The sequence below is a fragment of the Hydra vulgaris genome, chromosome 01 (genome assembly GCF_038396675.1).
Source record: "Hydra vulgaris chromosome 01, alternate assembly HydraT2T_AEP".
Taxonomy (NCBI): domain Eukaryota; kingdom Metazoa; phylum Cnidaria; class Hydrozoa; order Anthoathecata; family Hydridae; genus Hydra; species Hydra vulgaris.
The window spans coordinates 64,102,501-64,345,000 of record NC_088920.1 but is presented as its reverse complement, the minus strand read 5'-3'; the positions used below and the strand labels follow the sequence as shown (position 1 = coordinate 64,345,000).

At 27.9% G+C, this 242,500-nt stretch overlaps 7 protein-coding genes across 12 annotated transcripts; 3 read left to right on the top strand and 4 right to left on the bottom strand.

The window, feature by feature from the left end:
* The first annotated feature begins 1,359 nt into the window (after window positions 1–1,359).
* On the top strand, window positions 1,360–13,301 carry LOC100198420 (uncharacterized). Its single transcript, XM_065788934.1, has 19 exons — window positions 1,360–1,550; window positions 5,765–5,895; window positions 5,997–6,065; window positions 6,156–6,243; window positions 6,324–6,406; window positions 6,956–7,050; window positions 7,347–7,662; window positions 7,758–7,854; window positions 7,963–8,018; window positions 8,105–8,368; window positions 8,782–9,006; window positions 9,137–9,307; window positions 9,546–9,617; window positions 9,736–9,787; window positions 9,892–9,929; window positions 10,012–10,130; window positions 10,562–10,632; window positions 12,275–12,357; window positions 12,496–13,301. Exons 1-19 carry the CDS (start codon window positions 1,436–1,438, stop codon window positions 12,580–12,582), a joined length of 2,232 nt encoding a protein of 743 aa, XP_065645006.1. The 5' UTR covers window positions 1,360–1,435; the 3' UTR covers window positions 12,583–13,301.
* A 14,725-nt stretch (window positions 13,302–28,026) lies between these two features.
* Window positions 28,027–96,872, bottom strand: LOC100201974 (BRCA2-interacting transcriptional repressor EMSY). 4 transcript variants are annotated; one of them, XM_065788932.1, is made up of 14 exons: window positions 96,669–96,853; window positions 95,589–95,680; window positions 83,814–83,877; window positions 74,406–74,463; window positions 70,540–70,581; window positions 70,378–70,452; window positions 69,481–69,638; window positions 59,161–59,235; window positions 47,041–49,438; window positions 46,882–46,964; window positions 42,414–42,493; window positions 28,495–28,593; window positions 28,308–28,373; window positions 28,027–28,221 (listed from the first exon to the last, which is right to left on the bottom strand). In XM_065788932.1, exons 2-14 carry the CDS (start codon window positions 95,595–95,597, stop codon window positions 28,162–28,164), a joined length of 3,267 nt encoding a protein of 1,088 aa, XP_065645004.1. In that variant the 5' UTR covers window positions 95,598–95,680; window positions 96,669–96,853; the 3' UTR covers window positions 28,027–28,161. The 4 variants fall into 4 exon arrangements, with proteins under 4 accessions (XP_065645004.1, XP_065645002.1, XP_065645005.1 ...); XM_065788930.1 differs by having other exon boundaries at window positions 46,882–46,979; window positions 96,669–96,832; XM_065788933.1 differs by lacking the exon at window positions 95,589–95,680 and having other exon boundaries at window positions 96,669–96,872.
* Window positions 96,873–112,765: 15,893 nt separating this feature from the next.
* LOC136074630 (uncharacterized) lies at window positions 112,766–113,203 on the bottom strand. The gene has a single exon (XM_065786967.1). It carries the CDS (start codon window positions 113,201–113,203, stop codon window positions 112,766–112,768), a length of 438 nt encoding a protein of 145 aa, XP_065643039.1.
* A 6,692-nt stretch (window positions 113,204–119,895) lies between these two features.
* LOC100205628 (uncharacterized) lies at window positions 119,896–121,145 on the bottom strand. The gene is made up of 2 exons (XM_065788929.1): window positions 120,404–121,145; window positions 119,896–120,324 (listed from the first exon to the last, which is right to left on the bottom strand). Exons 1-2 carry the CDS (start codon window positions 121,067–121,069, stop codon window positions 120,046–120,048), a joined length of 945 nt encoding a protein of 314 aa, XP_065645001.1. The 5' UTR covers window positions 121,070–121,145; the 3' UTR covers window positions 119,896–120,045.
* An 8,372-nt stretch (window positions 121,146–129,517) lies between these two features.
* Window positions 129,518–166,673, bottom strand: LOC101234344 (circumsporozoite protein). 3 transcript variants are annotated; one of them, XM_065788926.1, is made up of 10 exons: window positions 166,561–166,591; window positions 156,572–156,695; window positions 155,228–155,349; window positions 140,660–140,761; window positions 139,703–139,762; window positions 139,555–139,623; window positions 137,588–137,753; window positions 132,778–132,906; window positions 130,865–131,002; window positions 129,518–130,684 (listed from the first exon to the last, which is right to left on the bottom strand). In XM_065788926.1, the coding sequence occupies exons 2-10, from the start codon at window positions 156,678–156,680 to the stop codon at window positions 130,206–130,208; spliced, it is 1,374 nt and encodes a 457-aa protein (XP_065644998.1). In that variant the 5' UTR covers window positions 156,681–156,695; window positions 166,561–166,591; the 3' UTR covers window positions 129,518–130,205. The 3 variants fall into 3 exon arrangements, with proteins under 3 accessions (XP_065644998.1, XP_065645000.1, XP_065644999.1); XM_065788927.1 differs by lacking the exon at window positions 132,778–132,906 and having other exon boundaries at window positions 130,066–130,684; window positions 166,561–166,673; XM_065788928.1 differs by lacking the exons at window positions 132,778–132,906; window positions 166,561–166,591.
* An 18,133-nt stretch (window positions 166,674–184,806) lies between these two features.
* LOC136074629 (uncharacterized) lies at window positions 184,807–185,628 on the top strand. Its single transcript, XM_065786966.1, has 2 exons — window positions 184,807–185,118; window positions 185,209–185,628. The coding sequence occupies exons 1-2, from the start codon at window positions 184,807–184,809 to the stop codon at window positions 185,626–185,628; spliced, it is 732 nt and encodes a 243-aa protein (XP_065643038.1).
* Window positions 185,629–236,497: 50,869 nt separating this feature from the next.
* Window positions 236,498–237,148, top strand: LOC136074628 (uncharacterized). Its single transcript, XM_065786965.1, has one exon. The coding sequence runs from the start codon at window positions 236,498–236,500 to the stop codon at window positions 237,146–237,148; it is 651 nt and encodes a 216-aa protein (XP_065643037.1).
* The last annotated feature ends 5,352 nt before the right edge of the window (window positions 237,149–242,500 follow it).

The following is a 242,500-nucleotide window of genomic DNA, read 5'->3' as shown; positions in this document are numbered from 1 at the left end:
ATATATATATATATATATATATATATATATATATTTCTTTTAGAGAGAGAGAGATCAAATACATTAAAATTTCATGTCTATTATAATTAGATCAATGTAGAAATAATTATAATGAAAAACAATTTATATATATGTATATATATATATATATATATATATATATATATATATATATATATATATATATATATATATATACTTATATTTTTTATTTGCCTATACTTTTTGTTTAATTTTTTTTTTTTTTGCTTTGATACTTAAACAATAATAATAAGTTTTATTTATTATCCTTTCCATTACCACATGACAAAAGGTATTAAGTAAACTGAAAGTCTTAACAAATGATATATTTGATGTCATTTGATGACATCAAACTGATATTGTTGTGTCTGTGTATTTAATATCGTAAGTCTTTTTTTTTTTTTTTTTTTTTACAAAATCTATGATTGCTGGAGATTAACTATATCATGTGTAGATGAGAATAATTTTTGGAGATTTAAAAACACTCATTAACTATATTGTGCTTTTATTATATAATAACTGAACATGATTGGTGATGTTTTTGCCAAATTTGCCAAGTGATTTTTTTTGTTTACTTTTAATTGAATATTTTTAGTAAATCAACTGTTTTTGTCATGCTGCCATAATCAAGGATCATCATTTTAATGACTTCCTTTTTTAATTATTTAGAACAGAAATTCATATTAGTAAAGGCACCATAAACATACACTTATTTATTTATTGTTTATTTAATATATTGTTGCATAAATTTTTATATAATTTTTTCATAATTTTAATAATTTAAACTAAAATTTAAAAGTTTCTATTATATATTAAGAATATGTATTGTAATTTTACAAACTTGTTTGTGTTTACTTTGAAGTAAGCGACATTGCGTTTTTTGTTTAAACAAATTGTAGGTGATATTGTCAACAAATTTTATAAAATGGATTTGTGTTGTGATTTGTAAACAATAGAAATCCATTAAAAGAACCTGTTGTTGTAGGTGTATTTGGATATTGTTATTACAAAATGATAACATTTGCTTGTGTACCAAGTTTTAAAAGTTTATTTGGAAATCAAATATTGCAATAAATTTGTTTCCATTGTTAGTGTAGTAGTCATGCAAGCAATTGTAAAAATGTGTTAAAGGTTGTTAATAAATAATTAATTTAATTAAATAATTAGTATATAAAAAAAAATTAATATATTTATCTCTAAATTGAAAGTAACAGAAATTCAATTGCATGTGTTTATTAGAATTTTCTATGCATTGAAGTAATCTTTTATTTTACTTATAAAGTAATGATACTTGTTGAAAATATTTCTAGTTAAAAGTTCTTGTATTTATATAGCACTTGATTTTTTTCTTCAGAAGTAAAAATAATACAGTATAAAAAAACATTATTATTCAAGAGAGAAATTGATATTATTGATGCCTGCATTAATAGCTGATCTGAATATGGAATGTTTGTCAGCACAACATCTGCTTAGCCTGCCAAACGAAAAAAAGAAACAACACAAAAACACTATACAGTTGTTTGAAAATAGTAAGTTATTTAATTGAAATTCGTATGTTTTATTCAATTATGAATTTAAGTTTTAAATTTATTTAAAATAGAATTTTTAGTCATTGTCTTTTTGACTTGTTTCTTTAGTAAACTTTTTTGATAAATTTATTATTTCTTTTATTATTTATTTACTTTACTTTTTGTATAATTAATATTTATTTACTGTTACTTTATTAATTGTTATGTGTAATAAAAATTTAAATTAATATGCAGAAATAAGTATATATAGATATTTTTTCTTGTGGTTTAAGGTTGGCACAGTACTAATATATTTTGCTTATTTTTATTAAATGTTGACATAAATCTAATCAGTTTTTTTAAAAAAAAAAAAGACAAAGAACAGGAATAAACTGCATATTATTTTCTTTTTGCAACCAGGAAGAAAATACAAATGAACAAGTTTTTCATATATGTTTATGCTTGGTATAAAACTATTTTAAAACAGAAAATTTTTACAGAAAGCGTAGCAGGTGATTGCCAAAAAAACTCATTCTTTTAAACTTGTTTGCCGCTTAATAGTTTTACTATCACTAATATCATTGCAAATAATATTGTCAATTGTTGATATTAACAAATTGGATGGTTTATCATTCTCAATTATGAATATTATACTAAAATTCTTGTTTCTTATTATTATTAAATTGTGCTTGGATCAGTGTTTACATTCTGTTCAGTTACAATCTACGAAGTTTATTTGGTTATACTTTGTTTCGGAATTAATTTTATTGCAGTTCTGTTTTAATAACTTAACTTTTCCTGGCTTAATTAAAATCTAAAAAAATAATATTAAACATGTGTTTTAGGAATTAAGTAATTTATTGTATTAAGGATTGAAAATGTGTTGATATATTTTATAAGTAACTTTATTTATATTTTATAGACTTTAGAGTGAAAGAGCCATTTGATTATAAACATTTAATTAATACTTGGTACGGCTAAACAGTTGTAATACTGCCAAGGTTTTTGTACTTGTTTTTACTGCTTTATGTGCTTTTTGTTCTTGTTTTGTTAACGCACCACTTCTTTTTTATACTCTGTTCCTATTTTAAAAAGTCAGCTTTAGGTTATTCAACTTAAAAAAAACCTGTAACGGTTAAAAGTGCGTTTTAGATTCGCCCCTAGCTATTAATTATAAAAGTCTGTAATGTGGAGTTTACTGTTTACTGTAAGTTGCACAGCATTTCTAGGACTATAATAGATACTTAGAAAGTTATGTTAGATGAATCAAAACTAATAATTCCTTGTCATTCAATATAGTAAATTAATCAATGATAATATTTCAAATAATATTAAAAGAGTTGTTTTGTTACTCTGATAAAAGCTTCCATAGTTATATAATGTCCCTTTCCTTGATTTAGTCAGGTTATAAAAGAGTAAACCATCCAGTTGGTATTATATTACTTAATGAACTCAATGTGTGATGTTATTTGACAAATATGTTGTTGTAACAGTTACCATAATTAAATTTAAAATTTGTAGATTCCTACAAATTTTAATTTTAATTAGAGAACCGTAAATTTTCAGTTCATGGCTTCAAGAATAAGTAATGTTTTCTAAATGTTTGTCAAATATGGAGTCCCAAAAAGACTCCAGCTTTAAATCTATATTTTTTCTTGGTCTCCGGTGTCAAGGAGCTCTAAAAGTGTCAAGTGACTTATGATCTGCAATAAAAAAACTCATGAGATTGACGTAATTAAGAACTTATTGTTTTTAATATGGAGTCTTGAAGTCAAGGACTCAACTTGCCATCAAGGACTGCAGATTCTAATTAGATTATTCCTCTAACCTAAAAATCCTAATTTTTTCCTCAAAAGTGGACCATTATCTATGTTTGTATTACTGACCGATAGAACAAAAAATATGAATTCACGATTATAAATTTGGTCTATATAGAAATTTAACATACTATAAAATATGAAAAATAACATGCCATTAAATATGATATCAAATATATTAGTTTTCAAGCAAGTTTTTATCTCCTTGCTGGGGTGGTAATGTATCAAAAAAGCAGATAACTATCAAGTCGAACTTTTAACAATTTTATCAGAAATAATTTTTATCAGACCATGATATGATCATGGCATCATTTACGTTCTTGTTTATCACACTATGAGTGCAGTGTTGCTCAATATCAATGGCTACAGCTTGATCTACCATTTCTTTTGTAAAGAACTACTTTTGTAACTGGAATTTTAAAAAATATATTCATTTGAAACATCAAAAACAAAAGTTGTTGACTGTAAAATTAACTTTAAATTAAATGAAAAGCTTTACATTGTTTTTTTTCTTGAATTTGGAAAATGTACGTGAAAAAAGTAATTTAAAAATTAATAAATAAAAGATTTAGTAACACCTTAATCTCATTTTTTACAAAAGGCAGAGAACAATTATCCAGAAGGGTAGTGGATACATTTAGACATCTAATTTATCAAATATATTTGAAAAGGATATTTAGATGGATAAAAATGTTTGCATTTTTTTATATAAATGTGCAAATAACTCAACTAGATTTATTTATTAGATAAGATCATGGCTATTATTTGCAGTTTTGTTAAACATACCATAAGTGCAGTGTTGCACTCATAGTGTGAATATATATATATATATATATATATATATATATATATATATATATATATATATATATATATATATATATATATATATATCAATCCTCAAAATTAGTGTCAGCATCAAGTATATGGCCTATATAATGTAGGATGTGTACCTATATTGTGCAGGATGTAACTCCTGTTATATAAGCAAAACATTTCGTCATCTCAAGACCTGGATACCTGAACATTACAAGAGGGATAAAAAGCCTCATATCTATAAACATCTCCATGCTAATGAAAACTGTTTCATGCAAATAAATGATAAGTATTTTTCTGTGTTAGACTCGGCATCTAACAAATTTGAGCTAAAACTTAAAAAAAGTATGCTTATAGAATGGTTAAAACCTGGTATGAATAAACAGGTTAACCATGTTACATGGTACATTTGTACATTGTACAAATGACACTTTCTGTTTAGCTGCTACAAATTTTTTTTTTTTTGTATATACATATTGCGTATTTCTTTAACCTATTCTTTTGTTATTTCCTATTTCTTGTGTATGACATGATAAACTTTTTAACTGATTTTATTGTATTTTTGTAAATATATTATTATTAGTTTGTACATTAATAATTATATTTTGTATTGTTTTTTTTTTACAACTTGATAGTTATTTGATAGTTATTTTAACAATTTTTAAATATATAAGTTTAACTGAAGGTGACTAGTGTTAGTCAAAACATGTATTGTTTTTTATTAAAAATATGGTTTTAAAAATTAAAAAATTTTTCTTGTTTATGATATATATATATATATATATATATATATATATATATAATATATATATATATATATATATATATATATATATATATATATATATATATATACATATATATATATATACATATATATATATATACATATATATATATATACATATATATATATATATATATATATATATATATATATATGTATATATATATATATATATATATATATATATTATATATATATATATATATATATATATATATATATATATATATATATATATAGTCAAATGTGGATTTATCTGTGTATAAAATATCACTTATGATGTCATACTATAAAAGTCATTTGCACAGGACTTCAGTATATACATCAACTGAAGGGCACAATCTGTGTATGATGGACATTTATTTCAGCAAACTTGCTTGTTTTTTTTTTTTTTTTTTTTTTCATATTACTTTTTTTTTTCTTTGTCTGAAAAACAGTTTGGATTAAATATGGCATTTAAAATATCAAAGCTATATTGAAATACTAAAACTATTACAGTACCAACCTACATCTAAAACTATAACAGTACCAACCAACTTCCGAAAGAATAGCAATAAATGTTTTTTGGTATTCTTGAATTATTTTTGTCGAAATAAAAATATACTGTTGTTATACTGATAAGTATGTAAACTGATGCAATATTGTTTGCGGGCAGAATCTTAGCAATATGTGTGGGTTGGTAAATGTAACTAAAATTTCTGGTACAATTATTAAAAAAAAGATTTAAAAAAAAACTCATTTAAATGTTTTTTAAAATGATTGCTCAAAATAAAAGATTTTAATTTAAAAAAAGGTTTGTTTTTAAATTTTTTTAGTGCAACAACAACTCCAAATTTTAAAGGTTGATATTTGCAAACAATGCAAAAAAAATTTTGAACTTGAAAAAGAAGTTCGCTATTTCGACCAAAAGATTGCCCTTCTTATTAATCATAAAATTACAGTTGATGTAAGTGATTTTTAAAATAAAAGTTAATGTAAGTGTTTTTGAAATATTTTTTTAATTTTGAATTTTTCTCAAATAATAAAAAAAATTTATTATTTGAAAAGGAATTTCCTGATAACATATCATATGGAGAACATAGATTAGGAGCGCTGAAAGATGACTTGAAAAATAGGGTATTTGATTATTTTTTTCTTGTTTATTTTTTTAAAAAAAAATTTGTTGTGTATTTTGTGTTGTTTTATTTTCAATTTTATTTTTTTTAGATTTTTGGCAATTTATTTTTTTTGTTACAAACTGATCCAAGATATCTTGCCAAACTAACACGATCTGTTGCTCCTACAGAAATAGATGGTAAGTTGTATTGATGGTATGTTATTGTTTTTTTTACTATAGATGGGTTTTATTCTGTAAGTGTTTAACATTTTTTTTAGAATTGCTTCAGATTGTTTTGTTTAGTTTATATGGAAACCAATATGAAGCTCGAGAAGAGCATCTTTTGCTGAAAATGTTTGAGGTTTAACTTTTTTCAATTTTTTATTTTGTTTTTAATTTTTTATTAAAGTTTTAAATTATAGTGAATTTTTTGGAATTGTTGAAATAATTAATCGTTTAAATAATATTTTATGTAGTTGATGCTGTTTAATATTTTATGATTACAATTTTATACTGTGTTCAAAATAAAACGTGTTTTATTTCCAGTGTGTGCATGGTATTAGATATTAATTAAATTAATCTTTTTTTGACAGTTACTTTACTAACATCATTTGTGAGTTATCTCATAAATGTTTTTTTTTTAATTTTTTAATTTTTATTTCTTGAACATAATAAATTTTATTTTAAAAAACCTTTAATCTAATCTTTTATTTAATTTGAAGATAATGTTGTTGTTTTTTACCTTATTAAAGAAATTTCCGATCCAAACTTTAAAAAATATTTTTTATTGATTTTGAGGGTTTTTTTAACCATGTTTAAAATAAATACTTAAAACAAATCTTAATTTTTTTTTAAAGATTTTACATGTAGTATTATATCTTATTTAACATTTTCAATATCCCAACTTCAGTTAGCCATTAAAATGGAGTTTGATGAAACAGATGAATTCGGAAGTTTAATGCGTGCAAATACAGCAATTTCTCGTATGATGACAACATACACAAGGTGTTAAAAATATATTAATTGCTTTTTTATAACCTTTTTTTTATATGTTGATTTTTGTTGATTGTTCTAACTATTAGTTATAATGGTGTTGTGTCAACACTGTTATGTTGTTAATGGTGTTGTGTCAACTTTGTTATGGTGTTTTATGATGTTGTGTCAACACTGTTATGTTGTTAATGGTGTTGTGTCAACACTGTTATGTTGTTAATGGTGTTGTGTCAACACTGTTTTGGTGTTAAAATGTTTATGTAAACTTTTGGTATATTTTATGTTTTTATAACTTTTTTTTATTTTAGACGTGGACCTGGTCAAGAATATCTTAAAGAGACTTTACAAGATATTGTTGTTGATGTCAACTCAAACATTGATTTGAATCTAGAAGTCAATCCTGTTAAAGTATATACTGCTATTTACCAGATCATTGATAATGAACAAAATAACATCACAATGGAAAGAGCTTTACGAGATCCAAAAGTTGCCAAAGTTATTAAGTACCGCTTAAAAGGTTTAGAAGATATCACAGAACAATTTTTTGAAGCAATTGTGGCATCATTAGATTATGTACCTTATGGTATACGTTGGTTATGCAAAGCTATTTATCAACTCTGCAGAGTAATGTCTTTTTTTTTTTTGTTTTATCTTATATTGCAATAGCAATGCAAAAAGTTTCGAGTTTAAAATTTTTTATATACTAATATTCTTTAAAGGAGCGTTTTCCTCACATACCGATTGAACAGATTGCTGGTCTGATTGGCGGGTTTTTTTTATTACGATTCATAAATCCAGCTATAGTATCACCGCATAGTAAGCTATTTTATAATTATATCAGGATATTGTTGTTATAAAAAAAATATGTAACTTAAATCTTTTTTTAATCTATTGTTTGTACTATATGCTATTGTTATTATTTAGACTATATGTTATTAAATTCTCAACCTCGACCTGCTATGAGACGCAATTTTATTCTGGTATTAAATTTTAAAGTTACTTATAAAGTTTACAATTGAAATTTTAACTAGTTGATAGATAATACATAAAATAATTTATTTTTTAGATTGCAAAACTTTTGCAGGCCATCAGCAATAAAGGAGCTTCACAGGTGTTAAAAGAAGTTTACATGAAACCACTCCAGTATTTTGTAACCTCTCGTCAAGAAAAACTGCAGAAGTTTTTACATAATTTGTGTGATGTTGATGATTTTCATTCTTATCTTGAAATAGAACAATATTTATCATTACCTAAAGATATGTCAATTAGTATTACACTTAAAGAAATGCATAGATTACATGAACTGCTGTGCAAGTACCAAGATTTTCTGGTATGTATGAATGGATTGTTTTTTGTCTCTGTCGCAGTTTGGTAAAAAGATGTATTTGTTTCATTTCTAAATCGCTTTTTTTCATATGTCATAATACTTTAACATGTTTATTATATCATTATTTTTTTGTATATATGTATAGTTCGTTTTTTGTACATTTTTATCAAGAACTTTAGCCATTATAATTTCAAATTATATATAATAGCAAAAATATTTAGAGTGAACTTAAACATTGGATAAGTATATCTCATACATAAACATTTGATAAGTATATCTCATACATAAACATTTGATAAGTCTCATACATAACAAACAGTCAATTTAAACAAATAAGTTACACTATAGGAGAGTAGTTTTTATATTTCTGTAATTTAACAATTGTTAATGGTAAATTGTTTTAATGTTATTTGTAGATCAATGACGATAATGACAATCTCACAGTGCTTTTACATGAGCTTGGTGAACCCATGTCATCAGAATGTCTTGAGGATGTTACTGTCGATGTAGCACTTTTGAGTAGATGGGATGTTTCATTAAGTTTTAGAGATGAAATGACTGATCCTGATGGAGCTATTGATAATGGAATTAAAAATCTTCGCAAACAGTGTCGTACTTTGCTCATAAAGTTGCTTACTAAGGTATTCTTATATAAATTTATTGTAATTAAATTTACCTTCCCAAAAAACATATATGCATACATACATATATACATACATTCATACATGGATAGGTACATACATTAATGTATTTATATATTGTTGAGTTTAGGCTCCATATCTTATGAAAGAACTTAATATGCGTGATGTAATTTCTCGTGGATTAGCAACCGATAATGAAGAAGTAATAAGGCTCGCAAGCTTTGCCATGACATGTTTGAGTGAACTTCAAGACAATGACAAATTGTATTGCGAAGAAGATTTTTTAAGAAGTGTAAAAGAAGTAAATTTTTAGTTGTGATTAAGATGAAAATTAAATGAAACAAAATAAATAATAAATAAAAAAGTTAAATGTTAAATTTGATTTTTTGTAATTACAATTTCATTTGAATAAAAGAATAAATAATAATCATAAAAAATGATTAAAATGTAAAAGTAATTAAAGACAATTATTAATTAAATTAAAACAAAACAATAAAATTTTATATGCTATACTTATTTAAAACTATTTTTAACTACAGTTTGTTTTAAAGCAAGAGCATCATTCAGATCGCATGTTGAGAGAACTGAAGGGGCTTAAAAATGTTAAAGAAGTATGATAATTCACATTTATATAGATGTTTTTTTTGTTGTTGTTGTTGCTGTTGTTATGCATTATATTAAAATAATTTTTTAAATTGAGCTTAACTTTTTAAGTTTTTTTTTTTTTAGTCATTAGAATGGCATGGGGAATTTCTAACCCAACAGTTGGATGCATATAAAGGTAAATTACAATTAAGTTAAATTGCATAAATTAAAGTTAAGTTGATAAATGAATTTAAGTAATTTATGTGGATTTAATTTGGATTTGTTAACAAAATTATTTAGAATACCTGAGTGCTGTAAGAAACAAAGCTGCTCATAGGGTGAGAATAAATTTTGAGGTTTTTTTGGATGCTTTTATAAATTATAATTATGTTTATAAATTATGTTTTGAATTGTTTATAGGATGGAGAAATAACTAATGGAAATAAAGGCAAGTTAAATTTAGGTCCATTAGAGTTTTCTTTTACTCAACTTGAAAAAGAAGGGGTTATCCTGGAAAGTCGATCTATCTCTGCCAAAAGGTAATTTGCGTCATATTTAATAAAATATATTTATATAAATTATATATGTGCATGTTTATGTGTGTGCGTGCGTGTATATATGCATATATATATATATATATATAAATATATATAATATATATATATATATATATATATATATATATATATATATATATATATATATATATATATATATATATATATATATATATATATATATATATATATATATATATATAATATATATATATATATATATGGAATCAAATCAGCATTTTAAAACATATAGTGTGATTATAAAAAACATATATTAGAATAATGCTGACTTAAATTCGCTAAAGTGCGTGTGTGTGCTTGTGCATATATATATAAGAGGATTTTGTTTTTTATTTTAAAGTTTTTATTTCACTAAAAATTTAACGCTAGCTTTTTATACTTTGTTATGATAGAAAGCAAAATATTAACTTCATTGTTCTTTGCACGGAGCCTGGAATTTATAGAATTACATTGAGATATAAAAGTAAGAATTATTTTTAACATATTTTTACCAACTTGTATGAGGATAAACTTTTTTTTTACCAGCTTGTATGAGAATAAACTTCTTTACCAACTATTTTGCTCACTTTGATTCTTCCATGGCTCAGCAAGTTACAACATTCGTTTTTTTTTTTGTTTTTAAACTAATTGTGCCCTTCTCTTAACCTAATATTCTCAATCATGAACTTTAGCAAACAAGACCACTTTGTTGAGAAGACAAGTTGAGTGAACTTTATACTTATCGCTTACAAACCAAACATTAAACCACTACTACAGTAACACTATACCATTACTATGAAAGCAAACACTATACCATTACTACGAAAGCAAACACTATACCACTACTATAAAAACAAACATTATACTACTACCACAGAATGCTATCACTATACCACTATCATTGAAAAGTATTAAGCACTGGCATTATCACATTGGCAGTTTTCAGAAAAGCGATTTTTTTCGATTATGGGGGTAAAAAGGGATAAAAAATTGCATCAAATTGCTAATAATTTTTTGATAAAAATTAACATTCAGTAAATCCCCCAGCAATTCTCTTTATAAAAATGATAGCATAGTGGTTACCTAACTAAATACTGCATTCTTAACTAAGTGTTCCTAATTTCTTATCTAAACATCAAAATTTACTGTGTTACCAAAATTAACAGAATTGCGATAATGCCAGTATTTAAAAAGTATAAGAAAAAATATCAATAAATGGGCAGTCTATAAAAGTCTATCTAGTTTTTATTTTATTTTGAAAAACATTGAAGCTACAAACAAATTTAAAATAAACTTTAGCACCTTGTTGATTTTTATTATAAATTTTGTTATATATTATTTTTATTTTGATAGTATTCAAATTAAAGCAGACAGTTTTAAAGTATGCATTTAATTTCTGTATTTTTATTCTATAAAGTACAAATATACTGTATTTATACTGTGTTTATACTCTATAGCGTGCAAAATTCACAAATTATTTATGGAATTAAAAGAAAATCGAAATTAATCGAAAAACTCAACAACAAATTAAAAAAGAAATTTTTTTTTAAATAAGATGCCAAAAAGCATTTTTTCAGGAATTGCAACATCTTCTTTTCGTGTTTGGTCTAAATAAAAACTGTTTAAACATTTTTAAATTTATTGAATAAAAAATGTTTTTCCTTATTTGAAATTAGTTTTTTTTTTTCTGACAGTAACGATATCAGAAAAACTACATTAGTATTTGACAAAGTTGAGAAAATCATTTTATAAAAAAAAATATTAGGATAATCAAAATTAGTTTTTAAGTGTTGCTTCTGAAAATATTTTATATAAATATATTTAATAAAATATCTCCAAAAAGATTTTTTATTTTTTTACTAAAATTAATACAAACTGAACCAAATCAATAAAAAAAAAGTCTAAATCAAACCGATGATTACACATTTTTATATCAAATCGAAAAAAAAAACATAACAAAACCCCTGCTGCTTTGACTTAATACAAAGCACTCGTGCACCTAAAGCATACCCATGCACTTATGCACCCAAAACGTAGTATGACATGCAGATTGTTGATTACTAATGTTAATTTATTAAAAGTAATTGTTAGAAATCATTGATGAATATTAAGTTTTTTTTTTAAAGCGCCTATTGCTGGTCAACCAGCCGTGATGGATATGGATCTACATCTAGAGGAATTACTTGAATACCAACATTTTAGAGATCCGGTAACTTTATCAACTTTTTTTTAACATAAATCTCAATTTAGTAATTTAATGATAATAATACAATGATTATCGTATTGTTATGATATATTATAATGTTGTATGATGGGTAATGATATTTTTTCAATCTATTTTTTACAGGTTTTAAATTTGAATGAGTTTGTTGTTCTTGATGTGCGACATACTCTCTCTTTCCTCCATAAACATTTTCGGCCTAAAAAATTATGACTAACCGCCGGAACATTGAACACTCAATTTAAATCACTGCGTCGTTCTTTCAGAAGGTAGTTGTAAATGCTATGTTTGGGTGGAAGGCGTCAAAAATCAGCAGATGATGTTTGTTCTTTGATTAAAGTAATTATCACGTTTGCTTAAAATATAAGCAGTTTGACATCCAGCTGTCGTTTACCCTAAAAACATAATGAATTATGTACTAAACGACTTTTAATTTTATCTTCTGGAATGATAAATCGAAATTGGTCTAACAAAATGACAAACGCAAAATCGAGTTCTTAGAGAACCCAAAACACTTTTTTTTTTTTTCAAATAAAAAACACATTGTAAATAATTCCTAATTATTTGTTATTTCCTGTATTTTATTAAAAAAAAGTATTTATTTTATTTTCTGTAAATAAGGTTTATTTTTGTTCATCGATATTTTGTATATCTAATTCTAGAATAATTTTTACTTAATTCTAGAAATTATGTTAAATATCAGTGTTTTAATGCAATAAGTTACAATTTGTAAATATTTTGTTTATATTTTTTCATATTTTGTTGTTGTTTTAATTAGAGTTGTTTTGTTCCAATACCTTGTATATTTTTTAAGAATAATTTTAAAATCTTTTGAATTATATAAAAATCTTTGGAAATATATTATTAAAAACTTTGGAAATATAATATAAAGTTCTTGGTGCAGATTAAAATTAAATTATTAATTGACTTAATGTGAAATGCTTTTTTTTTTCCGAGATTTTTTTGTTGAATAACTTTTGAATTCCTGGGACTCCGCTTTTTTTTTTTCTTTTTTTTTTTTTGCTTCGACAACAAAAAAAAAATATGTGGTTGGGAGGTATTCACGTAAAAGATGAAAGCAAAGTCTCCACTTTTATTAAACTACAAAATTAAATATGAGTTTATCTAATATTTAGCAAGTTTGATTTATTGATTTTTTCAATTGATTGATTTTTTTCAAAACACATTGATTTTTTCAAAACACAGTTTCCCCTCTATCCAATGGAGTATTAAAATATTTTTGACAGGGAATAGTAGTGGTAATCAAGGACCATTTTAATGGGTAAATAGGCCACCTAAGAAGCTATTTAAGTTCCAAGAGAATAATGTATTTACTAGTTTTGGATTGTTATTTTTTTAGAGCCTGCGTAAAAACCATTGCACAATATGTTAAGCCAGACGTGCTTTTATGTTCTTGTTTAGCAACTGTCTGCTCATTATGTAATATTTAAACATGATTAAAACAATTTTTCTTTTTATTATATCTGGATGGGTTTATTTGTCTAGCGTGTTGCCTCGTTGTTGGTGGCTCGGTTCCTCGCAGTAACTGTTTTATTTTTAATTATGTTTGACTGTTTTTTATTTCTTTAATTGCAAAATAAAGGTGCACATATTAAGGAATCATTACGGTTGGGCGAAATGAAAAACTAAAAAAAAAACCCCCAAAAAACTATTAAACGTAATTCCGCCATTAATTGACAGATGATTTATTATTATTATTATTATTTTTTTCTTAGTAATTTGTTAATTTTTGCAATACAACTTTAATAATTTTTATTTCACTCAAGCTATAAAGAATTTAGCTTAAGTGTCGCAATAAATTTTTTTCTCGCGTGCTACTTTAATTTTTCTGCAAATTTTATTGTTTTAAATTCGCTACAAAGAATAAAAGTGTAGATTTTTCAATATGACTAATTTACAGGGGTTTAGATTTTGACATTAAAAATTTCAAAATAATTTTTTGGACCGCTGTCAGAATGATTTCAAAGCAATTTTTACGTTTAAAATTTGTTACCTATTCATAACAAAATAGGATACAATAACGCCGTATTAGCTTTAATAATTGAGTATTATTTAATTAGAGCCTTAAAGAATAAAAATCAATATCTCATTAAAATGCAATTTATCTTACAAAAAAAATGTTACGCTTTGACGCCGATTATATAAGATCCGACAAATACAAAAACACTTCGGCGCCCCAAAAATAAATTGTCTATTAAATATTTATGGTAATTAATAGGTTTCACTTATTAAATAAATCAATACCATTTAAGTTATTTTTTAACGTTTTTGTTTATATCTTTAAGTAAAATTATATGTAAAGCAAATTAAATCAGTTCAGAAGCGTCTCTAATGTTTTGTTTGTTTTAAAAATTGTGTGTATCGCAGAGTGCGATACTCACAAAATATTCCGGTAAGTAAAATATTACAACGTACAATATCTTACTTCCAACTACAAAGATAAAATTTAGTTTAACAAATTTCGTAAAGTTTTTAACTATCAATAAAATTTGAATTTAAAAACAGAATATTTAAAATGAAAGTATTATAAATGCATACATTTTACAACGTAATTTAAAACTCATTATGAAGCAAATTTGAATTTTTTAAACACAATTTATTTAAAATAAAATGCTATAGTTATTCAATACTAACAAAATATTGTTCGCGTAGTCGAAGGTTTTAACAAGGTCATTCTCAAAAAGTATTGATTTTAAGATAATTAACTGCTACATTACTAAGCTGTTAATTTCCTGAACAATTGCCAACTATGTGTTCATCAAAAAAAAGTCATCAATGTAATTTTACTTTATTTTTAAATTTTAAGATAAAAAAAGATTCTTTATTGAAGAATTTTTTAAAAATCCGGAAAAAATAATTTAATAGTTGTTGCTGTTTTTGATCAAAAATGTTTTTTCATTCACATTTTACAATCTATAAATCAGGGCCTTCGAGAAGGAAGGGACAAACGGGGCAAATTGACCCGGGTGTCAAGATTAAAGGGCGCCTAGCAATCCATTGTTTTTATTACTATTATTTTTTTTTAGTGACGGTGAGTGAAATCTGCGAAGAGTTGCGATGTGAAATCTGTTTAGTGTTTATATTTAAGGTTGAAACTTTAGTATTCGAAATAAAAGTGCACATGAAAAAAAATTTAAATCTTAAATTGTTTTGTTATAATTAATTATAAACTATTTTTACAAAAAAATAGGATTTCGTCGCAATTGCAAAAAAAAAAGTTCCGTCTTTTATAATTTTTTGGTAGGGGGGAGGGAGGTTGAAGGAATGTTGAACTATTTTTTATTTTGTACCGCATTTGCGTATTTCAATTCGTATTGCAATTTCCTTAAAAAAAAGTCCTTAATTTCTAAGATAATTTAGGACTTTCAGATTCTGGTGGAGGGGGGGGAGGTGCATTCCCCACCCCCAGGATTTGTCACTGACCTTGTCTCTACCAGGACCAGGCCATTTATAAAGTGCTTGAATTTTTGCATTGGGTTTAAAGTAGACGAAATGTTGGCTTTAAAGCCAAATGGAAAAGCTTTATCTGGACCGCTAGTATTCAAAACTGAACTCACTACTAAAAAAAAAAGCTCTTTCACGTTGAGAGATCAAACATAGTCCATTTTCACGACAGCCAAACAAAAGAATTCGAAGTGAAAATTGCAGCTACTCAATTAAATCTTTGAGAAGAAACGTCTTTACCGTATACTTGCATCATGCTCCGAATTTTCAACAATATTCTTGTGTCAGTTGCTGAGGGTAAATGATCGTTTAGTAAATTTAAAATCATAAATTTCCTTTGATCATGACCCAGGATCACGTTACTGATCTTTTGATTATTTCGATTAGAGAAGATTTGCTTCAATAGATGAGCTATCAAAATTTCGAAAAAAGCTCGAAAAGTTCATTTTTAAACGCCTTATTTATCTTTTTCAAAGATTTTGTTTATTGACTTTTCGTTTATTGGTTTTTAAACTAATAATCTGAATATGTCAGTGTTGATTAATGAACAGATTCTCAATCCAGAGAATTAAACGTAACGCAGAAATACAATGTGTTAAATCAGAAATAAATATTTACTGCGTACAACTTTAGGTTTTGTAATTTCTTGGTTTAAAATATGGGCGTCGTTCTTGATTTTTGACCCAGGCGCTATTGACGCTCTTGAATCCTTTGCTATATATATATATATATATATATATATATATATATATATATATATATATATATATATATATATATATATATATATATATATATATACATACAATATATATATATATACAAGACATATATATATATATATATATATATATATATATATATATATATATATATATATATATATATATATATATATATATATATATATATATATATATATATAGCAAAGGATTCAAGAGCGTCAATAGCGCTCTTGATATATATATATATATATATATATATATGCTTGTATATATATATGTATATGCTTGTATATATATATATATATATATATATATATATATATATATATATATATATATATATATATATATATATATATATATATATATACAATATATATATATATATACAATATATATATATATATATATATATATATATATATATATATATATATATATATATATATATATATATATATATATATATATACAATATATATATATATATATATATATATATATATATATTATATATATATACAAGACATATATATATATACAAGACATATATATATATATATATATATATATATATATATATATATATATATATATATATATATATATAATATATATATATATATATAATATGTATATATTATATATAATATGTATATATTATATATATTATATATATATTATATATATATATATATATATATATATATATATATATATATATATATATATATATATATATATATATATATATATATATACAAGACAAAACATCTTTTAAATAATTTATGTTTAAAAAATTTATACTTTTCATTTATACATAGTCATATTAACTATTGTAATATTGCCTGGGCAAACAATCATTTATCTTTCCTAAAAATTATTTATACAAAACAAAAGCAAGCAAGTAGATTAGTTTTGGGCGCAAGTAGATACGAAAGTGCCGAGCCGTTACTCAAGGAAATAAATGCTCTAAATGTATACAAACTAAATATATACCATAACTTGTTATTTATGTTTAAACTTCAAAATGAAATGATTCCAAAATATTTTTTTAACACTCGAATTAATCATAAATATGAAACAAGACATTCAATGAGTAATTACTACATCGCACTAACATCACTCAAAAAATCTGACTTCTCGACTATATGCCGGGGACCACGCTTGTGGAATTCGGTTCTTGACGAAAATATGAAAAAAATAAAATTTATTGCTACATTTAAAAGAACTATAAAAAAACACTTACTAAATTTAAACATTACGTACATTCTCTCATTTTTTTTAAAAAAAATTTAAATAATTTTGTATTTTTAATTTTTTATGTACTTTATTTAATTTTAATATTGTATTGAATATGTATATGCATATGAAGCGGATTAAATTTTTTTTTTTTTTTGTTTATTGTCTTTAATATGTATACGAATATGTTCAGATTTGTAATTTTTTATTTGTTATTTTATATTTTAACTTTATCTTAAATTTCTTCTTTTTTTAACTTTAAGTTCTTTTTTTAACTTTAAGTTCTTTTTTTAACTTTAAGTTATATTTTGATGCATAGTATAAGCTTAATGTACATGTTGTTAATAGTTAGGTAATTTTTGCCGCTTTTAACTTAAACAGGGTCACTGTGCGACATCCGTAAAACGTATTACGGACGTTCTATGCTCGCTGGGAAACATAGGCTTAATCTTTCTAATCCTTCACTTTATGTAAAAAGCTCTTTATTTTATGACGCATAAAGTCTTGTTGATAAAGGAAATGAGGTGATGCATATTGTTCCTTAAAGTTATTATTATTATTGGCTGAGTTTAAGATGCGGTTGGGTAATAGAAACACATGCACCTGTTTCTGTTGATTGAGGTGGGGGAGGGAACAGACAGCTCACTGTTATGTAAAAATGTAAAAACTACGAGGGTAGGATGATAGGATACAATATATTTAACCAAATTTGTGTAGATTTTTTTATAACTTAAAGTATCTATTATCTAAAAGTAACATATATCGTGATATTTAGTCGGCTCTTCATATTCTTGGGGTGGCAAAGGCCATTGAATTTCGAGTTCCACGCTTTCAGAAGTAGTAGTAGTAGTAGTAGTAGTAGCTATAAATTTGGCTCAACGTAGTAGCTATAAATGCCAGTGAAAACTTTTGAAGCCAGTGAAAACTTTTGAAGGATCTAGTTGATATTTATTATGAAATAATCTAAAAATATAAAACAGGTTTATACTTAAAATTAGCAAGTAATATTTTATTATTATATACCAATTTTTTTTTTTAACTATTAAAAAAAATATTTTTACTTTAAAAGCAATGTCTCCACTGAATTCAGACTTCTTGAAATAAATAAGGAACAGAATAACATAAACAAAAATATTGTGTTATTGGTGAGTAATTACAAAACTATTTTTAAAAAGTTTTGATATTTTACTAAATCTTTTGAAGTAATGGAAATGGTTGATAAGAAAAGTTCTAAACTAATGTCTTTCGGTTAACGTATGAAAAGCAGTGCAAAAGCAAAATTAAAGTTTTTATGTTGCTATACAACATTAAAAAGAAGTTAACAACCTAGTTGGTTTTATAAGAGAAGTTTATATACCTAGGGTCTCCTTGTACCTATGGCCACTCTTCATTATATGAAAACTATAAAGTTCTAAGTATTGTTTTCAGTTAGGTGATTACTTAACACAATTTTTATTTTTTGATTCTATTTTGATTTTAATGAGCGTTATCATGTTAAGTTATAATGGGAAAACGCTTTTTGATTGTCTTTTTTGATTTGTCTATTTTTTGATTGTTTACATGTCTTAAAAACGAAACGAACTATACTATCACAGCAAACAGTTCAGGAGTCCGGAGTCATAGCATGCCATGACATGAGAAATCAGCTGACAGGTGAAAGCACACAGACAGAATTTCGTTGACAAGTGTCATTTTGCAGCGGACAAAACAAGCGCAACTTTTTTGGTTTGTTTCATTTTCTTAAGTCTGGTTCGTGTCAACGTCACGGAAGTTTTTTAATCATTAAAGGAAGTATCCAGAAGTTTCCAATAGCATGCAGAAGCTTCCAGAAGTTTCCAGAAGAAGCATCTGGAAGCATCCAGTAGCATCCAGAAATATCCAGATACATTCAGAAGCATCCAGACGCATCCAGAAGCTTCCAGAAGCATCGAAAAGAAGCATCTAGAATCTTCCAGAACAGGTTCACACAGGTTCATTTTACTACATTAGAGACATGTAAATTGACATGTAATTCAATCAGTATATGGAAGTCAATCAGTCAGTATTATCAAGACATTTTATCGAAGCGAGTTTTATCAAAGTGTTTTATCGAAGAACATCAATACAAGAAGTGAAATACAACAAGTGTTTCATTACATCAATACAGTCCACATCCAACCAAGACGTTGAGTTCCACAGAGCATTATTGTATCATCACAAGGTAAATGTAACACGGTAAGCCTTGAGAAGCGTGATTATTTATTTTTATTATTTATATGACTTCGAGTGCAAAAATGGTTCTCGACAGTCTTGGATTGGAACTAAGAAAGAAAACTATTGGCGATTACGTAAGTGGAATGTCACAAAAAAGTATTTGTGACAAATATCGCGTGAAAAAATGGACCGTATCAAGACTATGTTCCAAATATCGTTCTACGGGGAAGTTGGCAGCAGATAACAAAGGTGGAAGACCGCGTTCCACCACTTTTAGAGAGGACTCTATGATCGTCAGATCCGTCAAGAAGGATCCCTGGATATCATCAGTCGAGATACAAAAGCAATTAGAGCTGCCTGTATCGGACCGAACAATCAGACGACGTGCTGTTGAAGCCGGATTGTTTTCTCAACGCCCTGCAAAGAAACCGCTGATTTCACTAAAAAACCAGAAGAAAAGACTCCTGTTTGCTACATCTCATATTGACTGGAATGTGCAGAAATGGCGAACTGTCCTGTTCAGTGATGAATCGAAGTTCAACATCATTGGGAGCGATGGCAGTTGCTGTGTACATCGACCGGAAAACGCCTCGATTTACGTTACTGCCATAAGACCGTGAAGCATGGTGGAGGCAATGTAATGGTCTGGGGTTGTTTTTCTGCTAACGATCTAGGACCAATACATCGAAACGATGGAATAATGGACCGTTTCATGTATAAAAATATCCTGAAAAATGTTATGTTACTTCATCCTGAATGGAATATGCCAATAAAATGGGTTTTTCAGCAAGACAACGATCCGAAACACATTGCAAAAGTAGTCAAGCAGTGGTTTCAAGTCATTTACCTATCGGAGATGGATTGGCCGCCTCAATCTCCGGATCTCAACCATATCGAGAACCTGTGGGAGATCGTCAACCGCAGAATTAATTGTGAAGGTGTTCGTAATAAGGATCAACTGTTTAAATAAATCCAAAAGGCCTGGGCAGCGATTCCACAAAGTTTCATTGATCACCTGATCGAATCTATGCCTCGAAAATGCAAGGCTGTGATCGACAACAAAGGATTCGCCACGAAATATTGATAGCGAAATACAGCTTGGTCAACATTTTGTCGAATTGCACTTGTTTTGTCTAGAAGGAAGTCAACTTTTTTTAATACTTTTGATTAATTTATTAATTTTCGTGTACAAATAATGAACTTTGTGATAAATAAAACTTGAAGAACTTTGTCTCTAAACAGTTACATAGTTATTTCTCTAAATTGAAAAAATGCAGCACTTTTATATAAAGAAACTAAATTAGCATTATTTGGTTGCACTCGTTTTGTCCGATACTGTATATATATATATATATATATATATATATATATATATATATATATATATATATATATATATATATATATATATATATATATATATATATATATATATATATATATATATATAGGCAAGACTACCATAGTTGGTAGTCTTGCCAAGTCGTAGTTGGTATTATTATAAATTTAAACTTATTTTTTCACAACCCTGGTTAGAATGCTGACTATAAATATATATATATTTATAAATATATATATATTTAATTATAAAAATCTTTTCTCTATTTTTGAGCAGATTTTGATTAAAAGTGCTTTTAACTCTTGTATTTTTTTTTCATTTTCACCACAAATTTACAAGAATCTTAAATTAATTCAAATTTTGGCAATTTTAACAATTAAAAATATTCAATACGGTTATCTCAATCATGTAAGATGCGCTGTAATGACCATTGAAAGAAAAAAAGAAAAAAAATCAACAAATAATTTAATTTGTGAAACCCCATGACGTCGCGGTGTTAAAAAAAGTTTTAGATAAATGTGTTTAAATTTAAAACAGTTTTAAAAGAATAATATTCCTTCAAGTATCCGAATATATTATTACAAATTGACTGAAAAAGCAGACGCATTTTATCAGTATTAGATTTATGGATATTTTATCATGCTGCGGCGCAACCTTTCTGAGCCCATAGCCTAAAATTAATAAAGCTATTAGGTTTTTTTTAACGTTTTATTATTTCTACGAGATTTCTGATAATAAGAGATATCTAATTAAAAACATTTTATATTACCTAATGGTGTTATAAGTTTTTTTTAAGAAATAAATAAACTTTTTTTTTTAAGATTTAAATCAGTTTCAAGAGAAACGACGCAAGTCCGATTTTTTTTGTTTAGAGAGGATAAATTTTCATCAAGCCAAAATGTCATCATGTTATCGATATAAAACTAAACTATAATAACTGAAATAAATAACAAATAAAGAAAAAATTATTTTTTGTTTTTGATTTGACTTTAGTTAGTGCGCATTGTGGAATGAAATTTATTTATGATAAAATTATTTTCTCATTAAAAAAAAAGGACTGTTTCTCTAATTATTGATTTATAGAATTATATAGATAATTAAATCTAAAGTATATATCAATATATTATGAAATTAATAAAATAAATAGGTCAAATAAACTCATGTAACGATGGTATCAATATATTTTCAAATTAATTATGTAAATAGGTCAAATAAACTTGTATAACGAGGTTATAAATATATTTTCAAATTAATTATGTAAATAGGTCAAATAAACTTGTATAACGAGGTTATAAATATATTTTCAAATTAATTATGTAAATAGGTCAAATAAACTTGTATAACGAGGTTATAAATATATTTTCAAATTAATCATGTAAATAGGTCAAATAAACTTGTACAACGAGGTTATAAATATATTTTCAAATTAATTATGTAAATAGGTCAAATAAACTTGTATAACGAGGTTATAAATATATTTTCAAATTAATCATGTAAATAGGTCAAATAAACTTGTACAACGAGGTTATAAATATATTTTCAAATTAGTTAAATAAAACTCAAATAAAAATAATCAAATAAACACAATAAAAATAACTCAAGTAAACTCATATAAAAAAGCATCCATTGCAAAGCTTTGCAATGGATGCTTTTAAAGGAGGAAAAATATTTTTAAAAATATTAAATTTCTATGATGATCTTTTTAATTGAATGTCTTCGACTCTTCATCTAAAAATAACAGGTTTGTGTTGCATGAAGATAAGGGGTCGTCAATAAAGTAGGTACGCTTTTTTTTTGACCCCCCCCTTTCCACATTTTGCCATACGCTTTTTTGAATACCCTCTACCTCCCTAAAAGTACCTACGCTTTTAACCTACCAACCCAACATTTTATGATATTTTTTTAATTTAGAGTCTCCATACTTCTATAATTGACCTCCTGCTCCCCAATCTTACATACGCCATTTGCAGACCCCCTCTTCCTATCCGAGTGTACGTACTTTACGGACGATCCCTAAGTAGATTTATTCTGTTTATCGCCATTTTAGAATAATTACTGTCCTTTGTTTCTTTTTCTTTGTCTTTCGATCTTTTTTTACAGGTAATATAGCAACATTTGGTGTAATTTAAGTTAATAGATAATAAAAAATTATTAAAGAAGATTAATAAAAAAGTAAAACCACCATTGATTGCCTTACAAAAGATAATACGTCAAACATCAAAGCACAAGACAGCAATAAACTTATAAAAATAAACAACATTAAGAGATCGAAAATGAATCAAGACAATATAACTTAAGAACAGATGGTGTTCTTTAGTTCTTAGGATTAAAAATGTGAAAACTGAAAAATAGGACAGGCAAAGTAGAATACAAAAAACATATAAAAACAGTGCTAAAACTTCTGGATTTCAAAAATAAGATTGTAACTCTCAAGAACTCCTTCAAGTTAAATAGTAAAAACAAGTTCATATAAGAAGACTATTATATGGAAACGAAGTTAATACGAAAAGCATACATAAACAAATGAAAATCGAAAAGTAAGATATTGTTTTCTTAAAGCCGTTTGATTAATTTTAGGACAATTTCAAATTTCAAGTAACTTATCATGGCTTTAATAAGCCATAATGAGATGATGGGTGGAAGTCAAGAGGTTGATGAGTTTATATGCCGTGGTGCAGTGGTTAGAGCGTTTGCTTTATAAGCAAGAGATCCAAGGTTCAAAACCGTTTGGTCTTCTTGGGGTACCGACAAACAAAACAAAACAAAACAAAAAAAAAAACAAAAAAAAACAAAACAAAACAAAAAAAAAAAATTGAAAAAAAAATTGAAAAAAAAAAGATTTTGAAACTCTTTATTTTTTGATGAAAAACTAAGACATTAGTTATTTTTACAATATTAACAAAAAATGATTTTATTTTATATTTATTTATAATGCCCAGGTAAATTAGAATGGCTTTTATAAACAATGTTTGTAGTAAGATTTGGTCACAATAACATTTTTTACGTTAGTATTAGAAACATAATTTGCAATTATGAAAAACTTTAAAATTTAGTTGGAGCATCAAAAAGCACGATGCTCCGAGTAAATTTTTCGGCCATATTCAAAATCGAGCCACAAAATACAGCTCTACCATAAATCGTCTGCTCTACACTCAGCGACTATCAAGACTAAACCTATATAACGCTAACCAAACGACTAGCATGAGAAGATCTTTTGGGCAATACAAAATTAACAACAAAATTGAGATAGTTGACTTTCGCGGTCACTAACTCATTGTCTTTAAAGTACAGTTTTCAAGTTTGCAGACGCACTTAACAACTCAAAGCACAACTTGCCTAAAACGAAATATCTTCAAAGACGAAGTATTACAACACCTTAACAATAATTTAAAAGCTAAAGACTGCAATTTCATCACAGAGAGGCTCGGCGTGCCGCTCTTTATCATCATTTGAAGTTTTGCGTTTTCGAATGGCTGATGATCAAAAAAATTAAGATAGTGTGAGCTACCATCTATTGTAACCGTTATAACAACCAATGCCGAACAACTCGTTGTAAATATGTGAAATATCTGAGTTAGTGTTACTTGAGTTCCGTGGTTCAAACCCCACCTCTGGGCAAAGAATGAGTAAGTAATTCAACTGAAATTGTTGAACTACTTACACATACCAGCAAATGGTATCAACCTTGTCCAGCTCTACTTAAACCATTCAAAGTTTTTTACAAAAAGCAGCCAAGGGTATGATTTTTAATAATCTAGGAGTTTTAAAAAATAAGGCCAACTTTACAGGGCTTTTAAACAAGGTTTAAGCAAGGTTTAAACAAGGTTTAAACCACGTTTCAGAAACCTTAAAAAAGTATGATAAGATTCAATCTGGTTTTTAATCATGTGGAATCTTTCCGTATTCTTCAGTTAATTCGTCTGAAACTTACTTGCCAAATTATGTGTGTTCTGCAGACAAGTTAGTGACCAGACCTCTTTGATCAAATAAAAGCAAATGATACATATTATTTTTATTGCTTTATATTATTTTGATGCTTACGGTTTTATCACAAAGCACCGCGGTATTAAACCAAGAACTTTGCAACTCTTTTCTTACTTATGATGCATATATAGCCAGAGCCGGCATCGAACCACGGGCATCAAGTTCTTTTTTTACATTATGTACAAGTCGTGATTTACATGTAATATAAACATATAAACTTGGAATCTGGAAGAAGATCATATCGATCTTGTCGGCAGAACCATAAAAAAATTTCAATATAAATTAATACAGTTTAATAATAATCCAAAACATTTCAAAATACAAAATAATAATCCAAAACATTTCAAATAATAAATGGTTAAAATAATATCTCAAAAATATTTAAACATATTATCCTTTGAAAAAATAATATTCTTTAACTTGCTTTTAAAAACAGAAAAAGAGATAGATGAATCTAAATTAGGCTGGATAGTTTTATTCCAGAGATAAGGTGCTTGATAATCTATACAAAATTGATTAAACTTTGTTTGACAAAAGGGTTCCTTTAAATAGTTATTTAATTCGCAAACTATATTTATTCTTTACATTAAAGGTAAATAGATCTTTAAAAACATGTAATAAAGAGTTGTTCATACAAGAAAACGTAAAACATAAAGTATTATACAAGTTAAGTTCATAAGTTCTGGTTTCAGAACTCTGACCACTACACTACGGCTGTTACATAAGTAATCATAAATATATAGGTAACACGATGAAAAAAAGTTTTTCATGATTTTAAATATTTCTTCTTTCTCGTGGGTTGTTATTTAAGATGAATGTATTATTCTTCCTTCTCAAAAGTTGTTACTTAAGATGAACAAAGTTTTTATTTATCAATATCCATTTTTTTGGCTGTTTCTCTTTATTGGTTTAGGGATTAGCATTGGGGAAGCTTTCTGAGAACACTTTAGAGAAATATCTGGCGGGAGCTTTGGCGGAAGTTTCGGTGAACGTTTTGGCGAAAGACTCGGTGTGCGGTTTAGCTAAAGTTTTAAACTTTCAATACGTAAGCTAGCTTTTTTTGTTGCCACTAGGCATTTTTTTATAAAAACACTCTGTATTTTTTCTTTTTATTGTCACTTTGTATTTTTATTATCGTTTTGTACCTTTTTTTTTTAAATATCATTTTGTATTTTTTTTGTAATTTTTATTACTAACGTAATAGGTTATGATAGCATTACTAAGTACGTTTTGCGACACCATAAAAGTTACTTTAGACTCTGCAGATTGATAACTGATTGATCATCGTACAACTTGTTTTGCAGTTTCAACACCGACAGATTCAGTTTTTGTAAATCTTTTGTCTTAAATTAAGAATTCGTTTTACCCATGATATAGAAAATGCGATATTTTGTTGTATGGAAATAAAATTTTGGAAAAGCAAAAAGAGTAAAATAGGAAGATACATGAGGCTCAATTCAAAAAAAGCAACAAAAAAAGCTTAAAATGAAATGGAAAAAGAAGTGCCTGAATTGAATAAAAAAAAAATTAAACAAAAATAATAGCATAAAATATTTTGGTGTAAAAATGTTAAAAAACAATGTGTAACTTGATTATATTGTTATGAATAGTTTTTATTTACTTTATATAATTGTTAAAATTTTAGATTTTACTCCACTATTTTATTAATGTGAACATTTTATGTAAACCTTTGAAGACGGCATGATTGATTATTATATTGGCATTAGTTATCAATATTGAAACATAATTTATGTTAAAATTTTTTTTATTATTAAAAATGTACCAACATGTATACAGTTTTTGATCTCGCCTATAGCCAATGCGGTGCCTGACATATCCTGAAAACATTTTTTACAAGTTTAGGAATCCAGTGCATGCAAGTTTTTTTTGATGAATGTTTTGTATTAGTAAAATCGTTTGCCTGAGATATTTAAAACTTGTTATAAAACGTTAAAAAAAAAAAAATCTATTTCTGTAAAACAGAAATAAATGTTGGTTGACAATTAAACGATAAGTAAAATACTTTTTGTTTCATCGTTAACCAACTAATTTGTACAGTTAAAAAAAAAAAATTACTTAATTCTTAGTTATTCGCCTAATATTTAAATATTTTAAAATGCTAACTCAAAATTATTGGTTTGTTTTTTATATTGGCTGGAATTAAGTTCATTTTACACACGCCTGGCTGAAATTTGGTCATTGTGGCTATAATACTTTTTATCTTTATTTGCCCAATTTTTATTCATAAAAAATTACCTTAGTCCTCAATGCTGAAAGCTTTATCTTTTTAGCAGTGTATGATTTTCATATAGGATAATTTGTTAACATGCTTTAAGCAACAAAATTGTAAAAATGCGTTAATACATCGACTGAATATTATGCAGAACATAATTTTAACGTCAAAGTTTTACTAAAAACTTATTTTAATAGACAACGCACAAAGAACATAAAATTTTAAAACGCATTAGATATTTTAAAATCAACTAAAATTTTTTATCGCATTTAAAAGTTTGTAAAAAAAAAAACTTTTTTTATTTATTTAGAAAATTAGACTGATTTTAAATCTAATTTTTATTAGATTTTTATTCAATGACTTAAATACTTTATAGGTTAAAATCATAGTCATTCGTGTGTTTTCCGTGGTCACTCAAATATCTTGACACAAAAAAAGTCGTGTTGGGCATTAAGTGTAAAACAAGACTTACAATATATAAATACTTCGTTTCTTTTGTAATTTACACATAGCACATATGTACAAATCTTATTTATTCATACTGAAACTTATTAAACACAGGGAAAAGTTGATCACCATCGAATAAGAAGAAATATTTACAAACTAATAGGTCATCCATTATCACCAACTTCTGTTGAAATTTTCATTTTCTTATAAGGTGAAACGTGATACTGCAAAACAACAATTAAATATATTAAACAATTTAACCCACTTTTATTTGCAACAAATAAATAAATATACATATATTTGAAGATACCTTTTCCCAACGCTCAAGTAATTTTTTAAACTCAGCTTCAAAGAAAAAGAATACGTCATCGCAATCCTAAATTGAATATCAGTTTTCGATTTGTTATAAGAGTAAAAATCACTGCAGCATATGAAAATTAGTATTTATTATAATAAATTAAATTAATATTAATTAGTATAATATTTTAAAAACTCACTTTTCTTGCGGCATGATCAGCAGGATTGTACGCGTAACAGTTTGATTTAATTAACATCATGTCCTCATAAAACATTGTGTAGTTTGAATATTCTCCATCCTTAATTATAAACAACTTTTCATATATCTAATGTACTTATTATAAAAAAAAAAACTCTAACCTAACCAAAAACAATTTTCACTTAAAATGAAAAGCTACTTGCAATCATACAAAAAATATGTAAAATATATACAAATATTTTGTTATGTAAAATTTATCAAGTAGATTTTATATAAGAAATATGCAAAATTTAATAGAAAGTAGTATTTGATATAAAATAAGATGATTTTATATCAAATCTTTTGAAATCTATGATTTCTCTTTGTATTATCTATATATTTCATATAGAAAATACGAAGGGAATTTTGTTGTTGTTATCTGTTAAAGAAAAAACTTTCGTTTATTTTATTATTCATTTTTACTTGAATTTATACTGAAGTTACAAGCATAAAGACAATTTTTGCTAAAAATTTAAAAATAAATATCTTATCGAGAGAAAATATATATAAACCTCAAAGTCCATAATTCCATAAATAAACAGCTTTCCTGTTCGTTTCAAACCATAGATCCCAACATCATAACATTACCGCCACCTAATTTTTCTGCTCCTTAAATGCAATTTCTGTTCCTTGAATATAAATACTTTACTTTTCTTTTTCCATCCTTCTTGAGCTCCATTCGACTTCACAAGATTATATTCTGACATGTCAGTCCGCAAAACCTTTCAGAATAAGAAAGATATATTTACATATTTCTTAGCAAATGCAAATTTTCAGTCACGTTGGGTTTTTGAAAAGAACAGTTTCTTTAATGGGAATCTTGCTTTAAATCCACTTACTATCATTTTCAAATCGTAAACGAGCTCGCTTAAAATCCAAATCCTTTTTCAAGAAGATCGGACGCTTTTAGTGCTATTTTTTTGCACCACCTTGATAAATAGTCGATGAATTCTACAACTTTTCAAGATTGAGAACATGAAAGTTGTAATTAAGAAATCGCAATATGTAACATTGAGAAACACAACATGCAATTTAGATATCATAATATGTAATTAAGAAACACGACATGTGATTAAGAAATCGTAAAATAAAATTTAGAAACAATACAGGTACATAAGAAATCATAATATGTAATTAAGGATACATAAATTGTAGTTAAGAAATCGCATTATGTAAACGAGAATACAAAATTTGTAATTGCGAATTCACAATGTGAGCAACCATAACACCAATAAACTTAACAAGATCATATTTATTAATTGAGGTCCAAGAAGAAAATATAGATGAACTTAAACACAGACTATTTATCGCATTTTATAAGAGGCAAAAGAATTAATAAATCCAACTAATTCATCTTGAATTTTATCACTAAAAAGTTCTTTAAAACAGTCTAAAATAGTTGAGTTTTCATCGAGTATTGCATTGACTCCAGGTTTATTATTAGGGCAAAATCTAAACGAATGTGTTGGACTATCGTTGTAATCTTCTCCAAGAAGTACCCATAAATTAATATTTTCACAATAGCAGATATACCACCAGCTTTAAACTTTCTATTTTTTTATAGGAGCAGCTTCTGTGGAAGAAGTCTCGCCTTTGATAATCAAAGGGGACGAGACAGTTTCTTCCATAATTGAATATTCTAAATCTTCTGAGCTAGAACTACTTTAGACTCACTTTCTGATTCACTATGATCTTCATTTAACCATTCAAGCATTATTTTAGAAGCTTTGTGGGCAATCTTACTTTCGACGACTTCATTTTGATAGCGGTTTAAAAAACCACAAACTTTGTAATATATTATCCTGCTATAATTTATACAATATGGCTGTTACTTTTTATTAATAATGCAGAGAATTAAATACATTTTTTGAATAATTAGTCAAATGAGTCATAAATTAGTACTTATGTTCAAAACATGATAAATAATGAGGCACATCAGAAAGCCGCTACCAGCAGCTTGTGGTCAAAATAATTAAAAACAAAAGCTGTAAGCGGCTTGTGGTAGGGAAAGAGTTAAATCAAACTTTATAAATCAACATTTTTTCACATAATTACTATTAATTACTATTATTTCAACAGAGTTAAAATCGTGATTAAACTTGCTTTCAGAAAAATCATGAAGACATAAAACACAATTTTATGTTATAACCAGACGAAGTTTATTGATATTGTATTATTTAGGCTGCGATTGTATTTTTTTGGCTTCACTAGGTTCACAAGCAGTTAGTTAATCTAATCTTATAAATAATCACAATTGCAAGAAATTACAATACATGAAGGTAAGTCCCTGATATGCTAAATAAAAAATAATCACAGACAAGTTACTTGTACGTGCAAAAAAAGTAATAAGTTACACATAAAAGTTATTAGTTATATTAAGAAGCTAGTTAGTATGTAAAAAGTGAAATAAGTGAAAAACCAAGTGAAGTTTAAAATATATGTTTAGTAATTACAACTAATTTAAAATAATTTATGTAAATCTACTATTAGCACACTATTTCGGGATTTAATTGTAGGTAATATTGTTTTATATTTACATTTTAGTATATTTTAATCTATTTAATTAAAAGGATAAATACACCGCATCATGTCAAGTGGATCTAAGGCATGGCAAAATTTTACAAAAGAAAAAAACACAGAATCTGCTACTTGTAATATATGTAAAACAACAATGTGTAAAGGATTTTCAACAAGTGGTCTTCTTCGTCATTTAAAAAATCTTCACAAGGAAGTTGAAACTGAAGTAACGAAAAAAAAAGGCCAAATGAAGACACAAATTTTAAAGTTAGAAATGCTCAACCTAAAATTTAGTCATTTATAAAAAAGAAATCTATAGAAAAAATTGTTTCAAAATTGGCGGCTGTAGATGGCTTTTCTATTAATGCTATTGCAAAATTTGAATTTATAAGAAAATCTTTGATAAAGGAATGATATTGCCAAAAAACCCTTCACATGTAATGAATTTGGTAAAAAGTCAACACCATCTAGCAATACAAGAAATGGTTAAGGAAATGACTACGCAAATTCAAGGTGGCTCAAGATTCTCTATTTCGATGGACAAATACACATCTTTAAAAAATCGTCGCTATTTGAATTTAAAATTTAAATGTGCATTCATTAACTAGGCTTTGGAACTTAAGCATGATTCAAATAGTTGAGTCACTTCCAGCTGAAAAAATTATTAATATGGTTGAAAATAAATTATACAAATTTAATTTATCTACAAAGAAGCATATAATTTCTAGTGTAACTGATGGTGCATCAGTTATGAAAAAATATGTAAGATTAAGTGGGATGGAACATCAACTTTGTTATGCACACGTGCTATATTTACCAGTTTGTGATTTCAATTCATCGGGCAGTGAGTGTAATGCATCAAACAGTCAGAATTCTGATGAAAATAATAGTGAAGATGACGAGTCTAAAGAAATTGATTTTACAACTTCAGTGGATTTACAGTCCAGCCGAAACAACGATTTATTAAATTTACGAAACGTTGAGATTACTGACGACTTATAAGGCCACATAATTATTGCACAACCAATTCAATAGGTCCGCAGAATTGTAGGAATGTTTTGTAATTCACTACTCAAAAATAAAATTTTACAAAAATACAAAAAAATTACATACAATAAAGAACTCAAGTTAATACTGGATGAAAAGACAAGGTGGAATAGTCTTCTTGCAATGTTGGAGCTATTTATTGCATTAAAAACATGTATATTAAAAGCATTGATATACTTTAAACTCAACAATATTAACAATATTTCAGAGGATGAATATTTACTGATGCAGACTGTAGTAACGGCATTACAACCAATTAAATTGGGAATTGAAAGACTTGGTCAAGGCAACGCATCCCTCCTTGATGCAGAGGGTGTATTAGTGTTTATATTGGATGTTTTACGCAAAAAAAAAAAAAGTTGTTTCTCAGTTAAAATGCTGCAGTGTGTGCAACAGAGAATTGTTGAATAACGGAATAAAAATTTAGTTGGCCTGCTAAAATATTTAAATAACCCATCAAATTATAAACAAGAATCGGACATTTGGAAGGCAATAATAATACAGATTCTGTATTATTATTGCCTTCCAAATCAGTCCTTCAAGCTACAGCTTAAAAAATATTTTTAAAGCTATTTGTTGAGGATATTGATGGTGGTGGAAATTCCGCTGAAGTTGAAGAACTAGAACGCAATAATGATGGGACTGAAACGTCGTTTATGGCCGAATCAAATTTGAAGACAACATCTGAATTAACACTTCATCAAAAATTGTATGCTGCCATTACCAACGTCAGTCGAACTGAGAGTCCAGAAGATGTATTATATGACATAAATAAAAATATTACAAAAGAAATGGATATTTTTGATAAAAACGAAAAAGCGTACAAGTAATTTAGAAAAATTATATAATGCTCTATTAACTATCCCATCGAAATCAATCAATTCTAAAAGAGCTTTTACGGCAGCAGGTCTTTTTCTTATGAAAATTCAGTCATTGCTAAGTGCTGGTGCTATTGACAATTTTATTCGTTTTATACTTAAAAATTAAAGAAAAAAGTATAGTAAATCATAATTCAGTACTTTCTGGTAAAACCAATCATTCATATATTTACTTGAAATTCCTTTATTAAGTACCTATGTGAATTAAATGATTGGATTTTCTCAAGTTAAATCTTCTATAGGTTTCTTCCTATATAAAGTTATTGAACAAAAATAAATAATAAAATAAATAATTAATAGATAATATTATTTACTTTCAAGATGTCAACAAGTAAAAAGTCCTACAATGAACAAGACATAGAAGCTGCGTTAGATGATATAAAAGAAAAAAATACTTCAATCAGAGAAGTTGCATTCAAATATGGCATTCCATACCTAACTCTAATAGGTTGCAAGAACAACAACAATGCAAGCTTGATGGGATCAGGATCAATAACTGTACTCGCTGCAAACAAAGTCAATGGTGGTGCATCTGCTTAAGGTCCTTTGTAAATGGGATTATGGTTTAAAAGGAAATAATGTCATGACTTCCTATGCGGCTACCTTCTTTGTACAAATCAATCAAATCTATTTAAAAATGGAAGACGAGGCAAAGACTGATTTTATGCATTTATGAACTAATGGTTTAAAATAGTTTCACAAGAAAAAACTCACAATTTAGCATCTGTTAGAGCTGCTTCTTGTACACAAGAAATAATGGATAATTATTTTGAAGTTGTCACTAAACAACATACAGTACTGTGCAAAAGAAAGTAGCACTAAGAAAATTTTTAAAAAATGTACATTTAAATAAATATAAGTAATAATATCGAGTTTTCATAAAATTAAACTAAGATATTGTTTTAAATAAAGCTATATTTATTTAATTTAGTTAATGATTTCGTTAATAATATAATTTCAAAGATATCAATAAATGACAGAAATCGCATCATTGTTTTACATGAAGAGGGCTATAGTCAAGTTAAAATAGCCAAACATGTGAATTGCTTGCAAGCCTCAGTTCAAAAAATAGTTTAAAAATATAATGAAACTGGTGATTTAGTGGATAAAAAGAAGTCTGGTCGCCCTAAGAAGTTGAGCCTACATGATGAACAGTTTTTAAAAATAATAACGCTACAAAATCGCAAGAAAGTAAGCGCAGAACTCATTCAAGATCTTAAAAGAGCTAGTGGAACTTTAGTACATGCATTTACTGTGCGACGATCATTAATAAAATCTGGATTAAAAGGCTGTGTAGCTATTAAAAAACCTTTACTACGCAAAGGTAGTAAAGAAAAAAGATTAAAGTTTGCCAGAGACCACAAAGAATGGCAGAAAAATCAATAGGACAAGGTATTGTTTACAGACGAATCTAAATTTCAAATATTTGGGACGAATAGACATCAGAATGTTAGGCAAAGAAAGGGAGAGGCATTAAAGGAGCCATGTCTAGAATCAACTATCAAACATGGTGGGGGGAATATTCAAGTTTGGGGGTGTATCTCAATAAAAGGGGTAGGGCATATCATTAGAATAACAGATAAGTTTACAGGTTAAAAATAAAATTTTTTTTAAAATAATCATACTGTGCCTTCTGGACAACAACTGATCTGGGATTATTTTATCTTACAACAGGATAACCATCCCAAACATACTGCAAACTAGTTAAAAAATATTTGTCAAACCTGGAAGAGAAGGGAGTGCTTCAAACCATGTCTTGGCCTCCTCAGAGCCCTGATTTGAATATAATCGAACATGTTTGGGACTACTTAGACAGAAAGAAAATGGAAAGGTTGCCAAAGAATGTAAATGAGCTTTGGAATGTTCTAAAAGAAGAATGGTATAATATCCCCATCACATTTATTGAAAATCGGTATAAAAGTATAAATAAAAGACTCCAAGATGTTACTGTAAATAAAGATGGTCACACTAAATATTAAGTCTCTATGTATAGTTATAAATTTATATGTTTTTATTAAAACTTGTATTATTATTTCATATTGTATTTTAATTTCATTTTGTTCGACATTTTATCTTGAATATATTAAAATTCTTCAAGATGCTACTTTCTTTTGCACAGAACTTGTCATGCATAACTTCTGTTTGTCAAATAGGAATTGTGATGAAATGGGTTGTACACAGTGGGACCAAAAGGCTAAATTTTGGAAATAGGATTATAACTAATAATTAAGAAGTTCTAGAAAACTCATTGAGGTCTTTTTGGAAAGATATTCTTTTGCTTGTTATAGGAAAATTTAAATTTTTAATATTAAACCAAATTTGTGGACCGGGTTCAAATTACCATATTTAGGCATTTTTGATAAATTAGTATTTTTTAATAAATACTCAAAGTTAATTTCTTTTTTAGATGACAATTAAAAGGGTAATTTTTTAGATATATTTAAAGAAAAAAATTTAATTAATATGGGGGTCTGGTTTCTACTATTTATTGATAAGAAGTTTAGTACTTTAAAACAAGTATTCTGTCAAAGTTGGATTCAAAAAAATGTTGTATAATAAAACTATAAGGAAAGAGTATAACAAAATTATAAGGAAAGAGTTCTTTGATTTCATTCTTGCAAAATATATTTGAAGATAAAAAGTAAAAACAGTAAAAGATGTTGATAACTTCATAAAAAATGTTAATAACTTCATAATCTTAAATATCGTTTCATCAAAATATCTCTTTGGTTTTGAAAACATACGCTCTTGAGATCTGCTTGTATGTTCATTCAAACCACAATCCTAGCATAACTTTGGAGGATGCAAATAGATAATTTGGTTTAAAACACCAGGGTTCAATCTCTCTAAATGACTACTCATCGCATCTGAAAGTTGTTCTAGATGTGTTGTCTTACGAGAGAGAACTTTTAAATAGTTTCTTTCATACTTGTTTTTTGCTTCCAGACCTTTCTCCGAGAATTTGCCAAGGCCATAACCATCATTAAGATTTATTAACTCAGCTGAGTGATGAAGCACTCTGATGAAGAGTGTGGTTAATTTGTGCCAATGGCATATTTGTAATAATGTTAAGGGTAGCATTATTGACTACAATTATAACTCCTAAAAATGTCCATTTTAATTTTACTTTGACAAAAAACTGTAAAAAAAAGAATGTAATAGTAACATGCTGTCTTTGTACATAAGAGTGGATAGATCTATGGTAGATATTAATTCTTAAGAAAAAAATTTATGACCTTGTGACCCTGTTGTAGATGTATATCTAATCGCAGTCCAGTGTTTTCTTTTATTTTAGTAATAAACTTGTCTTTTGCATTACGTATTGGTTTATCAAGTGGTCTTTTTTTTCCTAACCCAAAGTCTATAATCTATATCATACCGATACAGTAGTTAGAAAAACCAGGTAGTGCTATTTATGTATGAATGTGTAATACATATGCCTTTTTGATCAGATTTGGTCTGTAGTTTTTTAGTCAGTCTTTTTCATGCAACAAATCTTCATTTTAAGTAGAAATAATATCATTCTTTTTATACAGCATCCAAGTTTCTTCTGATGATTAATCAATCGGAAATCCTTCACTAACTCTCCTAACATCTATCCATTCAGTATTTTTTGTTATGTTATATTTTGTTATAAAGTATATAATATGCACCTCCTAGTCCAATGATAAATTGTTTAAACTTTAAATTCTTCATTGCGTCTTGAATATAAATTTTGACATTAATATAATTTTTGCCAAACAGACAACACATTCCTTCAGAATTAACTTCTTCTTGTGTGATATCAGTATTTTGGACAATAAAGTCTAGCAAATCTTGATTAGTTTCTGTTCCTTTTATCAAAAAACCAGGACGTAATGATTTTGATGCATTTGGTGAATAATTTTGCCACAGGGTCATATTTTTATTATCTTGATATCTCTCTCTCTCTCTAGATTTCTAGATAGCCACCCACCTAGATTTTTCTAGAAACTTAAATAATATTATGATATTTACAGAATTTTTATTTTGTTCCTTTTTTATTCAGGAAATGTATTTGTTTTTTTAGCGATTAAAAAACAGATATTTAAAAAAATATTTCTATTTTATTGTAACTTTTTTTTTTTTTAAATAATTTTTATATTTATTTAATAATTTAGCTATTTAAACAAACACGTGAAAATATTAAAATACTATAATCAACATTTTTATAAAACAACAATATAAAAATACAGTTCATTCATTTTTCTTCTTCTCTGTGAATAAAAATCTCATCAAATGTAAAAACTTTGACAAGCACTATAATAACAAGAGGGAGAACAACAAATTTAAAAAAAAAACTTATTTAATTTAACTTTTACTAAACGAGTTGAAAATTAAAGATTTTACTTTTTTACTTTTTGTTTTCGCTTAGAGCGAAAATTTGTATTTTTTTTTTAATGATTTGTTTCTTTACTCTCAATTAAAATTTGTTAAACTTAAACATGTTAATTTTTTTTCCAAAGCATTCTTATATTTCGTCTGCATTTCAACATACTAATTATTTAACTTAATACAGATGAGTTATACGAAATAGTTATCGCTGTTTGAAAAAAACAGTTTGATTTTTTAAATTACTTTTTTTAATTTTTTCAAACATAGTATTACATTTGTGAAAATTTTTTTTAGCACAAACTATATTTTTTGATCTAAAAAAGAAACAGTTATAAACTTGAAGTTTTTTTCATCCATGTTGAAATTACATTATGTGAGGAGTTTTAAAATAATAACTAGATGAACATATTTAACATTTTTTCAACTACAAAGTTTATATTATGCGCAGACTTTATTTTGCCCATGTAAACTGACTTACACAGGTGTGGAGAAAAGCACAGGCTATAAGCCACCATTTTTGTGGAAACCTGTATATATATGCATATATATGTATACACACATACATACATATACAGTACTGTGAATAAGTTTTAGACCACTTGTATACTTAAACGTATTTACAATTTTTTTCCTATGTAATTTTTTTAAAGCATACTTAAGTTTAATAATATATAAGAAAAGTTGAAAAAATATATTCTTTTGAATAAATAAACATAATTGACGAGGAAACATGAGGGATTTGCTGGTTTATTTATTAAAACAATGTGTCATAATAACTACAATCAAAACAGAATATTCAAAGAATGCTGTTACAGAAATCAGAGAAACTGGCTCCTTTGAAGATAGAAAGAAAACATGTAGACCTCCTAAGCTAACAAAAGATGACAAATATTTAAAAACCCTATCTTTAAGAAATGCAAAAAAAGCATCAATCGAGCTGGCAAAAGACATCAACACAGCAACTGGGAAAAAAATGGGTGTGTTGCAATTCGAAAACCATTATTACGGTGTGGCAATAAAGAAAAACAACTTAAATATGCAAAACAACACAAAGATTGGGCCCAGGAAATGTTTAATTGGGTTCTGTACACCAATGAGTCTAAATTCAAAAGTTTTATAACAAAAGGACGCCAATATGTTTGAAGAAGAATTAAAGAAGCCTATCAGCCAGAGTGTTTAAACCCTACTATTAAACACAGAGGAGGCTCTTTACAAGTTTGGGGCTGTTTATCTTCATCTGGAGTAGGTGATTTGATCAAAATAGGGGGGCAACTCACCGGGGAACGTTATGTGGATATCCTTAGGCACCATGCTGTGTCATCCGGAATGAGACTAATAGGTCATAATTTTATTCTACAGCAGGATGACCAAAAACATTGTTCCCGAGTGGCAAAAAATTATTTAAATAAAATGGCAGAGGAAGGAGTACTGGAATTGATGACCTGGCCTCCCCAGAGTCCAGTTTTGAATATAATTGAGCATATTAGGGATTACCTCGACAGAAAGAAAATCGAATATGCTTTCTGCTTTTGAGATGTTTAAAGGTTAGCATTTTAGTAGATTAAAAAATATGCATAAATTGTACTAAGTTTGTCAATGTCTCTACAAATTTAGAAATGTGTAATTTGATTACATAAATGACTTGCATGTGAATTTAGCTAAAATAACTAATAATAAATAAATAATAATCTTTCAGGGTCGTAAATAGACTTGTAACACTTTTGTAATTATTGAATTGTAAAAATAAATAAATTTCAATAATCAAAAATGAATTTCCACTTGAAATAAATTGTTTTGTTCTGATTTTCTTTATAAAAAGAATAATAACAAGAAATAAAATAGTGTCTTTTTAGTTCTCAACGTTAAACGAGCTTAACATTAGTTACTGGTTTTTATGTAGGCTCATTATGTGGAAGTGTTTTGAAATATTTATGATGCACAGGAGGTATATAAGGCAATAACTGCATCATATCCTTATATTTGTGCGTAATGGGTCTGGCATTTATATACAAGGACTTTAGTGCAATTCTTTCAAATTTTAGTGGCCTCCCTCGAACGGTTGGTGATAAGTCTTAAGTCTTAAATTCCATATCCTCCTTCGATGTTTTATATGAAATAGTATATGGTGCACTTTTACAAAACCTCAGCCAACATATTTTCAGCCAGTTTACCTTTTCTCCTTCAGTATTTTTTTTGAATTGCATTTTCTAGATACTTTGTTGAAATAAAATTCTCACGCTTCATTTTGTACAAATTAAACTTATTATTTCGTCAACATTGTTTTATAATCTCATAATAATCCTCAGGAGTGTACAAGAAATTCTTTTTCGTAATGCCATTTCTATAACACCAAAACCTGCATCGTTTGGTAAATACGAATGCCCAGAAAGCCATAATTAATGATTGATGATTTTAATGTTATTTTTCGAGAACTGGACAACTCTTAACCACATTAATGATTTAATGTGGTTAAGAGTTGTCCATTAAACATTTGAATATTTCGATTTTGCCCAGTGCACATATCACTGTAAGCTAAAACATGATTTTGAGTTGTTACATTTTGTAAATGTCTCAGGCAACAAGATGCAATTTCCTGGGTTCTTATAGAAGCAGTAATTTTGTCGCACACATACATAAAAACTTTACTGCCATGAAAATTATGGAATCCCTCGTTTAAAAAATACATATTCTGCTTATAATATGCGATCAAAACGGATAATTTTGGATGTGGTAACGCTTTTTGTAAATCGAAAGAAAAGGCAAAATACCTTTCTGGATTTTCTGTTGCTAGAATTTTATCTTCTTGTAAAGCTTTTTTTGCTAATTCGGCATTTTTCAAGTGAACATCATGACTTTGTACAAGAGTCGCATTTCCTTCGTCACTGTTTGTTGTCTGAATTTTCATGTTAGAGAAATCACATCTTTCACACGTGCCTTTGGGTAGTTGATGGAAATATAACTTAAAATCTTTTTTAAAGATTTTCCTGTATGTCTATTCATTAACTGCAATTTAATTAATTTCCGCACATTTTTCTAAGTATAAATTAAACATTTTGTTTATGTTCAATTCAGGGTTCAAATACTTTCGTTCTGGATTTTGGGATCAAGTGTAATGACTCTCAAAAGCCGGAAAACTTTTTATGTGTTCTTTAACAAATTTTATTGCGAGTTCACTAATTCTCCTGCAAGAACCATCTTTTCTCCCACGCATGTCTTTTGGAATATCTTTTGCTTTTAAGATGCGATCAATCCGTCTCGTAGATATATTTATGAGGAGTGCTCAAGTGAAATTTATACACATTAGTCCTCAAAGTTCCCGCATAATTTCTTGGCCTTCTTCTTTTTACAAGATAACTATGAACACTTTCATAGAGAAATAAGTTTTGTTTATCAAAGTCGCTCATATTCCAAAATTGTTGAAAAATTATTTTAGGTTCTGCTTCATTAATACGTTCTACACATTTTTTTGAACAGTTACAATTTTTATTTTCAAATTTTTTTCTGGAATAATTTTACCGTTTTTTGTACAATATTCTTGTCCGGAATTTTGCTTAATTTTACTTTAATTTTTCTTTGGACATATTGTCCTTTATTTTCTTTTGCAGAATCGAAGTTTTGGCTATATGAAACATCATCCTCATCTGATGTACATTCCAGCTATATAATTCTTCTTCTTTTTGTAATTTTCTTATATGTGTTCTTATTAGTGGAATTATCCTCATCCTCCGATTGTAAGACTCTTCTTTTGTTTATATTCATGGGCTTTATTTCTGTGTGATTTTATATTTAAAATAGAATAAAATAAATATCTTAAACTATAGTAAAATACTGATTTATTATTACTTCCTACCTGTATCACTATCTGATGTTAATATGAAATTATCCATTTTTTATAGAATAAAAGTAAATAATTGTAAAAAATATATTAAATTTAAATATCGGGACTTCATTTCGATACTGTCAAAATAATACTGATAACAATGCATTTTAGACAAATATTTTGTTGATTTGCAATCACACAAATTCTCGGGACATGTTAAAACATGCAATATTAAGCACTTCTGTAGCTAATGGTTTTTAAACCGTTAGCCACAGAAGATAAACTTTTTATAAGTGCTTTATGAGTAACTCTTAAAAAAATGGACTTATGGACACCATTTTTATAATCAATTGTTATGCAATCTCATTTATTAACAAATTTTAAATTAATCAAAGTATATGGATATGTTTAAATACTAACTGTAAATTGTTTATAAATAAAAAGTGCCCACTAAGTTAAATGTAAGCTATGTGATGTCTAACTTTTTTTGAAAAATGAACTTAAACCACTTTCAAAATAAACAGTCCATATTTTGTTAACATAAAAAAATATTAAAACAAGATAAGAAATGTTTTTAAAAAAAAATTAAAATAATTGCCTGCCCTAGTCAAAACCCTGAGTCGATTAGCAAAACTCCTTGCATGTTCTACCTATTTTAGTCAATTTATACGCACTCCATAGTCAATAAAACAAAAATATAAAAAAAACAAAAAAAAAACAAACAAATAAAACAAGTAAATTAAAAAACGAAAACAGTATCAAATATTAGAAAAATAAAAACAAACACAGCCTGCTTCAAGATAAGTCAATTAAGTTTTCATTTTTGTGGTAATTTAAAAAATGTTTTATTTGCAATTAATTTAACGGTTTTTGCTTTTAGACAACACAATAGTGTTGGACAAAAGTTGAAGTAATTAAAAGTGACACAACTGCATAACTTAAATCTGACATACTGTGATACACAACCGCATACAATCACACACACACAACTGCATACTCAAATTTGTATGAAATGTCACTGTTGACGTTATGCTCATATAATGATACACTAATGATAGGATAATAATTTCAAAAAATTTATGATAAATGATACACTAATGATAGGATTTTCAAAAAATTTATACTTTCTTTTACAAACTTTTACACTTTTTCTTTCAACACTTAAAACTAATAATAAACTTAATAATAATAATAAACTGTGACTTAATAGTTAAACTTAAAACTTTAAAAAATATATATTTCTAAATTAAGAAAAAAATGTATTACTTCTAACTTGCGTTTTATTTTTCCAAAGTCCATTGGTGTCTTAATTACACGATAATATCCAGGTGCTTCATTTGGATCAACTAAATACATAAATTATCATTTTCATAATCTACATATAAATATATAGGCGAAATTATGTAAATATTATTTAGTATGACATAACCCACTATTACTGATGCACAAATTTAAAAGCACTGAAGTGCTTCTTCATAAAAAAATGTTGTTATTGTTATATTACATTTATCTGCGTCTGCGGTTCAAGTAAATGGCAGGTACTAACCACAGTCTCAACTAAATGATTCCTTGATTAAATGAAATCTTTTGATTAAAAATTGTTGCAAATATAATTTACAAATCAAAAAAAGGAACTTTATAATATATCTTTATAATATACACTACCAACAAAAGGTTTGAGTCAGGCTGGGAAATTTTAGAAATAAGTAAATAAACAAACTTTTTGAAGTCTAATTTATAATTTAATAAATATGTTTACAAAAACTAAATATTACTATACATTTTTGATCAATAATTTCTAATTTTAACTAGCATTTTAATTAAATTTTTGATTCGTCAAAATAACCACCTTTATTCTGTATTACAGCTGTACAGATCCTCCGTATACGATCAATCAATTTAGACAGTCTTCAAAGTTGTATTGCGTTCCATTTAACTTGCAATATTTGCAATAATTGTGCTAAAGGTCTTTCAGTGAAGATGGCTGTTCTTCTTGCACATTCCTACCAAGTTCTTCCCACAACAACTCAATCGGATTAAGATCTGGTGATTGTGGTGGCCATTCCATTATTTTTTATTTCATGGCTTTGAAGATCTGTTTTGCAGATTTTGCTGGTATGTTTCGGGTCATTATCGTGCATAAAAACATACTGATCGGAAAATAACTTCTCACCAGAAGGCAGCATTTGATGTTCTAAAATGTCTTTGTACACCTCTTGTCATAATTTCTTTAGTTTTGTGTAGGTTTCCAATATTACCCCAACCAAAACATCCCCAAACCACCACAGATCCACCCCCATGTTTCACAGTGGGTATTAAACATTCTTCCGAATACCTTTCCCCTGGAAATCTTCACACGAAAACATGACCTTTTGAACCAAAAACTTCAAACTTGGATTCATCTGTCCAAAGGACATTTTTCCATTCTTCAATTGACCTATGTTGATGATTTTTAGCCCAATTTAGCCTTTTTTCTTATTAATTGGTTTTAATAATGGTTTACGAGCAGCTACATACCCATGCAAGCCAAATTTCTTCAATCGATTCTTCACATTGGAAGTGCTAATTTCAAGATCATTAAATTGATTGTACACAGACCTTATTTTTTCGGCAGTGTACCTTCTATTTGATAAACAAATCTTTTTTATTTCTCTATCTTGTAATTTATTAGTTTTTTTAGGCCTTCCAGTACATTTTCAAGTTGCATTCTTACCAGTTTCTTTGTGTCGTTGTAATGTTCTTTGGACACAACATCTTGAAATTTTAATTTTTTTTGAAATTTTGACTTGTGAATAACCTTTTTCATGATAAACTTGAATTCTTTCTCTTTCAGCAATGTTTAATTCCTTTCGTTTACAAATTTTTAGACAACTTTTGCCAAATTATAAATATCAAAATTCTGTGCTCGTTATTTTTCTTTTTACTACAAAAAAGTATACCACACACAAAGGTATTAATAACTTCTTAACAGTGGGTTATATACTGAATAACTGATTATTTTGACAATTCAAAACTGGTACGAGTACAACTAGAAAACGCAAGTTAAAATTGGAAATTATTGATCAAAAATGTATAATAATATTTAGTTTTTGTAAACATATTAAATAAAGTATAAATTAGACTTGAAAATGTTTGTTTATTTGCTTATTTCTAAAAATTCCTAGCCTGCCTAAAACTTTTTGTCGGTTATGTAAATTTAAATATGAATGATGAATGCAGATAAAACATTAAAAAAAAAAACTTTATTATATAAATTGAAATTGAAAGCAAAACTTGAAAAAACTTTAAATATTTTTAGTAGTTTTTTGTATTGAACAAAATAAAAAGCAATTCAATTTAAAACGGTTATTGTTAATTCAGTGTAGCAATTTTAGCTGCCATAATTTTAAAAATCAGCACACAAAGAGGATAAAACTATTTTTAAGAATGGCTATATATATTTTTTTTTCAAATTCAGTTCATAAAACATAAAAGCTCAATATATTACAAAGTAATTACACATGGAAATTACCCTAGTAGTTGTTAATAAAGATTAACTTAATGTTCTTGATTTCAATACTTTATTTAGCATAATTTGTTCTGTTTGCAGATTGAAATATTCTATAGGATACTTTGCTTTGCTAACAGATAAAATTCTGGTTGAATTGTAATGAATGGATTGATGTAAATGAAATGAAATAAGGAATGAAAGTAAAATGAAGCAATAAATCTTGATTCTTTTCACTGCATATGCTGATGAGCTAAATGCATGCAGTGCATAGCACTTTAATGCATCTGGCAAAACTAATTTCTTTCTATTTGAAATGGATCAGTTTGCAAAACCAGCAATGTCATTTTCTGCTCTATATTTTTTAAAAACCTATCATCAAATGTTATTTTCGGCATTTTAAACATTTTGGATTTTTCTCTGATTGACAAGCCAGAGAATAGCGTGTAAAATTCTTTAAAAATTTTTGCTTCTACAGTTCTTTCAAAGCTTGGTTGAATTATGTTTAACCAAAGTAAAACAAAAGAAATATAAGATTTAAAATAAATTTAACAATAAATAATAAATTTACAAAATGATTAAATAAACTTTTTTTTTCCTGCGGATTTAGGTTGGTAAGTAAAAACATACTTGACTGACTTAAATTTTTAAAATGATAACCCAATTCAAATCATAAATAAATGGCAAAGTTAAAAAAAAGGAGGTTTTTTCATTATAAATGTAATACATTCTTATAAAGTGCCTTCTCAAATCCACATTATTGTCTTGTTATTTATAAACTGTCCAGTACAATCTAGTTATGCCTTGCTTTTCAAGACAAAGACTAGGAGAAGTTAACTCTTAGTCAGACTATTTAATTAAATTTAGCTCTTTTATCTTTTGAATTATAAAACTCCAACAGTCACATGCTTAACTTCGGCATACAGTTTTGTTTCAACTCACCTATTTGTTGTGAAATCAGATTGGAATCCTATGAATATTTTAATGTGCTTTTGCTTAGTGCCTCTTCACTCAATCACATTTTACTTTTTTTTAAATAGTTCTTCTTCTCAAGATTGTAATCTATTCGATATTTAACTATGAATGCGTGTTTAGATAACATCTCTGACATTGCACTGAAATAGCCTGCAGCCAGGGACTTTAGTAAATATATTGACTATCTTATAAACCTTAAAGTGTTTGAAGTCAACAAAAAATTGCCTACTTTGTTTATATGTTTTATGGTAACCCCTTTGTGTCAAATTATTTTTGCTGACCTGATGCTAACCTCTAACAATTTGAAGTCGGCAATTTATTACTGATATTATTTTTCCTGATTCTGAGGGTTGTTGATGAAAACATATAACCATGTACACAAATATACATACAATTTTATTCCTTGTCAGTTTCAAGTCTATGGTAATCACCTTTTTGAACAGCTGTTAATCTTTTTTTTTTTGTGGCACCAATTTTTAAAAACTCTAAAGAACGCTCTGATCCCTCCAACTATTACCCAATCAATCTTCTATTATTAGTGAGGCCTTTGATTTTTTAATTAACAAATGACCATATTACTATCACATTATTATAAAGGATCAACTATATGATTGAAATTATCATGTAAAATTTCAGTTTTCAATTTTTAATTTTGAAGAAAATCATGACTGGGCATAAAATATTTAACAAATATTTCTTCTATTGCTTGCAAATATTCATAACTTTAGTTAAATTATTATTATAAATAAATTTTTATTTAAATTGAAAATGAAAAAGTTGAAATCGAAAATTGAAATAGATTAAAAAAAAAAATTGAAATTTTATTTAAATTAAAAAGTGATACAGCGATTGGCTGAACCAGATGATAGATATAAAACCATATTATGATAATTATAAACCATACTATAGATGATAGATATAAAACAATGTTATATACTAATATTTTATTAATGCAGATACTAAAAACTTAATACAAAATATTTGTGAGAATTGAAAAATTAGGAATAATTACCCATATTATAATTTAATTTTTGTGTATAATAAAAAACATGAATTTAAATTTTTATATTTTAAAAAACTGCACAAAAAAATTGTGAATTTAGAAAATGTTATTGATGATGCTTGTGGACATGTTAGAAGTAATGTTAATAGAACATAGAAGACTTTTTAATAGAAGTAAAAAAAAAACAGAAAAATACATTTAACTATAAACATGTAAACAAACAAATATTTATATGCATTAAAAATGAGTTTTTATGTAAAAAATCAAACCTGGTTTTGTAAACCATGATGCTGCATTCATCTCGCCTTTCTGTTTTGCAGGTCCACGAAACCTACTAACACGCTGTAGCAAACTAATAATAAAAATACTGTTGATTATAATTATTTAAAATTTAAAAAAATGAATTAAAAATTATTAAAACTCCTTACTTTGCGGCACCTCTTATCCAGCTGGCTTGTGTTCGTGCTGGAACAAGAGAGGAAAGATCTGATGATTCTTGAGAAGGCATTTTCCTTTTTTTTATTTCAGGTTCTTTATTATTATATGATAAAACTTTAGAAGTAGCCATTATAGGCAAATTTGGCAGTAGTTGTGATAAATGAGGCAAAACTATAGAATCTTTTTCACTGCAAGCGAGCTTTTTAAATGTTGATCCAATATCAAAGCTATTGCTTAGAGGAACTGTTTGTGTTGAATGAATTTCTTTTGAAGAAGTTTTTGGAAAATTTAAACTATTTATTGATATTAAATTGTTATGCAAACTGTTTGTAAATACTGTTGATTGTTTAATTGGTGATTCAAGCACTGACATATGCAATGAACTATTTGCTCTTTGATTAAAGTCTGTTACTGAAATACCATTACTGTAGGAGTTGTGAAAGTCTATTTTGTCTAAACATGTTACAGGAACTTCTGAAATACATAAATCCATAGATTTATTGATATGAGATTTAAAACCTACAGAGCTCTCAGCATTAATTGCTTTTTGGGAATTAACAGAATCACAATAGGAACCTGAAAACATATTACTAAACTGTGATGTATTATTTACAAGTGTATTAGAAATAGAAGTCATACTGTTTTCAATTATATTAGTAATTTTAGAAATAACAACAGAAACATTTTTATTTTCATTGGTTAAACCATCTTTTGAATTAGAATCAAATTGATCATTCGAACTAGTAAATAAAAACCCATTTTTAGATATACCTGGTGAGGTATTAGTCATTTTCGCAGACAACTGTTCTAAAAACTTTTCGCCAGCATTTAAAAAAGCCATATCGTCTGTATCTGCTGATGCAGAAGCAGTTATTTGTTCTGTTTCTATATCTGGTGAGCATAACTTATTAACACTATTATCAGAAGAGTATAATTTATGGAGAACTTTCATGGAATCGATTGTGGCAATATCAAGGTGATTTGTGGGTGAGAGAAATTTTTTTACTTCAGGGGATTTTAACTGAATATTTCTCAGTTGATTATGTTGCAATGAAACTGAACTCACTAAGTTGTTTCCTAAATTAGTTCCTGGTAACAAAGTAGTGCTCTTAGTCAAATTTACATTTGAAAACTGTGCTCTATTACTTTTTGAAACAGCTGTAAATAATTTCAAACTTTGTGCATGCCCAACTAAGGTAGTTTTTAAACTTCCCAATCCCTTGGGAGAGACTTGAAGTGTTTTTCCGAGAAAAGAAGTAGGTGATGTAATATTATTTGGAGTTATGGAAGATATTTGAGTAGACTTACCATGATAAGTTATTGTAGAAGGATTTGTAGAACAAGCAACAACTGACTGTATGTTAGATGCAGCAGAACTAGGTATTCGCTTTAAACATTGTGTAGATATGTTAGTTGTTATAGAAGCAGCAGTTGTTGGGGTAAGTGATTTTGAAAGTGACATTATTGGAGTCGCTATATAAACAGTTTTTACCTGAGTTGTACCTTGAACAACAGTAGTTACAGCAATCATTTTAAACCCTGTAGTGAGAGGCATAGATTTTGATGGCAATGCACCTTTTGGCAATGCAGACATTACAGATGATGGTAACTGTGAGGCAGACACAGCTTTCATTTGCTGAGATAAACTTGTGGCAATACTATTAAATGTAACAGCGCTTTGTATTGGATTTTTATTTTCAGACATCGCAGATCTATTAACACTTGATAAAATAGGACTGCTGTTTGTTTTAGCAAGTTGAACAACTTTGACAGACATACTTGGACTAAGAGAGGTCGAAAGTTGAGATAAACTTCCTAAGGCATTAGTTTCGTTTAGTTGGCTAATGGAAGGAGCAACTCGTTGCATCGTTGTCATAGGCTTATACTTTGCAGGCTTTAATTTAAATTTAGATAACGGTGTTTTAAATTTTATCTTTTGAGGGAAACAGTTTGTGAGATAACTTGAAGAAGAAAGAGAAGTAATATGATTATTATTGATTGTCTCAGTGGTAGTAACCATTTTTACTGATGTTAAGTTACATGGCTGCAAATTTATTGATGTTTCTAAATTAGTACTAGTACTAAAGGAAACTACAGTCGAAACAGGTGATAAAGTAGCACTTGTTTGAATTTTTATTGGGCTTTCCTTGTGCTGTGTGGGGGATTGTTTTACAGGTGAAATAGAAGTACTTGTAATTGTATTTGATAATATAAAGGGCGACGGCATAACTGATTTATTTTTTATAATAGATTTCATCGATACAGATGTACTTTGATTCGAAGGTTTCAGAGAACTTGTAATTGATTTGTTGAGCATTAAAGGAGGAGTTTTTACATTCAGCAAATTTTTTCTTTTTTTTTCTAAATCATCAGCAGTTGCAGGAGAAACTGTAATTACATATACATATATAATATATATATATATATACATATATATAAAATAAAGTATTATATATATATATATATATATATATATATATATATATATATATATATATATATATATATATTATAGTATTTTTTATATATATATATATATATGTATATATTAAAGTATTATATATATATATATATATATATATATATATATATATATATATATATATATATATATATATATATATTAAAGTATTATATATATATATATATTAAAGTATTTTATATATATATATATATATATACATATATTAAAGTATTTTATATATATATATAAAATATATATAATATATATATATATACATATATTAAAGTATTTTATATATATATATAAAGTATTTTATATATATATATATATATATATATATATATAAAAGTATTTTAGATATATATATGTATATATATATATACATATATATATATATATATATAATATATATATATAATATATATATATATATAATATATATATATATATATATATATATATATATATATATATATATATATATATATATATATATATATATATTAAAGTATTTTAGATATATATATATGTATATATATACATATTTATATTAAAGTAATTTTATATATATAAATATATACATATATATAAATATATACATATATATAAATATATACATATATATAAATATATACATATATATAAATATATACATATATATAAATATATATATATATATATATATATATATATATATATATATATATAAATATATATATTTGGAGCTGCTCCCGGATCTATCTGGTAGTGATTTCACCGGTTAACCAGATAGTCGGATATCTGGATTTCCTTTCGAATACCAAATATTCGAATAATAAAAACCAGCTTTTAAATTTTTTTGAATTTGTTTTAATATTTACAAAACTATATTAAAATACGAAAGATGATTCAAAAAAGGAACAAATTTAAAAATGAAAAAATAAATACTTAAATTTAGACTCTGACACAACTGCAAGCAAGTTGATGCTAAAAGCGGCTTTTGATTTTTGTTAAATCTTTACCGCAAGCTGCGGTAAAAATTTAACCAAAAATTAAAATTCTAGACACATAATTTTTTTTGTTCTTAAAGTTTAATTAATTCTCTACAAAAGTAATAACAAATAAGAGCCATATTGTGTAGTTATAAAAAATCACTTTACAAAGTTAAGAAATACATGAGAGAAAAAAACTTTAAAAAAACTAATAATTTTATTATTATTATTTAATAATATAAAATATTATTAAATAATAATAATAAAATTATTATTAAATATAAGAAATAATAATATTATATATAATCGATTATTACGTCCTTGAGTGGCTTTAGTATTTCAACTGTAAACTTAACTTGTAGAAGCGTATAAGAATTTAGGTAAGTAAGAAGTTTAAAAAAAAAATTATTATATTTGTAACGAATTTGGATTTATTATTTATAAAAACAATTGTCTTCAACACTTTGCTTTCTTGTTGTTGTTTATTGATTATAGTGGCTGGTAGCAAAAGAGTTTAATAATAAATTTTCACAATTATAAATATTTCTAATTTTTGCAATTAATGATGATTTTATAAATATTTTATAATAATGTCTAATAATATTTTATTAAATTATATTAAGTTTTTTTAATGATAAACTCAACATGCTAAAACTTTTTTAAAAACTTCTTTTTCAAAACGTAAAAAGATTTTACAAATTTTTTTAACCAATATAATTTCTTTGCTTGTAGATTTGGCGGTTTTTAGTATTTGCGAATATTCTTTCTGCAATAAGATGTTTTGAGAACATTCTTGTTTAAGTATGTTTCCATGTTTTTCTGCATAACAATTAGTTTTTAAAATACATGCTAAAAATTAACTTCATAACTTTAATCTTTAACTAATCAAGTGTTTTTTCAAATAACCAAATAGTAGCGAATGCTTTTAAAACATTTGCTAATATAGAACCACTTTTATATAAAAAAATTATAAATGTAAATTATAAAAATCAATACAAAAACATTTGAATAGTAAAGATTAAAGTTGTGAAGTTAATTTTTTAGCGTATATTTTAAAAATTAACTGTTATGCGTACATGGAAACATACTTAAACTTGAATGTTCTCAAAACATCAATATCACAACTAAATATTGTATGCGTAGTCAAGATTAGAGTGCAATTGCAATTCTTTTCCCGACCAAGCCTAGTGTAATATATTATTTTCAGTAAATTTAAGAAAAACAATTTATTTGTTATGCATTATGATTAACAACAAAATATATAATAAAATAATTACATTATAATAATACATGTATGCACTATTACCAAAAAATAAGGACTTCATTCAAAAACGAATAGTTGGTTAAGTGATGGTTAATGGGGACGGTTAACCATTGTTCCAAACGAATAACCGGTGAAATCACTACTATCTGGAGCTAGTATTTTTACAATGAGCTGACCGGAGCTGAAATATTTCCAGGTGGAGCTGGCTCCGGGACTGGCTCCAAGCTAGTTCCTCACTTTGATAATTTGGAAGATTAAAGTATGAGTATATTTTGTTAAGGGATTCCTAAGTACTATGAAGTACTTTTTTATATAAAAATTTTTTTAATTAAACTGTAGTTAATAATAATTTAAAGTTTTATGATTTCTAAATATAACATTTTATATTTTGAGATTAATATTATATGTACAGATTGACTGTTAAATATTTGATGCTCACCTTGAAGCACTAAGAAACTTCATATTTTAAAAATTATACTTGAGTTGATGTATACAAAGTTGTTTTTGTATACACTCTTTTGTATACATACACTTTTATATACAAAAAACACTAGTGTTTTTTTAGAAACTAATTTTGATCCAATTGTTTTTTGTAATATGTTATGTGGTTCATGTTGCTGCATATATGTTACATGGTTTATATTGCTAGATATAATATGTTATGTAGTGTATGTTGTTGCATATAAAATGTTATGTGGTTTATGTTGCTGTATATAATATGTTATGTGGTTTACATTGCTGTTACTTTAAAAAAATTAGGGATTATTACACTTTTAAATAAAAATTTAGGTGATGAAAATTTTCTTTCTTGTTGTTGTACTGCTGCTGCATTTTCTTTCTTGTTGTTGTACTCCTCATGTTCTTCATCCGTATAGATGTATCTATACGGATGAAGAACATGAGGAGTACAACAACAAGAAAGAAAATGCAGCAGCTTAACTGACTCACAAAAACTACAAATATAAATAAATGTAATAGTCATCTGGACGGAAATATGGCTTAAGAAACTTAATGTTAATTAAGTTATCAGGCTTGGTCGGGAAGCAGATGCAATTAAACTCAACTCCTGACCAAGCATATAATATTTATTTTTGCAACAAAAAATTAAGTTTTAACACGTCTAAAAAATTAACTTCATAACCATGTTCGGAACATTAATCTTTTGTAATTAAATGTTTTTACATTAGCAAAGCACATATAAATAAATCGATGATTTACTTGCACTGATTGTTTATAAAAATAAAATTAAAATAAAATTTTCTTAATTATAAAGTTGAGTAAGTTTTATTAAAAATTATATTATAATATTATTTAGTAAATTATATAAATATGGATTAATTTTTTATTATTTATATGTAAATCTTTTAAAACTTTTAAAACTTTTTATGATTGATTTTACAAGACAACAACTATGTTTTTAATGAAATTAAAAAAATAGCTATGATTAAAGTTAATAATACTGATAATCAAATAAACATACAGATGACCGAGCACAAACAAATTATACTGATAATCAAATAAACATACAGGCGACCAAGCACAAACATAAATAAATAGATAGTGAATTACGTTTGGATGAACATTGAGCCATTACAGGTGAACCAGCACCAAAGGTCCATACAGAACACATACATACAAATATATTAAAAAACCCCCTTACTAAACATCATCAGCGGTATTGTGAAGCAGTATCGCTTTCTCCTCATAAATTATTTCTACCTTTTCAGTTAACCATAAAAGTTTGCTTTAAAATAATTTAATGCAATAAAAACTTTTAGTTTGCAAAATACAAAATAAATTTATAATTCACTTAAAACATAATAAGTCCTTTATATATTAATTTCAAATATATATTATAGTATAATAAACTGATGGACTTAGGTAAAACATAAAATTATTAAATACATATTTATCCTGCAGTTAGGATACTAATCATTACAGACCGCTATTTAGGGGTCTGGTACATTGCAGAAGTTTTCAAAACATTTCATAGACACTGCTAAAAAGAGATTTATATATTTCTATAGTAACACAATGATTTAATTACTTTTTTGTTTACCTTACTTGAGAAGAATTGTTTCAAATATTGTAAACTTTGCAAACTATGCAAAGCATGAAATGGTTATAAAAAAATATTTACTTTTTTATTTATTATATAATTCAACTAGCATTAATTTTATTAGAATCTTGTTGAAATAAACCATAAATACACATATAAAGAATTATACTCTTTGATAAATTGAAGAACTATTGTTTCCTTATTAAACAATCATTAATAGTAAGTTGCTACTTATAACAAGAGTGTCGCTTACCTTTATAAAAAAATTTAAAAGAAGAAAAGTTTAGAATTATTAATTCTGAGCGCCATTTATATTTTTTAAATAAGTTTTTTTTCGTTAAGAATTCATTTCTTTTTTTTTAGCAGTTTGAGGTCGGCAATTTATTGCCAACCTCATTTTTTCTAATTCCAAGGGTTGAATATATCATACGGAACAAATGGGAGTATTTATGCCTTAGAATCAACAGACTCTATCAAAAAGACGTTTGTGTAACAATTACTTCCTATCTCAAGTGGTACACACATAAAATAAAATGTGCATATAAATCTAAAAGTATCTTCATATGGATAAAAAGTGCTTTTATGAGTAGAGTATAATTCTGTGTAAAAATTTATACACAACATTTGACTACATTATTGTTCTGCCTTATGTTTTACTCTTTTGGAGTTTATTAAATTTACCAAAAAAAACTATTTATTGAGATATTAATAAAAAACATTTGTTGTTTCGCCATTATACTTCCAGTTGAGAGATTAATTTCATAGATCTACATAGTTTTTTCTCTTATAAAAATATCTGGTTTGAATAATAAATGTATAGAGTTAAATAATAATCAATAGAGTTCTTTTAAACAACTTCGTTTACACAAACAGGTTTTATATATATATATATATAAACATTAGGGCTACATTAAACAGTCCAACTGTAGATTTTTGAAAAATAAAATTTGTAATTAAATAAATAATATTGCTTTTCTACTGGTTTAATTTCAAGTACATTAACAGTGTTTCACAGGAAGACGTGCAATTGCATGCAATTATATGACCAAGCAAAAAATACTTTGTTTAGACAATTTGACCATGGCTTTTAACATGTTTTCAAAATTTAAAATACGCTAAAAAACTTACTTAAACTTATCTAAAAAAACTTTTCTTTAAAAAAGAAAAAAAATCTTAACGAAAGAGAAAATTAAAAAAAAACTTAACTAAAGCTAAAACACAATATATATATATATATATATATATATATATATATATATATATATACAGAGCTTGTGATGAAGCGAGCGCAATCGCGCTCCGCTCGTAAAATGCGCCCGTAAACGTAATTTTCAAACGTTCTAGGCGCAATAAACAACGCGCGTTCAGCTTATAACGATCGTATAAAATAACGCTCATCCAATAGTTCGGGATTATTTTTTTATTTTCATAAAATATTTAAAAAAGATTTTTTATTAAAAATATTCTGTTATCAAAGCACTGATATAAAATATATAAAGCACAACAACGTTCTCTTTTGCACTAACGTAATGAATGAGCAGTTTAAAGTCGTTATAATCGCTAATTTCAATAATGGAATGTGCACGTGGAAACACAATGTGAATACAAAAATGCGCGAATAAAATAAGAATAGAAAATTAGAAAACCATTATAAGAAAATTGAAACTGCAGAGTATTTTTAATCTTGTGAAAATATCAAGTAAGATTTATTTGATTTATTGTTTGTAATATTCCACACATCGTTTATAATAAAAATAAATATTAATAATAGAGTAATTTTTAAAATTAGTTTTTGTTCATAGTATAGGTTTTTTATTAGCTATTATTTATTGCAACTCAAATTTAAAACAATTCTGTTGTTTAGAATGTTTGCAATCAAGGACATTCGAAAAGGAAACAAAGTAATGACGTCAATATTTAATAAATGGAAAGTTATTATTCTTATTTATTATTATTTCAAATTATTCTTGTGTTATTTTTTTAAGATAAAAAATGTAATTTAAAAAGAAATTTTAGAAAAAAATTAAATAATTAATTTGAATAAAAAATATCAAGAAATATAAAAACCATTAACCGTTAATTAAGTTTACTGCGTAACATTTTAAAATACATATATCAAAACAACGAAGCAAAACTAAGTCACTAAATTATACTTCAATACTTAAATCAATAAGAAGTTGCATTTTTGTTTGATATAATTTTTTTATAACATAAATAGTTAAAAATAAAATCGCGATCTGACAATATACAAGAAGTTTGAAAGTATAAAAATCTACTTCGTTGAAGTAGTTTCATGAGTGTGATACTAATTCAAACATTTTTTGACGAAAGAATTATGTAACAAATAAAAAAAGAAATAAAAAATAAAAAGCTTTTTATGAGCTTTTTATGAATTTTTTTGAACTTTATTTGGGCTACCCTTTGATTTAATGTGGTTTGTGGTCCGGAAAATTAGTTCAAAATTGCAAACTTATGAACACAAAAACTATGGTTTTTTAACTAGAAATAAAAAAAGTACATTTTTACAAGTTTTTAATAAAAATAAATTTTTTTTAATTTATTTTTTATAAAACAATTATTATTTTTGAAATTTATATATTATTTTGCTTCTTTTGAGTACTAGGTTGACCTACTTTTAAGGAACTTTTTTTTTTAATTTTAGGGCCCCATTGAAAAGAAAACTTAATTGAGATGTTACTAAATATTGGAATAATGCTTTGAAACTTTAATGATTTACTTCATCAATTAACAACATTTAAACATCTAGCCACTTAATTATTAAAAAATATTTTTTTTGAACTGGTCTAATATATATATATATATAAATATATATATATATATATATATATATATATATATATATATTTTTTTTTTTTTTTTTTTTAAACATCTCTTACCAAAATGTGTGTGTGTTTGTGTGTGTGTGTGTGTGTGTGTGTGTGTGTGTGTGTGTGTGTGTGTGTGTGTGTGTGTGTGTGTGTGTAACCAAACTTAAATAAAACACAACAAACTAAAATACTTAGTTTATTTAAATGTTTTTAAAAACGTTCAGAATAATTTTTTTATTTTAAATAATGTTAATAGAATATCAGAAACCCTTAATATAAAAAGAGCAATTTACTTTTAATGATTGTTTAAAAAACAACCACACTTAATCTAAATTACAATGTGTTTTTTTTTAGTAATTTGAAAATATCAGTTTCCATGTAAATGTAAATTAGTAAATAATTACACATTAAAAAACCATTTCATTCTTTTTTTTAATATTTGTACTTTTTTTTTTTAAAATTTGTTACAAAAGATTAACATTTATCATAAAAAATAGTTTTTTAAATAAAAAAAGAACAACAGTTTATTAATACTTAATATAAAAATTCATTAGAAGTGTTTGTTACTTTATTAAAAAGTGTTTTAATAATATAATAGCATTAAAGATCAAACTTATTTAATTATAACGGCTTTCAAAAAAATGACTTTTTTTTTTTACCTTCTTAAATGTAAAATTAACTTTAATAATTCTTATATTGAAATTCGTTAAAGACTTTTTTTTTAACATAAAATTTATTATAAAAAATGCATACTTAAATAATTTATATAATATAAATTAAAAAATTACATAAGAAACTGTCAATGATACTTTAAAAAAAAAATCGTTATCAATAAAATGTTACTTTATTTAAAGGCATTTCGCTAACATAAAAATGTTTGCTAAAAAAGGTTTCAATGTAATTTATTTCACCTAAGATATAATTCATGATATTTTTCATTCAGCGCATTTTTGAAATAGCTGCGGTGAAGTCGTCAAAGCAAAATGTGATTTGCCTGGTAATATAATGATGTGCAATCACACATCTTCCTGTGAAACACTGATTAAAGTATTTTGTTTTCATTCACTATGTAACAAAACTTACTTGCATTATTTTAAAATAAAACTGAAAAAAAAAAGTATTTTTGGCTTTATGATTTTATTAGCCGAACCTGATTTTAACAAATCGTTGCATTGGTTTGACAAGGTTCTAACTGATTTTTCCTATATTAGGAGAGTTGCAAGTAAATCTTTTTTTCTTATTTTTTTTCTAAATTCTCTTATAAAAAAAATCAGAACTTTGTCAAACTAATGCAACAAAATGTCAGATAATATTTAAATTTGCATATCTAATATTTGATTTGTATAGCACTTATATTAGTTTTGTTTATATAATAATACAAATAAAAGTGAGACTTTTACATTATTGTTATTTGAATTTGGTTACTATGCATTCTATAGAGGATTATATATTAAAACATTCTTCTACATAAAAATTAACTGCAAAAGAGAAAACCCAATTATAACATAACAACTTTAACTTATTTAAAAGAAATTTATTGTATTGATCTCAATTATTAACTACAAAAGCATATTAATCAGACCAGTATTTAAAAAAAAAAATTAAAGAGCTGGAATTTACCTTTGAGAGAAAAAAAAACAAGTTTAAAAATTACGAATTTTTTTTGTTAATATCTTGGTAAATAATTTGTTTTGGAAAGTTAAATTAACTAGAAACTTATTCTTTAAGGATTACTTAAGACATAAAAACAACTTGTCTTGGCACTTGAGAATCCCTTTAAAAATAATTGGGATAATAAATAATTATTTCATTTGGGTTTTATGATGAAATTTTATACTATAATATCAAGATAAATATATATAAATATTTTTTTTATTGAATAACAATTATCGAATTTGATAAAAACTTAGAATGTATGCATGCATGCATGTATATATGTATGCAACCCTCAGAATTAGAAAAATTAGGTCAGCAATAATTTGCATACCTCAATCTTTTTGAGGTCAGCATCAGGTCGGCAAAAACTATTTGATACAAAGGTCTAAACATAAAACATAGAATTGAATAATTTTTGCCGACCTGAAAGTGTTAGAGGTCTGCAAAAAATTGCCAACCTCAAACACTTTCAAGTCGGCAGTTAGGTTGGCATTGCCGAATGCTGACCCAAATTCCGAGGGTTGATGTATGTATGTATGTATGTATGCAAGCATGTAAATATTTAAAAAAAAAATTAAAAAAATTCATTAAAGCAGTCAAAAACATTTTGAATTTCTATTCCATTTTTTTTCTTAACTTTTAATAATATTAACTCATTAAAAAAAACAAAAACATGCACTTAAAAGTGATGATACATCATAATTTACAATTTTTATTCTATTATCAATATTTTATAATATCAAAATTATATATCAAAATTTATATATCAAAATTTATATATCAAAATTTATATATAAAATTATATATCAAAATTATATATCAAAATTTTATTCTATTGTCAATAAATTTTTTAAATTTATTAAATTACCTTTTTGATCCGTAGCTTGAGTACCCTTTGGTGTTAGCCCTTTAGGTTTAGAAACTAAAGGATGTAATTCAATTTCTAGAAAATAAATATATGATTATTTTGGATGCGTGAATAAGCCCATATATAAATATACATACGTGTGTGTGTATATATATATATATATATATATATAAATATAAATATATATATATATATATATATATATATATATATATATTGTTACGAGATTTCGCTGCGTAGCGAAAACGCGTAACACATTTCTAAGTAACTCAACTTAGCAAATATATTTTGCATCGTTAGAAGTTATATTGCATCACTAGCGTCTTTTCAAGTACGCATTGTAATTAAAGTTATTTTATTAACGCTTTTAAAATCATACAGTTTGTTTTTTTCTCACTATAACAAAAGTAAAATAAAACCTAAGTTCTTATTTAAAAAATCATTCTTATTATTTCAAATATGAATTAAATTTTATTTTGAAAAAAAAATATTTTTTTCATGAAACGTAAAATAATGTTTGTTTATTTTCTTATGATTTTACAGTTAATTTTTGGTTGTTTTAATAACTGTTAATAAACTTTTTCTTATTTAATTTGTGAACTCTTTTTAATAATGTTTTTAAACAATAAAGAGTTTTTTTTAATTATTTATCAGTTACAGATAACATATTCGTGATCATAATTTATTTTCATAAATTAAACGAACGTCATTAAAACTCTACGTTATTGAATTAACAATAAACAAAATATCTTATTAATAGAATATTTACATCAAAATAAATCGTGCATTTTTTAAACTATTATGACTGAAAATAATTTTTGAATTTAAAAGGAATTTATATATTTAATTCCTTAAAATAAAACTTTATTTTTTTTTAACTAATTTTTAACAACAAAAAAAATTATGAAACAAACTGTTTCTTAAACAAAAAATCTATAAGTTTACAATTGCGGTTAAATGCTTTTACTTACGACTTTATTTCTTCTGAATAAACGTCGCGTTAACGACAATCAAAAGATAATTTAAATATTCTAAAAGATATAAGTTTTTGCGTAGCGCAAAACTGCTGAACGCGTAGGCAAATCGCCTTTTCGCAAGCGAGCTGCGTAACGCTTCTTAACAAGGCCTGATATATATATCTATATATATATATATATATATATATATATATATATATATATAGGTTTTAGAAAATCATGATTCAGTTATTCTCATGATTAACACATGGCAGTGGAATTCAAAAGTAATTAAAAAAATTTTTTTTTTCAGTGACGTGAATTATCAAATAGAAGGCGCAAAGTTACCGTCTAACTGTCAAGTTCTTGCAGTAATTTTTTTATCATTTACGAAGTTAAATTGACTGTTAGTGAAAGCGCAAATCTCATCATTTAAAAAAACTTGTAAATCTTCAACATGTTTGGTAGGAGTTGCAAAAAAATTTCAAAAAAAAAAAAAAAGATGCTTACAAGCACTGCGAGGAGGACTTTTATTACAATTTATTTGATATAGAACATGCTAATACTTTGGAACGGATAAAAGGAGAACCAGGGCGTCAAAGATGTTTAGCTTCATTTTCAGCTAATTTTTTGCAGATGAAAAATAGCCGAAAATAAAGAAATAGCAAGACAGAGGATATTAAAAGAAGAAAAAAAAGACATAAGCAAATGTGTTTTGGGAGTTTATAGTCATCTCTTACTACAAAAGATTTTATACAAATGCAAGAACATCACGATCAACACACCAGCACCAATAAAAGCTTTGAGGAACCCTTACCCCAACCTTTCAAATGGTAAGTTCTAAAACTACAACAAAAAGGAAGAAGGCAAAAACTTTTTATCACATTTTAAGCAAAAGGGATTATGTCTATATACTTCAGGCTGTAGTAGAAGCACTATATCTAAGCTGTGTTGATTTCTTGAGCTTGTGTGCTTTTGGAACAAAAACTAGACAGGGAATTACTACTTTTTGATTGCGACCATCAAGTTTACGAACTGGTTTTAAAATTTGTGTTTGATACAAAAAACCACCAAATCACAAGTAGCCCTGATATCCCAATGTTTAAAAAGTTTAGAGATAAGTTGAAAATTATTAATATGGCTGATATTGAAACATACACTGATATCATCAAACAACATTTTATCTATACAACATTTGAAGAATTGTTCTTCATGTACAATAGTTTTTTGAAAAAAACAATTGTACAACGATTATCGGGAACTGATTGAACTATCTGTTATTTTCTTAAGAGTTAATAATGAGAAAAAATCAAAACCAGACCTCTTGCAGCAATGCATCAAGCGAAGTGGATGGCTAGAGCTATTCACTTTTTAAAGATACGTTTGTTGCAATCCCAGATTAAAATTAGCGCCAAGGATATGAGCACTTTGACTTTGTGTCTGTCAAGAGCACAAATTTGTTTTCTTGATTTAAAATTAACGAGAATTTCCTCCAGAGGCCCATTTCAATGTGGAATGAAGATGCTATTTATATAGAGACAAAAAGAAAAATTCTTTTCTTAAGTGCAGTTAATGATGCAGCTAAAAGAACAATTTTCATAACCTTCAGATTTCTGTTGGCATGCGTTAATGTTGTCATATGAAGATAAAATTTTGTATTTTAGTAATTCTAGATAGTTTAAAAAGAAATAGGAGGTATGCATTTCAAAATCCAAAAAAAACAAACTTTAACTCAAATAAGGGACACCCTTATAATATATAATGATATGTATATATATATATATATATATATATATATATATATATATATATATATATATATATATATATATGTATATATATATATATGTATATATATATATATATATATATATATATATATATATATATGTATGTATATATATATATATATATGTATATATATATATATATATATATATATGTATATATATATATATATATGTATATATATATATATATATATATATATATATATATATATATATATATGTATATATATATATATATATATATATATATATATATATATATATATATATATATATATATATATATGTATATGTATATGTATATATATATATATATATATATATATATATATATATATATATATATATATATATATATATAACCATATATATATTAATATATACATTAGGGGTATAATATTTTTACAAACTTAATGAGCATGTCATATTCTGATGAGCTTTTGTAAATATTAGGAGAATTTAGTTTCATTATAATGCTTCTAGAAAAAAACTCACGCAATGACCCACTAGAAAGCCAAACTAAAAGCTTTTAATCACATAACAAATGTCATGTGATTAAATGCCTCAAAAATTCTTTTCTGGCTATTTGAAGTAAAATGTTTTCTGCTTTGTTTCAAAATAATAAATTATGTTCAAATAAGTAATAAAGATAAATATTACGTAAATAAAGCTATATTGATAAAATTAACAAAACATCAAAATGTTTAAAAACTATATTGATAAAATTAACTAAAAAGGTTTGCATTTGCTTTGGATATTTTCTAAAACTTTTACTGCTCGTTTGGCACAAATGTTGGATCTTTGTGTATTTATAGGTGAAGGAATATCACACCAAAACTTCGTGAATGTATTGATAGCATTTGGATGATCTTTAATGGCTTCCTCCAATTCTTTACCATTTTCAGGGTTTAACATTCGACTTGAAAACCAGATACCTGCTGATTTTTTAGCAACAAGTTTATTTGCCATCTCAAGTTTTTGTCTGTCTGAAGGAACTATTATGTAAGCAAGTAGTAAATAAATTGCTCGGGAGTTCCATCTAGATTGATTAATATTTGGTAAACTTTTAAAATTAACCTTAAGAAACTTTTTTTCATTCCAAAAGCATTGCAAATCATCTCTCTATTTCAGTTCATTCTATTTCAATTGTATACCACTATTGTCAAAGTTTAATGTTAAATAGTTATATTTACTATGCATTGCTTTAACAAAATAATATGAAAGTTCAGGTGAATTGGTATTACCTCCAAAAAGTCATCCAGACACAACTTTAATAATTGATCTAATATATGGTGTTGACAACCAACATAGAGAGGTTTATGAAAGCCAACACTTTCAAAATTTGTCATTAATCTCTTTATCACGCCACTTGTTTTCCCAGTGTTAACATTTGCAGTGTCTGTCATGATCATTTTTATAGATCCCCATAAATCATATTCATTCAAAAGTTCTCAAAGTTCTTCCTTTCATTGTCTCTGACTTTCCATTCTTCAATACCATTGGCTTTAGTCTAACCCCTTTTTTGTTGTTCTTTATTACGACTACTTGATGTTCCACCCCAGCCATCTTGTTTTAATCAAAATGCAAAACCAAACCTCGACTTTTAATTCTTTTCTCAATTTAATTTGTAACTTTTTACCTTCTCTGATGACTGCCATATAGATTGCTGGTTGAGTTGGTGCAGGATGATCGACACAAGCCATCTGAAGTTGTTGAAACACTGTGACAGCATTTTGTGTACTTTATTGTTTGCTTGACAAACCAATTTAACAGCCTCAACTATCCTCTGTTTAATTTTTTGTTTAATAATATTTATTGAGGGTTCATATACACCCCCACAGTCACTTACTGTCTCATTACTACTTTCGTGTTCCTCTCTGTATAAATTCAGAATTGAAGTTGATGGCATTGATGGAATGTTTTTAATTTTAATTTTCTTTGAAGGATGCATTTTTTAGGATCATCAGGCTTCATAGTAAAATATCTCACTCTACCAGATGGCTCTAATTGCTTTAAATAAAGATTTTTATCTTCAGAATGCAACTAAACTGCTTAGGACGATGACTCTATTCATAGATTTTTAGTAATAGATGCCCCCTTAATAGTAGCTATGCAACGCTTTATGTTATCTCCTAATGAGGGTAAAGCTCTAAAACTCTGTTTTATGGTTCTAAGGCTGGCTAGTAGTCAGGTTTCCCAAACTCTGTGGTAGCTGATTCCATCAATAGCTGAAAAATATCAGAATATTACCAGTTATCATGTTTTGCAGGGATGGTGTCCCTGTTGATGCTTTTGGTGTGTATTGCCAAAGCCACATAAGGTGCCCAACATTACAACTTTGGGTTAATCAATAGGACTGAGACAACTGCATTGCTTGGAATGCTTAGGAGGCTGTGCTCTATCTAGGAATGAGTCAAGTTCTCTTTGAACTTAAATCATGTCCAAAGTAAACCAAAATATTAAACATAAAAAAATCCCCACTACCAAACTGTTTCAACATCTTTCAGAAAGATTCATGATCTGCAAAGTAACCTTCCATCAGTTAAATTATACCTTTTGCAAAATTTATCAGAATTGCATGCTTTTTGTGTGACTAATTTGCATTCAGCTGTTCCCTCTTTGGATCTCAGTATTGATGGGTACTCTCCTTTAATTTGCAAAGACTTTAACTGTCACACGCTTGCCTTGGGTGTGTACTTACGCATTAATTCCCCTATTTGTCAAGAAATTAGGTTTGCATCCATTGAGCATTTTTTATGTACTTCAGCTTAGCATCTCTTCACTATATCACTTTTCTTTTTGTTCTTTATCATTCTCCTTCTCCGAAGACTGCACTCTTTTAGTAATTGTAATTTCTGATAAAATTGACCATGAACTTTTTCTTTACCCCTCTGCCAATAATGTTGTTATTGGTGACTTTAATGCCAATCACACTGAATGGCTTGGCTCTAACACCACTGACCCTGCTAGCACTAAAGCCTATAACTTCTGCATTTCTCAATCTATTACTCAGATAGTTAACTTTGTGACTCATTTTTCTAACAACCCTAATCATTAATCTTCACTCCTTGATTTGTGTATTGTTTCTGACCCTGGTTTGTGTTCAGTTTCTCCTTTTTCTTTTTCTTTAGGTGGACTCTGATCTCTATAAATCTTTTATTTCATACTTTTTATTCAGACTAACGCTATCATTGCACAACTTATTACAACCGTAAAGATGACTGGGATTCTTTTGATGTTTTTGTTCATGGCAGTCCTTTGGCTGATATCTTTTCTCTTTCCTATGTAACCTCCAGGATCCAGGCAGAAATGAAAGCTTTTATTCCTTCTTGTTGGTTTTAAGTAAAACCTCATTCTACCCCACGGTTTTCACCTTCTTGTGCAATCTTAATCATTTTTGTCATCTTTTTCAAAAGACTCTCTTGTAAAGCTCTATTATTCTCAGGTCACTAAATCTTGTATCTTATCTCAGAAGTTAGACTCTTTTAAAAAATCTTCAACAGCGTAATTAAAAAAATAAAGATCTAACATTCCGTTTCTCATTCATGGAACTGATCTTATTACCTCTCCCAAGGATATCTTTTATTTAAATTGTAAACAAAACAATTAAAATAAAAATGAAAGAAAGAACCTTTTTTAAAAAATTTCTAACATAACTAAATAAAATAAATAAAACAAACTTTTTATTTAACTTCTAAATAAAATAATTACAACACAAAAGGCAAAAACACACTTTTTAGAAAAAAAGTATATACATATATAAATGCAGCATTAGACATAAGCGGATGACATCATAAAAAAACAGGAAGTTGTGGGGGCTTCAGTACATACATTGACTATCAAACAGCCTAACCTGCAACAGAGTGCTGCTACATTGACTGAGGGTTTGGCACAAGGCAGCAATTTTTTCTTCCATTATTCTTCATTTTTTCTTCTTTTTCAGAAAAACTAAAGCACACTTTTTTACCTTAAGAGCGCAAAAATGATATTAGAAAATTGTGGCCTTACATATAGATTGAGTAAGCTAACATGGGGTTACTTTGAAATGCGGGTAACATTGGTATGTATTAGATTAAATGTTTTTACCAGTCACCTGTTGATTATTGTTTAAAATATTTTAACAGATGTTGTAGCCAGATGTTAAATGAACAAATATAACTATTTTTATCCACATAATAGTAAGTGTAAATAACAACACAATACGGAGGGCATAAATTAAACAAATTTCTAGTTTTTTTGTTGCTGAAAAACTTTAGCCCAAAAAAAAGTAAAGCCATACTATAAAATCATATCAAATGTGTTTTTATGCTGTTGTTTCTCAATACTAAGCATTTGAGATTTTTTTGTAGCATTTTTTTTTAAACACATATTTCAGTTTTGGGATAACATTGACAGGAATGCTTAAGTCACCACATGAGCCAAGAATCAAGCAAAAGTTGGTGGAATGTCTTACACCCAATAAATCTTTCACAATTACATGAAATGGAATCAAAAAAACAAACCTTAATTAGAGAGTAATTCTTAAAAAAAAAAAAAAGTGTAATTAATACATCAAAATCATTTAAAAACTTTTAATCATAAAACAATATACTTTTTTAAATTTTGCATTTTCAGAACTGGAGCTAATTGATATTTTTCAAAAAAAAAAAAAAAAACATTTTCATTGCAATTTTATAACTTTTTAATGCTGCTTATTTTTCACATAAAAAATGTTTCCTCTATATTGTTTGTCAAAATTCCAATGATGTTACCCCTCAGGATGTAACTTAAACATTTACAGAATAAAACATATTACTGTCAATTTTACCCCATATAGGGGTAACATTGACAGTTGAACCCCAAAAACAAAATTAATTATCTATCAACAATATTAGATAACTAATTAAATGCTTTATCAGTTAATGGCAGCAATACCATTGGTAAACACATAGAAATATTGCATACTAAATTGTCATATAAATTTATTTTGTCATTTATATATATATATATATATATATATATATATATATATATATATATATATATATATATATATATATATATATATATATATATATATATATGCTTACTTAAGTAGTATAAGATCAAAAATATCTTAACATGTTTATATATATATAAACTTGTTAAGATATTTTTGACTTTATACTGCTTAAGTAAGCATATATATATATATAAATATATATATATATATATATATATATATATATATATATATATATATATATATATATATATATATATATATTAGAGTGTCCCAAAAAACAACATTTTTGAAAAATATATGCAGAGACGCCCTTATTGTGTTCTATCTAATACAAAAACACTAGATTTAAAATTTTTTTGAATAAAAAATATTTTAAGGGGTCTCTCAAGACCCTCGAGTATTTAAAGAGTCCCTAATATTTTCAAAAAAAAAGTTTTTTAAAAGTATGTCAACCTGGTACTCAAATGAAGCAAAATTATATAAAAATTTCAAAAATAATATAGATTTCAAATATAAAAATGTTTTTTGAAAATATTAGGGACCCATTAAATATTCGAGGGTCTTGAGGGACCCCTTAAAATATTTTTTATTCAAAAAATTTATAAATCTAGTGTTTTTGTATTAGATAAAACACATTAAGGGGGTCTCTGCATATATTTTTCAAAAATGTTGTTTTTTGGGACACCCTAATATATATATATATATATATATATATATATATATGCAACAGTATTTTTTTCAAATTATTCTTTGCTTTTTTTTTTTCGCTCTTTTTTTGATAAAACTGTATGGAAAAAAACAAGCAAAAAAAGTCAGCAAACATATACCTAAATAAAGGGTGCATGCTCGAATTCTGGACTTTTTTGACACAAAATAAAAATTACAATAAAAGTATTAGTTTCAAAGCTATATTTCTGAAATTTTAAACAGTAATGTACACATATAAGAGCTTTCATTTCACTCAATCCAGCTGCCTTTAGTTTCAATGACTTGCTCGATGCGCTTCCTGAACCTGGAGCAGGCGTGCTCCACCTCATCGGCAAACATGTTGGCAGCTGTAGTAGTAATTGCTCGCTTTAGAGATTCAACAGTGTTGTGACTTGATTTATTGGTCTCACATTTTAAAGTACCCCAGACATAATAGTCCAATGGATTGAGATCTGGTGAGTTTGGAGACCAAAAGTGCTTCGACTAGAACATAGGGAGATTCTCTTCAAGCCAACCCTGTACCAAATTGGAGGTATGAGCAGGAGCTGAGTCTTGCTGAAACACATATGGCCTACCATTGGAACACTTGTCCATCCCAGGTTTCACCAGTGATTGGTCAGAAATTTTGTCTGACCAATCACTGGGACATCTTCTGGGTCTTGAGCCAACCATCTGTCATTTCTTCTGTTCACTTTGGCATCCACAGTAAAAATTTTCTCATCGCTGAAAAAACGAAGTTTACCGGCAGCTTCATGTTTTATTGATGCTAAAAGAACGGAACACTTAGCCACTTTCTTCTCCTTCGTTGAAGCAGACAGCATCTGCCTGACTTTCAGGACATAGGACTTGTACCTAAGGTCATCACAGATCACTCTTCTCATGGTGTAATGAGACACATTCATATCTTTGCTCAGTTTCCTGATGGAGGTGCTGGGGTTTTTGTTAATCAACTTCTGTACTCTGCTGATGAAGGCCTTATTCCTGATTGGTTTGTGAGCAGTCTTTTCTTTTCGTTCTACAGACTCTGCACCATCATTAAACCTCTTTGCAATATCATAAACTTTGCTTTTTGGGAAGCCAAACCATTTTATAATCTCTAGGACAGAGTGCCCGACGCAGAGGGACTCAATTTGCAATTTTTATTTTTTTCCCCAAGAGTACAATGTTTGTTTTGATTAATGTTTGAGTTTTGCAACATAGAATTTAAAAAGAAAAAAATGCAGGTAAATTTAAAATTGTCTGGATTTCGAGCATCCACCCTGTATGTTATACTGCAGTGGTAAGATAGAATATAGTATCTGCAAAATATTTATTTCGTGCCATTTATAATGTAGCAAACATTCTTATAAACATTTCTGCAGATACTGTGAAATTAAAACATCTAATACAGATACTTATAGATCACATACAGTGTTACCTAAACACCAGGTCGAGAAAATAGTAATGAATAGTATTACCCCCAAAAAAAAACTCTTGAAAATTGAGTTACTGTGTTTATCTTATCAGGCCAGTATAGTAGATAATCATCAGCATATGTTGAGAACAAAGATAGTATATGAAGTTTAACTTCTTTTTAAACTCAATTTTAATTTAGGAATATTTCATAAATAATCAAAACAATTTGTAATAGTTAAAAAACAGAAAAATACAAACGAAAAGATTTTTTTTTAATTTAAAATTTTTTAAAAGTTACTATTATTTCTTATCAAAAAAGCTGAAGAAAGCCTTATTTTTTTAAAATTAGTTTCTATTTCTTTCTTTTACTGATTTAGCTATTAATTTCAGCATATTATTTATTAATCTGTAAAAATTTTTCAATTAATCTGTAAAACAAACTTAAAAAAAAAATCTTGTTTTTGTTTTTAAAAAATCTTTAAAAAACCTGTTTTTAAAGGAAGTTTCAGGTTTTCTTCTGTCGCTTGATTTGCTGCAACTGTAGCTTTTGCTGTAAATATTGTTTGAGGAACAAGTCGAGGCATAAGTGAAATCAATCGACGTCCTTCATACATCCACTCAGTAGAAGTACCACTACCTTGCATACTATGAAAGATCAAAGGATATAAAATTTTAAAATAAAATTAATACAAATCAAGTCATTAACATATTTTTTTATACATACAAAATTATTACATATATGCTAAAAAAAAGGGGGGGGGGGTACAGTTTTATTTAGTGCATGAGATAACTTTCCGACCGAAATTAAAACTTGAGAACATAAATACCCAAAACGTTTTGCCCAACTTTAGACCCCAAGTCTAGTGGGTGTCTGATAAAAAAATTTTTTGTGTATTCCTAAATTAAATAAAAATTTATTAATAGAACTCAAATTTTATTAAATAATCTTTTGGCAATTTGTTGAATGGCAACCCTCTCAATTGGGAGGAGGAAGAGGAACAAACCTCGGTGTTTGTTTGAAATACAAAAGTTTAGTTTAGACAAAATTTTTAAAACACTTTTAAATATACTCATAAACATTATACAATGCTTTAATAGAAGGATTTTTTGTGTGTTTTTTTCAGAAAAGGTTGACTACCTAGTAAATAAGTATAGATATTATAAAATAAAAATTTATATGTACTTAACTAGTATTTAGTTTAGATGATTATTTTAATTTAAAAACTTTTAAATTGTTATTTAACTGTTATTTATAATTGTTTTTAATTGTTTTAACAAGCATTTGTTAGGAAATTTTTAAAAATTTCCTAACAAATGCTTCTGCATAACTTATTGCCTTAGAGACAAAAAATAAAAATTTAGTAAAAAAGTAAAAATATAATACCACTCCGCAACAGCATTTAGTCGTTCATCATTAACCACACGACGAACTTCAGCTCTGTGTCGCTCAGTGGAAATACTAAAAAAAAGATAATAATGGTTTTTTGAAAAAAATTATTAAATTTTTAAGCAATATTTAAAGAAACCACAATATACAATAACCAACCTTAAATGATTTGCTAAGTCTGTTAAAACACATTTTTTTGATCTAAAGAATTGAAAATAAAATAATTTTAAATCTCAGTGTCATTGAAATCTTTTAATATACTCATTATATTGCTAAAAAATGGAACAATGGTTTTTATAATTGAAAGGAAAAATGAAGTTTTTTTAATCATGAATAACCTTAATGCTTTATGTATGACTATAGCTTTATTTCATGTCCATGAGTAACTATTTTTTTTAAATCATAACTAACTTTAATGCTTTACAAATGACTATGGCGTTAGTCCTGGTGATAAAAAAGATAACTTAAGACATTCCATGAGTAACTATTTATTCCGTAAGTACAGTTGTTTACGCAAAACAGTTACTTTGTTTAATACCTATTTCATTATCTTACAATTAATGAGATGCAGGAGTATATCTAGAGATGTAACGCGTTTTTTTGGTTTTTGTTTTTTTGGTCTTTTTTTGAAAAAAAAAACGCAGGGTTCCATTTTTTTGGTTTTTTTGGGAAATATTTATAAACTCATCATTTAAGCTACTAAATTTAACTTTAATGGCAATATTATTAAACATATTTTAATTTCAGATTTATATAGGAAAACTAAGGCTGAATTTGACTAAAATTCTTTTTCTTTTGGTATGTTTAAAGGTATTTGTTTTATTATTAATGTTTAGGTTTACATGGTTATAGCAGTCCTGTATATAAAATTATTAGTTAATTTTATCTTCCTCTATTTAATTTTTATTGACTTTATTGTTATATATTGACACAAAAAACACTTCTTATTTAAGTTTATTATACTTAACTACATTTACTTAATTTTATTTACTATTTGATATATATATATATATGTATATATATATATATATATATATATATATATATATATATATATATATATATATATATATATATATATTTATGTATATTATATATATATATATATATATATATATATATATATATATATATATATATATATATATATATATATTATTATTACTATTATTTCATTTATTTACTGTACTTTTAAAGTTTTGAGTTGCAAATAAAAAGTTATAAGGAGTTTTAAAAGCTCTTTTTAATAATCAATTATGTTCTCTATTTAATTATATCTAAATTTTAGATATTTTGCTTAACATAGTAAATTTTAATTATAAAAATGAGTAAAACAGGCCATACAGGGGGGAGAAATAAAACCGTAGTTTCCAATTTATTTATACCTATGAAACAAATTAGAAAAATGGAAAGAGTTAAATGTTTTTTTTGCTTTGACATTATCTCTAAAAACTGAACTCGAATAACTAAGCATATTGAAAAATGTCGAAAATGTCCTGAAGAAGTAAAAAGCCTATATGCAAATAAATCAGGTCATAGTCAAAAACAGCAAGACTCTTCTGGAGATGCTGAACCAAACACAAAAAATCCACAATCTGATTCCTTCGGAACATCCTCTTCTGAATCAATTCGTAGAAGTAAAACACCATGTTCCGTGTTTGACAGCATGACAAAAACTGAAAAGGTGTGTATTGTATTTTGAAATTTTAAGATTTATTTGAAAAATTAACTAATATGGCAACTAGCTTATTAAAAGTTCATAATTTTTAAATTTAAGATTTCTTTCATGATTCACTGATGTACCAGTATGACATTATCTTTTGCAGGAATTGATTGATACACACCTAGTTAGAGCAATATATGCTAGTGGATCACCACTCCATATAGTAGAAAATAACTATTGGAAAATCTTTTTGAACAAGTTACATCCTGCTTATAAGCTTTCGTCAAGACATGAAGTGTCAAATGTGTTATTAGATAATGAATTTTGAAGGATTTCAGCAAATGTTAAAGAAATGGTAGCAACTGCAGATTATCTTGGATTTATGTGTGATAGATGGAGCAATTTAAGGTACAGTAACAATTTATTATAATATTAGTTGATGCAATTTAACCTATATTATTTAGTTAATAAACAGATCCTATTTGTTTATATGCTGTTTCTTCTTTACAGAAATGAAGCTATCATAAACTTTGTAATGACATTACCTTCTTCATCACCCATTTTGTGAAAGACATTGCCTACAGGTAAAACCATAATTCTAGTACTGTATACAATGGATTTACTTAACAGACTGGTAGACTTTTAAAATATGCATACTATTTTATAATTAACTTTGATATTAAATTTATAACAAATAACACTGAAAACCATTTCAGTAAGCAGAAATAATATATCAGTAAATAGATTTATAATATTTATATAGTACAGTATATATAATATATACTAAACTGTTTTGTAGGAACATTAAGCCATTCTGGTGAATATATGGAAAATGAAATAAAGTTTTAGAAGAAATAAATCCTAACAAAGTTTTGGGCATTGTGACTGACAATGCTGCAAATATGAAAAATGCGTGGACTCGTCTAAAAGATTGTTATCCCCATCTTCATTGTTATGGATGCATTTCACATGGTTTAAATTTACTGTTCACAGATTTTCTAAAATTGACAACTTTAAGTGTTTTTGTCACAAATAACTGATATTGTTAAAGAAATAAAAAATTCTCATTTATCTGTTGCAGCATTTAGAGATATACAAAAAAAATCAGCTGATGTAGTAACATGCATTTTCTTGAAACTACCTGTACGAACTAGGTAATACAACTAAAAATATAAATATACTGTACATTACCAAAAAAATTGAACCATGTAACTAATTTTATTATACATTCATAAAAATAGATTTCATTTAGTAAATTACTTTACTCTAAATTTATTAAATTATCATAATTTCTTTGTATTTTATTTAAAGGTGGGGATCAACTGTAGCATGCTTAGATAGCATACAGAAAAATGAGCAACCATTAAAAACATTGGCTATTTCTGAAAACAGTGGACTTAATTCAGTAACAAAAAATATTCTTTTATCAAATGTTTTTTGGGATAGGATTGAAGGTTTTTTCAAATTGCTGTCACCAATAGCTGATGCAATAAAGAAAATTGAATCAAATACTCCCATGTTATCTACTGTTGTGGAAATTTTTCACTTCTTGGAGGACCACATTTTTAAAAACTTAACAGTTAGCCCATTCTCAAAGAAGGAAGAAGAAGAAGCCAAAAAAATCTTTAAGAAAAGAAAAGATTTTTGTTTAACAGAAATTCACTTGGCTGCCAATATACTAGATTCCAAATTTCAAGGCAGAGTCTTTACTGGAGAACAAAAGGTATTTACTACACATAATTCATATATGATTCTTAAAACCAAATACATTTTAGCCTTGGGCATTAAAAGTAAAATTTTTTAAAAATTTTGATTTATATTATTACTATTTTCAAATTTGAAAATACTATTTAAATTAATAAAGTAATTTTAAAATTATTGAAAGAAAAATCTTTTTATAGATTGATGCATGTGAGGCGATACACAACATTGTTGCAAGTATGCCTGAGGTAAATAAAGAAATTATGTTTGACTTGGCTAATTACCAATCAAAGGGTGGTATATTTTCAAAACCTTCTATTTGGACTGCATTTGGAATAACTCAACCCATAAATTGGTGGAAAGGATTGTGTTCCTTTACTGAACTATCAAAAGTTGCGTCTAGAACTCTTCAGCTACCAGCTTCAAGTGCAGCATGTGAGAGAAGTTTTTTTGGGTCAAAAAACACACTTTTTTGACCCAAAAAAACGCAAGAGGAAAAAAACGCGTTTTTTTGCAACTCTAAGTATATCCACAGCAATTAATTGTGTTCTTGCTTACATTTAAATAAAAAAATTGCTTTCTTTTTAAATAGTTTTGTGTTGGGTTGTATGAAAAAGTTGTTAGATAGTTGTTACTTAGCAACATTAATTATAAAATATACCTATTGACATCTCCTTGTGCTCTAAAAGCTGTTACTACAGCTGAATAAGCATCCAATTCTAAAATTTGAATAAAATTAAAAAACTTTGAAATTCATTGTAAGAAAAATTATAATAACTTTCATACAATAAAATCAATTTAAAATACAATTAAAATCTTTAACTTGGTAAATTTTTTTTAATGCGATATAATAAATTCAAAATTTTAAAAAACATTTTTTTATCCAATGCAAAAACAAAAAAAAACAATATCTCTAAACTGTGCAGCACCTCCATAACCAACACATAAATTTACAATATTTCAATATCAATATATTGTGTAGTAAGAAATATTTCTCGTTAATGTAAAGTAGTTGATCTTAAACTCACACATTAAAGGATTTTTCTTGCTCACTTCATTTTATAGATTATTTAACTGCTTTATTGCACAAAAGACCATAAGGATAGATTTAGAAACAACCCAGCCATTTAAATAACCCTGCAAAGAACAAGATTGGCAGAATTAGTAAATACATCATATCCAACATAAACTCTATATTAAGAAATGGACTTAATCAAGGAAAAAACATTTAGAGCGTTTTTTAATTGGTTAGCTATTATAAACACCTCTATGAATTTCTCATACTTGATAATTACTTTTCAATCAATCAAAAATATCTAAAAATATCTGCCACTTTCATAAAGCAACATGTGAACATTATTACAGACTACAGTTATGTTTCATTGTATTTGATTAATCAGGACAGCAAATCTTCTTTGTTAAAATGGCCATTATGGGAAAAAAAAAATCAGATGGATTTATTGATGTACCTATGTGAGCTTATAACGGAAATAAATTAATATCTCACAGCATCACAATATACATAAAATCTTTAAAAAGATACAATGAAAGACAGTTCTAGGAGTATGTAGAACATGAAACCTATTATTCACATAACTAATAGGTTTGGCTTAATGTTAATACCTAAAACAACAAAGAAAACTGCAACTGCTTTATTCAATAATACTAAACGATATTAATTAAAAAGACACTGTTTTGAAGTTTTTTAATGCTCCAGTGTTAACTATAACATTTGACTGTTTTTATTTAAATTTGTGAATTTAAATGATCTGTTATAAATAGTTTTGTAATAAAATATAGAGCAAACACTCATTAGAAAAGTAATTGAAAAATTACAATTATATTTGTTTGAAACAACTCTGAACTTTATGCTTTTAGATTATCAGATGCTACTTAACAACTATAGTAACAAAAAATGTTACTTTAGTTACTATAGTTACAAAAACGGTAATAAGTTACATTAAAGAATACATTAAGTTATTGCATTACATATTTTATAAAACATATTGCCAAGTTTGTGTATGAAATAGAGAAAATATTTTCAAAGATTGTAAAGAGGTAATAAAACTAGCTGAATTGCATTTTATAGATTGGACAAACTTAATAACAAACTGTATAATTCAAAGGTATTAAGAGAATGCATCTAATCTTACTGCAAAATAAAATAAGTTAAAATAAAAAAACAAAGAAACCTTAAAATGACAGACATTAAACCTCAATTGATATAAATAAATATGAAATATTAAAAAGTAGTAACAATACTTAAGGAACAGCACAAATTCAAAGGAACAGCACAAATTAAAGTGTCATTTATTGGTAGTTGATTTAAAAAATTAAAATCAAAGTTTAAAGCTTAATTTAAAAAAATAACGTCTAAATTAAAAAAATAACATATCTAAATTTCTCAGGGCTCGAATTAAATTGTAGAATGTTTTTGTCTAAAGTTTTTATTCGGGGTCATCCAAAAAATAAGTCACGCTAAAAACTTGTAAATAGTATTTGTAAAAAAGAAAAAGAAATGCAAATTTACGACAGACTCAGAATGTGATTAATGGGAGAGAAGCTAAGCTTGGCAGAGCCAAAAGAACATGTCTAACTGCAGTTACAATGCAAATTGTAATTTGCACATTGTCTAAAGGAGAAAGAGCATCATTAGAATAAGCAAAATATGACAATAATATTCCACACAGGGGCAAATGAGAGAATTGTAGAGGTAGAGAATGGAATCAGGAATATATTAATGGCAAGCATGATAAAGAGAAGCAACATTAGCAGATGCTAATTTAGCTATCAATAGAATATATACTTCACTCTATCGCCTTTCTCTCTGTTCTATATTGCTCTCCTTCATCTCAAGACTGATGTTATTTCTGATGAAATTGACCAAGCTCTTTCTCTTTATCCTTCAGTCAATATTGTTGTTGCTGGTGACTTGCTTATCACACTGAGTGGCTTGGCATTAGTGTTAGTTATTCTGTAGGCTTTAAAGCTAACAACTTTTGCCTTTCTCAATCTCTAACACAAATAGTCAATTTTCCTACTCGCTTTCCAGACAATCCGAATCTTTTACCTTCTTCGCTTGACTTGTGTATATACACAAATAGTCAACTTTCTAACTCGCTTTCCAGACAATCCGAATCATTTACCTTCCTTACTCGATTTATGTCTTGATTCTGATCCTAGTCAGTGCTCAGCTTCTCCATATTCACCCTTAGGTACTTCTGATCACGGTTTGATCACTCAAAAACTATTATCTCATTCTTCTTCTTCATCATTCCCTTATCATTGTACCTCTTATAACTATCTTCAAGCTGACTGGGACTCTTTTCATAATTTTCTTCGTGATGCCCTTGGCTAGAAATCTTTCATCTTACTGCTGACAAATGTGCTTTTTACATTACTTCTTGGGTTTAGGCTGGCATAGAATCTTTTATTTCCTCTTGACAATTTCAAATGAAGCTTCACTCTTCTCCAAGGTTTTCCTCTCATTGTGCTGCTGTAATTTCCAATCGTAACCATTACTTTTATATCAGCAAATCAATTCTCCAGAAAATAGATGTCTGTTTACTAATGCTAGAAACCATTGTAAAAATGTTTTGTCTAACGCCAAAGCCCGCTACTCTCAGGTTTCAAAATCTCGTATTTCATCTCAAAATTAGGCTCTCATGACTTCTGGAGAATCTTTAACAGTGTCTATAATATAAACAAATCTGTTATTCCACCTCTCTTGTATGGTTCATATTTTGTCACCTCACTAAAGACAAAGCTGAATTGTTTGCTAAGAACTTCTCATCAATATCCTTGCTTGATTCTACTAGTTGTGTTCTATCTGATATAGCCAACGAACAGGTTAATTCATTGCCTGACCTTGGTATCACTCCAGCTTCTAAAGTGATTTCCTGCTTAGACTCTTCTATAACTTGTGGTCTGGACAACATACCTGTTATAGTCTTGCAGAAGTGTTCTCTGGAGCTGTCGTCTATACTTTCAAAACTATTTAACAAGTGTTTGTCAGTCTTTTTTTCTAGCCTGCTGGAAAGCGGCATCTGTTATCCCTATTTTTAAAAATTCTGGAGAGGAATTTGACTCGTCTAACATTCATCCTATTAGTCTTCTTACTACCATAAGTAAGGTTTTTGAGTCTTTAACTAACCAACACTTTATTTCTCATCTTGAGTCTAATAACTTACTTTTTGATCATCAATATGGATTTCGATCTTCTTGTTCTACTGCTGATTTGTTAATGGTAATAAATGATAGGCTTTATTGTGCATTAGATAGATGTGGAGAGATTTCTAAAGCCTTTAGAATGCTGGTTTTCTCCATAAGCTCTCCTCTTACAGTGCATCAGGTAACATCTTTAAGATTATTTAATCCTCCCTTACCCATTGTACCATAAAAGTTGTCCTTGTGGACAGTACTCTTCATCATATCCTGTAACTTCAGGGGTTCTATAAGGTTCTATCCTTGTCCCTATACTTTGAGGATATTTGAGCTTGAAAAGGATTTCACTTCTGCTACAGCACAAGGCTCTCAGTGGCTGGTGAACTTTAACTCAATAAAACTCATTTTTTTCAGCTTATCATTATCACAACCAGGGATGCGGAGTCCTAAAAAGGACTCCTGATTTGAAAGTCACAAAAAGAATACTTTAACCTAGTTTTTGTTATCCAGGAGCTCTAAAAATATAAATAAGTTTATGAACTACTAATAGTAAAAAATTTAAGACTTTTAGGTTAGAAGAACAATCGTTTTTTAAGCCCGGAGTCTTAAGGTATAATGGCGGCAAGGACTCCGGGACTCCAGGACTCCGGGCTTAAAAACAATAAGTTTCAAGTTATTAAATCTCATTAATTTTTTTATTATAGTAGATAATAAGTCAACAAACATGTTTAGAGCTTCTGGACACTACAGACTTGGAAAAAGTAGAGATATAAAGCCGGAGTCCTTTTGGGACTCCGCATCCCTGATCACAACAGTCTAGATCTTCCTATATTTATGAATGGTAATATACTTGATGAGTCATCTACTCTTCATCTTTTAGGATTAACTAATACTTTCTATCTTTCTTGAAAACTATATATCAAATCCATTGCAAAATTAGCACCTGCTATGGTTGCATTTCTTTATTGTGGTCACCCCATTCTTACTCAAGATTCTATTCTTTATCTCTATAAATCTTAAATCTGTCCTTGTATGGAATACTGTTGCCATATCTGGGGCGGATCTTTTAATGATGTCCTTTCTCTTTTAGACAAGGTGCACAAATGTTCTTGCTCTTGCAACCATCCTGCAACCATTATCACAACTTTGCAATGTTGCTTCTTCTAAAAATTCTTAATCGTCTAGTTTTTTCCTTGAACATCAGTTCTTTGGAACTTGCTCCTTTCATCTTGTTTTCCTGATTCATATAATATAAATTTGTAATCTTTCAAGTCAAGCCTTCACAGAAAACGCGTGCGGTTTTTTGTCTTGTATGACCACATGCAAGTATTTTATTTTAGACAACTTGGTCATGGCCACTTGCAAGTTTTATAATAATAATTGCAGAAAAAGTTTCAAAAACAAAAACTAACAAAATAGGAAATAGGAAGAAATTTAAATAGAAAGAAACTTAAATAGAAAAAAATAAAAAGAAGTTAATTTAAATAATTTGTGTACTGTTTTTATTTTTGTTTCTTTAGAGTGGTTGTTACATTTTACAACAAAATTAGATAAGGCGAAGCAATAATAATAAAAAAAAAAAGACTTAAGTCTACAATAAAAAAAATAATTTTCCAAAAAAGTTGTAAAAAATAAAACAATCTACTTACAACTACAAAAGTAATAACACCCTAGTAACTAACTGCATTATAAAAGTAATAACACAGTGTTATTACTTTTATAACACACTTATAACTTTTATAATTCATTTTTTGTTCCAACAACATAAGTAATCCCAAATTTCAATTGAAGTAGAAAAGCATCCAGAAAAATAGAATGGATATTCAAATAATATTTAAAACTTAAGGAACTTAAACAACTTTATAAAATTGTACTGTATAAAAAGTTTTGCATTATAAAAAATGTTACTAATGGTCCGTTTTTAAGATCAACCAATAAAAATTTGTTATTGGTTGATTTTAAAATTTATGCGCCTTTTTACGGACTATTACTTATGCTTTTCATATTGCTAAACATTTTATAAAGTACGTTTTTATAAAGTTGTTTAAGTGATTTGTAAATGTTTCTGAAGTTTTTAATATTATTTGAAAATCGGTTTTATTTTTCTAGATGCTTTTCTACTTTAATGTTTGGAATTACTAATGTTGTTTGAACAAAGAATGAACTTTAAAAGTAATAAGTGCTTTATAAAAGTAATAACACTATTAACAGTTTTATTACTTTTATAATGCAGTTAGTGACTAAAGTGTTATTACTTTTGTAGTCGTAAGTTTATTTTTTTTTTAAATAACTTTCTTGCTAACAAACTTATAATAATTTGCTTCTAAAAAACAAAGTAAAATGGCTATGCATAAACTAAAAATTTAAAGACCAGATATTTTCCAGAGTTTGCAAATTGCAATCGCTTAATTTAACCCTTAATATATACTTGTTATATTAAAATTATACAAATATATTTTACAAACAGATGACAATTTATATTTTCGGTTTCCTCTTTAAAAAAACAAACAAATAAAATATAGAAAAATCATTCTTTTTAATGTTTAAAATTGCTTTTTTTTTTTTTTTTTTTTTAGTTTTGACTGATTGAATTTGGTAGTCAAAAATAACAACAACTATGAAGAAACAAAAATAAAAATAGTACACAAATTATTTAAATTATTGGTATTATTAATTTCTATTTAAGTTTATTTTAATTTCCTATTTTGTTTTCTTTGTTTTTGAAACTTTTTTCAGCAACACATAATAAAACTTGCAAACAGTCGCGACCAAGTTGTCTAAAATAAAATACTCATGCATGGACATACAAGACGAAAAACCCCACACATTTCTTGGGAAGGCTTGCAAATCGCCTTTTAATCGCTTTTTGCTCTATAAACTTTATCTTTTTTTCCTCCAGTTACTTCCAACTCTAATAGTGGTTGCTTGCAGTGTTGTTGGAAGTGAAGATGTTTAAAAAAAAGTTTTCATGAGATGTCAGTAGAAAGCGATAAAATAATAAGCGAAAATACCTGCCTGGGTACCAGTAAAACAAATAGGCAGGTACCCATTAAAAACATATTTTTTGAAAAATTTGTTCTTATAAACTGTCAATAAAATATTTAATTTAATGATGTTGTTTATGATGTCCAGGTTACACAAGTTCCAATTACAGTTTAGAAATTCTTGTGTGTCCACTGCTTAGGGTGATAAAGATGTACAACGTTGATTGACCACATGCCAAGCAGTCGAGGAAGCATATTTTAATACCACTGAAGTTGCAGGTATGCACTTGTTTATGCATGCTAAAACAGCATAATTATATCTTCAACCTTCTGAAAGATTTTTGTCTGAGAGACAAAATAATAAACAAGTTGGATAAGTTCTGTTTTATGTAAAGGAAAACATTGTACACAGGAGCAATAATACAAATCATTGAGGAATAATAATTTGATGCCTGAATCAGACACTCAGGAAGGAAATATTATTATAATAATTATTATAATTATATATAAATATAATTATAAATAAATATAAAGGTCTTAAGGAAATTTAATTCAACTTATTAAACCAAATTTTTTCTCTCACTTTATTTTATTGGAAAACAATTTGAATGAAAAAATTAAATAAAGACATCAATTTAAAAACCCTTTGAATAAAAAAATTAATTATTCTAAAATTTTTAATAGTACGCCAAAACAGGGGCGCGGTAGCTCTAAAAAGCCCATGCAGAATTTTTATTAAAAGGCCAATATATGCGGAATTTTACCATATATGCTATATGTAAAGGCCCATATGAAAAACAAATTTTTTTCTTTTCTTTTTCGTAACTGACCTTATTCTAATAAATCATTAATACAAACCAACAAGTTGAGATAATACTATTTGTAATTAATAATATTGTTTGTAATACTTCAAAATAAAAAATGGTAAAAACACAATGCAGCGATTACGTTTTTGTTTTGATTTTCTCAAAACACAACTTTACCGCAAGCAAATACGATTAGTATTTTATTGTTTGAAGAACATAGCCTAACGCAAAATTAAAAATCAAAGATTTTAATTTTTTTATTACTATATAATAATGTATATTTTATTGTACAACAATATAAATTTTTTTAAATTATATATAATTATTTTTCTAAAATAAATATTGAAAATCTTGAAAATTAGGAAATTCTTTTTATTTTATGAGAAAATTCTTTTTAGTTTATGCTTTTGTTTCATTCGGTGTTTTAACTTTTATTAACATTTTAGGATAAACTCGCAATAGCTAAAATGCCGCTCTAAAAATGGTGCCGTTATTGACATAATTTAAACATAAAAGTTTTTATAATGTAGTTTCATTTAGCAGTTCATCATCCTTTTTTAAATCTGTCTGAGGACAGGATATTACGGAGTGATTTCTTTATTTACATACAATAATATAAACTGTATAAAATTAAAAAATCCCGATTAGCCTCTGGGGCCACCACGCCTCTGCACCAAAAAAGAAGCAATAGATTAGAAAGAACATGGTATTTGAATTAGTTTTGTATTTTTTTAAGTTAGCTTATTTGTTTTTTTGATCTTACTCTTTCATCTATAGAGAGTATGTTTTTACAAAAGTATTAGGTTTAAAGTTTAATGATGATAATGTTTACATCAATTCTAATTTTAAGAATTAGAATAATTTTATTTACTTTGTTTTATTTTAAACGCGTTTTATGTTTTGAATGTTATCAACTCTATGAAACAGCAATAAAACAGCATAGGGAAGTTATTTTATATTAACACAAACATCTTAATTGACAAAATAACTTTGCATTATTGTTTTTTTTTCTATAGCCTTTTATAATAAAAATTTAATAGGCCTTAAAAATAAAATGTGTTTTACCATCAGTACAAATGGTATAAAATGAATGAATAAGGCATTTAATTGTTATAACTGATTAAAGTGGTTTAAATATTGTAACATTTGCGCATTTACTTTAACTTTTTTAAGTATCATATCATTATGTAAAAACAATTACTAAAAGTAATATCATAATAGTCATATATCATATATCATAATAGTACTAAATATATCATAATAGTACTAAAAGTAATATCATAATAGTCAGGGCTCAAATTAAGTGATAGCAAATTGTGATTTATCTGGAAAAGTTTCCAGTCTTTAAATTTTTACCTTATTAAAAACCGTAAACTCAATACCTGTTATTCAATAAAAAATATTTATATTGATCTTTATTTATAAATTCATAAATCAAATTCAATAATAATACTTGATCTATCTAGGACACAAACCAAAACTGTAAAAATATTGGTGATTTAAATGCCATCTATGCTCTATTTTTCTATTTTTACCAAACTTGTTTCAAGAGGAAAAAGGGAGTAAATAATACTCAAATTTTAAGTGATAATATTTTTAACATCTTTAAAAATAGTAAAAATGTTTAAAAAAATTACCAGGAATCCCAGGAAATTTCATTAAAATCCAAAGATAACAGGATGATTTTCCACCACCGGGATCCTGTTTGAGAAGCCCTAGCTAAAATTTCTTAATTTGTTGAAAGTCATTTTAAGTATCATGACTATTCACAGATCAAACTTAGGTAGAGAAAGAGTTTTTCGCACAGTAACTAAAATATTATCTGACCAACAGATAGTTGATAGATCAGTGATAGGATTATGGTATTGGAAAAAATTATTATTTTCTAAGAAACAATTGAAGAATTTCTGACATAATATAATAATCTAATAGTTCTAGTAAGTTTGATGACATAAATTCATTTTTGTCTAACAGAGAATGTTGTTAACAGGGACTGTGTCTAGCGCTTTCATATACTACTTCATAAAATTTATCAACAAAAGAGTACTATATATTTATATAAAAACTATTTATAAGTGTTATCACTATTTTGTTTTGATATGAAATAAATTATACCTAAGCGTCTTAAGATTCTTTTAGCTTCTTCTCGTGTCAGCTCTTCTTGAAGTTCGGTGGACATCTTGAAAAAAGAAAATTATATAACCTAATGGTGTATATATTAGCATGTGCTTTATAATTATTAAATCACATGCTAATATATACACCATTAGGTTTTTTACTTAAACTAGCCGCTTATTTTATTAAAAAAATATGCTTTTTTACAACAACAAAGTATTGACAAATATAAAAAACAATTAAAAATACTTTAAAACCCTTTATTATTAATGTGTTGAAATTAAGATCGTGTTACAGAAGCTTAAAAACTATTGGTATTTTGAAAGAATTTTAAAATACCACATAGTTAAATTCAATTTTAAACCGCGCTAAAAATTATTTAAGCTAAATTAACAAAAATTATTAATTGAATCTAAATTTGGTATTTGAAACAGATTATATTTCCTTATAACTTATTTCTTATAACAATCTTATACTTAACATAATCTTTTGTTTGTTTATTACAATTTATTTATTTTAATTTTTATGTATTTAATGTAGTATTTTTAAAAAAGATTATAAACAATTTATAGATAGATTTTATCTGTTACTAATAAGATATTTGTAAATGTATGTTTTGTTCTTAAACATATTACATCAAAAGAACTTTACATGATATTAAATAAGAAACAAAAAATACATTTGTGAAAATCAACCACAATCACAATCAACCACAAGTGTCAGTATATCAGCATAAAATCAGGTAATCTTTTTAGACTAATTGTAATTGATGTGATACAGTGTTTCATTTGTTATTCTCCAAAGTAATATCTATATAAATTAATTTTCATGTAACAATTTGAATTAATATTTGCTGATGATGACTTATTAAACACGCTTTAGTTTATTTTTTAGGTGCAGAAAGTCATACTGACAGATATTGCCATTGAAAAAATAATACAAAGTACAAACAGTCAAAATAAAAAGCATCTAATAATTCATGGTTTTCCACCCTTACAGATGTCTGGCCCATAAGCTAAACTTGATTTTCACTGATGCAAGTAACCTCATATTAATAGCAGCTTCCTATCAAGATTTAACAATAGTCTTAAAAGCAATAAAAAAAAACTCAAAAATATTATAGCTTTGTCAAAACAACATCAGCAGAAATCAAGACAAGCCATTCAACAATTACTATCACTACTAATTAACTTCCAGTTAAAACTTTGTTTAAATTTTGCATATATCTATTTGCTATTTTATTATTTATCAAACTGAATCATCATACTCGTTATGTAAAAAACCTTAAAATTAGACTGGGTTTATTAAGTTAATAAAACTATTAAGTCATAGCAATTGAAGAAGTTGAAGGAGATAAAACAAGTCTCTCTATTGTGACCAAACCTTTTTTGGATTTTTAAAATTCTTTCAGACTGTTTTAGATCGATTTCACCACCAAGTGAAGCAGTTTAAAAATAATTTAGAAGACTGTTTAGGATCAAAGACTAAATAGATTAACAAATGACCAAGCTTACAGTAACTTATAAAAACAACATGTCAAGTGACTCTGGAAAATTTGGATTTGACTGCTTAATAGAAGACATTTTTAACAGGAAATTCAGGATATATAACATGGTCTCCAAAACTACCTACTTTTTTTTTTTTTTTTTTTTTTTAGATTATTAACCTTCCCAAGGCCCGAGGGGGGCCACTACAGTCGAGGAGGCTACTCATTTTTTTTTTGTGTTTTTTATTTTTTATTTTTTTATTATACTTAAAATTCTGTATATAAACTTTTAACTTTGTGATAAATTATATATAAAATAATAAAATTTTTCATTCAAAAAAAGAAAAAACAAACAATACAAAAGTTGCTATTATGAAAAATTTTAAATATTAAATAACAGTTTCTGAAAATGAAAAATATATATATTATCATCTACAAAACGAATTTTTAGCTTTCATTTAAGAGCAATTCCATGTGAAAACATCCAATTTTTTTTTGAAAATGCAACCCTAAGTCTCAGATTTTGCTGATTTTTAAACCACTTAAAGATTTTAGTAAACCATGAACATCCTGAAAATTTTACTGTCTAATTTCAATCGGATCCTAAGACATAGCTATTTTAGGTTTGCCTCTATCCAACAAAAAATTTTAAAAATAGTTTTGGTCCTAGTTTCTATTAGATGTGTGTTGGAATAGCGAAAAATTTGTACCATCATATATTTTGGGCCAACGAATCCAATGAAACAACTTAAAATATTTATAAAATTAACATAACACCTAAAATTTAAACATTTATCACAATTTTACTGGGGCGTACAGTTGGTCAGGTGGTGGACAAAACCTAAAAAATAAATATTTATTATATTCAAAACCATATAAAACATATTTGTAATACGCTCATTTAAAATTTTAAAAAACCACAAAATTCAGTTGCGGTTTCATGAATAATGAAAAATTTTTTTTAAAAAAAAAACATGAAATTTTTATTTCTTAATGCATAGCTAATAGTAAACAGTAACTTTTAAAATTTTATAAGCTTACAGGATTAGTTTATATATTTAAACTATTTAACAGTAAAGCTTTATGAAAAATATATAAAGTAAAGATCAGCCTTTATAATACACTTACATTTCTAGCTTTAAAATTTTTAGGTAAATTTTTACTATTTAGTACTTTTATTTGGAAATAAACTGTCACATAATTTAAGAAACCTACAAGAACCTATATTAAATACTTGTACTAGTAAATGTAATATGTATACAACCTATTTGAACTATATACATTCCCCTAACTTCCCCATTTGGGTTTCTTTAACATTTTAAAATAATGACTTGTAACTTATGTTATTTGCTTGAAATCAACTTTAAACTAGAGGATACTGAGTGAAAAACTTTATAAAATTATAATGTAAAAAGCTGATAGATGTAAACAATGATAATACTCATTTTGAGAGAAGTAATGAAAATTGGCTAGCTCAAGTTTTTTAATAAATCTACGGTACATTAAATGCTACATCATCAGTTAATGAAGTTGGGAAACTATGCTGTTTTTTGAAAAAGCTTGTAACAGAACAAAAAGAATAAGCTTAACAATATTATTAATATTTTATTTAGCTATAAGATACTTCATGCAACAAAATTGAAACTAAGAAATGAATTCAAGTATAAAACTGGCACAAAAAATTCTGAAAGTTGAAATAAAACCCCTATTTAACCTGCTTAGATATATACACCTGATGAAGCTTTAGCATTAATTATTAACTAGCTGAGATCGGACCCGTAAAAATACCGGTCTTTAAAAGGTATAAAACTGGTTCAGATAAATCATTTCATGGATAAGAGTTTATTTATTACAATAGTAATAAATAAATAGTTTTTGTCTTTATTAGAATAAATCCCATAAAAATATATTCCATATATCTTTAATAGAAGAAGTTTTCCTAAAAAATTTAATTAAATCTTATTTTAGTTTGTTTTTCTAGTTTTTTTGCCACTAAGCGATGTCACATACGCAAAAAAAATTCTGGTTTCAACGATTTACGAAAAAGCTGTGTCTATCATTTTTAATGGTCTAAGAAGCAGATGACACAATTTTAGCAATTTTAGAAATTATCAAGAGAGGGCCAAATCTAAAATTGATGTTTCAAATTTTCTAGCTGGATACCAATATGTTTCGTGTTTTTTCAATATTGTCAATTTTTTTAAATATAAAAACATACCTAGAAAAAATCATAACAAAACAGCTTGAGCAAAAAAGACTTGTAATTATTAGAAAAGTTTACTTATATAACATACGATTCTAAATAAAACATTTTATAAGTGGATTTTTTACATTTTGTAAAAAATATATATTAACAAATAACATATTTGTTAATATATATATATATTGTTTATATAGGGATGGATAAGCGCAACAAAGTTTAAAAAAAAAAAGTTTATATCAAAATATGGTTTATACAATGTTTCTTTGCAAACACCAATACACTATACTTAAAATTTTTAAGTGCACTGAACTGCAATTACTTTTAATTTTTTAGTATAGTGGCTTTTGTTAAGAGCTTTTAAATTTTACGTCAAATTATCTCATTTCATCATATATGTTGTATCATTCCTACTGCAGCTGTTTTTCAAAACGCCTTAAGGTAAAAAAAAACCAATTTAACAAAATAAGCTAGTTCAGATGTCTACAAACGTTATTGAATACATATTTTCAAAGAGTTCTGAAAAAATTCATAAAAATTATTTGTTTCAAAAAACAGTTTACAAAGAGTTTTTCTTAATAATCTTTTTTTAATCTTTTTAATCTTTTTTCTGGAAATACATAATAAGCATATTAAGAAGTTTTGAAAAATGGCTGCAGGATATATTTATACTAAAAAAATAAATGTAGCAAAAAAAACTTTTAATTATCAAAAGGAAGTTTTAAAATTTTTTTAGCTACAGGCTTTTTTTTTTTTGCCTCCACAGCAGCATCTTCTGGAGTAGCAGGACTGTCTTAAGAAGTGTTTTCTTTATTAAATTTCAGGCAAATTTTTTTCAGACCATCCACAGCTTATTAGGACTAATGAGCACATTAGTCCTAATAAGCTGTGGATTTGATGTTTTTTGAAATTTTAGTTTTTTAAAAATCTTTTTTTTGTTAAAGTGTATATTTTTACATATTTTTGTATATAATCTCTCGGCGTGTTATCCACTCAGCCACGCTGGCACGTTTTTAAACGAAAATTTTAAAAACTATATGATTTTTTTAACGGAAACAAATGTTATAGATCAAAATTAAGGAGAGCTTGACGCAATGCAATTTTTAAGTGAAAATCAAACTGTAAAACTTGATAAATGTTTCAGTATGGTATTAAGGTATTTTAACTTTTAAAGGTAGTTTTTTTATATTTTAATATTACTTAATTTGAAGTTTGTGTTAGATATTTCCATACATGTTTGTTCACGTTCTTATAAAACATAGTGCTGAGACTCTTTCTTGCCAATACCTTGGTTGCAATGGCTGCCAAGGGTTCCATGTCAAACACGCTCGAATGAGCACTAACACTATTATTAATACTAAAAGTAATACAAAATCAACATACCAGCTTCTAAGAAATAGTGCTAAAAAAAAGGACTGCCACATATATCCTTTATATAATGGTATAAGATCTTCAAAACCTAAACGCTATCCAAAGAACATTCAAATAGATGGCTATTCAGTACAAATACCGCTAAAAGATCTTCTAAAACACGCTCTTAAAAAGCTTTGTGGTATACAAACTACTGTGTTAATCAAAATACTAAGGAATTAACTAAACTGACATTTAAATGCAAGGATGGTTTTGATGGTGCATACATAGATATAGTGTTTTTAAAGTTTTATAAAGTTTGTTAAATAATTTTTGTTATTAGCAATTATTCAACTAAAATTTATAATAAAAGTAAATACAAAGTGAAAAAAATACTAAAATCTTAATACAATGTGATTCTTTAGACATAAAAAGAGTTAATGTAAAAAAAAAAAAAAAATGATCAAAATAATTTTGTCCATCATAAGTCTAATATCCGGCCCACTGTGGGGCGAGTCCAATCACAAAAATGTTAATGTAGCTTGTTTTTTTCAAGTGCCCTGAGTAGTTAAGTTATAGTTATTACAAAAAATTGGACAGTGGTCTTTTCTAAAACATAAAATAAAAACATGGTCAAATCTACTTAAATTTATTGCTTAAAAGACAGTTATTATGATAAATCAGAAGAGAAAAAAAAGGTGGCAACTTGACTGTTTTGTAACTGAAACAGTTTTGGCTATATCGAAATGTTTTTTTAGATGTTGTTGACTTGGTGCTTCTTTTTTTTCAGTAGTTATATTATTTAGAAATGTTTATAATATTGTAAAAGTAAAGTTAGAATGCTCATTAATGATGTAAAATTTTCTAATCCTGAACAACCTTGACCCCATGAACACATTGAATGGATTATGCATTTTTCTTGCATCTTTTTAAGGGATAATAATTAATAGTATATTGATAACATGGAATCTTGAGGATTTGGAAAAGTTTTAAATGATGAATGTCATAAAATATGTTTTGTACAAAAACAAGGATAAAAAAGATTTTTGTAATCCAGAACAGGATTTTCAAGATACTTATATTTGGAGGTCTGGCTTGCTATGAGATATCATACAAAGACTATTTATAATCGTCGTGAGCAGGTTTTAGGACCAATATTTATTATCATCATGAGCAGGTTTTTTTTTTTTTATTATTATCATGAGCAGGTGTACTAAAGAATAATTAGTGTTGCGATGTTTTAGAAAGACGAAAAAAAAAAAAAAAAAAAGGCTAAAGGTAATATGTATATATATACATACATACACACACACACAAACACACATATATATATAGGGTGTGGCAGTGATTCGTGAACTAATTTTTGGATAGGTTTTGTGATGTAAATAAAATACTTCCGCAATTCGTTATTGTTGATTAATGTTCAATGACCATCTTAGATTTTAATAAAATAGTAAATAAAACACATTTTAGTTAAAAGTTTTACAATGGAAACTAAAAGAACTAAAGTTTTAATTTTGATTCACGCGGGTTTGTGTGCACGTGAAGTGATTCGTGTTTCTGGAGTATCTAAAACTAGATTTTACAAAGTGGTTAAACGTGGCAGTGCTGAAAGAGCAAAAATGCCTTCTCCAGTGAATAAAAAAGTTGATAAAAAGTTTACAGAAAAGCTTAAAAAGCATGTTAAAAAGAATCCTACTGTATCCAGCAGAAAGACAGCAAAATTGTTCAATGTTGATGAAAGGACAGTCAGAAGAACTCTAAAAACACTTGGAAAAGTCAGTGTGGCCCGACCTTCATGTCAACTTTTAACAGAAAGACTTAAAACTTTATGTTTGAAACGATCAAAGAAGCTTCTAAATCAGCTAAAAAGCCATGCTTCGTCGACAGTTAAAATTTTCCCAGATGAAAAACTCTTTAGTGTTGATTGTGTGATAAATAGGCAAAATGACAGATTCATTGTGCAGTATGGTGACAAAGCAACACATATCACACCAAGCACCCTCAGTCCATCATGATGCTAGGAATCATAGCTTCAAACAGAGAGAAATGTCCATCATTCTACATCAAAGAGAAAGAAAAAGTTACCTCTGAGGTGTATATTAGCTTACTAAAACACTATGTGGTGCCATGGCTGAAGAAGACATTTCCAGAATTAGTCAAAGCCTACACAAAAATGGAAGAAGAAGTAGCAAGTGCTTATGGAGTAAATATAGATAACTTTAGTGTAGCCTTAACTTTTTCTAGTCTACAGATAAAAAAAGCAAATGATCTTGATCATTTGACAACTTTAATGAAAGAAAAACCTAAAGTTGAACCATAAAAGAAAAATTCAAATATTAACACTTACACGTGAATCTTGGTCTAGAAAATATGTTTCAGAATATTTTGAAGTTTCTGAACATCTTATGCAATATGCTAAGAAACCTAAAAGTGAAAATGGAATTCTTGCTATACCTGATAAAAAAATAGGCCAAAAAATACCTGATTTTCGCACAGCTTTGGTTCAAGATTTTTTCAACAAGATGAACATTCTAGAATTATGCCTGGTAAAAAAGATTGTGTTAAAATTAAAAGTGGTCCTTTACTACAAAAAGACTATTGTTGTGCAACCTTCATGAGCTATATTTTGATTTATAAAAATAATACCCTAATTTTAAAAAAGGATTTTCAGTTTTGTAGTTTGTATCCAAAACGGTGTATTAGTGTGGGACTAAACGGTACACACTGTGTATGTGTTTGTATTCACCATCAAAACTCAATATTGTTTGTAAATGGTGTCCAATGGAATGTTACATACAAAGATTTAATGTCAAAATTAATGTAATACAAGCAATAATAAATGCATGGTTTATAGATGTGCCAAATGTCCAGGTTATGATAACTTGAAGGCATTTTTAGATGAGGAATTAAGGGAGATTGATAAAGAAGAAATTCAATTTAATCAATGGCAAAGTACTGATAGATCACAATTAATTACCCAGACAGCTAACTTATTTGAATATAAAGAGCTAGTTGTTTCTCACATTAATCAACTTAAATCAAATTCATATATTGCAGAGTTGTTAGTCCTTGACCTTGTCTTAAGGCCAAAAATTGATGCCTTGGCCTTGAAACTGTTGGCCTCAACCTTGATTGTTTTAGCCTTGGCCTTAAAAAAATACATACTTTCTTATTGGTTTCGTTGAGTTCTGTGCATAACTTTGATCTATTTTTACAAAATGTGGTTTTGTTGTCACAGCTCTTGCTACTTACAGTTTTGTTGATAATTGGCCTTAACATAAGGCAAAAATTTAGGTCTTTGGTCTTGAAAATGTTTGCGTTGGCCTTGGCCTTGAAACTTTTAATCTTGGCCTCGATCTTAAAACTCTTGGCCCAGGCCTTGTAACTTTTGGCCTTGGTCTTTTGCTTGTAATGTGTGGCCTTGGCCTTGCTACTTTTGGCCTTGTTAACAACTCTAATATATTATTAAATGTCAAACTCGCTATTTGAAAGAACTAAAAAATAATTTAGGTTACAATGAATGTATCATACTGGCAGATTTTGAAAGTTGATGATATGCTTGAATTTTACATCATTAATATAAACACAATCATAAAGCGTGTACACGAAATAAATGTGAAAGTAGAAAAACAACTAAAAAAAAATACTCCTCAATTTTTATTTCGAACCAAGTAATAATTTTAACACAATATAAGAAAATCAAACATTAAAAAAAAAAATTATGTTGCTGGTAATGTGGGGATCTAATAAAATGTTGAGCTTTATTCTTTTTATTAACTTTTGCTTTGGTGGTACCCATAAGCTTGCGCACATAATAAGAATCAAAACTATTTGATGCTTTTTTAAATGATATTTTAATATCTTTAATGTTTCTGCAAAGTTTTTTTGTTTTTTTCATTTTTCTTTTAATAACCCAGTACTTTTCAATAACTCTCAATTCTGGGCAGTTTAGAGGATTTTCTGTTTTAGGCACAAATTTCACATTATTCTTTTTATACCATTCCATAGCTAGTTTACAATAATGAATTAAAGCTAAATCAGGCCAGAACATAGTTATGTTATTATGTGATTTAATGAGAGGTAAAAGGTGTCTTTGTAAACATTCTTTAACATATATTTGACCAGAAAGTGTGGACTGAGAAATATAAGGTGCTGATTTTTTGCCACAACTGCAAATAGCTTGCCAAATCAAAACTTTTTTAGCAAACTTGACATGCTTTGTGTATTTAAATTTCTAATCTATTTTTCCTCTATATTTGGCAATATAATAAACAGCACCAGCAATTTGTTGATGATCGTACTTGATATAAGTTTCATCATCTTCAATAATACAGAAATTTTTAAAAATAAAAATGTCATACAACTTTCTGTCGTGGGTTTTTGCACTTTTTTGTTGAGTTTCAGAATGGTTGGGCACTTTTTCTGCTTTGAAAGAATGAAAATGTTTTTTTCTAACTTTTGCAAAAAATACGAGAAAATCCATATATTTTTGCGCGTTTCCTTAGTGAAAGGCTTGGGTTATTCTTAAAACTGTTAACCAGTTTTCTAACTAGTTTTATATCTTTAAAACCTTCTTTCTTCCACCGCCAGATTTGCGTTTGATCGATTTTGTTTGAGAAAAACGTTGAATAAAAGGACTAACGGTGTATGGATGTATTTGCAATGATTTTGCTAACGAATTGTAGCTACTATTAGGATTTTGTAAATATTTGTGCATAACTTTTTCTCTTACGTCTTCTTCTTTTGTCATTTTTAAAACTAACTTCAAGTTAAATCCAAAAACTAACATATTTTTTTGAAACCACAACACGTTGTAAACAAAATACAAAACAATTTAAAAGATTTTAATACAAACACTGAAAAAAAATGATGTGCTTATTCTTTTATATTAATTTTGTGTACACGCTTTATTTTATAAAATTACTAAAGAAACATTTTAGCTTCTGATTTTATAAATTATAAAGAAAACAGCTAGTCAACAACAACTAAAAGAATAGTTTGATGTAGCCAAAACTGTTTCAGTCACAAAACTGTCAAATTACCACCTTTTTTTTTCTCGTTCAATTTATCAAAATACACGTTTTTTAAGCAATAAATTCAAGTAGATTTGACAATGTTTTTATTTCTGTTTTAGAAATGACCACTCACCAATTCTTTGTAATAACTATAACTTAACTATTCAGGACAACTTCTAAAGAAAAAAATGCAAGCTACATTAACATTTTTTGTAATTGGACTCGCCCCAGTAAAATTGTGATAAACATTTAAATTTTAGGTGTTATGTTCATTTTTAAATATTTTAAGTTGTTTCATTGGATTCGTTGGACCCTAACCCTAACCCTTACCAATTATGTAAAGGTACAAATTTTCAGCGCACATCTAACAGAAACTAGGATCAAAACCATTTTTAAAAATGGCGGATTTTTGTTGGTTAGAGGCACACTTAGAATAGCTATATCTTAAAAACCGATTGAAGTTAGATAGTAAAATTTTCAGGATGTTCATAATTTACTTAAATCTTTCAGTGGTTTAAAAATCAGCAAAATCTGATACTTAGGGTTGCATTTTCAAAAAAAATTGGATGTTTTCACATGGAATTGCCCTTAACAAACTTCTAATATCACATTTTGAAATGTGATATTAGAATTTTGTGCGCTCTACCACTACACCACTACCTCATTGTTCAACAGCTTACTCTCTAATATTCAAAACAGATTTCAATCATCTTGCTCTATTGCTAATTTGTTAACTGTAATAATAAAAAGTTTCTATAAAGCAATATATAGAAGTGCCATTTTAAAGTCTGATTGTCTTTTCAATAACCTCTCTTCATAAACTGTATTTATATAAAGTTTCAAAATTATTGACTTATTTCTTTATAATTGCAGTAGTCAAAGCCGTTTTTGCTTAGTGGTACCCCAGAAGTTACTATAAATAAACTCTTCTTTATTTATAGTAACTTCTGGGGTACCACTAAGTTGAATCAGTGTTTTTCATTTATAATAGGGTTTGTTTTGACATAATCAGAAAATTTTTTTTGACATATTCGAAATATTTTTTTTTAAATATCTGCTGGCATCCCCTAAATGTGTTCTATATAATAGAATAATACTGGATTAAATAATTTTTTTAGTAAGAAATATTTTTACGTTTGCTACTGACCCTCGAATATTATTATTATTACAAAAATTTCAAAACATTATAAAAAAATCAAAAGTATGAACCATTTTATAAAAAAACATAAAGAAAAAAATTATAATCAAAAAATCCCTATTTTTTGTTTTTAGTTAAAAATATAACTTTCTATTCACTAAAACCTAAAATAATAATTTATTTATACAATGAATTTTTGTAATTTTTATTTCATTTTGCTTCATTTAAGACCCAACATAAAAAACTTTAATTTAGATAATAGTTGAGACCCATTTGATTTTGAGAGTCTGCAGCAGCCCCTACAAATACTTTTTATTTAAAAATCTTTTAAATCCAGTATTTTTTATATTATATAGAACACATTTAGGGTATGCCAGCAGATATTTTCAAAAACAGTTGTTTTTTGAATTATCTTAATTTATATTTGTTTATTATGTGACAGTTTTGGGCTCACAATGGCAGGTGAATTTGAACCAAAATAAAACTCCGTTGCTTGCAAATGATGAAAAAACTCAGTTGCTTGCAAATGCAAATAATAATTACTATGTTGATATTTTACACTGATAAATGACAACACTCTTACTGAGTCCATTAATCTTTCTCAAAATATCTTTGAATACTGATCTCTTGGAAATCACACATCCAAATGGATTGCTCTTCTAATACTATTTCATTCTAGAAAAGATACAAAAACACAATACAGCCATGGAGTACTCAACCAATTAACTGAGCTATTTTTTTTTACTGCCCTAAAATGCAACCTTCTGCAACTCATCATTTGGCAAAGTTACAAAATTTTTTACTGAAAATATTTCTTTATGCCCAAAAAACTGTAACTATAATTTAGTTTAGTCCTCAATAGCTAGCTCAATAGTTTAGTCCTCGATAGCAGCAGTTTTTAAACGCTATTGTGTCTATATGTTTTCCTGACCATTAACAAGTCTCCTGTAAACCATTTATTTAAATCAAATCAAAAATATTTTTAAATAAGTTATAACATTTCAAGGAAATTTACAATAGTACAAGTACTTTTATAAAGTAAATACCTGAATATACAACACAACATTTATTGCTGTTTTTTGATATATATAGAATATACAACATAACATTTTTTTCGCTTAAAAATTCTACCTCCAAAGTTATTTTTAATCTATACTTTAATTATTTTATTTTGTGGTACAGCCTAAAGTTTTATTAAACAATTCAATCATTTTATAAAAAAAAAATTGCATAAAAAAACTCTTTAAATATTTTTAAAAGATTTTCCTCAAGTTTAGTTCTAAGTGTAATTTGGTTTTATTTAAGGGTCTCCAACATAAATATTTTTACTTCTGTTGAAAAATGAAAAAACTGATAATGTTTTGAAAAAAAGACATGGAAAAATAATGTTAATTTAGTTTATTTTATGATATACTTTGATTAATATATTAAATAAAACATAAATTAGAGATAAAAGCTTTAAAAATAAATGGTGCAACAATTTTTTATTATAAAAGAACTATTTGTAAATTTAAAAAAAAAACAGATCGCTTACAGTACAAAATAATGATAGAAAACTTGTTGTTAGATTTAAGAAAGAGTTTTTCGGTTGACATTTTAAAGTTATAAATAGTTCGTTATATATAAAACTATAAAACTATCTTTAAAATATGCAATAATCTACCTCTTTCTTTATAAATTCAAAAACGGATGTCTTCAAGTTAGGTAACCATTAGAAAGTTAAACTAATCACTGGATATATAGAGAAGTCTTTTTTAACTTTTTCTCTACGAGTTTACCGCCATTATGAGTTAAACTTTAACTTTCAGTTTATAAGCGCATGCGTATTATTGGTCATTATTTCTTAACAAAAGAAGGCTACAGACTCAAAGTAATTCCGTTTTCGTCCGCAAGAAAAAGTAAAAACAAAATATTGCAACATTAAACTTTTTTTGAAAATTAATTTGAATTCATCCTTATAATTAGCGGCTGTTGCTGGTAAATAAAAAATTTTATGTAAAAATATATAATATATTTTTGCAAAGGTGATGGAAAGACATATCTTCTAAACTGGTCTGGATTAAAACATTTTTTATTGTATTTTTTTATTCGGACAATTAAATATTAGTTACCGTAAAAACCCCTAATTCCGGATGTAAGCCTAATTCCGGATGGTTTTAGTAAAAAGTTTCATAACTCCCTTAATATAATGAATTTATGAATAATTTTTTTTAATTAATAAACGTCTTTACCAAACAAATCGAAAAATATATATAAAAAAAAAAAAATTATATAAACTAATGCAATCATGAAAGATTTCAATTTAAAATCTCTCTTAACTAAAATTATTCGAAACAAAAAAAAAAAAAAAAAAAAAGGTTAAAATTTTTTGACAATAATCATTATCAAAAATCACATTTTCTCGCTTTTTATTTTATTTTTTGTGCGTATTTATATATATGAAGTTATTATATATTCACTTTTACTTTTACCTAATCTAGTTATGATATTTTACTTTATCTTTTATATATTTTACTTAAAATATATATAAAGTTTTATATATTAACTCTTACTTTTACTCAATCTATTTATGATATTATGTATTAAACGATATTTTACTTTATTTATTATATATCTTTTGTAAATATTCATTTAATTTTTCTTTTATGTTATATATTCTTGAAGCAACTTTGTAAAAATTATAAATTGTAACACGGTGCTTGGCGATAAGGCAAATTATGCCTTCTTCTTGCTCCGGCCATTAACGTAATTGTAAATTTATGGAAACTGTTAAATTTGTTAAACGGCAAAATAAAATAAAATAATAATAAAAATAAATAATAATAAAAAAACAAAAAGAAAGGAAAAAAATAACTTTGACTTGCAACAAAAAAATTAAAAAAGTAAAAACACTATTTTGTGCAGAATTTTATGCTGATTATTTTAGCCAAAAAAAAATTAATTACCTTTTGAAATAATTGAAAAAATGTAAAACAAATTTGCTACGAGCCAAAAAAGACGCCTAATTCCGGATAGAGGTAATTATTCTTTTATGTACCTAAAAAAAAATAAATAAACAAATTAGCCAGCAGCAATAAACAAATACACTTTTGAGTCCCGGATACAGTTAATTACAATTGGCTATTTTATTTTTTATCACTTTCATGCACATAATATAATATAATATATTGTGTTCATGAAAGTAATAAAAAATAAAATAGCCACCAGGGGAAAAATAATTGACACTAATCCAGAGCTATTTTTTTTAGCATCCATAAAGTAAACGCATTTGTGTTAATTGTATTACTGTATTAAAGAATATGGATAATTTTAAACAAAAAGAAGAGCGAGAGAGTCGAATCCAGCTAGCTATTCAAGCTGTTACTGAAAAAAAAGTGTCATACGTACAAGCTGCTAAGTGTTATAATGTGGCAAAATCTACACTTTTTGACAGAACAAAAGAATCATCTAATAATCGAGGAGCGCCAAGAAAGATGAGCAACATCACTGAAGCTATTATTGTTGATTTAATAAAATTTATGAGTGATATAGACTTCGGCTTGAATAGAAAAGACGTTTTTATTGTTGTTGAAAACTATTTAAAAGAATCAAACCAACGTATTCTATTCAAAGACGGCAAACCGACTAGAAAATGGTACTCCGGTTTCATGAATAATCGTAAAGAAATTTGGCCAAGAAAAGTAAGCGGTATGCAAACTATTAGAGCTGTGGCCACACAACCAGCTATAATTGAGAATTAGTTTGAGCAATTAGCAGTAGCATATAATGAACATAATTTAGGCGATAAGCCGTTTCAAATATTTAACTGTGATGAGTCTGGCTTGCAATTTGATCAAGGCAAAGTCAAAATTATTTGTAGAAAAGGAACAAAAAACCCTAAAAAGCTATCACCATCGAATGAAAAGCAAATGACGACAATCTTGACTTGTTGTGACGCATTCGATAATTATTTACCTCATCAAATAATTTATAAAGGCAAACATGTTATGAAAGACTGGTGCAAAGGCGGTGCCCAGAATGTTTATTATAACAGTAGTAGTTCAGGCTGGATGGAATCCGAACATTTTTTGTCGTGGTTTAAAACAGTTTTTTTGCCTCACGCAAACAAACTTTCAGGGTTTAAAGTTCTAATACTTGATAGCCATGCTTCACATATGAGCTTAGAGTTGAAAAAAAAAAGCTTTAGAAAATTCTATTTTATTTTGGCGTTTGCCGGCTCATACCAGCCATGTTTTACAGCCAATAGATGTTAGCGTTTTTAAAGTAGTAAAAGGCGCACGGAAGAGAATTGTCGAAAGTTATTTGACTTAAAATAACTTTCAAAGCCTGACCAATCGACATTTTCCCGCCATGTTTAAGGATCTCATCCAAAATGGTGGGTTTAAACCTGAAAATGCACGGAGTGGTTTCAAAAATACTGGTATATTTCCATTCGATCGTTCGCAAATTTCTTTTTAAAAAAACTTCCATTGGTGCTGTGTTTCAAGCTGTCGAAAACAACAATATTGAAAATTTATTTGATTCTTCAACAGTATCTAGTCCATTAGTTATGGGAAATGCTACCAATACGCCTAACACACCGTCAAGAATGTCAAATCGTGAATTTTTGCTTAAAAGCTTTGCTACTTGAATAATGCTGTTCAACAAGTGGGTAAAGATATAAACAAATCAGTGTTAAATATGCTTCGAGATCAATTGACACTAACTCTAAATAAAAGAGTTCAAAAAAGTGAGAAAATAAAGCGACCAGCTAATTATAATATGACTTCGGCGGATGCCATAGCTTACGATGAAGCTGTTCAGCGTCATCGTAAGCTATGGCATCCGCCGAAGTCATATTATCAAAAATTAAGCATCAAAAAAACAAAAATTAGATGAACAAGCTGAAAAGAAATTTACTAGAGAACAAAAAAAGGTTTCCACTGCTATTCAAAAAGCGAAAAATGCACAGAAAAGAGAAGAAAAAAAAAAGTTGAGACAAAGTCAGTCGTCTAAAATACCAGGTAAAAAAGGTATTAAGACAAAGAATCAATTAGAAAACCCTCATTTTCCTCAAGCTTCAAAGAACATTTTAGTATCTGATGATCTTCTATGTTATTCTTGCGAAATTAATTGGACAAATAACTTAGATAACCAAATTTTCTAAAAATGGGACCATCCATAAATGGTCAGTAAAATAAGGGGTGGGGTGAGGGGTGCTAACGACAATTAAAAATGAAGAGGGGGAGTTAAGACCAAAACGACGTCAATTAAAAAAAAAAATTGATATAATTACGTATAATCTATGAGCATATTTAAAAAAAAAACGCCTATGGGTTCTATCAACCTATGGGTTCTATTAATCATGTGCTTTTCTTTTTTGGTAACTTTTTTTTTTTTAATATTGGCATGTTAGTCAATTTTTTGTTGGCGTTCTTTTTGACAAAAAAGTCAATTGGAAAAGTCATGTTATTTGAAAAGTCATATTAATTTGATTGAAATAAAAGATTTTCTAAAGTATTAATATTTTAGGAAAATCTTTTATTTCAATTAAATTAATGTGACTTTTCAAGTAACATGACTTTTCCAATTGACTTTGAACGCCTACTAAATATTTTCTATATATAATATAGTTATTGTTTGGAAGTTTTGGAAGGGAATTTTTTAATGGGTTATTAAAAAAAGTATAAATATTTTTTTAAGTTAACTAACAATTTGTATTGAACTATTCAGTCAATTTTAATAGTTCGAGGTTGGTTTTTTTAAATAGCGTTTTTAAATTACAGAAATAAAATAAACTTGTTGTTGTACGCAACTAAAATTGAGTAATAGAAGCGTTTTTTAAATCGTTAGTGTCAATTGAAAATAAACACTGCATTGGCCTCTAAATTTTGACACCGTGCGTGGAGGAAAAACTTATTCTATTATTAATTCCCTTCGAGATAAGCAGAAGTTATGTATTATGCATAACTTTTTATTAACTCAAAGCAAAGCCGACGATACCCAAGAGGGAGGGGAAGGGGGGATAAGAGCCCCCTCCCTCCACCTTTGTTGTTAAAGAACTTTTTTTATTTTTTTCTAGATACAGAGGAATTTTTTTAAAAATTGACAGTTACACCCCTCCATTTAAAAACTGTGTTGTCGGCCCTGGAAAGAACTAATATTTAATGATAACGGAGTGACCAGGATTGCTTAACGAATTTATCTAAAGCAGCTTTGTGGTACTTTAGATTTTAAAGAATTTCTCAAATAATCTGAGTGAAACTTACTGAATGAAATATTGCTCCAAAACCTGTTAAACGCCAGTGTGTCTCAACAGTGTTGAGAGTATTTTTGCAAAAAAATTGTGCTGCTCTTTTGCAACATCCTGACATGAGTCATTACAATGTTAATGGTACTGGAATACTTATTAATAAAGTTATTATTTGGGGGAAAATATTAAATGTTAAAGCCACTGGTGCAGATACAAGGCATAAGATGTTAAAATTTGGCGGTATCGCGCATAAAATGGCAGGTTCAGAAGGTAAACGTGTTATGCAGCTTTCTAAAGATACTGCAACATTATACATCGAACTTGTTATAGCTTTGTAGAAATATACTTGGTAGATTTAAGTGCGAGCAGCCATAGCGCAGTGGTTAGCGCACTTGTCTCAGAAGCTATGTAAGGTCATAGAGATCTCCATGTAAGGTCATAGAGATCTCCATGTAAGGTCATAGAGATCTCCATGTAAGGTCATAGAGATCCGTGGTTCAATGCCATATCTGGGCAAGTTTTACAACATTGGTAAAGAAGCAGGGTTGAACTTCCCTTCAAATACTATTCTGCGGTGCTCTGTGATAAGACCGTAAGGACTTTTTGGGGCTCCTAAAATAAATTTAAAAAAAAAGGAGATATTTACTTAAAACTACACAAAATTACGTTTTTTTGGTCGATTTACACCAGATCACCTAGAAATAGAATATGGTATACTTCTTCAAGATTCTTGAGAACGTATTTTCAGAAGACTCAACAGATCATTAAAAAGTTATGTATCAAACATGCCTTTTTTCTTTTAAAATTAAATTTAAACATTACCTATTTTTTTTTTTTGCCTCACCTTATTTATTGTGAATTTGGTCGTCAATGTGCATTCGACCCATTCAAATTGTCTGAAGACTGTTGTGAAACTTTTGGGTAACTTATGTGGAATCTTTATTTGCAAGAAGATGTTAAAATGCAACTTGTTCTCATAGCAGGTTATGTTACAGAAAATGATAAAGAAAAAAGTGAATATGAACTCCTTGATCAAATAAAGTTATCAGAAATATAGTTAGTTTTCTAAATTTTTGAATCATGGTGGATTAAAAGTTCCAACAGATAATTATTGCTATTGAATATTTTTTAATTTCTCCAATAATTAAAGGTCATGGTTGCAGAAAATATTTAAGTAGTATTTTTATAATAATATCTGACTATTATCTATTTGATATGGAATAACAGAATAGTATATATGAGCAATATTTTGTGCATCTCTGCCACTTAAAAGTATTAAAAATTCCTTAGAGGTCTTTATTTTTTGTTTACATTTTAAAACAAAGTTCATCGATAATTTTTTCTTTGGTTTTAATACCATTTTCTACTCAATGGAAGAAATTAGTTTAGTATTTTAAATGATAAAGTAAGTGTATGTGAAACTATATATTTATGTAAATGTTTGAAATTTTAAAAATATAACCCCACACAAAAAATCCGTACGCGATGTTTTGAATGATGTGCTATAAATATACCATAGTTAATTTAATAAAACTGAGTAAAAAATATATTTCAAAAAATTCTTTTCAGAAAATGTAAAAAATCTTCGTGAAGCCTGGAAAGGCATAAAAAGTCTAATAAATGTCAAAAATGTATCTCCAAATTGCGTACAAGAATCCATATTTTGCAATTTTTCAATCTCATCTCATCAATCAATCCAAATAATTAATTTTCAACTCTATAATACAGAAACTTCAAACTTCTTCAAAAAACTTAAAAATCCTACCTTGTCAGAACTAGTTATATTTGCTAATAAAACAGAGAACAGTCTATTGTACGTTATGCATTGTAATAACATCAATTATTTTGCAAACTACCAAAGACGTTTCTAGCCATTCTGCAATTGATTGTTGCTCGTTATCAAAAAAACTTTAAATCCGTTTTTATAGACATTTTTACAATTATTATCACATTAATATATATATATATATATATATATATATATATATATATATATATATATATATATATATATATATATATATATATATATATACATACATATATACAAATTCAAAAATAATAAATAGCCATAATATCGGCATATGCACAAAACTATTTTAGTTTAATTGTTGATTTCGATTCAATTTGCAATTAATTTTTTTTTAAGACAAGGGCTAACATTTAGATGTCGCGACGAAAATGTAAATTTTCTAAGGAATTACATGCAAAACATTCTATTTTTAAAAAAGTCATGATAGATCACAGAACCATTTTTGAGTCGTGTAATGTCTTAGTCTCAAAGGAAAAATGATTTAGATCATTACCTAGCTACTGTTAAGCATAAAGGTAAAATACAGACAGCTGGAAGTTTACTAAAGGTTGACACATTTTTAGTGACACATCATACTCCACCAAAAGCGCACGTATTAGCTGAAGAGGCAGCACAAGCATTTCAAACTGTTATTTTAAGCTATTTTAACTATTAAATCAACAACGTCATTAAATGTTCCAGAACTTTCCGCAACGGAATTACAACCATGCCCAGTGGACACAGGGCGTAAAAAAGACGTCTTTTAAACGTTTTTTAAACGTTTCGGACGTCTTTTGAACGTTCAAAAGACGTCTTATTTAGGTCCTGTGCCCACTGGGTGCTGATTGATTAATTAATATATAAACTTTTTATTTTAGATTTAGATTGGCATAGTATGATTTTTATAAACTCAAATAAGTTTTTATGAAAAAGTAAATAACGTATTTACTTATAAACGACGAAAGTAAATTTGCACGTAAAAAAAGATTACATCAAAAAGTAATTTACTTTTACATGTAAAACAGCCACACGGAAAAAGTAATTTAATTTTACACTCAAAGTATTTACTATTCCATTTTATTACTTTTTTGATATTACATCACATTATATAATTTTACCTCAAAATGTAACTTACTTTTACATTTAAAAAGAATTTATTTAAAAAAAAATTATATTACCTTATTTGTGACAAATACTTGCATTTTAAAATATAAAAGTAATATAATATCAAATGTAAATAAAATTTAGTTTTATTATTAGTTTTCTTGAGTAGACGTGTTTTTTATATAAGTTAAATCAAACAGCTATTAAAAGTAAATTATATAAAATTACTTTATATTAATTAAGTTTACATTTTAAACAACTTTTAGTTACAACTAAAAGTAATCTATATTTAAAAAGTAAGTAAATTTACTTTTGGTCTACATTTTCTTTGAAAGGGTATTGTATAACAGAGTTAAACTGGTCTGAACCGTTTTATTTTTTCCCTGCCCACCTTAAAAACATCAATAACACTGATAAACAAATAAAATTTTATTGTGCATATCTTGTTAACTAGGTGGTTTTTTAAAACAATTTAAGTATGCTGATTTCAAATATGCAAACCATTTTTCACCATCACGTCAAGTTGTAAAGATATTTGAGTTCAAATCTTTAGTATTTAAGGTAAAATCCCTAATATTGTCGAAAAAAAAGTTATTTAAAAGTATGTCAACCTGGGTCTCAAAAGAAGCGTATTTTCATAGAGATTTTAAAAATGGTATTTGTTTGTAATAAATAATTGGCAATCTTATTTACTATGAAATCCATTCTTAGAGCCAAACCCCCTGAGAAAAAATCCCCCTGGAAAAAATTCCTAAATAGTTTTTTTAAATACTTTGATACGCTTTAGTATAGTATCATTTTATCATTGTTATCAGCTTTTTTCCTGCTAACGTTTTTATTGTTTAATTTAAAAAAAATTATTTTATTGCTTTTTATTTTTGTTTTATCGACTGATTATATTTACGTAAAATTACTTTCAAAAAGAATTTACTTTTTCATATAAAAAGTAAATTACATTTCGATGTAAAGTGTTTGTATAAGTAAAATTACTTTTTAAAGTAAATTATTTCAAATGACTTACTTTTATACTGATTTACATAGACAAAGAAAAAGTAAATCGTCTTTATTGTCCAGTAAAAGTTGAATATTTAAAGCACCACAATGCACCACAAAGCACCACAAAACATCACAATAAAAGACCACATGAAAAAGAAATAATATCAAAATCCCAAAACAACCCAAAACTAGTCTAAAAATATATTAATAAATAAACAACTAAAAATTAAAGCTATTGAAGCTTTTCCTGATATACGCGGTTTTCTGAACAATTAATTTAAATCTATGTTTACACTTGAAAGCTCATAATATTTTCCATCGCTAAATAAAAGTGGTATTAAGCCTAAATTCATTTAAAATAAAAACATCTTAGATGTTATTAAGGAACTTACTGATTTAAATTCTTATAAATCTTTCTAATCTGACAGCTTGCATCCCTAAGTACTTAAAATATATGCCATAAGCTTTGCACTAACAAAAATCTTTCATGAATTCTGGAATAGCACTCTGTGAATTAGCGAATATGCACCTTATACAGATCGTATATACACTTGTTTTTTTAAGAGTTAAGGTAAATTTAGAGTGATACAAAAAGAAAACACGAGGCAAGGTCCAGGTTTTATTCTTTTTTTCTCAACCGATTATTAATTAAGAAAAAACACAACTTTGAATAAAAAAAAACACAAAATCTTTTCTGAAATTAAATATTAAACTCAAGTAATCAGAAAAGTGCAATAAAGTTTAAACGCACCTACAATTTTTTTTTTATCGAAATATATTATTACAGGATATAACCCCCAAATTTTTTTAATACATGCTTGTATAACCCCCAAATTTTTTAAATACATGCTTTGGCATTGATTCAATTAAGTTTTCAATCATCTAGATTAAAATTTTAAGCCACAGTTTGGTCAGTTCTTGTTGCTTCAAATATATTTTTGTATTTTTGCGACGAACAAACCCTTTGTTTTTTCTGTTAACAATTTCGAAATTCAACTCGTCGGTAAAGGTAATCATTTTCCATTGTTCCACTGAATAATTTAAATGCTCTTTACACCATTTTTTTTTATCTTCGATTGGTTAACGCTAACGATGGCTTTCTTACACCATGTAATGAATTAAGTTTTTTCTTGGTAAACAACTTACTTATTGTCGTTCAACTAACTGTTTTATCTACCACCAAACTATTAATTTCTGCACTTAAAACTGGTACTACTGCTTTTGAGCTTCTTATCGTACGTTTAAACTTTTTTTTAAAAAATTGAAAGGAATTAATTGCTCTGTTAATTTTCTCATTACCCTCCACCTTCTTTATGATATCCTTACAATTTTTTTCATCACTAAATTAATAAATTAGTCATTGTACAAATAAACATAAAAATACAGAGTACATCTCATCAACTTATCAGGTTATCATTTCTTAAAAGCATTAATACGTTAAAAACAGGTGCATTTAAACTTTCTGTACAAGGTGTATGTCCAATCTATAAAAAAAGAGGGAGATAAATTACTTGCTGAAAACCATCGATCTATTTTACTAATGTCTGTTGCCTGTAAAATCTTCGAAAAACTTGTAAAGAACAAAAATTTTCCGAACATTAACGATAATAGCATTAACTGCAAATCACCAATGTTAATGCAAACATTGAAAGAAAACTTTCAATAAACATCGCAATATTTTAATTTAGTAGATTTTGTCTATATCTTTTAAAAGTTACTAAATTAAATCAGCACCATAAATTTAAATATCTTGACAATTTAACAGAAACTTAATCATTGAAAATATTTACTTTTGAAGTTACCTACAAAATTATTACTGTTTTATAGTGATTTAATTTTAAACATGCAACTTTTTTTGTAAATTGTCTTATATTTACGGGTAATTTACGTTCTTATATTTTCTTTAACATATTTTATAATATTGCAACAAAAGTATTATTTATGTTAATTTTGTATTACGTTAGTTTATAACTCAAAATAGAAAATTTTGTCATTTTTATTATTTTATTCTAGTTATTTCTTTTCTTTTTTTTTAATTACTTTTTTTTGTTTCTTAACACCTTAAAAAACTTTTTTTAACAATGTTGTTGGATATATGATACGGATATCTAGAAGCGTTACTATGGGGGCTCGGGCTAACTTATGCTTTCTTCTTGCTCCAGCTAGTTTTATACTTTTCTATATTGTTACATTGTTGTACGTTGTAAACATTTTTAAACGGCAAAATAAACTAAACTAAAAAAAAAAACATGGCTTCTCTCATTATAAATTATGCTTTATAAACTAATCTTATAGAGATTTTAGATATTATTTTGTCTTCCATAGCATCTCACCAGTTTATTAATGTTTTTGATTTCCTTAAAGCTTTTGATTCTGTACCTTACAATAGATTTGTGATTAAATTTAGATCTTTCGAAATAAACAGCCAACTCCCACAATGGATTGAACCCTTTTTAGTAGGCAGCAAATAACGCGTTACAATTAACAATACCAGCTCTGTTTGGGTTGATGTTCTTAGCAATGTTCCTCAAGATTCTGTTCTCGGTTCTCTCCTTTTTATTCTCCTCACAAATGATCTTGCAAAACCTACTAAAACTTACTAAGACATTTTCCAATGATACTAAACTTTTTTCTAAAATCTTATCGTAGACTAATTTTGTTGATCGGCGGGATCGTCTACGCTTGGTTTACGAATGGTCAAACACTTGGTTACTTAAGTTAAACATTTCAAAATGCTGTGCTATTCATAATGGGCAAAGCAATCATTATTACAACTTCTTTCTGCAAAATAAACAAGGAATAAATCAATGCTTCAGAAGCTCTACTAAAGAGTGTGATTTAGGAGTCATATTAACATCTAACACCAGGTGGAGCACACATATTTAACTAGTCGTATCTAAATCCTAACATATTCTTGGTATTCTAAAAAAGAAAAATAATTTTATCTTTATAAATCAAGTCTCAGGTGCTTTACAAGTTTGTAGAAGCTTAATAAAAAACTGCAGTTTCTTGACCATTAGGCAACCTCACGTTTTCATAGTATACTATGAGATTAACCATTATAAGGGTTTGAATCAAGTAAGTCGTAAAAATAATTGCAATAAATAAAAATTAATAATAACATTTAAAAAAGAAAATGATTTTAATAAAAAAACAAAAATTAAAATAAGAACTTTACCGATAAATTTTAGTCATAATGGAAGGAAGGTAATACTTTCCCTGTCCCTTACAACTATTTGGACCTTTGCGTCCTTGTTCTAAGTTAAATGTCTAATAATAAACGTTAATTAATTACATGAATTAATTTATTAATAAATGGTATGAACTTTTTTTTATCTAATGCAGTAGATAAAAAAATACTTCACATATTGTTTTGTACTGCTTAAATCGTTTCAAAATGCCAAACAAATAAAATCTCTCACAGATATTAAAGCCTTAGTCAGCTTAATGTGTTTTTTAAACGAAGCAGAGATGACAAAGGTTAAATAAGTATCAATATTAGAATAAATATTACAAAGCACGCAAGTACAAATATTACAAAACAGGTGTGGCGCAGTGGTTCGAGCGCTTGCTTTAGATGTAAGAGATTCAGGCTTCAATGCGAGCTCTAGGCTTATTTTGCGTCATCAGTAAAAAAGGAGGCGTAAACCTCCTAGTTAAATACACATCTGCGTTGCTCTGTGACAAGTCCGTCAGGTAAAAATGTAGAAAAGCATTAGAATTATTCATAAAAATTATTCTGAGTCAACCGTATGATTTCTCAAAAGCCAAAGTTAGCAATATTATATGAAACCAGTCATTTATATGATATGAGTACCAATATTATATGAAACCAGTCAATTATTTTAAAATTAATACTTGAAAGTAGAGAGAAAATCAATCTAGGATAAGTAAAGACATCGTCACCTGGAATAGTTGCAAAGATAAAAAGATAAAAAGCAACTTAGAATCTTTTATACCGGTGTCATGTTAATATTTTACTCCGTTAAAATTTTACTGCGCAGTAAATTTTTAACGTTGTAATTTTACAGCGCAGTAAAATTTTAACGTTGTAATTTTACTGCGCAGTAAAATTTTAATGTTAAAAATTTACTGGGCAGTAAAATTACATCGTTAAAAATTTACTGCGCTTGTTATTTCTTTACTGTCATCAAGTAAAGAAGAAATGTTAAAGTTTGCGGAAGGGGCGGGTAAAAATATACATATTTTATATAATTAGGGTACTTTAATTTATCTTCCTATGAAACTTTTATTATTTAATGCATACATTAAGTGATAGTTTATTTTCCAGGCTAGATTTTGATTCACTTTTTTATGTAAAGTTATGCATTTTCCCTTATTTTTAGCATTAGAAGATTTTACATTTAGGAACATATATCAAATAAGTTTACCAATAACTGAAGTCCATAAACTATTGACGTATATATTTGACGAATGGGTTCAGATAAAGGGGAGCCTATTGTACTTTCGACCAATTTTTGCTTTAAGGCGTTTTTTGCGTAGTCTGTTGAGTAAATTTAAATGATTCAAATTATATAATATTCTCTCATATTTTATTTAATAACTTTTTTTTCCCGCGTTTTAAAATAAGAAGTCAATTGGTTAAAGGTACAACACGTACGTTGTACCGTTGCGCGTTGTTCGTTTGACCAAAATGTTATTATTAAAAAAAATTGTAATGTTTAAACCTCTTTGATATTTTAGGTTGTTATATATTTTATAACAACTTCTGGCCTATCTTATGTCAATAAAAAAACAAATCTAACTATTTTGTAATCAATCCTAATTGTCTAAAAAAAAATTATAAAAATTAATCCTTACAATCTTGCAAGACTTGTGTATCAAAGTTACGATACTTAGTCAGTTGCTAATAGTATTGCTAATTTTTTTAAATAAAATCAGTTATTATAACTATTTAGATTAAGTCACATATTTTCTTTAGATGCTACTTACACGAAATAATTAGGGTTAAGGTCCAAAACTTTAAATGCAACTTAATTGTACAAAATATGTTTCCTAATATATACAGTTATTTTTTTTTAAGAAAAGAGCAAAAATATATATTTTTATAACTTATATTAGCTGACGGTCAATATTCATTCACATATGATCATAATGCTTTTTATAGGAAATATTTTAATGATGACAACAAAAAATACAATAATAAAAGAGTATGATATAATAATTATTACAAATACTCAGATCAACATCAAAGATAAGATACTAACGTTTAGATGAACCGTGACCAATACTTGGTAGTGGAAGTTTCATAAAAATATCCTCAAGTTCTACATCATAAAGATTGTCATCTTCTCTTACAAATTTGTAACAAAAGTCTACTTATTTCTTAAGATACATAATTTTAAAAACTATACCAACAACTTCTATAACTGAAAATCTGCTACATAAAGTCTAGAGTATTTCTAACCGGCCAACTTGGCAATAAAAAAATTTCCAGAAACAATTTCATTTTCATTATCAAGTATATTCACTATTGACCTATTAGCTAAAAAGTCAATATCAGTAAAAATATTTTCATTTAAAGGATAAAAACCAATACATTTAAAATTGTTTACAACATTATTTGGTATAAAAGCATAAGGATAAGCTTGACCAACAAGGTAGATATATCATAAATTGTAACTGGTTTACCAGCATTGCCGGGTGATATCATCCATTTATTCATGGCATTGTTATAAAAAGTATTAAATGGTCCAAAAACACCGCGATCAACAGGTTGCATTTTATGGGTTGTGTGAGGATGAAATGTCATTAAAACTATGCCCAATTTTTTTGCTAACTCAATAACAGAAATGTTTACATGACTCTCATGATTATCTATTAATAAAAGAACAGATTTTTTAATTGATGGTTGCACATTACTAATAAAATGTTCAAGATATTGCACAAAAATGACTTCATTTGACCATCCAGACTTATTAGCTGCCCCTACACTTCCAGGAGGACAATAATTTAACATTTAGTCTTTGAATTTAGCATGTGAAAATATCAGTAATGGTGGGATGCTATTTCCAGCAGCATTAATGACTGCAATCATTGTTACATTATTGCCTCTATCAGCACTAGTCATGCTCCCTATTTGTTTTTTAACCTTTTGGAGCTAGAATTTTTGATGGTACGTGGAATGTGGTAATTCCTGTTTCATCACAGTTTCAAATATTTGATGGTCAAAATGATAACGTTCTAAAACATTTTTGTAATTTTTATATACAATTCTTACGGTTTCTCTATTGAATGCACAAGATCTACCAAGATTTGTAGGTTGTGGTTTACGTAGAGATAGCTTGTTATTATATCTTTTGCGAAAATATTACAGCCATTGTTCACCTGTACATTTATTTTTCATCCATGAAGTTTCAATTTTTTTATGATTTGCTAAAGCATACTTATCTGCTTTAATGTAAGTTCATAATGCATATTTGCAGCATCTGCCAAGTTGTTTACCAAAATTAATTTTTCTTCCGTTGAAAATATTTTTTTTGGTTTGGTATGTAAATATAAATATTCGCAACTACTAGATTTGTTAAACTGCTCCAACTGATATATCAAAGTTGATTTTTTAATGTTGCAATGTCTTACAACTTCACTTAAACCCATTTTTTGTTGAAGCACAAAATTCACTGCATTAAGCATATAAGTTTAGGAAATCTTTTTGCAAAAAACACCAACCTTGCTCCTCGGCCTTTTAAAATTAAAATATATTAACAGAATTAATTAACTATTTTTATACATTTAATTGACAATAATATTGCTTCAGCTGTACGACTAACTAAATTAACAAAATTTATTATTCTAAGTGTAGTAGTGGTCCAAGAATAAATAGTGAATTACATTGAAATTCAATGGAATTATTTCATTACCATAATACTAGAAACAAATTTGCATTAAAAAGCAATAAAGCACAGACGTCTAATAAAGTAGATTATAAATTTTATAAATTTGTCTTTTTAAAGTCCGCAAATTACCGAGGAAACAGTTTTTGTCGGTCAAAGGTACAACATCCTAGTCTGGTCAAAGGTACACAAGATGGGTTTCTTTAACAATTATCGTCTTAATCCCCATTTACAGTCAGACATAATCATCCAAACTTTTCCATAAAAAAAAATGATGTTGGGTAATGTTTATAATGTCGCAGATGAATCAAACAACAATTCATCATAGTTTTAAAATCAGAATAAGATTAACACAAATATTTACTTTTTAGGAGCCAAATCTTATAATTACTTGTGGATCAATACCATCAATCCCAAGTACGATGTTTTACGGTAAGAAGAGTCTTCATGGATTATTATTTCAAATGGCACTTTACGTTTTTTTAAAATAATAATAGTAAGCCAACAGAGTAGAGTGACCAAAGGTACAACGTGGTCAAGGTACAACAGGTTCCCCTACTTCCAATAGGACTGTAAATACTTCTAAAATAACATGAAAAATAAGTGGAACCAACAACATTTTATTTCAGTACAAATTTTTCTCACTTTAAAATTTTTAGTGACAAAACAACATTAAAATGATTATTGTTTTTATTTTCTAAAAGAATAGTATGAGATGTTAGTTGGTCAAGTTTAGTGGAAGCTGAATATTTTAGCCATGTTGGTTTTTGTCCTGTGAATGACTACACCGCTATAGCAATTCCCATAAGATTTGCAGTACCAAAAATCTCTACATCTGTAACCCATATACCATCTGCGGATATACCACTTTTAGTGAGATAACTTTCCATGTCATCACCTAAATATCCTAATAAGAGACTAGAGCAAGGTTCTGTTGTCATGTGTTTCACAACCATATTGCGAACACATTCATGTCGACAGTCAGAACCTGACAGCAAAAATAAAATTGCTCGAAAAAAACAATTTCCATCAGCTTTACATGCATGCATTTTCAATGGTACATCATTTTCTTTTCCATCAATAAGATCTTGCATGACAAGTATTTTAAGAGCAAGCTTTTCAGCTATTTTCTGGCAGATATCTTTGGAGGGATGTTTCATTAGGTTGAAGTGGTGTTGAAATTCATCTTCATCACCACATTCTGAAGATAATTCAAACATTTTTGAATTACTTTCCCTTTCAATAAATGGTTTAAGATGATGTAGAGAGTATTTTTTTTCAATGTGTTATTCTCTTTACTGTTACTTAATAAGCATGTAGAACTTGATAACAATATGTGTTATTGATGTAGAGAGTATTTTTTTGCAATGTGTTATTCTCTTTACTGTTACTTAATAAGCATGTAGAACTTGATAAAATATCAAGAATCTCATATGGACCCAGCCACGAGAAAGTCATTTTTGCAACTTTCCTATCATCTCTTTATAGGTTTCTTAAAAGAACTTTCTGACCAACACAATACTTTGATGCCGTTGCATGCTTTCTGTCATAGTCAATTTTTTGTTTCTTTTGTGAACAAACAATACTGTTCATGGCTTTTTTTTCAATTCCTCTTTTTATTTCTAAAGCTTTTTGTAAAACCTCTTTATTATATACAGGATTATATTTATAATCATTGAGTCTATCTATGTATTTTACATCGATTGGAAGGCAGGGTTGTCGGTTATATGTAAGGAAAAAAGGTAAGTACCCCATCGAATCATGCACTTTAACACGTAGAACAAAAAAGATTTCATCTAAAACTGACACCCAATTTTGAAAACTTTCATTTAAGACCTAAATGATTGCTTTCTTTATTGTTTAGTTCTGTCACTCTACAAGGCCATTGGCTTGTAGATGGTAAGTCGGGGTAACATGCTGTTGAGTACCTGTCATGTCATAAAATGCAATGGATACAAACTCCCAACCTCGGTTATTGATTTGTATTTTAAAACAACTGTAAGAATGTGCTCCGCTATGGAGATCTTAAGAAAACTATATTTATGTTACTGTAATTTTGTAAAAGATTATTATATAGAAGTAATTGATAATAAAAGTTGTTTTACTACATAAAGTTGGCGACAAAGATGAAAAAAAAAAAAAAAGGGAATTTAAATAAACATTATATTTACCATGGCTATAAAAACCTTAATCTTCTAAACTTTCCACCATTTTCATGTACGGAAGATGCGAGTAAGTTATTTTTTAGCTGGAAACGCTACATTAAACGATTCGAGTTACTTTGCGATTCACTCGTAATTACAGATGATAAGCAAAAACTTACGTTACTTCTTACTTTAATTGGAGATAACACTTACGAAATTTATGAAAACATTATACCGCAAGATATGCTGATCACATAACAGCAAGTTGTCGAAGCTTTTAATGAACACTTCAAACCCCAAGTAAACCCAAGCTATAAAATTTTTATCTTCCGTAAAATGGCTCAACGTACAGATAAAACCACTCAGCAGTTTTTCGTTCGTTTACACGAACAAGCTCTTAAATGCGAGTTTGCCGATAAAGATAAAGAAATTAAAAAACAAATTGAGTTTAGTACAAACATTTCAAAACTTCGTAGATACGGTTTTCAAAATCCCAACAAAACTTTAAAAGATTTGTTAACTACTGCAAAACATTCCAACTGATGGATAATCAAATAGAAGAACTGGAGAGAGAAAAACGATTAAGCAAAGCGAAGTAAATACAGTCAAAAAAACAAACTTACCACTAATCAGTAAAGAACCACATGAGATTATAGATAAGTCGCTGAAAAAATTTGCTATCGATGCGGAACTGAATTCCCGCACACTAATGCGCGTTTAGCTTTAGGGAAAACTTGCTACTTCTGCGGAAAAATTCGACATTTTGCAACAGTCTGTAAAAGTAAAGAACAGAATACAACAACACATCGAGAGAAATACCAAAGAAATGAACAAATCTATACGAAACCAATAAATACAATATACAAAGATATCAATGAATCCGAAAATCCTAGTGCAAAGTTAAATCAAGGAGACTTGTACTATGTAAATGCTAACAAGATAAATACTGATGCAGTCGAAAACTTCGAGGTAACAATTTATATAGAAAATATACCAATAACTGTTTTAATAGATACCAGAGCTTCTATCAATATTCTAAACTTTAAAACATTTGAAAAGATAAATTATTTAATCAAAAGACCGCTTCGCCTATATAAATCTAAAACACAGATTATTACTTACGGGGATAACAATCCAAAACTTAAAATTGAAAGGCAAATCAATGCCGTGAAAAAAATTCAAACGAAATTCCTTCAGTCCACATTCCATGTGATTAAAATGCACCACAAAAATCTATTATTTGGAAACGACGCCAAATTATTCGGTTTGATACAATTGAATAAAGCTCTAGTACATACTGACCTCAATGAGAAAATTTTAAACAAACAAAAGACAATACAAAATAATTATGGCGACAGTAAACAACAAATTTGCCATTCCATGCAGAACATTAGCAAATTAAACAATACTCTCCTATTAAACGTTCCAAAACGATAACAACCTTTTATAAACTCATACAAAAGTTCTATTTTTAGCGGGAAAATAGAAAAACTTTCTAACTACCAAGTTAAGTTGAATATAAATGAAAGTATGCCATCAGTCGCAGAAAAGAGTATTCCTTTTGCACTTAGAGAAAAAGTTAAAGATGAACTTAAAAAGCTTGAAGCAGAAGGAATTATTGAAACGGTAAAGGATGAAGCGACACCTTGGATAATTCCAATGGTAATTGTTCCAAAAAATGACGATAACCTAAGGATTTGCGTAGACATGCGAGCCGCTAACAAAGCTATTGGAAGAACGCGTTTCCCGACTCCAACCCTAGACGATGTTATTATAAAACTTAAAGACTCAGCCGTTTTCTCAAAACTAGATTTAATGAAGGCATTTCACCAGCTCGAACTTGCGCCGGAACCGAAATCAATAACTATTTTTCAATCCGAAACTCAAATTAAACGTTTCACAAGACTTAATTTTGGAGTAAATTCTGCGCAGGAGGAACTACAAAACGCTTTACGAGAAGTTTTGAAAGATGAAGAAGGAACTCCTAATATTGCTTACGATGTTTTAATATTCGCTTTAAATGCAAAACAACACGATCCAATATTACACAAAGTATTAGAAAGATTCAAACAGAGAGGTTTAACTCTAAACTTTGAAAAATGCCTATTTGGAAAAAAAAATCCAATTTTTTTGGATTTATATTTTCAAAAGAAGGAATGCAACCAGATCCTGAAAAACTTGATAATATCAAAAACATGCCTATACCAGAAAACACTAAAGCTCTCCAAAGCTTTCTCGGGCTTCTAAACTATTTAAAGCGTTTCATTCAACACTACAGCACAATTACTTATCCTTTACGAAACCTTCTTCATAAAGATTCATCATGGAACTGGAACTTTAAGAGCCAGCGTGCGTTCGATAAACTGAAAAACGCTATGACATCAGACTCATGCGTTGGGTACTTCGATTCCAACAAAGAAACTACAGTCTTCACCGATGCAAGTCTTGTCGACATGTCAGCAATCATTGTACAAAATACACCAAATAAACAAGACTTTAAACTCATATCTTATAATTCAAAAGCGCTGTCACCTGTACAACAGCATTACTCTACTCTGGAAAGACAATATTTAGCTATAGTGTATGCCTTCGAACACAACAGGACATACCTGTTTGGACACCCTTTTAAAATGTATAGCGATTACGAAGCTATTGTGAGATTTTAAACAACCCAAATGCTACAGTACCACTTAGCATTGAGCGTATGACTTTACGATTACAGGGATATTCTTTTGATTTACACTACGTCCAAGGAAAACATAATATATCTGACTAAGACGACACACGGTAGACCCTTGTGACAACAAAAAGCTAGAAAAATATGTCAACTTTACTGCTGAATACGCATGTCCTAAAGCCCTTTTGCTACTAGATATTCAAAGAGAAACCAAAGTCGATTCTATTCTACGAACACTTACAGAGTTAGTCGCCACTAATATCTGGTGTAAACTAACACATCCGGATTGTCCTCCAGAAATAAGAAATTTTCAAAAAGAGTTACTTGCTTACCTTAAGGTTATAACTTACAATAAATCAAACATCAGATATTATCTTAAAAGCAAATCGAATTATAATTCCACGATCACTAGATATTATGGTTATACAACTGGCGCATGATAGTGATATGGGACTCGAGAAAACCAATGCACTACTTAGACAGAAAGTTTACTTTCCTGGCCTAGACACTAAAGTAGAACAATATATAAAACAATGTACAATTTGTCAAGCACTTGGTAAACAAAATCCATCAGCCGAACTATTAATTACACCAACACCATCGGAAGTTTGGGACACACTTAACAAAAATTACCTTGGTTCTTTACCTAACGGATTTTATTTGGTAGTTCTCATAGACCAAACATCAAAATTTAACGATTGTCGATATTATAAATAATACATCCGCTGACCTTCTTATTAATTTTCTACAGAAAACAATCGCAGTATAAGGAATACCGAAAAAAATTATCAGCGATAATGGACCACCTGTTACTTCATTCAAAATAAAGATGTTTTTCAACAAACTCAATATTGAAAATAAACGAATCACGCTGCTTAGGCTGCAAGCTAACTCACAAGCCGAGACATTCATGAAACCACTGATAAAAACAATACGAGTAGTACACATTGAACGAAGAGACTGAAAAAAGCAGTTATACAACTTCCTGTTCTCCTACCGTACCATTCCCCATTGCACAACTAGGATACCACCATCTTCACTCATGTTCAATTGCCTTACAGGTTTCACAATACCTTCATTTCAGACAAGGGTTGATACAAATATTAATGATCAAGCCAAGATGAGACAAGAAAATGCTAAGTTATACAGAAAGAAATACCACGATTCAAAATACCACGCAAAAAATCCAAATTTAAATATTGGAGATACAGTACTAATAAAACAAAAAAGATATAATAAAACTACGACACCGTTTGAGTTTAAACCCTACACAATTACGGTAAAGAACGGTACAATGATTAATGCCAAATCTCCCGTTGATAACTCGCAAAAAACTCTGAATGCTTCACACATGAAGAAAATACCAATGGATATACAATTCAATTCGACATCAATTAAAGAAGAGGGAGACGAGGAATACTCTCAGAACGAATCAGTTTCACCAGAAAAGGAAATAACAACTACTATGCCGATGCAACAAAGCCATTATCAAGAACCGAATCCAAAAACATATCCAAACAGAGAAAGACGTAATATAGAATTATGGAGGAAATATTAAAACATTCCCTAACTTAAATAGTAAAACATTTCAATTAAAGAAGAAGGGGAAGATGTAAGAATGTGCTCCGCGATGGAGATCTTAAGAAAACTATATTTATGTTAATGTAATTTTGTAAAAGATTATTATATAGAAGTAAGCGATAATAAAGGTTGTTTTACGTCATCAAAACAACCATGTCTGCATATAACTTTATAGAGAAAGGATGCTACTGATACTGCTGTTTTGTTGCTTAGACGTTCAGCTTCAGTCCGTTAAAAAAAATAATCAATAAGAACAATCATAAATTTGAATCCATTCGATTCAGGTAATTGAATTAAATCCACACCAACTAGCTTCATTACTTGTTGTTCCACTTTAACAGATTTTAAAGCAAGAGAGACTTTAAGATTTCTGTTGGAGGTTTTTTGACATCGCGCACATTGATTTATTTGGTTTGTGATATCCCCCACTATTGAATGCCAAAAAAATCTTGAAGATATTTGCTTTCTAACAGCATTAATGCCAAGGTGACTGGCTAATCCAACAGCTTTCTCTGAAGTTCCTAGACCCTCATGAAATTCTTTAACTATGTTTAGTTGCTCTTCTCGATCTATTACCACAATCACTTACGACAATCAAAAGTTTGTTTATAGACATTTAAATAAAAACAATAATTAGAACGAAAAAAATGTTTTAAATGTTAAAATATTTTTTGAAATTTTGAATTAGTTAAAAATTTTTTCTCACCATGCCAATATTTTTTTTGCAATACATCATTTTGTTGTCTATAATTGCAAAGTTTTTACATTGCCTTTTAAAGTTTGCCTTTTTTCCTCTCTCGTTTACATCTTCAGGAAACTTTTTGTCATTCAAATATTTCCTGATATCATGAAAGTTAATATTTTTGTACATCTTGAAAACGCCAAAAAAATAAACGCTAAAAACTGTATATTAAAAAAATCAGTAAAATAATAACGATAGCAACAAAATTCCAACGTTGATATTTTACTGAGCAGTAAAATTTTAACGTTGGAATTTTGTTGCGCAGTAAATTAAAAACGCTACGCCGGTTTTTGCATTTATTTAAAACAACCATGACATTCAGTTAAAACATCGTGACAATCAGTAAAAACATTTAACGCATGCGCAATCTCAGCATTATATATTATTTACAAAAAAAAGAAAGGTTTTATTTATATATTTATTTAGATTTTTTTTTATTAATATTATATTAATTTATCTTAATTTCATGGAATTTATTTTATATCTAATTGGATTTCATGTTTTTTTTAAATTGATGCAAAACCCGCCAAAGCGTACACACATGTATACATATTTACTTAGCTTCAATTATTCCATATTGCTTAGGTACACATTTTTACATGACCTTATCTTATTGGTCATAACGTTCCATTTAAAACATGCATGCTGACGAACAGCTTTTTTTTTTATATAATTATATTTATTTTGTCTACATCAGTATCTGGGTATTTAGCTGCTTCGAGTAAGGCGTTCTCTTCTACACGGAAAGGCCTTTAAACACTAAAACACTTTTAATCAAAATAACACCTTTAATCACAATAACATCTTTGCAAAAACTATAATACAAACTGTAACATCTTAACTAGCACTGTAAAAACTTGACAAACTTTAGCTACAAAATTGGATTAATATAAATAGACTTTAGATAAAAACTTTAAATTAATATATAGTTGTTAAAAATCTTTTTTCTAGGTGTTCACGAGCATTTCTTATATGCTTAATACCAAATTCATCAACATATGTAATGTCTGTATCGTAGTTTGGGTGTGTAAAAAAAGCAACTGACTGTCTTGGTGATGCTAAGGATGTCAATGAAACTTTGTGTAATGTAGCTTTAAACTTTCCATTGCTCCATGCTTCAAGTAAATCACCACCATTTATAACAACGGTACCAGGAATAGGAGTTACTGGAACAAATTCACCAAATGGTGAGAGCACCTAAAAATAAATCAAAAGTCAGTTTTAAAATAACAATACTGATTTATTACAATAGTAAAAAATAAATAAGTTTAAACACCTCAAGTCCTCCAACAGCATCTTGAAACAACATTGTTAAAGTTCCATAGTCTGTGTGTTCACTGCAACGTAGTTGTTCATTAGAAACAGTTTTAATTACCTCTGGATAGTATAACAGCCGCATCGTTGTACCATTTTTGCTGTGATTACCCATACTTGAATGCATCTTCACAAAATGCTCAGTGTTTAACCCCAGTGCCACCGCAAGAACCCGCAAAATAATATAAACTAAATTGCTGGACTTATCGAAAAACTCATTTAAAGTGTTAACAAAGTCCGGAAACTTTGTGTACAGGTTTTTCGACAAGTTTGAACTTGGTAAATAGTCCAAAGCTTCTTTAATGTCAAAAGGTCGTTTATCTGTAAACTTTTCTCCGTTAACAGGAACATAACCTAAAGCAATTCCATTGCCACGGAAGTAATTATTTTTGAAATTTAAAGGAAAATTAAAAAACTGTTTTGCCTTTTTATTAACAGTTTTTATATCGGATTCGTCAATGCCATGTCCTTTGATGTATATAAACCCCCAAGTGCAAAAACCATCGCGAAAGTTTTTGATAATTTCTTGAACTTCTTTGTCGTTTTCAAGATGCTGCCATAATGCTTCGCTTGTCAAACATTTACTGAAGATAGGCGAGAAATCAATGATTGGTAACTTATTTTCCATTTTTTAAGGATATAAATGCAGTTTACTTACTTTTGATTAACAGTTTAACTGTTAAAATAAATTTAAAAAAATAGGTATAATAAGAAATATGAATATAGTATAAACTAAAATAAAAATATATATTCAGTCTTTACAAAAGTTTTAAGTATTAATGTTTAGTTTTATAATTTTAATTAATAATTCCAATTATTTTATTGCCTCACAACAGCAGCAGTAAAAATAAAGTACATGTAATTAGAAAATTATTCCTCTATTTAAAAAAAACTCAACAAATTTATGATTGCTGATTACGGTTAATTGCTGACTTCATTGCTGATTAACATATACTGCTGGTTTAAAATAAAGTAAGCATTGGTAAATGCGGTTTAATTTAAATCCATTGAAACTGTTTTTCGATTATTAAGTCAGCAAATTAGACTAGTAAATAATAAATCCGAAGAAATTTAGTTTCATTATAAAAAGAGGTTTATTTACTAGTTGTACTCTACATATAATTTATAACTCTATAAAAATTTAAACTATATTATGCAAAATTATAAATAAATCAAAACATTTAAATTCAAGTTAAAATTTAACAAACTTTTCTTTGTTATAAAATGCTTTCCATCTTTTTTACATTTTATCAACACTAAGTATTGCATGACGTCAACTTAGTGTACTTAAGTCTACCAAGTTGACGTCATGTAACACTGTTGATAAAAAGCTGATGATTAGAAAGTATTACTTCTATTGTTCTTATAAAATAATAATAATAATAAATAATAATAAAAACAATAATAATAGTAATAACAAACGTTGATATAACTTCTAATTTTTCCTTCCATTTGTTATCTCCATAGTTTTAAACTAAACAAACATTTTAATTATATATACACATATACTTTTTTATTTTAAACTAAATAAACCTTTAAACTATAAATAGTTTCAAATGAAACTTCTTCTTATTTATTTAACTATATCAAATTAAATTAATTTGATTTAATTCCATTTGTTAAAAATAATTATTTTTACAATATTTTTTGAGGTAGTATTGATACCCTCGTTAACAAGTAAACGATTTCCTTTTTTATTTAAATATTTTCATCCGTTTTAAGCCCTTAGATTAAATATTTGTGTCCGCGTTTTTTTTTTTTAGTGTTGTTAAAAAGTTTTAATTTTTTATTAACAGAAAAATTCTGTTTATTTATTGTTATTTTTTAATCATGTTATATTTTTAATGATTTATATTTATCGACATTCTATTGTTTTTATTGTGATTATTGATATTAAGATTATTGTATTTATTAAATAAATTTTACTTTTTTGGAACTAATTATGTTTTGTTAGAATATAACTGTTCGCAACTTTCCAGTCTGTGCATAATATTTAATTGTTGTTTTGAGACTAATATTGGTCAATTCATTGGCGAAACTTCACATTTTGGTCCCTTTCCCCACCGCAAAGTATTATTACATAAACCACCACATCTTAGTACATAACCCACCACATAGGAAAAAAAAATTTTTTTTCTAAATATTTTTATTTAAAAAACTGTTACACAACTGAAATCAAATAAAGAAATTACATTATATCTAAAATTGTAAATCTTTCCTTTTTGATTTTAAATTGCCAATATTTGAAATCACGTCTTTGATTTCCATAGTTTTGTTTTTGCTTCGATTTCTAATATAAAAAGTTTATGAAAACGATCTTTGCCTTTAGAACTGCGTAAATGAATTTTTATTATCTTAATTTGCAAAACAATCTTTCTGCCGTAGCCACAGTGACAGGTAGCGTCATGAACAACACCAGTGTGGCAATGAATTTTGTAAAACTAACAGATATTGTAGCATATTTAATCATTATTAGCTCTGCGAATTCTTTCATGCCTATTATTTTAACAATTTCTTTTCTAAGCGTAGCAGATACCATTACAGTTTGTAGTGGAAATTCTTTTGAAAGATCAACTTTATACTTTAATTGAAGTGCTGATTTTATAATTACTGGTTCTTTAATTTCTATTAACTTGGTTGGTAGCATGAAAGCAAATAACTGAAAAAAATTTGAAACTTCCTGTATCCTTTTAAATCTGTTGTCTATTTGACTTATAACTACATCTAAAACTTTACTAAATACATTGGTGCGAAAGATGTGATCTTCATTACTAAAACAATGATCGCTCGATAGTTCATCAAATTATTTTTTAACAACTTTTTGTTTCTTCCAAGAAAAAGTTGAATTAATATACCATTTGACTGTCATTTAAATAGCTTCGTCTATTGCTGAATAATACATAGTTCTGAATTATTTTAAATGTTAGCTTGCAGTTTGCAATGATTCGGTCGCAGTCACGAGATCTAAACTTTTTGTTTGTAACAATTTTGACAGTAAATTTTCTTCACTCAAAATTTTCAAATATATAACGCATAGAAATTCAAATGCTCATTTTTCTTGAAGCCAGTTCTTCGTGTTCTTCTTTTTTCTGAAGCCAGTTCTTCATTTTTTTAAAGCCAGTTCTTCGTGTTCTTTTTTCTGAAGCCAGTTCTTCATTTTTTTTGAAGCCAGTTCTTCGTGTTTTTTTTTCTGACAGGAATTCTTTAATTTTTTAACTAATAACAATTTTGGAGACGTTTGAGAATAGTTGCTTTTTCTTGAGGTCTTTTTTGTTGCAGACAGCTTCTTTAGTTTTTATCTTAATTTAAATTCTTTAGTTTTAAATTTAATAATTTAATTAGTTTTTCCAGATTTTTCATCTTATAATCGTTTTCAATAAATACATCGATAAGAAACGACAATTCATCAAATTCTTTACTAAATTAAATTATCAATACTGTACATAAACGTAGTGCTCTATGAACAAAACCAATGAAGACCCAGTAGCGTAGGCAAGTCTTTTTTATGTCACAGATATGTCACTTTCAGGCATCGTGCAAGCTACAAATTTAAAGATGTTCATACTTATGTCAAATAAGACTGTTTTGCAAAAAGGTGCGGTGATTGAAGACTAGAGACAAAAATGCCCCGACAAGTTTGCTCCTCCTACCCAAACATGAGGGCAATAACTTAAGAAAACATAACTATAGCATATTACACTAACCTTAAATTTTTTAGACATATTTTAAAATTTATTTAAAAATCTGCCCAAAAAATTTACAACTCCTCATTTTAGAGATAAGTTATGAAATTTTTGCATGGTCATAACTTATGAACGTTAAAAGATTATTATATGAAACTGAAAACCTGTTGATGAAACTAAATTTAGTATAGTATGCTAACCTTTATTTTATATTAAATTATTGCTCTCACATTAAGGGTAGGGAGATTGAATTGTTTTGGGTATTTTTGTTTTCAAGCTTTGGGTATTTTTGCTTTCAAAATAACATTCTCATTTGAAGTAAGCAAGATTAAACATAGAATTTAGAGTTTACACAAGGTCTGCAAGTATCATAGCTGTAACATCAGAAAGTCCTGCCGCTACAGTGCAAACACCATTGATAATTTTAGGGTCATGACATCAATTTGGTAAATTTTAACGTTTGGGATTGCATTTTTGCAATGTATTTTAAAACTATATCTACATATTTAGTTGTTAGTAACTGAAATATCAAGATAGTTTAACGTATTGGATCAGTAGATTTCATTGCGTATTGAATAATTTTATGTTGTTTATTAAATAGATCTAAAATCTTGTGCGCATCTTTTTCTACCCAGAATCGTAAATGTATTTCATCATATCTTTTAAATGATTTGACATGAATGTTATTGTTAAGCGCCATTGAGAGAGGATTACGTTCATGATACTCAAGTAACAGACGGCAACCACCAACGTAATTGCTAATCCAATTGGTCCGGAGTTTGTGATCTCATAAATACCATTTTCATAAAACAATAGCGAGTAGAAAGACAAATTTCTAAAAGTAACCTGATCTCCTCAAAACTTAATTTGGATATAAAACTCTGATTGTTTCTTAACCTTCAACTAATATAATGATTATTTTGATATATTTATATTCTTATTTTAATTTGTATTATCTAATAACTTTATTTTTATAACTAAATAAACTATTTATATTAAAAATATATATTAAAAAATATATATAATATATATTAAAAATTTATATTCACTCAACTTTATTTTAAAAAGTTACTTTTTAAAATAAAGTTCAGTGAACTATATCATAATTTTATCAAATATATTCTAAAAAGTTATTAAGTCAATAATATTTACAAATAATATGAATTACTAATTCCAAGTAAACACTGCAAAAGAATAATAAAAATGGCAATAACAGTTATTATAATAACAATAGCGATGAGGAGAATCAGAGACGTCCCAATTTTGCCAACTAATAAATATTTTATAGGCCAAAAAATAGTAACTGCTTGACCAGCCTCATTTTCAAAAAAGTATGGTCCAATTATGCCTCCAACCCAAAATCCACAAAAGCACAGATATGTTCTATTTATAAAAAAAGAAAAAGAAAAAAAAAAGAAGAATATCTCCTACACTGTTGTGTTGCAGCTTGCTCAGGAAAATTATCAACTCAACTGCATAAAATGCTATTTTTTGCTTAAGTTAACAAACAATCCACGCGTAAATGTTTATTGTCAAGTGTTTGTATAATCTTCGCTTTAATTTCTATTAACCCATGAGTTATTGAGTATTTGTTACAGACACTTTATTGAGACTTGTAATTTGATATAAATTGATATTAATATTTTCCTATAAAGTCGATAAACATTTCTTAAACATTTCGTTTTCAAGCTATTTACCAAAGTTAGACAGATAAATAAGATCTAAATATAAAATATACAACCATTTGGCGTTTAAAAATTACTTTAACTGGTTTGAATAACTTGTAGATTAAATGTTTTTATTTTTTTAATGTTAACTTTATATAAGAAATTTTGTTCCAAGTTCAAATTTGAAATTTCCTTCCCAGTTCATATTAGAAATATTTGGATAAAAGAATTGATATTAAAATTTTTAAAACTTCATTTAGATGTTTTTGTTCTTATTTTTATTGTATGCTTACCATACACAGTGTTATAAAATGGGTTCTAACCTTGACTTTCTGACCCGAGAAAACCCTTTTGTGGAATGATAGCCCACACTATGGAGATCACTTGGATATAAGTATTAAAATCAGATTACAACGTCCTGGCAAGTTATTGATGTTTAAATTTTCTGAATTTATTGATTACACACACATTCGAAATGACAGCTTGTTTTGCATTTTTACAGTAAGATATAATTTTAAATTCAAGTAAACAAACATACTGCAGCATAAAGAGCATTATGTTTTATGAAAACATAAAAAAGTTGAAAAATTAAAAGATATCAAGAAGATAAGCTTCCTTTATTACCAAACAAATATAATATTTTTTTATTCTTCTGTTTTACTGTTTAACTTTTCATAAAAATTATTTTTAACTGTGAAAATAAGACAGTTTTTGAATTTCGGGAAAATTTCGGGAAAATAAAAATTTCGGGAAAAGGCATGATTTCTTTACTTTATTCACGAGAGCAAAACTGCGCACATCTAATTTTACAAAAAAATGCCGAATACAGCAAAAAACCACCAAGACTGCAGGAAAACTGTCAGTTTTCTTTGCTTCAGTAAATGTCAGAGGGAACTAACACCTTTCCCTGCTCTTGTTGTTTCAAGTAAGGATTCTTCTCCACATGGCACTGTTTGATTGAGTCAACCACAAGGTGGAAGAATGCTTCCAATAATACCAGGTAAAAGTTTAACTTTCATGAAAAGATATTTTAGAAATTTCGAAATTAAACAATATCTGCATTTATTTTAGGTTCCTCATCAGCTAGAAAACTATTTCCTCCAAACCCATCAATTAGTATAAAAGAACTTGTTCAAGTTCAGGCAAACACAGGGCTTTCAAACAATGGCATCAAGAGACTAGCTGCTACAATTAATCAGTCAACTTCACAACATATTGTTGAGAAAAACTATGCTGTAAAATTTCATGCAGTTAGTAAGCAGCTTTCTCACCATTTCACGAGTTCATTGATTAAAGATCATGCTGGATGTGGAAGGACTGTCATTCATTGCAAGGACTTCAAAGAGCTTAAAAATGAACTCATTTTTATGAGAAGCACATCAAACAATCATATTGTAAAAGTTGGAATTGACGGTGGGGGAGGATTCCTGAAAGTAAGCCTTGGAATTATTGAATTAAATCGTGAACCTAACACTCCCCCAGCAAAACTCAATTGCACAAACAAGTTTTTCAAGGACACTGGAGTTAAGCGGCAACTTATTATTGCTGTCTCTGAGGACCTGCAAGAAAACTACTCAAATGTGTCTCAAATTTTCGAATTGATCAATATGAGAGACCAAGATTTTGTTTTGTCCTGTGACCTAAAACTGGCAAATATAATTTGTGGTCTCCAAGCACACTCAAGTGCACACCCCTGCACCTGGTGTGAGTCAAGTGCAAAGGACCTTTTAAATCAAGGAAAATTAAGAACTTTCCAATCTCTTGATCAGAATGTCTCACTTTTCAATGCAGCAGGATTAAACATCAAAAGAGCTCGTGATTACATGAATGTTGTTCATTCTCCTGTATTTGATCTTGCTGGTGGCACATTAGTTTTGGACTTCATACCGCCAATGGAGTTGCATCTCCTTATTGGTGTTTTCAATAATCTCTTTGCTGCCCTACTAAAAGTTTTCCCTCAAGGAACTCTTTGGATTGATTCACTGCACATTAAACAACAGCCTTATCATGGAGGGCATTTTGCAGGAAATGAGTGCAGGAAGCTGCTAAAAAATATTGATCTTCTTCAATCTATTGTCGAGAAACACTCATGCTATGCTGCAATACCATTAGTTGATGTATTTCGAAAATTCAATGCAGTAGTGTTTTGGATGCGTTCTTGATCCAAGTTATGTACAAAAAATTGAAGCTTTCAGAGTGGCTTATGTGGCACTGCAAAATTCTGTGACACCCAAGGTTCATGCTGTATTTTTTCATGTGAAAGATTTCATTGACAAACACGGTCAAGCTCTCGGACTTTACTCAGAACAAGCAACAGAGGCAATGCATCACAACTTTCAAGTGCATTGGCAAAGGTACAAACGACCTAACCATCATCCTGAATACAGTAAAAAGTTGCAATGCTGCCTTGTGGACTTTAATAGTAAAAATTGCTTGTGAAAAGAGCCATTTTAGAATGATTTTTTCTTGTATTAGAATATTTATTTTAAAGCATAATTTTCATTTTAGATACACGATAAACTCTCAGAATATGTCTTTTTGTTTCCCTAGTTCATATTTATTGGAATAACCTATATTTTGTACTATATTCTGTCGGTTTTTGACGGAAAACTCGAAAATTATGGTTTAAGTCGGTTTAAACTAAAATTTGGCTTCTAAAAAAAAAAAAAAAAAAAAAAAATCTTGTCGGTAAAATTTGTTTTTTTCATTTTCACCCCCCCCCCCCACGTCTTTGCCGTTAGGTACGGCCCTGTCAATAACTTGCCAGGACGTAGTAATCTGATTTTAATACTTATATCCAAGTGATCCCCATAGTGTGGGCTATCATTCAACAAAAGGGTTTTCTCGGGTCAGAAAGTCAAGGTTAGAACCCATTTTATAACACTGTGCATAAATAGATACAAGTTTCGTTATGTGTTTAGAGGTTGAAGATTTAAGATTGCTAGAGGTGCCGTCAAGAGGGAAAAAATTAGAAGGAAGGAATTCATGAGATTTTTATCAATAAGGGTTTTTGTTTTTGCACGTGATTGAAGAATTAATATAGGGAGTAAGAGCTAAATGATAAGAGAATAAAAATTCGTTATAAACAACTCATGATTCTCTATAATTCAATAGATCCAAATCTAGGTTAATATTGCCCAAATTAGTACAAGTTTTTGTTTCTGTAATAAGTTGATTCACTAGAGCGCACAAGTCAATGGAAGAAATTTTTTTTGTTAAATAAAAAGCTATAAAAATATATATAAATGTATTTTTAGATATAAAAGTTCTTTATCTTTTTTGCTTACTTGTCATGCTCTTAAAAAATTTATCATTATTTGTGAAAAATTTTATACAATGGATATAGTAAAAGAACTGCTATCATAGCCAATTAATAGCCCTTTAGATTTAGCTGCAGGATTACTAACTGACTTAGGTCATAGTAACAGTTACCGATAGAACGATATTAACAAGAAGCACAGTAACTGTCACTGATAGAACGAGTATTACTATAGAAAAGAAAGTTTTTAATGAGAAGCTTTGAATAGGGAAAAAATTGGAATTATTATATTGGAGGTGATAAAAACAATGAACGCTTGTTTATAAAATTAGTTACAATTTGTATTGCAAACAAATAATAATATCCAGTGCTGGATTAAGGAGGAGGGTTGGGGTATACCTACCTCACGCTCCGCAGTTTTTGAGGCCCAAACTCAAAATAAAAGCTTTTTTTAAATAAAAACTCTCAAAATAAAATGTGATGTATTTTAAAAAAAAATAAATATTTATAAATAATTATAAGAAAGAAAAGTGTACACTCAGTAAAAATCTTGACTTTTTACATATAAAATTACATTTAAAAAAATATATTGCAGATATAAGCTTATTGGTAATTTTAAAAAATTAAAAAAAAATTCAATATAATTATGTTAAATATTCTAAAAAAAGTGTCAAACAAAGATTCAAAAAAAAAAAAAATAATAATAAAAAAAGAAATATAAAACTTAAAATAAAACAAAATGAAAATTTAAAGTATTACATTACATAACAAAAGTACTACTCGATGAAAAATTTAGGTGCCTAACATTTTTTTGATGATTAAACCAAAAAAATTTTTTTTGTTAAATTTAAAATAAATAATTTTTTTTATAAAGAACTAATTATTTTTCCTCTTTATTATAACGTGTTTTTAAGGTGGAGTGAGATAGTAGAATCTCCAAAAAGTGAAGAAAGTAAAGAAGTTTCCATATTGTAGCTAGATATGGCACCAATAAGAACATTAACTAGTTCGCTTAGATTTTATTTTTCTCAAACTTTTATTTTTGTTTTGTTTTTGACTGATTAAGTAGATAGATTTTTCATTATTATTTAAAATGAACAATTAACAACTTACTATTTCTTTCTATTTCTTTGGGAATCATCATCGGGGAAAAATCTATGAATGCTTTGATGAAACATCTGGCGTAAACCTTGGTGAAACACCTGGCGAGGTTTTACGCAAAAGCTTTTGAGAAGGATTAGGAGAAAGTTTCGGTGAAGAATTAGGAGACTGTTTCGGCGAAGGAACATGAGAAAGTTTCGGCAAAGATTTAGGGGACAGTTTTGGCGATGGATTAGGAGAAAGTTTCGGCGAAAGATTAGCTGAAAGTTTCGACGTAGGCTTCAATGAAAATTCCTTGTCAAAAGGAAAAATTACTTGGATAAGATCTTTTGATTTTTCTATTGAACATGTTTTTGAAAGAACCGTAACATTTTTGGATTCAAGTTCGTAATTTGAAGAATCATAAGAATTACTGTTAATAGATTCACTGCACGAATAATTGTTTGACCGATTTTCATCATTATTATCATGAATAGGAACGTAGTAATCGCTGGATTGGAAATACTTTGATAGTTCTTCTCGAATTTCTTCACCTGAATTTATATGAATTGTATTTTAACATATTATACACTGAAATAATTAAAAATAATTACTTGAACTACTCAATAACTAGGTGATATAAATATTTGGCTATGGAGGAAAGGAGTGGTGGATTAGGATAAGGGATGCTGCGTAAAGAAAAATCTCAAAAAATAAACAATTCGATAACATACCAAAATTATCATTCCCTATAGTTGGAGCAAAAGTTTTAAACTCTGGAGCAGAAATAGTGCGTGGCTTGTTTGCCATAATATAGCCGTCAGACTCGTTTCTAGGTAAAGATTTGGGTAAAATTGAATCAGATTTCTTCGCTAAAAGTAAAAAAAATAATAATAAAATGATGGTACTTATAACTCTAACGATGAAAAGAGTTAATGTAGTATTTTAATTTCATTTTTAAAATTTAAAATAAATAGTTAATATTAACTCTTAGTTTGATTTGGTACACAATATACAGGGGAATCTTCTGTAGCTTGATGAGTAGGAACTTCTTTTAAATTGTGCTTCTGATTTTGCAAAACAACATTTATTTTATTTGCTTGATCCTTGATTTGTTCAGTGTTTGAACTAAGACCTTGAAAAATTAGTTTTTTTCATTATTTTTTTGAATGTATGTATATGCGCGTGTTTTTTCAAATGCTTCAATGTATTTATTTTATTTTCTTCATTTAAGCTGTAAGTTTTTTTTAGTTAACTACATTTTCTGGTTTTTTTAAAATTATACAATACCTGTTAGTTGTGGTTTTTAAAAATTATGCAACACCTGTTAGTTGTGGATTGAGTATATTTTCTAGATCTTAAGAATCACTAGAAGAATTCTTATATGCCAACATTTTTTGCGATACATACCTAAGCACAACATCGAAACACCCTTATGCATAAATAGTCTCAAACATCTTGTGGCAAAACTTTTTCCAACTGTTTCAATTAAATGTTTTTATTTGATCTTACCCTATATATTTTATACTTTATAGTTATTTTCTGAAAATACAATAATACTTTTTTTAGTTTTACCAAATTTTTGATAAAAGCTACATTCACCCTTATTATACACTCAATCTTATGGGGTGGGTGTAGCTTCTTAGCCATAATGAAAATAACTTACTTAGAAAAAAGAAAACTCTGGTACCCCTAATTTAATTATTGATTAGAAGATTATGGAGTTGTAATCCTTTGATGGTAATCCTAATGGTAGCATCACAATATAATTCTCTTGATCTGCAAAAATGTATAAAGGAGAAAAAAAAAATATAAAGGAGAACCCTCTTTAAAAATCCCTCATTAATACACGAGAGAAGTATCAGAAAAAAATCGAGACACTTTTTAGGTGGTGAGCACAAAGACAAAGACAAGTTTTAGGTGGTGAGCACAAAAAATCAAGAACAAATTGTGCATATTTAATTTAGAAAAGAATTTTGATTTATTATTTGATAAATCTGCATACAAATGTGAACAAAAAAACATTTTATGTATTTGTGAAGATAAAAAGGTATTTAGCAAAATAATTTTGAGATTATATAGAGGTCATTTATTACTGCAAAAATTTTTATAATAGTGTGCAACCTTACGCTTTTTTAAATTAGATGGCAGTGAATGAAAAAGAGTACTTTAAAGACCAATGACCTTAAAAGAGTGATAACAAATCATCAGATAGACAAAGTTGATCAAAAAAAAGTAAATAAAGTAAACAGAAAACACCTAAAGAAGTATTATATATATACAAACAAAAATGTTGTCAATTTATATAACTGACTCATTTATTTTTATACTAAATTTTTTTGTTTTACTTTTTTATATTATTTCATTGTGGTACTTATTATTTATTACTTTTATTATAATATAGTATTAGTACTTCTAAAATTATTAGTACTGTAAAACTCAGCAATAAGGTGACAATAAGTAAACTTTTTGTCACCTTATTGCTGAGTTTTACGGTATTTTTTTACTAGTAATTACATACTCCTTTTTTATTGAGACTTGATGTTGGGTTTCAAGCAATGGAATAAAGTGTTTGGTTAGGAGAAATGGGTGTTGGGTCAGGAAAAAATCGCAAGAAGTAAACTGTTCAAGAACATACGAAAATTACCATTCTTTATAGTTGAAACACAAGTATTAAAATCTGGTGCAGAAATAGTACGAGGCTTGTTTGCCTTGATGTAGTCATCAGACTCATTTCTAGTTGAAGATTTGGTTAAAGTTGAATCAGATTTCTTTGCTATAAGTAAAAAAAAAAGAAAGAATAAAATGATGGTACTTATAACTCTAACGATGAAAAAAGTTAATGCAGTATTTTAATATTTATTTTAAATTATAAAAATAATATTTTTATAATTTAAAATAAATAGTTAATATTAACTCTTACTTTGATATGGTACAAAACATACAGAGGAATTTTCTGTAGCTTGATGAACAGGTTTTAAATTGTGCTTCTGATTTTGTAACACAACATTTATTTTATCTGCTTGATCCTTGATTTGTTCAGTGTTTGTACAGAAAGAATTAGTTGATTTCATCATTTTTTTTGCATGTATGTATGTATTTTTTTTATAATAATTTTAGAAAGTAATATCATTATTATTCGTTTGGCGTTTTTAATGTATTAAATTATTAGAGAGAAAGTTTAGGGCTGTATGAGTTATTATTTTATGTAATATAAAAATTTTATAGTACAATACAACATTTAATAGAAGGCTGACCTCAAATATTTTTTCAGTTCACTTTACATAAAAATAATAAATACTAATAATCAAAATAAGGTAACACCGCATTTTAGAGAATTTTATTCCTATGCAACTGAAAAACGTATTTTAATCAATGAATAACATTATTAATAATCGACCATAACCCTGATCATTAATTAATAATTATAAATTAGGTTATTTAAATGCATACAAATAAAATTCGCTAAAATATGATTTTACCCAAAATAGAGCTTAGTTACATTAGTAATTTGCTAGAAGTACAGTCACTGACATGCAAGTAACTTTGCAGTGAGTTAGTGACAGTGAAGTTACTACAGTCACTGACAATACAAGTAAGTTTACTAAGACTTGTTCTGAGTAAATGGTAGTTGAGGATGACTACAGTCATCTGAGTTATTCTGAGTCTCTACAGTTCTGAATCATCTACAGTTGTTCTGAGTAAATGGTAGTTGAGGATGACTACAGTCACTGACAATACAAGTAAGTTTACCAAGACTTAGTAAATGGTAGTTGAGGATGACCCAGAGATAACAAAAGAAGAACCTAAAGGAAACAGAAAAACTTGCAGGCGGAACTAATAACTCCAACAATAAACATCTAACATCAAACAAGGCATTCAAATATAGTTAAAGAAGTTGGTGAGATATTAAATAATACAGATATTTCAAGTGTTCAATTGCAAATACTACTTCATACCAGATGTATTTGCCACAGAAAAAATCTCATTGCCACAAAGGATTCAGAGGAAGCATTTAAAATTCCAGCCTAAGGTCGCATGTATCATATTTGCATGGGAAACGCCAACCATTGTGGTATGCTGTAAATCGTAGCAGTATAGCTGCTGATAATTTGGCCGACATGTGTTAATAAAAAGCTTCTGGTTCCGGGGCAAGCAAGATGGAATGCTAAATGTGATGCGATACTCATAATTTTAGAATTGAAAGATAAATTAAAACTGATAGCAGATGCCCTGCAGCTGCCAAAGTTTGCCAGAATATAAAAAAATATAATTTTTGATTAAATACAAAAATGAGATGGAGCCATTAGCTGTGACACTAGATCAATTGCAAGGTGAAAAGGATTGTTATTATGGTATGCTTTTGCCTAAGCTACACGATTTTTTTTGTATAAGAAACTCGTTTATAAGCAACTAAACTCGATGTGAAAAAATATTAAGCAACATCAGTTCTGAACAAATGTTAACATAAGCAACTCATAAATTGCACATAAAAATCAAGCACTCAAAAAGTTCCTTTATTTACTGTCAAATACTATTTTTATGTTGGATATAAAACATAGCTTTATGTAGTTTAAAAAATTGCCGTACACGTTTTTTTGAGAAATGAAAACATTCAATTTTGCGTTCGAATCAATTTTTTTCTCTGCAATGAAATGACTTCTTTTAGATAAACGATTTCAAAAGAAAGTAATCACAGTAGTGTTGTTGTTGTGTATGTTGTTGACAACACTGTTAAGATCATGAGTAAGAGAAAGCAGACAAATTTGTTCAACTTTGGTTTTACCAAAAAGATTTGTCATCGTGGTGAGTTGGTAAATGTAGTGCCGAAGGAAAAAGAAGATAATTTGTTTGAATGTATTGTTTGCAAAAAATCACTGAAAACATCATAAGCCCTTTCGATGCACGAGTTTTGGTGTAAAAATAAGTTATCACATACGGATATTGCTCAAACTGACAAAGACCCGAAATCAATGAGCTTGGATCAAATTATTGATGGAAAGAATAAGTACGATAATTTTGAAAAAACTGTGAAATCGGTTTTAGAGAAACTTGTTACTGATGTTGAAGCTAACGAATTACCAAAAATTGCTGACAAATGGAAGAGCTATACATTAAAAGAAAAGGTTGATGCACTAAATGACTTAAACGATGGTATGTTAAATAGGGATGTAGCAAAAAAGTATAACGTTCATAAGAGTATGATTACACGATGGAAATCAAAGGAAAAAGAAATCTACAACAAGGACAACGTAAACAAGAAAAACGCGTTATTCAGGAAATGCCGAAGAGGCGACAAACACAAAGCTTTGTTTAACAAACTTTATGACAAATTCTCCAAAGCAAGAAAAAAGGGGCTAAAAGTTAACTTTGAGTGGTTGTATGTCCGAGCGAATCAAATTCACCTACAACAAAGCCCGGATGCTGACAGATTGCCAAAATCAATAGTCACTCATTTCTTAAGGAAAAATAAGATCCGCATGCTGTGTGTTCAACGTAAGCGCCAAGCAAACCCCGATTCTAATGAAATGGCATTCAAATTTGAGAGAAAATTTGATTAAGTCTGGAAGTGGCAAACCCACATACGATAAAAAATGGGGGCATTTCCCACAGAAAAAGAAAATCAATGTAGATCAAATTCCACTCCTGTTTGTAGTCGAGAGCAAACGAACATACGAAATTCCAATGAGTAAGGGAAAGGAACGAAGGGACTATAGAGTATGGGTAGCTCAACCTGGCAGTGGGCTTAATAAGCGACAAGCTACCCTTCAAATATGTTTCAGTTCTGAAGGAATGGTGAAGCCGGCGTTGATTTTCAGAGGTAAGGGGAAAAGGATTAGTAAAGATGAAGTTTTAGCCTATGACACTGATGTAGATGTGTACTGGCAACCAAATGCATGGGCAGATACAGCGTTTTCCGTGAAATGGGTGAAGAACACTCTCTCCAATGCTGTTGCTAACCTGGATGAGTATGTTTTGTTCTGCGATAACCTGACAGCCCAAGTCAGTGATGAGTTTTTGAATGAAGTGCGACAACATAAAGGTATTGTCTGGTTTGGTGTTCCCAACGGGACACATTTTAGGCAACCTGTTGATGCCGGACCAGGAAAAGCATTAAAATCACATATTAAAGCAGAACAAAACATCTGGCTCAAAAATGATGAAAACATCGAACTCTGGCTTGACAACGATGATCGGAAACTGTCGGCAAAAGATCGCCGCATTTTGATAACTCGTTGGGTCGGTGAAATACCGTAAAACATGCAAAGACGAGAAATTTCTTCGTATGCTTTATAGGAGCTTTGCGAAAACAGGATGTCTTATCACGGTTGATGGTAGCGAGGACGATAAGATAAATCCTGAAGGCATGCCTGCTTATGTTGTTCCACCCCCTGTTGACATTGACAACCCGGTGGAAATCACAGAGACTACTATTCCAGACGAAGTAAAGGATAACCTTATTGATGTTTTGCCTGACGAATCAGACGGAGAAGACGAGAAACTAGATTGACAAGTAGAAAAATTTTAAAATCATTAAATCTTTGCTCTTTAACCCTATCTTTTATATCCTTCTAACTCATAACTCAGAAGTGAATTAGTAATATGTATATATATATATATATATATATATATATATATATATATATATATATATATATATATACATATATACATACACCAGTATTTAATAAACAGTGTATGTATGCATAAATTTATAATATACAAAATATTACAAATTAATTCTGTCCAGGGCCAGGTTTGTAAAAAATCCCATTTTTAGCCAAGGCTGGGACCCCAGCCACTTACTATGAATGTATGTATGTATGTATGTATGTATGTATGTATGTATGTATGTATGTATGTATGTATGTATGTATGTATGTATGTATGTATGTATGTATGTATGTATATAAATAAATATTACTCAAATTCCTGAACTTTTTAACTGATTATATCTTGCATCTTTTAATTCCAAGTCAACTTTTTATACCATTTACATTATTAGGATGCAGTTAAACTTATAAAAATAACAAAAAATTTTTTGAAAAACTTCAAAGCAGTTTTCTAAAAAATTAAATATGAAAATATGAGCAATAAGTTAAATTTGTTTGTTTTAATTTATAATCTATGCTATATAATAATAAGAATTTTAGAACCAAATGTAAACTTGCTTGACGTAAAACCAATTGAGGACTGGACATTATTAAAAACTTTTACTTTGTTACGCATTTTCTTCAATCCTTCAAACAACAGAAAAAACGAAATAAAAAAAGTTTTTCCAAATGTTTCCATGTATTTATCTTTTTTATTCACTATTTAATCTTATTTATTATTTAATTTATAATATTTTTGTTTTTGTGATTTTGTTTTAATTTAACATAAATTTTCAAGTTAAAATTATACAATACCTGTTTGCTGTGGTTCAAATATATTTTCAAGTTAAAATTATACAATACCTGTTTGCTGTGGTTCAAATATATTTTCTAGATCTTTAGATTCACAAGGAAAATCTGAAATCTTTTCAATGATGTCGATCGCAGTTAAGAAGATAGATTCTGATTTGCGAGCTAACTTCAAATGTGACTTCATTAAAAAAAGAAGTGAGTTTTTTAACACGGTATTCTAAAAAACAAATTGTATATGCATTTTTTTTAAAGATTTACATTTTTCAAATTTTTTTTAATGCTTATATATATATAAAAATATAATTTTTAATTTTGATTATATATAAGCATACATAAAACACTTTGATAGTTATGATAATTAAATGCAAATAATATAAATATAAAAAACTTTTTAAAATAATATTTCTATTTCTATTAATATATCTATTTATGTTTGGATGAGAGAATAATTTTCAATTTTCAAATTTATCGACACTTTTTAAAAGTTTAAAAGTTATGTGAAATTTTAAAAACCTAAAGTTTAATCCTTATCTATAATTTTTTAACTTTTTTTTTCACAAATAATTTTCACTAAAATAAAAATAAAAGAAGACCAAAATAAGAAATTGAAAATTTCTTATTTTTGACTTTTGAAATATGAGGGAGTCAAAAATGGTTGAAAATTGTCCTACTTAATTTATTGACGACCCCTTATCTAAAGAAGAAAATTATCTTAAGAAATTATCTAAAGAAAAGATGCCCTTAAAAAAGCAGAAAACAAAACATAGTATGTTTTAGTGTTTAATGTTTTAATGGAGTTAGATGTACAAATGAAATTAAAAAAAAAAGTAAAAAAAAAAATAATTACAAAGAAAAATAACCTAGACAAAAAAAAGAAGAGACTGTAACTGAAAAGTAAAAATAATTAAAAACATTTTTTTAACATTTAATGTTACATAAATAATTTATTTTGCGTTCTTTATTATTAAGAGAAAATTTCTCAAGTTTTTATTTTATTAGAACAATATCCTTAATTTACACGAACTTTATAATTTATTACTCATGGAACAAAAGTATTTTTTTTAAAATAATTAAGATCATTAAAAATAATTTCACAAAATGCCATTTTCTATTTAAAACATATTTTAATCTTAGTTTTTTTTTTCTTTCTAATAATTTTTATTTTTAACTTGTAATTAGAGTGTTAGCACTCAAAGTGTTTAAAGATTTCAAACTTAAATAAACATGATTAATGTCTTTTAAATTAAAAATATAAAATTAAATTACAATTTAGTATTTTACCAATGTTTTTTAGAAAATTGTAATTTAATCTTTATTGAGCATTGGTTTTGTCTCAGTTGTTAAATTTGTATCATGATAAAGAGCAGGGGCTAAAAAATTAGATCAAATTTTACCTAAGATTTTAAAAAAATTAATGAAAATTTATATATTTTTCAAGTTTAAAAGCTTAATAAAAACAATTTTGGTAAAAAAAAACCTTACTTTGTTGCATGGCGACAAAAGATTTATAAACACATGATAATTTATTGAACAATGATTGACAAAAACATTTGCAAAAATTTTTGTAGCCATAGTAAACAAATGATAAATTTCATCCATAACATATGCCGTCATATTCAACCCTTGGAATTGGTAAAAATGAGGTTGCTAATAAATTGTTGATCTCAAACTCTTAAAGGTCGGTATCAGGTTGGGAAAAAAAGTTTGACACAAAGGGTTACCATAAAACATAGAATCGAGGTCGGCAACTTTTAGCCAACCTCAAACACTATTAGGTCGGCAGTTAGGTACTCTGTTCATAAACAACTAGTGTTTTTTATAGTTTTGTAGCAAAATGTACATAAATTATATTTTAAGGGTTTGACCAAAAGAAAAACATTCTTTGTTTTTTAAACATTTTTTAATTTTTACAAGTATTTTTATTAATTTTAAAACAAAAAATAAATAATTTTATACATAACTAAATTAATTTGTATATTTTTATTTATATAATAAATAATTTCAAACAACAAAATTACCTTTTGAACTTCAGCTTTATATTTTTTTGATTTTAATACTGATTTTGCCTCAATGATATCTTCTTCAAGCTAAAAAGAAATTTTTTTGATATAAAAAAATATTTACTATATAATATAAAAACAACATAACAATAATAAAAAAAAATACTCTATTAAGATAGATTTCATTAGATTTGTCCAATTTTTTGATACTTTGAGAATTGATAATCTACAAACACAAAGCATAGACAACATATATTATTATGAACAACAAAGCATTGACAATATATATTATTATGAAAAATTTGTCAAAATCCGAATAAAATCTATGAATTGACTAAAGTAAGCACTAGATACTATTTTGACAAAAGTTCTAACCGAAATTTGAAATAGCCTTGTTAAAACAATGAAAAAAATCTAAGCTATTATTTAAAATATCTCATAGGTAGATATTTAATATTTTATTGTTAATTTCAACAAAACCAACCTAAAAGTACTGGAGAGACTCAATAGATAAATATACTTTTGCTTAGTTTGCTATACATATTCTGTATTTTATTACACTATATGTTTATAAACTAGAAATAATAAAATTTTTTATGCAAACTTTGTTCCTTAGACATCTTACTATCTTTAATTTTAGTTTGTTAAATGTATTCTGTACTTAATTACTCTATGTATTTATACTTCATTATAAACTAGATATAATAACAGTTTTTATGAAAACTTTGTTCCTTAGACATTTTATTATTTGATAAATTAATATCCTGCAGTTTATAAATAAACCATGTCCCCTAATTTCACTTACAAAATTTAAAAAAGGGTAAAACACAAAAGTTAATTTTACACCCAATCAAAATTCTTCTTGATTATTGTAATTATATATATTAATTAAAAGGTTTGCATAATTATAAGGTGCAAGCAAAACAAGAAATGTGACACAAAATTATATTCAATCACATTAAATTTAAATTAATTTTGCAATAACACATTTGATAACTTCAAAATTTATCTAAATAAAAAATTAAAAAAAAAAAAAAACTATTTGAAATTTAGTTATAGAATATGTTTTATAAACTTAACTCTTTAGAGTGTTTAACATTTTAAACAGAAATATAAAACATACAAACTTCTTTTTTTCTGTATTATCTTTGATATGATTTTGTATTGTAGCTAGTTCTGCTTCAACTTTGAGAATGTCATTCAGACCGTGTTGAAAGAGCTTTGACTATAAAAAAAGGTAAAAACTAATACAAGGTAAATTGCCTGATGCCATATTTTATTAAAAAAAATTAACTAATAATAAAAAAAATTAATTTTCAGCAAGCATTAAAGAGCACTTTACACTACCATGTAAAAATAAATTTCAGAACATATTTTTTATGCTGTTAACATGAAAATGTTACTAGAATGTTACTTTTAGGTGTGTAATGCACCATTAATTGTGCAAACACTGTTTTTATAAAAGTGTTACAAGAATGAGTTTTAGGACAAACTATTTATTCTCAATTCACAAGGTAAGTATGCATTATATGTGATATAATTAATAGGTAAAACAACTTTATATTTTTAAAGATGCATAGTATAAAAAATTTTTTAAACTAAAACTGATATTTTAGGTCTTGGAGTTAATATAAAGTAAAATATATATATATATATATATATATAAAACTGTATATATATATATATATATATATATATATATATATACAGTTAATTCCTGATAACTTGAGCCCCCAAGGAAAACAACTTCACTTAACAAATATTTGACTTAAGCGAATTACCGTTAAGTCAAATTTTGGCTGATATTAGGTATTAGTTTAAGTTAAAGCGATTTTTCTTTATTTAATGATGAAATATAAGGTTAAATTTCAATCAAACTTTTTAGGGTTTTTTAACTAAAAAAATCAGGAAAATAAATTTTATTAATTTATTTTTATTTTTAAAAGAACAATCAATTAACTATACTATTAACATTATTAAGATAAGATTTTAGGAGTTTAAAAAAATAATTCAAAAAAAATTTAATAAAATCAAATGAGTTGCAAAAAAGTTTAGTCGAGTTGAGGTTTAGAACATAACAAAATAAAAAACATACAAATTTAATATTTAAAGTTTCCTTTGGCTTAATAACAAAGAAGAACTCGTCTCTGCATTGATTCAACCAATTTTGTGCATATCTTATGTGGTGCTTTTAACCAATACTCGTGACAAATTGATCTTCTTTGGGTTAAACCAGTGTGTTATGCTATGTGCTGGAGCCCTGTCTTGCTGGAAGACATATTGCTTGCTTCTGCCATACAATTGCCTTATCAATAGTGTCTAATGTGTTTCAAGTGTGTTTTTGTAGGTATATTGGTTGATATGGCGATTATACAGCTCACAAATACCACGGCCTTTGTGGAAAAACATCCCCATATGCCTACTGTGCCTCCACCATCTTGCCATCTCTCTTGTAAATAGCGCTCGCAATATTTCTCAGTTGCAAATCTTTTAACGCATGTTCTTCCTTTGCAGTACAGTTAAAAGAAAATATTCGAAAAATGTTAAGCAACACAATGACTTCCTTATTATTTGATGATAAAATTGTTTTTAAAAGGTGGTCTTCTGTTTAGAAATTCATTAAACTATAAAATAATTGTTTTTTTAACAGTTTTATCATGATTTACTTTTTAACAGTTTTACTACAGCATTAAACGATTTATTCTATTCAACATCTGAAAACGATCTATTCTATTCAGATGTAAATGCAACAAAATAAAGAAATTATGAGGGTATACAAAAAGTTTAAGTTATCCAAAGAAATTTTCTGAAAGGGGACGAAAAAATGGTTTGTTTTAAGGAAGTTCGAGTTTGACTTAAACGAAGAATTTTAATAGTAATCAATTAGACAAGTACAAATATATAACTTGCATAAATCTCATTAAATAACGATTTAAATAAATAATGAGAATAACGAGGGCAGCATGAAAATGAAAAAATGGCAAATTAAATTGGCGCATTTAATTAAATGCGCCAATTTAATTTACTTGCTGCTCTTGTGCGGTGAACAAATCTCACTTTGGTAAATTTTTGTTTATTGAAATAAATTCAAAAATAGAATATTGCAAAAGAAAGTTCTTTTAACTAACATTATATTCCACCAAAATTAGCAAGTCAATCAAGTCAATCAAGTCAATCAAGTTTCTCATTTAAAAGCTATCAATTTAAAGTTAAGTTTTTTTACTTATCACAGAGGACATTTTAAAGCTCTAAATAAAGCTTTAAATATAATTTAAAGCAATTTTAAATTACTATAAATTTGTTTGAAATTTATACATAAAAATTTATTTCATGATAAAAATAATAATATAAAATTAGATAAACAAAATATAAATACAAATAATAAATTAAAAGTAAAAAAGTTCAAAAAATTTTTTAATCTTTAAATTTTTAGTTTTAAAATACCTAAGTATTTAAAAACTCAAATATTTTAAAACTTTCCATAAAATATATAGTGTTTTTATTGACAGTCATCAATTAAAAATTTGTTTCAGCTATTTAAAAAGTTACAATAGGATCGCAGTCACCGTAGCAACAAGAAGATCGCAGCAACCGTCAAAAAAGTTTTGTTAAAAATTTAAACACTATTAAGCATTTTTTATTACATTTAATATATTAAAAAAATGAAAATAACTATAAATACAAATATGTAAATAATCACCTTTTAAAACTGTATTTAATGTTCGATGCAATTAAAATAGATCAAACTATCAAATTTATTCACTCAAATTTTGATTGCAAACAAATACCTTTGTTCTTATTTTCTCTTTATTAAACCACACAATAAAAAGAGGTGATTTAAATATGTAAAAAAAAAAAAAAAAGAGAAGAAGATAGCTCAGAATAAAACAAGTTGAATAATTATAATTTAACATTTTTAAAATTAAAAAAATATTCCCGGTATGAATATAACCCACCAAAAAAAATCAAAAAAAGTATGTGGAACCTTAAATTGCTTAAACTTTTTTTAACTCTCAGAATGCAACATTTTTATTTTTATTTTTTATTTGCCACACCTAAATTCCCAATATCGTAAAAATGATGTATAACTTTTTTTCCTGGTTAACACCCTCTACAATGATAGGATACTCACTGACCCACTTATAAGGTAAGTCACAAAAAATTGCATTCATATTAAAGGGACAAGTCGTAATATGTCAAGGTTCAACAGGTAGTTACTCACTGGCGCAATCAATGGTTATATCTGTAGAATATTTCTACTGTCATCATACTGTCTGTCTACTACATCATAAATCAACATCATACTGTCTGTCTACTAACATCTCATACATAATGCATAAACATTTAAAATTCCTCTCCGAGGTTTTGTTGAAAAATAGCGACCAGTATCTTTGAAAAAAAATACTAACATCTCTGGTGGAACTTTTTTATATACAGCTTAGTAATAATAACCTCATTTAAGTGTAAAAAATATAGTATAAAATAATATTTTCTAAACCTTTTTTTTACAGAAAGCATATCACTGATCTGATCAACAGCTGGAAAAGTTTAAAAAAAAGTAAGTGTAAGAACTCAAATGAAGCAGGAAAAGTTAGATTTCAAAAAGAAAAGAAGTTTTTCTGGATTGCTAAACTAAATATCTAAGATATGCTAAAGAAGACTATCCTTTATAAGGACTCGTATCATTCAGATATGAAACTTTTGAGAGATTAAAAAACCAGTCATAAAATGAACCTGGGTAAAAACGACAAACAATATAAGCAGTGAATAAGGAAGAGAGAACAGAGAAATTTGAAACATGAACAGTTGGTACATAGTGATGAACAGTTTGCTCCAAGAGATGATTTGACTGCAGAGCTGGAGGTTTCTTCAGAAACCAGTGATGTAGACCAGCATAGACTCAGATTGTTGTTTTGATTTTGCCAAGCCAGGTGCAAATAAAGACACACTACAGTTAGCCAAGGATTTTGTCAAAGATTTTGGTGTGACTTGAGTTTCCAAAAATATTTCATCCAAAGATTTGTTGCATGTGTTTACAGATTTGATAGGCACTGTCCCAAACAACTACTTGTCAAGCAAAAAAAAAAAAACCCATCACTAATGGGAAGAAAAAAAGAGATTTGCTGTTTCAGCTAATACTGATAAAGACACTAAGCTTCTTAGAATTCCACCAATAGAACATGAAACTAGAGCTGCTCAGTATGAAGCTTTGGCTAACGTACTGGAAAATTATGAAATGTGTGATAATGTGAAAGGATTATGTTTTTACACAAATGCCACAAACACTGAAAGACATTCAGGAACCAATATTAGGTTCAATCAAAGAAAGGAATCTATTTTATTGGAGCTTGCCTGCAGGAGGTTTATTTATGAGCTTTATCTTAAACAGGCTGTGTTTCTCATGTGAGGTCCATGTCAAAATTCATCTAAAATCTGAAGATTCAGATATTGAGCACACAACTGCCAATGATTTAACTACTGCCCAAAAGAAAGAGTCAAAGAAAATGACAGTTTATTTCTAATCTGTCTGGTTTCTGAGAACCTTGTTTCCTGATCAGTTTCAGCATTAGCATCAGAGACATCAAACTTGTTAAATGAGCTGAACTTTAAACAAGAAGAACCACCAGTGCTTGTTCCATTGATTGGAGAGAACTCTTGGTTCATCTTTAGTTTACTAAATTTGACTTGAATGGAGGACAAACTTTACTTAAACTGTCCTGCTCCTTGTTGTGTTCTTTTTTTTAAATCTGATTCACTTCTTTCAAATTTAGTTGAGCACTTTTAAACAAAAGACACCAATCGATAATAATAATTGCTACTCAATATTGGGTTCCTCCGATAAATTCAAACTTAAATTAAAGAAAATTTGTTCAATGAATGGAAAAAACTGGAAATGAACAAACTAATAATTATAAAACTCTACTTAAAATGTTTATATTTTACTATGGACACAGCTACTACAGAATAATATTCTGTAAATTAATTAATTTTACAGTCAATTTGTAAACTATTGCATTCCAATTTTTTTGGGGTGTATCACTTTTTAAATAAATGTCTATCAAGTCTATTTTTAAATTTTTTGAGATTGTTATGCAGAAAAAATACACTTTCTGCATAAACAATCTCTTTAGTTAGTTGAATCTAATATGGAGCAATTCTATTAGTTGAAAAGAACTCTTTTTGGATGATGGTGACTATTTCTAATGGCTCCTGCAGGACCTCGGAGCTAATGCCAGTGCTATTGATTTATTAAGATATGCCAATTTACTTAGATACTATTTACTAGATGTTGTTCTACAACAACATGGAGTAAATAGTATCTAAGTAACTTTTAAAAGCAACTTTTGAAAAAAATTATGTCAAAACATTGACCAACATTGTCTAAATGGAATTCGTTAACTAAAGCATTTACTTGGCAAAGTTTTCTCTTTACAACAGGTGTATCACTTCTTGATCTGATTCGAGAAACATTTTCCTCGTATTAAAGAATTTGCTATGCGTATTTGGAATTTTAATAGTTGAATGATATTTCACCTGATATATTCTTCATTTTGTTTACAAAAACTTTTAAACAAAATCCAACCATTCACTGTTCCTACATTCATACAATAATAAATTATATGCTTATACGATTTTTTTTTTGCACCAAGATTAATTTTATGCAATGCCATGAACATGTCACATAAGTTAACTCCACCTATATGTTTATTATACTGATGTATCATATAGCAAGATAACAATACTCACAATAACTTTATCTTTTCTAGATCAGTGATTAATTGAATCTCCTAATGATGGACCAATAAATGTAGATGCTAACTGTATAACTCTATTATCCATTCAAGGTATACCAGTTATGTTGGAATTAAAATCAACCCAATAACCTAATAATTTACGCCTCATTTTTTATGGTTCTTTCTTTTTAGACAAACACTTTTACATCACCATGCAAGTCATTATTACAAATGGTTCCAAAAGTCCATATTCCAAAATCCTTTAAATAATTTTATGTTTGTAAAAAGATTATCCTTAAAGATTTTATGAAAAATGTTTTAGAAAAATGTGTAAAAAGCTTAAGCAATGGTGTTAAAACTTTACTATGTTCTTTGTATATAATATGCCAAGATACATAATAAAATGGTACAACATTTCACTGACTCCATATTGTGCTAAATATTAACGAACTCTTGTCAATAAGTGGAGTCAGACTTTATGGAGTATCATTAAACATAAGGAAGTTCAGAAACTAAAACTTGCTTTCTTTTAACGATATTATTTGTAAGCATTAGAGTTTTGCCTGGTCAGGTTAAAGTTTTAAATAACTTCTGCTAAAAAGCCTTGAATCCCAAGATTCTGTCCACCAATCCTGATGGAAGCAACAAGTCTGTCAAGTTAATAGATTTTTATTCATATTTGCTACATATTCTTAGTTAAAGTGATTTTCACTACTTATAAAAATTATTAAAACTAGTTCAGGTAAACATTCTTTATGTTTGTAATGTTGCTTTTGTTACAAATATTTATTTATTACTTACAACAGAGTTATTTTACAAGTCACATTTAATTATATTAAAAATTTTTTTAATTGAGTTGATCAATCGCACAAGCAATATAACCTATCAAACAAATATAAGAGCAGAAGGTTAATTAACAAAAAATTGATTTAGTTAAAGTAATCTTTTTCTACTAACTAAAAATTATAAAAACAACTTGTATTTTTAGGAACTAATTATACATTTAATTAAAAAGATTACAAATATAATGCAAAAATGCTTGAAAAATGGATTTTTTAAATACTTTTTGATGTTCATTACTCAACTATTGCAATAAATTATGCTTACCATTGTATTTATATTTCTTTCTACTAAGTTGAACAATAATAAAAACCTTAAAAAAAAACAAAAAACTGCATAATAGGAACACTCCCCCCAGCTCATCCAAAAAAAAAGGGCAAAAGAGGGGCAAAAATAACTTTTGGCCCCTTTAGAAAAGGTCATGGAGGGGTCCAATCATTTAAAAAATTTTTTTTAATGGTAATATTAAAATTGAGGCACCAAATTGTAAAACAATGCTATTTGAAAATCAGAAAAGTCATATTTTTTAAACACCCTAATATATATATACATATATATATATATATATATATATATATATATATATATATATATATATATATATATATATATATATATATATATATATATATATATATATATATATATATATATATATATATGTATATATATATAAATTATGTTAGTGTATTCTACAAACAGAGTGCTCAATGTTCTAAAAGAACAGAGCAATAATTATTTAGTAAAAACACTTATCTAATTTTTGATTACTTCAACACTGTGTTTCACCGTCAGTAGGTTCATCAGGAAGAACCTTCCTGATTGGTTCATCAGTTCCTGGTTCATCAGGAAGAATTCTTCCTGATGAACCTACTGATGGTGAAACACAGTGTTGAAGTTGTAATATTCTAAGGATAATGCTAGATTAAGAATCAAATACAACATAAAGTTTAAAGCGTGCATTCCGCCATATTTATTTTAAGTAATGATCATAACACGAGGCATATGTGTATTCTGCCGAACACGGATATTACATCTTCCTTCCGTAATTTTTTTTTTTTTTTTTTTTTTTTTTAAAGATGTTTTTTGTTATATAGTTAAATAAGTTATTTATAATGTACACAGTTAAATGAAGAACCCTCAAGTAGGCAGGTCTGTTTTTGGTCCTTGACGACCTTTAAACGTCAGGCTGCGGTTCAGTCGATAGAATTTTATGAATACTTGTAGCTTCTTCAATTTCATTGTTTTCTGCTTTCTCATTTGATGTAGGAGGTGTGATAGTTGCCAGTAATTCATATGGTAACTCAAGTTGTTCGTGCTGATATGCTAATGGTTGTTCATTGGTTTTAATCAGATGTTTTTGATTGCGCTGATATACTCTTCCGCACTTATCTACCACGTTGTATGATCTGGGTGGCGTTAGTTTTTCTTTAACTGTCACTTTCTTCCATGTTCCATCTTTTTTCATCCGGGCGGTGTCATTTGCTACGAGATTTGGGATTTCAGATGCATTCTGATCATACAATTGTTTTTGATGATTTCTGGACTGGTGATCTGACTATAAGCATTTAAAGGAACTGCTGGTATAAGTAAATCATGGTGGACAAGTAGGGTTGTTCGCGTTCTTCTGTTTATGAGAAGTTGGGATGGAGAGTAGTCCATATCTGTGAGAGGCATGTTGAGGTATTCTAGATGAGGTATTCTAGAATGAGGTACTCTAGATGAGGTATTCTAGAAGACCAAGTTCAGGGTTGTTGCATTTTTTAAGTATTTTCTTCATAATTTTTACGCCCATTTCACTGAGACCATTTGATTGGGGGCAGTTAGGACTTGATGGAGTGAAGTTGAACCCATATTCTTTTAAAAAGTTAAGGAACTCTGCACTGTTGTAGGGGTTGTTATCGGCAATGAGAGTTGAAGGTATTCCGTGACGAGTAAAAATGGTTTTCATGAATTTAATTACAGAGAATGCCGTTTCGTCAGGAATGACACTGTTCTCAATAAATTTAGAAAAGTAGTCTATAACAATTACATATATTTTTCCATGCAACTCATATAAGTCTGATCCTACTTTACTCCACGGTAAGTCAGGAATGTCATGTTGAATGATTTTTTCCTTTTTTTTTACGGTATTTAAAGCATTTTTGGCAATTAAGTATTAGTTTATCAATGTCGCTTGTAAGTCCTGGCCAGTAAACAGTGTTTCGAGCTCTAGCTTTCGTCTTTTCGGTGCCAAAGTGTGATAAATGAAGCTGTCTTAATATGAGGGATCTCATAGCAGTTGGTATGACTATTTTATTTTCTTTGAGAATTATTCCCTCTGCTAGGTGTAAGTTGTTTCTGATGGGTCAATATTTCTTTTCTTCACTGCAAAGTATTTGTCGGTTTCAGGGCCAACCATAAGTTATATAGTTTGTTATTTGAGAGAGCACAGGGTCAAGTTTAGTGCCGTGCTGTAATTGCTTTAGTCTATCTGTTGATATTGGCAGATTTTGAACTAAAGTGTGGACCATAACGTTGCAGTCCTCATTTAGGCTATCATCCTTGTCAAAATTGTTGAGGTGGGCACGTGATAAAGAGTCAGCAATGTGTAGATCTTTTCCTGGAACATTTTACTACTATTTGATATTTTTGGAGTCTTATCAGAAGTCTTTGTAAGCGAGGTGGTACTTCTGACAGCGGCTTGTGTAAAATGTATTCAAGAGGCTTGTGATCACTTTCTATAGAGACCTGTCGCCCATAGGTATATTGGTTGAAACGTTCACAAGCAAAAACGATTGCTAAAAGTTCTTTCTCTATCTGGGCATATCTCTGTTCTGCTATAGTTAAACTACGAGATGTATAGCTGATCGAGTGACCTTCTTGCATAATACAGGCTCCTAATCCATGTGAAGATGTGTCTACCTGAATCTGGACATCTTTTGATGTATCGAAGAATGAGAGTACAGGAGAAGATCAAAGAACCTGTTTAATTTTTTCCATAGCACTTGTATGTTCATGGTTCCATGACCAGAGTATGTCTTTTTTAAGCAGCTGGCGGAGGGGAGCTGTTAACTCCGACATATTTGGGATGAATTGTCGAAGATAGTTGACCATTCCTAAGAGCCGTTGCAAATCTGCTTGACATGCAGGCAATGGGTATGCAGATATGGCTTTGGTTTTATCAGGATCAATTCTTATTCCTTCATGACTGATTATATTCCCGAGATACTTGACTTCAGGTACTCAAAATTGTATTTTTTTTAGGTTGAATCTAATGTTTCTCTCACAAGCTCGTTGTAGAACTTGTTTAAAAAATGTATCATGCTCTGCATCTGTTTTAGCTGCAATGATCAAGTCATCGTGGATAGCCAGAACATTAGGAATATCACCAAAGTTAATTTCAATAATCTCTTGTGCAGCATCCGATGCGCATGATATGCCGAATGGCATGCGGTTGAATTTGTATCAACCATAAGGAGTGTTAAATGTGCATAGCTCTGAAGAAGGTTCATCTAGTTTTATATGGCAATAGCAATCAGCCATGTCTATGACAGTAAAAACTTTGTTGCCACAAAGTTTGCTAGAGATTTCTTCTGTAGATGGAGTGGTTTTGTATTGTCTTAAAACAGACTTGTTTAGTTCTTTTGGATCAATGCATAATCTTAAGGATCCATCTTTTTTTTCTACAATGACCATTGAGTGTACCCAAGGTGTAGGTTTAGAAATCTTTGAGATAACTGAGGCTTTTACAAGACGGTCAAGTGTGCTTTTAAGTTTAGGTAGGACAGTCATTTATACTTTCCTTGGTGCATGAATGACTGGGATTGCATTTTTAGCAACTGCGATATGATTTTCCTTTAACTACACCAAGGCCGGTAAAAACGTCACCATAATGTTTAAAAATGTTAGCTTTATCAATTTCAACATCGTTAATGTTTAGTATTTCAAGAGATTTTTTTTTTTTTCTTCTTTTTTTTAAACATCTTCGCTTCCAACAAGGCTGCAAGCAGCCACTAATTAAAGTTGGAAGTTACTGAAAGAGAAAAGATGAAGATTGTAGAGCAAGATAACGATTGACGGACGACATAAAAGATTGCAAATTATATGAATCAGGAAAGCAAGATGATGGAAACGAATTCCAAAGAACTGATGTTTGAGGAAAAAAACTAGACGAATAAGCGTTTTTAGAGCACTTAGGAACAGTCACAGAAAAAGGATGACACTTAATTGAATGACGAGTAACACGAGAATGAATTTTAGTAGATGGCACAAGAGACGCTAGCTCTTTAGAGCAGTGCCCATTATAGTATTTGTAGAAAAGAGAAAGAGAAGCAACATTACGACAATGTGATAATGGTTGGAGGTTGGCTGCAAGAGCAGGTCCAACTATGTTTACAACGCGTTTTTGCACCTTGTCTAAAAGAGAAAGGGCATCATTAGAAGATCCGCCCCAGATATGGCAACAATATTCCATACAAGGCCGGATTTGAGATTTATAGAGATAGAGAATAGAATCCAAAGTAAGAAAGTGATGAGCTCGATAAAGAGATGCAACCTTAGCAGATGCTAATTTTGCAACTGATTTGATATATGGTTTCTAAGAAAGATTGGAAGTAAGAGTTAATCCTAGAAGATGAAGAGTAGGTGACTCATCGAGTACATCAACGTTCATAAATATAGGAAGATCTAAATTATTGCGATGACGATTGGCTGAAAAAAATTGAGTTTAATCTGAATTAAAGTTCACCAGCCACTGAGAGCCCCATGCTGTAGCAGAAGTAAGATCCTTTTCAAGTTTAAATCCTCCCCTCCTGGAAGATTGTTAATGTAAATTCAAGATGAGAAATTAAGTGTTTGTTAATTAAAGATTCAAAAACCTTGCTTATGATTTGCAGGAACTTAGACCAAGAAGTGGTTTTACATCAGAAAGAGATACAACAAAAAATTGGCACACTCGTGAAATGTTATTCTCTTTAACAGTCAGATCGCAAGTTCCAAGTACAGGAATATTGTTTCCACCATATGATTTTAGTCTAGTTATTGTTTTTTTGAGAGGAAGCTTTCCAGGAATAGAGTTGTAGATGTTGTATGGAATGACGTTGCATTGGGCTCCAGTATCTAATTTAAATGTTATATTTTTGTTGTTGAATGTAATATTTGTGGTTAAATCGTCAGTGCATTCCATCGATGCTGCAACATGATGAATATATAACTCTGCAACGTGACAGAATAGTCTGTGGTATCGACTCTAAAGCTGCCAGAGAACGACTACTTCGAGACACTGAGCTCACTCTAGAAAAAACAATAAATTTTATGAGAGCATATGAAACATCGAAAACGCAACCAAAAGCACTCGAAAATACAATCCAGGCAGATTCTATAAACAAACATGGAAGCAAAACTAAATTCAACTCCCTAAAGGTTAATAGACCTTTACAAAAATCTTGCTACTGTGGATCACAACATACTATTTTGTCTTGCCCAGCATATGGCCTAAAGTGCAAAGCATGTGGAAAACTAAACCAATTTGGTAAAATTGGTTTAGTTTTCCACATGCTGTGCCGATCCAAAACTAATCGCTTTAATTCTAATTGTATTGACCAAGTTGATCAAAAGGAAGTCAACCTTAACGTATTAGACTTTCTTCGAGGGTTCCAAACTCACATGTTTTAGCTTTACTTCATAAATCAATCAAGAATTCAGTAAATAGTCTGCTGTCTTGCACACAAGTATTGAATAAATAACGTTCATAAGTTATGTTTTTTTTTGGGCTGAAATAACATTCAAACTTTTGAACAAAAGGTGTTAATTTATCATTTTCTTTGATTGTGAAAATGAATGTATCATATACTCTTAAAGCGTCTTCGCCAATCATATGAAGGAAAATGGCACATTGAATATCTTCATTTTTATCATTGACTCCTGAAGCTATTTTATAAAGATTCCATCTCTGCTTTCATTTTCGCCAGTTTTCTGAAACATTGCCATTTAAATTCATGGCTTCTGTGGTCTAAGTTGTTCCATTTTAAATTAAATACAGGTTTACTTCTGGTACCATGTAATATTCTAAGGATAATGCTAGATTAAGAATCAAATACAACATAAAGTTTAAAGCGTGCATACCGCCATATTTATTTTAAGTAATGATCATAACACGAGGCATATGTGTATTCTGCCGAACACGGATATTACAGAAATTATCAAAAATTAGATAAGTGTTTTTACTAATTTATATGTATATATATATATATATATATATATATATATATATATATATATATATATATATATATATATATATATATATATATATATATGTATATATATATATATATATATATATATATATATATATATATATAAATATATATATTCATACAACCCTTGGAATTAGAGTCAGCATTCTGCAATGCCAACCTAACTACCACCTGAATATATATATATATATATATATATATATATATATATATATATATATATATATATATATATATATATATATATATATATATATATATATATATATATATATATATATATATATATATATGTATATAAATATATATATATATATATATATATATATATGTATATAAATGTATATATATATATGTATATATATGTATATGTATATAAATAAATATATATAATATATACATATACATTTATATATATATATATATATATATATTATATATATATATATATATATATATATATATATATATATATATATATATATATTCTTTCTTTTCTTCTTTCTTTAATAATTCACCTCCCCAAAGCCGAGAAGGCCACTACAGATGAGGAGGCTACTTGTGGTTATCACCCTCTCTCAACTCTATAACTTCGAAACACGAACCTTGACGAACAAGGCCGCTGCGCGGAGAAACAAGTTGAGCGCGGTACTACCAGGGACGTGGTGGGAATCGAACTTGGAACCTCTCGCTTACGAAGCGAGCGCTCTACCACTACACCACTACCGCATATATATATATATATATATATATATATATATATATATTATATATATATATATATATATATATATATATATATATATATATATATATATATATATATATATACACACACACAGTAGGGTGTGTCATAAAAAAGTTAAGTTTAATTCTTTAAAGATTCTTTATGTTTTTTTCCTGTAAAGATTCCATGCTCTATCTAAAGAAAATGTTTCAAATGTTTGAAAAAGGATATGTATAAAAACTTGTAAAATTAAATGTTTACTAAATGAAAGTTAGCTTAAACATTAAATAAGAATAGTTTTGACGCCGCTTTTAAAATTGGATTTTCTTCAAAATAGTAGTTCTTAACTATTATATCAGTCACTTATATTTGTAACTGATATTTTTTGTTTGTAATTATCTTTCTTATATACATAACTTAACATTTATCATTAATAAATTTTATTTGCAAGCCTAATGAAATGTCCCATTAATTCTAGGATATCATTAATAAACATAACAAAGAAAAGAGGTCCTTAACTGCAGCCTTGTTGTATGCCACTAGCTACATTAAACCAGTCAAAACCAGTAACTTATCACTACTCTCTGTTTTTTTTTCTTTAATGAATGATGTACATGATTTAGGAAGATTGTCTTTGAAACCATAAACTTTAGGTTTGTGATAAAGGCATCATGAAGTACTAAATCAAAGAATAGCAAAATTGAGGAAAACTGAGAAAAAAAAAGTTTAGCAAACCAGTAATGATGGTTAATGATTCAAATAAATGATGGTTAACGATTCAAATAAATTTCAGGCAAGATTTCTTTCTAATAGATCAGTGTTGCTTGCAAGAAAAAAAAAAAGTAAATTATAATCAATCATCTGATTGATTATAATTTACTCTCTTACATGTTTTGTGAATACTTTTATTGTTATTCTTCATAACTTTCCATACTACAGACAATTCTTTCCATTTTGTTGGAATTGAGCCTATTTTACACAATTGTTAAAAAATTTGTTATAATATATTTTGTACAAATCTCTTGAAACTTATATACTAAACTAAACTATTTTATTCTAATTTAACTGAAGGAAACTGGAAACTAGTCATAACTTTTTGTTTATTAAAAAAATGGTTTTAATCTAAAAGTTGTAATGTATATAAAGTAAACCTCATTAACAAACTCTATCTGGACATCTAACCACATTCTGTAAATTTCATCGAGACTAGATATAGCATTTTTTAAAGATGTATTGCTATCAACTTGGATCCATTGCATAAGAGCTAAACTTGCTAAAAAATTAAAAAACAAATTCATAAAAATAATATAAACACAGAAGATATATATATATATATATATATATATATATATATATATATATATATATATATATATATATTAAATATATATATATATATATATATATATATATATATATATATATATATATATATATATATATATATATATATTTAAATTAACAACTCTCAGCAACATTTTGCATTTAAAAATGAAAAAAATTAAGTAAACTTTATATTAAAACCATTAAATTTAATTGTAGAAACTAATTAAATTTTAACATTTTTTAAAAACCACAAATACACAATTTAGTAGACTAGAATTCTTTTTTAAATAAAAATATTCATAATGTTTTTCTTTTTATAACATTGACTAACAAATAGATAGAACATACAAAAAGTTTAAATACATCAACTAACAAATAAGTAGAACATGCAAGGAGTGCTGCTATATGAGCTGAAAAATAGGTAAAACATGTAAGGAGTGCTGTGACATTGACTGAGGGTTTTATTTTGCACAGTTTGCATCAATTAAAAAAATATATCATTTTATGTTTTTAAACTTGTCAGAGAGTTACATTTTTCTGGCGTTTATTATTTTTGACTGGTATAAACAGATCATTAATATGATCTGGTCTGAAAAAAAAGTAATTGTTTTACTACTTTTAATATTGTAACAGAAAGTCAATGCTTGACTGTTTTTTGACTGATATACAAAGAGCATATTTTATTATTCAATCTTTATTCATTTCTCTTCAACCATCTCAAAAAAGTTAAGAAATTGAAAGAAAAAGTTTGATAAATTTAAAATATATGCTTTATATTAATTTCATGTTGTTTTAATATATACTTAATAAATTATATATAGTATTACTTATTTAATTAGATTAACATAGATGAGAAACAATACAGGATAGGAGAAAAGATGAAACCTTATGGCACCCCAAAAGGTAGTGGAAATGAAGTAGAGTATTATTATCCATCACGGATAACTTTAATATAACAGTTAGAAAAGAATGATTTATGAATTTTAAAAACTTAAACAGATGCACCATATGAAACCAACTTATGGAAATAACGAGGATGCCAGACTTTTTCAGAAGCCTTTTACATGTCAATAGCAAAAGCTATTGTCTTGCCACTTTTATCTATGTTTATATTTTTTACTGTAAAATATATGCATCATTTCTAAAATAAAATAAAAACTATACTTTACCATTCCTTTGTTCTATTGCTACTTCCAACAGACAATCATAAACCCTCTTCTCTTTAGAAACAGCAAAATCAAGTAGATTATATGCATTTATTTTGGGCATGCTTATCATAAGTTTTTAACTTTTCTAAAATCAAATATTAAATGTAATTATATATATATATATATATATATATATATATATATATATATATATATATATATATATATATATATATATATATATATATATATAATATTTGATTTTAATGATTTATACTATTTTAGAGTTTTCTATATTTATGGTTTTAATAAACTTTAAGAAAGTATATATATATTTTTTTATAGTCAATATTAGTTTTAAAATTATCATTAATTTAGGAGAATGTTATTAACATAATGCGCCCTGGATTTTATGATCAAGGGTGCACGCTTTCCCTTTTATATATATATATATATATAAATATATATATATATATATATATATATATATATATATATATATATATATATACATACATACATACATACATACATATATATATATATATATATATATATATATATATATATATATATATATATATATATATATATATATATATATATATATATATATATATCCTGACAACCCGAATCATCTACCTTCTCTACTCGACTTATGTCTTGTTTCTGATCCTAGTCAGTGCTCAGTTTCTCCACATTCACTTTTAGGTTCTTCTGATCACAGTTTGATCTCTCTAAAACTAATATCTGATTCTTCTTCATCACCTGAATCCCCCTATTATCGAACCTCTTACAACTACAGTAAAGCTGACTGGGATTCTTTACGTGATTTTCTTCGTGATGGCCCTTGGGTAGAAATCTTTCGTCTTCCTGTCGACAAATGTGCTTCTTACATAACTTTGTGGATTCAGGCTGGCATGGAATCTTTTATTCCCTCTCGACGATTCTAGGTCAAGCCTCACTCTCCTCCATGGTTTTCCTCACACTGTGCTGCTGCGATTGCCAATCGAAACCGCTACTTCCATATTTATCAGCAAAACAATTCTTCAGAAAACAGACGCCTGTTTATTACTGCTAGAAACAATTGTAAAAAGGTTTTGTCTAACGCCAAAACCCGCTATTCTAAGGTCATGAAATCTCGTATCTCCTCTCAAAAATTAGGCTCTCGTGACTTCTGGAGAATCTTTAATAATATCAATAATAAGGGCAAATCTATAATTCCACCTCTCTTGTATGGTTCAGACTTTGTCACCTTACCTAAAGAAAAAGCTGAATTGTTTGCTAAAAACTTTTCATCAATATCATCTCTTGATTCCACTAGTTGCGTTCTAACTGATATTGCCAACAAACAGGTTGATCCATTGCTTGACATTCATATCACTCCAGCATCTGTATCTAAAGTGATTTCCTGCCTAGACTCTTTTATAACTTGTGGCCCGGACAACATACCTGTTATTGTCTTGCAGAAGTGTTCATTGGAGCTGTCATCTATACTCTCAAAACTATTCAACAAGTGCTTATCAGAGTCTTGTTTTCCAGCCTGCTGGAAGGCGGCATCTGTTATTCCTATTTTCAAAAATTCTGGAGAGCGATCTGATTTGTCTAACTACCATCCCATAAGTCTTCTTCCTATCATTAGCAAGGTTTTTGAATCTTTAATTAACTAACACTTAATTTCTCATCTTAAACCTAATAACTTACTTTCTGACCATTAATATGGATTTTGATCTTTTCGTTCTACAGCTGATTTGCTAACAGTAATAACTGACAGGTTTTATTGTGCATTAGATGAAGGTGGAGAGGTTAAGGCCATCGCTCTTGACATTTCAAAAGCTTTTGATAAAGTTTGGCATGCTGGTCTTCTCCATAAGCTTTCTTCTTATGGAGAAGACCAGCATACCAAACTTTATGCTATATTCCTTTCCAATCGTAGCATAAAAGTTGTCCTCGATGGACAACACTCTTCTTCTTATTCTGTAACTTCAGGGGTTCCTCAAGGTTCTATCCTTGGCCCTATACTCTTTTTAATCTACATTAACGATCTTCCAGATATTCTCTCATCTAAGGTGGCATTGTTTGGTGATGACACTACCATTTATTCTTGTCGTGATAAAAAACCAACACCCTCTGATTGCTTGGAGGGGGCATTTGAGCTTGAAAAGGATCTTACTTCTGCTACAGCATGGGGCTCACAGTAGCTGGTGAACTTTAATTCAGATAAAACTCAATTTTTTTCAGCCAATCGTTATCACAATAATTTAGATCTTTCTATATTTATGAACGGTGATGTACTCGATGAGTCACCTACTCTTCATCTTCTAGGATTAACTCTTACTTCCAATCTTTCTTGGAAACCATATATCAAATCAGTTGCAAAATTAGCATCTGCTAAGGTTGCATCTCTTTATCGAGCTCGTCACTTTCTTACTTCGGATTCTATTCTCTATCTCTATAAATCTCAAATCCGGCCTTGTATGGAATATTGTTGCCATATCTGGGGCGGATCTTATAATGATGCCCTTTCTCTTTTAGACAAGGTGCAAAATCGCATTTTAAACATAGTTGGACCTGCTCTTGCAGCCAACCTCCAACCATTATCACATCGTCGTAATGTTGCTTCTCTTTCTCTTTTCTACAAATACTATAATGGGCACTGCTCTAAAGAGCTAGCGTCTCTTGTGCCATCTACTAAAATTCATTCTCGTGTTACTCGTCATTCAATTAAGTGTCATCCTTTTTCTGTGACTGTTACTAAGTGCTCCAAAAACGCTTATTCGTCTAGTTTTTTTCCTCGAACATCAGCTCTTTAGAATTCACTTCCTTCATCTTGCTTTCCTGACTCATATAATTTGCAACCTTTTATGTTGCCTGTCAATCGTTATCTTGCTCTACAATCTTCATCTTTTCTCTTTCAGTAACTTCCAACTTTAATTAGTGGCTGCTTGCAGCCTTGTTGGAAGCGAAGATGTTTAAAAAAAAAAAAAATATATATATATATATATATATATATATATATATATATATATATATATATATATATATAATATGACAAGTATGAAATGCAGACTAATTCATGGAGATCTAACTGTTGTCTGTTAAATGGTGCAATAATAATATATGTGATAGTAGTCTATTTAAAATTGATAACCAATTTAATCTTTATGGTCATTTATTCAAACTAAAAAAATAATCCTGCCGTTTTAATCTGCATACAAATATTTTTGATCTAAGAATAATTAATCAATGAAACTCTCTTCCAAATGACATTGTGACAGTGTCATCTTTAAAAAAGTTTAAGTTGCTTTTAGACAATAATCTCATAAAAAATGGCTCCTATAACAGATCCACACATTTTTTTCTAATAGTTTACAAAAACTCTGTCATTGTTGAATCTATACAACCAGGTTGAAAGGCATTTTATGCCTACACATAAATTGCCTGTCAATGTAGTTATATATAGTTTTATTATTTTATTTATGAAACACATTTATTAATCAATAATCATAATAGTATAACATATAATATTGTACCTTAATGATTATTGATAAATAAATGTGTTCCATAAATTTGCTGTTCTGTTTATAATAAATTCTTGTCTTTTTATAAACTTGGTTCACTCTTTTGCTTAATAAAAAAAATGTTTTGATTTTATTTGGTCATTTATTTAAATTTAATTTTAATTTAGACTTTATTTAAATTTATTTGAATTTATTATTGTGTTATGAAGCTCTTCAACAACGCAATAATAAATTTTTCAATTATGCATATTTTAAATAAATTAATTTTTATGCCTTTGACCATAAATAGAACTTTTTAAACTTTTAATTTAACTGTTAAGGAAGCTCTAAGAAAATTTAAATGGTCCATTTTATTAATAGAAATTTTCTAAAATTTTTCCCAATATACTTTTACTTTAATTAGGTTTTTATCCATAATTTTTTAAATTGTTGAAACATGTAACTAAATGACATTAAGAAAAGTTTTGATTTTTTTTTTTGAGTTTTGTCATAGTTCATTAAAATTATTTATTTGTACTATTTTTATTTTCCTATTCTCATGAATTCTTACATCTTTTTATTCTCATATTTTAATGAAAAAAAAGAACATGTACCATTAACTTTTGGTGCTTTCTAAGTCTTTGGCACCTGTGTAAAAATCATACATTGCACTAGCCTTTAAGTTGTGAGTGGCAGAAACAACTTTGATGTTTCTGCCACTCACAACTTGAGTACAAAAGTAATCTTATTATGATAAACAATCTCATTAACCTTTGCTACAAAGACAGATTAGCCAAATTTGTACCTACCAAAACCAAAACTTATAAACATAGAACAAAACCAAAATGACTAACAACAAAAATTAAACTTCTAACCAAAAGAAATCAAAACTTGTGCCATTTTCAAAAACTAACCCAAAAATAGTATACTATACATTAACAGCCAAAAAAAAGCAAAGTTTAAGGTCTCACCTCTGAGAATAAATGGCATAGACATAACAAAACTAGTTGAGAAATCAGAATACCTAAATAAACAATTCAAATCCATAATTTCCAAAGTAGATTGCAAGGCCAAGTTTACATTTCCAGTTAGATCTGATCAGACATTGAACAACTTCAAATAACTCTTGAAGTTTTAAAAACATGAGCAAATACTTGGAAAATGAAAGAAAGAAGCAAATGCAAAGTGTTGACATTCAAAAAATCACCCAACCAACTAACTTATGAACATATGTTAAATTTACAACTAAAAGACTACAGTCGTATATACCTATCATCTTCCAACCAAGAACTAAATCTTAGTATCCTAATAACAAGTAAATAATAATGATCCGTGCAATTGAAACACCCAGCAGCCAAAGCTAGTGCAACACTAGCATCACTCAAAAGAACATTTAAATATTGGAATCCACAAATACTTAAAACACTCTTTACCACATATGTTCTTTTTAATTTCAATTCACCTACTCAAGGCTATGAAGGCCACTACAGTTGAGGAGGCTACTTTAGCTGTGGTTAGAACCATCTCTTAACTCTATAACTCCAAAACATGAATATTGATAAACAAGGCCACTGCGCAGAGAAACAAATTGAGCGTGGTACCATCAAGGACATAGTGGGGATCAAACTTGGACTTTCTTGCTTATGAGGTAAGTACTCTACCACTACACATGTGAGGACACACATTAGGAATATGGTAAGTCTGTGTGGACTCCAATAAACAAAGCTGACAAGAAGATACTTTAAATTGTTCAAAGTAAAGCCACTTTTAATGCCATTCAATAAGGGGCCTTAGATATGAAGAACAATTAGTTTCCCTCAACATCCAATCAGTCAATGACAGAAGTAAAAAAGCTGGTGCAATTCAATATTTTAAGGTAAACACAGGTCAACATTTCATCCTGGTTTCACCCACTACGTAAGTCAAGCTTTGGTGACCGTCCTGGTCCTGCTGATGCAATTAGAAAAAATAAAGAGCGACAGATCAAGCAGTCAATGCAAAACTGTCACTAAAGAAAATATTTTTTCTTTATGCTAATAGCTGACACTTGGAAAAAAATACAAGATTTTGTCAAAAACAACTCTAACACAACTAACTCTAACAAATAGAATAACAAAAAAAGTAGATAATTAGAGTAATAGAATATTATGAGTAATAGAAAACGCCAATTAGAGCTGGAGTGATAGCGACTAACTATATATATATATATATATATATATATATATATATATATATATATATATATATATATATATATATATATATATATATATATATAACTCCCAAACACGAACCTTGAGGAACAAGGCCGCTGCGCGGAGAAACAAGTTGAGCGCAGTACTACCAGGGACATGGTGGGGATCAAACTTGGAACCCCTCGCTTATGAAGCAAGCGCTTTACCCACTACACAACTACCGCATATATATGTATGTATGTAATATATATATATATATATATATATATATATATATATATATATATATATATATATATATATAAATATACATATTTATATATATATATATATATATATATATATATATATATTTATATATATATATATTAATGTATGTACTAAAGCCCCAACAGCAGGCTATTTCAGAGTGATGTCAGTAATATTATCTAAACAAGCATTCATTATATATATATTTATATATTTTTTAAACATCTTTGCTTCCAACAAGGCTGCAACCAATCACTAATTAAAGATGGAAGTTACTGGAAGAGAAAAGATAAAGATTGTAGAACAAGATAATGATTGAAAGACGACTTAAAGGATTGCCAACTATATGAATCAGGAAAATAAGATGAAGGAAGTGAATTCCAAAGAGCTGATGTTCGAGGAAAAAAACTAGACAAATAAGAGTTTTTGGAGCAATTAGGAACAGTCACAGAAAAAGGATGACACTTAATAAAATGACAAGTAACGTGAGAATGAATTTTAGTAGATGGCACAAGAGACGCTAGCTCTTTAGAGAAGTGTCCATTATAATATTTGAAGGAAAAAGAAAGAAAAGCAACATTACGACAATGTGATAATGGTTAAAGGTTGGCTGCAAGAGCAGGTCTAACTATGTTTACAATGCATTTTTGCACCTTGTCTAAAAGAGAAAAGGCATCATTAGAAGATCTGCCCTAGATATGGCAACAGTATTCCATACAGGGCCGGATTTGAGATTTATAGAGATAGAGAATAGAATCCAAAGTAAGAAAGTGTCGAGCTCGATAAAGAGATGCAACCTAAGCAGATGCTAATTTTGCAACAGATTTGATATATGGTTTGCAAGAAAGATCGGAAGTAAGAGTCAATCCTAGAAGATGAAGAATGAATGACTCATCGAGTACATCACTGTTCATAAATATAGGAAGATCTAAATTATTGCAAAAACGATTGGCTTAAAAAAATTGAGTTTCTGTTTGTTGGTTCTGTTGGCTTAAAAAGATTGAAAGTCTGTATTGAAGTATATATATATATATATATATATATATATATATATATATATATATATATATATATATATATATATATATATATATATATATATATACATACATATATATATATATATATATATATATATATATATATATATATATATATATATACATATATATATATATATAATGAATGTGTGTTTAGATAACATTACATATATGACTCTGAAATAGCCTGCTGTTGAGGGCTTAAGTAAATACATCTGCAATCTTATAGCTTGCTGCCACAAAGGGGTGCCTCTACATCAAATGAGAGTTTGGCATGGGGCAATAAGCAGTAATCATTTTTTAATTACTTTTCAATTATTTCCTTTTTTTCTTCTGAAAATGCTGTATGCTATAAAGGTAGGAAAAACTAGTAACAATTTGTTAAAAAAATACACACACATATACGTATGTACACAAATATATATTTATATATAAGTATATATACTTACATACATACATACAAACATATATATATATATATATATTATATATATATATATATATATATATATATATATATATATATATATATATATATATATATATATATATATATATATATATATATATATATATATATATATATATTAATACATATTTTTCAACCAAAGATAAAACTCCTTAATATCTCTGCTCAAATGTTATATAAAAATTTGTGTGTAAAAGCTGTAATGCTTGTTATGTGGGTCAAACCACTCAAAATTTGAGTAAAAGAATTGAGGAACATTTAAAATTACAAAAAACTTCTCATTTAAATCAACATATTTATTCAAAAAAAAGTTGCTTTAATGCAGCCAATAAAGACTCTTTTTCAGTATTAGACTACGCCTAAACTTCACATCACTTAAAAATCAAAGAAGCATCATACATTATGTGGGAAAAACTTGATCTCAATAAACAGGTTTTTAATTACACGGTATCACTCCAGCTCTAATCGACATTTTCTAGTACTCTTTGACATACATATTACAATAATTATCTACATTTTCCATTATTCTATGATGTAGTTTTCACACCTTTCATGTTTTCTTTTGTTTGACTAACAAATAAAATTAAATTAATGTTTGTTTAATTTTTTTTACTATTTTATAATTTTCTTGTAACTTGTAAAACAAAAACTATAGTAAAATCAAAAAGGCTGCCAAACAAAAAACATTGATAAAATCAGCTGAATTTAAAATAACAATATTTCCAAAACTAATTTGATATCAGTGCTAAAAATTGTTTTTTACTATTTTTTGTTACTAAATAGTGTCACTTAAATAGTTTTTGTATTTAACAGGTTTATACTTGAAAATGACTATTGTATAATTGAAGCATGCTGTTGAAACTGAAAAAAATGTTATAATTATTAAACTTATTATGAAATTTATGCTATTACGACCACATATATATATATATATATATATATATATATATATATATATATATATATATATATATATATATATATATATATACAAGATATATAAATCATATATAATTTAGTAAAAACAAACTAAAATTTAGTAAAAACAAGCTAAAAAAATCTTAATTTGTCTTCGACAAGCTGTTTTTCCTTCTCTAGGTTTATCAGGAAGAATTTCAGGAAAAAGAAGGAAATCTTCCTGATGAATCTGCAGAGGAGAAACAGCCTGTTGAAGACAAAATTAGAAAAGTGTTTATACTATTTTATTATTGCTCTGCTTTTTTTAAAAATATTAAGCAGAATATTTGTGGAACACACCAACAAATTCTAAAAATACATACATACATTTCCAATTTATGATTCCATAAATTAAAAAAAAAAATTAACCCTCATTTAAAAATTTGTTGAAGTTTTACAAATTGTTTTTTTAAAAATTCATTGGTCAAATGTCAACAGATAGTTTACAAAATATTACATATGTAATATGCTGATACATATGTAATATGCTGAATATAACAATTTTCTCTATTGCACTAACATACTAAACATTTTTATAAAAATAAAATTTGGTTTTCCAATACTTTAGTGTAAATAATATTGAAAATAATTTTTCAATTCTAAATATACACCAGATTAGGAAATATATGTCCAATCAAAAAATTACTGTATTTTAATACATCTTACATGCATATTTTGTCTAGATTAAATTTACTATCTTTAAAAGAAAATTTTGAAATGAAAGTGTTTACATTTTTACACATTACTATTCAACTACAGAAAATGAATGTCTTTCAAGAATTTTTTATAAAAAAAATGAAGTACACGATTATTTTAGAAGAAATGCAAATAATTATCACTTAAAAATCCAGAACAAAAAAAGCGGACAAAAGCCTATCTTTTGCAACAGGTAAAGTTGTACAACAATTTGTCAAATGAATTTAAATTGCTTGACAGGAAAGAATTCAAGAATCAAGCTGTGAAGCTTTTAAAAGAAAAAGGATGTTTGTAAAAATAACACGAAGTGCTATGTTCTATTTTTTACAATGATTTTAAATAGCTATAAACAGGCTAATCGTAATAATAATAATAATAATAATAATAATAATAATAATAATAATAATAATAACAATAATAATAATAATAATAACAATAATAATAATAATAATAATAATAATAATAACAATAATAACACATAAAAAAAAAAAAACTTTTTTGCTTTTTTACTTTTTTTAATTTTGCGTTATTAAAATTGAGAAAGTCAATTTTAATAACGCAAATTTAAGAAATTTCTAATTAAAAGGGGTTCACTTTCTTCAAAATAGCTAAAAATTCGGGTTTTCATGTTTTAAGTGTAAAAATTAGTGGGGAATCTGGTTAAAAATTTCGAAAAAAAAGCAACAAAACATGCGTAATTGTTGTTTATTTCAACATGTTCAAATATATAACCACATGTTCAATTATTTCAACATGTTCAAATATATAATCAACATGTTCAATTAATTATAATATATTTGTTGTTAAATTATTGTTAATAATATATTTATAACAATATTATAACAATGTTATATTATAATAACGCGAGCAGAAACATCTTTTTTTCCCCAAACATATACAATACCTTGTATCTTCTATGAATAATCTGAGTCTGTGAAGTATTAATTTTTTCAATTGCTTCCATGCAGGTCCGAAAAAATAAACTTTTAAAAATAAAAATTTGAAAAATAAACTTCCTGAGCACGTCAACTACTCTGCCATATAAATGCACTACACATTCAGTGTCTAACTTTTTATTATATGTTAAACTTTGTTCTGTAAATTATTTGATGATTAATGTGTTTATGTATAAATAATCTTTTGTTATTAAGTAAAAGTTATGCGGCAGATAAAAAGTAACAAATGATAAAATTAAAAGAATGAAATTTTCAAGTTTAAAAAAAGGAAGTTTAAAGGGAATCAATAAGCAAACAAAGTAATGTGTCTCCATCCATCTTTTACTTAGCTGTCAAGCCGCTCTTTTCCTCAGAAGTGACGGGTCCAGCATTTTAATTAACTCCCCCTTCCCTCAATATTAAGATTAAAATATTTTTTAAAAATTATGATTATATAAAATTTTGTAATCCCCTCAAACCAAACCCCTTCCCCCTCCCCCCTCCCCTCATTTCTTCTTTCATTTCTTTTTTCTTACTTTACAATTCTTAATTGTAAAATAATAATATAACAATATATAAACTTGGTATCTGAAAGAAGATCCAAAAGATCTTGTCGCCAGAACCATATAAAATATATCAAACGTGTATATAATAAAATAAAAATGCAATTAATTTAATAGCTATTAACAATGAAGAATAAAAAAAGACTTGAAATAATTTTACAAATTATCCAAAGTGAAAATAATTTCACATTTCAAAAACATTTATATGTATATTGCCAGTAGAAAGAGTACAGTTTTTTAATTTAGTTAAAAAAAACGTGAAACGAAATTGACAAATCAAAATTAGGAACAAAAATTTTGTTCCTTAAATACGGTGCTCGATAGTTAATGCAAAATTGATTAAACTTTGTTTGATAAAAGGGTTCAATTAATAAATTATTATTTCGTAAAGTATATTTGTTTAAAGTTTTATGGTTAAAAAGATTTTCAAAAATGAACAATAATTGTTCACTTTTACAACGAAACATAAAACATAAAATATTATAGACAGTTTGTAAACGTTAAGTACTTTAACGTTTTTAAATAAAATATTTTTATGAAAAAAATGATTTACAAAACATATTAAACCCATTGCGTGTTTCTGGCGATTGTATTTCGTAACTTACTTTAAGAGGCACTTCCTAAAACAATATTTGCATAGTTTATATAGCTATTAAAAAATGAGTAGTAGAGTTGAATTAAACTTTGTTTACTTTGATAGTATCTAGACTTATATAGAATTTCAATACTTTTGGTCAATTTAGTAGAAATAAATTCGATATGATACTTTCATGTAATATTTTCAACAATGTAAATGCCTAAAAATCTTGTGACCGACTCCTTTTTTATTTCAACTTTATCAATAAAAAGTTTAAGTAAATTGTTTGATAAAAAACGCTTTTTTGCGAGGCAGTGGAAAAGGATCCATTTTGTTTTACCAATGTTTAAAATTAATTTGTTGCACTCAAACCAGTTGCAGATGTGATAGAGTTCTTTATTCATATTTGAAAAAAGCTTATAAATGTCATTGTTTGTCAGAAATAAATTAAATAAATGGCAATAGAAGTTACAAATTTTATATGGTCATAATTTTTGAACACTGCGAGATATTACTATGAAACTTAAAATTCATCGATGAAAATAAGCCTAGTTGAAAACATTATAAAAAATTGTTTTATCGACTTCTTGCCCCTTACGTTTGGGATGGGATGGGGATGAAATTTAAGGACTTTTTTGTTCCCAGCCTTCAAACATTGCAATTTTTTGTAAAACGTCATTATTTGCCATTAGTATAAACATTCAAATGTTTGGAGTTTGCTCCCTGTCTGAAAGTTAGCTTCAAAAAATTAGATCTCAAACATCAAAATATGCTGGATTTGTCACTGTTCCTCAGGTTTTAAATGATGGTATAACTGGAAATCAAATATGGTTAATTTGGAAATTAAACATGTTTAATTTATCAAACTTAATTTCGTTTCTTGGTTGTTTTCAATCCAAACAAAGTTCATGTATGGAGCTAAGTGAACGTTTAAATTTTGTATCGACAAGTAAAATGTTCTTGCCAATAGAAGCATTTATTTTGAACATAAAAAAAAAAAATGCTTTTCAAGCAAACTTTACAGCTTCTTGTTTTTTTAAAAATAATTAACTCAAACTTTTTTAACTTTTGAAATATTAAAAAGATAATTTTGTTCAGTAAAAATAATGTAAACACCAATAAAATGCTCTACCTTATAACATTAAATAAATCAATAAAAACTTTCCCCGATTTTAGATTAAACGCAGCAAATGAAGAGCTTGGCTAAATTTTGGAATTTATTAAAAATTTTTATTAAAAAAATTGAAAAAATATATTTTAGATATCTATTATTAAATATATACATTGTACGACCACTATAAATAAAAAGAAATTTACTTAAACCTAATTGTTAACTGAAACAGACATTATTTAAGTCAGTAAAGTAAATCGCATATTTTTTTTTACTGGTAAAGTATTTGAGGTCACATGGTTGTTTCAAAATGTAAGGGGTCGTCCATAAAGTAAGTACGCTCATAGGGGGAGGGGGGAGGTCTTCAAAAAGCGTACGAAAGCGTATAGGGGGGGGGGGGGGTAGGGTTCAATTTAAAAGTATGTACTTCGATTTTCTAATTTATCACAATTAACCAGCTAATTAGTAGAAAAGTTAAATTCTGACTAAAGGTTCTAGTTTGCCAACATAAAAATATGTATGGTATATGGAGTAGAGGGTATAGTTTCCCTCTATGCACACACATGTATGGGCGCCCTCAGAATTTTTTGATGTTCCAGATAGGACACTTTCACACAACGTGCAAACTCCTAACTTAAGTTTGTTTAGACCTATGCCAAATGAGAAGGCCTTGTAAAATATCGGGATGGTGGAGGCGTGTGAACAAAAAGCCCTAAAACGCTTGCCCTCTCCTGCCCATACGTGAGGGCACTAAAAAAGGTCATAACTTTTCTAATTTACAATATTTTTCTACAAAAATTAAAATCTGTTGATAAATTTAAATTAAGTTTTAGATCCTAAAGCTGAAAATTTTGCTACATATTTCCTTCACGTTTGGGCAGGGAAGGGGGAGGCAAACATTTTAGGGCTTTTTGTTCCTAGACCTCCGCCATTCTAAATTATTGCAAGGCTACCTCATTTGGCATATTAACAAACTTAAATTTGGAGTTTGCGCGATGTGTGAAGGTGTTCTATCTGGAATATCAAAAAATCCTGCGGGGGCCCAGGCACACATGCCACCTCTTATATACTGGCCCTGAGTAAGGCCTATTTTTTGAGTCGACAAAAAACAGTTTTTAGCAGGGCCGTGGTTGATGAGTCGGAATCCCCTTCAAAAAAACGTGTCATTAGCGTCTCAAAATCTTCCAAATTTGACCGCTAGGTTTTGCTAAATTAAAAAGCTTCTTAAATTAGCAAAAGAGCATAAAGTTTGCTGTTTCCCTCTTCCCCTCCACTTTATTCAATATTACTGATCTCGCGTAAGACTCTTTTTTTACTTACTAAAGAGGGGTGCCTGAAAAAAACGTCCGCCTTAAGTATAGTTTATTTTTATTTGATTCGTTATTAAAACAAAAAAAAAGTTCAGTTGGATTTCTGCGGGAATCGAACTTCGGTCTCCGCCGACCGTTCGCATGTTTTGAAACCTTATACAGGCTCAGAATAGGCAGAAAAATGAGCAACCTGATTCGCTGATTTTGAAAGAGAGGCAAGTGCGATTTTGTTGAGAAATCATAATTAAAATCAAAACAAACAGATTTTTGAAATAAATTTCAAAGTAATGATAAACTAAGTTTATCAATACAAGTCATGTATTACTATCAACACAGGAAATTCATTTTATTTTATTACTTTTCAGAGTATTTAAAATGTATCAAAATCTATTTGTACAAGAGAATTTTCACTCGTAAGAATTTCAAAATTTCAATAAAGTTTATCTTGGTGATGAAGATTTTATCTATTGTTAATTTTAAGAAACGAAAAAAAAAATGTGTTGAAGTAAATTTGAAAAAATCTACAAATGTGTTTCTCTTAAAATATGCTCTTGGCCTTAAAGCATTCTCAAATACATAGTTTATATAAGTATGTTGTACGAGACTAATAGTGAAGCACTTTTGCATACAAAGTTTATATGCAGTTTTACCTGACTACTGGTGAAGAACTTTATTTATAAACTGATTTACATGTTTATTATAAAGAGTTGAAAATTAGAGTTTTTTAAAAAAGAAAATTTTTACTAATTGCAAAACTAGCTTACATGTTCCATGTCAATATATGAGCTCTGAGGAGATTTTGTTTTCATGCTTTGTTTCAACCATAGTTTGGAGGAGGCTGATATATTTTTTTATTACGTAACTCTTATAAAACATCGTGTTAAACCATTAAAAACTTTTAAAAAATTTAAAATTTTTTTGGCTGATTACATTAATTTATAAAATATTTGAAAATTTAACAAAAGTGGATTATGACAAATGATTGTGGCATTTTTTGTATTATAGTAATTGAAAAAAAAAAAAGATTTAATAAACTAAACTAAGTGGTTAAAATCAAATGTTTTAATGAAAAAAGAGTAATAAAAAAAAGAAAAGAAAATTATCAAAAAAAAGAACAAAATCAGTCATGCTATAAATATTTTTGCTATTATAAAATGTGTTTTGTATGTATAAACTCTTGAAATATTTCACTTGAATTTGCATGTGTGCAATTTTGCAAGATTTCTAAATGTGTTTCTCATCAAATATAATGTCCGTGTTCTATAAAGCATGCTCGATACAAAGTTTGTATGCAATTGCACCAATTATAAACAGTTTAACATTTAAAATTTTTACAGATGTTTTACCAAACTAGCTTACATGTTCCATATAAATCTACAAACCCTGAAGAAGTTACTGTTCAACCTAAATTTTAAGAAGGCTGATAAGGCGTACATCAATATTTTTCTTTATATATATTATATAGGATGAAAATTGGATATTAATCTAATGGAAATAATTTGTATAATAGATTTGATAATAATCTATTGGAAAATTTAACAAAAAAAGTGATATTTGTTTTTTTACTGAACATTAAAACTTTACTGAGTATTCAAGTCAAAAAATTTAACCAAATAAAGGTGAATTATAGCAATTTTTGTAATAAAAATAACTTCATCAAAATTAGCTTTTACATTTGAAGAAGCAAGTTTTCTAAAAAATTATTAATATTACATCAAAATAAAACATGGCGCATCTCTGTTTTTATATTATTAAACAAGAGATATTCACAGAAATTTAAAAAAAGAACACTTTTTTTTATTGGTTAAACCAAAAATTTAATAATGAAACTATTCATAAAATTTGTAAATATGGAGTACATTTTATTTAAGGTTTTTTTTCTAATTTTTTTAAGAGCAGACATATTTTCATTTTTATCTGGAGTATATAATGTAAAATAAATTATTAGCATTATAAATATATAAAATTTATCAAAGTTTGTTGCTTTATTTAATATTATTTACCATCAGTTGCTATTAAAGGATACACATTTTATATTAATTATAGAATACAATAACGAGTATTTTGTTCAGGTTAAAAGCTATATATTGAGTTTTGAAATTGAAATAAACAACAACATGAACTTGCATGTTTGCAATCTTTCTTGTTTCTACCTTTTTTACACTTAGTTTTTCATAAGTGTAAAAAGGTAGTGTAAGTAAGGTGTGGTAAGTTGAGAGTTATTGCTTTTGGTAATCAGTTTATTATATCAAAACACACTTGTGGACATCAGGTTATAGTTTTTTTCTAATAGCTTATTAGGCTATAATGCTTTGTGATCTTTTATTACTATACATTATTAAAGGATATCTAAATTCGCTCTTGCTTACAGTTGCTTTTAATTTAAGAGTGTTGCAAATCATCTGGGCTAGCTATAACAACTAATAAGCAATATTCTCAAACTTTTTTAGTGTTGTATATAATTCATATATAGGAGTAATATGTGTAAAGTTCTAAAAAGAAATTAGGCTATTTTTTCAAAATACTTTTCTTGCTAAATGATTGGATAAATGGGAACTTAATTTGAAAAAAAGTATACCAAGTTAATAATAGTCTATTGATATTAGTAGGTAAATTTTAAAACTGTTTTAAAAAATCTATCGCATGAGAATCACAGCATAGTCAAGTTTTACCATCTGGTTTATAGTTTGTTACAATGGTTGTCTTTTTTACATCTTAGAGTTGAAACAATTAGAAAAACAAACTAATTTTTTTAAATCTTTATTTTGAAGAAAAAATTCTGAAAATCAGGAATATTTTGAGTTGTGAGGGTTTGTATAAGTATTTGTACTATATTGCACAAAATTAGATAGAAAAGTCATAATTTTTTTTGCTATTTTTGTTTAAGTTTTATGAAATTACTCAAATTCACTTTTATTATTCAATATGTTTTTTGACATTTGTTTTGATTTAAACATACGCATTAAAGCCTCTCTTTCAAAATCAGCGAATCAGATTGCGCATATCTCTGCCTATTATGAGTCTGTATAGGGTTTCAAAATATGCCGACCGTTCCCTCCGCGTTATCCTCTCGACTAAACGCACATAGTGTGTAGTAGTAATTTAAATTTATTAAAATTTAAATTTGCATATATATTTAAAGAAGTTTTATGAATTCGCAAACAAAGGGCTTTGGGGTCGTAAAAAGTATCTAAGGTACCATCCACCATTTTTTTTTAAAATAAACTTTAAAAAAAAAAAATAAAGGAGGGAGGGGAGGGGGATATTTGGGAAAAGTAGGTACTTTTAAGGGGGTTGGGGACATAAAAGTACGAGGGGAGGGGGGTCAAATTTCAAAATTTTTGGCGTACGTACTTTATGGACGACCCCTAAACAAAAATTTACGCATAATACTGGTAAATAAATTTACGCATAATACAGCCAAGTTTGAACTTCGCTGTATTAACTAATACTAGTCAAAAATTTACGCCTAATTAGGCGTAAATTTTTGACTAGTATTAGACTAGTATAGCTATTAGTTTTGACTATTTTTTTATTCAAGACGAATAAAAATATATATATATAAACTAAAACTAACTTTTTCTAAAATAAAATATTAAACTCTGCCAAAATCTTGAAAGAACAGATATTGATTAACAAGTGTTTCAAATTTCAAACATCAAGCATGTTATCAAGTCTTAGTTGGCCGAAGACAGGTTTTCCTTAACAATCGCAAAAAACAGGAAAATGATCCCGAGTTTTAACTATATTTTATATATAATTATTATTTGTTTTAGCAATGTATTTACCACCTTTGTTTTTATTCCATTTAATATAAATATTTATTTAACAAGGAAAGATATATCTTTTATATATTTTTTTTGAAAATGAAAGCATTTATAAAAAAAAAGATAATAATATTTTAGAGTCAGTGACTTTTTATAATTTTTATGCTGAAATACCTTCTTTTTTTTTTTGACAAACTCCTCAAGCTCGCATTTATATTGAGTGAAACAACCGTGTTTATGTCATTAGGATTTGAAATAAACTACTGGATAGTATATTTATGCGTAGATTTAGTCAAAGCTTTGCTGGTATTTATAAATAAAAAAAAGAAATGCAATTATGAATTTGTCACCACCATTTACATCAAAAAACTACAAAAAGATTTTTTGTAAGTAAAGAGTGTTAAGCTTGTTGTCACTCAAATTATGGATAATGCTTCTCAACTATTGAAAAAGTAATATAAAAATCCACCTTAAAATACTATTTATAATATATCTGTGTGTTGACACCTGGCAAAGGCGATGGTTTTTAAGACTAAATGGAACATTTAGTGAAGTTTCTATGGACACAAGATGTCGTTCTGATGAGTCAATGTTGAAAAAAATAGGAGAGCATTTAAAAAACGATAGACTTGTGATAAAGTTTATTTATATAAAGTTATAGATAGTGTACATGTTATATAAGTGTCCATTATCGAATTGCTATTTAAATTGATTTAAACTTTTTAAACAAATTTAATTAGAATTAAGAATTTATCATAGAAATATCATCTTGCTTTAGCTCATTCTCCAAAATGTTTAACTTATTGCTTATTTTCTCAGTTTCATTTTTTTCCAAGTTTAATAGAATATGAAAATGTAATAAATATGGAACTACTCCAGCTTTTGAGCTAAAGTTTTTACACAACATCCAAAATAAATTGTTTAATTCAATAAACTAAAAGTTTTCTCTATATATTGTGTATTGTCTATGATTAGCTTGTCTAAAGTTTAATTTTATATTAGAACTATATAAACTCAACTTCATATTAAATTTTTTCAAAACAATTTTTGGATTTTTTTAGTTTTTGCGCGCATTTAATGTTACTGAATAATGTTAGAAAGTTTCATAGAAAAATAATTCATTAATTCGATGAGTTCAGCTTTCCAATTTGAATAGTTTTTGATTTCTGCCATTTTTAATTTGTAACTATGGAAACAGACAATAATATTTTTAAAAATATATATAGTTTTTAAATGCAATTATAATATTCTGTCTAAAAAGTACTTTAAAAATTCTAAACTCGATAGTTGCCAAAAAAAAATTGAATTGGGTGAGCCCTCTTAAGTAAAACATTTTAATTAAATATGCCCAAAAGAGACCCAGGATTTGAAAATTGCAAAATAATTATTTTATTTTTGATTTTGATATCCAGGAGCTCAAAAATGTTAAGATGCTTATGGACTATTTTTGGAACAAAAATTAAGACTTTTAGGTAAGAGGAACAATCAATTTAACTCGGAGTCCTTAGGAATAATAAAGCCAAGGAAGTACGGACTTTGTAGAATGATTACTTTAATAAAAAAGGATTAAGTCATTAAGTCTTATAAATTTTTTCTAATTGCAAATCATAAATTATTCAATATTTTTAGAGCTCTCAAACACTAGAGAGCAAAAAAAAATTAAAGGTTGAAAGTCGGACTCTTTTTGGAACTTAAAATCTCTGATTTTTTTGATTAATTTTCTTTTAAATTAAATGAAAATTAACAATTAACATGATTCTTTAAAACTAGCAATAAGTTGTTAAATAAATAAATAAATGAGACTATCCCAATCTTGATGACACAAAATTAAAAAAAATTTGATTTTTGTACGTTGTGCATGCAACATGTTTTAAAATTGATGTTTTTAATAATAAATTAATTAAATAGTTAAATTAATTAAATAATTAAATGTCCAATTATTGGACATGCATTTTATAATTTTGTGTATATTGAAAATTAAGTAATCATTTTCAAGATTATTTTTAAAAAAAAATACTGAAATAAATTCGATTAAGGTTTTAAATTTATCAAACTTTAATGTTTAATAACGTTTTTTGTTTTTTTAAATGTTTTTGAACCTAGTTTACTAAATTTGGAGCTTTTAATAATTTAGTATTGAGCTATTTTATAATATAGATTTATACCAAATAAAAACTTCTGTCCTGCTTTATTCAATTAGTACTAACTGTGAAAATCACTAGCTTTTCTAGTTTTGTGTACATATACTTTATTTGTTTATATTTAATTTATTTTATATATTTACCATTGAGGTTTGGAATAAATTGTATAGGGATAAATTACCTGTCAACCTGGTTATATATAGAGTTAAGAATGACAAAGTTTTCAAAAACTAATAGACAAAGTATTAATTGGTAAATCTATAAAAATAATAGGCAAATCTGTCATAGGAGACTTTTTTTTTTTTTTTTTAATTATTGTCTAAAAATATCTTAAACTTTTTTTAGAGTTACAATGTCACACAGTTACAATGTCATTAGTAAGAGAGTTATTAATTATTCTTAGAGCAGAAAAGTTCGTATGAGGACATAACATAAGTTCGTATGAGGACATAAACGGCAGAAATTTTTAGTTTGCATATATGACCACGAGTATTAGATAGGCTGTTAATTTTAAATCAACTTTTGTCACATAAGAGCTTCAATAAGACCTGGATACATAGCCTTTGAATAGGAGTTTTATAAACAAAACTTTTAAATGATTTAATCCTTCTTCCGTTTCTCACGTCAGTTTAGGTTAACTGATTTATTTCTTAATTTTCAGTACTTGTTGAGCAATTACAATAAATTGTTTCTGTTTTTAATTTGAGATTCGAAATAAAATTCAATTCGAATTAAAACCAATTTTAATTTGAGATTCAATTTTTAATGAGGTTTTCTTAACTCAAGATCTTCAAACAGACCTTAAAAAGCTGGTTAATGAGCTCCGTCGCTTGTTTTTCTCTTCGATCTTTCAATGAGTTCATTTTTAATTTCATTTGCAGAGGGGCTAAATGAGCATCACGATTGACTTCATAAAGCAAAATTTCATCCGCGAAGCAATTTTTTGAATTATGTTAAGCTTAACAATTGAGTTGGAGGTTGTTGTATTTTTTACATTTTCTACATGCAAACCAAAAGTAAGATACCAATTAAGGGCTACTCCTATTAATTTATCAAACTTGACTAATTTAGTTACCCAATTACCAATACCTTTCAAATTAAAATTTATCTTCAAAATTATAACTTGTTTCAAGTTAATTTATTATGAAATTATAGCTATGTTAAAATTTTAATACGAAATGTAACATAATAATAATAATGATAATAATAATGATAATAATAAAAAAATGATATTAATAATAAAAAAGTGCCTAACATAATAATAAAAAAAAATCTTGTGATTTTATCGCACACCTGATTCAAGATGAAATAAACATGTAATAAAATCAAACAGCAAGAAAACTAATTTATTATTATTAATTTTATTATTAATTTATTATTACTAATTAAGTGATAAATAAATAAAAAGAAAAATTTAAAGTTAGTTGTTTAATTATAAATGCAGTACTTTTAGGCACAAATAAAACAATAATCCACTACATTATACATATCCTTTTTCTCTGCTGCAGTAAGTTTCTCTAAGAATAGTGATATGACTGTATTATAATCTTCTTTGGATAATAAATAATTGCTATTGCCATTGGTTAAAAAAAGAGAAAAAATCTAATTAACAGATAATGTTTTCTGTTTGGTAGTTTATCCTCGGGAGAAATTGGTCAGCAAAAAGTATTCTTCTCTTGATCGTTATTTATACAATTAATTCTGATTCCAGATATAGATACCTAAAATTATTAGCGTGACTTTTTAAAATAATATAATCTAGAATATATAATTTGTTTAATTTTGTTTGCATTCTCAGTAAAACAGTTCCACCGTAAAAGGTATATGTCTTTTCTTTATAGGTTACTAAACCTGAAAAAATATCAATTGTACATTATTTAAAACTTTTGTAAACATACACACAAAATTACAGTTTTTACTGAAACTTAAAATATCAGTTTAGATTATATATTTTCCAATATATATGACTTTTGATAATATATATGATCTCAACAGTTTCACAGAGTTCCACCCTAAAATAAATTTCCTATCCTTAGGAATGTTGTCATGGATAACCAAAAAACAATTTATCTACCCCGAGTTACCCAAAATGGATTTATGGGTATAAGTATGCAAAAAATACATTCGTGTAAAATATACACCCCCCTTTCTCCTCAATTTCTCCTCAATTTCTTTCTCAAAATTTTTGAGGTCAATACTTCTTAATGCCAAAAGATTTTATTATAAAAATTGAATTCTGTCAATTAATTTGAATCTTATTTTAAATTTTCAAAAAAAATTATGTTTAAAATACTATCCCCCTCCTCAAGGAGAAGGAAGTGGGGGTGAGAAAGAGACTTTTTGATTTATTGATATGATGAATTGTTTTAACACTGGGTTTTATTATCTAAAACAAAATTATTTAACAAAACTACATTTAAAGTCATTTTTACATTTTGCTAGTTTACAAAATTAGTATTTTAAGTTTGCATATACAATAAAAGTATTATAAAGAACAATGGATAAAACTGCTAAAACTATTTTTTTTTACTAAAGTTTATGTATTGCACAATAATATATAATTTATAAAAGTTTCTATATTAGTTATAGGAATAAACTATCATTTTAAAAATACTTAAATATTTCACATAATGTAAGGGCGATTCCATGTAAAAACATCCAGGGCATGCAACTCTAAGTTTCATATTTTGCTGATTTTTACATCACTCAAAGATTTTGATAAATTATGAACATCCACAAAATATCATCATCCTTACCGAAACCAACAAAACTGTGCTATTTTAAAAATGATTTTGGTTTTTGTTTCTATTGTGTGCAATGAAAGCTAAAAATATGTACACTTACAAATTTCGAAGCAAGGAATCCAATGACACAACTTAAAATATAAAAAAAAAACAAAAAAAGGCAACACCTAAAATTTTAAGTTTAATTACAATTATTAGTAGTAGAAAAATGCGGGTTCTGGCTCATTTTTTTTTCAACCATATCCTTAACCATAATCTCATATCATATTTAGCTATAAACATATCCATATTCTCATAAGTCATTTAAACTAGTATGAAATGCTGCTTCTAGCTCATAAAAATTCTTCGAATTTACATGGATCCAAAAGACCTTAAAAAAAGTGTCTGAACCAAAATATAAAGATAATGGTAACAACCATAATATATTAATATATTATGGTTACAAACTCTGAGCTAAAAAATTTTGTAAATTCGAAGAATTTTTCAAGCTATAATTTCATAACTGAAATCTAGCTAAGCTATAGGTCTTTCAGACCCATAAGAAGTAGCTCATTGAAGTCCTACGCATAATAGTAAATTACTCCTATTAAATCAGACTTATCAATTCTTTATTATCAACCCATGAGTTGAACGAATCAGGATACCCATACCACTTTACTAATAATTTGTTTTTGAGTTTACGAATAACTTTTTCAATCCTAAATATATTTTGATCTGTTTTTTGCATTTCTTGCTCATAAAAAGTACCTTGTATTTCTTCACCATTATCGTCAGTTATTTTATACGTTGGTGGATCTGTGAACTGAACTTGTGACACTGTAAAAACTTCTTCAGTCCATCTCAGTGTGTATCCTTTTTCAAACGCTCCTTTCTTTTTAGTTATCCTAACTCTATCACTTTCTAGAGCATTAGCAACATCAACTCCAGTTTTACTCTTCAGTGGAACAATCCATCCATACTTCGAAAAAACATCTATCACCATTAATAAGTATTTTATACCGTCATTGAATTTGGAGAAAGATTGCTCGTCAACTAAATCAGCAGCCCATATTTCATCAATTCCATTTACAATCACTTTTCTTTTTCTAAAATGTTTTACAACTGGTTTATGAAGTTCGTTTGCAAGTTCGTCAGTCCATTTCAGATCATTTGGATCCATAAGAATTACTTTGCATGGGTCTGAAAGACCTACTTCTTTATCCTCTTTTTTTTCTTTGATCGTTTGTAGTTTTTTTGAGTAGTTTTAACACCTAACCCAAACTTTGCTTAAGATGATATAATAGGTTTTATAATACCTCGTTCAATTCTTTCACGTATTGTTGGATTTTTTATAGAATCCATTTCTTCGATCATAATTTTATCAGCTTTATTTCTATTTGCAGTATCATCGAAGTATTTATAAGCAAGATCGTGATGGTAAGCTGCATTATCAACTCTACCTATAGGTTTACTCCATTCTTTATATGCATCAGTAGAAGTTAATCGTTCATCTAAACTAGTACCAGGACCAGCAAAGTTCATTCCAGGTAAATGCATTTCGCCAGGGAACTTTGCCCATGGTAGTTTTTTTTTTTTAGTTATTGAATTAATTGAACTCACTAAATATCCTCCTTTTTTTGATGATACAAATTGAGTTTTTGTTGTTCCACAAATAGTGCAAGTTCCACGTTGCATATTTCTATTATATTTACTCACAACATTTTGCAAGTTTAGTGTATTTGTTTTGTTTCTACATTTTTATATATATATAGAAATTTTTATATAAAAAAAAAATCTTATATATAAAAATTGATATTATAGATTATTCATGGAAAGTAAATAAAAATAAGCGAAGTAATAACAAGTTGTTACCAAAAAGTATAAGAGGAATTATTGTTGGAAAGTCGGATTGTGGAAAAACTACTTTATTATTAAATCTACTTTTAAGACCTGGTTGGTTAGATTATAATAATTTACAAGTTTTTGGAAAGTCTCTTTTTCAACCAGAATACAAAATATTAAAAAGTTCTTTTGAAAAAAAATTGCCAAAAGAAATTATTAATGAACTATTTAAGCTACAAGACCAAATAGAAAAATTTAATGCAAATCCAGATTTTGTAATTGCAAAAGTTTCAAAAAATTTGAAAGATAAAGCAGATATGGAGTGTAAGTTTTTTGAAACAGATGAAGATGTACCAAATTTGAAACAGATGAAGATGTAATGGATTAGATAATTTTCATTTTCCATCTAAAGTTTAAAATAGTTTTTTTGTATATAAAAAATGCATATAATATTGAATGATAAAAGTAGTCATATAAAAGAGAAGTTTGCTCCTATTATACAACTAAGTGAAGATAAAGATTATGAAATGGCATTAGTTGGTCTTGATACATTCTACAGTTTTCCAAATGTTGATTCTTCAAATAACAATTTTAGATATAGTTCAGATAATGGAGCAACTTGGATAGATATAAACATTCTAGAAGGTAGTTATGAGATTGATGATATAAATAAGTATATTGTGGAAAAAATTACTGAAAATAATAAAATTATTAATGGAGTTGAAACTAGTATTATATTTTCAGCAGATAATAACACATTGAAAACAACTTTAAATATTGAAGCTGGTTATAAAGTTGATTTTAGACCTATAAATTCAATTAGATCTATTCTTGGTTTTAACAGTCAAGTATATTCAACAGGATCTCATGAATCAGATAATATAGTAAACATTTTAAGTATTAATAGCATAAGTGTAACAAATGATATAATAGCATCATCCTATGTAAATGGAACAACAGAAAACGTTATCTATTCATTTTTCCCAAGTGTTGGTCCTGGATATAAAATTATTCAAGAGCCATTAAACTTAATTTACTTACCAATAACACTAAAAACAATTTCAAAGATGGTGACTAAATTGGTTGATCAAGATCGAAATCTGATAAATTTACGAGGAGAAAAATTAGCTATTAGATTTCATATAAGAGAAAAAAAAATAATCTAACTATAACAAAATGAGTAAATATACTAATATTAAAGTAAATCTTTCACAAAACCAAATAGAAAAAATTAAAAATCTGGTTTATATTTGAGACCATGTAGTAAAGGAAGTTCTATAGGTGATGGATTGTACTTACGTAGTGGAAATGGTTATATATCAACAGGATCAGGTTTATTATTAGGACCAAATTCTCCATTTGCTAATATTCCATTTTTAAACATGATTCTTTGATTTTCAAATTATATATAATAAAATTTATATATAATAAAATGTCAAATAGCATGCCAGTGCATAAATTTATAAACAAATATAAACAACCGGAACTATCTCCTATAGTTTTTAAACCACATAAAAGTTTACAGCATCCTGCAATATTAATAAATGGAAGATATGATGTATTTGCACAACGCGACATTACAACAAAATCTCTATCACATCAATATATTCTTTTAAAGTTTGGTGTAGTAGTTAATAAAGGTGTTGCGTTAATTTCATTAAAGCATGAACTTAGATTAAAAATGTTAAGTTTACAAGATTGTATAATAGCAGAGTCTGTTGATGATATTATAGTAACAATTGTAAATAAATTTAATTCTGATGTGTTAATAAAAAAAGGAGATTGTTTTTGTTCTGTTAATCTATGGTGTTAATTTTTTAATTTTTTTTATCAAAAATAGAATACAATAATAAAATGTACAATAACATTTATTCAGCAATACCTACTGAGAATAACAATATTTACCCTGTTCTTCCTAATGCACCTGAAGAAAAATCATATCGGTTACAAAATATTGGCGAGATTCAAAAAGAAATAGAGCGTGAGAGAGAAAAGAGAATAACGCTGAGTAAAAAATATCATAGAGCTGTAAAAATAATTTCTGCAATTGATAATGCATTACTAGCAAGCACTATGGCACTAGGAACTATTGGAAAAAAATAGTCACTTAACATTTTATTGACAAATAATAAGATATGCAACATTTATATCCGTTCTTTTTCGAATGTAGTAAACGTGAAGGAGATTTGAATGAAAAAAATATTTGGAACTTCTTGGATTTGGAAAAGGAGGCTTTATTGTTGATTCAGGAAGTCACTCTATATTTATCACTGATTATGGAAACTTTCAGATACCATCAACTTATAGTGATGATGAGAGAAACAAAGTTTATAAACTTATCTGGAATGAAGATAGTGATTTTTATTGTGTAGAAAGGGACATTAAAGAATCACTTAAACAATGGAATAATGTTAAAAAACAGGATAAATTTAGAATTATAGATAAATATATACTTCAATTAGAGTGTGATTTCAAAGAAAAAAAACTAATAAAAAGTACTTTATCAATGGCACTTATATTATGATTATTAGAAACAAATGTTATCATTTATAAAGACTTTGAGATTAAAAAGAGTTGTGGAACGTTTAATATTGATTATTTAAATAGTTTGCTAAAACGTAAAACGTAAAACGTAACGTAAAACGTAAAACGTAAAACGTAAAACGTAAATCATAAAACACAACATAAACTTTTATGTTGTGTTTTTAATCTTTTTTATATAAAAAAAAAAAATGTCATTTTTAAAAATTACAGACATTGAAAAGAGAGATCAAATTGTAAAAGAATTATCAATGAGTAAAAAAAGAATACAGCAGAATCATCTTAGTGAAAAGATTGGAGATTCTAATTTGCAGATAGACTTTTCAAAATTGTACAAGCCATTAATTGATAGTCAATCTGGAATAAAGGAGGATATATCTAAATTGCAAGATCAAGCTAATCAATTTGCTCTTACGTTTTCAAATGCATATACTTACGGATCTAAAGAAATAATGCCTTCTGATGAATTTTTAAAGTTGGGAAAAATTGTAACAGACTATCTTAGGATGTATACTTATAGTAAATAGTCTACAGACACTACATTTGGAATACATTCTAAAGAGGGTAAATTTTTTATAGGAAAAGTTCCAATATTAATTAATAATGATGATATAGATATAAATGGAATAAAATACAAAGGTACTCGTGGTCTTTGGGAATTACTAACAAAGTCTAATTCTTATAAGGAAATATATATCATAGATGATCTTCACAATTATCGAGATATAATAATACAAACAGATGCAATTACTACTGATTCAGGAAACCCAAAGTCATCTCGGAGCGAAAAATACAAAGAAATAATAGCTCCCATTTGGAGAGAGCTAAAGAGAACTAGAATGCTTGAGTATCAAAGAGAATCAAAGGGCACAGGAATAGGATCAATAATTCTTCCTAGCGATCCTATTGCACTTCTTGATATGCTTGAATTACGCATAGCTGCTCGGAGAGCAGGTAATACTGGATCAAGAAATGAAGCTGTTGCAATTTGTGATGAATTGTTAAGACAAGGTGTTATGAATAGTGATCAGTATAAAGCAATACAAAATAATCTAGAAATATGATAATATGAATATGATAATATGAGTAAAGAAAAATTAAAAAAAAATTGCGTAAATAAAAATGCTATTTGTTAAAAATAAGAGATATATTAGGAAGCAAGTTGTTGGAGGAAGTGGTATATTTAATAGTTTAATAAATTTATTTAAACGAGCAGCATCATCAAATGTAACAAGCGTGTCATCAGCTATGTTGAAGAGGTTAGCTGCTAGCGATTTAGGAAAAACTGCAATAACTGCTGCTAAATCAGCAGGGATAGAACTTTTAACATCAGCAATAGAAGCTGCTAAAGATGTTGCAGTTGAAAAAGGAAAACAATTAATTAGAAAAGCATTTACTAAAGTTTCTCAACCAAATACAGTCATTAATAATAAAATTAATGACATAATCTCAAATTTAAATAAAAAAGCTGATGAAGTTACACCAAATATAAATAATATAATGATGGGGTCTGCAATAAAATCAACAGCTATAAGGATAGAAGATCTACCAAAAAAAGGCCGAGGTCTTCGATTGTCTTAATTTTTTTATATTTATTTTCCATTTTAAAAGAAAATTTTTTTTTATATTGTATATAAAAAATGGCAACTTCTGATATATTAAATTTTACTGAAATCCCAACTGTGGATTATGGATTTGAAAGATTTGAATTCTATGAATATGAACTATTAGCTCGCACAAATTTAAATAGCACTGAAGAAATAAGAATTAACATTGAGCAACAAGATTTGTTCACACTTCCATCTGAGGCTTATCTTTTGTTTGAAGGAAGACTTCTTAAACTTGATGGGACAGCTTATGCTAATGCAGATGCAGTGGCGCTTACAAATAATGGTATTATGCATTTATTCAGTGAAGCATCATATCAATTATCAAACCAAAATATAGAGTCAGTTTATTTTCCAGGTCAAGCAACTACAATGTTAGGAATGCTTAAATACCCAAATGACTTTCAATTAGCACAAGGATTAAATCAATTGTAGTACAAAGATTCTTCAACAACAGCAGTACTTGCTGATAACTCAGGGTTTGCAGTACGACAATCACACATAATTCAGAAATCAAACACAAAGGGAACATTTTCATTTCGTATACCTTTGAGATACATTTTTGGATTCTGCGATGATTACAACAAAGTTATTTACGGATTTAAACATACACTAACTCTTGTTAGAAAAAGTGATACTGGAGCAATTTTTAGAAACGCTCTTGCAGCTGCAGGAAAAGTTAATCTTGATAAAATATCATTGTTCATGCCACATGTGATTCCATTAGATTTAGAGAGAGTTAATCTTTATAAAAGTATTGAATCAAAAGTGACTATTACAGTAACTTTTCGCGCAAGGCATTGTGATACTATAACTGTTCCACAATCTACAACGTTTTTTGGAGACTTAGCGTAAAAACATCTCCAGAAAAACCAAGATACATCATTCTTGGATTCCAAACAAATAAGGATGGAAATCAAGAAGTTAATTCTTCCATATTTGATCATTGTGACTTGAAAAATATGTACATTATGCTTAATCAAGAAAAATATTCAGCTGCTGACTATAACTTATCATTTCCAAATCATCAATTTTTAAGAGCCTATAGAGATGCATCTGTATTTAGTGAAAAATTTTATGGAATGAACGATTTGATAACACAAAGCACCATAACTCCTTCAGACTATAAAGATTTATACCCACTCTTTGTTTTTGATGTTAGTAGACAATCAGAAAAATTAAAATTCTCACTAGTAGATGTACAAATTAAAGCAACATTTAATGCAGCTGTTCCAGCAGATACTGAAGCGTTTGCTGTTGTAATATCGGATAAGTTTTTACACTTTCAATCAGACGGAAATAAGTTGAACGTTGTTTATTAACTTTTTTTTGAATTGATTTAAAATTTTTTTTATCTTTATGTAATAAAAATGTATTATACGAGGGATAACTTGCAGAAGTTGTTAAAAGAAAATAACATTTCACAAACATCTAAAAACTATGTTACATTGTTAATGATTGCTGCAGATAATGGGTTGATTGATAAAGAATCAATCATGTCAAAAGCAACAGAAGTAACTGATGAGAAAAGACCAGTTGGAAGACCTAGAATACATCCAGTAAAAGATGTTGATGAGAAAAGATCAGTTGGAAGTCCTAGAATACATCCAGTAAAAGAAGAGAAAAAAGAAATAGATCCAAAATATGAAAGATTAAGAACAATTAAGAAAAAACCAGTCACTATTAAATTAACAAACATAGAAACAGGAGAAGAAACAGTATATAAATCTTTATATAGTGCAATGCGTGAAACCGGTCATGGATATAGATATCTTGAAATGCGTGATGGTAAGATTGATAATGGTTATAAGATTGAAATATTAAATTCTGAAAAATTGAAAAAAAATTAAAAAAAAAATCTTGATATATAAAAATGGGAAATGATAATTTATTTGAAAATCTAAATGCGATTGAATTGTTAAAAAATAATTAAGATAAAGTAAATTGGCATATGTTATCTAAAAATCCAAATGCGATTAATTAATTAAAAAATAATTTAGATAAAGTATATTGGGAATGGTTATCTCGAAATCCAAATGCGATTGAGATATTAAAAAATAATCTAAATAAAGTAGATTGGTAAATGTTATCTGCAAATACAAATGCAATTGGATATTAAAAGACAATTTAAATAGAGTCAATTGGTCTTATTTATCTAAAAATCCAAATGCCATTGAAATATTAAATAAGAATTTAGATAAAGTATGTTGAATATTTTTATCTTTAAATCCAAATGCAATTGAGATATTAAAAGAGAATTTCGATAAAGTAGATTGGGAAATTTTATCTTTAAATCCAAATGCAATTGAAATATTAAAAAATAATTTAGATAAAGTAGATTGGACTTGTTTATCTAAAAATCCAAATGCAATTGAACTATTAAAAGAGAATTTAAATAAAGTAAATTGGCGATGGTTATCTGAAAATCCAAATGCAATTGAATTGTTAAAAAATAATCTAAATAAAGTAGATTGGGAAATGTTATCTGCAAATCCAAATGCAATTGAGATATTAAAAAAGAATTTAGATGAAGTAGATTGGAATTGGTTATCATATAATCCAAATATCTTCACATATGATTATGAAAAAGCTCTTAAATTATTCCTTAAAGCACCAGAATATGAGATTGAGATAAAAGCGAGAAAAATGTGGAATTTTTAATTGAAATTCAATTAAAAATTTATCTTTTAATGCGATTGAAATATTAAGTTCTGAAAAATTAAAAAAAAATCTTTATATATAAAAATGGGAAATGATAATTTATTTGAAAATAAAATTGCGATTGAATTGTTAAAAAATAATTTAGATAAAGTAAATTGGCATATGTTATCTTCAAATCCAAATGCGATTGAACTATTAAAAAATAATTTGGATAAAGTAGATTGGTTTTGGTTATCTAAAAATTTAAATATTTTTACGTATGATTATGAAAAGATAAAAGAACAAAATAAATGTTTACTTGAATTGAAAGAATTTTTCATTTCTCCTGACTATTTAGATTTACTTATTAGAATATATGGAAGAGAAACAGCTCTTAACTTATTCTTAGAAGAACCTAAAAATGGGATTGAAATTAAAGTAAGAGAAAAATATTTTTAATTGAATTTCAATTAAAAATTTATTAAGTAATGCTATTTATTAATTCTTATAGAGGATTGGGATGCATTTAAATTTCATTTGAAATATTGACAAGAAAAAATCTTTTGAAAAAGGATATAAAGAAATTTTTTCTATTAAAAAAATCTTACATATATAAAAATGGTAACGGTAAAAGAATTAAAAGAAATCGCTAAAGAGCGAGGAATTTAATATTATTATAAAATGAAAAAAGATGAGCTCAAAAGAGCGTTATCGCACACACAGATGGGTACAGAGTATCTACTTGATGAGCCAGTTCCAGATATATCATCAACATTTTTAGCTCCGTCACCTTTTCAACCTATTACACAAAGTAGAAAATAAATAAATAAAAAGATTAATTCTCTTGCAGATTGGATTGTATCATATGTTCCAGAACCAATTAAAAAGGTTGTGAATAAAAAAGTTGATGAACTAAAATCTACAGTTTCAAATTTGTATCAAAAATTTGGAAATCCGATAGAACTTAAATTATCACAATCAGCTTTAAGAATGTAACAAATCAGTTTTCAGTTAAAGAAATAAAAGAATATGATGCTATATCTTTCATGAATGTTGCTAAAAAAAGTGCAATTAAAATACTTAAAAAAAATAGAAAATCAAAAGTTAATATAGTTCTCACTTGTGAAATGGAGCGTACTGATATTAAAACAGGAGAAACTATAACCACAACTGCTCCATTTACAATGAAGAGTACTGTTGTATTAGAATCAACAGATTTAGATGAGTTTTATGAAACAGCAAAGTTGAGAATTTTAGAAAATTTATCATCATTTCAACAGCTAGGGTCAAATTGGAGATTTGTTTCTGTTAAAAAGATAGATATAAATACTATAGAATATAATCCTCTTAAAGCTAAATCTTATATTCCGCTTGACAAAAATTTAGCAACTAAAAAGGCAATTATTAACATAAAAAATGAAGATAATGAATGCTTTAAGTGGTGTGTTACAAGAGCATTAAATCCAAAAGATAAAAATCCTGAAAGAGTTGATAAAGAGCTTTAAATACAATCTAATAAGATTAATTGGTAAAAAACAGAATTTCCAGTATCTTTAAATCAAATTACGCAATTTGAGAATAACAATAAAGATATAAGTGTGAATGTATACGGATACGAGAATTCAGTTTATCCTTTACGTGTTTCAAAGAATAATGATCGTCAGCATTTAATAGATTTATTATTAATCTCAAATGGAAAAACGAATCATTACTGCTTAATAAAAAGTTTAAGCAAATTGCTATCAGCGCAAATATCTAAGAGAAATAGCGCTATTCACTATTGTAGAAATTGCTTACTTGGGTTTAATTCTGAAGAATCATTATCTAAAGACAAATCGTATTGTAATACACATGATTCAGTGCGTATTGAGCTTCCACCACCAAAATCGACAATGCAGTTTACTAATCACAATGGATCGATGAGAGTACCATTTGTAGTATATGCTGACTTTGAAAGCTTCATGAAACCTATCAGTACTTGTGAACCAAATCCTAATGAATCCTATACTAAACAGTATCAAAAGCATGTACCAAGTTCGTTCTGCTACTACATTAAATGTTTCGATGAAAGTTTTTACCAAAGCAATCCAGTTTCATTTACTGCAAGTAATGAAACGGATGATGTTGCACAAATATTTGTTGACAGATTACAAGAAGATATCATAAAAATTTGTAACAGGATTAAATTTAAAAAGAATATTGTATATACACATGAAAATAAGAAGGATTTCGATGCAGCAACTGAATGTCACATTTGCGGAAAAGATTTGGATAATGATAAAGTACGTGATCATTGTCACATTACTGGAAAATATAGAGGTGCTGCTCATAATAGTTGTAACTTAAAATATAAAATTCCAGATTGCTTCCCAGTACTATTTCATAATTTACCTGGTTATGATAGTCACTTATTTTTCAAGAAATTATCAGGAGGTAAATTGAGCTGTATCCCAAACAACGAAGAAAAGTATATTAGCTTTTCTAGAGAGATTAAAGTTGGAGAGTTTGTTAAAGAGTGTTGAAATAGAGCGTCAGATTCGTTTCTTAAACAGTTATAGATTTATGCCTTCTAGTTTAGATTCTTTATCAAAAAGTTTATCAAAAGAGCAATGTAAAAATATCAGAAAATTGTATTCAGGGAAACAAATAGATTTATTACTAAAAAAAGGCGTATATCCCTATGATTGGGTAGACTCTGTTGATAAATTTAATGAAACTCAATTACCCACAAAAGAATCGTTGTTTTCTAAATTGAACGATGAAGATATTAGTGATGATGATTACTCACATGCACAAAATGTATGGAACGAATTTAATTTCAAAACATTTAGAGATTATCATGACTTGTACAACGTTTCAGATGTACTTTTACAAGCAGATGTTTTTGAAAATTTTAGAGATGTTTGCATGAAAAATTATAAATTAGATCCGGCTTGATATTATACATCACCAGTATTAGCTTTGGATGCAGCATTGAAGAAAACAAAAGTAAAATTAGAACTGTTGAGCGATTACGATATGATACTAATGGTAAAGAAAGGAATAAGAGGTGGAATCAGTATGATATCGAATAGATTAGGAACATCTAATAATAAGTGCATGGATGACGCATATGACAAAAGCAAAGAATCAGCATTCATCCAATATCTAGACGCTAATAATCTATATGGATGGGCGATGAGTAAGCCACTTCCAACACATGGGTTTAAATGGATGGATGAAGATGAGTTGAAAAACTGGAAATCGATTCCACGTATACCAGAGGTAGATTTAAATTACCCTGAACATCTACATGATGATCATAATGACTACCCACTTGCTCCTGAAAGATTAAATATTGATAAAGTTGAAAAACTAGTCCCTAAATTGGAAAATAAGAAAAATTATGTTACCCATTATAAAAATCTTAAATTGTATGAAAGATTAGGTCTAAAGATCATAAAAAATTCATAGAGGTCTGAGTTTTGAACAAAGCTCTTGGTTAAGCGAATACATTGAGCTAAATACTAATCTAAGAACCAAGGCAACGAATGATTTTGAAAAAGACTTTTTCAAACGGATGAACAGCTCAGTATTTGGAAAAACAATGGAGAACATTGAGAATAGAGTTGATGTTAGATTAGTGACGAATAGAAGTGAAGCTGTTAAATTAGCTTCAAGACCAAACTTCGAGAGTCGAACGATATTTGATGAAAACTTAATCGCAATACATATGAAAAGAACAAAATTAATGTATAACAAACCAATTTACTTAGGTATGTGTATTTTAGTTTTAAGTAAAGCTCTAATGTATGAATTTCATTACGATTATATAAAGAATAAATATTCTGATCGAGCAAAACTATTATTTACAGATACTGATTCTTTAGCATACGAATTAAAAACAGAAGATTTTTATGCTGATATTTCTAAAGATCTTGAAAGCAAATTTGATACAAGTGAGTTTGACCCAAAGCATCCAGCAATAGAACTTGTAGGATTCAAAGTTGAAATAAATAAAAAAGTAATTGGAATGTTTAAAGATGAGTCTGGAGGAGCACAAATTGAAGAATTTGTAGGATTAAGATCTAAATTGTATTCCTACAAAGTACACGGTAAAGAAAATAAAAAATGTAAAGGAATAAAGAAAAATGTTGTAAAAAATCATATTACTCATGAAGATTATAAACATTGTTTATTAAATAAAGTGGACCAAGTTAGGAAAATGAATGTAATAAGATCACATTCACATGAAATTTACACAGAAGAGGTCAATAAAATAGCATTAAGTGCAGACGATGATAAAAGAGTCATTTTAGAAGACGGAATTCACACATTAGCATATGGACACTACAAATTAAAAGAAAATAATTTATAGATCCTTCAGATCCAAAGAAATTCGAAGAATTTATAGATCCTTCGGATCCATATACAATAGGTCAATTAGGCAATAGGGTAGGGGGTAAGGTAGCCCAAAAATTATTTTTTGAGAAAAAAAATAATTTATAAGTAAAAATGAGAAATAATTATAAACTTATCAATGTTGAAGGGATAACTTTACCTAATGAACCTGTAACAAATTTTCAATTTATCAAAGCAGCAAAAGTATTAAAAATAAAACATTTTAGAGGTGTATTTGTAAGAGATCAATTACCTAAAAATACACAAAAAAAAAGAATGTGGAATATAAAGTACAAGAGATTCAAGTACACAGGGTTTTCATTGGATTTGCTGGTACAAAGACGGTGAAAAAAAATTAAGTTTTGACTCTTATGCACAACCCCCACTTGTCGAAGTTGTTAATTATTTAAAAGACTCTGTTTATTATAATAGTGATAGAGTTCAGTTTGGAAATACTTCATTCTGTGGACATTTGTGTCTCTATGTTTTAAAAAAACTAGATGAAGGATATGATTTTCAGAATATTATTAATAATCTATGGTAATTTTTTTTTCTTTATATATAAAATGCCTGTTGATAAATTCGGACGTACAACAATTTATTCAACTACAAGTCGAGTAGTTTCAAATGGATTAACAGCATCTCAAGCTGATAGTATGTTTATTAGAAGAAATGGACAAAATAATGCAACCAGTGACATTGACATGAATACAAACAAATTTATAAATGTAGCAGAACCTACAAATCCAAATGATGCTGCTACAAAGTACTATGCTGACACAATAATACCTAATCCTAGCAGTTTAGAAATAGTACCAAATTCAAGTTAAACATGCATGGGAGTAAAATCCCAGACTCTTGAACCGAATACTGATGGAACAGGAGTTTTTATTCAAAATAGTGGTCCTGGTATTCTCAGAAAACTATGGTTAGAATTTAAAGGAACAAATCCTAATGGAAGTGTATCAAGTAACGTATTTATTAGGATATATGCAGATAATATGCTTTGATTAGAAAGTATAGCTTGTGATTTATTATTCGCTCCACTTGGTGGACCATTTTATACTAACTCTTTACAAGGTTGTAATATGCATTCTAATATTGAATTAGGAGGATACTTTACACTTGATTTACGATTTAAAACTAATCTAAAAATTAAATTAAACAATAAAACTGGAAATCCACTTACATATTCGTTGCAACCTTTTATTACAATAAGTTCAACACAACAAGCAAATATTTCATTAATACCCCCATTTATTTCAGATCTTAAACTATACTCATCCACATTTAGATATTTGAACACAACTTTGGTAATGAATATATATTATTGAACACTGCAAGTAATAGAAATGGTGTTTATTTAAAATATATTAAAACGCATGTTATCGGTAAATCTGGAAACTGGTGGGAATCAAGAGTACGCATGTATGACGGAATCGATTCTCCTAAAAACAATGACTCAGTTATTCAACCTTGGACACCCTATAACTATAGTAATTTAATATTTCCTGGATACGAAAATAATAGCAGATGTATATACTGCTCATCTAGTTTAGTAGATTTTTATTTATCTTCATGGAGTGGAATTAATATTTCTTCAGTTGCTAATAGATCATTTGGACTTTTGTATCAATCAACACCAAAAATTGATTCTACAACTACTATCTCTTTTTACAGAAATTTTGGTAAAAATGACTCCATGCCTAGCGTTACTAATGGTAGAAGATTAGTAGTAACAATAAACTCTGGTGATGAGCAAGTTGGGAAATCTGGAAGTTTTTCTGAGTTAAAAGGAGTAATTTACTATTATGCGTAGGACTTCAATAAGCTTAAGTTTCAGTTATGAAATTATAGCTTGAAAAATTCTTCGAATTTACAAAATTTTTCAGCTCAGAGTTTGTAACCATAATATATTAATATATTATGGTTGTTACCATTATCTTTATATTTTGGTTCAGACACTTTTTTTAAGGTTCTTTGGATCCATGTAAATTCAAAAATTTTTAAGAGCTAGAAACATCATTTCATACTAGTTTAAATGACTTATGAGAATATGGATATGTTTATAGCTAAATATGATATGAGATTATGGTTAAGGATATGATTGAAAAAAAAATGAGCCAAAACCCGCATTTTTCTACTACTATTATGGCAATGTAGCTTGATTTTTTTTTAGATGTTGTCCTGAATAGTTTAGTTTGAGTTGTTAAAAAGAATTGGAGTGGTTTTTTCTTAACCAGAAAAAAAACATGGTCAAATTTACTTAAATTTGTTACTTATAAAACAGAAATTATGAGAAAATCAAAGGAAAAAAAAAGTGGTACTCTTTGGTGCATAATACACGGAAGTTGATGTTTATTACTTTGTTGTCTTGAATAATTTAGTTAGAGTTATCAAAATAAATTGGATTGTGGTTTTTTCTAAAACAAAATAAAAAAAAATAGTCATTCTACATCATTTAATAAAGAAAAATACAGAATCATAACTGACTTTTTTATTTAATGTTTCTAAAAATGTTATTAAATTCTTATTAAAATACTAAGTTTTGACTTACTAAATTAATTTCAATGAAAAATAAAAAAAACAATAAACTTGTATTTAGAGTTGAGGAGGAAGTTTTAACTAAAGGAGGAGAAATGATTATAAAACATACTGGTCACTTTCAGTCAAAATTAGCACATAATAGCATAATCAACTTGTTAAACTCTTTCAATCAATAGACAAATTAAGATTTTGTTCAGATATAATAATTGAGGGGAGATAGGAAAGAAGGGGGAGGGTGAAATGGCTGTTGATAAACAGGAGGGTAAGAATTTTTTATTTTTTTATTTCTGAGTGAGTTTATATTTTTTAATTTTTAAGACCTGAACCGGACTCAAAAATAAGAAAATAATAACTAAAAAATTTATTTTTCAGTTTTGAGATTTTGACAGTTTCTTTGCTCATAACAAGCAATTTAGTAAATGGGGGAAGGGGACTTAATAAGCTTGGAAAATTTTCCGAAAAATAATAAACATCTAATTTTGTGTATTAAGCACCATAGAGTAGCACCTTTTTTTCCTTGTTTAAGAAAACCTTTACCCAACTTTTTCCTGTTTAAGAAAAGACCACTCTACAATTCTTTGAGACAACTATAACTAAACTATTTAGGAAAAATTTTTGTGGATATTCATAACTTATTAAAATCTTTGAGTTGTATAAAAATGAGACGGGGTTGCATTTATAAAAAAAATTGGATGTTTTCACATGGAATTACCTGTAAGTGTCTGATAGAGATTTGTTGCAATACAACATAATAATATGTCAAGTTTAAACATTCCGAAACAAATATATACTGCTCCTTTTTTGACATTTAGCTGATTTTCTAAATACCTCAGGCTGCCTTCATATTAGGTCATTTTGATTTGGTAGCCCTTTAAGGAAAAGTAAACCAGCTGGTGCCAATACTTCAATGTGATTTTTCAAACCCTGGAAAAACAGATTAACATATTTATTTTAATATTGTATAATAATTTAATATTGTATATATTAAACATTTTCAAATAAATACAGTCTTTTCAATTTTAAAATATATTTAGTGCACCTTACTTTTTTTTGACTACTTGCTAAAAGCTTCTGTCGAATGTAAACAATTTCATCACCAAGACAGTTGTTCAAAGTATCTTGCAAAGAGTAGTCACAAACCTTGCAACCACCTAGGTTTAGGTATATATCCATAATGGCTTTTATAGGTTTTACGTTACAAAGATAGTCGATAATTCCATGACTTATTTGTGAAATGTAATATATCGAATCTAATAAGGAAATAAGGAAATATTTACCAAATCGTACAACCACTAATCAACAAACAATTTTACATAATATTTAAACATACTTTCAACAAACTAACTTGTTTTTCCAAGAAGCTAGGCTCAACAAATAGGCTTTTATTTTTATCATGATAAATATAATTAAAATTATAAATTGGTAATTTTCTAACTATAAAAAAATGATAATCATTTTGACAGTTATAAATAATAACTTATACTTTTAATTATACTTATGTAACTTATATAACTAGCAAATTATTGACTAGAGTCCTCACGCAAGCCCTTAAATTACTTTTGTGCATCATTGAATAATACAAACCTTCACTATCTTCAACTTACATGTTTGCAATGTTTTTATTGATTGAGAAGAGTTGCTTTCCTGGTTGAACAAATGCTGACAATACAGTCTTCTAAAAAGATAAGTCATACATTAAACTGCTTCTACAAAAGTAGATGAAGTTATTTGTAAATGTGAAACTGTTGTTACAAAAGCAGATAAAGTTTTTTGAAAATTTGAAACTGTTGTCACAAAAATAGAAGACTACTATTTACTATTTCCACCACGGATATTTGGTTTCTAGCGCTTTGTTCATTAAAGCTTATCCTATTCTTTGTTCATTAAAGCTTATCCTACATCTTTGTTCATTAAAGCTTATCCTACAAGCAATCAAATTTATAATCGAAAACTTGAAATAAACGTTTTTTTAAAGCAACGTACGTTTATCTAAATTGCATTTAATAAATTCTTAAAGGTCAGATCTTTTTTGAATTCCTTCTAAGAGAACTTCATTATCGCCATTTGATTTGAAATTTCTATTATGTGAAATAAATGTATAATAAACTCAGTTAAAATAAATTAAAAATTATTAAAAATTATAGTAAAAGTTTTTAATTTTTTTTTGTATATGACAGACTTATCTTTAAAACTATTCATTTTGCAAACAAGATTTGATTTTAATGTGCATACTGGTAGACATTCTTGAATACTGCTTGATGCTCTTATTGTAATTAAGTTTTTTGTTGTTGGTTGGCATGTTAAATACCTCTGTTTACATATCTATCATATTTCTTTTTATAATTGCGCACCATTTTTCAACTTAGCTTAATTTACTTTGTCGATAAGTTAGTTATGAAGAGTGCTAACTTCTAATATTAAGTCCTTATGTCCTGCATTGAAAAATGATGCTTCAAACCTGATCTTAAGAAATTTTCCGCAAAATATTTATGAAAATTTTATGTTTTGTCAAGGAGTTTCATATCTTTATAACAGAACACATCCCTTTCACTTAAAATGTAAAAAAAAAAATTTCTTAGTGAGTCTGTAAGTCCTTAGGTTTAAGTATAAAAACAAAAACAAAACAAAAAAATGTTTGTAGAAGGGCAACCTTTTACAAACAGAAGAACTGTCTTTGTGAAAAAAAATCCTTCCACATTAATGTGTTCAATTATTTCCAAGCAACTAATATTTGATGTTGGCTGATGTTGGAAACTTAGTTGATGAGTTTGTATTTTTTTTTAATTTTCGCATTGTCCTTAACTATCCTTATCCTAAATTAACCTTGTCCTAAACTAGCAGCGTCTTAAACAAATTTACGTCATGAACTGCTTTCTTCTCCTCTACTTTAAACAGAAAAAAATAAAATGACCTTTTTTACATTTTTGTTTGCATTTTCAACTTGTCATTTTTCATTTGTTTTCGGATGATATATAGTACTTTTTCTGTGTAGTATATACTTTATAAACTTAGTCATTAAAATAAAAATTACTGAAAGAACATTTTATAAATTTAAGTGAGTAAACATTTTTTATATTTATTTGTTTTTAAATAAAAGTTTATTTTAACTGTTTTTAAATAAGTATTTATATTAGTAAATACAGGGTCGTTTCCACACCTACCATGAGTCAACACTTATTGTAGGTTTTAAATAGTAGTAATTATTTTTTTATTTTTATATTTTTTGTATCAACAACATCGTCATGCACTTCTATTACAAAACATAGAAACTGCAATACACAGTTACTTATATGAACTCAGTGGCTTTATTACATTATTATGTTATTAGAAGCATTTCAATTAAAACAGGAAATTTAAGAAGATAACATAAAATTTTATATCTAAATTGACTTAATCAGGTTAATAAAACATGAATCATTATAAATATTATTAAAACAACTCATCATTATAGTATCAATGTAGTATTTTTGAATTTACGATAAGTATGAACTAAAAAAAAAATGTCATTCCATACATATCGTATGTCCAATAAATAATCAATGTGTTTCTTTTAAAATAAAAGCCATTAGAGATTGGTTTACTGAAATTCTGAAGAATTTAGGAGAAAACACTCAATATTTAAATAATTCGATGTGCATTTTCAATATAGATGAGAGTGGTTTTCAGTTATCGTTAAAAACTAATTTATTAATTGGTGAACGAGGAAAAAATACATATGAAGAAAATGCTCCAAGTAATAAAAAAAACATCACTTTATTTGCAGTAAATGCCAGCAGAACTTTGCTCCACCATTAACAATTTTTAAATATGTTCGTCTTCCAAATAGAATTATAAATGTTGCTCCATAATGATGAGGTATTGGAAAAAGAGAAAATGGTTGGATGACTGCAGAATGTTTTCTTGAATATGTTACAAACATTTTCCATCCATTTTTGATAAAAGAAGAAATTTCTTTACCAGTTATTATTTTTTTTAATAGTCATGCGTCACATTTTTCTAGCGAAATTAGCAAGTTTTGCTCTAAAAATGTAATAATTCTTGTTGCTTTCTTCCCAAATGCAACACATATTTTTCAGCCACTTGATGTGGCAGTTTTTGGGCCAATGAAAGCAAAGTGGAAATCTTTTTGCTGACAATGACGCACCTGAAAGTGTTTGAGGTCGGCAAAAAATTGCTAACCTCGTTTCTATGTTTTATGGTAAGACCTTTGTATCAAATAATTTTTGCCAACCTGATGCCAACCTCTAAAAGATTGAGGTCGGCAAATTATTGCCAACCTCATTTTTCATAATTCCGAGGGTTGAGGACAAGAAATAAACAATGAAAATGTACCAGAATCATTAAATTCTGCTATAATCGATCCTTTTATGGCAAATAATATTAAAAGTGGTTTTAAAAATACAGGATTATTTCATTTGATGCTAATAATGTTGACTACACAAAAATTGTTCAACTCCTTATTTAGAAGAGAACAATTCAAGCGTGACTTTATCAGCTTTCTCTCCCATAACCTTTATTGAAAAGTGCATTGATTTAAGTATTTTAGAGCAGTTTAAAATAACTGACGAACATTTAGGTTGGAAAGGTGATCTTGAATACCTCCAGTTGTATTATTTTTGGTAAAGAGCCTTATGTGAAACACATAAGATCATAATTTTACCTGATGAAATAGGGTAATAAAAAACTATCAACAACTTGCTATTTAGAAAATGTGCAAGGTATAACCGATATGGAAATGCCTGATTGCAATAATGCAGCTGTAATAAAACCAAAACCAGCTTGTTTCAGTATAAAAATAACAGCAGAAATCATAAATCCAACCGAATGTGTTTTAATATGGCCAAAACAATCAGTCCAAATGTCCGAGCACAAAGTAGAACATTCACCATAGGTTGTAATATCTAAAACGTGGCAGCAAATTCAGAAGACAAAAGTGCAAGAAAAGTCACAAATAAAGGATGAGAAATTAAGAAAGAAATAATTAGTTGCAGATAAAAAGTCAAAAGTTGAGGAAGAAAGATCAAGAAAGAAACAATTGGCTATGGAGAAAAAGTTATTAAATGAAAAAACTAAAAAAGAAAGAGAAAACATGAAAATTTTGAAAAAAAAAAAAAGCTGCAAAAGAAAAAGAAACTTTAAAACTGAGTCAGTAAACGAGTTCAATTTAAATGTTGATAATAATTATAAAATAAGACTCAGATTATAATGAAACCCTATCTTTTCCAGTTTAAAGACCAGGAATTTTAAACATTATACAATGTGGTTGAATCACCTCTTTTTTATTTGTTCATTAAATGAACAAATAAAAAAGAGGCGATTCAACTACATTTTTTACTTTTTTGAGGATATTAAAGAAGGTTTTTAAAGGATTTTAGTGAAGCTGTGGCCATATGTGTGAAATATATTCAATTAAATAAAAAGGAATCATTTAAAAAATATGTTGATAATTTTCTAACACCTGAAGTTACGAACAAATGCAAAAAAATATATATTAGCAACTGAAATAGAAACATACGTATGCTTAAATCGAATTATGCTACAAGTCCATTTTCTTAAGTTGCAGTAAACTCATAAACACAATCTATTAAACTCATAAACATACTAAACTCAATCTAAATTAAATAAACACACTCTCCAAAAACATGAGCACTGTTGTTTACTTGTTCAGAAAAAAAAAACCGCATCATTTGAGACACATGTAATACTTAAACAATTTGCTCCTTGTTATTGATGAATGATTCTTCTATATTTAAATAAAAACCTGAATCTACAATTTGAACTATGTGCCACATATGTAGCACATAGTTGTGACTTACCGGTACAAAAATAACGCTCCAGAGGTCCAACAGAAGACAAGTATACATATGACTTACAGGTACATAAATACAAACATACATACGGGTGGGTCAGCACCGCTCCAGAGGTTCAACAGAAGACAAATATACATATAATAACTTGCAGGTGCACCTACACAAAAATAAATATAATGACTTCCAAATACGTTAACACAAACATATATATATATATTGACTCACAGGTACACCAGCACAAAAATAGAAAGCATGACTTACCGGTACATCAACACCACTGCAGAGGTCCAACAGAAGACAAGTATACATATAAAGAATTGTAGGTGCGCCAACACCACTCCATATGACCAAACAGAACACATATATAAATACATTAAGTTGAAGTTGAACTAAAAATTGCGTCAAAAACGATATTAATAAAAGTTTTACTTTTTTCTAACTTCGCTCTCCGCAAATCCATCAGCTTTTCCCTCTATCACAACACTCCAATCTTTAACCAACTCAATATCATATTAATCTTCGAATCCATCATAAATTACCTCAAACTTACATTCTTAATCAAATTCATTTTCATCTAATCACTTACTCAGAGTCCTGAATACCATACATCTTTGCCTTCTTCATTTTATGTTTAATTCTTATGTTTCTTATACATAAGATGGACATAATTTTTGTGTCCATCTTATGTTTATTTCTTTTTCTTAAAAACTTTGGAGCCCTTTCCTTTAATGCCTGTTCCTATTTTTTTACAATTTTCATTAATAATCTGTTGTCACCCTCTAATCTGAATTTTTTTTTTTGATGTTAACAACATCTCTCTGCTTTCTTCATTCTGTCTGATAACTGAGGATTTTACTGTAACTGCTCATTGTTCTGGAGCGTCTTTTAAAAATTTAAAAATTGATAGCAGGTTGGTTTTTTATGCCTCTATACCAAATTTTTTATATTTTTCACCTTTGCCTTTTTTCCCTAATTGGAACCACTTTTCTGGAAACTTTTGCTGTAGTACTTTTTTTTGAACTTTAATATGTCTTTGCAACTTGATTACAATTTCATTTTCAGTTCCTAACATTTTTTCAAAATCCTCTTTACACAAATTTAAACCGCCATCCTTTTCAATTTCTGTTGTCAAAAACTCTTTTTCTTCCCTTGCCTTTTGTTCGTTTCTTTTATTTTCTTGGTTACGCTCATCCATCTCATCAATTTTGTACCGCAATAAATTTGCTTTTTTTCTCTCTGTACTTTCTTATTTACTCTTTTCTATTTTATCTTGCTAGTATAACAAGCCTTTCAATTTCTTCCTTTGATTTTCCATCAAACCAATCAGCTGTTTTGTTGTTGCTGAACATGATGACACAAGTTGTAGTTACTGTTGTTATGTTAGGTTTTATTTTTAACCTGCGGTCATAGGAAGCAAAGTCACATTCAGTGTTAGTACAAGGGCAGTTTTTAGTTTCCTCAAGTACATCAATATCCGGATTGAAATATTTTCCTCCAGGCAAATGGTCTCTTAAAATTAAAAGCAAACCTAAATAAAAGTCACTTAAAACAAAGAAAATAAGGGATGGATCAATAAAAATTGCTTTCAATAAATAAAAGTATTAAAATACAAAAAGTTCTTGCACATTCCCATTTTTGTTCAATTTTGATCTTTTGAAGTTGATATGATTTTTCATTTTTTGTATTCAAAAAAAAAAAAGTTTAAAGAAGACTGATCCATAATCACAATAGTCTGTTATTGATAGATTATAGCCTATAACCAAACTTACAGTTTTGATAAACAATCCAGAGTCTTTTTAAACTTACATTAATCATCTTTTTCATCAATCATCTTTTTAATCACCTTTTACATTAACCGTCTTTTTAAACTTACATCAATCAAACTTACAGTTTTGATAAACAATCCATAAGTTCAATCCAGAGAATGCCTTTAAAAATTTAGATTATTTATTTTTAAATTATTAACATTTTAAGAATTTCACTTTCAACTTCATTTTTAGAATAAGAATAAGGATGTGAATAAGTAATTTTTTTATTTTGAAAACAAACAAAAATGATGGAAAGAACAAAACCAAGATTTTTATACCATTTGAAGCAGTTATACATTATTTTCATAAAATGAACCGTCCTATTTAGCTGCTATTTAAGTTTCTAATTAAGTAAAAAGAAAACATCATCAAATTTCAAAAAGCAAACGCAAAAATTTATTTATAATTTAGTAACCAAACGCTAAAATCAAAACAAAAATGACATAAAATACGCGAAAAAAAGCATATAATGCATAAATAACTTTTAAACAATAATCCTAAGTATAAAACTTTCAAGAAAACATAAATAAATACTTGATTTAGAGAGAGAAAAGACTATACTTGCCTTTTTCACAGGGAACCTTTAAAAACGTTAACCTTAAAAAAGGTCCTTTTTTAACTAAATCGACCTTAAAGTTTTTTAACGTAGAGAACTAAAAATTTTTGTATTAATTTGAAAAAGGCTCCCCTTTCCATTTGATTCGTCATCCTTTTTTTAATCTATATTGAAATTTTCATGCAAATTGGATGTGCTTCAGTACTTAACAAATCTTACCTTCAAAAGCTTCGTTTGAAAAAACGTGTCTGCGGCAACTTTTATAAACAAAGGTAGTCTCAATATATTGATAATATTTAAGTGAAGCCATATAAAGCATAGTTCTTTCTATATATGGCTTGAAAGAGGCTGAGTACTAATTGATGCAAAAACCTGAAGGTGGTTGCTAAACTGTAAAAAAATATATGAGAGTAAAGTTTGAAAATTCGTTGTTTTTGGTCAAACGTCAAATGTTTTTTGTAGCCCGGCACAGTGACTCAAAATGAAGAAAAAACGGTAGGGTTCGGAAAATGTGTCTGCGCAGATCTGCGCAGACAAAATATGCACAGATCTGCGCAGACACTTTAACGGAAACGAAAAATTTAAATTATCTGAATCAAATGTCTGAAATTATTTTTGCATAATTTAATTAGTAATAGTAATAGTAATTTATTTAAATAAGTCCTCGTAGATAAAATGACAAATAATTAAAAACCAAACAAACAAAACCAACAAATTATACAAAAATTTATGGTTTGTGAAATATAAACTTTAATAAACGTGCAGCTCATCTTCAGTAAAAGATGTACTGTTTGCAGCTGAAGAAAATTATTCAAAATTAATTTCAGACATTTGGAAAAACTCGTAAAAAGTAGATAATTAGGACAATTATCTACTTTTAATGAGTTTTTCATTACTTATCTGTTTCTTTTTGGTTCGAGTTACATATAATCAATCGATATAAACTTTTGTAAGTGTTTCTTACTACAATTTAAAGTGATTTAGAATCAAGAAATCGTGTTTTTTCGTCATTCAAAATGTTTAAAATGGAAAGCATCAAAATTTCGAATTATTTGACAAATCTTGATCGAGAGAAGCGTTCTGGCATTTGTTTAGCATGTAACAAAACTGTTCAATGGCCGAAGGAACGCCTTGCAGCGCATAAAAGATCAACGTGTCCAAACGCCAGTTTCGAGAAAAAAAGATTGTTTTCTAAGCGTAATTATGAATTGTCATATCTAATCAATAATTCTCAACAACTTCCGTCTATGTCTAATTCACCGACGTAGCGTGTACATCAATCAATTAATGAAGAGCTCAAAAATGATATCGACACGAAGCTTGCTAATTTCTTTTACCGTACGGGTATATCATTTCGTTTGGTCGAACCGGAGGCCTTTAAGCATTTCGTTAAGTCGCTCAATCCATCGTACGCATCTGTCATCCTGAATGCTAAAGCCTTATCAGGATCTCTGCTCGACAAACAATACACAAAATGTTCTACTTCTGTAAATGAAGTTTTGAATTCTGAAACAAACTTAACACTGATGTCTGACGGCTGGACGAACATAAGAGGTGATCACATAATGAATCTTCGAATTAAAGCGCCCGATCAGAAGCCTTTTTTTTACACCTCGATACACCTTTTTTTACACTTTTTTTTTTTCCGCTTCCGCTTTTACAGTGACAAGACGTGTATTTGCGTACGATTTTATCAACGAAATTATTATAAGTAAAAAAAGTTTAATAAATTTAAAGCAAATAATAATGGTAAATGTTCAGTCAACTGAGTTTAATACTTATAAAGCCGAGCAAGATAAAGTAATTGGAGCATTAAACAAGACAATCGTTGAGCTAAAAAATTGCAATTCTTTGTTGTTAGAAAGAATTAAAGCTTTAAAAAATGTAAAGCCTTTAAGCGCACCAACCTCAACATCTTGGGCAAACGTTGTTAGTGGCAGCGCACCATTAAAAAAGTCAGTTGATCAATTGCATATTATGAATGCTGTTGCTGCCAAAACAAAAAAAAGGGAGAAAAGGGAAAACAACCAAATAATTTTTGGCATAACTGCATCAAAAGTTTTGGATACTGCAAGTGCTAAAGAGGAAGATAAAAATTAATCCTAAATATGTTTAGTTCAATCAACTCAAATATTGAACCTAAACAAATTATAAAGCTTAAATCTAAATCTGATAAAGAACCACCGTTTGTTGTCGTCCTTAATAATAAAAAAGAACGAAATTCTATTTTAAAAGCTGCGAAAATCTTAAAAAGTTCAAGCAGGTTTAGCAATGTATTTATCAACCCTGACTTAAATGAAGCCGAAAGGTATAATGCCAAATTATTAAGAGATGAGTGCATAAAACTAAATTTAGAAAATGCAAAATCCAAAGGTTGTCCTTTGGTTTATTATTATGGAATACATAACGACAGAGTTGTTAAAATCGTCAAGTAGCAATTAATTTCAAATAACAGGAAGTCAAATCTGAACTGTTGCGAATCATTAACTTCTGTTGGTTTTAACAATATGTCAGTTAACAATAAATTTTCGTCCAAAAATAACTCGATTTATCAAATAAGCAAAAAAGTTAAAAATGAAAAAATAAGTCGAAAAATATTGCTAACAAATTAATTTCAATAACAATGACAGCCTTTCTTTACAAAAAAATTCAAATAAAAAATTTTCTTTTCGTCTTTTTAACGCAAGAAGCCTTGCCAATAAACTTTATGAGTTTTATTTATATGCCGAGGCTACAAAACCGGCTGTAATCTGTGTGTGTGAGACATTTTTCAAAAATAAACTTTCTAACGCTATTTTATGTCCTAAAGATTACTCAATTTATCGCAAAGACCGTATTAAAATTGGAGGACGAGTCGCAATTTACTGTAGAAATGACATTAAAGTAGAACAAGTACAGATTAAGCAAACAAATACTGAAATTGATATCATCTGTGTTGATATGATTTTTGGATCTCAGAAACTCCGTCTAATAACTTGCTATCGTCCACCTTTCTATACAATAACAGATGTTGTTTATATTGAATTGATGATTTTAATTATTTATAATTTGTGTTACTCAGGTGTCGCAAATTATTATTGTTGGTGACTTCAACTTACCTAAAATGAATTGACCTAGCTATGTCTCACCAAACGAAAAGTGTCATAGTATATTCTTAAATTTGGTAAACGAACTCGGTTTGCACAAATTTGTTAGAGAACCCACGCGCAATATAAATTTTCTTGATCTTGTTTTTTCGAATAACAGTTCTCTTATAAGTGATATATCTGTTGAGTGTCCTTTTAGCACTAGCGACCATAACACAGTCCAATTTTCTATAAATACGAACAATTTCAACCAGTTGGAAAATAAACCAGAATCTTTCTACGACTTTTCTAATGCTGATTTTAAGAGCTTATCAGCTTTTAATCAGCTTTACAAACAGTACGCCAGGAATTGCAAACTAATCTTATCTAATTACCAATCGAAAATTGAATTTAACCTAGTGGTTGGAAGTGTTTTTACGGACGATAATTGCTATTTGCCTATTATTGCCACCTATGTTAATGATCCAATAAGTATTGACACGGTTCATTTTTCCGTGGAGTCAGTGTATAAAACCCTAATGGGAATTAATCCAAGTACTTCGTTCGGTCCTAATGGTCTACCTAATGCAATTCTTAAAAAGTAAGCTCATGTTTTATTTTTTCCTCTTTCATATATTTTGAGGCTAGTTTTACATCAAACGCTTTACCTAATCAGTGGCACAAAGCTTTCGTCTCCCCAATTTTTAAAAACGGAGCTACATCGGATCCTAACAACTATAGACCCATCTCTTTAACTTGTACTTGTTGTCGAATCATGGAAAAAATTATCAACTCACATATTGTTGAATACCTAAATAAATATAACATAATATCTCCTAGTCAGCACGGTTTCCTCAATAAACGTTCTACATGTACGAATCTTTTAGAATCTACTAACGATTGGAGTACCGCACTTGACAATCATCTGATTACAGATGTTATATATATCGACTTCCGAAAGGCGTTTGATTCCGTATCTCATTCAAAATTAATATTTAAACTTTCATTATACAATATTTGTGGTAACCTTTTAAAGTGGATCACTGCATTTCTCACAGACAGATCTCAACAGGTAAAGATTAGTAGTGCTTTATCAGATCCGATTCGAATTGTAAGTGGTGTACCTCAGGGTAGTGTGCTAGGACCAACTTTGTTCTTATTATTTATAAATGAATTATCATCTGTAGTAAACAATCTCGATTGTACAATAAAACTTTTTGCTGATGATTTAAAGTTATACAGTTCGTATTGCGATATGAATCATAGCCACGATTTAACTGTTGCTCTTGATAGAATAACTATTTGGTCGGATACTTGGCAATTGCCAATTTCCAGCAAAAAATGTTTTGCACACAGAATAGCACTTTCTCCATTGCATAGTATTAGTTTTAATTACAAGTTAGGTGATTGTATTCTGGCTTGGTCAATGTGTTTTTTGTAGTTTTGGCGAGAGTAATTATGGACTCCCGCCAAAACTACAAAAAACACATTGCCAGAGTCATTCATGTAGCAAATACTAGAGCATACCAAATCTTAAAATGCTTTAAAACTCGCAATCCTATTATATTAGTACGTGCATTTACCACTTATATAAGACCAATTATTGAATATTGCTCTGCAGTTTAATCGCCACAACAAACTATGTTAATTAAATCTATTGAAAATATTCAAAAACGATTCACAAAAAAAATTGCTAATATTAGTTGTTTAAGCTATTCTAGCCGTTTACAGTTGCTTGGTTTGGATTCTCTGGAACTCAGACGTTTAAAACATGATTTAGTCATATGTTTCAAAATTATGCATACTTTGGTTTGCATAGATAAAAATTCGTTTTTCGAAATTAACAATAATATTTATACCCGTGGTCATACTTTTAGGATTCGAAAGCAACGATGTCAACTCGACATTCGCAAATATTGTTTTTCTCAACGAGTTGTAAATATCTGGAATAATCTGACATCAGAAGCTGTAAATGCTGATAACATTTGTATTTTTAAAAATAAAATAAAATCGTGCAATTTTGATAAACATTGTGTCTGAAAAGTAAATGAATGAAATCTTGAATGTTTCTATTATAAGCTATATTTGTTTCTATGTACTTTGTTTTCTTATTTAAGGGCATATTGTCAGTGTCTATTTATTGGACCTGTATGTCCTTTAGAACATGTATTTTTCTTTTTAAACTTGTTCTAATAAATCTTTATTTATTTATTTATTTAAATACATCCGGAATCATTCAAAATTCATCTGCAGTTGCCGGGGCAATCTTACAAGTTATTGAGAAGATTGACTCACAAAAATGTACCAGTTTCATAAGCGACAACGCTCCTGTTATGAAATCAGCGTGGAGGATCATTGAGGAGAAATATCCACACATCTCGGCTAGCGGATGCGGAGCTCATGGAATCAACTTGCTTGTGAAGGATATAGTTTCTACAACTGAGGCCACAAAAACAGTCAAAGATGCAGAGAAAATTATCAAATATGTGAAAAATCATCACATCGCGAAAGCTAAGTTTGATGAAAAACGAATTGAAGCAAATATTTCTCTTTCATTGTCCATGCCTGTATCTACACGATGGTTTAGTTATTATAAATTAATGAGCAATCTCTAGCTATCAAAATACGTTCTTATTAAGTTGGTAGACGAAGAAAGTACATTACTGAAGGAAATTTAACCAAAGAATACATCTGCTGATGTTATGGCGTTGATAAAATCTAACCCATTTTGGAACCGTCTCTCTAAGCTTTTCAAAAGCATTGAATTTCTTTTAAACGTGATCGGAAAGCTTGAAAGTGATGAAGCTCCATTGTCTCTCGTATATGATTACATTGGTCAAATGTACAATTCATATATGGACGATAAAGACATACAACAAAAAGTGCAATCTCGCCTCGATTTTCTTTTTACACCAGGTATTGGAATCGCTTTCATATTAACGCCCAAAAATGCTGCAGAGGGTTTATATTTGAATGAAGATAAAACCGATTTTATCACTGCTACAGTGATAAAATCGGTTTTATCTTCAAAATTTTGCCAAAAAGATCAAACCTGAATTTGCTGACACTGCTTAGGGTGAATTGATTGCTTTTATAGGAGCAATGATTGCGCTGCCTGAAAAAAGAAAGAAAGCAATATTCAAGATGAACGCACGAAATTATTGGAACATTATCGGTTGCGATAAATATCCTGCTCTTTACGAAATTGCAAAGCCTTTTAACGAAATGATCTGCTCATCGGCTACAGTAGAAAGAGCTTGGTCGACCTTTCGATTTATTCACTCACGACTAAGAAATTGTCTGACGAATGAGAGAGTTGAAAAGCTGGTATTCTTGTATACCAATAGTGTGTTGATGGACACAAATGACAAGACTGATTATATTTTTGAAGAAGGTGCAATTGTCAATGAAATTGAATGTCAAGAAATCACCGAATAGGCGCCAGCATTATATTTTTTTATTACTGTAAGAATCTTTGAAAACTCCTATTGTTACTATTCACTGAATTTATAATAAAGTTAAAATATAACTTAAAACATTTTTTAAGTTTAAAACTTTTTTTGTTGATTTCAAAAAATTGTCTGCAAAGCAGTAAATTTTGTCGGCGCCGACGTGCGCAGACAGTCCGAACCCTAAAAAAACGGCAAAATTTATATGAGCATAGCATTTTAATATGTATTAAATGAATAGTTATTGCTTTTTTTGTCTAAAAATCAATTATGTGATTTTAATTTATTTTTTCGTGCAACAACCAGCAAAACGTGCGCGTATCTAAAAAACACGCGCGTATGAAATTTTACACGTGCAAGCAGATTTTTTTTTTTAATTTGACTTCTCAAATCAAGTAATAGTTCGCCTAATACATAATTTATTTTTAAGTCTCTTTTTAACTCACTCCAACTTGCAATTAGGAGTGATCACTCGGTACACTACCATAATAATTACCGGACCCCTCCCCTTTTGCTAAAAACAAATGTATTGTTGATTGAAAAAATTTTCAAAAAAAAAATAATAATAATAATTCAGCCATCAACAAAGAGATATATAATATTATGCTCTGAGCATTACTATTATAACTATTAAATTTTAGTTCATAGAAAATTTTAATTTTTTCAAATTTATGTCATCAAATGTTACACGCCTCTTTTGATAATAATAATGATTAAAAGAATTATCATTAACAAAAAAAAAGTTCATACATCAACAAAGAGTATGTAGTAGTTATACTCTGAAAAATACTTTTACAACTATTTTAAATGTTAATTCAAATAAAAATTTAATTTTTGATGGGAAATTTAACTATAAATAAAAAGTTTCGCAAAAGAATCAAAACGTTTAACAAGAGAAACAAATTTTTATTGGAAGCAATTTCCTATTTTCACATCTATGGTTAGTGAATTACTCGAATTAACTGGATCACTCCTTATAATAAGATAGTTAAATTGGTTTTTCATAACATTTATCCTTGAAATTTTGCACGAATGGTTTAATCTTGCATTTCCAATCTCTTTGTTAAGAGTCTCTAGTGAGTCTTCTGAATAAACTCCAATGGGAAGTTTTAATGCATCAGCGATCTGTAAACCATGTTCTAAAAAATTGTAAACGCTCGGAGGAATAACATACCAATTATATTCAAAAAGAACTTTATCTGTTGTATCATTACAATATTTTTGAAAAGAGCTTGGATCTAAATCAAATGCTGAACAAACTGCTTTTAAAATTGTTTCAAGTCTAGAAATAATGTCAACATCTACACCAGGTATCTCAAAGAAGGCATTCGATACCTCAAAGGCTCTTCTGGTAGTATTACCATCATTATTGTTTCCAAATCCTTGTTTTGGCATGTCAACAATAAGACTTAGTTCTTCCCTACACTTCTTTTGGATAAATGCTTTTCTTTCTTTAACTGATTCTTTCTGCTCAGAGGTTTTAGCATAAAATGACCTAATTTTCAATTTATATCCAACATGAAGAATATACTCATAGCATCTTATCCGACAGTGAAGAGGTGAAAGGCCAAAAACTAAAGCTTCTTTATTGACAGATGTAGATCTAATCAATTTAATGTCATTCATCTCTGTTGGTTTTGTTGAACATACATTACAGCTTTGAGAAGAGGTAGTACTTGTCAGTGCATTAACAACCTTTCCATCAAACATAGTCAAATCCAAATTATACTTTATAATTGCTGTCATCATAGATACCTCAGTTGATTCTGACTTTAATCTTATTACAAATGGTTCAAGTTTCTGAATTTCAATTCATAATCATTCCTCTTCTTTTTTAATTAGCTGTTTTTTCTTATGCTGCAAACATAATGGTCTGCAGAAATGTGTACAAGATGGTTTTTTGTTGTACCATATTAATGTATCATTAACGGTCAGCTTAAGTGGTACAATAGATGTTTGGAAAATACTCTCTTCATTTTTAATAACTTCATCTGGAGTTGTATCTAAATATTTTTGTTTATACAGACTCTGGCTAGACGCTCCATCAAAACCGCCTTTGAAATGAATAATTCCATGTTGATTGATATTTTTAACCAACAATTCAGAAAATATTTTGTTGCAGCTATTTGGACTCAAGATTCTACACAGTGTGTGATTAAAAAGAGATTGAAGGGAGCAAGCTGCAGATGTTTCTGAAAAAATCATATTATCAGGATAGCATTTCTTTTTTTCAATTAAAATTTTATGTAGAGACGGATAGAAGTTTGCATTTTGTAATAAGGAGCTATTTCTGATTATCTGGTATTGTTCATCGGACAGATCACATTGAATTTTTAGGCTGACAGCATCTTCAACTTTCATTTTGACAGGTTCAAGCATAGACATGTTTTTTCTAATTTTATTTGCTTATCTAGGTTCAAAGTCTTCTTTACTAAAGTTAAAAATTGTTCCTATTAATGTTGGATTCAGTGGCTGCACTTTTTAAAGAAGCTAAGTGATTGTTTTCAGCTAAATGGGCAATTTTAGCTCTTTTGCTTCTTTCACCAAGACTTTCCCAAACTTTATTTTTTCTACGTGGACCTTCTTTAAATTTAATTCTTTTAACAAGATCGGGAAAAAACTCCTCCTGTAAATAGAAACTTAATTAAATAGAACAATTGCATAAAGAAAAGTATTAAAAAATAGTTCTGTTTCTTTACCTGCACCCAAACACCCTCTTTAAAAATCAATTTGTCATAGTTTCTATTATGCTTTTCAAACTTAGCTCCCACTTTTGCTTTAAAAACAGACAACTTATTCTTTAAGTCGGTAAGCTCTGATTTATCGAAGTCATCTTCATGAAGGTTATAAACATTTAAAACTTCTTTACAAAACAAAGATTCAAGCAGATTAACTTTATTGAAACCTAGCTCTTTAGTTTTTTGAATAAGATCAATTCTTTTTATGTTTTATGTATTATTTATAATATAACACACAAAAATTACCAAAAGTTTAACATTCTTATTGTCATTTATATTGTCGAGAGAAAGACTGCATTAAAATGAATCCAATATCTTTTTTTAAGAACAATAAAGAGTATTCTAAAACCGAAAAACGCCATTTTTCAAATGAATTTCAATACTGGGTAGCAAGAAATGATGAACAAGTTAAGAGGAGATGGCTTATACAATTTCCAGAAACTAGTTCAGCTTAAGAAAATAATGTCAATGATTTTGTACTTGGCGGACATAGTATTGCATTCGGTGGAAGCCGAATGCAATACTATGTTCGCCAAGTACAAAATCATCAAAGCTGTACACTAAAAATAATGGGAGGTTCCTTGGTCTTGTTCAACTTCTTGGCCAATTTTGATCCAATTTTGATAAAGCATTTACGGCGAATTGAAGACGGAGAAAGACGTTCACAAATGCTCAGTGTCAGTATTTAAAACGAGGCCATTAACCTGTTAGCTTCGCATGTAAAAGAAGCTGTTGTGAACAAAATAAAGTGTCGAAAATATTTATTAGTTATTATGGATTTCACTCCAGAGTCAAAAAGGCCAAACTTCTCTAACAATCCGCTATCTTCATGAAGAAAATGAAGCAATTGTCGTTGTCCAAGAAACCCTTATTGGATATGTATCATTTTTAGAAGACAGAATGAACATGTTCTCCAAATACGAGTCAAAGTGAGGACTCTTATTTGACCTGAAAAAACTACCACCAAAGGACAAACTTAAAGATGATTATAAAATATTACAAGAACATCTGACTGTGAAAAACATTTCAGATATAAATGGGGAAGAACTGTACAAAAAAAATTAAACTCGTCAGTTTAATAGCTACAGTTTTTGACAAATATTGGCCAAGAAAACACTATTATCATTAGAAGCACTCAATATAATCAAAAACACCGACAGAGAAGACCTTTTTACTAATCTGTGGATAGCACTACGCATATTGCTGACAATTTCAATGACAATGGCTAGCAGAGAAAGTAGTTTCAGCAAGTTGAAGTTAATTAAAGTCTACCTACGTACATCGACAACGCAAAAAATATTGATGTTGTTTGACTGTATACATATATAAATATATTTATCTTCACGATCGATAAATCATGATTGAATAAGATTGGTAGGTAATGTAAGTATGAAAGTATTGGTGGCAGCACAAAAAGTTTATATACGCAACTATTACTAGAGGGAGGGGTCGCCCCAACTACGTTTGCACCGGGCGCCACCAACCGTAGGGACGGTCCTGCTTACTACAGAGGCAGCCAGATTATTTTTTTTATCTATAAAAAGTTGATTAGTTTCATAAAGTTTGTACCGGTTTTTTAACCCTAAAATTCTCCCTCTTAAAAAATCAAAAAAAAAAATTATGAATCTTCTCTTTTTTAACTAATAAACTAATTCCGTAAAAAATGTATTTTAAAAGTTAAAACTGGAAAAATCTCTACAAAATGTAAGTAAAATCCTATTTTCGCTCAGTGACGCATAGTGCGCTGTTGGTTACTGCTCTGGGTCTAAAAATTTGCTGGAACAAATTTAGAAATAAATTTGACAGCTGTGAGGCAGCGGTTAGAGTTCTGGCCCAGAACCAACTTTTATGCAAATTAATTTGAGAGGCTCACATTTCAGTTTGGCCAGATAAACAATCTTGGCGAGGAAGAATGCATAAAACTCTTAGTTAAATTATTAAATAAAAAATTCTATTATTGATGTAACTCTTTATTTCTTTTTGCATTAATTTTTATACAATGTTTTAAGGGAGTATAATATATAATGTTTATGGTACTCTCGTTATCAAGCATAATATATATATATATATATATATATATATATATATATATATATATATATATATATATATATATATATATATATATATATATTATATAAATATTCTCTTCAGTGACAGATCCAGCATTTTTTGGTGTTTGAGATCGATAACTTCTTGACATGGAGCAAACTCCAAAGATTTGCATGTTTATACTTATGTCAAATAACTTTGAAAAAAAGCAAAGTTTTTTGACATTTTTCATATTTCTTCTTCTTATTTCAATATATGATGAAAGTGGACAAAAAGAAACTTTTAAGAAATTAAAATGTTGTAAAATTGCCTTGCTGTCCTCATGTTTCATTATTATATGATTTTTTACATTTTCATCAATATTTGAAAAATAAAATCTTCTCATTTTTGAAGTAAAATTGATATACTGAGTTCAAAAATCACATTAGGTAAAAAATTATACTAGTTTTAGAGTGCTGAGGGTCTCTAGATTACATTTACAAAAAGAAATTACTTCAATATAAAAGTTGGTTCTGATTGGTTTTGCTCACCTCTGGCCCGTTGTGAGGTGTTAACAAAGTTACTTGATCAATCTAAAACAAATCTAGCAATCATGAGTAATTTTGAAGGTTACTGAAATCTTGAATAGTATTAAAATTTTTTTCAAGGCGTTTTGATAATTTTCTTTGATCTGTTCTTATTAGCACAAGTTTTTTTGTGTTACCTTAATTTAGTTTTTTAAGCAGCTTTTATCTTCTCAAAGAACTTTTTTATTAATAAAATCGAATTTGTTTTTCATATGTTAAGTTATTTTTTATCTTTCAATAACAAATGTTGTAAGCTTTTCTTTACATTTTTGTAAACATAAAACAATCAGCTTTAAGTTAGTCCTTGTAATTTTTGTTTTTCCTGGCATTTATAAATGCGAATACTCAAAATTTTTTGAATGAGCCATAATATATATCAAGTTACAAAGCATATAGTTAAGAGCTAAGTTACAATGCCTGTGTTATTGCTTAATGTAAGAATATTACTTTTTTATGTTAAAAGAAAAAAAGAAATTATTTGAGACTTTCTAATTAAAAGTGCTTTTCATTTAAAGTCCTAAAAAATGGGTAAATATGATATAAGATTTGATAAAATATAGAAGACAAGTTGATAAAATATTCTTTGTACTATTCTAAACTAGACTTATATTTATCAATAAATTTTAAATTTCAAAGTAAAAATTATGACCATAAAAAGTTTGAACGCCCCTCAATTTGGGAAGGGGGGGGGGTTTAAAGATTTTACATGGTCATAATTTTTGAACCCTAAGAGGTTATACTAGGAACTTTAAAATTTACTGAAAAATTTAAGCCTTGTTGAGAATAGCACAAAAAATACTTTATCAACTTGTTGCTCTCACGTTTGGGGCTGGATTGGGCGAAAATTTTGGTGCATTTTTGTTTCCAGGCTCCAATCATCGCAATTTTTTTGCTAAGTATCCTTATTTGACATAAACATACAAATGCTTGGAGTTTGTTTCATATCTGAAAGTTATTTATCTCGAAGACCTAAAAATGCTGGATCCACCCCTAGGTAGATACTTGCTAGCTGTGTTAGGCTATTCCATCAGCCAGATTTATTCCATCCCACTTCGTAAAACCCAAAAAGAGATTAGAAATGTTTTTTTTAAGTCCAAACATAGATAGAAAAAGTATCGTTTTTTTACGCAGTGGGATAAAATTTATCACGCGGATGGAATAATGTAAATTGTGTACTACCCTATTAGTGTTGGCATAGTTAATAAAACTATGAATTAAAGAGAAGTCTATTAATTTAAGACATAGCATATTAACCTAAGAACGGACTCGATACATCATAACGATAGTTTTATTAACTTTTGATTGTAAATATTTAATGTGGGAGAGCCAAGATAAATGCTTGTCAATAAGTATTCCTAAGAACTTTAGTCTTCCTGTTTTATTGCTTTATTATTTAGAAATAGATCTGGTAATTTAAGGGGAAGGTTTATTTTTTGCGAAATAATGTTTACTTTATTTTTTTCAACGTTTAATGGGAGTTTATTTGCTGTAAGGTAATCATTTATCTTATTTTATTCCAAGCCCATGTCCGCAATAAAGTTGTTTGATACTATGGTTGGATAAAAAGAGATTTGTATCATTTGCATACAAAACTGGGTTTAGTTTGACTGATGCATTACATAATTTGTTCATGGAAACTAAAAATTAGAGTGGATCTAATGTTGTTACTCCCCAAGGAATTTTATGTATTCCGTATTCCTTGTTTTGAAGATATTGTTTTCTATCAGTAGGAAAACTTTTAATCCGATTGTAGTCCTTATAAATAACCCCATAACACTTTAACTTATCTAACAAGATGCAGTGATCAGCGGCGTCAAAAGTTTCAGATTAATAAATATACCTAAGGTAAATTTTCATTAAAGTCATTATTTGATCAACTAATTCAATAATCGCATGTTCAGTTGAACAATTTTTCTAAAATCCTAATAGTTTCAGATAAAAAAAGTTGTTTTCTGAAAATAAAGAAACCAATGATATAGGCCTGTAGTTGGAAACATTCGATTGATCATTGTTTTTATAAATTGGAATTACTTTTGCGAGTTTTAGTATATCAGGAAATGTTTCTTGATTCCAGGAAAGCTTGACTATAAAGAACAACGATCTACTAATGCTTTTTTAATTTGAAATTAGTATATTACTGGGTATATTGTCAAATCCTGATGGTTTATTTTTTTTATGAAAGAAAAAGCCGTTTCAAATTCTTTTAATGTCAAGGCAAAATCATAAACATCACTCCAGTTCTCTATATCTCTATATAATTTGTTCGTTAGATTATTTTTACTAAAAGTTGAAAGGTTGCGTTTATTTAAAATTTAAGTTTTGGGTTGATCATTTGGAATAATATTATATTTTTTATGTTAATGTATATTGGGAAATGATCACTAATATCACTCTTCAATATTCCTGCTTCAAATGTTTCCAGGACCAGAAATAAAGAGGAAGGGTGGGGGGAATTGCATGTGTGTGTGTATGTGTGTGTGTGCGTGTCACAAACACTGCACACCCTAAATACAAACCCAAACCCCTCCCCCAAACACTAAATCCTTGTCGGAAAAAAATGAGTTGAGTTACCTTAGTCGGCAATTCAAACAAAAAATTTAAACAAAAACAAAACAAAAAAAACAGAACAAATTTGGTAAGTCATGTATGCAGTTGCATACTTGATGATGATTATAAAAGAAAACATATAATTGATATATATGTATGTATGGTAAGTAAATGTTACACAACAAAAATGATATGATCTTCTTAATTGCTTTATTCCATTTATACCATGCTAGGCCCATCGGATAAATACACAGGATAAATACATTTGCTATTTCTTTTGATCTACATGAATTTGATATACTTTTATTAAAAACATTACATGTTTTATGCAAAGTAAATTTTTAATTTGTTTATATTTAATTTTTTTTCAATTGATTTAGTTTAACCATAAGGTTCTGCACTACTTCATTATTTGTGTTTGACTTCTGTTGAAGTTAAATGAATTGGTTTTAATTAAATAGATTTTAAAATTTTATAATTTAATTAAAATTTATTTAATTAAATTATACTAAACTAATACTCAAATAAATCTACGACAGCTTTGTTCAAAGTTAACTAAACTATGGTTATATAGCATGGGGTAGTAGCCAACAGTTTGGATTAAAAAATTCAATTCAACACCATTAAGGTAAGAATAAATTTGTTTTCTGGTAACATCATTAAACAGTTTTTTACGATTATTATCATTTCAATGCTATTTTGTGTAACTTTACTTAAATTGGCTAAACAGTGCTACAGGTTTAATTTTTTTGTGTGTTAAATTTATTTTACTTGAACTTGTTACGTAAATTGGATTTAGTAAATAATTAATATTTCCTAATGTGACAAAGTTGAGCATAATTTGTAGTGTTGGTAAGTGTCTCAGTCCAAAATATTGCGTAACCATTGTTGGTGTTCCATAGCGGCAACAAACCCTTTCGAGAAATTTTACTATTTTTTAATTGTTCTTGATATATCTTGAAAGATTTGACATTGTGGTTTTTCTTCATCCTAATTTAAAGCATCTTTTTAAAAATAAGTAATTCCCAGTGGGCATGCGTTGTCCGGGGGACATCCTTCGGACGTCTTACGGACTTCTTGACGTCCTTTAAACGTTTAATGAACGTCCCTCGGACGACGCGTGCCCACTGGGTTATAAATAAATGAGTAAACTTAGTAGAATTTTAATAAGCTTTAAATAGGTTAATTTTTGAAGTATTTTGGTATAATAACCCTCAATAAAAAGAGGGTTATTATACCTTTTTTCTGAGAGCAGTATTAACATAGATGTTATCTAAAAGCAAACAAAAAATTATAATAATCTTAATTTTACTTTAAGCATAACATAAACGATTGTTGCCATGACAAATACATGAAAAAAATTTACAAAAAATAGCATTGTCAGTACTGTGGTTACAGGGTCCGAGGCACCCCTCAAAAAAAACTATAATTAGAACTCTAAAATCTTTAAAAATTTTCCGTTAGGTATTTTTATAAGAAAAAAAAAAGCTCCTCACATTTAGGAGGATGTGGGGGAGCCTAGTCACGACTCTGAGCACTGATATATTAATAATCGTAAAAAACTGTTTAATGGTGTTACTAAAAAACAAAGTTATTTTTACCTCAATGGTATTGAATTTAATTTTATTACCTAAACTGTTGACTAATGATCAATAAAGTTAATTTCAATTCATGAAAATTTACTAAATTTACTGACATGATAAATTTTACTGAAATAACACGGATTAAGTTGGACTAATGACTAGACTAATTAAAGTAAGATTAACACTTTTTTTCTATGTTTTATATTCCTAAAGTAAAAAAAAGTCCTACAACTTAAATACCAAATACTCCAGAAACTCGAATTACAGGATAATACAATAAAAAATTATATCATTTTTATCATTATCATTCAATGCTAGTATCATGCATCTCATATTGCATGAAGTGGGATGCGATAATTTAGACAGATATAAGTATATTTGTAAATCATTTTTACATAGTTTTATAAATAACTAATATATAGTAGTATAATTTCATTTACTGTCACTTAATACTATATGAAGGTAATAATCAGAAACTTATAAAAGTATTTATAAAAAGTATTTTCGATTAAATATATAACTAATAGTTTACAGTTGTTTACTTTTGTCACATCAATCAATTATCACCATTTCTCACATCAATACTATTATCACCATTTCTCAATACCACCTTTGGTTTGATGATTAAATAGGAGGAAGGTGATAACTCAGGCGCAAGTTATTTATTTATTTGGGGGAGTTGATGATTCAAACAGATATTTGTTAACTAGTTTTAAATAACTATTTAACTAATTTAATCAGCTAATTTAAAGAAATTATACAACTGTCAACTAATTAATGATTAGTTTATAGTTGTAGAATTCTGATCATTATTTTGAGTTTAAGTTTTTGAATTTAGAGGTTAATTCAAAAACTTAAACCAAATTTGAGTTTAAGTTTTTCAATTAACCTCGCTTTTGGTAGTAGAATTATAGCACTTGAATCTATAGTCTCTTCTCTCAGTAAATAAAGTGTTTGAATATACAAATAGCTGATTGAAATCTTTTGAAAATTTGTTTTTATTCCCATTAAAAACTGTTTTATAATCAGTTGGTTTACTGATAGGTTCTTTAAGTAGTAAACTATCTTTGTACATCCAATTGATATCAGATTCATACTCATGCTAAACCAGAAAAACAATTGCTCCACTCAAACTTTTGATAACGTTTACAAATTCTTAATTTATTGAACTAAATTTTTACACCAACTTGATATGAGATTTATATTCCATTCTTTAACCAGGTATGTAGAGCAGAGGTACTGCAAAGGTAGAAATAACTTCTGGTGATAAACATCGAATGGATATGTAATATATCTATAAAAAAATGTTACAAATAAGGAAGGACAATACATTTTTTAAATTAAATACACAAACATACAAGATCATACCCAACCAACATACCAGTTGCTCTGATTACAAGTTAATATATAAAAGCTAGATTTTTACATACATTTGATGCAAGACTAGTATTCTGTTATTAAAAAGTGAAAAACCTGACTGTTATTTAAAGTGAAAAAGTCATCTGCATCTGCTGATTTTTTTTTTTGGGTGGAGCTTGCGACAGTTGCATTTTAAAAAATTCTTCGTTTTTTATAGCTTTAAAATTTTTTTTGGGCACATTTTATCAAACTCGTCATTACTAGGCATATCAAAATCAATTGGCAAAAGAAAACTCATAAAACTAAATTAATCACCTCTTATTTTAAAGACTTTCATTAAAATGGAAATGACATTGTTACTGATCTTATCTTAATTAATCGCTTAACAAAAGGAAAGTTACACCTATCTTCCCAACCATTTTTCCATCCAATATGTTGTTTTAGAATTTCCCTCTCAGTTGAATACATTGTTATCAAAATAATATTGCCTTATTAATAAATATAATAAAAACAAATAAAATAATATAAATTAACAAATATATGCACTAGATAAAAGTGGATTTAAAAACTTATCTGATATTAGTTTGATAATCCAAAGAGAAAAATTCCGCGTAACTTTGTTTACTTTTATACTTCAAAAATTGACTCGCCGAAACAGTTGTTTGGAAATTATTCGCGAAAAGTTTAAAAAGTAAAAGACGTGAAGGCGAATTTTTACTTCATTCTTTCTTATGAACAAAACAGCCTGGTTTTGTCATTGTATTTAGTTGCACCAAACTAACATATAATTAATAGTTTAAGTTACTATTTTATTAACAATTTTATATTATTAATTTTACTACTTTAAGTATATTAAAGTGTAAATTAAATTTGTTTTTACTAAAATATATTTCCAGGGCTGCCGACAGCTTTATGACGCCCGGGGTATAGCATGACGCCCGGGGCAGCAAGTAGGCTCCCTTATAACATGCACAGCTATTGTGCGGCCGTGGCGCAGTGGTTAAAGTGCTTGCTTTATAAGCAGGAGATCCAAGTTCGAAACGAGCTCTGGGCAAATTTTCGCGTCATGATAAGGAAGGAGGCGTGAACTTTCTGGTTAAATGCACTTCCGCGGTGCTCTGTGACAAGACCATTAGGACTTCTTGGGGCACCTAACTAAAAAAAAAAAAAAATTAAAAGCATGTACAATGATACAAGTTATTGATTGTTTTTTTATTTCTAAAACTGTTTGTTAACATCCATATTTTCAAGAAATCGTCTAGATTGATAACACTTTTGCAACACATTCACTGATTAAGATTAATAAACAGACTCTATGAAATCAGTATCGGAAAAACTTTTTTTTTTTTTTTTACATGTTAAATTAGAATTAAAAGCATATAAATTGGACAATAGGCTGAAGACCAGGGATGGCCAAATAGCGGCTCTTAAAACGTCCTTGCAACTCGCGAGCCGCAATGACGTTTTGAAACATTGCAAAAAGTAAACATCCTTACACTGATGGAGAGTTTGTAAAACAAAATCTTTTGGATGTGATCTCAGTTTTAGATCTTAATAATAGCAAAATTCAAAAGTTAATTTCAAATATTTCGGTTTCTCGACATACAACTGAAAGAAGAATATTTGAGATTAGTGACAAAGTTGAACAGCATTTGTTAAATGACTTGAAAAATTATGAAGCATTCAGTTTAGCATTGGATGAATTAACAGATATTCAAGATAAACCTGAAATGGCAGTATTTGTTAGATATGTAAAATCAGATGTACTTGTGAAAGAAGAGTTGCTAGATTTAGTAGAGCTAAAAGACTCAACTCATGGAATTGATTTAAAGGAAGCCCTTGACATTGTTCTGGTGAAAGCCATTCCTCCTAAGAACAAGCTTGTTAGTGTTGCTGTAGATGGTGCAACAGCAATGGTTGGAAAGTGGGCTTATGGATTTACTAAATAATGATCCTACGTATCCAGAGTTTATCCCAGTTCATTGTGTGATTCATCGAGAACATTTAGCAGCAAAACATTTTAATTTTCCAATTGTTTTTAAATCAGTGCTGGAGGTTGTAAACAATATTTGATCTAATGCAAAAAATCACAGACAATTTAAAAATTTCATAAGTGAATTGGATCTTGCTGACAAACCAAATGACTTGTTGTTTTACTGTGCTGTAAGGTGGCTTTCAAGTAGTGACATTCTTTATAGGTTTGTAGAACTATTAGAAGCAATTAAATGTTTTTTGCTTGAAAAGCAGAAGACATTTGAATTCTTTGGCAAGGTCTTTTACTTTTAACAAAAATAAAAGATTTTTTGCAAGGTCTTTTATTTTTAACTGATGTAATGCAACATTTACAAAATCTGAATTTGTCGCTTCAGGGAAAGAAAAAAAATATATCTGATTTTGCTCAGACTATTTAGTTTTCAAAAAAAATTGCTCTATTTCAGAAAGATCTTACCTTAAAAACTTTTAATTATTTTCCTCAAATGAAGAAGATGATTCATGATCCTAATCCTACAATTCAGTATGATGATCATAAAATTGAATGATACCGGAAAAAACTACAGAAATTATTCGAAGACTTTCAAAACAGGTTTAAAGATTTGTATGCTCTTAAATCATCATTAGCACTTTTAGTAAACCCTTTTTTAATTGATTATTAGTGATGGTTGTCCAATGCCAGAAAATATACTTGAAGAAACATTTGAAATATAATTAATATATCTCCAAGAAGATTAAAATCTTCAAATGCTGCATAAAACACTAGCTTTATTAGATTTTTGGAAAATGTTTCCTGAAGTTATCCTCAAGTATCCTCAACTAAAAAGGATTAGTATAAAACTTATTTCAATTTTTGGTTCAACATATACATGTGAATCTTTATTTTTGACTATGAAATTTGCTAAATCAAAGTATCTTGCCAATCTAACTAGTGAACATTTGTTACAGTTGCTTAGAAAATCAACTACAAGCTTGAAACCAGAATTTAAAAAACTTACCAGTAGCGTTGAAAATCTTAGTGCCTAATAAATTTATAGTAAATTATGCAAGTTATTATACAAGAAGAATTTTCTACTGGTCTTTTACAAAAAATAATTGATGTTATAAAAAGAATTCTCTCTGTTATTTTTTGCTGAATGATGAAATTTTTTAATTGCAAAAATAAAAGTAATTTGAACTTAATTGAAGTTTATTGAAATTTTTTTATTTATTGTGTACTTGTTTATTTATTTAATATTTTGCAGTTTTTAGTAACTTATGGTATTATGTGGTTATAAGCAAGTTCAATTTGAATAAAAGCAATTATTATTCAAATACATTAAAATAATTTCTTTTTCTCAAAGAAACCTTTTTATCTTTAAATTTTTATATCTTGCTTACAATTATTTTTGTAAGGAAATTTATGGTTGTTGTAATTGTGTTAATTCAAAAAAAAATTATGATTTAGAGATGCTTTCTCAATTTTTTCTAGTGTGAATAAAGAGGAATCAGATTTTATGTAGCCAAGTTTACATTTAAAGAATAGCTTTTACTTTCTTTATTGTAAAAAAACTAAATATTAAATATAAATTGTGTACATAGTTTATTTATAAAAGTACAATTTCCATTTAAAAAATCAAAAAATTGATGTATAATAAATCTAAATTTACATTCGCCAATTATTTATTTTAAAGGTGAAGCTGACAGCAACATTTATTGCGGCTCTTCGACACACGTCATTATATATATGCGGCTCTCGCGTCTAAAATTCTGGCCAGCGCTGCTATAGACCCTTTGAGTATAATTGGTTGAAAAAGCCTGAAGTGTTTTAACTAGTAAAATATGATGCTCCTTCAAACTATTAAGATGTGAAATATCTTCCATAAAGTTGTCCTCTATTTCACAAGCTTTAATTTTTACCAGTTCTTGATCTTTCAACCAGAAGGATGAGAGTCTTAAAGAAACAGTTTTTACAATCTAAATTTGCGTTCTTTGAGAATATTTAAGCTTTGTATTTTTAGTTTCTGATCGAAACTAAAACGTGTCCAATAACATGTAATAAACAATATTTAGCGTTATTGGACATGTTTGAGTAGAGAAATTTACAAAAACAAAACTCCAGATGCGAACTAATTTACAACATGTACAGTGTCTTCCATAGCTAGAGAGCTCTGACACCGAAATGACTTCTTGAGACAATTAAGAATTCAATTACCAACCCAAGCTGCTGCTTCTACTTGTACTTTTAGGTTGTTAGGTTTTAGTACTCCAAGGTCACGCTCAATGCATATTGAAACTGGATTGCTTCCGTTACCGTCAATGTCAACTATGGTAATATTAATTAGTTTATGTGACAACCAACTTGTATTACTTTGCACTTCTCAACGTTGAAATTCACAAGGCAGTTGTGCCACCAATTTACAGCGCTGTTGGTGTCCGCTAGCATTTTTTCATAATTAGAGGAAAATTTATTGACATTTAAAAATCATAAGATCTTGCCATCATTGGTGTATATTTTGGTATGTTTATAAATGCAGTTTTGTAAGTCATTGATGAAGATAACAAATAGCAGTGATGCAAAAACTGATCCTTTAGGAATGCCAGTCGTCTGTCTTTTTATCCACTAAGAAGTTTATTTTCTAATTATTACTCATTGATGTCCGTCAGCTAGCCAATTAGAAATACAGTTTAATAGTTGACCTTAAATTTTATAGGCATCAACTTTTTAAAGAAGTTATTTTGTGACATTGTATTGAATGCTATGGCAAAGTCATTTAAAATTATAAACTAGGTATTCATGGTAAACTGCTTTCGTTAAAATGTTACGGGATTTAATCAGGTTTGTAAGCGATTTTGATAATGTACAAATCCATGTAAAAACTTTAATATTAGATTGTACACAGTGTTTTATAATCCGATCTAAAATAATTCTCTCCATCACCTTGCACGGTATAGGAGAGAGACACCATCTTGAAGTTATAAGTCTTGACCTTTTTTTTTTTTTTTGAGGGTAGGCGTGACATTTGATTTGCATTGAGATTTTAACACTCCTTAGGGAGTTGTTAAATCTTAGCCAATAAAGTTAATAAATTTTGTTTTTTTTTAATTTTGCTATATAAAATTGTTAATAATTTTTTTTTTAAATAATTATAAAAGCATTTAGAAGATTTATAGTAAAATGTTTTGTTTAGATAAGACTTAGTGTCTTCTTTAATATATTTTTTTAATTTTTCAATTTTTTTTACCTTGCAATAAAAAAATCTTATCATGGTTTTTTTTTGGCGCCCCTATTATCATGGCGCTCGGGACACGTATGCTCCTTTTGCCCCTTCCTTTCGGCGGCCCTGTATATTTTCAATAGTTAGTAAATTAATTTGTAATTTTTTGCGGCAAGCAGACGTGTTTTATTCAGAGGAAATAATTATTTTTTGTAACTTTTTCTTTTTTTAATAAAAAAATCAAACTGTAAAATGGATAAAAAAATATTGATGTTCGAAAAAAATCTAATGAAACGGGGAATACAGATGAAACACAAATACCAACAAATGTCGTTCGCGATATTTTTCATGAAATGTTTTTAAAAAAGCAGAAAGATATCTTTAAGCTTATCAGTGGTAACTTTAAAATAACTAATGATAAAATAAATGAGCTACTTGATGAAATACTTAAATCAAAACAAATTTGCGACTCCTTAAAAAAAGAAAACGAAAAAGTAAACACTAAACTTAAAAAAATTACCGAGAGACTAAAAGACAAATAAAGATATCGAAGAGAGCCTAACAGTTACTCAAGACATCCAAGACAAAAAGGTATGCGAATTAGAAAAGAAAATTAAAAACAAAAACAGTATAGGTGAAGAGGAAAAGAATAAATTACGAAAGCTAGAAGTTAGACTCAGAAGGAATAATCTTCGCATCGACGGGCTTCCCAAAAACGATCAAGAAACCTGGGATAAAACTGAGAAAAATTATTAACTTTATTTGAGAATGAATTAAATATCAAGAACGTTCATATCGAGAGGGCTTACAGAGATGGAAAAAAAAAAGAAAATAAAACTAAAACAATTCTGATTAAAATTCTACAAAGACAAAATAAAAGTACTACATTCATCTAATCGACTTAAAGGATCAGGAATATACATTAACGAAGACTTTTCTTTTAAAACAATGATCATAAGAAAAAAACTCGTAGAAGAAATGAAGATACATAGAAAAAATGGTAAATATTTTTTTAAAAAGTATGATAAACTTATAGTTAGAGAATTTAGGAAAAATAAAGCGAGTGCTTAATTACTTTATCATTTATACTTAGAATTTTTTTTTTTTTTTTTCTTATTATTATTTTAATTATTATTATTTTTTATTTTTTTATTTTTTTTCGGAAAAATAATAATTTAACAGTTTTTAAAAAATACCCTACTTATGAGTTAAGATGTTTAACTCTGAACTTAATTCGTTACAAAATAAAAATAGGATACTTCTATATAAGCGTTCTGACCCGAGTATTAATTTTTTTGGTAATAACATCGTATATCAAATTATTAATACTTTATATTATGACCCTAAAACTGAAAACATAATGCAAGGACTAGATGCAAATTCATTTTCAATTTTGCATTTAAATATTTGGAGTTTTTCAAAAAATTTTGAATTGTTTAAACAATTTTTATTCGAGGTTTAATTTAATTTTAAAATTATTAGTCTCAGCGACACATGGTGTACTGATGGATATATCGAGAAAAATACAAATTTAAAGCTACCAAATTATAAAAGAGGGGGTTTGAGTGTATTTATAAGTAATTCTTTATCATACAGGCTAAAAAAAGATTTGTGTTCAACCACTTATGATTGTAAATCACTATGCGTGGAAATAATAAATAAAACCACAAAAAATATTATCATCCACGTTTTATACAGACCACCTTCCGGCTCAATAAAACAATTCGAAAATCATATTAAAAACATAACTAAAAATAATTTAAGCTAAAATAAAAGCATTTATTTGTAGGTGATTTTAACTAAGCATCGGCGTTACCGCACCGGCGGTAAAAAAATTTCGGTAAAATGCGGTAAAATGCGGTAAAACGCGTAATACGCATTTTTACCGCAGTGCGGTAAAAATGCGTATTACGCACTTTTACCGTATGCGGTAAAAATGCGTATTACGCATTTTTACGCTTTCTTGTAACAGAAGACGGTAAAATTGCGTAAAAATGCGTAAAATCGGTAAAAATGCGTAAAAATGCGTAAAATGCGTAAAAATGCGTAAAAACGGTAAAATTGCGTAAATACGGTAAAACTGCGTAAAAGCGGTAAAAATCGGTAATTTCGGTAAATTGTGATAAAAGTTTGTATAAGCGGTAATTATTATGGTAAAAAATTACTTTGTTTTTATCAAGTCAGATAGTTGTTAAATAATTAATTACCCTCTAAAATTAAATTAGTCTCCTATATAAGCTTGACAAAAGTCAAGAAAGACTAACAACCTCAAAGTTCTTCAGTGATCTGATTAGTATACCAAAATCACTACCGAATCAAACCATCTTCAAGAAACAATGTCTCTTTGGAATTATTTTACCAAGCTAGACAGAGAAGAGGATAACATCTCTGGCTCTGGCAGAAAATCAGGATTTGCTGAGTGCAATAAGTGCAAAAAAGTGATTAAGCTGTCTCAAGGTAGCACCAGTGGAGTTAAAGCTCATTTAAAGTAAGTGTTTTACTCTTACTATAATTTAGTATATTTTAAACCACTGATCTCAAAATATAACTAGATAGCGTATTCTATTGTTGTTTTCGAAAAAATATTGAAGCAAAAATTGGCCTTCCAAGATGGCGGCGATCAGAGCTCTTAGCGGTGAACCGATGTACATCTAATAAGACTATTGCAATATGAAAGAAAATAATTAAACAGTTTTGAAAGAAAAACAAGACAATGAAACAAATTTTTAAAAAGTTTATAGAAATGAAATGATTTTAAAAAAATTAGACAATTAAAGAAATTGTTAATTTAAATGTTAAAGTTCAAAATATTCGATATAATTTTTGTATGTGCAATTTACGATTAAATTAATATTTATGTATAACTTATGTACCTTTTAGTTCTTAGTTACCCAATACAGTGTGCTAGAAGGTTGATAACACAACTGAATGGTAAGCGGCAGTGGTGTCTACCTACAATTTTGACAAATTTTATATTTTCAATAACGCAACATGCAGTTGTGCTACTAACCTTCTCAGGGCGTGTCTAGGGGATGTCTGCTACGTCGCTGGACATACCCAAAATATGTATCTTTATATATTTTTTCACAACTTCAATATTTTGAATAAATATGATGCGTCGGTAGATAAAAGCAAACAGAGCGAATAATTATAGCAAACTAAAGCAATAATTAAGCAAACTATACAAGGTTAATTGTTCGAACGGATGGTAAGAAGTTATTAATCCGGGATAACAGTTAGATTTACGATTTGGTATTTTATTATAGCGCTTTTCAAATCGAGAACGGTCTAAAGTTTATTAAAAAACGATTTATATATTAAACGGAGGTTGTTTTAATTTTTGACTTAAACAAATTAATAAAAAACTTGAATGGACATACCTTTTTTATTAAGTTATAAAGTACTTCTTTTTTTAAATATTTTCTTTTGTTAATTTAAAAAAAATAAAAGTTATTATTTCTTAGAGAACAAATTCCGGACTTCCATTTCAATTAAACCCTTAGTAAAGTTTTAGTCAAATTCTTTTGATATTTATCATCAGGAGAAGAAGACTACAGTTAACAACAAGCATATATTAAAATATATCAATGGACATCCCCAATTGTTTTATACAAAGCTGTGTATCTTTTTAATTACTTGCATTTTGAACAATATAAAAAGAAAGTAAGGGTTTTAAACACTAAAAATTAAATTCGGACTTACGTTTGTACATACACTAAGCCGTCTTACCTCATATATGCGTTTCTCAATGAGGAAGGGGGGGGATGCTAAAATTTAACATTTTTGGGAAGGGGTTAAAATTGCGACTTATCCAAAAAAATTCCTGTACAGGCCCCTGCTTCTAGCACAAGCATTGGGTAGTTAAGAACTAAAAGGTACGTAAGTTATATTGCAAATGCTAATTATTTTAAATTTGAGATTTCTGCACAAGTAAACAAATACTTTTTCTTCACTACTATTAAACAAACTAAATTGAAACAAACTAAAATTAAAACTCCTACTTAGTTTTACTGAGAATCTGTGTTTTATCATATGTGCCCATAATTATGAAAGTGGTCTAAGTCAAAATTAAAAAAAAAATGAATTTATCACTTATTTCACACGACATGATTTTAAACTAAATATATTCAATGTAATTTTTACGATATCGTCAAAAATGAACCTTTAAAAAGTAGTTGTAATTACAACGTTATACGGAATTTTTAATTTATTCAAATGCGAATCATTAAATATCTCGAAATAAGAAATATGACTTAGACCACTTTCATAATTATGGGCTCATATTTATTCTAAAAAACGAAAAGCAGAAAGTTAACATACAACAAGCTATTGTAAGAATATGTTTTGTTAAATAAAAAAATATTTATACTTGAAGTTTATGTAATTATGTAATATTCCGTTATTTTTATGAAAAAAATCTTATGCTAAACAAAAAAATAGATTTTTATTTGAAACTTATCAATATTTGAGCTTAAGATATAAAATTTGATTATCATTAGTTTCTTAATTTTCATATAGCCGTTCGTTGTATCCGCCGCCTTCTTGAGAGGCCAAAACTGGCTTCGAAAAATTTTGCGTTTATATGAATAAACGAGCTGGCCCGGATAGCGATCCGGGCTAGTTTGTTTATTCATATAAACGCAAAATAAAATTAAGTTGAAATAAGGACAACGTCGAGATCTCGGTAAACGGGCTGGCTCGTTTGCCGAGCCAGCCCACTTTCCATATAAAGAGGCCCTAACTCTAAATTTTCATCAGTCAACAAAAAAATCTATTAAAATGGCTGCCCACAGTTTAAAAACAGAACCTCTGATCACGTGGTATTAGTTTAAACTTTTATAGCATTTGTTTAATAAGACTGTACTTCAGGATAAAGTAACTACTTCACGCGTTGACAAATTACTAAACAAATTACAGGTAAATAAGGTAAAGGAAATTAGTTGTCGGCACGAACAGATTTTCATCATTTTTTCAAGATAAATATTTGTAAATTTGGGAACTTTTTTCGTGTAAACAAAGTCTGTCAATGATAAAATAGATCTGTATGGATAATTTTAAAATGACTAAAAAAAGTATAGCGAAGTATAAAAAAGCTTAAATTAAATTTTTTATTAAGATCTGGTTTCATTCAACTCCTTGGTCCTTCACTCACCAGCCTTAATTTTGTGTATTTTTTTAGTATTTTTTCCGACATGTCGCCATTTTTTGCCTCGGCTACTTTATAAGCTCCATAATTTATTTTCCTTAATGCATTATTTTTTTAGTAGGTGTATTTTCTTATAGACTTTTTTATAATTCATTTGATAAAGCATAACCTTTTAAAAAGTTATTCAAATTTATAATTATCTTGCAAAATGCGGTCAGATATTTCATGTTTTCGCTTTTCATATTTCATATATTATTTCAATTGTCATAATAAGCTCATAATAACCCATTTGTTTTTGTCAAATAAAAATTAGTTTATATATAGCTGGTAAATCATTTTATGTTAATATTAAATACTTAGTTATTCTTGCGGTTTGCCATAAATTGACTTTGCTAAATTCTTTAAAACTGTGACAAATTATTTTTTTCTTTATTGTATTTACATTCATTTTATGTATAAGTTATTTATCCTTTACTGTATATATTTCTGTTGTTAAACATAAAAATAGAAAATTCTATAATATTCATAAACTGGATGTCTACAGCAATATAATAGATGGAGTAATTCCCTAGACATGAAACCATTGTGCTCTAGGTAGCTACAAAACAATTTGATTTTGTATTATTTATTTTATCTCAAGTTATACATGTACTAAGGTAGTCAAGCAAATGATCTCAATTTCTTTTCATTGTCCGCGTTATTTCTTAAGGTATTAAGAATGTCTATCTATATAAAATTAAGCTTAAAACTTGGTTCTTTTGCTGTTATCTTTAATAAATGAGAGGAAGTTGAAATGACTGGTTAGACGAGTCCAAAAATTTTCGTTAAATCCGACAGACTTTAATATAATTTAATTTCTATTGCTTAAAACAAAAGATTTCTAACTATGCGCAACGAGCATGGTTCGCAAAAAAAACAATAGGTTGCACGTCCATTTCTTATATGTCCATGGTAAAATGCAACATGATAAAAAAAAAATTATTTAGAATTTTTAAAAAAACACTAATGTGTCTTGTGGTTCATGTATTTATTTTTTATGAACTATCTACTACTGAAACATTGTAATTCGCATCCTTTTAAACATATATAATTCCACTATTTTATTTCAGATCCTGCAATCCGCTATCTTTTTACCAGATGCAAAAAGTCGATAACGAAAATAGAGAGAAGAAATTTCAAGAGAAGAGGAATGCTCAGGCAGAGGCTGATAAGTCCAGTACCATAAGAAGATATTTTGGTCCTATTAATAAAAACAAAAGGCTTGATAACCTCCCACATGATGCATCATCAAGTCACCAAACAAAAATGGACGACTTTACTGAAACAATAAAGTGGCCTTCACAAAGTGCTCAACAGTTGGAATTTGATATCATCCTAACCCTTTCACTAGTTCTCTCTAACCTCCCGTTTCACGTTATTGAAACTGCTGGCTTCAAAATGCTGCTGAATTATCTTTGTCCACAAGCCAACCTAAAAAGTCCAACCACCTTATCCAAATTCAAGCTACCAATGATTTATCGCAATCTAAGACGTGATGTAAAAATGCAAATTGAGAGAGACATCCCGCATTGCGAAATGGCAGCTTTCACTACAGATGGATGGACTGCAAGAAATGGTGATCCCTTCGTCTCCCTTACATTGCATTATGTTACCAAAGACTTTGAACTCAAAAACTTATCTTTGGATTGCCAAAACTTTATTGGGAGACATACAGGGGTTTTGCTTGCACAAGGAATAGACCACATGATTTCTCAATTTCCTGGTCTTCAGAGGGAAGACCTTTACAAAGTGGGTGTTACTGATGCTGCAGCCAACATGAAGAAAGCAATCACGGAAAACAAAGAGATCAGTGATCATCTAACCTGTGCCGATCATCTGCTCAACACTTGTTTAACAAAGGCTGTAGAAAAATCAGAAGGAATCAATGGTATAATTAAGAAATGTAAAGGACTTGCTCAAAGGACCCACCAAAGTTCATTAGACTGGCAGGACATCAAGAAAGCGTGCGTGGAAGCAAATATAGAACCAGTAAAGATCATTCAGCCAATTGTAACAAGATGGAATTCTAACTTTATGATGCTTAAGTCAATCCTCAGATTGAAGGCTGGTTTACTGGTTGCTCTAGAAACTCTAAACAAACCAGATCTTCAAAGTTTGATTCCGGATGAGTTAGAGTTTATTAGTATTTACAACATTTTACCATTTCTGGCAGAATGTAAGCGATGCTCTGATTCCTGGTCTTCTGAAAATCTAGTGACTATGCATAAAGTTCAAAAAGACATATTAAATCTCCACTTGCTTTGCAAAAGAACCATAAATGACATTGAAGAGCGTGACCCTCAAGTTGCAGAGTGCCTACACAACTTCATGAAAGAATTTGAGAAGGGTTTACCTAATTATGGCGTTGGAGTCAAATACTATAATGTGGGTTCACTTCTGCACTCATATTATAGAGGATATACACTCAAAAATATTGCAAACAGTGAGGAAGGAAGGGAAGCCGCCATCAAGGAATTGGTTGACAATCACCCAACCACAATCCAGTTCTGCGAGTCATTGGTTGATGATCATACTTCGCTAGAAACATCAGATCTTGACGAAACAATGGATCCAGTGGACCTTGAGTTTTTGAAAGACAGGAGGCAGGTTTCAGCGCATCGCCCTGGGACTTCACAGCCTAGCCAATCAAAGCTCAAGCCACCCTTGATGCTTGAATTTGAAAAGTATCAGACTATGGCCTTACCTGAAAGGGATGTGGATGCTTTAGAATGGTGGAAGCAAAATAAAAATGAGTTACCTTTGCTAGCTGGTCTGGCTAGAAGTTACTTGGCTATACCTGTGACTTCTGCTTCATCAGAAAGAATGTTTTCAGTAGGAGGTAGGACAGTTACTGATTTTAGACATAATGTAAAACCAGAAAACACTAGCATGTTAGTTTTTGTGAGTCAAAATTACGCAAGGGTTCCTTCTAACCTCAACGATTGGGAAAAAACTTGCGAAGAAGAGCCGTATGAATTACCACATGTCACACCACCAACTAAGAAGACTCACCAACAGGGAAAATTACATAGTCAAACTGAAACTAAAAAAAGAGGTGCACTTGAAAAGGCTTCTCCAACTTTATCAGATACTCAAACTGGTCCTGAACCTAATAAGCAACAACAGCTACAGTTAGATACTCAAGAGAGTCAAAGGACTCTAGCTCAACAAGAAGGGTATGAAGTGACTCAAGGTAAAGACCAAACTCAAAGTGTCTCTTTGTTTATTCCAATGACACTCCAGCACAATCAAAGTAGAATCAAAAAAGCAAAATTAGGTAATATAATGAAGTCGAATTAGAAGGGGAATGAGAAAAAAAAGTACAGAGCATCTGAGCTTGCAAACATTTTATTAGAGACAGATGATGATATATCTGATGATTAATTTTTTATCAATAACTTGTTTGTTTAAAACTGTAAATGTAATATTTACTAATAGAAATACAAAAAGCAATTTAAAGTATCTTTTTTTAGTTTTTCGGTAATCAGCAAAAAAAGAGGTAATTTGTGATAAAATGCGGTAAATCGTGATAAAAAGCGGTAAAAAGTGATAAAAACGGTAAAAAGTGATAAATGCGGTAAAAAGTGATAAATGCGGTAAAATTGCGTATTACGCATTTTTACGCAAAATTACCGCGGTAATTACGCATTTTTACGCATTTTTACGCTTTTTACGCAGATTTACGCATTTTTACGCAAATTTACGCAAATTTACGCATTTTACGCAGATTTAAATTGGGATGACCTCCTTGATATTGAACTCACAGATAAGGCAATCGATAAGTTTCTTGATAAATTACAACAACTTTACAATACGGCTTTTCCTGTAGTTACAAAATGTGTAAAAAAAAAACATTATTAAATCCATGGATAGCGACTGGAATTTTAAAGTCGTCAAAAAAAAAGCAACGATTATATAATAAGTTTCTCAAAGAAAAAACTTTCAAGAATAAAACTAATTACAAAAATTATAAACGTGTTTTTGAGTTGGTTATCAAAAATTCAAATTACTGAAAAGGAACTCTTAAATGCAGTATATCTTTTAAAACTAAACAAAAGTGTGGGGTATAATAATATTAGTAGTAATGTAATCAAAAATCGATAAAATACTTAACAATCCCTCTTTTACATATTTTTAATCTATCTTTAAAACAAGGTATTTATCTGGAGAAAATTAAAATTGCGAGGGTCATATCTATTTTCAAATCAGGAGACATTTCTATTCCTGAAAATGACAGACCAATTTAATTTCTTCCTTGCTTCTCAAAAATTTTAGAGCGAATTTTGTATAACTTGTATATGTATAAGTGAATTTTAACTTTTCTTAATATAAATAATATTCTATATAATAAACAGTTTGGATTTCAGCCAGGGTATTCAACTGACCATGCCATTATTAATATTGTTCACGATATATTTAAAGCATTTGACGGAAATAAGTTTATCCTCGGAGTTTTTATAGATCTTAGCAAAGCCTTTGATACAGTAGACCATAGCATTCTTATAAAAAAAAACTTGAAAGTTATGGAATTAAAAGTACATATTTAGAATGGCTCAAAAGTTATCTAAGCAATAGAAAACAATAAATAGCACACGAAGAAGGAAAAACTGATTACTTTACTATAAGTTGCGGTGTTTCCCAAGGCTCAATTCTGGGTCCACTGTTATTCCTTATTTATGTAAACGACTTCCATAAGTTTTCAAACATTTTTAATTCAGTTTTATTTGCAGATGACACGAATTTATTTTATTCTAATGGAGATGTTAACCTTTTATTTAAAATAGTAAACAAGGAATTTTTAGATCTAGCGGAATGGTTTAAGGCCAACAAGTTGTCCTTAAATTTGAATAAAACTAAGTATAATTTTTTTCATAGAATTCACGGTTAAGAAAATATTCCATTTAAACTTCCTGATCTTTATATTGGTAACACTAAAATAATTAGAATCATCATTAAAGTTTTTAGGAGGGATACTTGACAAAAAATTGACATGGAGAGAACACATAAGAACGTTAGAAGATAAAATTTCAAAAAATATTGGCATTCTATATAAAGCTAAGCAAATATTAAACCAAAACTGTTTAAAAATCTTATAATTCTCCCTCATACATTGTTATATAAACCATGCAAATATTGGATGGTGCAGCTCTAATGTAAGTAAACTTAAAAAATTACTTAGTAGACAAAAACACGCTGTCAGAATTATTTAGAGTGCAGGTCGTTTCACACATTCTAAAGAACTATATAAAAATCATCGCATACTTAATGTTTTTTAGTTGAACCTTTATCAAATTCTTATATTTATGTACAAATTTCACATCATAGTAACTCCAATAATATTTAATACACTTTTCAATAAAGTTAACCACGAGTACCCTTCAAGATTTTCAAATTACAGTTATGAGCAACCTAAAATGCACTATTTGGTTACTAAATTTTCTATTGCCATCAGAGGTCCTAAATTATGGAATACTTTATTAAATAAACAGCTGAAAAATTGTTCTTCACTTTCTCTATTCAAACAAAAACTAAAACCAAAACTTCTTAACGATGTTATTGAATTAAATTCTTTTTAAGATTCTTTTTTTCGTCTTCTTTTTTATTTATTTTTTATTTTAAATTTTTTATTTTTTTATTTTTTAACAACTATCTTATTAACTGGTCTTTATTTTAAATTTTCCCTAAATTCTCCCAACAACTTATTTTTAATTATTAGGTGTAATTATTATTATTTATTTTTTTCATCTTTTTTTTACGATTTTCTTTTGATTATAGATTAGTTACTGATCTTACCATAGGAACACCGGGGCTAGTTGGGTCGGTTTTTACTCTATGAACTCTGTAGCCCTAGCAGTACATATTTTTTAAAATATTAAAGTGTAGTCTTAAAGAGTATGGATTAGGGTATCTTATAAAATTTGCATCCATTTACAAAAAAAAATTCTAGGGGCCTTTCCGGGCACTCAAAAAAAAAACAATTTGCGCCAACTTACCCCACCACGGGGTAAGTTGGCGCAAACTATAAAAATGATTATTAATGCACTATTAAGTGCAAAATTAATAGAAATTTTTTTAATTTTTTTGTAAGAATAGATATTTTCAATATTGCCACAATGCCCAATGAAATGTGTACTGAGAAACTTCTATACTATCAAATCATACATTGAGCATTGAGCAGAGCGCACGTGTAAACGAAGAAAGTTAGAGATATTTTAATATATTTGACTTTTATATTTTTTTGATTATTGTTATGGAGAATGAAAAGGTAATTACTATGGGAATGCTAAGGGAATTAATGTCAATTCAAACTGACACAATTTTAAAGTGCTTTAAAGAAACTTTCAGAAGCTTCCAAGAAAAAATTGATAGCTTAGAAAGAGATGTTGAAGACCTTAAACGTGGCCTAAATTTTAACGGTGATCAACTTGAGACAAAAATAAGCACAGTTGACAAAAAAATGGACGAAATTAAAACTTCGTTAATTGGAATCAAATCTTTTCAAGGAAAATTAGTCAGCGAATCCACCGAGAATAAAAGGAAAACAGTTGACTTGGAAGATCGAAATCGCCGAAACAATTTGCGAATTGTGGGTGTTGAAGAGAGACCCAATGAGACAAGCGAGGAAGTTTTAAAAAAATTGAAAACGCTTATTAAAGAGGATCTTCAAATAAATGAACCAATAACCATAGAAAGAGCCCATCGGGTTGGAAAATTTGAAAACAAGCCTAGGACAATTATTTGCAAATTATTAAACTGGCAGGAAAAAGAAAACGTTCTGGCTAGAGCAAGAAATCTTAAGGGGAAAAATATTTTTATTAATGAAGACTTTAGTGAAGAATCCGCAAAGAATTATTTGCACAAGCAAAAATCCATCGAAGTCAGGGAAAATATGCGAAGGTAGTATACGACCGCCTGATCGTAAGAGAAATGCCGAGTATAAGCAATGCGACGTCAAACAAAGATAAGTGAAAAAAAATTTATTTTTATTGTTTTTATTTTTATATTACTTATTGACTTGATTAAAAATTATTAAACGATCTAATAAGAAATGAGTTCAACTAACAAGAATAATATAACAATTAATATTGAAAACTTAGAGTCTCCAGTTTTAAACTTTTTGAGAGCTAACAAAAATGAATATAGTTTTTTGACTGAAATAAATATTAGTTGTCTCGACAACTCATACTATAAACCTGATGAGTTTAATAGAGAAAAAAACAATAAAGATTTTAGTATCCTAAGCATAAACATAAGATCAATGAATAAAAACTTTGAGGGTTTTAAACATTTTTATTACTCTATAAACTATCTTTTTGATGTTATATGTATCTCAGAAACTTGGGAAGATGCAAAAATGCCTTTGTCAGAAAATTCTTTGTACAATTTATCATCATACAAAATAATAAGTCAACCACGTGTTGGAAGCATGGGAGGCGGCGTTGCAATCTATATTCTTGACAAGTTTGTATTTAAAGCAAAAAAAACTTTTTGTAAAGCAAACAAACATATTGAAACTTTGTGTATTGAAATTCTAAATAAAACTGGTAAGCCTTTTTTAATCTCCTCGCTTTATCGACCACCATGCGGTAAGCAAATTAACTTTCAAAATAGCCTTAGAGCAATTATATCGCAAATGAGCATTCAGAATAAGCATATTTTTTTCGCTGGTGATTTAAACTTGGATGCTATGTGTTATGAAAAGTTTTTAAATACAAAAAACTTTTTTAATTTACTACTTGAATTTAACATTATATCTACCATTTTTAAGCCAACGCGTATTACAAAAACTACTTCGTCCTCAATTGATAATATTTTAACTAATAATTTTTTAGATACTTATTTCGAATCTGGCATTTTTATTTCAGATTTCTCTGATCATTTTCCTATCTATCACATTGCGCACGGAGTTTCATGTAACGACGGCAATAAAAAAGCATTTGTTACTAAAAGAAATCTTTGTATTAAAAGCCTAGATAAACTTAAAAAGAAGTTGTACGAAGAGCGATGGGAAGATGTCTATTCCTCAGCAGACCCCAATAGCGCGTTCGACAATTTTTTGAATACTTTTCAAAATGTTTATGACAATGTCTGCCCAAAATTAACCACTGAAATAAAAAATAAACAACTTAAAAACCCATGGATGACAAATAATTTGATAAAATCATCAAAAAGAAAACAAAAGCTTTATATAAAATTTCTAAAATCTAAAAAGGAAATTGACGAAAATGCGTACAAATCATATAAAAAGTTTTATCAAAATAACTTAAAACAAGCTAAAATAAAGTACTATTCTAATCAGCTGGATAAAAACAAGTTTGATATCAAGAAAACTTGGTCTATTTTAAATGAAGTAACTGGAAGAGAGAAAAAGAAACTCTCTTGCTTACCAAAACAAGTAATTATTAACAACAAAACTATAACAAGTGAAAAAAATATATGTCAAGAATTTAACAAATATTTTGTTAATGTAGGCGCCTCTCTTGCATCTAATATTGTTCAGTCGACTAAAATGTTTGATGAATACTTGGGAGATAAACCCGCGACTAGCATATCTAATGAAAAAATAAATAAAAACGAGTTTAACAAAGCACTATTTGAACTAAAGCGTAACAAGTCATGTGGATATGACGACATTACTAGTAATGTAGCTATCTATGTTATGGATAGTATAAGTAAACCATTATTTTATTTAATAGCATTTTCATTTGAGAATAGTATATTTCCTGATAAATTAAAATTAGCTAAAATTCACCCAGTTTTTAAAAATGGTGATTGTTCTTCTGTTTCCAATTACCGCCCTATATCACTACTCCCTGTCTTTTCAAAAATATTTGAAAGGGTAATTTTTAATAGAATTTATGATTACTTGACATTAAATACGCTTTTATACAAAAATCAATTTGGATTTCAGAGATACTGCTCTACTGAACACGCTATTATTGAACTTTCTAATAAAATATCTATGTGCTTTGATAAAGGGGAACAAGTACTTGGAGTATTTATCGATCTCTCTAAGGCATTCGATACCGTTGATCACGGAATTTTGCTTTCAAAGTTAAAGCATTACGGCATTAAAGGCCTAACATATAAGTGGGTTAAAAGTTATCTTTTTAATAGAAAACAGTTTGTTGTCCTGGAGGAGTCAGTAGCTCTTGATATTGATTGCGGTGTCCCACAGGGATCTATCTTGGGACCTTTATTATTTTTAATATATGTTAATGATATGAATAAAGCTTCTCATAAAATATCGTCAATTATGTATGCAGACGATACAAATTTATTCTACAGCAATTCTGATGTAAAAATATTGTTCGAAACAATGAACGCTGAACTGGAAAGCTTTAACCAATGGTTTATAGCTAATAAGGTATCATTAAATTGTAAAAAAACAAGTTTTACTCTCTTCCATAAAATAAGACAATCAACTAATCTTCCGTTAAAGTTGCCAAAACTGTCAATTAATAAAAATGAAATAAATCGAGTAAATTATACAAGGTTTTTGGGAGTAATATTTGATGAGAACCTATCATGGAAAAAACATATTAGTCTTATTGAAGCAAAAATATCTTCTGCTATAAGTGTATTATATAAATCTAGGGCCTTTTTTGATTATAAATCACGCAAAATGCTTTACTTCAGTCTTGTTCATTGTCATCTCTCTTACGCTAATATTGTTTGGGCTAACACACACAAAACTAAATTAATAAGCTTACAGAGGCTACAAAACCACGCATGTAAAGCGGTTAACTATTTAAAAAGATTAGAAAACCCTTCCCCTGTAATGAAATACATGAATGTGTTAAATATATCAAAACTTAATTCGCTTCAAATATTAATGTTTATGTATAAATATAAGAATAACTTGCTGCCAAAAGTATTTTCTGATATTTTTACATTGGCGTTTTCACAAAAATACAATCTACGATCAAATAGCAACCATAACTATCAATTGAGCAGAGTAAAATCGCAAATGTCAAAATTCTCAATTATTAAGCAAAGTCATTATGGAATCAGTTAAAAAATAACAATATAAAAGATTTGAAAAGCACTTCCTCTTTTAAACGACAAATGAAATTGCATCTCCTTAACTTCTGATATTTATGCGTGTATGTTTATATATGTGTGTGTAAGTATGTTTGCATATGTGTTTGTGTATGTGTATGTGTATATATGAGGATGTATATATGAGTTTTTATTCTTCACCTAGTATTTTTCAGAAAAAATATTTTATTGTAAATTTACTAAAGACTTGTGGGCTTTAAATGTTATTAAATGTTATTGTAAATTATGTTATTGAGTTTTATTCTTCACGTAGTATTTTTCAGAAAAAATGTTTTATTGTAAATTTACTAAAGCCATGTGGGCTTTAAATGTTATTGTAAAGGGGCTCTATGAAAAGATTGTGGTGACACCAGTCATCCGTATCTTCTTTGAGCTCCTGTCTGTCTTATATATATTCTTTGTGTAACGTAAAAGTTTCATTGTAATTTTATTATTTTATTTTATATAAACAGCAAAAAAAAAAAATAATAAAAAAAAAAAAGTAAATAATATTGTTAAAAATTAAAAAAAAAAAAAAATAATAATTTTATAAAAATAAATATTTTTTTTCATAGTAAATGCTATGAGTCAACTTACCCCGTGAAAAATTTGTCAACTTACCCCGAAAGCTTTTTTTTTTAATAAACAATCTATAGATCCTGAAAAACGGCAGCTTTGAAAAAAAAGTCTGACTGGATATAGTAAACCAATTGTGACTGGAACTTTTACAATAATTTTTTTTTCATACGACTAAATATTTTCTTTGTAAAAAAAAAAGGAAGCGATGTTCTAAAAGTTAAGTTTTTGTCCAAAAAACGCATAAATCTCAATATCTTCCATGCGCATGCGCGAATCCTGACAATACTACAGTGAATGATGATAAGGTCAATAAGGAAGTTTCTGAGTAATTTTTGTTACTTTCTGATGAAAGGCTCTAAAGATAAACGCAGTTCGTCAACTTACCCCTGCGGCCAACTAGCCCCGGTCTCCCCTACTTGTAAAATTTGTATTTATTTTTTATATGGTACAAAGTAGTTTTAAGTTCACAATTTATATATTGTACACGCTTGCTGATGAAAGCACGTCGGAGCGTAGTCATAAGGCAAATATTGTCTTCTTTTAGCCCCGGTCATGTAAATTTTATTTATATAAAACGGCATTGTATTCTTTTTTTAATGACGAAATAAATAAATGCTAAATTTTACCAGCAACTTTTTAGCTTCAACGTTTTCGCTTTAACAACCATGAACCTTATATTTACTTTGATTTACTGAAAGGATAAAGTACAATACAGATAATGTATTTATAAACTAAATCAAAAAAACCTGTTAAGTTACTATAGTAAGTAACAGTTACTAAAAAATTAACCTATCAACTATATAAATTTACTTAATATAGATAAAGACTCGCAAAAGTTAGCCATACATGTTTTTATTTATATCTTATATGTTGTTAACACATAATATAAGCTTCTCACTAAAAATTATTTATTAAGAAATGTCGAACAGAAAATGAAAAACGCAATTGCATTTTTTTATATTCAAATTTTATTTAAAGTGATATCAAGTTTAAACATTTTCTATAAATATTTTATAGAAAATGTTTAATCTTGATATCACTTTAAATAAAATTTAAAGTGATATCAAGATTAAACATTTTCTATAAATATTTTATAGAAAATGTTTAATCTTGATATCACTTTAAATAAAATGTTTTTTAGAATTTTTTTAAAAAGAAATCTATTTGAACAAAAGAATTCTTCTAAAAAAAATATTCTAAAATTCTCTCATTCAAAAATTTTTGACTTTAAAAATTGAAATTTTGGATTTTAAAAAAGGCAAAATTTAAAATTTTTTAGCGTTCAATAATTATTAATTTAATTTATGGCATAGCGAGGGCCGTTCCCGAAAGTTTATCTCAACGTATATCTAGCTACATTAACAATCTCAGATATAGAACATAGTGCAAGCGAGTAAGAAAGTTATGTTTAAATTGTAAACATTTTGAATATAAAATTTTTTTTGTTTCTTGAAAATAATTTTTAAAGTAGAAAACATTCAATTGCAAAAAGTGATTATTGCAAAAGTTAAACCAAAAATTAATTATTATAAAAAATTTAAAGAAAAAATGAAATTTTTTACATCTGATCAAGGATATTTAAAAAAAATATATATATATTTTAAGCATATACTTAACCATAACAAAAAAGTAA

Coding starts and splice junctions, on each gene's coding strand:
- LOC100198420 (XM_065788934.1), top strand. CDS start 1,436: ATGCCTGCATTAATAGCTGATCTGAATATGGAATGTTTGTCAGCACAA. Junction 5,896..5,996: donor ATCATAAAATTACAGTTGAT/GTAAGTGATTTT, acceptor TTATTTGAAAAG/GAATTTCCTGATAACATATC. Junction 8,369..8,781: donor GCAAGTACCAAGATTTTCTG/GTATGTATGAAT, acceptor TGTTATTTGTAG/ATCAATGACGATAATGACAA.
- LOC100205628 (XM_065788929.1), bottom strand. CDS start 121,069: ATGGAAAATAAGTTACCAATCATTGATTTCTCGCCTATCTTCAGTAAA. Junction 120,325..120,403: donor ATGCTGTTGGAGGACTTGAG/GTGTTTAAACTT, acceptor ATTTATTTTTAG/GTGCTCTCACCATTTGGTGA.
- LOC136074628 (XM_065786965.1), top strand. CDS start 236,498: ATGGAGAATGAAAAGGTAATTACTATGGGAATGCTAAGGGAATTAATG.
- LOC101234344 (XM_065788926.1), bottom strand. CDS start 156,680: ATGATAAGCATGCCCAAAATAAATGCATATAATCTACTTGATTTTGCT. Junction 140,762..155,227: donor AGATAGAGTTTGTTAATGAG/GTTTACTTTATA, acceptor CTTTTTTTATAG/TCAAAGCTCTTTCAACACGG. Junction 132,907..137,587: donor ATTTGAACCACAGCAAACAG/GTATTGTATAAT, acceptor TTTTACTTATAG/CAAAGAAATCTGATTCAACT.
- LOC136074629 (XM_065786966.1), top strand. CDS start 184,807: ATGGCAACTTCTGATATATTAAATTTTACTGAAATCCCAACTGTGGAT. Junction 185,119..185,208: donor CAAACCAAAATATAGAGTCA/GTTTATTTTCCA, acceptor AATCAATTGTAG/TACAAAGATTCTTCAACAAC.
- LOC136074630 (XM_065786967.1), bottom strand. CDS start 113,203: ATGTTTGAATTATCTTCAGAATGTGGTGATGAAGATGAATTTCAACAC.
- LOC100201974 (XM_065788930.1), bottom strand. Junction 74,464..83,813: donor AAGAATCTTAAGACGCTTAG/GTATAATTTATT, acceptor TTCAAATTTTAG/AATTGGATGCTTATTCAGCT. Junction 28,374..28,494: donor CTGATCATGCCGCAAGAAAA/GTGAGTTTTTAA, acceptor TATTCAATTTAG/GATTGCGATGACGTATTCTT.